The sequence below is a fragment of the Eretmochelys imbricata genome, chromosome 15 (genome assembly GCF_965152235.1).
Source record: "Eretmochelys imbricata isolate rEreImb1 chromosome 15, rEreImb1.hap1, whole genome shotgun sequence".
NCBI lineage: Eukaryota > Metazoa > Chordata > Testudines > Cheloniidae > Eretmochelys > Eretmochelys imbricata.
In genome coordinates, this window is record NC_135586.1 from 27,164,075 (window position 1) to 27,372,548 (window position 208,474).

Consider the following 208,474-nt stretch of genomic DNA (forward strand, 5'->3'; position numbering starts at 1 on the left):
TTAATGCCAGCAGCACCAGCTGTTTTAGATAAATTCTTAAGCCTGATACAAAGGACTCTGTTTCACTTCCAAGATACCACCTCTTGTATAGTGTGCAATTTTCAGACAACGTTGTCCTAGACCTCTGCTGTATTAGTCCTGAAGCAGACCTGAGTTTGCAGTCTCATAGATCATTTGGTTTATGAGAGATACTGTCTAAACAAAAGGGAGACAAAAAAGCAATTGCACTGGCTGCTGACTGAAACCTAATTGGGATTTGTATTTAATTTTTGCCTCATTCCTTGGCATTAGCCCAGTCTTTTGTATAGCATGTGAAAGCACAAAGAAAGAGGGCAACAGGGACTCTAAATAACTGGTTTAAAATAAACTGATCAGTGTTTAGCAATGTCTGGTAGAATTTTAATTCGTAAATGTTAAGTACTAGCTTTTATTCTAATTGTTAAATGTTATTGAATCAAATACTGATGCCCATCCTCAGACAACTTTGATTTCCCCTACCCTCCCCCAATGAGTTTTGGTTGAGGTCTAATATTACAATTTTTCTATCAAAAATAATGCTTTAACTAACGCATTCTTTTTAATTTAAAAACATACATTGATCCATCCTGTGCTTATGACAAAGATTTGATCCTGCAAACCTTACTGATGTGAGTAATCTTTATTTATAAAAGTATTTCTATTGTGTGGCTACAAAATTTGTGTCTGTGGATAGCTGGAGATTTGCAGGGCTCTACTCATAACTGAGATTAAGGTCTGCAGAATCAGACTCCCACCCTGTGTTAGACTGTTTTGTAAAGAGCAGTGTAAATTTCTTTGTATTATTGTAGTACCTAGGAGCCCTAGTCATGGACCTGGAACCCACTGTGTACAGCATCTAGATCAGATCAAAGATGGCATGTCTCTCTCTAGTGCTTTTCACATTGAAGTTTATATTAGCACTGAACCAAAGTATTTCTCTGGGCCTGTGTAAGTACCATGCATTTGTTTTTCCTGCTATATGTATGGGAGTTGCTGTTGTAGAGTACACTAATATTATGTAGTCATTTTAACATTCTATATGAAAAACAGTTCTAAGAATATGTTTCAAGGGGCCTTTTAGACACACAAACTATCTCTATAAAAATGTAAAGAACAGAAATCAGTTTAATATCTAAAATTAAGAGTAAGTGGTGCAGCTTACTTCTGCTCCCATTGAAGTCAATGAAAAAAATCTGTTGATTTAGGTACGTAGCTTTTCCCTGCAGCTGGAGGGAGACTAGTTCAGTCATTTAACAGTTCTTATTCTATATACAACTGCTGTAGTTCTATGTTTTAAATCACAATTCAAATGCATATGCTGCAGCTCTACAAAGTAAAAAAACAGAACTGTACTAATGCATAGGAATTATAAAGCGAGAAGTAGTGATTGGAAGATATGTTACCTTATTTGAAGGTTTTACTAGCCAAAATGAGTAAAATGCAAGAAGTATAACATGAAATGATGAAATATATACAAGTAAACTATAGAGAATAGCTTAATACTTGTAGGAAAAGAAAGCAAGCTAAAATGGTAAGCCCTAGCTCATGAAACAAGAATTGGGTAAAGCATAGTTTAAAAAGCTTCCAACTATAACAAAATGTGCAATCATTTTAGATGTAGTTCTTGTTGAACTCTCATTCCATTAAGAGCACAACCATCCTACAGGAAACAAGAGCTTTATTGTATTTACCCCTAGAAAGGGAACAGCTGGAGAACAGAATGGAGAGTTAGGAGGGACCACCCTGCCATCATTTGAACCATATCACAGCATTCTATATTATGTATAGAATATACATATTAAAAGCTACTATTTGGCAACTTCTAAAAGTGATTGATTAGTATCAATGTGGATTAGAGTCCATTTCTATGCATCACTTTCAAGCCTTAAATAGATTGAATTACATATGCATTCACTGCAGATAGACATATCCAGTCTTTAGCTATGTACTTTGTTTTGACTTGTAAAGCATGGGCAAGAGTGGCCATATAGACTAGACACAGGACTGGAAGCCAGGAACTCCTAGATTCTAATAGCAGCTCTACTATAGTTTAGCTGTATGGTCTGAGGCACACTGCACTTTTTCCTACCCCCTTAATATTGAATCACTGGATACCCCAGTGACATGCAGCTAGAACAGAACTTCTGGCATCGTAACCATATAGTAAAATGTCAATAAATTAAGCCTATTTCAGTCCTAGAGGATCTTTTCCTTCAGTGAATGTGGGAAAGTGACACTGCTCTTCCTTCCATTTTCTCATCTTTGTACAGTCTCTAAACCAATTAGAGCTTTCAAAACAGCAGTAGAAAACATTTTTTAAAACACATTTTTGGGCATACTCTCCTTAGAAATCCAGTCCTCAATTTAATTAGATTCATTTTTCAATTATAAAAAGTAGTGCGAGTGTGTGTGTGTGTGTGTGTGTCTGTTATATATCTATCATTCTCAATTTTGCAACTGGCTGCCCTCCTACAATGTGTGCATTTCCTCACTGCCCTTCTAGCGTGTAGTGAAAGATAAACCTCTAGGGGGAGAGAGACTTAGTGTACAAAAAAGGTAGGAAATAAGCCCTATTGTTGCTACTTATATCTAGTATTTATATTACAGTAGTACCTACAGACTGCAATGTGCTAGATATTGTACAGATATTAAGATCTTACGTCCCTGGTTATGGCTAGGGATGTAATAAACAAACAGTGCTTCTGACCCAAGCTATATTTCATAGTAAAGCTTAGTTGCTAAGTTTTCAGTTATCTCTACAATCAATCCAAACATGATTGGTGTGTGTTCATCCTTCTATTTTTGCATGCTTAATATTTTTCCTCCCTGTTGGTACCAAATATACATACAAGTGGAGTTTACTTGTACTGAGGCTCTCCTACGATAAACATCCTATAGGATCTCATGATAAAAATAAAACTGTTCACATGTTTATTATAAATAAAATACAAAGTCAGTTTACAAGTGACCTTATGCAAAAACAAAGTGCAATATTCCTCTAGTGTATAAAGGAGAGAGTTACTTTATGGCAAATGCCCATTTTCTCTTCTAGAAGTTGCAGTGTATAGAAAACATGGCAAAATTTGACTTTTATTGCACTAAGGAACGAGCACAGAGAATGGCTTTCTAGCAAGATGAAGATTTCAGTCCCCATGGACTTTCATCAAGCAGCAGCAGCATAGAGGCACACAAGAGAAAATATTCTGTCAAGCAGAGAAATAAGCTATGCTTGCAATATGTAGCACAGGAAATTTATTTGGCCTTTATGCTCCTGTTCACTTCTTCAGTTGTTTGTTCCCAGTTTGCACTCAGTTTCTAGCTCCTCATAAATTTCAGTTTCACCTGTGCACTTACTGGGATTCCTATTGTTTCCTCCTTCTGTACATAGCAGGACTCTGTTCAGTGAAGGAAGGCTCTTGTGCAAATTTATTATCCATTAAATATGGTTTTATTGAGTTACTACAGATACTAATTAAGAAAGACAGCTGCATTTATTTCCATTTTACTTCTGTTCTGGCTCTCATTTGTATTTATTGCCTCCTTGTAGTCTCCACGACTTGTGCATGGGACATCTTTTGACTGATCCAGCTGAATACTGTGTTATGTAATCTTGCAAACACAAGTAACAGGACCACAGTTAGTGTGTGTAGTTATGTGGTATAAAGTCCAATGAACAGATGAGAAAACAGGAGGGAGGGAAGAAGTGGGACTTGTGTAAAAACATGCTGGCGTGTAAAGCAGATTTAGATAAACATTTTATTTGTGAAAGAGGCTCCTGTAATAAGCTAACAGACTTGGGGAATCTAATCTCAGCAAAGGTGAGTGGAAGATTACAGAATTGTTTTCAATAAGCTTTTCCTACATTAGGCATCAGTGATCTCTCCAGTCCTTCTTGTATTGTAACTGTTGTTGCATATATAATTTGTCTGCAATAATAAACTATCTGGGGCAGACACCACACTGAAGTTAGGCCAGGTGAGTCTCAGATTTCCTCTTAACATGTTTTGTAAAATGCCATTCACTGCATTGGGTAAACAGTAACAAAGAGCGCTCTCAGAACTAGTGACCTTGGTAAGCCAATCCAGAATCAGGAGCTACTCTCACAGCACAGCTAGATCAAAAGTTACATAGGGAGAGTCATCCTTTGGGGGGAAAAAAATAAAAATAAAAAAAACCAAACACCACCGCCACCACAATTCCCCATTCTTCACTTGCCTAAAATGAATCCTCTCCTGCTTCAGCAGACCAGTAAAAACCAATCCAAATCCATGCCTCCCTTATTGCAGGTCTACAGCAAGCAAAGTCTACCAAGTTTTGCACAGTATTTAAGACAGCATAATTTTGGATGAAAAACAGATGCTATTAAATGATCCCCATTTGTTTGCTTACCTCATTTTCAGACTAATTTTAACTTCAATAAAATTCTTGATGCGACCGAAAAGTGTATTTTCTTCTGCGGCAGTGTCCTGCAGTGGGGAAAAAGAGTAGTAATTAAAAAAAATTAAATGTACTTGCTCAAAAACAAGGATGTTTTATAAAGTTTTTCCAACTACAATGTATTACAGTGAAAGCTGCACTAAAGTCCCACCTACAAAAGGCAATGGTCAGTCCTTAGTGACCACTTTAAATATTTTTGTTTGGGTTTTTAGGGGCTCTCAAATTGGGGATTGCAACCCTTCAGAGGATCACAAGGTTATTACCTGGGGGTTGTGAGCTGTCAGCCCCAGCTCCACCAGGCACAGGGTTGACAGCCTGAGCCTGTTAAATTAAATTAACTCCCTCCCCCACTTTTAATTTATAAAGGGGAGGGTTGCATTCAGAGGCTTGCTATGTGAAAGGGGTCACCAATACAAAAAGTTTGAGAACCACTGGATAGGTAATCCTTTTTATTGAGTCTTTAGGGGGAAACACATAAGACAGGATTCACTATAGATTACTTTGCAATGTTGTATTATTTGAAGCATTTTGGGGTTAGTGAGCACACAACAGTCATTTACACAACATGTTAATTTTAATGCTATTAAATCCACCCTACTAATAAACTGCTTTTTGATGACTAAATTGCTAGTCCTTTTCCTCTGATTAATTTCTCTCCTTGTAACACACAATATGCTCTCAGGAAGGTGAATCAATCTGCAAAGTCATTCATTTTCAATTACAAATCTTTCTATCTAAAGACAACACAATCTGGGTACATGATTCAGGTGGTAAACAGTAGCATAGGACCCCTATTTAGCCTGACACACTAACTCAATTTTAATACATTTAAATAGTTTTTGTTCCTTTTGGACTTCTCTCCAGAGTTTATGTTGTAATATATATTTCCTTTCAGTAAAGTTACTGTGTGTCTTGCAAATATCTTGATAACATTTCATCTGTGTTTCATCTTCATATTTAAAGCACTCAATAGTCTATTAATACATACATATTACAACCAACTTAGATTACCAAATGTTACATGAATAACTACAGAATAGCAGTTACACTGAAAGTACTGCAGATATTTCATTTAAAAATTAATGTAAGCATATTTAAGACTATAGTCTCATTGATTGCATTTCACTATTCTAAATGCTCTAAGTATACGGTTCCAAAAATGGGAGCAAACTGAGATAAGATTTGCATCCCCAAATTACAGGACATATGGCAGATGTTCTCCTTCCTGAGGTGAATTCAGTGCTTGCAAACATTGCCAAATTGACAGCCCTGGAGACTGAAGTATCCTGTTCATCAGCAGAACAAATAGGGCACAGGCCGCAGCAGTCCAAACTTCTCTATACTCCCCCCACCAGCATCCATCAACCCTGTTCTAAAGTGATCACTTCTAGGGGCAAGAGGATAATCCAGCAAAACAATATCTGGCTCCTGCTGAGAAGGGAACTAGTTGTAATGACTGTTTCACTGTAGTTTTAGTAAAAAGATGATCACAACACACAGAAACATATGGTATGCAGACCACTAAACAGCGGACGATCCATTGTCATTGCTTCTGACTTGACCTGGATTTGAACTAGTGACTAAAAGATTTAAAGTTCTGTATCCCATTGGCAGGCATCTGAGGTATCCTTTTCCCTTAACAGAGAATATTAAACATACTTAAGGTCCATAGTTCTAGAGTTCTGAGACAGGGACAACAGCTGCTCACAGACCTGACAAATCCAATACCATGTTTATGAACAGTACATTTGTCATTTAAGATAGAAGAGCAAGCTTCCTGATGCCAGATAACCTGCACAGCAAACTCATATTGGTTACAGTCATCATATCTTTCTCTTCTAAAACAGCAAGTACTAGTCACTCCTGAAACCAAGCTACTGCTCTAACTGATCTACTGATATTGTAATAAATGCAATGGCCTCTCCTCAATAAAAAAATAAAACAAAACATACAATACAAAAATCAGACCAAACAAAAAACAAACGACACTGAGCAGAGATTACCCGTTTTTAAGTATAGTGTTAACCTGTCAATTCAAATTTGTTCTCATTCAAAAGTATTCTGTTTGCATTTTTAAATTATTCCCTTTTGACTGATACTACTTTTCTAATGCAACTTTTCAACTGTTCTGTGATGGAAGAGAGGGAGAAGGGGTAGTACATGGTATTTAGTTTTTAAGACTTGGGTTCCTATGTAGTAATTTGGGGTACAAATGAGCATGGATTCTCCTGCTTCCTACTGGCAATCATGCCCAATGTTTATAGAATTTCTTTTGAAAAGAGCATCAAGACTAGAATAGCAGGAGCGATGCAAGTCAGAACTGAATCCCATTGACAGAGGGATGTGGGAAAACTTGATCAGTGTCTGTTCACATCATACCTATCTCATACCAAGTGTTATTAAAGCTCATTAAAATGAATGAGTAATCTAGGTTCCTATACCACACCCATCACCATAATATGAATAGAAATATTTTAAAAGAGCAAGAAAATACATTGTCTCAGCAAAACCGAGCAACTGAAATGAAAGGTGAATTCTGGGATAAAGTAGAAATAACTACTCAAATGTTGAGCAGGCATGGAAGACAAAGCTAGAAATATTCAATACATGTGTCTTTAAAAGGGTCTAGTCTAACAACATACTGAACTTTGCATAAAGTTTTACTAAAGTCAATCCAAAAGTTATTTGGAAATTAAGATGCTCAGTCATATCTGTGCCAGCAGCAGTGAGAACATCTGTTACTGTCAAAACTTAATTGGCCAAATACAACCTTAGTATAGCTCTGCTGACTTCAGGTGGAAGTGGACCAAACATTAATTTAGCCCACTGCTTTTGCTGACACAGTAATGCAAAGGAGCCTTCTCAAAGCAGTAAAATGCTGAACATATTACCTATAAAATTATGGCAACTTAAGGCATGAAGTGGCCATTGGAATGAAAAAAAATTTAAGCTATGGTTGAAGATTTATTAGCAGTTCTGAGACTTGCACACATGCCCACTGTCTCCCTGTCATTTTGAGTTTGATTAAAAAAAAATCTGTTAACTTACTATTACTTTTATTTTTCCCCACTCTATTTTTAAAGCACATTCATTGAAGCAAGGCCTGGACCACAAAAACAAAAATCACAGATTTCTAATTTTGTTTTTTGACAGATCCGGCATTAAGACTTCTAGGCTAATGAAAAGTTAAACAGTTTGATTTATTAAAGATCACTGGAGATAAAGATTAGAAGCTAGCAGCCAACATTGTAAAGAAAAATCATGTTTGTAGGTATTCAATTACATATGGCTAGAATAAGAAAATGAAGTGAATTTAAATGGAGTGAAAAAAAGTTCTCCATATGGATTTATTAGTATAATCATTACTACTTTATGCTTGGAATTCTAAGTCTTAGTAGAGTTAATGATATCCACTATATACTGCAAATCTGACTGATTTGAGAGAGCAGTAATTTTCTCACGTTTATGGTTTGGGTCTTCTTTGCCCTATAACACACCTGAGTTCAATTTCCAGACTTAACTCCCTGTGGGAAAAGCGGTAAAGGTGCTGCAAACAATATGTACATTTCTATGTCTGTGGCTATGTGGAAGCTTTTAAACATTTATAAAGTGAGCAATATTAAAAACTGAGTTAATTAGATGGTGTGGGTTTTAATCTAAGTGTGTATTTAATTTTGACATCACTTGCCATAAACCTCAACTATCAGGGAAGATGGGAAAAAAATCTGCTAGTTAGAGTGAATGTACAGTAGTAAACTCAACCTGAATAACTAGAGGTTTTAAATGAGTCTAAGAAAAGCTTTTGAAAAACAAAAACAAAAAACTCTGAATTTCTTCAGAAGAGCAACTTCAGTTTATCGTCTTCCAAATAGCAAATAGCAAACACGCTTCTTTACAACCGATAGAAAAGTGTTAAGCTCCACAAGCCGCCTCTGCTTATATCTTAAGTAGTTATGTGTTTTAACTTTAGGCTCAAAATAGTTTTCCCAACACCCTTAAAAACAAGAGGCAGAATTAACAGTTGCATTCCACTTTTCTTCCCAATCCAATTTATCTTTTATGGAATAATTTTCTATTCTGAGCTGTTAAAAAATGGCACAATGAGTTTATTGTAAACATACTGTATATATATTGTTAAAAGGCTAAATAGTGTTAAAGGGCTGTTTAAGTATAGTTCAAACAATTTTAAACTTCATGTTTCAGTAAATAAAATACAGGCCACACGTCATGTTAAAAGTAAAATAATTTCACAAGTGCTATAAAATGCCTTCCAGGTGCGGGGAGAGATTCAAAAACTGCAAGTGAATGTTCAAGGCATAAGTGCCTCAACACACCCAAGGTGTGTACATTTCAGGTCTTGATTACCTCATACCCTGTGCTGCATTATTTGCATGTGAGTCAGGCAGAATCCAGCCCTCAGTAAGGAACTACTGCAAAAGAAAACCTATGAAAACAAATCTCTGTAATCCGCAGTTTCACAACTACAATACATATATCTCTACCTATTTGGGAAAGGAAATGAGCGTAAATTCTCTCGTTCTATAATTCTAACTTCCCCCCCAAGGCAAAAGTTGAGAAAACAAACAAATGACTCAGTTTGGAACATTTTAATGTCCCGCAAATGCTAACTTATTATTATTGCTTTCCACAGCTAAACAGTCCAATCATAGCCCTGACAAGTTCAAACAAACTATCCTCCCCTAGTAAAGAAAAATCTTCCAGAAGGGCATTTTATTTACACACAGAAACATACTAACTCAGCCCAATTTTTTCTGATTTTAAAAATCTTTGACTGTAAAAATATTTTGAAGTGTTTCCAACTGAAAAACTATTTCACACTTTAAAGGGTGGTCTGGAAATCTTGCACTGACACTGCTTATTCTGTACCTGTTCTGTGGGAGGAGGACTGTGGGCTTCAAAGCTCCGATTAGCATCTTTCACTATTTGTTAAAACAAATCATTAATATTAGTATCAGTTACATTCTTCTTCCTCCTTTTGAAATGGCTTCGAAGAGTCTTGAAAATAAGCTGCTTCCTCTATTCATCTTTCTTACTTGGCAACTGATTTTTCCTCCCTGCATTTACGAAGAACAAACCCACTGCCAGCACTGACGAACATGGTTAACAAAAGCTTTGGCTAGCTATAGAAGGGCTCCTTCTACCAGCAGTGCTGCAGTAAGGCCCAGGCAATCCATCCATAGGTCCTTCATAAAAAGATTTTTTTTAAAAAAAAATCTTTGATAAAAACAGTAGATTAAAGAGAATTTAGAATTACTTATAATCCAGAAGACATTCTTAAATAGTTTAGGTATAAAATTGTCAATTTTGAAGTAGTTTTAGCCTCAGAAGGCAGGACAAGAGGCAGTGGGTTCAAAACTACAGCAAAGCAGATTTCTCAAGAAAAACTTCCAAACTGTAAGAACAGCAGGACACTGGAACAGACTGCCTCGGGAGATTGTGGAAGCTTCTTCACTGGAGGTTTTCAAAAGGAGTCTGGATAGCCATCTGGATTGGATGGTTTAGACCCAACAACCCTGTATCTTGGCGGGGGTTAGACTAGATTACCTTTGCAGTCCCTTTTAACGCTATGATTTTAAGTAATTACTTAAAATAACTAATAGTTAAATGTATTTTATGACAAAGCACAAGTTCAGAGGTTTCTAAACTACATTCATTCTCATATTTCAACTAAATTTTTTAAGTATGTATAACAATTCACATATCTGACAAATTAAATCAGACAACGGCCAAACAACCTCCGTTTTCATGTAGCTGTAGTAACAAGTTTCTTACTGGAGCTTTGATGCTTGAGAATCAACCATTTTTGAAAATATTTATATGAAAACTCATTTATTAAACCTCTGTACACAAGAATGAACAGGTATGTACAGCAAGTTTACATAAAGAATGATGTTACAAAAGGTAGAAGTGGTGCTTAAAAACTGACCCACAATTAATTTATAAAAAATATCCGAAATGGTGAGGATAATGCTGGTAATCCCTGATTATTTCCATCTGATTGCCAGGACTTTTCATGTGGAGCATTTTAAAATATTGGAATTTTTAAAAACTGTAATAATATATTAAACTTATCTACAGGATAATTAGCAAAATGTAGAAAGAGCAGACTACTGTACAAAGCACAGATAAAAACCACCATTCCACCTGAAACTCACCATTAACGATAGTATAAATCTTAACCAAAATATTAAACAGCAACCGAAGACTCACTGTTTTAAGAGGTTCATGTATCACAGAGTGTAAAATATGCTGAACAAATAAATCAATAGTCCTTTCACCCCTTAGTGGAAGGTTTTGATTTAGTCAAGTTCTCATGTATTGAATGGTCAACACTGGTCCTGGTCAAATGGAAGCCCTGCACGAACTTAAAAAAAACAAAAAAAAAAAACACTAGGGAAGAATGCAGAAGAACTATATTAGTCCACTCTTAACTACTCAGATGTTCTTCACAAAAGGGCACATGAGAGATTATCCAATTTGGTAGATACTTTAAGTTTCTTTTGGGGGCACCATAAAACCTTAAAGGAAGACAAGTTAGTCTGAAGCCTTTTTGTTTTTTTGCTGGTTTCTTGGGGAATTCTTTAATACACTTCGTATTCGAAGATAAACACCAGTTGATTCTGCCATATTTTCAAACTCAAATGGTGTTATCCCTGCCGCAAACTTGCTCATGTCAGGAACAGGATTTGAATTTTTTGTAGATGATTCAGCACTCGTGACCACATGAGTAACACTTTCATTTCCTCCATTGTTGATCTCACATTTTGAGCCCGTAGTGCTGTTCTCCAGCATGCCTTCAGAATCCACATGATCAGTGTCATCTTCCTTTAGATCAAATAATCCATCCCCTGAATTAGGGTCACTTTTAGAATGTTCAGTTCTGGATATCTGCATACTAGTATCTGATATCCCAATTTCCACTGCAACCAGCTTCTCAGATGTTCTTCCTTCTGGAATAATGTCCAGTTCATTCCTAGATGGTGATGATGCAACAGAGTTTCCAGTTAAAGGTGTATCAGCAGGTATATCAGAGTCACTATTTGTACTGTCTGCCTGCTCAAGTGCAGCCCAAATCAATCGCTGCTGCTCCTCAAGTTCTTCTAGGGTCAAAGTATCCTCATCCATGGCTGAATCCCCCACTCTTGGCTGAGCAGAATCATTGGAAGGAGTTGATGCTGGAGTATTCCTGCGAAGAGAGGCAGTAGGCGCTGGAGGTAAAGGGGATGTGAAGTTGGGTGGAGTACGTGGAGGAGTTCCTCGTGGCAGTGGGGGCGGAGTTGCAATCGATGGAGACCCAGGTGGCAGTGGAGGTTGGAACTGAAAACTGTCATAAGATAGAGAACTGTGTGGCATTTCCAAATCTAAAATTAGAAGATTAAATAAATCTCCATTAGTAGTACTGAGGCTTTAATTCCTACTTTACCCTACTTTTAATCAGATTTCAAATCTAAAATATATTCTTTGGTTAATACCGTAAACGTATGTTCTCAGCCTTTGGAACCGTAGCAGCAGCTTATGGCAGTATTATTCCATATCAGCTGAAAAGCCTATCCTGATGCTTACATTTTTGCACGTCCCAGTATCCTTGAAACTTGCCATTCTGAATCTGCCATTTTGGATTCCAGAGGGAACCCTGATGTCTGGTTTAAAAGCTGCACTTTTAAATGCTCTTAAATATGGATAATACTGAACAAAGTTTGAAACCAAACCTTAAAGATTTTAGATCCAAGATGTGTGGAAATTCCCTCCTCAGTTTGAGGGAATCCAGAAGGGCAGCTGGGAGAACTGCTATAGAAGATTATTCTCAAATTTGACTTCTTAGAACATTTAAAGAAGAAACCTTTCTGGTCCTTTAAACAGCCATTAAGCTTTCCTCATTCTAATTCCTCCTAAAAATCTCACTTCTGTTGCAATCCACAAGTTGTAAGAATGGAACAATTTAGAATAAAAAAAATTGAAATTATCTCCTTCTGAATTTTCTACGACATTTTATCTTTGCTTCATTTAAACTATTAAGTCATCAGAGCAGGGAACTCTTTGGGGCTTATTCAGGGTCAAACGTGCTATCTGGTGCTATATAAACAGTATTCTTGTTTTTACACATTAGCCCTTCAAATTTATTACTTTAGTAAATATAAAATGATACCTGTAACCATTAAATTAGAGAATTCTGTGGGTGGCAAACCCAGTTGATTAAGTCTACCATAAAAATCTAGGGAGAACTAGGAAAAATTGTTTCACTGATTTAGATTTTGCCTCCCAGCTTTCTTATATGGTATACTAATATTCAACACTAACACATGTTAGCTTGGAGAGTATATTTTTAATCCTGTTTCTATTACAGGAATTTTCTTAGTTCAAACTTACTTATAATCAGGTAAAATTCATGATTTCAAAATGTGTAATTTCCCACCCCCTAATTCTAAAAAGTGGATTTAGAAAAGTGCAAGAGTGACAGCCCTAAAACTAAACAGTTTATCCACAGAGAAGGTATCTGCAGTACAAGGTTCCTTGGCCCTCATTCCCAATTTGTGCCACTTCTGTCTACCTTAGGTAATTATATGACCCCCATTACTGTAGTCTAACAACCTCTCACTAATGTATACATTATCACAACATCCCTCTGAGGTAGAAATATTATAATCCTAATTTTAGAGATGAGTAACTGAGGTTCAGAGAAGATAAGTGAATTTACCATAGATTTCCAGTGTAATCTTGGGCGAGGAAAAACTTGACCCCAGATCTCCCAAACCCAAAGCTAAATGCCCTAATCACTGGACCATTCTTATGCCTTCTCTCACTTAAGGGTGAAAAGAAATTCAAATTCTATGTCCACTTGACAGTTGGTCTCTTCTGAAAATACCAACGACGGCATCAGCTGTAGCAAGAATACCTGTCCACCAAAATTTGGATGGGACCAACTCATGTTTCTGTGGGTTATTCAGTGACCCAAATAATAATTGTCACTACTGAACCGGTCTAGATTGGGAGTGGCAACCTAAAGATTCCACTTCTCTTGGGCTGAGCTATAGCCCTCACTCTGTTACAACACAGTGTAAAATACTCTGACAAAGAATACTGGTAAATTACAGAAGACCCAACTGTAATCCAAAATAATACAAGCATTTGACAAATATGGTTAGTTCTCTATTTTAGCAGTACAGTTAAAATATCATACAATACATTTAGATAATGTGTCAGTAATTCAGTTGAATTGAAATATTGATAACCATGTTAGCATTGAAGTCCACATTTCACTACAGAGTAAGGACAGAGTTATTCTGAAAGTATAAAATCATAATTGCAAAAAAGAAAACTATACCGGAATCCATGTCCATGTCAGCTACTGATACTGCTGAATTGTCTCCTTTTACCTTCTTTGAATTGTGAGAACTTGATGGATATGCAGACCTTTTATTGCTAGATTTTGGATTTGGCTGAGGAAAAGTTAGCCAGGAAAACAGAATACAAATTAGTATTATATACAGGTACTCTTATGTGATATAAGGCGGCAAGATTTCCTGCTACAAAAATACTAATTATAATCCTCAATGATCTCAATTTGACAGGGTCCATTTTGTAAGCAAAATACTGAGCTGTCAGAGAAACTTGAGACATTTAATGTAGTTGAATAAAAAACCCCAGCAATCTTGTTTAGTTTTTCAGTGGTGAATGAGAAAGGAATTTTGTCTGCATCCCTATTAGAGCCTCAAGAACACTCCTTTTCTCCATGCTTACCCAACTAGATCTCATGAAGCCACCATGTCACATGAACAGGACATTTCCTTTGTAGCAATCTCATAGAAATTGTTCTTTAATTACCTATAGAACAACTTAATGCTTTACTCTCAACCCCCATAAAAAAGTCTGGTCAATTGTAATGTACTTCCAGCTTAAGAAACAGGAGACTGAAATTAAACCTACTGTTCCTCGCGTCAAGCAAGAAACACTAGGTTGGAGTTAAACATTTACAGTAAGGTCTCAGAGAAAGTTATGTAACAAAGTTGCCACATATGTCCTGTAAACATAGTATTAAGCTGTTAATACATGAAACATCTGAAAGCATGCCTATGATAATCAACTATAAAGTGGACCTTTAGACATGTATGGAATTCAGATATAGTCCGCACAAAATTTAAAACGTAGGCATATATCCAAATGGAAAGCTAACTGTTCCTACAAACTATGAACTAGAGAGTCTTTTAGCACTGGGTTTAGGAGATGATCAGATAAAGAGAAAGAGTCTAAGTTGTTTTATAAGATAGTAGTTTTTGACATCAAACAGGCGGCCCAAAAGATTAAAAAGGATATGGACAAGAGTAATGGTTTATTCAGGGGCTACCTTCTAGTCTCGTGAACTGTTTTTGGCTATTGTACTGATGAAAATCTCAGGACTTCACACCAAAACCCAATATCCTCTATTAGCCATCTTTGGTCAAAGTTGGAGGCAGGAGACCAGTGACAACTGGTAACATCAGTATAGAAATACAAGATTTTTCCAATTTTTTGTATGCAAACATAACACAAATATATTCACCGCCTGAAAATTAGAAAGGTAGCTAGCAAAAACGTCCTTCTGTTGAGATGGCTGCATGGGTATGGAACCAAATATCCTCCATTCCTACAGGAAAAAAACAAAAACAAAAATCAGCAATAAAGCTCGACATTCAGTAAGCTGTGGCTAATAATGCACATGCAACTATAACACACACGATATGGACTGAGATTAGTAAATGTTCCGATCAGAAATTTGTCTAACTGGGAAGGAGGAAGATCCCTAAATATGAATTTTTAGCAAAAAAGATGAGCTCCATTCCAACTTGCAAATATAAATGGTCTGCTGCATAGAGCTATATTGGGTGAGAAAACACAGCACCACTTTAATGAAATATTAGCCAATTTTGTTGCAAACCTCTTATTCAAAGTTTGTAGTGTAGCTATTAAAATTTAGTTCAGGAGGAAAAGTGAACATAAAGAGCTACAACTTGAATAAAGTCTTCCTAATTATTAGTAATAGTTAAGCTAAAACCTATGACAATACATTCAAAACAAAGAAGACTGAGGCAAAGCTACATTAGGAGGCCACTCTTAACCACCAGATAGAAAACAGTGTAAGGAATAAAAAATTCTTTATGGCACCGTCCAACATCAAGGCTCAACAGCTGCCTATTTAACTGGTTTCTTAATCTGCCCCATTTTGTCCAGGTGTTAAAAGATGCATTACTCAACTTATGCATCAATTCCTGAGACACATTATGATGTAGTTTTTGTTTAGCAAAGATAAAGATTATATGGTACAGCATTGCTATGGTAACACTCATTTCAAGAACATTTTTTATATTTAGAAAATTTAGATCCATATGAATAACTTGCATTCAGCTTTGTTTTAAAAATACTGGCATTTAAGTGACAATCTGAATATCAGCCTCAGGTACAGTATTATATGCTCCTGTCTCATAGTGGAAATAAGCAGCATTATACATTAATAGCCTCCTGGAGGTTTACTAGCATCAGCAAAAGTCCAAAGACAAACAAAATAAACAAAAGACTGTTTATTGCACAGGTTTCTTCAGAGATCTTTATTAACTTTTAAATACTTAATCCCCCCCTTCCCCCCCACACACAAATAATGGCTAATTCAAAACAAACTTATTTGAAGTTGACTATCAAAGTTTGAATAATCCACAAGTAGGTAATAATGTTTTGTTTTAAAATACCACACCAATTGTGTGTAGCATATATACTTACATCAGAGATCCCACTTGGAGTAGACATATTAAAGCCCGGATAGTTTATTAACTTAGAAACATCGTAAGTGACACACTTGTTTTGTTGATAGGATCTTTCATCTTCTGTTTCACCACCAGTAGCATCTATAACAAAGTATCATAAATGTTAATATTGCTACTGAGGAAAAATGTTAGAGAAAGAGTTGCAGCAGAAAAACACAAACACGTTGCAAAGTTGAAACACAGTTTAGAGAAAAGGTTTGCAACCAATGTAGCAGGAATACAGTGGCAAATTTTCTCATTAGATGCGTGCACAGCTTCCACTGAAGTCCCAACTAAAGCCAGAGCAGTATTCTGACACTACTATTGGTATCCTTGCAGAATTTGGCTCTAGAACATTACATCTGTTTGATCCTATGTTCTGTGTCACTAGCTTGTGTTCTTTCCACTCAGGGACTTAAGACAGGTCTGGAAATCATTGCTCTCTTTTTTTTGGCTGTGGGAGTCAGTCTTCATTACCTCAAGGAATTGGCATAGCTAGGGCAGATAAGGAAAGAAGAGTGGCACACTACACAAGAGGGTAAAGAACCAGCTTTGCTTATTCTTGTTCCACTGACTCGAGTAATGTTCCAATACTGGTCTCTTTGGGGTCTCTCCTTAATAGTGTGATACTTAAGGAAACCCAAGACTATAGTGGGGTGGTTATGTGGAAAAAAGTTTCTCCACAACAAGGAAGTTGAACAAGGAAAGAGGGCAAGGGAAATATTAATATTTTTACAATGGCCATACATAAATTATAGTTTTCCTGCTGCCAGACCCTGAATTAAAATAATAAAATGAACATTTTCTCATGAGGTTTCATCAAGAAGCACCACTGTCTGAAGTTTTAAAACCAACTAAAACACTTGATAAACTAGGAATGTCCTCCATCTTCTTTTAACACATTCAGAATTGGACAATTTAACCAAGCTAGGCACAGAGCAACACAGCCCTGAGAAACAAATATCTAAGACTCTGGCAACAATTTCTATGTGGATGTGGTTAATGAACCATTAACTAAGGACATGAGTGTGAAAGGAGATACAACTTAATCTAAGTAGGCAAGACTTATAAGGTTAATTAAACTTTTACAATAAATGTTGAAGTGTGTGCAAAGTCTGTGTAAGGAGAGTGGATAGGAGAAATGTGTGCTAACAATTTGTGCTAGTCATAGGCTTTATTGACGCAGTCTGGATCGATTGAATTTTCTTGAGAGAATGAACTGGAAGAGCAACTGATAAAGAATAATGTCACTCTGAAGAGAAAAGAAGATTAATTATTTTTTCCATCATCTTAAATACCTCAGTCAGGTAATACACATGATAGGAAATCAGGAGATTGTCTTGTATTGTTGCTACTTAACTGTGGGGATTGAGAATAATCAGCATTAAAATGTAACGAAATTGGCAAACTACTCAGTAATAAATTAAGTCTTTGGGTTTTTTGTTTTTTTTTCCCTTAAAAAGCAGAGAAGAGAACTTGGGCTTTGATATATGCTCTAGACAAGTCTGAATGAGGGAGTACAAAACACTAATACAGAAATACGGAACTTTGAAAAAGTGTGATCAAGCAAGAGCAGGTCTGACAGCAGGTCATATATGAAACTTAAATAGCTTTTCCACAAACTCCATGGTCTAGTATCAGAGGTTTAAAAGATAGTGAGATCAAAGGGACAAAATCCTTCCAACCATGTGATTAAGTCATTTCAGCAAGAGCAGAGCTGCTTCACTGTCATAGCAAAGCTAGGTGTCAAGCAGTATTGGTATTTTTAAACATGACTGGAGAAACTAAGAGAAAAACTGGCTCACAGCAGTCTCAACCTTTCCTGTAAGGAGCACATCTGATGCAGGAAGAAAACAGCTACCAGAGAAAAAGAATGTGTTATGTGAGGGCTATTGCTATTATCCTTATTTCTATCCATGCATTCCCCAAAAGCCAAAGAAAAATCCATTAGCTTTGCAGCATGCCCTAAAATTGAAGCTCTGGCACACCCAGAAATGGTTATAAATCCAAGCTTTAGCACGCCAAGATCAAAGTCAGTGTCGGAGCCCAGGACCATTCAGAAATATTGCCTTGTAACCAAACCACTCCTTTTTAAATCAGGGCGGGGTGGTGGTGGTGGTGAAGTCATGTGCCTCTGCGGACAATTGTATTAACACAAGAAGCTTGGCTTGTTTAGCCTAACCAAAAGGAGGCTGAGGGGAGATAGGATTGCTCTCTATAAATATATCAGAGGGATAAATACCAGAGAGGGAGAGGAATTATTTAAGCTCAGTACCAACGTGGACACAAGAACATATACATATGGATATAAACTGGCCATCAGGAAGTTTAGACTTGAAATTAGATGAAGGTTTCTAACCATCAGAGGAGAGAAGTTCTGGAACAGCCTTCCAAGGGAAGCAGTGGGGGCAAAAGACCTATCTGGTTTCAAGATTAAACTCGGTAGGTTTATGGAGGAGAAGGTATGATGGGATAACATGATTTTGGCAATTAATTGATCTTTAACTATTCACGGTAAATATGCCCAATGGCCTATGATGGAATATTAGATGGGGTGCGATCTGAGTTACTACAGAGAATTCTTTCCTGGGTATCTGGCTGGTGAATCTTGCCCACATGCTCAGGGTTCAGCTGATTGCCATATTTGGGGCTGGGAAGGAATTTTCCTCCAGGGCAGATTAGAAGAGGCCCCAGGGGTTTTTCGCATTCCTCTGCAGCATGGGGCATGGGTCACTTGCTGGGGGATTCTCTGCCCCTTGAAGTCTTTAAACCATGATTTGAGGACTTCAATAGCTCAGACATAGGTGAGAGATTTATTGCAGGAGTGGGTGGGTGAGATTCTGTAGCCTGCATTGTGCAGGAGGTCAGACTAGATGATCATAATGGTCCCTTCCGACCTTAAAGTCTATGATTCTATGAATTATTTTGCAGTCTATCTTCAGTAGAATGCCAGGATGACCAGACAGGGACATCTCCCACACAGGAGAATGTGAAAACAGGAAAAAGAGTAAACTAAAAGTAATTCTACTGCAACCTTGATTGTTTTCATACCATCTCTCTCAACTAGTGGCAATTATAACTAAGGCTACGTTTATGTCATGGAGGTCATGGAAGCCGTGACATTTTATGCTTCAGCCCCTAGGTCTGCGGGACTGGAGCTAGCAGCCAGTGGGGCCCCAGCAGGAGTCCAGCAACAGGCAAGGCTTTTCAAGGTCTCCCTGCAGGGTTTCAGTGACAGGTGACAGCCTCTTCAGGGTTCCAGCACTGACAGCCTTGCGGGGGCGGGGGGGGGTGCGAGAACCCTGCAGCTCCCAGCCACCACAGTGGCAGGGGAAACTGTCGAGCCGCAGCAGCAAATGCCACAGACAGGTCACTCTTCCGTGAATTTTTGTTTATTGCCTGTGACCTGTCTGTGACTTTTACTAAAAATAACCATGACAAAAATCTTAGCCTTAATTATAACCCACAGTCAATGTCAAGCAACTGGCAAACTTGTATACTCAAGAGTTCAGTAGTTTCATTCTTCCTTTAAAGTAGGAAGGGAATGCGTTACCTCTACAGTCAGCTAGGCTTTCCTAGCTGCATACTACTTACCTTTTCCATCATAAAGTGCAAGTCCTGAATCCTCCAGTTCAGCCTCTTTGAGCCAACCTGGTGGGTAACCCAACTGGCGCATGCGATATATAAATGGAGGAAGACTCTTATCTGTGACACCAAGCGCATCTTGAAGTTCTTCACTAGATAGAACATAGGAATACCAAAACTCAAAAATAATCTTCCTATAACCATTGTTATATATTTTAAGACTTTTAGTTGATTTAAGATTAAGTTACTCAGTTACAGAAGTCTCTAGTTATAAAAGCAAGACAGTCACCTTCTAGAGGGAAAAAAAATTGAAGTTGTTTCATTTGTATACCTTGTTAATCCATTGGGATATCTATTTGAATCATTCTATTAGATGCAGAACTACATTAATGTTAAAAATTACAAAGTTAAATGAGAAATCAGGAAATTAGAAAGCTAAAATTCACATTCTAACAGTTCTCATTCTGACATTAACTTGCCTATACAATGCAAATAAATGGATGTATGTCTAAATCTAGATCTTAGAAAGTTGCCTCTACTATGAGAGCCACAATTCATTCTGGATTTGAGAGATGAAACTTATAACCTTTAAGGTAATCTGTATAGGAAAAGACATCCTTCCTGTAAAGCTAGATTAAACTGAAGTGCTGTCTTCTTGTTAAACAGGATAGCCATATTTTATATAGAAAAAACATTTTAAATGAAAAGCTTAAAATTTCCTGAATCCAGCATGAACTGTTTAGGGCCCTAAAAAAGGGTCACAGGAACCACAGAAATATTTGTAGTCTCCCTCATTAAAAGACTAACCTGAGGACTCAGTACATGTCAAATCAGGGAAAACTTTGGACAGGGTAGGATTAATGGGGAAAGTTTCAGCATGAAAAGAAAAACTTGAGGAATTTATCAACACATGAAGACATTTACAAAAGGGGTCTCAACACAACTGAAGGTATAGTTACCAAGAGAATTATTATACAGTAAGTGACAACTTTTGTACATTACAAATAGCAGAAAAGTTATTTGATGCGTCTGTGAGAAGTACAGTGATCCAATCAATGTGTGTGTGTGGGGGGGAGACACGAGGGGGGAAATACCTTATTATTCCTGGTTTAAACTTCCCAAACCTCTCTTCTACTTCATCTGCATGATAACGTTGCTGAAAGTTCTGGTTACTTGCTTCACCACAGGCTTCCATGAACTCTCTTCTTTTCTCACTTATACGGGTAGCGTTCCGTGGCTTAAAGACAATAGAGTTGGGAGACTCACCATAATGCAACTTGCAATTTAAGCACACAATTCACTCAACCCAAACCAAGTTATTAAAAGCTGCTTGAAAGTTACCCGTCAAGGGCATGGAACACATCTTACATCAAAAGACCAAGGCCAGCTCATTGTTTCACTGAATGGTTTTATTTTTATTATAACTTCCAGTGTAACTTAGAAATCTGCCAGCTTCAGTAGGAAAGCTAGAAACATGTAAAGAGACTTTTCTTTAAAAAGGAAGGATCAAACTACACCTCTACCCAGATATAACGCGACCTGATATAACGCAGGTTCGCATACAATGCGGTAAACCTCCGACACGCTGCTCTGAGCAGCGTGTTAAGGGTGCCGGGCTGGGGCCGAGGGGTTGGATAAGAGGCAGAAGGTCTCAGGAGGGGTCAGGGGCTCCCCCTGCCCCAGGTCTGGGAGGCAGGAGCAGGGGGTGGGGCCTGCAGTCCCAGAGTGGCCCGGGGGATTCGTGGGGGGCCAGGAGCAGCCCGCTCCGCTTCCCTCGCCCCAGCCGTGTTACTCAGGGGAGGGGATTTGGGGGAAGGGATCCCCCCTGCACTCACCGGCAGCGACGGAAGTGGAGCAGCCCGGCCCCAGCCCACTCCACTCCACTCTGCCAGCTCCCAGCTGCAGTGCTCCACTTCCCACCAGAGGTGAGCGCGGGACCTTTCCCCAACCAACATGTCTGGGGCTGGGGAAAGGAAAGCAGAGCGGGCTGGGGCTGCATCGCTCCGCTTCCTGCTGCCGGTGAGTGCAGAGGGCATCCTTTCCCCAACCTCCCCACACTCACCGGTGGTAGGAAGTGAAGCAGCCCAGCCCCAGCCCGCTCCACTCCGCCAGCTCCCAGCTGCGGCACTCTGCTTCCCACCGCCAGTGAGTACAGGGGGTGTCCTTTCCCCAACCTCCCCACACTCACCGGCAGTGGGAAGCAGAGCACCGCAGCTGGGAGGTGGCGGAGTGGAGTGGGCTGGGGCCGCATTGCTCCGCTTCCCGCCACTGCCAGTGAGTGCCTTTTAGGGGGCAGGGGGCGAGGGGTCAAAAGAAAGTTTGATATAATGCAGTTTCACGTACAACACGGTGAGATTTTTTGTCTCCCGAGGACCACATTGTATCAGGGTAGAGGTGTATTATGCTACGATAGGCTCATTTAAAATACTGATTTAAATCTCTGAAGTTACAAGTGTTACGGAGATATACAATACAGTTATTCATCTTTAATTAAAGATCATGACCAATATGATTCTTCCCATTCTACAAATGTCCTGTTGCACCGAAATATGTTTTGTGTAATTCAGAGACAATCTTAGATATTGAAGAAAAGTTTACCTTTGGACAATCTTTCATCTGATGCTCTTCAGAACCACAATTGAAACAATGAGGTTTTGGCCTATTTAAGGAAAGCAATAAAATAAATTTATATTGTAAGTTTATCCCTTTAAAAGTGTACTTCTGAAGTGAAGTGCATACTTATTCTTCATTATTCTATTACATGCAGAGATTTACATTAACTTGAAATATATTCAGTTTTAAGAAATATGTAAAGTAACTTGTGTACTATACCTAAACATACATCTTCCTCCCAATTTTTGTAGTTTAAACAAAAATAAAAAAAATCACATCTTCCTATTTAAAAAAAGTGTTTCTGTTGCTGTTAGGTGAAACATGAGAAACTAATCACGGAGAAAGCCACATAAAGCACTATCAAATGCAGAAAACAAAAACTGAAAAGATAAGAATTGAAGTAATATTTCCAGACAGAAATTAGATTATGTCCCTTTAGGAAGATAGTGACCATTAAAGAACTCTCTTTCCTTTGACTGAAATATGTTTTAATGAAAGTTATATAAATGTCAATAGTATGCTAGTTGCTTTGCAAATAGCTAGCAAGGTAAGATCAGGTTTCTGCCCCCCACACCTTACAATCTAGACAACCAGGGCATAGGGGGCTATCAACCCTGTAATGGAAATATTGGAGGGGTTCTGCTGCCATGTGAACTCATGTAAGCCGGGGGAGGGGAAGAGGCATGGAGGTGGCAACAGGACTCTCTGGGACTAGAGAAGCCGCTGAAGGGATGGGCGCAGGACCTGGAGTGGATGGAGAGGCTGTGGTGCCACCTGGGATCAAGTGGGGGAGCAGGACCCGAAGGGGCTGGAATGGGTCTAGTAGCAACCCTGGGATCCTCCTTCCCAGCCTGGAGCCAGCTCCCAGTACCTCCCACTCTGCTCCCCCATTTGCAAGGAGCTTCCACGCTCCCTGCAGACAACACAAAGGCTGAGGGAAAAGATGGAAAGGAGAGAATTATAAAAGCGATGTAGTTGAAGGATTCAGTTAAAAGGACACTATCTACTTCACAGATATGCTGTAAACCACTATTTTCAGATGCTATACCACCACTCTGGATTATTATAAGAACATTTTAGAAATCTCATTTACTTGCTAATATGCTCATTTCACTGTCTGAATTTCTCTCATCTAGGAAAATGAAATTTGAAGCCAGTTTCAATTTTGTTTGTTGTCACAGATTCATTTTCAGGTTCTTAGTGCTTCAGTGATTGGGTCTGAAATGCTGCAAGAGAATACTATCTTGTCCAAAAACAATAGTTCTTGGAATTTGTTTTAAATCATAGAAGTGTTTCTATTGATATTTGATTTTAAAAAGGCTGATTTTCAAAAGTTTTAATATTTGGGCCAAGTTTAAATTTAGTGCCTCTTTGAGCACTTGCTTAGTTAGTTCCCTGTGTGCGTGGTCACTTTTACCAATAGGATAAGGGAGAGCGGATAAAGAGGACAACCAGGGTTGCCAACCCTCTAGGATTGCCCTGGAGTCTCCAGGAATTAAAGATTAATCTTCAAATTAAAGACTACATCATGTGGTGAAACCTCCAGAAACATATCCAGCCAAAACTGGCAACCTTAAGGGCAACCTAGGTTTTAAGGTCTCTTAAAAGGGGTTTGTTTTTAATGACAGAATTGAAAGAGAAGGGGGAGGCATATTTGTTTTCTCAGAAGGTATGATTCAAACAGATTTGGCGCAAATTGTTCTCTCAGAATACTTTATCCACCATCTAGAAGTATCTACAGCGCAGCATGGTTGCAAGTCTACTTTTCTTTCAAAACGTAATATTTCACTTGAGTATGCAGAAGATTATAGAAAAGCTAAACTGAACTTGCCTCCATGACTACTATTTACATTTGAAATAAGGTATTTCAGATGCTGGAAAAACTAGACAGAGGGTCATCCGGAATTTCCAAAGTGATCACTCTGCTGTAATTCTACTTTTCCTCACAATTGCTACACAAACTACTCCAAGATCATTTTCTATTAAATGCAGAGAAAACAGACAAAACAAAAAACGCTGCATAGCACAAAAGCTATGTGACAGCACGTCAATGCAAAGACGACAAGGACATTTATTTAAAAATGCTAGCTAGAAAAAGCGAGCAAAACACAAAACCAGTTAGTTCAGAAACAGATTTTTCTTACACATTAATTTGACTGCCTCTCTTTTGAGCATCCTATATTCCAAACAACCCAAAACTTTTCTAGTGCAAAATTCGATATTGTTAACTTAATTTAGGACCATAAAAAGCAATTTATTCCCCCACATACTGGACCCTAAAATGTGCATTGTGACTATTAAAAAAACTTTTTAAATCTGAAAAAGTTTATAGTTAAGATAAATACAAACCTTTTTGCTTTTACTTGTATTTCTTGCCCGTCCAGAGAGAGAACATGGCTGAAAACTTGCTGGTATCTTAGATTTCAATAAGGAACTGCTACTGTACAAAGCAGAATTTCAATCTTGTTTTAATTGACAGCGATAGTACTTTATACAGAAAAATGTCCCCATGGGTTAAGCTACAAGCGCATCCTCAAGAATAAGTTTCAAGTAGGGCTGTCAATCAATCACTGTTAACTCACACGATTAAGTCAAAATTAACTGTGATTAAAAAAAACTAATCACAATTAATCGCACTGTTAAATAGAGTATCAATTGAAATTTATTAAATATTTTTGGATGTTTTACATTTTCAATATATTGATTTCTATTACAACACAGAATCCAAAGTGTACAGTGATCACTTTATATTATTTTTAATTAAAAATATTTGCACTGTAAAAATTATAAAGAAATAGTATTTTTCAATTCACCTAATACAAGTTCTGTTGCACAATTTACAAATGTAGGGTTTTTTTGGTTACACAATGTAAAACTTTAGAGCCTACAAGTCCACTCAGTCCTACTTCTTGTTCACCCAATTGCTCAGACAAACAAGTTTGGTTACAATTTGCAGGAGATAATCCTGCCCACGTCTTGTTTACAAGGTCACCTGAAAGTGAGAACAGGCGTTCATATGGCACTTTTGTAGCTGGTGTTGCAAGGTATTTGCGTGCCAGATATGCTAAACATTAATATGCCCCTTCATGCTTCGGCCACCATTCCAGAGAACATGCTTCCATGCTGATGATGCTCATTAAAAAAAAAGAGTGCGTTAATTAAATTTATGACTGAGAATTTAGGACTCAGACCCATGGGGACTGAGACTGGGGGGAGAATTGTGTCTCTCCTGTTCTGTTTTATCTGCATTCTACCACATATATTTCATGTTATAGCAGTCTCGGATGATGAACCAGCACATGTTTGTTTTAAGAACACTTGTACAGCAGATTTGGCAAAAACGCAAAGAAGGTACCAATGTGAGATTTCTAAGGATAGATACAGCACTTGACCCAAGGTCTAAGAATATGAAGTGCCTTCCAAAATCTGAGAGGGACGAGGTGTGGAGCATGCTTTCAGAAATCTTAAAAGAACAACATTCCAATGCGGAAACTACTGAACTCGAACCACCAAAAAAGAAAGCCAACCTTCTGCTGGTGGCAGCTGACTCAGACGATGAAAATGAACATACGTTGGTCCGCTCTGCCTTGGATCATTATCAAGCAGAACCCATCATCACCATGGACGCATGTCTTCTGGAATGGTGGTTGAAGCATGATGAGAAATATGAATCTTTAGCGCATCTGGCGCATAAATATCTGCGACGCTGGCTACAACAGTGCCGTGCAAATGCTTGTTCTCACTTTCAGGTGACCTTGTAAACAAGACGTGGACAGCATTATCTCCTTCAAATTGTAACCAAACTTGTTTGTCTGAGCAATTGGCTGAAGTAGGACTGAGTGGACTTGTAGGTTCTAAAGTTTTATATAGTTTTGGTTTTGAATACAGTTATTTTTTTGTACATAATTCTGCATTTGTAATTTCAATTTCATTATAAAGAGATTGCACTACAGTACTTGTATGAGGTGAATTGAAATATACTATTTCTTTTGTTTTTTTACAGTGCAAATATTTGTAATCAAAAATAAAAGTGAGCTCTGTACACTTTGTATTCTGTGTCATAATTGAAATCAATATATTTGAAAATGTAAAACATCCAAAAATATTTAAATTGGTATTCTATTATTAACCATGTGATTAATCGCAATTTTTTTTAATCACTTGACAGCCCTAGTTTCAAGTTACAGAAATTCCAATTGCAGTCCACTATAAACTTATTCACTGAAATATCTGTACAAAGGAGTCCCCACCTGAACGCTTGACTTACTCAGTACGTATTGCCACCTGCCAAAACAGACAGAAGCTTCCTTGGCTAAGCCTAAAGGGAGTCTTCCTTTGGCCTTGCCACTAGAAGCTAAATTAAGGTGTATGTCACCCTTTATATATGTAAACAGACCTCAGAAATAAAAAGCAACAGATACATTTAAAGAAAATATCAAGGTTGAGACCAAAAGGTTTATTTCCCCCCACCCCCTGCAAAGTCTTTCCCTTCTCCTTTACTATCAGACACATCAAACCATCCTCTTCTTTCATGTAGCTACTTTCTTGGAAGCCACTAAAATATTTACATTGACCAGAACCCTACTCTCTAAAGTACTAAATAGTAGAGAAGCTGTGCTAATTTCAATTTCCTGATAGTTTACGAAAAAGCAGACGACAGGAAGAGCAAATTATAATGTGATGTGTATGCGGTCAAAAGGCAGACATAACAAACCCAGGTTGGCCTGCTAAACAGATGGGATTTCTCACTCACTGCAGGCACACTTTAAATCATTTACAGAATTATAAAGCAATAGGGCAGACATTTTGGGCTTCTGGACTGTGAATGTCCCCCTTTACTACAGTCCTAACAAAATGTAGAGATCCTAGAAATACTTTGTGGCGCTTTAAACAGACTTTGGCCTTTTTGCAGGCAGGAAGTGAATGGGAAGGAGAAGAGAAGAGGATAGAACATCCAATTTCTGTTTGTATTTTTTTTAATATATATAATTTCTTCTGAAATTAAGAACTATCACATAAATAAGAATGTTCTACCTGAGTTCCAGCTCTCAAATACTGAAGAGAGCAACTGGAAAAATGGATTAAAATATTCTCTGCTTAAATATGACTCATTTTCCCCCAAAAATTTCAAGATGTAGTTAAAATTTAGTCAAAACACCAGAGTACATTTAGGATTTGTTAGCTCTCCCTCCTCACCACTTTAAATAAATTGCTTTATAGAAGTAAACAGCCAGCATTTCTGGAATAAGCAGTCATTCCAGAGCCTGTCACACGTGGTCCCAACAGCAATTCTTGGATTGACAGCAGAGCATGTTTATGGGAATGCAACATTCATTCATGCAGAACATGATTCCTTCAATGAACAAGTCAACCATATTAGACATCTATCATCCAACTACTTTAAAACTTTTGAAATACTAGTAGTAATAATACTACTTCAGTTGATTTCAGATACAACACTGATATGACCCAGCAGACTGTCATAGTTAGAAGTTTTAAAAAAAATTGCAGAAAAAGTTTTAATCTCAACTTTGTGTCTGATTGTGTTATTTGGTTATATAAACAGAAAAAGGAGCTCCATTTTACTAAACAGGATACTTGGGTATTTCCCATCCTTCTGTCAGCTGTGGATTTTCATTTAATATAGGTTGTCCCAGTTTATCAAGACAAAAATTGGTAAAATACAGAACACTTCCTACAACCTGTTGAAAGAGTCAGAAAATTGTCAGTATTTCAATCAGATTACCTGATATTAGAAAGGCACAGTATTTTAATATTTCAAAAATAATGGAATTAGTTTATTTCCTATTTAAGGATTTAAACATAACAAAAACATCCCTCCATGCCTTCTGAATGTACATATAGGTAAATTTTCCAAGTATTACGCAGCTAAAGCACCATGAATTCTAATAAAGTCAATCAGAGTTACGTTGCTAAAACCTTGCATATCTTCATAATGACATTGTGGACTAAATGTAAGAATAGAACTTTGGAACTATTTGTATTACCAGTGAAGAATATAAAGTTTAACTTACACTGAAAGCTTCCTTAATTTTTTTTATTGTATTACAGCTTGTCACTTTATGGTCCTCTTCCAACAGAATACTGGATGGCTAATATGAAAAGTCGAAAAAAAACCACATAAAAAACTCCTTAATTGCTGCAAATAAAACACAGATGATATAATTGCCAATTCCAGCTTTTCATTGCCATGTACACACAAATTAACCACATGCTAGTATATGAAGTATGAGACTTGTAGGCTAGTGGTAGTACTGTGTACAACCCAAGATGCAACATGGCTAGAACCTTGGTGTCACGGGCTGGGAATGCTATGGAGGAAACATGCTCGGCCTCTGGGACGGCAAGAAGAAAAGGGAGGGTTGGGAGGAGAGGGTGAAGAGAAATGCCGTGTTTCACTTAATGAACTATCTACTTCTAAGACAAAGTAGTATCTCCTTCCAAACGTTTAAGAAAAATATACCATTTGTAAGTAGCAGGAAAAATCTTTCCGTAATTTGGATACACTAGCAGTGTGATATTGCAACCAAAAAAGTGGAGGGAAAAAACCCAAACCATTATCTTTCTATAAACTCAGACTTTAAGACCAGAATAGTCCATCATGATCATCTAGTCTAAACTCCTGCACATTGCAGGCCACAGAACTTCATCCACCCAACTCCTATCATAGGCCCATAACCTCTGGCTGAGTTACTAAAGTCCTCAAAATACGATTTAAAGACTTCAAGTTACAGAGAATCCACCATTTATACTAGTTTAAACCTGCAAGTGACCCACACCCAGTGCTGCAGAGGAAGGCAAAAAAAACAACAACTCAGGATCTCTGCCAATCTGACCCGGAGGAAATTCCTTCCCAATGACATATATGGCAAACAGTTAGACTCTGAGGATGTGGGCAAGATCCACCAGCCAGACATCTGGGAAAGAATTCTCTATAGTAACTTAGAGCCTTCCCCATCTACTTTGCCATCACCAGCCATTGGAGATATTTGCTGCTAACAGTCGCAGATCAGCTACGTGCCATTGTAGGCAGTCTCATACTCTCCACAAACTTAACTGGTTTCAAGACTGAACTTAATAAGTTTTACCCCACTACTCCCCTTGGAAGGCTGTTCCAGAACTTCACTCCTCTGATGGTTAGAAATCCATGTCTAATTTCAAGCCTAAACTTGCCGATGGCCAGTTTATATCCATTTGTTCTTATGTCCACATTGGCGCTTAACTTAAATAACTCCTCCCCCTCCCTGGTATTTATCCCTCTGATGTATTTATAGAGAGCAATCATATTTTCTCTCAGCCTTCTTTTAGTTAGGCTCAACAAGCCAAACTCTTTGAGTCTTGTCTCATAAAATAGGGTTTTCAGTCCTCCGATCATCTTAGTAACCTGAACCTGTTCCAGTTTGAATTCATCTTTCTTAAACATAGGAGACCAGAATTGCACACAGTAGTCCAGATGAGGTCTATATTCTTTGAACTTATATACCTGAGGCTTAACATTGAAGTGGGTCCTTTCTGGTTCAGCTCTCTGTTGCTCCTCATATTTTTGAACTAAACTAGAAATAAAATCCTCAATTTCTTGATGATACTGCCTGCAAAAGGTAGAAATATAAGAGAATACAACAGACTGCATGTGTGTATTTAAGGATTCCTGAAACTGAAATTATAAATTTTGAACACTGTATTAAGTTACTTTGTTCAATGTTCAGGATAAGAATTTTATTTTGGAACCTTTTATTGCTAGATGTGTACATCTTAAGGTACAGCTGGTAAATCTAACTTTCATGCTGCCCCAATGTAACCAACACATCACATCTATAAATTGGAAAAGAAAGACGTACAAATGTATTAAAAAGAAAATTCAAAACTGCAACCATGCTATTTAATATAGCTTTTGTGGATTTCAGAACTGGATTAAATAATGAAAAGAAATTAAACAGACAAATGGAACTGGATGCCACATATCCAGCCACATAGTTAGATCAAGATTAGAACAAAAAAAAACAAAACAAAAACAAAAAATCTGGTTTTACATTAAAAAAATTATAAGTAACTACCAAGGACACTTGCATAAGTAGTGTAAAATATTGGCTAAACATCAAGAAAGACTTTGTACTTGAGAAACTATTCCACAGTCCACTTTCTCAAGGAAAATGGTACAAGTCCCATTGCTTGGAATGCTTAAATTAAACTGGATAAAGTACTACAAACTGGCTCCAAGTAGGATATAGGACAAGGGAAAAATAGAAACAGAAATATACTACAGACCCAATAGTTATATCCCTCCTCCAACTTTTTCAGATTTTACAATACTTCACACTTCTTTTCCCACTCATTTGGCTGCTCTAAAATTGACTGAGACAAACCATAAGCATCAGTTTGTGGATTCTTTCAAAGATATTTTCTTTTTAAAAAATGATGTATATGAACAGCAGAAAAAGTCTAATGACTGTTTTAAATGAGAAATAAGTTAGCAACAAATCCAAATATTCCTTTAAAAAGAATATTCAAAATTTTGCAATACTAGTAACAAAGAAGTTAGTAATATTAGACTGCACGCTAAATTTCAGCCTTTAGTACCTATTTACAACCAAACTCCTGATGGCTTTATACTTTTATCTAACAGTTCTGTTACTTATAATACTGCAAAACAGTAGCAGCTATATTTAAAAGGGACACAAACAACTGTTAAGTGACATTTCTATCTGAAAAGGTACGTACAACTGTTAAAAGTAACCCTTACTATACTTAAAATTAGAGAAAAAGTTTTCAGTTTGTTCATTTTGTGCATTTGAAAGCAATATATATATTATATATAGTCCGTTTCACTACACTGTGGCCAGATGACCTTATCAGAAACACAGAGGTCTGGGGAACTCAGACTCATTTTCCTCAAGCCCTAAAAACGGTGATTACTAAAGCAGCAGCAGAGCTGAAACTGAAAATAAGAAGGGCAGCTGACAGGTGTGTGCATAAAAAGGAAGGGAAGGAGAGGTATGTCTGAGAATATTTTGTATTGCCAATCTTGTGCCCATCTAAAGAGAGGCTTCTAAATATAAGCACTAAACACCCATTTCAGAACTTAAAGGATGTTCTGTCAAACACCTTTAAAAAAAGGTTTCAGAGTAACAGCCGTGTTAGTCTGTATTCGCAAAAAGAAAAAGGAGTACCTGTGGCACCTTAGAGACTAACCAATTTATTTGAGCATGAGCTTTACACGAAAGCTCATGCTCAAATAAATTGGTTAGTCTCTAAGGTGCCACAGGTACTCCTTTTTCTTTTTGCGAATACAGACTAACACGGCTGTTACTCTGAAACCAGTTGGAAACAGGATATTAAAGACATTTTGCTATAACTGAATAAGTAACCAGGGTACAATAGGTTTATATCAGACTGTTGTAACACAGCCATAGATGGGTTAATACATGTCACAGTTGCACACTAACAAATCCCAAACAAAGGCAATCTTAAAAGGGAATTAGACTGACACTTTATTAGCAGGGGAAGTTACTTACTTTGAAATAACGTTGTTCATAAATAAAATCTGTAACAAAGGTCCATCTAACTTAGAACTGTCCACTGAAAGTCCACTGGAAGGAAAAAAAGATACTGTAAAGTTACTGTGTAATTACTTTCCCCTCCTTTCTGCAAGAACAGTGTGTGCAGCAGCCCACCCATTTTATCACAGCAATGCCACTAGTCAAGGGGATGCTCACTTTCCCCAAGGCAGACACGCAGTAGGCTTGGCCAATACAAATGCTATTTGCTTTTCACCGATTCTGTTATTCTAGGCTACAGTTCTCCCACGGTTTAAATCCAGTTTTTACACCTCAAGCAACGCAGCAGGAAATGTCAATAAGTTGCTTGAAAGACTATTACTGCTTTCCTCTTACTAGTAATTGGCACATGTAAGAAATACAACAGGCTGCAGTTTAACTCAAAATTGACAGATCACCACAAATATATGTATTCAATTAGTATTTATTCAGTGAGAAATTTCCAGCAGGTCAAAGTGATTATCAGATCTGATCATTATTGTTACTCAATTTCAGAGAAATCCATTTTCTTAAAGGTTATGTCAACAGTTATTTATATAAAAAGATAAAACATCTTTAAATTCTACATATTCAAGTCTGAATGCACAGAGATCGTGTCCAGAGTGCTCAGACATTTTAGAAACCAAATAACTTTAAACACAAACAATAAATGAAACCTTTTCTAGAAAAGATCATTTTATACGTTCACGGTGCTCGTGTAGAAGATAGTGATTAGGCAAGCTACCTATGCTCTAAAAGGGTCTACGTTAAATATACTCATTGATTAGATCTTGTATTACTAAGGGCATGTCTGCACTACAAAGTTAAGTCAGTGTAACTATGTAAGCATGCACACTACAGCATTTCTCCTGCTGCTGTAACTCACCCGCTATGTCGACACAGTAAGTCCACATGGACTAGAGGCATAAGGCTTAGTCAACGTAGTTCGGGTTACTTGCATTGCCTGTTGGCTATCAGGCTAACTGACAGCTCTGTGAGAGGGAGGGGGTGTTCCAGCTGTGAGCCCCAGCAGTACTGACAGCTGGAACCTTGCTGCCCAGTACTAAGAGCCCAAGCCGTGGGCTCCCCACAGAGTTCCCAGCTGGAGTCCAGCTGCCACCCAGGGCCCTCAGCTCGAGCTCCCAGCTGGAGCCTCGCTGTCACTGGGAGAGCCCTAGGCAGCAGCCAGGCTCCAGCTGGGAGCTCTGCAGGGAGCTGAGAGCCTGGGCTCTCAAACCCCCATTCCCCCGCCTTAAGTCACTGTAAGCGCTCCTGGTGAGGACACGTACCGCCAACAGAAGGAGAGTAGTGTGAACATGAAAAACTGCAGCAATTGCTGTGGTGGCCGTAAGTTGGCCTAACATAGGTCCATTTTATGTCTACAATACACAATTGCTTGAGTGTTCCAACTTGAAAAGTCAATATTAACATACCTTGGTCGTGTCAGAATCTTCAGTTTTCTTCTAAGTTCTTGATGTTAATTACTTGTCAAGGAACACAGGTTTCCTCTATATTAATCATTAGAATCAAAGTATACCACTTTAAGAAAGAATCAACTCTTACAATAGTTGTACTGAACAGCGAACAGGATTTTGGGCTCTTTCACTTACTTTACTACACTACATAAAGCCATTCATAAACTCACCAACCAAAAAAATGAACTTAGAGGGCTAGAACAAAGTGAGTGTGAAAAGCAGATTTAAAGAGAGAAAATTGTCTTTCTAAACACAGACTCACAATATGCACACATACCACAATGATGGTATTTTGTCTCTACTTGATAGGCATCTACTCTGGATGATACATCACTCCCATGGCAGAAGCTACAGTTAAAATTACTCAAATAAAACTGACCAAAGCAAGCATTACAGGGAGAGAAAGCAATGCAAGGAAAGTCAGAAGTAAATGGAGAACTAAGATATGGACAAGTTCAAGCCTAAAACTATAAGTTGTGAAAGGAAATTTAAAGAACCAGACAGTGATCATCATTTAAAAAACCCCACTATACAAAGACAAATATGCTGAATAAATTAAGAAATACAAACAGGCAGGACTAACAGTCACATTTGGCCCTAGTATACATATTTCCTCCACAAATACCTTCATCTCCACAAAAGGAAAAAACATTAATTTAAAAAGAAACTCCAAATACTTTACTCAGTCCAGCAGTTTCACAGTTTGAAAGTGCCAAGAAATACTTTGCAGTTAGACTAAACAAAACAGGAGAATAAAACTTTAGCTACAAAGAGCATTTCCGAGTCCACCTTGTTGTCACCTTGCTTAAAAACAAGTTAACATCTAAGACACTGGTAACTCGGGACGCAGTGTAAAACTACAGCTTTTATTCTGGTTTAAAATTCAACATAAAAATGTACAAATTGATTTTTAAATTCTAAACTATAAGACGCTTATTGGTGCTTTCCTTTATTCTGGAAAACAAATAGGTTGAAGTACCAAGAGAAAAATTGTTTTTTAAATACACTTTCCATCTCATTTACACATTTTTAGTTGTAACACAAGATGATCAAGAATCCAAATCTTTCCACCACAAAAACAAAAACTGAAAACTCAAGGCCAAAGAGGATGAAGAGGAATTCAGACCTGCCAACTCTCTTTCATTTGAGGAACGAGAGCCTTCTCATTTTAGATTAATTGGTAAAAAATTGTTTAACAAAAACACAAGCCAACCAACCCCCAAAAGCCACATCTCTCACCCTCATATGATGAAAAGGACTGTACAAAAACTATTTCATTTAAATGACTCTAAAAAGAATTGCTCTTCAAGTTACTTACTCACCATTTTGTTGGATTACATAAAGTTACAAAATGCAAAAGTAATTCAGAACAAGGCGAGCATTGCATCCATCCCTTCAAACTAAAAATGATCTTTTAAATGGTCAAAGCTTGAGACAGCCGCAAAAACGTGACCCTCAGACCAGCCAGGGATCTTTTTTCTTTACTGTAACATCCAATACCCCTAGGAATCCAGACTTGTTTCAAACTATGATGATTTGAGTTAGAATCACTTTTTTCTTTAAAGGAGATTTTTAAAACAGCTCATCAAGCCATACTTTGTGTTATTGCCCAGATGACACAGCCCCGGAGAAAATCACTACGACCTGAGTGAGGTGGCGGAACTCACAGCAAAACCCAAACTAGACTCAGTGACCACGGAGTAGCAAGGCCTCACCCCGGTGAAGCAGAGACCACGTTCATTAGGGGGTGGGGAGAGGAGGAGGAGGAGAGAGAGTTGAGAGGGAGGGAGAAAGACACCCCCCCGCCGCCACCCCGGCAGTAGGGAAGAGGCGGCGCCCCTCCTTCGGGGGAGGGTAGAGGGGCTGAAAGGTTTTATGCCTCGCGGGCCAAGGAGACCCCTCAGCCCAGGCCCTGGAGAAGCAGGAACTGAGGCTGCACCGGAAAGGAACCAGCATAAGGGTCGAAACTAGACCGCGGTTCGGGCTGTTCCCTGCCCGGGGATGAACCGAAACCAGGCCCAGATCCCTCCTGTCAGGATATTCTCGGACCGCAGCTGCCGCACCGTCTCCTCGGAGTCCCTCAGCCGCTCCCGCAGCGTCTCCTTGGCCTCCTCCAGCTCCTCGTCCTCCTCGAAGCGGGTATGAAGCGGCTGCGCCGTCGGGGCCGCTGCCTCGTCCCCGTCCAGCTGCTCGAAGAGCTCGCGATCCCCGAAGTCCACCTCCGCCGCCATCTTAGGCTGCGGCAGGAAGCGGGGGGGAGAGGTCAAGGGGCAAAGGGCAGAGGTAACGGCCGCCGCAGCCGCTCAAAGCGCGGAGGGTGGGGGAGGAGAGGCGGAGCGGGATCTCAACGGGAACGGCCTCGTCACCGCAGAGTGGCGGTGGCCTCCAAAAACTGCAAATCCCGGCATGCAACAGCGCAATTTAATCATAGCGGTTTATAGGCCAACGACGCTTTACAGTGTAGCATTAGAAGTCCACGGGGCGGGTTTAGAGCAAGAAGGAGCGTGGCATGTTGGGATTTCTACCCCTCCCCGCTAAATTCCAGGTGGCGCATTGTATGCTGGGATTTGTAGTCCAGAGGGGATGGTTTGGGCTGAATTTGAAGATTTGGCTGGTGCCACAATAATGTACATATATGCATAGAAGGATCTAGCATCTCTTGTACATGTAAAAAGGGAACATAGATAGGATCTAATGCTAATTTTACTCTCCTATGGTGAAAAGGATCCCAAAAAGCTGTTCAAGATCTTCTGAGGACACTCTAGAAATACAAAATATTAACAGTGGTTCTTAAAGAAGCAAATATAGGACTTTCCAACTAATATGAGAAATAAAACCCATATTTCAGATGACAGAGCCTGGATGTAGCATTGTTTGTTGATGTTATTTATTACACATAATACTGCAAATCTCTACCCACAGCCTGTGCTCAGAAACTAGCTAGAACCACCTGTATAGAAAGGTAGGAGCTGAGAACAGACTACCAAAAAGCTATTGCTATACTTTTACTAAATGCATAGATAGCAGGCACAGCAGAGCGCTCTCCCCTTTGGCCAGTGATTTCTTGAAAAAATGTTACTGTTTTCAGCTTACGGCTTACTTCTTCAAAAGATAGACCTCACTAGTTTTAACAGGGGTGGGGAAAGGTACTCCGCAAAGCTCATCATTTTTGCTTATATCAAGCATGGTAGATTGCCCTTAAAGGATATAAATAGGACCGGACCAAATTCACAGTCCATTGTGGTCAATTTCATGGTCATAGCATTTTTTAAATTGCAAATTTCACAATTTCAGCTATTTAAATGTGAAATTTCATGGTGTTGTAATTGTAGGGGTCCTGACCCAAAAAGGAGTTTTGGGGAGTCACAAGGTTGTCAGGAGAGTTGTAGTACTGCTACCCTTACTTCTGCACTGTTGCTGGCAGCGGCGCTGCCTTCAGAGCTGGGCAGCTGGTGAGTGGTGGCTCTGACTAGGAGCCTAGCTCCAAAGGCAGAGCCGCTGCCAGCAGCGGCCCAGAAGGAAGGATGACATAGTATAGTATTATTACCCTTACTGCTGGGCTGCTGCCTGTAGGGCTGAGCCCTCAGTCAACAACCACCACTCTCTGGCTACCCAGCTCTGAAGGTAGCAGCGCAGAAGTAAGGGTGGTATGGTATGGTAATGGTATTGCCACCCTTACTTCCATGCTGCTGCTGGCAGAGCGCTGCTTCAGATCTGGGTGCCAGGCCCTCTGCCGCTCTCCAGCCGCCCAGCTCTGAAAGCCAGAAGGGTGGCAATACCATGACTCCCCTACAGCACCCTTTTCGGTCAGGACCCCTCATTTGAGATATGTTGGTCTCCCACATGAAATCTGTATAGTATAGGCTAAAAGCACACAAAAGACCAGATTTCTTGGGGGAGACGAGATTTCACGGTCCATGATGCGTTTTTCATGGCCATGAATTTGGTAGGGTCCTAGATAGAAGAACCAAATTGTCTTGTAAAGAAGGTTCTCCTGTCAGTCACTGACTGAAAATAGCACATTCTTCAGTATGGGAAATTTTTACAACTTCTATGGATTGAGAAGCATAAATCTTTATATTCGAATGCTCCTTTCCTCCTACTCCCAAATAGCTTGAACACTTACTTCAAAGAAATAGAAATTAAGTGAGAAGTAACGCTCTTTTACACACATTTAATCTAATACTCATTTTGTTCCTGCTAATTGGTTAGAAAAATACAAGTTTAATTTGATAAACTTCTAACTTTTTCAACAGTGAAATTACTCTCAGAACTTTGACACAGAAATGGAACATACCATTTCTTAGTCTGTTTGAAGTCAAAATGGCCAGTATTCGGAGCAATTTCTTTATGAGCAAATCCTGTTTAGGAACTTTGGAAAGTTGTGGAAAGAGGAATTTCTCCATTTCAATACTTAAGTTTCATGATTCCATATGTCTGTGATAAATACATTTCTTCTGTTTCAACAAATCTATTAGAGCAGTGTTTTTCAACCTGTGGTCTGTAGACCCCTTAGGATCTGCAGACTATATCTAAGATTTCCCAAAGGGACCACATATCCATTTGGCATATTTTTTTTATATTCCACAAATGAAAAAAGATTGAAAAAAATCACTATTAGAGTTTAAATTAAACACACAATCACAACAATAGTAGTAAGTCTTCTGTGACGAATTCTCTATTACTCAATTTTTTTTATCACAATGAAAATAAAGCACAATTGCCTTTCATTGCCCAGCACTCCAGAATTTTGGTCTTTTGGTACTTTCAAGGATGTGACATAATAGGATGTTAATTCAACTTTTGCTTATTTGTTGGAGATGGAAAACTTCTTCCACTTGCAACCATGCAATTCTACACACGATATTCTGAGAAGGCATACAGATTTGTGCCTGTAGCATTTTAAGTTATTTTAGGAAACAGACTAAATTGGAATGCTCACTTAAGAGAAAACACAGGAGGAAAGTTTAAATTTACCCACTACTTCTCCTGTTCCCCATATTTAATCTCCTCAATACATTTTCTTTATTTCTTTCCCTATACATTGAAATGTTTCCACTGTATCTGTTTGAGAAAGGAAACCAATTTTGTATTGTCAGTTTTATTCACACAGTTTTATATCACTTTACAGTAACCAAAAAAAAAAAAAAAGAGAAAAACCTCAGCCAGTCCAGTCTTCAGATAGGCCAAGGGTTAGACCAACCATGAGAATCACACATCTTATAGAAGCATAAGTAGTCATCTAAAACTCAGACTAACAAACTGATATGGCAATGTGTGAGCTACTTTATCATTTCAGCAGAAGGTTTGGGTGGGGTTGTGGGAGCAGCAGCAGGGTTCTGCATTTCTCCATTCCACCCCCATTCCAAGCCCTCTTTGAGGTGGTAGAACAGACTCTTGCCTCACCCTGTCTGTAATTCCTTGTTCTCCAGCTGATCAAGGCCTTCCTGCTCCTCAGCTTGTGGCTCCCTATTTTGGCCCAAGAGGGAGAGGGAAACTTGTGCCTCTCTGCCACCAAGTGCAGGGCTCTGCTTGTAGGTCCAGCATAAATTAAATCCACTGTATGGGGTGTTGTCCCAGCATTGATTTATGTTGTGGTCACGGAAAAACACTGATTTTTTCTGGTGTAAGGGTGTAATTAATTAGAGTACAAAATTTAGCAAGTGGTAGCGTCTTTGAATCCAAGCAATGGAGAGCATCTACCCAACAGGAGACTAGGGAGGAAGGGGGTTTGGCTAGGGATGAAGGAGTAGCTCAGGGAAGTGGTGTATTTCACTCTCATGAGAAGACTGATCCCTTGCTTAGTAGGTGCTGGGTTTTCCAAAACCTGCTAATACATTGGGACACATTATGTACACCATAGTAACAGTCAAGCAGAAACTGACAAGTTAAAAAACAAATTTTCCGTACCCATTACTATTATTTTAATACCACTCCTCTGACATTCACCTTTTTTCTTATTCTACTACAGAGCTCCCTGTGCTGAAGTAATAGCTGGAAATTCAACATAACTTTTAAAAATTACTTATGGGTGGGATAACTTAAAAGTAACCCATTAAAACAAGCTTTTAAGTAAACTTAAAAATAGCAGTTTAGAGAAAAACATGTTTATTAACCAGGTTTTTGCACTGGATTAATGTGCCAATTGGCCAATCTGCTAGATAACATCTACACAATGTTTCTTTCATGTTTCAAGAGTTGAAAATAACTGTACAAGGTTAAAGTACAAAAGTACACAAGACAGTGGACACGAAATATCCATGTATGAGTTTACCCCAGCTGCTGCTTTGTTTGAAAAAGTAGAACTTTAACTAAAAAATACTGTCCTTCTATAGTTCTGTCAAGTTTAATGGAAGTGGGTATAACCTGATTACAACACTAACACCAGTATCACTGATCTCATATTTACAGAAAAATTGTACTTTTTCAATAAATTAAAGTCAATGCAACACCCATGCAAGCTAGAATGCTAGCTTTTTGGTGAACAAGGACCCAACCTCAGAACGGGAATCATTCACAAAGTCCCAGACTTTAAAATCATGTTCTTTTTCAAATTGCATCCATTCCTCGCATTGAAGATGTAAACCCCAATCCCATTCCTCTTTGTGTATGAGTCTGTGATCGTGCCATCTCATATTGTGCATCCAGATTTCTGAATACTTCTTCCTGTTGCTTCAGAGTTTTATAACTTTCTTCATCAACTGAACTACAACCAGCTTCATCTTCACTCTAGAAATTAGACAAGTGATTTATAGAAAAAGATTAAAATATTACTATTTAACAGTCAAAACATTAATGTATTATAGCTGTTTTTTAAGCTTCATACAAGACCTTTTACTTGGCTGTTTGTAGCAGCTGGCAATAATGATTAGCAATAATATGAACTACGTGCCAGAAGGGGCATTCAAGTGTAATGACATTTAGCAAAATTGATTTTAAGTAAGTTCCCCTCACCTATGAAAAACATTAATATTGAATTATACTAAACATCTGCTCAGCTTTAAAAAAAGCTAGACTGAAATCAACATTTGGATATTTAACAGTAAGGTAGAACAATTTAAAGTTGGAGGTGAAATCCAGTAACAACTGGAATTGTTTTTTCTAATTTACTAGTCTGATCATCACTTCACTCCCAAATAATAAAAACATGTTTCTTCCTTATTCTCAATGGATTTTTTTTTTTATTAGTACAAAGTAGGGCTGTCGATCAAAAGCAGTTAACTCATGCGATTAACTCAAAAAAAAAATTAATCGCGATTAATCGCACTGTTAAACAATAGAATACCAACTGAAATTTATTCAATATTTTCGATGACATTTTCATTTATATATTGCATCGTATTGTAATTGCTTTCAAAGTGTATATTATTTTTTATTACAAATATTTGCACTGTAAAAAACAAACAAACAGAGGACATGCTTCCATGCTGATGATGCTCATTAAAAAGTGTTAATTTGTGACTGAACTCCTTGAGGTAGAATTGTATGTCCCCTGCTCCGCTTTACCTGCCTTCTGCCATATATTTCATATTATAGCAGCCGCAGATGATGACCCAGCACATGTTTTTCATTTTAAGAACACTTCCACTGCAGATTTGACAAAACGCAAAGAAGGTACCAATGTGAGATTTCTAAAGATAACTACAGCACTTGACCCCAAGGTTTAAAAATCTGAAGTGCCTTCCAAAATCTAAGAGGGACGAGGTATGAAGAACACTTTCAGAAGTCTTAAAAGAGCAACCTTCTGCTGGTGGCATCTGACTTAGATAATGAAAATGAACATGCATTGGTCCACACTGCTTTGGATTGTTATCAAGCAGCACTGAAGCATGTCCCCTGGTATGGTGGTTAAAGCATGAAAGGACATATGAATCTTTAGCGCATCTGGCACATAAATATCTTGTGACACCGGCTGCAACAGTGCCATGAGAACGCCTGTTCTCACTTTCAGGTGATATTGTAAACAAGAAGCGGGCAGCATTATCTCCTGAAAATGTTAAAGAAACTTGTTTGTCTGAGTGATCGGCTAAACAAGAAGTAGGACTGAGTGGAGTTGCAGGCTCTAAAATTTTACATTGCTTTATTTTTGAATGCAGTTTTTTTGTACATAATTCTACATATGCAAGTTCTACTTTCATGATAAAGAGATTGCACTACAGTACTTGTATTAGGCAAATTGAAAATTATTTCTTTTGTTTTTTTACAGTGCAAATACTTGTAATCAAAAATAAATACAAAGTGAGCACTGTACACTTTGTAGTCTGTGTTGTAACTGAAATCAATTTGAAAATGTAGAAAACATCCAAAAATATTATTGTGATTAATTTTTTTAAAATCACTTGACAGCACTCGTACAAAAAAGAATAATCTGAATTAAATTTATATACATATCTGCAATTACTAAATAATACGTTTAATAACCCTGTGTAGCTAACTACGGATGGTGAATATTGAGTTGAGTTAAACTACAATGGTTTCTGTTCCAAGCCATGACAGACAATTTAGTCAGAATCTCCTCAAAGCAAGTTCAAGAACTTCTACTTGAATTGGGAAGTATTTCTGATTTAAATTCACAAACAGCATCTTAACATGAATTCAAGTTTTAAATTTTGGAAAACCCCAAAATGTGGTTTCAGCTATTTTTAAGCAATTTAAATGGGTATCAGTCAGTCATAAAACACACTCTTAAGGAATGTTAAGATTATAGACCCAAATACAAAGAAATTCAGAACTCCATACCTTAATGCCCATTAGTTTTCTGAATTTGACATTTTGGTCCTTGTTTCCAAAATTCAATTTCTCCCATATTTCTGCAGACTGTGATTTATCCTACAAGAGTAGGAAACAATTACACAAATTTAAAAGTTTTTCAGAACATTTCCAATAAAGTTACAACTCAAGTAGTAACAAACAGACAGAAAGATGCCTTAAAAAGATTGACACTAAGGGGTCTAGACAATGGCCTACTTTGGTGGTATTATTCTCTATTGCCATATAGAAGTTCCCAGTTCAAACTTTTAGTCCAGGTCTGGTGTTGTAGGTCAAGAAAGGGAGGAAGTGCTGTTGAAACACTAAACCCTCATTATAACTGCTCAGAAGCAACATTTCTTACAACTAAGCAGGAGTTCTGATAAGCTCCAGAAGGGAAGCTGGTTCATGATTATCCTTCCCAGATAACACTTACTGCTTTGAACATATTGGTGGTGACAGACTGAGTCCCCCTGAACTTCTTTATTGCAGTAGAGCTGATGGGACATGAACATGTGTAGTTTATTTTTACTATTATACTTTATGAGACACTGGAGTTTTTCTGGCTGGCAATGTCTCTTATTTTGTCCAACAGCATAGTTTGAAGCTTTCGCTACTTTTCAATCTTTCACTCTATAATAGACACTAAGTAGAAAGTGAAATTTGAAAAATCCAAATATAAAAAGTAACCTGAACTTTTTATTAAGGTAATTTGGTGGCAATGAATCTGATGTACCACAAACTCTTTATAGCAACATATGGTGTTTACAACCACTAAACACTAATACCAAATCCTTGGCACTGGAAGGTGGAAAGTTGAAACTCTACTCAAATTCAACTACCCTCAAAACCTTTTATTTTTTAATTCAAAGATCTGTATATTTGTAAATACTATTATAAATGTGACAGCCTAAAACGAATAAGGATTTAAAGACTACAAATTTGCAATTTTATAAGCACAAAATTGTTATCATATTAATGTGCTGCTTTATACCCAAGACATTGTTTTCTAGGCTGCAGAATTCATTTACTGTAAGCCTGCAGTGTGCCAGAAAAACAGCTTATCCAAAGTAAATAATCCAACTTTCACAGTGATGGTATGACAGAAATAATGTTCGGGGGGGGGGGGTGAGGGGGGTGTCAAAGCAGGATAACAGGCTGCATAAGCATTATATTTTAATTTTGTCAGAACGTTACTTCATGGAAACCAAGAGCTTTTACTTCGTGTCTTTAGGCTTAAAACAGGCTGCATATCCCATAGCAAAGACCATCTTGCAATTGATATTTACTTGCAACCTTTATGCAACCCAAGAAATTTATTTTAAAATTTAATTATGCCTTAGGAGCAGTCTGGGTATCTGGGTTCTTATATGGCCCCCATCACTAACATCTGACATTCAAGGAGTAGGTCATTTCTTATTTCCTACACTCCAAATTTAATGTTGTGCTGTTGCTAACAGAAATAGTCAGTGTTAACAAGCAATTTCATTCTTCTCAGTTTAATCTTGTCCCACAGAAAGCAAACATTTTAAACAGATTTATATTAAGATGCTTCCACACTAAAAGTAGAAAAGAGAGAATTACCCCTTCTTTTTTCCCTTGCCAGAGCATTTTCCGCTTTTTCTCCTGCTCAGCAAACTTCATCGGGTTCACTGCTGCTGGGTTATAATAGCTAGGTACTGCTATTCCAGTCTCTGCCAGTGCTTTTGCTTGTAGTGCTGCCATTTGAGCTGCCATAGCTATTTGAGGAGTTACTTGTGTTCCTGACGCCAGAAGAGCAGCAACATTGATGACAGAACCCCCAGTGGCAGCAGCTGCTGAAGAGAAAGAAAAAAAAAAGGGGGGGGGGGGAGAAGGTGGAGGGAAATGAAAGTAAACGTTAAAGTTTTGAATAAATTTTCAACACGAGGAATAATCAGTTAGAGCAACACTCCAGTATAATTTTAGCAATTGTTTCTACCTTGCATTATTAGAAAATAGATGGAAAACGTAAGGATGAGACATGGGATACACTTTAGAAAATAGCAAGGTTTATGTTAAAAATGGAAGTCTGCAATGAATTTTAGTGAAATGGAGTTAATTTAACACTACATTAAAACTCCCCATGTATTCTTTCAGACTATTAAAAAAAACTAGGTATACCAAGTTCACAAAATTTGTTTCTGAACCAATAGCTAAAAAAGAAGAACTGCACATCCCTCATCACTTTTAAACAATGAACAATTAAAAGCCAGAAGATAGTGATGCATACTTTTTGGAATAAGTATAATATGTAATATAGCACTTGACTGGAATACCATATGGGAAACTAGAGCACTATTCTTCAATACAATTCTCTCATTTCCTCGGCCAACAGGGGCTCAGGAATGCTCTTGGGTGCTTGTTCAGGCATGGGGTGTGGGAAGTGTCCCCCCTCCAAATAATTAACATGCAGAGTTCTTGTTATCAAGTCATCCTCAGGATGGTGATTGTGGTGCTGGGCACTGACGGAAACAATAAAATCCCCAACAGGAAGTTTTCAAACATTTTCTCATGCAATTGAACACCATATGATCCAAGTTACCATAATTAACTACTGAATAAGGGAAAAAGGGTTAGAGGTATTTCAGTTGGTTCTGCAAAACTGTTTAAGTCCAAGATCTAACAAAGCTACATCCTATTTTTCCTCCCCTTACTGTTCCGTACGAATACTTTAAGTAAAAAATTTATTTATTTATTTATTTATTTTACCAGCAACGATTTCCTGTTGTTTCTGTTTTTCAACCATTTCTTTTTCTCTCTGTTCTTGCAATTTCTTTGCTCTTTCCAACCTACAAGTGATTTACATAATAAAAAAGTAATTGAAACACATTAACATGCAAAAGATTAGCAATACTGGTCAGCTTCCATACAAATGTCTATTATTTATGTAAGACAAGTCAGAATCAACATGAATTTTACCATTATTTACACAGAAACCTGGAAGCTCTAAGGGGAAACTAAATTGTAAACATTTAAAGATTTAAAAAAAAAAAAAAAGATTACTGATAGTAGCAAACAGATGCTTAGCAGCAGTAAGGAAAATTCTAAGTAAAATTTAACACCACACACAGGCACCAGTAGTGAATTGGTGGTCTTAATCCAGTCTTAAGTGGATTTGCTGTTCAAATCCCCAAAGCCACAACTGGCATTAACTGGCTGATTCCAGTACTGTAAAAAATCTTGTACTGTCACTATTTGCACTGTCCTTAATAGGTAGAGAAAGTACTTCGGTCTGTAGTATTTGTTAGGGTTTTTTTAAATGAAATTGAGTACCTTCTGGCTAATGCTTCCTGTGCATCCATTGCTGTGTTTCGCCCCCTAAAAGGTGGTGGACTTGGACTTCGGCTGTGACTCCTGCTGAACTTTCGGGGTTTTTCAATTCTCTTCTTTCTTTCTCTGTAAGTGACCATATTAATAAAAAGATCCATTAGTCACTGAAATAAATCCATGTGTATTTAATATTCCACAAATAATTTACCATTAAAATCCTTCAACTGCTTTCCAAGGACACAGTGGAGAGTTAAAATGTGGGAAGCACAATTACAAATATAAAACAATACATCGGTGGGGCGTGGGGGGGAGTGAATAAATTAAAATACTGAGGCCATAATTCTGTAATAGGGGATGTTAGAACACTCAATTCTAAGAACTGAAGTTCCTCCTTATTCATCTCTGACTGAAATCTACAATCTAGAGTTCTTATGCGCTATGAAATCCAAAATTTTAAATATGACATAACAGATGCCCATGGGAGCCTCCCTTTTTGAACCAATATCTTAAGATTGCCAGAAACACATGAAGTAATGGTGTGAAATTCAATAAAATGATTGGGGAAGAGTTCCATACCCCACCCAACACTAACAGGTCGATGTCTGTCCTAAAAATATTATTTTTGATGGGGAAAAGTTTGAAGGAGTAATTTACAGTAATCTAATAATTTTATGAATAGGTCACTATCATGTCAAATACTAGATATTACTACATCTTAAAGTGAAGTAGGAAAAAAAACCTTGATAAAAGGTCAAAAAGCGAGCTTAGCTCTGAAAAAATGCATGGCCCTCTAGAGGAGGAATGGTTTTACATACATAGGAAAAACACTGGTCTCGGTACAAGAAAGCAGGATAATAATAAATCTGCAAGATTTCAAAATTGCTAACAGAGGCCCTATCTTGGGTAGTCACCTATCACCTGTTGCTTTGCAGATGCTGTGTTCTGACTGGATGATTTTAAACCCTAATAGACTTTCCTTCTGAATCTTTAGACATAAATGAGGAAAATAACTCCATAGATATTTTTTGGCAAGTAGTCCTGCTAAAACTAAGAGCTGTAAAATTAAGATTAAGTTAGAAGAGCACCTTGAACCCAGGGATTCAGAAGCTTATACAAATACCCCTGAAGGGGAACACTGCTCATTTGGAATTTTTATCCAGTGCAGAGAACTCTGAAGCATGGATTTTCTGAAGGCTAGTAAACTGACAGGAAGCTAATTTCAATTATAGAATATTTGGGCACTAAAGAAAAATGTTAGAAACTGGACACCAGTTCGTCTGGTAAGCCCCTTCCTCCCCAGCAATATAATTCCTGATATAAAGCATGATCGCTTTCTGTTGACTGTAAAAAATATTGCTGCTAACCAATAGCTGCTCAGACACAATGTGAAGCACAACTACCACCGATTCTCTCATCCAACATCACTGATCACTCGATTACAAGACATCGAAGATTTATTCCATTGCAAGGCGTTTGACAAGAGGAACGTTACAACCACCATATCCTAAATTTCTGAAAGTGCTTGACAAGCAGCAAATTGCAGAGACAGCACCCCACATGGCTCTTAAATAATGCCACAGACAGACTGAAAGTATTTTAAGATGTACAGTGACTGAAGTTTTTGCCATTTAACATTTGACATTTAATGAAGCATAAATATAAGCTGTGATAAGGAATATGGCTGGTTGGGGACAGAGCAGCTATTTTAAATATTCTGCTCCTTTTTTTCAAAGCTGCACGGATTGCAAACAATTTGCAGTGAACTAACTCTATCTGAGTAAAGTTACAAAATACATCAGTTTTCACTAAAAAAATTAATGGAGAACAAAAGAGGTCAGTTTACTATCTCATTAGAAGAGATCACAGTCAAAATACTGACTCAGGCACTGTGAAACTTGGCACAGAATTGTATCATTCATCAGAATTGAGTCAATCCACAGCATATGTTTCAGAGACACCTGCATACCTGTCATAACACCAGTTATCAGAGACTGATCAATGATGTGCCCAACCAAGGTATCAAGAAAATTAAAGAATTTTAACTTCTGTATCTGAGCATTTTAGAGTTGGAAAATGGTTACTGTGTGCTTTATGCACCCCATTCAGATCTGAATCTGAGCGAGACAATGGCAGAACTGCTACCAAGTTATAAATACCAAAAGACAAAGAGTTCAGACTCATCTAAGTGCCAAAAAGAAAGCTCACTTGGAAAACTGAGACTGGGGAGTTTCTTGGAAATGGTCACCAGTAACTCAGGCTTTGACAACTATAAATGCTGCGCTGTATCACGGCGAATGCAGTATTTCATAAATAGGAGGCTTCATTTTGTGGTGGAAGTATAATCATGTCTTGCTAATTAAATTTTTGTTGGAGCTCAGTCCAGTGGTTTTACCTCAAAAGACTAACTGAGCTCAGATGTGATACGAAGGCCCCAACTGCTGTGAGAAAAAGCACAAGAGTTGTGTGACCCACACACACTTTATTTCAAATATTAATGACTCATTTTTCCAGGATTTTGATTACGTCTGAATACAGCAATCACCAAAAAAGTGGATTACTGTCATGATCTATTGCAACCCAATACACTGCATATTTTTGATTGGCAAGGTCATGACTAAACTGAAAGCCCTTTATTTTTCCTGCACACTTGCTGCTTGGTTTCAGTTATTTTTTAACTCAGTTCTTGAAGAGGAAGCAAGAATACATGCATGGGAGTGTACATAGGGTCATTAAAATATACGAAAGACAGCTTTTAAATGATACTGAATTGTTTTTGTTAAATACATGCAGTCTGTAGTTTTAGAACTCTAAGGGAACTGACACATTCCATTCTCCATATTCCCCAAAAAAACCAGTTTAAAATCCTACATTAAATATCGGCAGGAGCATGTTCATTATGTCACGTATGTCCCCTCAGCTGTCTTCTGAGAAGTGCATGTTGAAATAATATATCTTTGTGAGAAAAACCATACTATTGAATTCTGTGGCTGATCAGATGAAGTTTGCTGAATATTTCACAAGTGTCATTGTAATATTACACCAGAACCCTGATTTTCATAGTGGAACATACTGGGACACTATAAACTAATCTAATGCTAAATAGTCACTACAGATTTCCAAACTAAAGTCATTACCTGAAATATTTGGGTTACGTTATAAGGATGGGAATTTGAATATTTCAGAGGATCTCAGAGAGCTCTGAGGGTGTATCACTTTCACATCTATGATTCACATGTTTTTTACCCAAGTTTGTTGAACAGAATAAGCATCTACCACCTATTTTGGATCAGAGCTTGCAGCAAATCATTTGTTTTTTCAGAACAAAAACTGCAGCATATTATGCAAAAGATGGCAAATACAACTAGATTCTGATATTCTGAACATTCATGCCTTATTCTGCTGGTAGCTGGCTCCAATGAGGCAAGAGTCTCACTGGGCAGCAGACAGTAGTAAAGATGGTATTACTAAATTTTTCATGTACTTAATTTTGAATTGCAATAAAATAAGTCTCAGTGAGTTTATCTTGAAGTTCCATAGGCAAATTAGCATATTAAACACACTACTAAGAATACAAGTGCACTATCTCAATACAAGCTAAAAAACAAAACACAACAACCACCAAGGACCGCAAAAAGCTCCAGATCTGTCAAACAAACAAAGCTGTGGAGTCAAGTGCACCAGATATACTGAGGGTCAATATCTTTGATAGCTAGTATTTTCAAGGTGGGTAGCTCCCCTTTCCTGAAGTGTGTTTTACAGAGAAGCACCATCTGGAAACAACAAGATGCAGATACAGTAAAGTTATTTTTAACAAGCACTTTGGCAATCTCACCACTCTAGTAACATCAAACAACAAATTTTGTTGCCTCTTTCATTCTGCACTGTTCTTTTTCTTTTTGAGTACTTTATACTCCAAGCTGACTAACCTGAAAGCGTGGCATGAACAGGTTAGACTGAAATATAAAGCGAGCTTGACCAGAAATAATTCAGTCAAAAGTAGTTCAAATGGAATTACACATCTATCAGCAACAAATTATACTTCGTATTCTATACCATCATCCAACAGAGGATCTTAAAAGTGGTTTACAAGTTATTCTCTATAGCTCTGCACTTAAGTAATTCCATTTTATAGCCATGGGAGTTGAAGTCTAAAAACATCATGTGATTTTTCCAAGGACATATTGCAAAGTTGTGGCAGAGATGGGAATCAAAGCCATAACTTTGGACTTAGATCTGCACTTTTAACAAAGCCATCTGTCCTCTCATTCTGTGGGTTCATATTGTTTTTCAAAATCCTATAATCTATACTGTCTCAGATTATAGGGTCCCCCCAACAATCTTTAACTTGTGGGGTCCCAAGACACTTTTTTTAAGTTATACCATGGAGTCATTCTCCTAAAAAAAGGTGAGAACCCAACTCTTAGATGGTAAGCTCTTTGGGGCAAATGCATCATCTTATGAATTTGTACAGTGACTAGCACACTGGACTCTCTAGCTATTAATGCAATAGAAAGCTATTTCCATTAAATTATGCCATTTCAGTTAATCTGAACAGATTTTAAAATGTGCTACATTTGAGTGGTGACAAAGTCTCTGTGGTCCAGTAACAGCATTTACACAAATGACAAATTAAGAACATAATACTTACCGGCTTCTGCTCCTAGTCCTACTTCTGCTTCTACTTCTATGTCTGTGTCTAGATTTTGATCTAGAACGAGATCTTATACGGCGTTTTCTCTCTCTGCTTCGAGACCGTGACTTTTTTCTATCACGGCTTCTACTACGATGACGCCTGAAAACATACATTCCAGTAATAAAGTTAGTATCTTGAACAATTTAAGAGAGGGATATGAAAGAAAAAAACCCCAAAGACTACCACTATAAGAAAGCCACTAGTTCATTAAGCAATGTTACTCATTAATACTGATACACAATATGTTAGTGCAGTAACCAGACAACATGAAAAGAGCATTCCAATGCAGGAGTCCCAATTTTCAGAGCTTACTTGAGTTGCTTATCTAAGACAGCAGAACTCTAATACCTTAAACACAAAAAAAGGAAAAGCAATGCTCTGACAGTAGGAGAAAATGTACGGTCATCGGTGCTTAGGGATTAAATATTTATACAATATACATTCATTGCATAAATTAATATGCATATGTTGGATTAATTTTAGACACTATCTATATCAAGCCTTAAAGAGGCTCAATAACTTTACTATCAACTCAGGAAAAAAAATCTGGACTAGCATTAAATGCACTGCATGATAAAACGGGAATCTTTGCTACTTTAGAGGTAACATTCTGCAACAAATCTGTTTTTTTCAAAAACCCAGAGTTAGACACAATTCAGCTGTACACAGGAAATCTAATAAAACTCCAAAGCACTCAATTTTTGTCAAGCACTTGAAGGATAAAAGAGATTATTATTCAATAATCACATATATATACAACTTACCTTTCACGAGACCTGGATCTTGAATGACTTTTGCCTCTTGATGATTTCCTTTCTTTGCGTTTGTGTCTGTCCTCACCATTTTCAGATGAATTTAGGCTCTCTCTTCCCTTGTCAGAAGAGTGTTCTTTTTCATTGTGGTCCTCAGATTTGTGTTTCTTGGAGGACTTTTCTTTGGACTCGTGTCTTCTTGCCTGTTTTAAGAAGAAGTTGGTTCTTTCAGGAAGATAGTGCAACAAAAAGAGTTAGTATGGTATCAGAAGATAAAAATGATATGTTGTGATGCAACATTAGTAACCTTAGGAGTGTGGCTCAGTCAAGGGTGATGGCTATTTTACTTAATACCATCATCTACCCAATGTTGCAAGTACACACTATCATTTCCCCCACCACCTATCTTAGGTATTTCTAAAGCACCCATCAGAGTACAGCAGAACCCCACTTATCCAATCTAACTGGGACCAGGGCCAAATCAGATAATCAGAAGAATGGGAAAGTGCAGGGCAGCACCATCTTGCGGATACAAGAGAGACCGCCCACTTCCGGACCTATGCACGCTGGTTGTTCGGTTAATATGGAGAGCCAGATAATGGAGGGTCAGATAAAAGGGGTTCTACTATATTATTACACTGTTTCCTGACATGACAGTTCAAAGCATTACAAGGAAAACAGTGTTCATCCTCAGTTACTGGTTACACCATCTATAATGGAGCAATGCTAAAAACCTAGCACATTTCTGTCTCTACCAGTGTCTGAGCATGTATATACACGCATATACATATTTGTAAATAAAGTACATTTAATATGTCTAGAGACATACCATGTACACAAGCACATTTGTAAACCCAGACATAGCTTCAGACATACATATAACAACTTTTTATTTGAAGTTTAACAATTCTTCTACCCATGATTAAGTACGTACTGATGACTTAAACTAAGGTGTTTATTAAAGTTAAATTTGAGGCCTCACACTTTAGTTTAAAATGGAGATATCCTGCAATGCTGCACTGCAATTTTTTTCTGCATTGCCTCTTTTTAAAGCAGGCTCCTCTTCCTTCTATAGCTGCAGTGCCAAAAGTACTTTGGCAAGGTCAGTTCTGATTTTTATCAGTTTTTTCACTGGAGACTAAACCATGACAAACAATTTTTCTTCTTAATATATCCAGCTTATTTACTAGCTGTTTCTAATACAAAATACTGTAGACCATTTAAGAGTGGTAGCCATGTTAGTCTATATCAGCAGAAAGAACGAGGAGTACTTGTGGCACCTTAGAGACTAACATTTATTTGAGCATAAGCTTTCATGGGCTAAAGCCCACTTCATCAGATGTACACAGTGGAAAATACAGCAGGATATCCATCTATCTATACATACATACACACACATACACACACAGAACATGAAATAATGGAGGTTGCCATACCATCTCTTAATGAAACCAATCAATTAAGGTGGGCTATTATCAGCAGGAGAAAAAAAACTTTTGTAGTGATAATCAGGATAGCCCATTTCAAACAGATGACAAGAAGGTGTGAGTAACAATAGGGGGAAAATTAGCATGGGGAAATAGTTTTTACTTTGTGTAATGACTCATCCACTTCCAGTCTTTATTTAAGCCTAATTTAAAGGTGTCCAGTTCGCAGATTAATTCCAGTTCTGCTGTTTCTCGTTGGAGTCTATTTTTGAAGTTTTTGTGTCGGAGAATTATGACTTTTAGGTCTGTAATTGAGTGTCCAGGGAGACTGAAGTGTTCACCGACTGGTTTTTGAATGTTATAATTCTTGACATCTGATTTGTGTCCATTTATTCTTTTGCATCGAGATTGTTCGGTTTGGCCAATGTACATGGCAGAGGGGTATTGCTGGCACATATCACATTGGTAGATGTGCAGGTGAACGAGCCTCTGATAGTGTAGCTGATGTGATTAGGTCCTATGATGGTGTCCCTTGAATAGATATGTGGACAGAGTTGACAACGGGCTTTGTTGGAAGGGTAGGTTTCTGGGTTAGTGTTTTTGTTGTGTGGTGTCTGGTTGCTGGGGAGTATTTGCTTCCTGTTGGGGTGGCTTTCTGTAAGCGAGGACTGGCCTGTCTCCCAAGATCTGTGAGAATGAGGGATCATCCTTCAGGATAGGTTGTAGATCTTTGATGATGCGCTGGAGAGGTTTTAGTTGGGGGCGGAAGGTGACGGCTAGTGGTGTTCTGTTACTTTCTTTGTTGGTATGGCAACCCCCATTTTTTCATGTTCTCTGTATATATCTTCCTACTGTATTTTCCACTGCGTGCATCTGATGAAGTGGGCTTTAGCCCACGAAAGCTTATGCTCAAATAAATTTGTTCATCTAAGGTGCCACAAGTACTCCTCGTTCTTTAGACCATTTAAGTCATTTTAAAAATCGAACTATAATCGTATAGCAGTATCAGCGCAAATCCTACGTTTTTGAAATACAGTCATTTTACAGGTTCAGCTACATCTGCTCTAACCTAATATTGAACATTTAAATATCCTTTTCCCCCAACTACCTATTTATCACTTAAAATAGTCAAGCCTGGAACAGACTTGTCATAATTAGATAATACCAACAATAAGCTTTTAAGATGCTTTCACCCAGATTCTTTAAACTTTTGCTGGTAAATTTCAAATTTTAGAAATGTACTAGATCCTTCATTACACACATTTCTAACAAACTGGAAATATCTTTGCTATTTTTACAGTCTATTATTATAGTTTTAGCTCATAAAATAGCTATAATATATGGAAATATAGTTGAGTTAAACAGAAGTCTATTTTTAATGTCAGTTACTTAATACTATTCACATCCATGAATACAATGCAAGACATTTTGACCTATATATTCAGAAACAGCTACTGATGTTTTAGTCTTTAGTTTGGGGTCATTAAACAACGTTAAGAACCTGCAATTCCCAGCAAAAACAATCTGAAAGCTAAGATGTACCATGAGACACTATCCAGGTGACCTATTCATGAAAAACCTGCTCATCAATTAAATCAACCTGCAAGATGTAAAAGGTTCACTGAGACCTAACAGTATAGTAAAACGCTGGAATTACTTATAAGTGAAGAAAAAAAACTTTCTGAACATTTAGTGTAATGAGAATTTTTTTTTAATTTCAGTCTTCTAGACATACACTCAGTAATAAAACACCATTACATCCCATAACTGATTTAAGATATTTTTAAGGGAAATATGAGTTTGAATGACTAATAGTTACCTTATCATGAAGTAGGCTTATAATTTTGCTATCTGAGTCTGGAGCGTCTTCAGTTCAGTCTCTTCGCGCATTAGCACGCTGAGTATGATTTATTATAGAAATGTTATCATGTGATCTAAACAATATAGTCAATTTCACAAAAACTCCTAAATTAATTGTTACAGAGCTTCCATTGGGATGGGGGAAGGGAAAGTTCCTGTCCCACATTAAAATTTTAGGAGTTCCCCATCTACCCAGCCTATTACTGCCCCACGTGACAGCCTCCCTCCTGGCTACTTCTGCTGTTCCTTGTTTGCTCCTTTCACCTCTTCTCTGGTAGGTAAGTCAGTTATCTCCAATGCACCATTGCTACTGCCTCTTCTCATTCCCCTTGCCTTCGATTTTTAAAGAAGCCCTCTGTGAGCTCTTTGCTGTCACAGCCACACTTCCAGCTGACTCTTGCTGAAATTGCTACATATGTAATGCTGCAGCATTCCTTAAAACTCGAAGTTGCAATCATCAGAGTTTAGTCAGTGGGGATTTCTTTTGAAGAAATATCCTGAGGTAGATGGGTATTCAACATTGAGACCCCTGAGCAGGGGTCAGGCATCAGAAGACATAAGGCTTCTGGTTAATGGAAGCTCTGTGAGATAGTCACCAAGAACACCAATTCTACTTCTCCATATGAAATTTTAATTTGGCTGTTTCCACAAGAAGTTTAAGTTACCAGTTTCTGAATGCAATTTTGCTATAAACTATTACCTTCTTGTCAAAATGATGGCTTCAATCATGCTTCACTATGATAGGTACTCCATACCCATTTAAGTTTATGAGTTTCCAATGGTTTTTTTGTACTTACCATAAAGTCATTTATATATTGTTTTACACACACGCACATGACTACAAGATACTTTTAAAGATGTATTGTACAATTACCTAAGCACTACAAAGTGTTAATTACCTCTTTGCTTCTGCTCCGGCTTCTGTGTTTTCTTCCTTCGTTATCTGAAGAAGAAAATATTTGTTAGTTATCAAGTAAACATGAACTTTCTTGTCTAGTTTTATTAGTTTATACTCATTTAAGTTACATTTAGCTTTTCTACCCCACAAAGTCAATAATAAAAGTTTAACAAAAGTTAAAAACTATACTTAAAGACTCCTTATCTATGTTAGAAACCATATTATCAGAACAGAGAATTTTTAAAATTTGTTTCTTTTCACCGTTTATGCTATTTACTTTTGCCTGATTAGTTTGTTTCATACTTACTTCCTGATCAGCTAGAACATAATTGTTGTATTTAGGATATAAACCATGGAGTAAAGTGTCTTAATCCAAACACATCTAACAGAAGACATTTACACATCAGGTTTTCTAACTATTTCTAATACTTATGAGTCGCCAAGAAAAATATCCATTGGGCTTTGGAAAAATATTCAATTTTTATTTTCAGCACATGAATCATTTAAAAAAGTTAGCAAGTCTCAGTACAAAGTATTTCAAAAACAGTGTCAGGCTCAGAATTAGTAGAGTTCCAGACTTTCAGCTTCTCAGTCTTAAGCCACCAGCACCAGACTTTCGAGAGCAACCTTTTCCAAAGCTATATTTTAAAAATAGAGATTCAAGTTCTGCAAGTGTGCACGTTTCTATTTTAGAGTATTTTTAAACATTGTATTCTACTATAAGAAATTAATTAAATTCAGGCAGATATGACTAATATGTCAGTTTTCTTCAAAAGGATGTGGACAGTCACACAGCCAGGATGAAATTTACATGTTTTGCTGGTAGTGAATCCACAGGAATCAAAAATTTTGTTCTCTATCAGAGATAATTTATAACTTGCTTCATTAACTTATTTGCACATCTCCAGAACTTCCTGAGCCAGGATCAACTTTATACACTATGACAGCATTTTACAATCTGTTATAATAAATACCTACACAGGTAAAGCGACATCACTTTGAGATTGACCATACCTGACTTCCGTTTTCTTTCCCTTGAGCGTGAACGCGATCTTGAGTAATGATGTTTTGAGGTTCTAGGAGAATTAGATGCATCTGACTGTTCCTTTTTCTTCTCTCTCTCTGGGGATGATTTTTCTGGGGCTATTCCATCTCGTTCTGTATCGCTACCCTACATGGACAGATTAAAATATTTTAAACTTAAGATCAAAGATTTTTTTCTTTTTAAATTCAAAGAGAAGATAATGAGATACACTAGCACATAAGCTGCTCTTTTTACCTTGGATCTTAAAGTGTTCAACTAAATCAGACATCTTTTAAAATTAAAACATTCCAGGATGACTTGATTTTCTATCTAGTGAATGTTATGGATACATAATCATTTTGTCTCCATGTTTGTGTACTAAAATGACAGTTGCTCTTTGCACTGTTATCAAGATACGCTGCATCCAGTCTAGTGTGGAGAACAGAATTACTAAGAACATCACCCAAAACCAGCATAACCATAAAAGAACAACACTCTTAAAGAAGAAGATTGGACTTTCATAAATGAGCTGGGTTTGTTTTCTTTTTAACTTTTCAGTGAAAAATTGTCACCTTCTGAATTGTTTGGTACACATTTAATTTGTGTACCATTTGAAGTTTTTTTGAATTTCTCCAAATTATGTTATTTATCTGTGCATCCTAATACTGCTTTTATAAATTCATATCACTAAGGTTACTTCTGGTGCATGATGCTGTACAACCAGGCCAGAATAAATCATGTTATGAATCAGGGCACAACAGAGCTAAAACATGGTGCTCTAAGCACCAAAATCTGCAATGCAGAATTGGCCTCAAAGAGACATGAAATAAAAAACAAAACAGTATCCTTACAGAGCTCCAAGCTACTAAGTGTTAAACAATGGTCAGCCATATAGCAGTGCTACTATTAAAATATCATTCCATGTGAAATGCGTGTTTGTAAGAATAGGAGGGATCCATACACATTGTGTCTCAATGATTTCTGTATCAGATCTGCTCAGTTTGCAAGAACATGCTTTTTCCACTCTTCCCCAGTTTTGTTGTCAGCTCCATGAACTCACCTTGCTATCTGACATTTAAGATGAATTCTTTCCATTTCATGCATCACCAGCAAGACATTTTGCAAAGCCAGATTATGCCTTCATTTGCACCTATGCGCTCTCACTGATTTGTGGTTCTGACAGGTGAAATGAAGGCATAATCAAACCTGTGAAGACAACTAAGTGGCAGAGATTTCACTGAGGGCATAATTTGGCCTGAAGAATGCGTTACTGGTGACAAGAGGGACAGAATCCAGTTTGACTAAGCCCAGGGTGAGTTTGTCTGGCTGACAGAAAAGCCATGCTTTTACTGGCAAACTGAACAAAACAGATGTAGAAATCAGTTAGACAGCAAATACGGAACACTACCTTGGTATTTTTTTGTTTGTTTGTTTTAAACAGCATCAATTTCAGGGATAGAACTAGATTTTAACAGGGAGGATTTAAAAACCTAATGATTTAACAGCGGGAGGGAGGAAATCAAGAAAAGCGGGTTATATCCGTTTTTTTCACTGTAAATTATTGTAAGATTTTCTTTTTTAAAATAAACCTATTTGAAATGAAATCTGAATTCAGTACAAAATATGTTAAGGCCTAAACTCATTATTTTCTCTTACAACATTAAATTAAAAAATTAATCTGCTGAATACATGAGACTATCAACAACTTTGAATTAAAGGCTCCTTATCTACATAAGGAAAGAATCGGGAAAAAAAAAATCTTACTTTTGAAGTCAAGCTTTTTAAATATGGCACAATAGGTCAGCCTAAATAATTTAGGAGACTGTCTCATTTTCAAGAGAATCAAACAAGACTAGCAAAATAAGATCCAATCACCCGGCATATCTGAAAATTTTCCTGGGAGGACCTGAAATAGTCTGTTTAATTAATTAATTAGTTAATCCCTCTGTTTAATAAATCATTGAGTTCTAAATGTGAAACAGGCTTTGATAAGAAGTTTATGTATCCAAAACATTAAAGGTTTTGTTGATTAAAATTTCTTTTTATATGCTGTTGTGTGTAATTAAATTAAATTCCAGTCACCATCCTACTGCAGCTTGACACAAATCATAACTAAAAAGTTAATTATTTAGTAAATAATCAATGTATCATTCACCATTTTCTAACATACTGAAATGTACAATTAATAAGAATCTGAAAATATTAAGCTATATAATTGCTTAAATAGATGTATACAGTTATACCCGCCTAGGTTGCAAAAAGATGTACCAAATCTAGTCTAAAAGCTCTATTTTGTTGTAAATCAACATGTTTTAATGGTTATATCAACCAATGAGAATGCACCTTTCTTTAGAAGATAAAGGAAGTACAATGGAAAAGTTTATTAAAATCTAGGTTTTCCACTTGGTGATTTAAATCATTATTTAAATTGCCTTAATTTAAATCAATGCACCCTGCTACTTTAGTTATTCTTCTGATTATTCATGTAAAAACAATGCCACAGTAAAAGCTCTTTTATCCAGCAGTTCACCAACTGGCAAGCTCTATAAACCAGCATTTCTGATCTGCACTGAAAGTCCAGTTGGTGCAGAGCCAGCAGAGGTGTGGGAGGGGCTGCAGGGCATGCTCTGGGAGGAAGTTTGGGTCCAGGAGGGGGTTTGGGGCAGTGGGTTGGGGTGCAGGAGGGGCTTGGGGTACCGGCTGGGGGGCACTCACCTCCAGCAGCTCCCCGCCCCTGCCGTTGCTGGCAGAGGTGTGGCCAGATGGCTCTGCTGCCTCCGTGGCTCCCAGCCCATTGGGCCGGGCAGTGCCTGCAGACAGAGGCAGTGTGCCTGCTTGCAGAGTCGCCTGGCCGCACCTCTGCCAGGAGCAGTAGGGGGCGGGGAGATGCCAGAGGTGAGTGCCCCACCCCATCCAGCACCTCAAGCTCCCCCCCTTCCCCTCCCAGAGCCTGTGCCCGGCAACCCCTCTCCCCCAGCACTCCAAACCTCTCCCTCTGAGTTAACCGGCATTTTTAATTTACTGGCACCCCCCACTCCCTCAGCATGCCGGTTAAAAAAGCTTTTCCTATATATAGTGTACTAATGGTGAGCTTTTTTCATCTGTGACATTACACAGTCCTTTCACATCTCCTCAATATTCACAATTCACATGCTTTAGCCCACCCACTCCATGTTGTCCAGGCAGCTACTCTTTTTTCACTGCTTCTTCCCTTCCACACCAGCATCTTTGCAAAATTCTACTCAAACACTCGCCTGGGGTGAGAAAGCAAGCAAGCAATTATTATTTTTCTATTATCAGGATCACACCACATCTCTCTCAGATAGCATTTATTGTAAACGTGTAACGCACAAAAATGTATTTTGGATACGAGGTGTCCTCCACTTATATATCTTGAAAAATCAAAAGAAATTATACACATGATTTTCAAGATACAGCATCCTCCACCTAGGTACCCAAAATAAATGTTTGTGTACTAGTCTTTTCAAAATTTGATATTTGGAAATTCTGGTTTTATATTGCTAATATACTTATATTAACAGAGCATTAGTCCCCAGATTGAATATCTTGACTTTTGCTTGTCTAGTCATATTTAACTCTAAAGTTCCCAGCCCACAGGAAACCATGGTAGACCTTTAGATAATGGAGCATAACCCCACATTTGCCATTCCATCAGTCCTTGGCATTCCAAAGCTCTCTAACTAGTTTCTCATACTTTTTAGAGAGAGTGAGTGCTTCAGAGTACTGTTGGTACAGTGATCATGTGGGATATTTGCAGATGCCCACAACTAATGAGTTTCACAGAATGATTTATATTACGGTGTCAAAAAAATTTCTGATGTGTTTTATTTTCAACAACTCAACCAGTGTCTGTTATTTCTTCAGTTGGAGTATATTTTTAAGATGTATTTTAAAAAGCTGACATTAAATTTTAAACCCATTTTCTTTGGAGAATAGAGAGATGAGGGGCTGAAGTACCAGTCAAACAATTTTTTTTTTAATTTACTGTCTTTTTTGCTGTCCACATACCATGCCCAGCAGAAAATATAGTAAAACCTCAGAGTTTCAAACACCAGAGTTACGAACTGACCTGTCAACCACATATCTCATTTGGAACCAGAAGGACACAATCAGGCAGCAGCAGACACCCTCCCCACCCCCAAAAAGAAAGGGGCAAATACAGTACAGTACTGTGTTAAACTACTTAAAAAAGGGAAAGCAGCATTTTTTGTAAAGTTTCAAAACTGTATTAAGTCAATGTCCAGTTGTAAACTTTTGAAAGAATAACCATAACATTTTGTTCAGAGTTATGAACATTTCAGAGTTATAAAGAACCTCCATTCCAGAGATGTTCCTAACTCTCTGTTCTACTGTAAGCCTATTACAACACTGTTCTCCAGTCCAAAAAAGCCTTATTATTCATGTCCAAAATTGCTCATCCACCACTCAGCAAAGTAAGGACACTTCTACACTACACAGAAAGGCCTGAATTCTGCAAAAACTTAGGTGCAGGCTTAACTTCACACACTGCGAGTAGTCTTATTGATTTGAGTTGTACTATTCACAATGGGCAAACTTAGCCACATGTCTAAGTCCCTGCAGGTATCAGGGCCTAACTGTGAAAGCAAGCTATTGCTCAATGGACTCAATGAGCTGCATCATAAAGCTAATTCATGTATGTGACCCAAGGACCTCTTAATTCCAACAGGCAAAGGGTTACAGAAAGGTCATGAGTCTGGTTTGTACCTTACGTTCATTAAAGAATATGTGAGGTCTCAAATCAAAGCTGCTGTCACACCGGTCTGTGAAACATATACACAGACACTATGCAAGGAGCTATGTTTTTAAAGTCAGTATCGAGGTATTAATCACCAGCAAAGGTGAAAAACAGGTTTTCCTCCAGACAGGAGGTAAAAAGTGTGTGTCTCTCTGGATGTAGATTAAGCAGTATACACTAGCAGAAAGATACCCATTTACATACAAAGTTAATGTTAATGAAGTGATGTGACATCAACAGGGAAGGAGCACACAGTAAAAACAAGCCAAGGGTGGGTTTTCTGTCTATGAGCAAAGACAATGAGGCAATGATGACATTCCCTCATCCTGCACCTAGAAAACAAAACGGACAATGTATTTACTATAGAGAACTTTAGGTGAGATAAAGTTCTTTAGATAGGAGATTAACCTGGTAGTTAAATTTAGTCTCTAGAAAGTGTGTTATATTGTTTTATATATATAAAGTATTTGCTTCCAATATTCTTACTCACCCTGAATCTTCGATAATATATTTTTGTTTTCAATGTAAACATTTTGAAGTGCTTAATGTTAAGCAAAGTCCTGATCCTGAGTTGAATCTTACAAGCTGGGGTGTTCTGTTCCCTTAGGAATAACAGATCTGGTAATTGTGTGTAACCTATGTCAGGGGCTGGCTATCACAGGGGAACACTTCAAAGGCACTGGAGTACAGGGATTGTTAAACTGCAAGGCACAGTAATGGCTGGCATGGTCAAGACAAGTGAGTAACAGGCTGGTGCATGTTAGGAAGATGACACCGAGTTAAGTACAACCAAGACTTCCTCACACTGGAGCAAGCAGGTAACAAGGTGACTCCTAATTCTGGGTACCCTGAGAACCATCACAATGCAGCTCTGGGGTGCATAGCAAATCTAAGATTCTCTCTACTCCCATAAAATCAAAAGGAGTACTTGAGGCACCTTAGAGACTAACAAATTTATTTGAGCATAAGCTTTCATGACCTACAGCTCGCTTTTTTGACATTAATTTCCTTCCTATATGTGACAGACTAAATGATTCACATAATCTGACTTGTCAAATACAAAATACCAATTTTATAAATGCAAAATGATTCTATGAAAAATAGAGAAAGTTAAGTTTTTCTTTACTTTTACAGCCAAAATTTGCAAGACATTAGTGATTTCTCCTAATTAGAGAAAACTTGAAGAAACATGGCTTTCAAAAAGTACTATGCACACCCAACTTCAAGAAATCAAGTCCCTTTAAGGCAGCTCACGTTTGGTGCACCAAAAATCCCTATTTTTGAAAATCCTGCCTATGTTAACTTGCCTACTACATTTTCCTTCTTCGTCAGTTATGTTTGACTTGCATCTTAAAAGTTACAAACACGAATTTTTAAATCAGGAACAGAGTACAAGATTAAAACCTCAAGCTTAACCAATACTTTAACCAAAAAAGCAAATCCCCCCTCTTAAGAGCCGCACATATAAAAGAGAAAAGGCGAAAAAGAAGTCTAAGGGAATCTCCCACTAAAGCTACCCATCGGGACAGGTTTTGAGTGCGTTTAAATACTGCGCGTTAGAAAATATGTTCAGATATTAGGTCTAGTCCCAAACATGGAGAAAGGAATAAAGGGGCGGGGAGGAATAGAGGGATCCGCCGGGACGCGAAATATGGAGAGTCTGGACTTCAAGGCACCCCCTCCCCCTTCGCAGGAGCACCCGCCCCTGAGGGCCAGCAGGTAGCTAAGCCCAAAACAGACGTCCCCAAGACTCTCTGCTTTTCTCGCAAAACCGGGGCGGGAGGGGGGAGAAATAGAAACTTCTGGAAGAAGAGGCGAAAGTGGCAAGTGGCCTCCCCTCCCCCACACCGAAGCCTATTATGGCGCCGGCAAGGGGAGGAGGCGGGCGCCATTTTGTCTACGCGCGCATCCAGTTCCCCCGACTCAGATGCCCCCATTCCTCTCGCTTCCCCGCTCCTTAAAATATCCCATGATGAGCAGCACCTACCGCCATGCTCGAGCGCTTGGGGTTTCGCTCCCCTCACAGGCTCCTCAGAGGGACCCAGCCTCCCTCGACGGCTGCGGGCGACTCTACAGCTCACTGACTGAAGGAGACAGACCCCGCCCGCTCGCTCCAGCGCCTCCTATCGGGTACCCGGATGTAACAATGGCCGAGGGAGGATAACCGCAGTGCATTCTGGGGATGAAGGCGGAACCTGTTACCTTAGCAACGGCAGTAACGGGCCAAGCCTAGTGGGCGGGGGGAGCGATAGTTAGTTCCTCGGGCGCGACTTTGCGTTTGACCCTTACGGCAGCCTGTAGCTGACTGAGAAGGAACGGGGAAATTCCCGCCAATTTGAATCTCAGCCTCTGAGGCAGTTATGTCCTATGCCCGGCTCGCCACCTCCCTCCTGTGACTGAGGTGAGAGAGACCTTTATACAGTGCCTCTGGGCTTAGGCGTTGCTACTGGATGCCAAGCTGAGGTACTGTTGGGGGGAGGTGTGGTACTGATAAAGTACCCCTGAGCGGGGGAGGAGGTTGATACTCGGGGGGTCATAAGGACAAAATTCTCTGATGGGGGGGGGAAGAGGATCCTTGGGTTGAGCTAAGGCTCATGATGCAAAGTGCAGCATTGTCAACCCCCAAGGTTCACGAATCATGAGTCAGACCCCCTGAAATTATGAGATTGGTCCCACCGTCATGAGGATTTTTTGAGGTTTTGATTTGTCTTAATTTTTGAACAACACTCCCGTGTTTGTATGGTCGTGCACGTTGTCAGTGCTCCCCTCCCTTATTACGGTTATTCAGGCCCCCGTTGCGGGAGCTTTCCCGTCCACATCTGCCGCGCCCCTGCCTAACACTTATTTCCACCCCCCCCCCCCAATCAGTTTTGCACAAAGCCTCCTCTGGGGCTCTTCATCCACCACTCCCAGGCTTGGCAGGGCAGCTGTAGCTAGTCTTCTTCCAGGACTAAGGGGCAACTCCAGGGCTCTTCAGCTCCTCTCCCCTCTCAAATGCTGGATGTTGCATGTAGGGTGGGGTGGGGTGGGCTGTTTCGTTTCTTCTTTGCTTTTCTCAGAATGATGTGGGCTCAGCTCCCCCGTATGGAAAGAGCTCTGCCTGGCTCCTGGAGCGCTGCTTGTGTGTGATTTCAGTCACCCTGTCTGGGCACGGTAAGGGTGGTAAAGGGTTAGAGAAAGGGTGGTAGCACGAAGCACCATCAAAAAGTGCTTCAGGCTAACATCCAAGGTATTACCAAGCCAACTATTCATCAGTTGGCTCAATGTGGGGATAGGGGGTGAAGTGTATTTCAGATTTGATCTCTGAAGAGAGCCTTAGAGTGCTGAAGGTGTTGGAGAATGTGATCTATGATGCTGCCACAAGCTCAGAGCATACTGACTGTGGATGTGGTTTATGCTCTGAAGCACCAGGGTTGTACGCTTTATGGTTTTGGCAGCTAAACTGATCATTAAGTCAACAGGATAACACAGTCTGCCTCCTGGAGAAGTTGTTGTTTGGCTGCTTTCCCCCGCACCTTGCCACCTGGGGAAGAGCAGCCAATCAGAGTAGGTTTCAGGGCAACTTCACCTGTAATCCTCTTCTATAGTCCAGCAAGGGCATATACTCTTGACTCCAGCCTTCTCAACCATCACCTGTCTTGGGTAGATACCTTGCTCAGAAGGGGGAGAGAGGCAGGTATTTCCAGGCTAAACAGTTCCCTGTATTATTCCCCAAAAGACAGACTGCCTAAGCAGGCCTTTTTTGCTTCTCTCCTCAGAGACGGCAGACAATGTAATTGTCAAGTTATAATTTGCTATATAGTTTTCTTAGCAAGCACTCTTATTCTTAACATAAAAGCATTACAGAAAACATTAAAAGCCAATAAAAACTGACACACACAACAAGCTTACCAGAGATCACCCCTCACTCCAGCAGGGGCTCTGGTTCGTAATTAGTCCTTAAAACCCAATATAGGTTTTTTCTTGTGGTCACAAGTTTAATCACAACTTCTACTCAGAACAAGTCTAGTAGAGACTCTGTGGGGCAAAGACCTTCCAAACCTTCCCTAAGGATTGGGCCCCACTTGGACCAGAGGTCCTGTCTGTTTGCCGGATCAAAAAGAAGATCCTGAATCAGTTTTAACTCAGGCTGTATAACCAAAAATTCTTTTTGTCTGTTGGTCCCTAGAGCATCTAGTTTGACTAGTATATGCAAGCATCTCTCCACGTAGTGGTGGTGGTGTTACAACCTGAATGAGTTTGCCCAATCATGATCCATTGCTCTTAGTTCCTGGAGATCTGTGGTCTCTCTTCCCCATAGAAATATCCTACATGAGGGATGGTATACAAGTGTAAAATTAAATTAAAAAGTTAGCTTAAGTCTAGTTAGGAAAATATATGTTTTGAGGAAAGGCCCTGACTAGCAAGCAGAAGGAAAGCCTTGAAAATAATAAGTGATAAGGCCAGAAGGAATAAAGTAGGGAGGATGTCTGGTTCAAAGACTAAACTAATGAAATAAGGGATAGTTTCTAAAAAGAAGGCCTCTGACCCATAGGGGTGACTGCAGATGGGTTTTAAATTAAAAAAAAAAATTATCTTAAAATGAGCCAACATGGACCTTCCCACCCCACATACCAGTGTTCTCCTATGTGACAGGTTGAACAAAAACAAAAGCTGTTGGACAGCAGGAAGGAGGGGAAGAGATAAGGAGGAAAGGCCTTGGGAAGAAAGAATGTTGTAAATCTTATCTGAATTAAGACTGGAAATAAGGGTGAATTGGTAATGACATTACGTGTTTGTTAAAGGGTATTTAAGAAGTCAGCTCTTAAAGGGTTCATTGCCAATACCCATCTGACTATGTTGGAAGCAAGGTGGGTCTAAGCACCCCTGGATTTAGCCTGTTTGTAAGTATCTTGATTAAATGCTTATGTTTTGTTAGTGTTCAGAGATAGTAAATTACTTATTGTTTGGGCTTTGGGGGCATGTTCAGAGCAACTGTATAATGTATCATTTGGCCTTTTGATTTAATAAAAGAATTTGATTAAATTGGTGTTTGATAATTTCCCATATCATTTCAAATATTAATAATTCCAACACCTAAACAGTACATAAACACTTGCCTTTTTAATACAAAAAATTCCTAAAATACTTAATTCAGTAAGGTTAACTTAAGTCAATAAGGTTTGTCTAGGATATTGTCATATCTGTCACAAGGACTTCCTTTACAGAAACCTGCTGGGGGGGGGGGGTGTGGCAAGGGTAGGGTTGGGGGACTGGCATTCCCTTTCAGCTACACATCTGCCTGGGACAGCTGCAGTCTTATAAAGTGTCCTTCTACAGCAAAGGAAGCCACTCACCATGAGGAACAGAAGACTCAGCAAGAGGAAGTGGAGATAGCAGGGACTCTATCCTTTAAGAGTTGGGCTAATACCAGGAACTCACAGAAGGGGCAAGATCAGACTGAAGAGGATTATGTTCAGAAGTTTATCTTTCATAGATCTGTAACTCTTAAGCTTTTCAAGAGTAGAGTGTGTGGGTGTTTAAGAAATTCCTTGGTTAAGCCTATATGTTCTTGCATTACTGCCATGTTGCCCCCAAAGAATGTAACTTAGGTAAATCAGAGCTCATGCAACCAGAAGGACCCTGTAGGGAAAATGACTAAACTACTGGAGGCTCAGGAAGGCCGAAGCACTGGTTCTAGGTAGCCAGACTGGAGTCCCATTATCAGAAGGGGTATGAAACAGGATCCACAGGGGGGGAAGTGCACCTCTGACCCAAAATCTGGAGCAGGAATCACCATCTATACCCAGGGCCTTTAGGAGCATGTAAGATTCAGCTGTTGGATCCCATCATAGCAGACAAGTATCCTTTTAGAGAGAGTGGGACTGGACCAAGCTGTAACAGGCCATGGTGGAATTTTCATGCAATCTCATGCCACTATCCCAGGACAAACTGATGCAGAGCTGTGTAACTGTGGCTCCTATACTCACCTAGAAATATTGAGCCTGTTGGCAAAATTGGTGAGAAAATTTTTGGGGAAAGTGTTATACTTGGAACTAAACAGATTGTTAACCTGAACTTAAAATAATTTAAAACAATATCTGTCACAGGGTTTACTACTCACCACTGGGGCACCTCAATGTGGGAAGATCTGGGGATTAGCTCTCAGCCAGTCTAACATCCCTTCCTTTGGTTGCTCATGACATCTCTGTACCCTGGACTCAACTGGTCCTTCTTTGAAACTCAGGGGGCTCCCTCTTCGTGGTTTGACCCTCTGGCCAGGTCACTGTAGTTTTCCCCTTCTCAGAGTGTCAAGTCCCACTGGATGATCTGTCTCAGGCAGCCTTCCATTCTTCTGCCCAGGCTATGCTATTTCCCCAGTGGCTAATAAGGGAACCTAGACTCACCTACTACTCTAGGTTCCAGCTGAGGGACCCTATGTCCACTAACTATGGTCCAAGCAATCCCAGACCAAGTTTCTGTTTCCCTGGGCTCTTTCCCCATTTTCCCTTCTTCTTCTGACCTACCCCTGGGTTGCCACTGGAGCTTCCTCAGCTCCCTATGACTACTTTACCATGTCTCTTGTTCTTGCCAGAATCTACAGTCAATGGCAGGATCCCAGGGCTTTCTCCCCCAGACCTCTTCCTGGACTCTTGCCAATTCACCTCCCCTTCAGGGAGTGACCATAGAGTTCCTTCCTATAAACCCTTCTTGGGGGCCGTTTCCTGGTTATATACTAGGCCAGTCTGCTCAGCTGGGCTTCATCATCAGTTAGACATTATCAGTCCTGACTCTCCTCCAGGTGCAGCCTGTCACATGGTTGATGGACCCTTTCTTTCTTACTCAGGCCTTGTGTGGTGTGATTACCCCATCACAGAGTCCCTTAACCTTGGATACACACAGCTTATTATACAATCCTCTTTAAATATAGAATCATAGTATCATGACAAAGTTGGTTCTATGTGATAATACCAGTTGTTTAAATGTCACTTTGCTTTAATGCCATTTAGCTTTTGCTACTATGATTTCTATCTATTTATCAGAGGTAAAGAAGTTCTTCAATATGTGGAATGATATTGAACTTCTGACAAATGATGACACAGGAAGTGGACGACTGAACATAGGTTCGAGACAAGAATGTGGAACTGCCTTGTACCAAGAGGATACGCTAGTTAAAATAACTTCCTCTGAAAAGGTAGAATTTATCAGGATCAGAGCTTATTATGCTGGAATTTATTGGAACTATGTAAAAAAACTGTTTTAGACTAGTAGATTATTATATATTGTCTTATTTTAATTGTTGAAAAGCATTACTCTTATCTGTATTTTTAAAGGTACTTTTAGTTGCTTATATTTCATAGCTCTTCTTTTTATTTCTAAGGTCTTGTTTAATCCAAAACTATATGCATGCAACTCAAGTGATGGCTGTATTATTGTGGCTGACGGATCAGTGTCACTTCTTGATAGTATTTGCCAGTCTTTTCAGATGCACATTCAATTTGGTGAGTTTATTGTTTTGGAATTAAACTAACTGCAAGTGAAAATTGCCTATGGATTCAGTTAATTAAAAACAGCTTTATTATTTTAATTATTTTCTAACTGAAAATACAGGAAGTACCCTTCATCAATATATCCTAGATTTTAAAAAAACCCATTATAATAGAACATTTGTATAAACAATATGGCACCTCTGTTGCCCCTAGAGGTCATTAACAAGGCTCCTATTAACTTTATCGGGGATCTATCAGAGTATAGAGGTCCACCTATGTGAAGCTCTTTGCAGGATTGAGGTCTGAAGTCTCAATTCTGGAAACGTTTATGGGTGAGCTTAATATTAAATATGTGACGAATCCTAATGGCTTCTGTGGGACTACTCACATGAATGAAGATGTGTGTGTATTTGCCAGATTGGGAACAAAAAGTGAAACTACAGATATGATCCAAAGACTCCCCAATTTGCATCTTGAGTGAGAATTGGGGGAGATCAAATCTATATAACCATGGAGACAAACTATATCTGCTATTTTTATTACCTTGAAAGTATGTAATATGTGAGAAAAAAACATGACCAACTAATATTGCTTTTAGATTGAAAAGATTTATATTACCACAAAAGTTAAACAAAACCATTTATATCATAGAATACAAAACCCTGTTGATATTAGAACAGTGATTTACCAGCTCTTCACACAAAATGAATTGTGGACAATTTTTAGAATCATTATATTAGTCTCAAGCCTGATTTTGGGAGGTTTGTGCTCAGCCTGGCCTCTGCTGCTTCTCCCTCCCGCCCCTTCATCCAGGTCTTAACTTGCCAGGACTTGCTGTGAAAAGTGATATTAAACGTACAAATATCACTTTTCACAGCATTATTTTTATTGAGTCTGCAAAAAAAAAACCTACATAAATAAATTGCAATGTGTATACATGCATATTTATTTGTTTTTCCTGAAGTTAATTAAGTATTTTAGTAGAAAAGTGTCAGTGCAGCCACCAGCAAGAGTTGGTGGCCACATTCTGAGGCCACCAAAAAATTTGTTGTGAGAACCCCTGACTTAGAGCATGTGGAAGAATGCTCCTTTCTTAGGACTTCTATAAATCAAAATAAATATTTGAAAGAATTTGAGATGCTGCACTACTAACTTATTCATGCTTGAACTGCATTATCTATGACAACCTAATATTTGAAATTTTGGTTTGGAATTTTCAGACACTGAAGTGGATGTGGTTGGTTTGTGTCAAAAAGGACAGTTTCTTGTGGTCGGTGAGAGAAGTGGTAACCTACATCTTATTCATGTACCATCAAAGCAAACTTTGCTAACTAATGTACGGAACTTACTTTTTTGTTCCATTCTCAATTTCTTGCATGCTTTTTTGTGTGTGTCAAATATCAAAATATTAATAAACTGAGTATCTTGAAGGTGACTCTTGCTTTGGCTGACTATGCATGTTAGGTTATAAGGAATTGCGCCCCCCCGCGCGTAAATGTCCTGTGCGTAACAGATCTAGTGAACTTTATTTAAATACAAAAAACAAAACAGCCCCATTTTGTATGAGGATAAGGACTATTTCTCCAAGAGTGTGCAGGATTGATCCCTAAAGTAATTTTTTCTGTTACCAATTCCTTATTATTCAAAATTGCACATTAATGCAGAATTTCTGTAGGGGAAAAAAGTACAGGTTTAAATTAATATGTATTATTTCCTAATAAGCACATAATTTTAATCCAAGATGGAATAAAATTTGTCTTTATGTTGACTTTTATTTTAGGTTTTGGTTCAGAAATCTGAAAATGAAAAGACTTATCTAAATCTTATTATAGAAAAAGATAATGCAGATGGAGGTAAGTTTTTTCTTATAATTCTTCCTAAAAATAGCCTGGTTTTAACTCTCAGAAGAAAAAATAAGCTGGATGTGATCTTAACCATGAGTAATTTATCTGTAATAAAAATGTACGTGCTGTGATAGCTGGACTGGACCCCTTAGGGCTCAATCCTGCAAGTGTGGAGCACTCTGGCCCTGATCTGACAGAGCACAACAGCACATGCCTAACTTTAAGTATAGGAGGAGTCCCATTGAACTGCATTCTTAAAGTTAAGCACATGCTTATGTACTGTGGTGGATCAGGGCCAGAGTGCTCCGTACTTCCAGGGTTGAACTCTTGACTGAGCTCATGACTGACAACTTCAGGAAAACAAGGAGAAATGTTCTCCTTAGTAACCATTTATGTATGTTATATTTTTCTGTACATCTCTTCTTGGTGTGTGTTAATATTTAAAAGTGGATATTCACATGCATTCAGGATATTGTTTAACAGACTGTCTCATTGCTCCTTTAAGCCCAGATCCTGTAAACATACATGTACTTAACTGTACACATGTGAGCATTTCCATTTACTTCAGTGGAACTTCTTGAATGCGTACAGTTAAGCACATGGATGAGTTTTTGCAGAATCCAGACCACAATCACTTACTAAAGTGTTTTGGTTACATTTAATTTCAGATTTTTCATTTTGTTTTTTATTTATAAAATAATGGGAGATAAGTATGTTATTTGGAATGACTGTACTTCAGAACTTTTCATTTTCCACAGCTACTGTACCAGGGAAGCTGCTCAGGTTTCCTATATATTGTTTTAATTAATTATTATGCCCCACTTGACAGGTGGCACAGGCAATAGGGCCTGATCCAAAGCCCACTGAAATCAGTGAAAAGACTCCTATTGACTTAATTGACATTGCATCAGGCACATCCTGAGCATCTGGTTATTCTTGTGGTGAAATCGTGACTTCTACGAAGTCAGTATCAAAACTCCCATTAACTTTAGTGGTGCAGGATTTCACCCTTATACATTGTAAGTACATGGAGTCTTTAATAGTAATTTGTTTCACTTCTGTTAATCTAACCAAAGAAGCCAAATTGCATTGTTTGTAACTACATTTTTGTGGTACTAATTTATATATTGAACTGCTTATTGATGTTTTGGAAAAACAAATGTTTTTTGACAGATCTGTTTAAGGTAGTTAGTGACTAAAATTTTATAATGGCCGGTGGATGCTTTAAACAATTTTTTTCTGATGCATGTCTTTTTACAAGTACTGGCTTCTAAGTGAAGTACTTGAGTTCTTTTTTTGTTATTTAGAAGTTTGACATCAATATTTATTTTTTCTCTATTTGGCATATGTTCCCTCTGAAACTAACCTGGTTCTGATTGTTTCTTGTTTCTTTCTTTATGCACTACCTGTCTTTGCTGAGGCATGTTTTCAAATAGTACTTAGATATGAATGTCTGGGGTGTTACATTTTCATTGGAGAGCCTGTAACTTCAGATATCCTTTCCTTTGCTGGTGTGACAGCATTGACTGGTGGGAATTTAGGGGATGAATTTAGGATCTATTCTCTTAGGACACTAATGTGAGATTTTAAATTTATGTTGTTAGTTTATTTTTAGTTAGTAGCATCTTTTTGGTTGATTTAGAACGAGTTCTGAGAACTTTATTTTTATATATATGAACGCCTATTGACTTCAGAATCTCAGGATTTGGCCTTTAGTGGTGTATATGTACTTAGTGACATTAGTGAGAAGGGGATTTTTGTGCAGTTACAATAATACTTAACAGCATCACTAGTATCAGCAAAGTTCTATGAATTATGTCATTCAGCTGCTGTTAGAGTTGCATGGGGTAATCTGAGGCTGTGTTATGTATGTTGTTCTTAATTTTGGTCCCACATAGATTTAAAAAATATATATATCTCATTCTGTGCTTGGTAATGTTCTTACATTTTATTTGTTAAAGTAACTAATTTGACCTAATTTAAAATTATTCTAATCTGGTGAAAAGTTTGGTTTAAATAATTTTTAGACTTTAGAAACTTAAGTTTGTTGTATTTGTGTTTATTTTTATAGGCATCTATCACATATTCATTCTCACAAGCAATGGATTCTTTTGCATTATGTGCCTCCCACTTGCAAAAATTCAGGAAGGTATGATGATACAACTCATGTTTAAAATTAAATTCCAGATTGCTGTGTATTAACCTATAATAACTAAAATACTTTTGCGTGCTGCTTTCTATAGTGGCTCAGAGTCCAGTCCTGTGAAGTGCTGAGTGACCTCAACTCCCATTGGCTTCAGAGGGAGCTGAGAATGTTCAGCAACTTCCAGGAAAGGGTCTTAATCATTCGTAGGGCTTTTGTTTTTAAGACAGTGTGAACTAATTGTGAATGATGCAAGATTTTAGTTTAGTCTTAAACCCCCTCTCCTCCCACTAGTTTTGTATACTATTTTTATTTCTCCCACCCAACCCCCACTGCAAATTACTTATAGTTTACATTCCCTTCACTAATTCTGTTTCTTATTGAGAGTATTGCTTGTTACGGGAATAGAATTCCAAGTCATAGTATTACTGTGTTAGTTATATTGAACAATATTAGAAATTACTTTAATGAGGTCACCAAGAGCACAGGACCACCCTGGGCTTTCAAAAAGTTAATTTTCTATAACGCCATAGTATGACCAATAGAAACGCATGTGAACTTTGATTATAGCGTTGTTAGTGCTGTACAGAGCTGTCAGGTTGGCATTATAGCTATCCAATATGAAACTATGAAACCACATTTTTTGTTTTTTACTTTTTTTTTTTTTTTTAATTTTTATGTAGCAATTGACAAGATGGACATGATTACAGCAAAGAAGGTAAATAGCAGTATCTGCTAGTGTACCAATTGGTGCATCTGTTACAAATCTCCAATTTAACAAAACTTTGATTTGTATAGTTTATCAAACACTTTGTTTGAAAATTTTTTAATTGCTGTAAAGCTAACTGATAAATGGGTAAACCGAAGTTTTCTTTACATCCTAAAGTCAGCGTTTAAGTTTTAACAAACTTTTATTTATTATTCCATAAATAACTGTGTGTTTTCATTTTTCCAGTTACAAGGAATGATCAAGACTGCTTATATTTCTACAAAGGATTATCACACCCTTGGTTGTCTGAATTTTGTGATTGGTTACTCGATGAACAACATCCTGCTGATAATTGGGGTAAATGTACATACTGATATTTTATTGAAAAAAATGTTATGGAGACAAAATGATTAAAATTATCTGATGCATTCAGATGTCTGTTAATATAATGATAGTCTGCAATATCAGTAATCTTTTGATGGATTAAAAGACAATGTCAAGATTTTAGTTTTAAAGGGACAATTTGTCATTTCAAAACTGGGCATAGTGCTATGACGGTTAATGGTAAATGTGTGGAGCTTTATTAGTGACAATACTACATTGCAGGAGTTTAGTTCATCTGCATGCACTCTTGTATTTCTCACTTAATCCTTGTTCTCAGAGGGCCCAATCATGGAGCACATGATTTATGAGGAGAGGCTGAGGGAACTGGGATGGTTTAGTCTGCAGAAGAGAAGAATAAGGGGGAATTTGATAGCTGCTTTCAACTACCTGAAAGGGGGTTCCTAAGAGGATGGATCTAGACTGTTCTCAGTGGTAGCAGATGACAGAACAAGGAGTAATGGTCTCAAGTTGCAGTGGGGGAGGTTTAGGTTGGATGTTAGGAAAAACTTTTTCACAAGGAGGGTGATGCAGCACTGGAATGGGTTACCTGGGGAGGTGGTGGAATCTCCTTCCTTAGAGGTTTTCAAGGTCAGACTTGACAAAGCCCTGGCTGGGATAATTTAGTTGGGGACGGGTCCTGCTTTGAGCAGGGGATTGGACTAGATGACCTCCTGAAGTCCCTTCCAACCCTGATATTCTATGATCTAATGTCAACTGAAGTCAATGAGAGTCTTTTTATCAGGCCCACATTCAACAGAGACTTGCCAAAGTACAATATAAAGCCCCAGTCTGCCAAAGTACTTGAGCACGTGCATAGTCCCATTGATTTTAAGGGAATGAAAATTATGGACATACTGAAGCTCTTTTCTGGACTAGGGCTCAATGTAGTCCGACAGATACATACTACTTGATCCAAAACCCATTAACTTCATTGCAGGACTTTCCATTGATGGGCTTTGGATCAGGCACCATGTCCTAGTTGGATGCAAATTGTCTGTTTGTAAATGTTCCGTGCTTTTGGAAGAGCCACAAAAATCTATTTTAGTGGGCAAGAATGATTGATTTAAATATTGTGATATAGTCAGTTCCTGAAAATAGGAAAGGAAAAAAGCTACTTTGATTTTTGAAATGTGTTTATCTTAACTATTAAGAGACTGTGTAGGATACTTAGCATGACTTGCAACTTCCTAGAAACCTTTTTCTATTAAACTTCAATGAATGAGACAAACTTGACAACTACCAGAATTTCTAATATACAACCACATTTTGTTTTGTTTTTTTAAAAACAGGGTAAAGGTGACTGTGTGCTCTCCAAATGGGAGGTGGATCCTAGTAAAAACCTGGTGTCTGTTCAAAGTTTTGCTGATTCAAGTATGATTAAAGGTAAAAGTTAAAAAATTTGCCTGTAAAATAAGAAGTCTATTTATATAAATAGACAGGAATATAACTGAAAATATCTTGAGCTACTTTTTGTAATTGTTAGTTTACTGTTTTAATAATACATATAGTATTGCAAAAGGAGATTTCATTTGGTTGAGTATATACTGCAAGCCTAAATCTATGCTTCAAAGTTAACTTTTTGAAACAGATTTTTCTGCAGTGAAGTATTACAAGATGTATGACCTACAGCTGGATTTCCATTTTTTACAGGGTTGAATAAACTTTTCCTGTTAATCTGCTTTCAAATATTTGTCTCTAGCTGAGGAGTGAATGGGAGCATTATTTAGTAATGTTATTGTTCTTCCTCCTGGGCTTACTCCTAAAATGTGCTGAGCGCTCTGGTTTGAATCAAACAAAGCAGTTCAGCAGATAAAAACTTAAGCATTTTTAGGATTGGGGCCTACTGAGCTACTAGGATGACTGACTCTGTAAGATCCATTTAAAAACTCTAAAGAAACTGCTTTGTAAATGGGTATTTCTACAGAATATTTGCAATTCAAATATGTTATTCCCAGACAAATATATATTTTCTTTCCTAGATGCAGTGCAATTTCAGGTCATAGACAACTTGTTGTTTGTCCTGGATAAGGAAGTAAGTATAATTTCACTGATCTGTCTGAAATTGTTTTACAATGATTTTTTTAACTAATGATTTTAAAAAACCTTTTTATAATGTAGAAATATGCCTTTCCTTATAGAGGAGTTTGATCTTGCACTGTGCTTTATTCTTTTGATAGAAATACTTCAAGACCTGGTACACTTATTTACTGTATTGTAAATATATTGGTGTTCTCCTTTTTGGACCTCTCAACCTAATAAAACATGTCTTGATTATGTCAAGAAAGTATGAAGTGGATACCTGACTTTTTGTTTTCTTCTAGAACATTTTGAGCATGTGGGATGTTTATTCTCTTACTTTGATTTGGGATTGGCCTTTAGTTCGTATTGAAGAATTTCTTCTAACTACAGAATCAGATTCTTCTTTAGTCGTAAGGTAAATGAAGAATTATAGTACCATCTTTGGAATATGAAGGGCCTATTACTGCAGGAACTGTCCAACCCTCATTTGACTTCCTGTGTGTCTTGGGGTAATCCCCAGTTGGTGATGTATGACAGATCTCATTTTTGCTTCTCACAGCGTTCCACTGACATTTTTCTAGCTCAGTAAAGCACAATACTGGATCTGCAGCCCAAGTATCCTTGACTTCCTTCCAGAGAGGGTAAAAATGAGGCCTCCTGCAGAGTGACTCTCCTTATTACTATTAAAGCAGTTTAGAACCCTCCCCCTAGAGTTGCAAGCATCATTTTGGCAACACTCTCATCTGCTGGACTGAACACTGGAGTATTGCTCTCAAGACTATGAGATAATAACATTATCCATAATAAATGCTATATAAATTCTAGTTATCTTCAAAGTAGGAAAATAAGTGGTATCTCATTTTGCAGGTTATGAAATTGAGGCACAGAGTTTAGGTGAATTGGCTATACCTACAAAAGAAATTGGTAACAGAGCAGAGATTAGAACACAAGAATTCTAGCTCTTACCATTAGACCATACTTTTCTTCCAAGTTTGCCACCACATGCATGATTTCAAGCTTGGAAATTGAACTCCTATCCTATGTATGGTAACATATTGTGCTACTATAGGGCCATATATTGTAGTACTACAATATCTCAGTTTTCATAGAATACCTAAATTTTACAGATTGTTTCAGTATCTTTTTATAAACTTCATAATTTAACATAAGATTGATTCGGGGTTTTTTTCTTCTTTATAGGCAAGGGACTTCCAGCCTTAAACTAATAACCTTGACAGTACCTGTTAACAAACAGGTACGAATCTCTTTATTTATCTATATTCTGTTTTATTTTGATTACACAGCAGTTGAAAAGCGTGAAGATACGAGATGGCTGATTGTGCATGTAGTCAATAGTTGCCTTTTTCCTCAGTGTTTGCACTAAAAAAACACCAAACTGGTATAAAAAGCAACCGTTATTTTGCTTTCTATTAGTTGCCCAATGTGAACAGGCATTGGAGTTAAGATAACTGAAACAGAATGTTGGAGTGAGATTAGTAGATATGCTTGTTTTTAAAAATATAATAAACATAGATGACATCTTCTAAAACAGTGTTCAACTTTCTCAAATTTTTGGCGTTTGTCCTCTGGGGGGCTCCAAAAAGTGCTCAATAAATTTTTTACCTCATTCTGTAGAAACACTCCAGAAAGAATCCTGCAAATAACTGTGGGGATTAATTTATTTTATCAGGCTGCACCAAATTTTGAGTTCTACATTTACCTTTTTGTTTTTTCCCTTATTTTATAGATGAGAAACCTCATGGTTTTTTCACTGCCTGCAATGCACCTGCTCTATTCTTTGGAAGTATCTGATGTTTCTTCACTGGTTCAAAGTGGAATTAACACAGTATGTTTATATTTCTTTAAAAATTTAAGTGTTTTAATATGTATAACTTCTAAAGCGGTTGCTATGTTTGTTATTTCTTTTAGATTAGAGCCCCAAAAGTGGTAAAAACTATACATTCATATAAGAACAATTCCCTCCCCTGATGATCTTACAATCTAAATTAAACAAAACAAAAAAACCCCATGCCCTAAAAAATAATCCAGAGGACAGAGGAAAGAGATAAATTATACAAACGGTGATCAGGGTGGTGCTGAGCCCATGTCTTGTTAGTTTAATATTTTTATATTATGGGCAGCTGCCAATAAATCTTGCTGTTAGATTTATGGTTTGTGGGGTTTTGTTTTCTTAGCGTAAATAATTTTTTTTTTTTAGGTGACGCTGCTGAGGTAGGTTTTTATGGAAGATTTAATTGATGAGGTGACAGCTTGACAAATGGATTTTTGGAGGGACATTCCAAACACAAAGGGCAGTTTGGAAGAAGGAGCTGAGAGATAGCCAAAGGGTTATCAATGCTTGCGTCACTGGTAGAGTGGAGTGGGTATTGGGAAATGTGAATGGATACCAAGACAGAGGTGTAGGTAGCTGTGCATTACTGTCCTCATTTTCAAGATGCTAAATAAGTTCTAGATTGCCTGTGCAGCACAGTGCGGAACTGGTCAAATGACTCAGGAGTATAATATGTTTGAAGCACTTGGCAAGAAAGATTATTTGGGCCATGGCATTTGGAGACAATAGAGGCTAATATAAAAAGCCAAAGAAGAGGAGATGATGATAGTCAAGGCAGGAGGTCAGGACAGAAATTTTGGCTTTCTAGATGAAGAGGACAGGTTGACTTTTAAAGACGTGAAGGAAAAAGTGACTGTCACGGTTCAGGGCCACTCCACCTGTATGCCCCTCCATGGTCCCTTTGGGCCTCCACTTTAGACTCCTGGCTCTTGGGTAGACAGCCATGCGTCCCTCCCTCCTGCCCGGGTTTTTTCCAGGCTGCACAGTTCCTGCCTACACTGAGATATTCCCAGCGAGCCAGACTGCCTAAACAGGCCAGCATCTGTGCTTCAAATTCTTTCCAGAGGCTATGAACAGCTATAATTATCAGCAGTCACAAGTGACCACACAAACGTAAGCAAGTACGTTTATTTTTAAGGTGAAAACATTAGAGAAAAAACATTAAAAAATAATAAGGGAAACTACACACTTGCTAAAAAGCTTATCAGAGATCACCCCATCCCCGACTCCAACCTCAGGCTCTGGTAGATGTTAGTCCTTTAAACCCCACAACTGTTTTTTTCTTCCCCCATTGTAATAAGTCTCAGATTCAGAACCAGAATAACCATGAATAGTTTGATCTTTTCTTTATATTGCTTGGGCCTTTGATCTTGGCCTCATGTAACAGGTGAACCTCACAGACAAAGCTCCACTCCTGGGGGCATATTTTGAAAAGGCTGGGTTTTTGTATAACCATTGGTGGGCAATTTGCATTCACTTGCCCCTAGATATTTACCAGGAAATTCACTTTACACATATTGTCCCAAATGTCCATTCACACTGGGCATATTGTTCAGTATATTCCTTTGATCATCCAGGCCTTGCATTCCATTTCCCTCAAAGAGGTTACATAAAATCCTGGCCTAAAGTAACACACAAATCATTAATTTAATACATTGGACCTCAAAAATATTTAAACTTAATTCAATAATGCCTCCCAAGGATACTGCAGGAAATTGCCATATCTGTCAGGGTGATATGGCCTGGAAGTGGGGAAGAAGGTGAGGGAGAGGTCAGAAATGACACTACTGTTGAGGGCATGAGTGTTAGAATGAAAGTGTCACCAGTAATTGAGCTGAGGTAATGGGGGGATTTTGGGTAGAAAGACAGAGTTCAGTTTGGGCCATCTTAAGTTTTAGATGGTGGCAACCATCCTGGACAAAATATTAGTGAGACAGCAATAGGTGAGATATTGGGTAAGAGAAAATAAATATTTACATTCCAAATTAATAACCTCTTTCATTATTGTTAGTTGCTTTGTACTGCTTGAGATTTTTTTTTTTTCTTTTTTTTGTAACTTTAGTTTCTAATAATTATCTACTGCAGGATACAATATACTTTTTGGAAGGAATTAATGAAAATCACCAAAAGTAAGTCATATATTTGCATTTAATTAGATTACTGTTATATGGACATGTGTACAATTATTTTATATTCATACACTGTCATAATTCCATAATTGCTTTCAGGTCCCCTGAAGGCCCGGTGTCTGTTTTAGTATTGAGAAGTTTAACAGAAGCCTTGCCGGAAAACAGGTATATTTTCTGTTTTGAAATTTTGCTTTCCCTTTATGTAACTTTGATACCTTATCACGCTTTATTTAATTTCTCTCCCTAGATTAAGTCGTTTACTTCACAAGCACAAGTTTACTGAAGCTGAGAATTTTGCTGTTCAGTTTGGACTGGATGTTGAGGTAAATGACTCATACTTGGCAATAAATTAAGAGATTAATTTGTGAGATTGAATTTATGAACTGAGTTTCTGTCTTTGTTAATTTCTTAATAGGATATAAAAAACATTCAAATTGTGAATTAGCTTTAAAATAAACTGATTTAAGATGAGCAGTTGTGTGTGAAAGAAGTAAATTTTCATCTGACATAACTAATATATCTCTGAACCATTTTTCATAAAGCATGCCTTCTGATGGAGGTTACCCATATAAGCATCAGGGGTGTAGCGCTGCTTGAAGAGCAGCACTTAATGTATGTTGATTAACAATAAAAAGACTAATTGGTTTGAGTCATTGCATTATTATTAGAACTTCCTTGGGATACTGGATCCAATCCTGCAGGGTGCTGAGCTCCCTCAATTCCTATTAGCTATTAGAGACCTCAGCATCTCCCGGGGGAAGCTCTCTTGGCCTTATTCTGAACTTGAACTATTTCTTTTATAGACAGACTGTTCTTAGTTGACAAAAAATCACGTTAGGGCCAATACTGCACTAGCTTTTTCTATGGCAATTCATTGGAGTTTGCCATTTGACTCGGATGGTAGCAGAAGCAGGACTGTAGCACTCGCCTTAGATATGAAATGCTAACTGTTTATGATTAACCAAATTTTCTAGTGGACATATTTTCTGAAATTGATCAAGAGAAATTAGAATTTATCAACAAATAATTTTTTACTTCGAAAGAGAGTGAGTTAATGGGTGATCAAGATAGATGGGATTAGCAGCATGTTTTGATTAGTTAACTTTATAGTTGTATTAATAATGAGTTAAAATAGCCATAGGCGCTTTTTTTTTTTTTAAAGAATTTAATCTTTCCAGGGTCCTGAAGATAAATAGGAGTTTATACAACTTAACTCAATTTTATAAAACATCATATGGAAAAAGCCTAGAGAACTCTATCACCCACCCTGCACTCCTGCGCAAACATGTATAGTTTAGTAAGCCAAGAAGTACCATGATAGTTAGGCACTTCTTAAATGAGGACATTCACCTTATTTGGACCTAGTTTCCTCCAGAATAATATTGTGATCTGACCATGTGATGACCTTTCAACTAGAGAGAGAGAGATTATCTCTTTAAAGCAGTAGGACACTAGTTTTAAAAGTGTCTGCCTTTGTTTTTTAAAACAGCTTGTTTACAAAGTAAAAGCAAGTGCCATTTTAGAGAAATTGGCTTCATCTTCCATTGGGAGTTATGGTCAAACAGTTTGGTTAGATCTTGTGGATGAAGCTAAAGAAAATCTGCATAAAATACAGGTATGTTGCACGACTCTTGTTGCACACATTCAACCAAGCTGAAAGGGAGCCTAGAGTTAAGAATTTTAAACTGTTTCTTTAATCAAACAGGATAACCATTTTGTCGTGAATTACTGCATAAATACTCCATGGCTGACGTATGAAACAACTCAGGAAATGTTAAACTATGCTAAAATCAGAGTAAGTTTTATATGAAATTGCTCATACCAGTACATTTCTGCTCTGTTTTCCCACTTGACTTGAATGACTGTCGCTCTACAAGGGATGTTGCAGCTCAACAAAGAATGATACTGTTTTGGAGGACTGGCCAAAAAATTATGCAGACTAAGGGCTAAGCAAAAGGGGAGATGCTGTTGAGCACACTTTGTTGCTTCTCTATGCTAGGGTAAAGCATATTCCCAGTTAACACTTACTGTCACCAGCAAGCATTCCAGACACATTGCCTAATATGAAAATCATTTCTGCTTGTGGATGTGGTGTGTGGACTAGTTTTCTAGCTGACTTTCCTTATGCTCTTGAGTGTTGTGAAGGGATCCTTTTCCTCTTTCCCCTGCACAAAGAGCAGGACAGGGTTTCGTTTGCACATTGGAAACCAGGATTTAGTCTTGGGCGCAGCAGGTTTACCAAGCCCTTTGCATGGACTGAAAACTAAACACTTATTTGAATTTTTCATTCTTTTCACATTCCAGACTTTCCTGCCTTATTTAAAAGAACCAGGTAGATGTATTATGGCCCTGATCCTGCAAACACTGCATACATGTAGAGCCCTGTTTAGATACTTTTTGCAGATCGGATACACGTTTGTGTATCTGCAGATATCCACTGATATCTGCGGATTTGCAGGACTCTACACTGGGGGCTGGGCTAGGCTCCGAGGCATCCTCCTGCCAGAGCCTGGTTGGGGAGAGCCATATGGGCAGCTGTGGGGAGCCTGTGTGGAGTCACTGACCCTCCACCTGTCTTAGGCTGGGCAGAGAGCCTGGAGGGCGGGGATATGGCCGGGGGCTGCTCCCCTGCCCACACCCTCCTCTGTTCCCCCACACACACTCCACGGGCAGGTGGACGGTCCACCACGGTTCCCTGGCTGGGCTCCTCGCTGGCCTGGGAGTGGGGAGACCTGTGGAGCTGCCTGGGGGCTGCTTGGGCCCCCAGCCCAGGGCAGGTGGAAGGTCCGCCACGGCTCCCCATGGCTGCCTGCCTGGTTCTGACTGTGGTCGGGCTGCGGCTCCAAGCCACCCCCTTCCCTGCACGGATACAAAATTTGTATCCACATCTGTCCTGCTATCCGCAGAAATGGTCCACGGATATAAAGTGGATACCTGTGAACTTGCAAGGCTCTACATACATGCAGAGATCCTGTGGAAAGATCGAGAACTTGCAGGATCAAGTCCTTGATTTATGAAGATACTAGTTTGTTAGTGTTTACATTAAAATTCTACAGTGCTGTGCAATATCTGATACATTATGCATCAACAGTATTGTCAACTATTGTGTGTTAATACATTCATTTCAGATCTTGAAGAGAGATGACAAAACGATTGCTTCCTTATCTGATGGGGTTCAAGTGTCCATAACAGAAGTAAGAGAACAAATAAAAATTGCCTTAATTTTAAAAATGTGTTAACTTCCTTTAAACAGTTAGGCAATTTTAAAAATTGGATTAATGTCTAAATGTCTTAAAAATTTAATCTAAAAACACTTAAAATGAGATGAGATCCTGATACAGATATTGCTTTCAGAATGAAATGCTTCCTCTTCCTATAGAAATGAATGGTTCTTGAGTACTCTAGAAGCTAGAGAGATCAATCTGATGTTTGTCTCTTGAATTTTTAATGTTCTGAAGGAGCTTTTAAACAACTATAAAATGTTTGTGTTTATTAAGCCCTGTTGCAGCTAAAATGGTATTCTGACAGTGTACAGGAAGTGGAGTGTAAGCCATTTATCGTCTTGAATTTTTGGAATAATATGTACTACGTAAATTGTCCTGCTTGACTAATTGGTTAGAGATTTTGGAAACCACCTGTACCTATCATTTTTATATTGGTTTTTCTTAACATCACTTTCTGAATAGCTAGAGTTTTCCCTTCAACTAAAATAACTCCTTTATCTCTGTACAGGTACTGAGAGCTCAAGCAAGGCTAACTACTTTCTATGGAGCCTTTGGACCAGAGAAATTCAGGTTTCCATTAAAAAAGTTTTCTTTTTATGTCGGGCTTTCCACTTGGTGTCTCCTCCTTCATTCATACTTTTACTCTCTCACTCCACCCCCAGAGCAGGTAGTGAGAAAGGAGCAGAGCTCCACTCGTGTCCCTAACATGACAGCTGAGGTAGCACAAAAGAGAGGGAAGTAACCTAGCTCCAGTGGGCTGCAGTAAGCTACTTCTGCCTCCAGGAGCATGTGGGAGAAAAAAAAAGGAATTGTGACCATCAGTCATAGTTCCTTTACTCTGAATCTCAATTTTTCCCCAGAACTGCTCATGGTGTTAGCCAAAGGCTCAATCTAGTATGTCAGCCTTTTTCCTTTTCTTCTATGGTCTTGTTTAATTTCCTATCTGCATAGGAGGTCAGCCTGCTCTGCTGTTTGTCTCCTTGATTGATTTATTTATTAATTACAAGCAAATTAAACAGAAAAATGTGTATCTTCCTTGTATGTGGGGTCTAATTTTCCCTCTATGCAACCATTAGGTTGGTGGTAGTTCTGCCACACACGAAGGGGGAAATGCACACTGCAGCTTTTTTTTGGACATTAGTATTCATTCCTTCACTGGGCTCATGATATACCACCAAGTAGCTGTTTTGTGCCTCCTTGCAAAACAAAAACTGAGGAGGCCAGAAGGGAGCGTACAAAGTAAACCCTGGCCATTTGAACCAGAAGAGAACTTAAGTCAAGCCTACATAGTGAAAATATGTAACCTAGATTTTTATGGTGCAGATGCTGTATTTTAAGCATTATTTAGCAGAAAATTGGAATTTGTGGATGTGTCATAGAAGAGAGATGATTTTTCAAAAACCTATATTCACTTTACCACTATCTCTGTTCTATAAAAACTTGGTGGAACATGTGTATGTATTTTAAATACTTTACATGAAAGCCTAAAAACACTTTTCCTCATCACACTCCTAGTGGAATTGCTTGGACTGAATTCTTGAATAATGAAGACAGTTTCAAGAACATCCTTTTTCAGCTAGAAGGAGGCAATCTTCCTTGTGCGCAATACCTCTGGCTTAGGCATCAGGTATGAAGTCAAGTGTTTTTTTAAAATCTCTGGTTTCAGAGTAGCAGCCGTGTTAGTCTGTATTCGCAAAAAGAAAAGGAGTACTTGTGGCACATTAGAGACTAACCAATTTATTTGAGCATAAGCTTTTGTGAGCTACAGCTCACGAAAGCTTATGCTCAAATAAATTGGTTAGTCTCTAAGGTGCCACAAGTACTCCTTTTCTTTTTTTAAAATCTGTTGTTCTAGAAAGCCCAATATTAAACACCTCCTTGATGAGTAGAAAGTCTGAGAGAATCCCATCTTTGATGAGGCTGACTTACGTTATCCGATTTCCTTTGCGTTCTGAACTTGTTACTGGTTAGACAAATTAATTTCTGTTGTAACATTACAGATAAGTCCATTTTGGGGGATGCCAAAGCCATGAAAGATGACATTTTTGGGACTCTGTTAGGCTTGCTGTCTCGTGTTTACCTTCTCAGGGGCCATGAATCTTGCTCACTAACAGAATTTTTAAGGCTTGCTTAAGACTTGACTGCTGCCTTGAAAATGCTTTGAAAACAGCTATGTGGATTGAGATGTAACAAATCCAAAATGCTGGCCACAAGGTATTGAATTTCCCATTGTCTTGCTGGAGAGAGCTAGAGATCCATAACTTTTTGGTTTTCTAAAGCAACAACATTGTAAGCCCATTTCTGCTTCCACTGAAGTTTGTGGCAGCAAGATTGTGTTCTATATGTTGTGATAAATTCACTTCACTTAGATTTTGTTTAACTTGACTACACTTTTTAACATGACATGTTTTCATATCACTGAATGGCCAAACTCTTCAGTAATATAAAAAGCCGAGTTAGAAAGAGCAGTATCTTTATTATATAATAGCATATGCTATAATAAAAACATAATTGTTTTGCTTTTTATATCTTAGGCAGATTTTGAAAGCAGCTTTGATGTGAAAATGCTGGAGGACCTGCTTAACACAATCTGTGCTACCATTCCTGTAAAAGAACTGTGTCTGTGGTTTAAAAATGTTGTGATTCCTTTTGTAAGGAGGGTTGTGCCAAAAGGACAGGTAAAACTCTTAAAAGAAACATCCATGCAGATGACTTTTATATTTTTTTTTTTTTTCAGATTAAGGTACAGTTATATGCAAGCCTCTTGCAGAAATGGTATTTTTGCTACTCAGAAAAGCCATTTCTTTAATATTGTGACTTTCTATAGTTTGTTTCAAAAATTAATAATTTTACTTCATATTATTGTAAATGTTTTTCTTTAACACAACATTTTAATCATTATGTATTTCAGAAAATATTAGCAAAATGGCTGGAACAAGGAGCCCGAAATCTTGAATTAACTGATAAGGTAAAGTATCAGGGGGGTAGCCGTGTTAGTCTGTATCCACAAAAAACAAGGAGTCCAGTGGCACCTTAAAGGCTAACAGATTTGTTTGGGCATAAGCTTTTGTGGGTAAAAAAAACCACTTCTTCAGATGCATGGAGTGAAAACTACCTTTTCTAACTTTACTAATTTTCACTCTGTGAATCTGAAGTGTTGTTTTACCCACAAAAGCTTATGCCCAAATACTTTGTTAATCTTTAAGATGCCACCGCACTCCTTGTTGTTTCTGATAAAGTAAAGTATATTTATGCTGAAAAAAACCTTGTATTTCTACACTTGTACTGATAGTCTCACTAATTTCTAATATTTTGGTTAGGTAAATTGGCCAGAAAATGGACTTCAAATGGCAGAGGTGTTTTTTACAAGTAAAAATCCAGGTGAACTGGGCCTGGCATCTTCCTGGCGTTGGATTCCCTTGGTAAGGAGTATAGTTAATTGATAACACTACATTGCTGACTAAATATTTACATTACTGGGACAGATCTTTACATGTAGTCTTTTTATAATATGATTGCTAAGACCCAGTAATAGCAATCAAATACATTCTTTTGGTGAGGGAAGACTAATTTTAGGGAAATGAGGAATTAAGTTCCTATCTTCCTTTGTCTTATCTTTTAGCTGTGTTAACAAAATGTCCTTTTTGCTAGCCTTAACACGTTTGCAGTTCCGAAATTGGGATGTAACATGTCTCTCCCTAGCCCATAAGGGGGCAGGGGGGGAATTACTTATAGCATGTCAAAGTTCCTGACTGATCTTAACATTTACAACAAATCTTTTGACACATTCTGAACTTGTTTGTGATTATACAAACCAAATCAATTATGGTAGCTCTGACAGTTTGTTGCTGTCTCTTCAGCAATACAACATATTTTTGCAGTTTCAGTCACTTTTATTGTGTTAGTCTGAGGTGCCACAAGTACTCCTTTTCTTTTTATTGTTTTGTGACAAATCATAACACTTAGCAAATTCCTGTGTTCAATAAAGTTGAGAATCTCACTCTTGCCATAAATCCCTATATATGAAGGTAGTAAATATACTATAGTATAATTTTGTATAGTAGCTGCAATATAACATTACTACAGAACAATTTATGGCTTTAAAAAAAAACCACATTATCAGGAGGACATAAACCTATTAGCAAGACATGGAAGGCTACCGTGTGGTGAGTGCTCACCAGTCAGGTTCAGGGACCAACTCAGGCACACAGATATTAATGATGGACAGCAATACAAAATTGTCAGATAGAAATAAAAAGTGAGTTCTTCTTCTTCCCCTCTTCTAGAGCCTTCTGGGTGCAGTGAAGAGGGACGATATGGTGTTTGCTACTCTCTCCCCAGCCTCTTTTTGTTTTGAATCCTACTCCTACATTAATAATTCTGGTATCTGTCAGCTTTTCTTAGCAGCAGCATGAAATTGATATGGTTCTTGAGAGTGTCACTGTAGAAAGAGAAGGCCCTGAAACATAAATTCTTGTATCAGAGGCCCAGTCTAAGGCTTGAAGCCTGAATCAAAGTAAAGCCTGAACCAAAGTACTTCCAGGCAGTGATAAGCAAAGCTGGGCTGTGAGCCAGAGGCAGGTCCCACTCTCAGAAGTTGGCAAGAAAAGGTTGTTAGAGGCATGTGCACACACACACACTAAGTGCTAATGAGAGGAACTTGTGCCAAGACGGTGGCAAGACACTCCACAGAGATAACAAGGAACAGGCAGGTATATCTTAAAGACAGGGTCAAAAGGATAACATGATGGATAGATTCATTTGAACTATGATGAGTAATCAGTCCCACAAAGGTATAAAAGTAGGTCCCAGAGCGCATATCTTTGACCAGCCTAGGGGGCAGTGGAGTGTCTTGCCACTGACTGAGCTGTGTCCATTGCCAGAGTCGTAGTATGCCCTGTAGAGGCTATAGGGAACTATTACTATGCTTCATTTGACAATAAACCTGGCTCAGGTTCCTTCGTACCTTACTAGAGTCTGGTTTTTGGGGGTTCTCTCAGGGTCTGCTATGTTAGCTATCTGCACAGAGCTGGAGCAGCACACAGAGGGAACACACACGCAGCCAACTGTTATCAAACAAGAGCGGAGCACCACACCAGTAGCTACCGACAGTCACTGCTGACTAGAAATGGTGAAACTAATTAGTCTTGTTTAACTTGTTGCTGTTTGCCAAAGTTCTGGACCATGGCAAAGGCAATGAACATGCCTATTTGTAGAGGCAGAAAGTGACACTGAATTGGCTTACTCTTTCAAATGTAAGCTGAATGTATCTCGACAAAAGACAGACAAACTTAGTAGATTTTAAGCTTTCATTAAAACAAACATTCCACAGAATTAAGACTCCCCCCCTCCTCCCCATGCAATGGGGGTGTAGGCGCAAGTAGCTTTTTCAAATCATGGGTTAGTCCATGCAAATAAAAGTAAATTTATGTAGGTTATAGTCATATGTATTCTATAGATACAGTAGCACCTGTAAATATGGTGGGACAGGTGACAAGAAATAAAGTGCAAAGCAAACCAACTGCTCATTGCAAAAGCTGAAAATGTGGAAACTACAGTAGAACACAGTAATTGTCAGAGCTGCTGTCTTTAAACCGTCTGAGCCCTACATGTTAAATGCTCAATGAAAAGCAGATGAATTGTCTCTTGCCGCTCCTGATATGTCCCCTTTTCAGACTATGGGCTGACTTTTTAAATTGTATGTTTTTTATGAAAAAAATAGCAGTTCTACAAAGACCTTCACGTAATACGCAAACTTCAGACAATTATCGATAAGTTCCTCAGGAAATTTTTCTCTATGATGTTTCAGAAGTGTGGTGATTGTGAAGAGGTGCATCGGTTAAAGAAGCTGGTGAATGATTTACAAGAATTGGTAGATCTCTACAGAAAGTACAGCTGCAAACTAGCGCTGTGTGATTTTGAAAAGGTAGTATTGCAGGCTTATTAAAAATAATATCTGAGAACTGTCTGTATGGTTGGCATGTCAAAAGTCACCGAGCCAGAATAGTTCTGTGGATTATTGAGCATAGGATTTCAAGCCAATAATCCCTGCTCTGACACTGACTTTTTGGTTTGTGTACACTTTATGGCATGTACAGTACACTCAGCTAGCCTGGGTATAAATACCAGCTTAGATGGTGAGGCACTGCTTAAGTGTGTAGAGTACAAACACACCAAACCTTTCTACAAGCCCGAACACTGCCTCCCACATCTACAGTGCTATTTTTAGCAGTATAGTGACCCGCAGCCTCCCCCCATCCAGAACTTTTCACTGCTGCACGTAACTATGCACCAGTGTGGACACAGCCCACGTTTAACTGCAGCATTGGCCACCCTCCTGCATCAACAGGTGAGTGAACTTGATGGGGCCAGCAATGAAAAGGACAGTCCCAGTAGCAAGGGAGGGAGACACTCACCAAACAACAATAGGTAGTGCCTCCCCCTGGGAATCTGAGGCACCCATTGGCCGGCTGTGGGAGAGGAGTGCTGCTTGGCCAGCATTTCCCAGAATTTAGCCCAGTTCAGGGGCCATGTGGAGCCTCTTTTGGCTCTCTGCCAGCAGCCCACTCTACCACTCAAACTAGGAATAAGAACCTAGCCTGACAGATGCTGTGGGTCTAGCCAGTCAGCTGTTTAGGGGGGGTAAGGGATGAGGTTCTTCCCATATGCCCATTAGCAAAGGATCAAGGAGTTTTCCTTGCAGCACTTTCAAGCCACAGTGGGTTGAGTAGGAACACACTTGGTACCTGTAGTCGATTGCTGCTGACTCACCAGCATGGCACCTCCTTCTGGTCAGTCCAGGAATGAGCTTATCTAGCTCAGGAGCACCCTCCTCTGGCCAGTTTCTCCCTGCCCTTACCTGCCCCTCTGCAGTCCCTTTATCTCCACCATGTATAGGCCCCACATTCCTCCTGGACCACAGTGCCCCTTACCTTGGGGTGCTGCCCCTCACCCAGGGAACCCCACTCCCCTGAGACCACCTCACCTCAGTGACACACTGCCAGTCCTCATCTAGCCCCTTTATTCAGGGGCAAACTGCAGTCTGCAATGGCCACTCACCATTGGCTAGGGGGTTGGACCTGCTGCCTTTCCTTGCAGCCCCAGTACCTCCTTAGGCCTTCCTGTCAGGCCTCAGCCTGGGAGGTCACCAGGCCTGAGCTCCCCAGCTCAGCTTTCCCCTTCCCCAGCACTGCTCTGTTGAAGGTACCCTGTGCTCCCAGTGCAGTCCTTCCTCTCCTAAGGCTGGAATGAGACTGCCTGCCTCCTAGCTCACAGCCCTTTTTATACCAACCCTACCAGGCCTGGATTGGCTGCTACCTGCCTTCACCTGATTGGCCTCTTGGGGCAACTCTTTCCCAGAGCTGGTTTTAACCCCTTTCTCCCCAGAGCGGGGTGCTCGCCCCTCTACAGTACCTAACAGGAGTTGTTTATTCATCGCAACTTGCGTTGGGTTTCTAGTGCAGTTAAGAGAATACTGTGAACGGTTCCCAGAGGTAAAAGACCTGGGATTTTGGTACTGGGCCTCGGGCTCAAGTGATAGGGTGAGACCTAGTGGCCTTTGCGGTCCAAGGTCAGACCTTGTGACCCTTGAGGGCCAAGGTCCTCACCCTACTACACCCTCTGTCTCCCTCGTGGTGGGGAGGGTGATGAGACTTGGAGCTCAGGCCTGAAAGATTGGCTGAGTAGAGCTTACCCTGTCTTATGGGTTATGTAGTAAGGAGCCCTGTAACCCCTGCACTGGAACCAATTAAATGCCTGGTATAAGAGAATATGGGTGATGGGCAGGTAGCGCCCCTCCATTGTGTTAAAGTTGTGACCTGCTGCTTAATTCCATGCATGTGTCTGTCCTCATTTTGCCACTGTGTCCATATCAAGTAGCTACATGTACCCTACATGCTGCTGCAAGTGTAGACAAGGCCTTTGACTTTGGGTAGATCATTTAATCTTGCTGTGCCTTGCTTTCCCTATACATAAGAATGGCCATACTGGATCAGACCAAAGGTCCATCTAGCCCAGTATCCTGTCTTCAGATAGTGGCCCCTGCTAGGTACTTCAGAGGGAATTAATAGAACAGGTAATCATCAAATGCTCCATTCCCTGTCACCCATTCCCAGCTTTTTGGAAACAGAGACTAGGGATCCCATCCCAGTGAATAGCCATTGATGGACCTATCCTCCATGAATTTATCTAGTTCTTTTTTGAACCCTGTTATAGTCTTGGCCTTCACAACATCCTCTGGAAGAGAGTTCCACAGGAATAATAATATTAAACCACCACAAAAGGGTGTCATGAAGTATGTTTATTGCATGGAAATGCTTTCAAGATATAAACTGCTATATATATGTGATTAGGCATCGTCCCTTCCCCTATTAGTTTACAGTTTCTGATAGTGTCTATTGGGTGACAGTACAAGCTTGTAGTGGAGGAGAAATCAAAAGTTTAGCTCAACACAAGAAGGCTTTGTGGAAGAAGTCTGTAGGGGGGTTGGTTTTCTTTGGGCTGGGCAATGAACGTTAGGGCCTGAAGTTTTTCCTTATACTTCAGTGGGCATTGGATAAGGCCCTTAGAGAAATGAGGGAAGAATGCTGTTCGTTGTGCTACTCTAACATGCTCTGGAGCTTGTGTTTTTGTAACTGTTTTTCTGCCCCCTAGGAGAATGCAAGTACAATAGTATTCCGCATGTTTGATAAAGTTTTGGCACCAGAGCTCATTCCATCCATTTTGGAGAAGTTTATAAAGCCATACATACGGGAACATAATCTACAACAGGATGAACTTCTCTTGCAGTATATAAAGGTATCCATTTTCCCTCCCTTTTTAAAGGGATGTTATTTTAGGCAAGAAGTCAAGGATGATTGTTTGCTATATACTCTTACAATTTAGGGCCAGCTTCTGATATCCTTGAATGAAAAAATCTGGTCCTTAGTGTTGTTTAAATTATGGAATGCTCCTGCCATAATTCTGAATGTTTAATATTAAACTTTATTTATCAAAATACTCAGGACTTGCTAGAACGTTGTTGTACACGATCTACATCCGTGTTTGAAACTGCGTGGGAGGCAAAGGCAATAGCTGTCATTGGCTGCATATCTGATACAGATGTAAGTACATTAAATAAATGTACAAATGGATTTTAAGCTTGTTTGTTATGTTATGAATGAAAAAATGATGTTTATATTCAAGAACAGAATACATTGCGTGGTAGGAGTAAGGGATGGGCCAAATACCGTCCTGCATTTCAGTCAGTCCTAAGAGGATTCTTTGCTTCATCTGGTGCCTTTTCCCTTTCCCTTTAGTTAAGGCTGGTTTTTTTTCTGCTTTCTCGCTGTCCTGGGTAGTTATACAAGTGGCCTTTTGCAAGGTGCAGAGCACCCTCGATTTTCATGATTTCAGGGGGGGAATCACAGTGGTGCCATTTTGGAGAGCATCCAGTGTGGTTGTGCATTGCATTATCATTGAGCCACCAGGATTACCTCAGTCACCATGGCTTTGTAGTTTTAGGTTTATCTTTTAGAAGAGTTGTTTCATTATCAGCAATTCTTTTTCTCGTATAATACTATGTTAAGGTACATATACATTTTTTGAAGCATTGCAGGAGCAACTTCCTGAGTCTTTTAGTAATCTAACAACAATTAGACCTACCTTCAAGAACTTTATACAACCTTGTAGCACACCTTGCATGATTTAATATTTTATTTAAAATTTTTGGAAGAAGCTCTCTAATCCCTTTTAATAAGGTTGCCAAAAGACAGAAACGTAGAAAAAAATAAAGCATACATCTTAGAAAACTATAAAAATATAAAACACAGCTATAACATCAATGGGAGTTCTGCATGCGGAACTCTAATAGAATTGGGCTATAAATTATTCCGATAGTTTGAAGGCTTTCAGGGTGTGTCTGTGTTGTGTAAAACTTGGGGATACCTCCTTGTATGAATGGAGTTTGGGAAGGGAGAAACCTTCCATATCTAACTGAGTCATGGGTAAACTATACTTGAAGGATTTATATAATATAGAGCTTTGTTTTCATAGAAATTTGGATTTCTTTGCAGCTGATATTTGATGCAGTACTGCAGATAATGCACGGTGCTGTGGTGCCTTGGAGTGCCGCTGTGGAGCAGCTAGTGAAGCAGCATTTGGAAATGAAACATGTCAAGTAAGGGAACATTACTTAACTCCTAACACCTATCTCTTCAAAATCTTGTAAGATATTTTACTCGTTTGTTTGTTTGTTTTTTCTTTCAATTAGAATTCAGGGTAGAACTCTTTTACCTTTATTTTTAAAAAATTATGCAGTAAGAAGAAGCAAAGCTATTAATAATAGTGACACATCTATTTGTAGAGTGAAGTTATTGCAGGAAAGTTCCAGACTTATGGAGATGAAGAAGCTGTTACGGGGCTATGGAATAAGAGATACTAATCTTTTAAAGGACAAACAGATGATAATGGTAAGTGGAGAGATACTATTTTTATTTATATTTTTACTTTGCTTCTATAATATATATTCAAATAAAGATTACTAGGCTGCACAAGGCTTTGAGTATTTTGACAAGACTTTAGGGGCCAGACTTTGAAAAGCTCTTAGCACCCAGCAGCTCCCATTGTTCTGTTATTTCTTTTGAAAAGTCTGGCCTCTTCCTTTAGATAGTCTAAATGAGAGCCGAGCTCTACTGAAAAAAATCAGACCACACAAAGACAATCCAGAACAAGTAAAAATAAAATCAGCAAAGTAAATGTAACTTTTAGTCCTCATTCTCCTGCTTTTGGGAGACAGGAAAATTTAAGAACTACTAAAATGGCTTGTTGGCTGGATTAGAAGTGAGCATTTGTAGTCTACTGTTGAGACATGTTCAGAAAGGTGCTTATTAGTTCTTTCCATTGTTTAATGCTACCACAGGCTATTATCCTGTACAAAGGAACCAAACACAAATAATATGAATGAGATGGTTACAAAAGAAAGAAAATGTAGTCCTGCATTTTCTAATCCAAATGGGATTTTGTAACTACCTGTGGTTTGGTGCACTGTCCTTTTTCTTAATGAGATGCTTGGTAAAGAAAAACTCTATTCAATACAGATCTCTGCAAAGTATTTGAAAAGCAGTCTTAGTCTGCTTCCTACCCCCACCCGCCCCAATGCATCAGCGGCTATTCTCAGACAACTAGAGATTAGATCTTTAGCATTTCTCATGTCCCTTGGGCTCTGTCTACACTTATGGCGAGGTGTAGAATACAGACACTGAACACACATGTGGCCATGGCCACTGGAGGCCTATAGTGAGAATGCTTAATCAGGCAAACTGCAAAGAATAGGGCAAACAACCTCAAGACTGGTGGTTTATTCTATAATTAGGGCCCCACCAAATTCACGGCCATGAAAAATGCGTCACGGACCATGAAATCTGGCCTCCTCCTGTGAAATCTGGTCTTTTGTATACTTTTCCCCTATACTTACAGTTTTCATGGGGGAGACCAGTGTTTCTCAAATTGGAGGTCCTGACCCAAAAGGGAGTTGCAGGGGGTCGCAAGGTTATTTTAGGGAGGTTGCAGTACTGCCACCCTTACTTCTGCACTGCCTTCAGAGCTGGGCAGCTGCAGAGCAGCGGCTGTTGGCTAGGCACCCAGCTCTGAAGGCAGTGCCCCATCAACAGCAGTGCAGAAATAAGGGTGGCAATACTGTACCATGCCACCCTTACTTCTGCGCTGCTGCCTTCAGAGCTGGGCAGCCAGAGAGTGGTGGCTGCTGACTGAGGGCCCAGTTCTGCAGGCAGCAGCGCAGAACTAAGGGTGGCAATACCATACCATGCCATCCTTTAATGTGGATAAATGTAAAGTAATGCACGTTGGAAAAAATAACCCCAACTACATATACAATATGATGGGGGCTAATTTAGCTACAACTAATGAGGAAAAAGATCTTGAAGTCATCGTGGATAATTCTTTGAAGACGTCCACGCAGTGTGCAGCAGCAGTCAAAAAAGCAAACAGGATGTTAGGAATCATTAAAAAAGGGATAGAGAATAAAATGGAGAATATCTTATTGCCCTTATATAAATCCATGGTACGCCCACATCTTGAATACTGCATACGGATGTGGTCCCCTCATCTCAAAAAAGATATACTGGCATTAGAAAAGGTTCAGAAAAGGGCAACTAAAATGATTAGGGGTTTGGAACCGGTCCACTATGAGGAGAGATTAAAGAGGCTAGGACTTTTCAGCTTGGAAAAGAGGAAACTAAGGGGGGATATGATCGAGGTATATAAAATCATGAGTGGTATGGAGAAAGTGAATAAGGAAAAGTTATTTACTTGTTCCCATAATATAAGAACTAGGGGCCACCAAATGAAATTAATGGGTAGCAGGTTTAAAACAAATAAAAGGAAGTTCTTCTTCACTCAGCGCACAGTCAACCCGTGGAACTCCTTGCCTGAGGAGGTTGTGAAAGCTAGGACTATAATAGGGTTTAAAAGAGAACTGGCTAAATTCATGAAGGTTAAGTCCATTAATGGCTATTAGCCAGGATGGGTAAGGAATGGTGTCCCTAGCCTCTGTTTGTCAGAGGGTGGAGATGGATGGCGGGAGAGAGATCACTAGATCATTACCTGTTAGGTTCACTTCCTCTGGGGTATCTGGCACTGGCCACTGTCGGTAGACAGGATACTGGGCTGGACGGACCTTTGGTCTGACCCAGTATGGCCATTCTTATGTTCTTACTTCTGCACTGCTGCTGACGCTGGCTCTGCTTTCAGAGCTGGGATCCCCACCATCAGTCACCGCTCTCCAGATGCCCAGCTCTGAAGGCAGCGCTGCTGCCAGCAGCAGTGCAGAAGTAAGGGTAGAAGTACCGCTACCGCCCCCCCCCCCCCGCACATGAAAACCTTACGACTGCCTCTCCCCCACTTCTCCTTTTCGGGTCAGGACCCCTACAATTACAACACCGTGAAAATTCAGATTTAAATAGCTGAAATCATGATTTTTTTTATTTTTTTTTTAAATCATATGACCATGAAATTGACCAAAATGGACCATGAATTTGATAGGATCCTATCTGTAATTAGATTTTACCAAGCCAGTAACTAAATAGCTTCTGTAATGCTTACTGGTTATCAAGAAGCCAAAATACAGTTCCCTTTAAGCATTCCAACCTTTGGCTCCCCTCCAGACAGTCAAGTCTAATATAGTGAGGGTTACTGAAAGCCTTATTTGCCATATATGAAGTTCTACCAATCCCAAGAGATCAGATACATTACCTACCAGGTCAGTGAATATTTCAGATCTTACCCACGTACATGCTTACAGCCAATCCTTATTAACTAAATCTAAAATTTATTAATAAAAAGTACTGTGATGGTTAAAGATCATTATACATACAGATATGAATACAGTTCTTAGGTCAGTTTCATAGCAGAAGTGGTGAGGTTGCTGATTTGTAAAAATCCTTTTAGAATCAATTTAAAAGGTTATAGTCCAATAGGCTGTCCATGTGCATAGTTTTTTCAAATTCTTCCTTGAGAAATTGCAGAGATAATCCAGAGTAGACCTGGAGACCTCAGTCTTGTGACTTAGACTTTCCGTGACAAAATTTAAGCAGATCTGAGATAAAACAGGATCAGGTACGACTTCCTTTCTAGTGGAAGCAAGCTGTGGTCACAGCAGGGCTTCCTTGGCTGAAGAATAGGTAATGTATATTGTTGCTTTGAAGCTAATTCCTATTTCCTAGGCTTACACCAGAAACTAGTTGCATTCATTAGCACAGCATTTCCCAAACTGTGTTCCACGGAACACTGGTGTTCCACACAATGTGAATAGGTGTTCCGTGAAAGAATCTAGAATTTAATTTTGACCCTTGCACTTGATTTTTGTACTACTTTATACGTGCTTTCCAGTTAGAAATTGTTAGTTCAAGTTATTTTAAATTTGTATTTTTGCTTTGTTTTATAAAATAAAATATATTTGAGCATAAATAACGCAATTTTTTATTTGAAAACCAAACGACTACAAAATAATATAAGTGTTCCGTAATAGGCTAAAAAGTGTTCCGTGGCCAAAAAAGTTTGGGAAACGCTGCATTAGCATAAGACAATTAACCATCAGACAGTTCACAGGTAGTCTACTACAAATTTCAAAGACAAATGAAGACAATTATATTACACCACACGTTCCATCTAAATATTAATATCCCCTTTTGATTTCTGAATCAATAGAATATAGTCATGAAACATCATTGACAGGAACAGAAGTTTAGCATCTGCAAGCTAAATTAGATCACTTTGTTAAACTTCTAAGAAGATATAGGTAAACACAAATAAATACAATTAGTATCTGTTCTTAATTCTCTAACAATACAGGCCTACATTTCAAGGACTGTAGTCTATTTAACATGGCTTTTCTAACTATCCACAAAGAATGGCCCTGTTTACCATTTCAGTACTCTTCTAATATGTCCTTAAAGGTTATGTTTGGGTCATGCAGCCTGCTGGTTGTTTTAACCCTTGCTGGCTCAGCATCACAGCCCAGCTAAGACGGGTATAAATAGCAGTGTAGTTGGTGAGGCACTGCTTAGGCAAGTAAAATCCAGATGCACTAGAACTTTACGGTATGTACCCTGCATGGCTCTCTACATGCCCAGGGACTGCCTCTCACATCTACACTGCTATTTTTAGCAGCGTAGTGTACTGCTGCCTCCCTGATGCCAGAGCTTTTCCCTGCTGTAATGAAAGGCTCCAGCATTGGGGAAAAGCTCAGGCAGGGAGTCAAGGCCCTGGCAGTTCTACTTCTAAACATTTCCAGCAAGATTTAGTATCCATGTCTGTTTTCTTGTTTCAGAGACTCGTGAAATACATTCTTAAACAAGATACCCCTACTTCTTTGGAAGATGCTTTGAACATTGTAGCAGCATACATGTTGCCAAGTGTGGAAGTCTATATTTTGAGGATGGTGGACCTGATTGATCGAGATAGGGTATGAAAGTTTTAAGAGTCATTTGGTCTCTACATTTAAAAATACTTGGGGCCTATTTTTCAGAACTGTGCACAGTTACTGCAGTTTGACAAACATCTGTGTATGCAATTCATTCAATCATACTACTAACACTGGTTGTAGCCAGTATGATAGTATTGAAAATCAAGCCTATATATATAGACTTATATATGAGTAAATTAAATTTATCATGGTTTTCCATGAACTAATGCATAGTCACTGAAAGCATGTGTACACTACAGAAACTACCATGTTTTGACATAAAGTGTAAAACATGGTAAATCCTCCTTCATTCACTGTCAGAAAGGATGAAAACAGTGTATGCTAAAATAAGGTATGCTAGAAATCTTCTAAGAAGCTTTTCTGCAGTTGCTGTTGAGTGTGGTTGACTTTCTCCAAGCCAGCAAGAAAAAAAAAAGTCATTTCTGGCTTGGCAGAATTGCCATATTTGACACAAAAAGAAAAGGAGGACTTGTGGCACCTTAGAGACTAACCAATTTATTTGAGCATAAGCTTTCGTGAGCTACAGCTCACTTCATCGGATGCATACCGTAGAAAATACAGAAGATGTTTTTATACACACAAACCATGAAAAAATGGGTGTTTATCACTACAAAACCAGTCAGTTTCCATGTTTTAAAGAGAGCCTAAGAGTTGGAGTATGTCACAAACCATTTTTTGTGGGAAGGGGTATTGAGCAACTCTACTAGCACAAACACCCTCCTTCTGCATCCCTGTGACTAGCAAGTGGTTTCCTCTTCTGCAGAGCTGTCTGACTGGCCATTTTAGGTCACAGTTCACCAAAGCACTTAAGCATATCCTTAAGTCCTATTGATGTAGTGGAGCTCAGGAATGTGCTGAACCTTCAGCATGCATTAGTAGGGAATTCAAGGCTTTAGTACTGCTGCATTATGATAGGAGACTGTTTAGTCATTGAATTGCTGGTCACCTTTATCTATGATTTAAGGCTAAGATTTTGTCATGGTTATTTTTAGTAAAAGTCACGGACAGGTCACTGGCAATAAACAAAAAATTCATGGAAGTCGTGACCTGTCTGAGACTTTTGCTGCTGCAGCTCCATGGTTTCCCCCGCCACCGTGGTGACGGGGAGTTGTGAGGTTCCCCTTCTGCCTGCGGCAGCTGGAAGCTCCAGGGTGAACATATTTCCCAAAGAGAAAATGGGACGCCCTGAGCCACTCACCAGAGGTTTCCCCTTTCCCCCTGCACAAGGCTGTCACCTATCACTGGAACCTTGAGGAGGTTTCCCCCCTGTTACTGCTGTCACTGGAACCCTGCCAGGGCCCCGCTGGCTGCCAGCCCCAGAGTCCCACAGCCCCTGCGGCTGATGCGGAGAATGTCAGGGAGATCTCTGAAAGTCATGGATTCCGTGACTTCCATGACCTCCGTGACATAAAGGTAGCCTTATCTATGATTATTCTTGCATATCAGGATCTGGGTCTAGGATATTCCTCCCTGTAATGGACCTGCAGTGTGGTAGGCTCCTCTAACTGAGGAAAGGAACCAGACAGGCCCCCTCCAAAGTACAGTTTCTGACCTTAAAAATCTGAAAGTCACTTTTTCAAAACTAGCCAACTTCTGCTATTCCACTTTCTTACCAGCATGTGGTAATAAAAGTAGTCATACTTGTGTAGTGCTGTAAATGTAGAAGCATTGTACAAATGCTATCTAATCAACGGTTTTGCAAGAACTCTTAAAGAAATTGCTTTTTTCTTTACCTATTGTAATTATCAACAAATAAACTTGCAGTTTAGCTGCCCTCAGATCTCTGAATCAAAGGATCTACACATGCTAAAAACTATTCTGGGATGTTAGCGAATTTGTATGTTATGGCAAACTGTCTGTTCTATAAAAGGAGAAAGTTAATAGACTCCCCAAGTTGTAAATTGAACTTAAAAAGTCTCTCATCTGGTGGGGCACCATTATAATGTCAGACAGTAAAGAGATGAGATAATATGCATAAGATAACTGACAAGAAAATTCAAGTTCTTTCAACAGCAAATACTAAGTCTTGTCAAACTATTTTTGACTTATACCTTTTTGTTTTCAGGGAGAGGAATCTCTAAACTTATTAAAATCTCTGCCTCTTGCTGACGCTGAGAAAGTTGCAGAGAGATTGTCTATATGGGCAAGACTGGTATTACAGAAAGAAGCAGATAATTCTGAAGAGGTACTAACTAATTTCACTTCACAAAATACATGTACGTTGATCATTCTAAATGCTGCTTTTAACACACGTAGAAAAAGAGGGTGATTAATGGAGAATTGGTAAAAGCTAATGTACCTTTCAGAGATATGAAGGTGAATATCTTTTGCTTTCTGTATCCATTCATCCATTTGTAAAAAAGCAAATGATGTAAGGTAAAACCACTTTGTCAGAAATGTTCCCCATATTTTTGAGGCACATTTCATCTTGGGTACAGAGACCTGCATAGTTGCCTCCCATGAGTATTAATTAAATTACAAATGTAAATCCTAATTTGGGGCAGTTGCTCAAAAGGCATTAGACTGGGACTATTCCCATTCTCTACTCAGTTTAGCCTCTCAGACATGCCTGGCTCTCCAGGTTTCAAACGCTGTCTGACCTGCAGACTTTCAATACCAGTGGCCGACAGCCACGTGTGGTGTGTCTGTTGCCTGAGGGAGAGACACCTTTCCCAAAAGTCCCCACTGCAAGAAATTTACAGCGAGGACAAGGAAGGCTAGGGACCTTCAACTAAAACTATTAATGATCAAGAGATCCCTCTGACCTGCCTCCGACCCCAAGTCCAGGACACCTCCTCACCAGTCCTCACCTGCAGGTAAGGTCCTTGGTCCTAAAAAAGCCACAAAAAAGTGGTCTTGCTCTTCGCCACACCATGATTCGCCTCCTAGAAAGTGATCTCCGACCACAAAAACTGCCCCAGTACCGATGGCATCAAGAGCTCTGGACTGCGAGGCACCGGGGCCGTCCGGTACTGAGACGTCCTGAGGAGCAAAAGACTTGGTGCAGTCTAGCTCTCATAGGAGCAAAACTAAGCCTCCTAACTCAACTCTGAGGGAACCAAACAAACCTCAGGCACAGAGCAGCGCTATGGCCCACACTCTAAATTCATACCCAAGGTCACCTCCCTCTTCCATCTCAACGAACCCATTTACTTACCTGTATTCTTTCCCAAGCTGCACGCAGATAACAGGGAGGCGTCCCTCCACAAACTAGACATTCGCAGAGCGCTGGCGTTCTATGTAGAGAGAACAAAAATATTCAGGAAATCGTCCAGGCTATTCATATCCACAACAGAACGATCAAGAGGCCAAACCATTTCCAAACAGAGACTTTCTAAATGGATCTCTAATTGTATCCAGTTTTGTTATCAAAATTACAAGCTGCAAGTTCTTCTGGACTTCGCACACCCTCCTACAGCTATGTCCACATCGATAGACTTTCTCAAAGACGTATCCATCATTGATATTTGTAAAGCAGCGACCTGGGCATCGCCCCATACTTTCATCAAACATTATGCCCTGGAACAGCAGTCAGCTGCAGATGCTCACTTTGGACTATTGGTGCTCTCCACCGTGTATACATCAACTCCGAAGCCCCTTCTCTCCACTGAGGGACACTGCTCTTCGGTCACCTAAAGTGGAGTGTCCACAGGGACAATCCACGAAGAAGAAGAAGAGAAGGTAACTCACCTTGTGCAGTAACTGAGGTTGTTCGAGATGGTTGTCCCTGTGGGTGCTGCACTACCCACCCTCCTCTGCTCTACTTTGGAGTTTCAGCTTGATCCTCTGGGGGTAGAAAGAAGGAACTGGGTAATGGTTGGTTGCATGTGCGGGGTAACCGCTCAGAGTGGCACAAGACGGCTGCCGTGCCTGTGTGGTCAACTGGGGCACTGCTACCACGAGTCTCCGACTAGAAGTACAGGGCACCAAGACATCTAAAGTGGAGCACCCACAGGGCCTCGAAGAACCTCAGGGCTTGTCTATGCTACTGCGCAGGGTCGATCTAAGATATGCAACTTCAGCTACATGAATACCGTAGCTGAAGTCTACGTACTTAGATCTACTTACCGTGGTGTCTTCACTGCGGTAAGTTGACAGCTGACCGCTCTCCCGTCGACTCCGCTTGCGCTTTTCATTCTGGTGGAGTACCAGAGTCAACGGGAGAGCACTCAGCAGTTGATTTATCGTGTCTATATTATTGCAACCCCTGCTGGATTGATTGCTGCACACCGAGGGGTGTTACAAGATGAGTAACCTTCTCTTTCAATACTTGCAAGTTATGGATATGCACTTTCACTAGTAAGAATAAAATGTATTTTAAAAATGGCTATTCTAGGCTCTTGATTCTGTTTTTGTCTAACTAAATTACCAGGTGTGTGTTGTGTTGTTTTTTTTGTTTTGTTTTTTCAAATCTCATTTATAATCCAGTAAATTGCTGTGACTATGGTAAATAATTTTGGTACTACAATGTTACATGTACAAAGTATACATATTTGTATTATTGAATTTCTGTTTCCTTTGCTTTTGGATTCATTAAAATAAATCCTAGAAAAATAAGTAGTCTTGACCATGTCTTCACTATAATGAAAGCTTGAGAGGTCTCTACCTGACATTGGTAGTAATGTCTGAATATTGCCTATATTAGATGTAATTGTGATGGCAGCAGAATTAGTTAATCTGAGCTGTATACCTAAGACTATTTACCTACAAAAGGCCAAATGAAATATTAACTTATCACTATTTTTTTTCCAGCGCAAAACACAAATGTGTATAACAAAGACACTTGTGGAGGTTCTTAAATTCCTGCTTAGCATTCAGAAAGGTAAATTGTAACTTACCCCTTTATGTATTGTCCCAGTAAGTAGCTCAATAAGTAACTATTTTTCCTATCTTACAGAAAATCCTCTGAAGGAAGATGAATGTAAAGCAAACTTAAAAATGTTTGAAACACTTGCTAGCTTGCAGGTAAGTATTTTATAGTTACAAGAAATTAAAATAAGTTTGAAATTACCCTGAGTAATGTTATTAAATGATGCATTTTTAAAAATCCATCCTATTAAAATGTAATTTTAGCTACTATTTTACTATGTTCTCTGTGTGTAATAGTGACTTACAAATAAATTTAAAATGATCAAATGGCTATGGATGATGAAGATTGATCAAGAGATTTTGTCATTTAAAATATTATTTCCATGCTAGTATTTTAAGGAATATAAAGCAGAGTGGATAAAATAAATATATATCTTTTTTAAAAAATATACATTAACCCTGATTTTATTTACATTAAATATGTTTCTCTTTTTTACTTTTAAACAGGTTTATTTTTAATTTGAAATTATGACAACCTATGTTAAGACATAAACTTAGTATAACTTAAATTTAATAAAACTAATGTGCTGCATCAATAAGCTCTCCTCAAATTTTTATGAGTTAAAGGCTTCTGATTATTTAATATATACAGAATCAGGGGGAAAATATCAGCTCAAATTTTATTAAATGTCTCAAATGTCATGTACTATATTCAGTATCTATATTATTTTCAGTCTTTACAAAGATGTTGGTATTTACATTTTTTCAAATGTGAATACTTCCAGTTTCTGTTGTGTAGAAATGATTTTGCCTTAATTACTTTTCGTTGCAGTTTAGCTAGCAGGTGCAGAGAGAACACTTTTAATTTAATTCCAATTTCCATCTAAATGCAGCTTGACAGAAGTTGTGAATAAAAAATCATATAGTAAATAAGAAATGTGACTCCCATTTCTAACACAATAAAAAACGTAAAAATTAAGAATTTTGAATAAATGTATCTTGAGCTTTATAACTGCTTAAATAAATATGTATAGATATAGTATATCCTCCTGGTTAGCAAAAAGTGAAGTGTGAAACTTAGCGTAAAAACTATATTTAGTTGCAAATCAATGAGAATGAACCTTTCTTTGGGAAAATAGCCCAAGAAAACAAAATTAAAATGGATTTAAATCAAGGTTTCTTGCTTGCTGATTTAAATCAGTCCATCCTGGTTTAAAGTTCCCTGGGCATATGTTGTTGGTGGCTGAAAAAAATTCATACCACTTAATCTTGAGTTAGGGCATATCTACACGGTGCAGCAAGACACATGCTCGGAGTATGATTCTTAGGATTCTTACTAGACAGGAATTGTGGTCTAATGGACAGAGCACCTTAATGGTACAATTTTAAATGGTCTTACATTAAAGAACACCAGGGAACTTTTATTGTGCACCTTCAGGGTCGCAGGGTTTACACAAACCAGTTAATGCATAACACTTCAATGTTCTTTAGAAATCAGACCTCCATAATGCGCATTGCCTTGTTGTGTAGACATGCCCTTAGTGGTGTTGATGTTCACCGTTACTTTTATGGCATGCTCCAAGCTAGTCACTGCCTTGTTAGCAGTGACTTGCTCAAAGCCATGCTGTGAGTCATTTGCAGAGTTGGGATTAAAACTCAGAAATCTTTTCCTGTTTTCTGTTAATGTGCTCTGTTCCAGTCTCCTTCTAGTGTAGCCTATAGGGCTAGCCTGCTTGCTTGCGTATATATATATTTTTGTGGTTTTAATTGTTCATTTTATTATAATAGGTTTATAGGTTTATATTAAAGTAGTTTGGCTGTAATGCAAGGGACCTACAGGCCATATCCTGTATGTTGAGCTAAGGCAAAGTGAGTAAACATACATTTGGGATTAGATAAATAGTAATAAGTTAAGCATAAGGTTCATATATGGCTGTAACCTTTAACTTAAATAGATAAAGGATGCATTAAAGTAGGCTGGCTTAGGGAGCTTTCCCGAAGTTCATGCCCTCGGTAAACAGATACACCACAAGGAAAGAACCAAAATAACCGGAAAAACAAAAATAACCAATGTAAAACTAATTTAATATTATTAATATGTAGGTATATGTTATTCATACATACAAACATACCCACCTATAAAGTGTACCCCAACGTTTTGGTGGGTAAGAAAACTAAGTTTGGTCATGGAAGAAGGGCTCAAGCACCCATGCCCTATAAGAGGAGTGACCCACCATGCCAAGGAGGCATCTAAGCGTCTAAGCTGCTTCTTCTAAGTTTTGTGTTTCGGAGCTTGTTTACTAAGTTTTCTAAGTGCCAAGCTTCTTTGTTCTTAGTTTATTAGTCTGTTAAGTTTTAGTTTTAAGTTTTAAGTCAGTTAGGTAAAATTCTAAGTTAGCTTCAATAGCTTTTAGCTCTCTAGCTTCTTCTAAGCTCTGTATCCCCCACTCAAAAAGTGAGAAACCTGAGGCAAGGCTGGAACTTTGTAAAAACTTAAACAAAACAAATTTCTAAAGTAAGTCACATGAGTAAGAAAGTTCTGTTCTATTATTTCACTTTTTGTTGCAGGAGGATTTTGATATCTTTATTTCAGTCAAGGATTATGGGAATCATTTGTTGATGTCTCAGCTCCTTGAAGAGCACATAAAAGCCTATGAAAGTATCCAATCCATGGCAAAATCTAGAAAAATGCAAGCAACAAATTCCAAAGATGACAGTAAAACAAAGAACCGTTCCACTGAATCAAGACTTTACAGACTAGCTTTGCTTCTGCAAAGGACAGAGCAAGAGTTGGGGGCAAAGCTGGCACTGAGGTCATTAGATGCTGGAAAAATTGAAGAGGCACTAAAGATATGCAGGTAAAATTTCAGAAGAGTTTAGGACTGGTTAGCATTAAGGTAAGAAAAAGTATGCAGTAAACTATTTCTGGTACTCTGCAATAGTAGCTCTGGTAGCTGTAATGCAAAGGCAAGATTGACTAGAGGGAAGAGGAGCCGCACAGCAGATCCACTTAAGCAATATACTGTGTTGTGTACAAGACTGCAAGAGTAGGTTCACCTTGGATTGTTTGGAGCCTCCCCGTGTGTTTTTCCATGACATGGTTATTAATGCCATCCTCTTTACTAAGGCTAGGTCTACATTAAAGAGTTAAGCGATGTAGGTGAGTCGACCTAGGAGCGTGAAAAATTTGCACCCTTGAGCGGCATAGTTAAGTTGGCCTAACCCCCAGCATAGACAATGCTATGTCAACAGAATTATTCTTCCGTCGACTTCGCTACCACCTCTCGGGGAGGCGAATTAACTACAGCAACAGCAGAACTCCTTTCCTTGCTGTAGAGGATAGCTACACTGAAACGCCACCGCAGCACAGCTGGAGCACTGCAGCTGTGCCCCTGCAGCTTTCCTAGTGAAGATAGCCGAGGTGAAGGATCTCGGTAACACAGCTGAGCGAGGGTGTGTATTTTAATTATAGCAGTTTAATACTGTTGTACTGGATGAAGAATCATTCAGGTAGACAATATTAGCCAGCCACTATATATAGCTGAGCTTCCTGAGTCCCATGAATACAGGGAAACCATCCAAACCCTAAGCTATCCTGCCTTTGGTAGCTGAAACTCTTTAATCAACACACCTGTTTAGTTAGGGCCCTCAGTTACTTTTCAATTATCTTCCTGAAAGTGGCACAAAATGGAAGTTAAACTAAAATAATTTATAACTAATTTCACAACAGTCTGTAGTTATAGACAAGCACTTGTCCTTTTTCTTGCATATCAGTTTATTCAGATTTCAGGACCAGCAGCACCACCTATTGGTGAGCTAATTCACTTCTTAGATTTTGTTGGATTAATATTAATACCTCAAAAGAAAGACAAGTTATGAGTTTGATCTTAAATAAAAATCTAACATTAATTTTCCCTTTTTTTCATTAAAGAGATTTATATGAACATCACTGTAATGAACAAACAGGGAAATTGCTGTTTTTAGCTTGCCAAAAGCTTTGTCATATGTTGGGAGCTGACGTTCCAATGATCACACCTAAAGGACTGAACTTTCCAGCAGTGATAAATGAGATGGCATGCCAAGCAGCTACAATATGCAGTCCAGGTAATCCAGTATCATAGTTTCTTATTTATGTTCATGATGAAATCTAGATTTTCAGACAAATCACTTTTCTATGAAATATGAAAACAAAAAGTGAATATCTATGCATGCATACCTCTGTAAAAATGGGTGACACCAGATGGTGATTTTCTTTATGATAGAGAATGACTTACATAAAAGAATGACAATAACTTTAATTTCTCACAGATCTGTTATTAGATTCTCTGGAGCTATGTAAATATACATTGGCTGCTAAGGAAATTTACGGGCAATGCCAAATAGAAAACTATGGATTTATAGCAAAGGTAACATCTTCCAATTTAAACAATTTGAGGCTTAAATTTTTCTTTTACAATGGTTTATGAAATATTCACTGTTTGTGCATCTTTGTCAGCTTGCCGAGGAATATCTAATCATAGATGCTAATTAGCTACTGCCATCCAGACCTAAATGATATTATCAACTCCTCTGCCTCATGTCTCCTATATCCCAGAACAAAAACGATTATATCTTATATTATGCATCTTGTCTTGCCAAAACATCTGTTTGGGTACCATTATTAATACTCTTAATGTAATGTCTATTAATTTCTGTTGCCAAGACAGCTTGAAATCATAGAACACTGATTCTGAAAAAGCTTTTACAAAAAGTGGTCAGGTTATACAATGATATGTATGTGGGTGGTTGGTTTTTTGATAAATACATGTAGAACTTGGGGACGCTCCCATCAGTTAACAACTTTAAGATACCATTCAAGAGTTTGATCTATCCCTTTGTTACTGTTTTTGTTGTTTGTTGAGGGCCAACAGCAGTTTGGGCTGCGCAAAATGTCAGGATCTTACAGTCTAACTAGCATAGACCAAACAGGTGGAACAAATAAAGGCACTTATGGCCTGGTGCAAAACTCACTGAAGTCAATGGGAATCTTTCCACTGACTTCAATGAGCTTTTGATCAGCCCCTGATTTGGGATTCGAGAGTGCAATCTTAAATGGTTAATTTTCAGTTCCATTTAGTTCTTGTGAAAACTAATATTAGAAAATGCAAATGTTCTCTGGAATGCTAACAATAAATGAATACACTTTAATGCACTGGTTAGTATTTTTCAAAAAATAATGCACATGGAAATTGTGCCTGAAACACATATACAGGAGCAGCTGGCCAACCTCCATTAATTCAATGGAGAATTAGTTGAGATTAAATATATGGGATTGAAAATTCAAAACAAAAACACAAGATTTTTGTTTTTTGTTTTTAAAAGTCAAATTAAAAAACATCTCCCTTTCAAAATTAGTGGGCGTTATGCCCACAAAAGAAGTAGGGAATGTCTTTCATTCCCAGTGCCCAGCAAAAAAAAGTATCTTGAGGACATATTTTCAGACATGAGCATCTTTTCTTCCTAAATTTGGAAACTTGATCTGTAATGTCATGCAATTTATTAGTTTTACAATCATGCATACTTTTTAGCTGATACCTTTATGGAACTTTACATGCATTTTATTACCTGTTCATATTTTTTGCAATGTGTTAATTTAGGCAGCATCTTTTGGAGCTGATAAGGATCCTTATGAAGAATGGACTTACGATGATTTCTTTAGTGAAGATGGAATAGTTCTTGATCCACAGATGGCACTCCCAGTTGCATATGAAACTATTTCTTCCCTTGTGCCTGTTGCTGGTAATCTTTATTCCTTAATATTATGCGTTAGTGTACAGTCTTTATCCCATTTCATATTAAACTGTTTTTAGGTAGGAATATATACATAATTCAGTACACAATTTTTTTGAAACCGATATCATTCCCCAGTCTTCCCCCTAACAAAGGTTTTTGATAACTTCAGCAATTATGAATAGACTTTTGCATTGTATTAGGTGTTGTCAAGAGACTTACATTTTCAGTTATGCATCAGAAACACTGAATATTCTAAAACTATTTATTTCTTGTGTAGAATGGTAAATATACACTTTCATTTTCTTAATATTTCATTGTATAAATATTTCATTGTATTCTAAATATTTCATTTTTTATCTATAAGCATTCTTGGATAGGGTCAGATCTATTTATAAATGATATACTAATTGACTAGTAAGCTGAAAATCAAACTTTCTGAGTATGAAGGAAATTGTATTTGGCTGTGGTGGTTTTGGTTTTGGTTTTTCCCTCACATGGGAAAATGTCTGAGATCTATAGTCCCATCCAGGCAAAGGAATTTACACATAGCTCCAGCAGGGTTAATGGAAACAATCTGTTTATATTTCTTCAGGCATAGATGAGAAAATGGTTCCCCTCTTACGAAGTAACATCCAGTTATACACAAGAAAATCACAGAAAAGATCCTAGCTCTTACAGTCAGAACGGGGCACTAATTAATTTTCTAGCTTTATTTTCGTATTGGTTTCAAAGTATAATATTTTAATAGTAATTTCCAATGTTTATAACTTTGCTAAGATCTTAGTGCACTGCTCACAAACATTTGTCTCATTTGCAGATAACAAGATGTATCCTTTGGACTCTGTAAGCTTGGCAAACTGTCCATTTATTAAAGGTACTATGAAGACATAGTAAAAGCACAAGAGTAAAATACTCTAAAATGTTACTAAGTGTTTAATTTAATCCCACAAAAGCAAGAACATACCTATTTAATGCTAAACAATTGGTTAAGACTTCCCACTAATATGGAATATTTATACCCATACATGGCCACAACCCTCTGTTATAAACTACAGCTGAGGACCACTTAAAAACAGTGCACAACACAGCTTTTAATTTAGTTACCGGTACTGACTGTATTGTAACTATATTGTACCTGTGCTCTAGAGATTGCCCTTCTTTCTGTTTTATTGCTGAGTGTTAGTTTTGACCTATAGAGCTCTTCATAGGAGACAATCCTCTGCATCTTAGAGAACCCATCTCTTCATGTCTTATTCCAGCAGCTGATCAACTTGGGTGCCTGAGCTGTCTATCTTTAGATAGGTTTTTATCTGGGGACAGGGTACTCTTAGTGGAAGGTCCATTATTAATGAGTATTATTATTATGCATTACAATAATGCCTCAGGGCCTTGTTGTAGGCAGTGTACAAACACACCCGCCTGCTCTGAAGAGTTTACATTCTAAATGGACAAGACAGGCAAAAGGTGAGAAAGAGGTATAACATACAAGTGGAAGATCGGAAACTGCAGTACAGACAGCCTAAGCAACTTGTTTACCATGTAGGAAATTTACAGAACTGGGAATTGAACCCAACCTATCCTGAGTTCCAATCCAGTACTTTAACCACAAGACGATCCTTCATCTCTCCTTCTTGAATATGAAATGGACCCCTGCCTCCCTCAGTTATCTTACAGGGCACGTCACAAAGCTATACACTTCCTCAGGGATGGGTTGAATGTGGATGAGTGGGTTGAAGATGGAAGGGTTTTATTTCTATAGTTGAACCTCAGAGTTACAAACACCATAGTTACCAACTGACCAGTCAGCCACGCACCTCATTTGGAATCGGAAGTACACAATCAGGCAGCAGCAGAGAGACACACACACACAAGAAAGCAAATACAGTAAAGTACTGTGTTAAATGTAAACTACTAAAGAAAAAATGGGAAAGCAGCATTTTTCTTCTGCATAGTAAAGTTTCAAAGCTGTATTAACTCAATGTTCGGTTGTAAACTTTTGAAAGAACAACCATAACATTTTGTTCAAAGTTAAGAACATTTCAGAAGAACCTCCATTCCCGAGGTGCTCATACTCTGAGGCTCTCTTGTATGTGTCCAGCACTTTTGGAGAGGCCCATTTGTATATATCTAAAATGAATATAACTGTCCAAAAATGGACCTCACATACAGATTGAACAAGAAGATTGACATAATACAACTCTATGGTAACCCACACAGGAGTGTTCTTGAAACAGAAAAGCAATTGTCTACTACAGGGGTCTCAAACTCAAATGACCACGAGGGCCACATGAGGACTAGTGCATTGGCACGAGGGCTGCATCACTGACACACCCTCCTCGCTGCCCCTGCCCCGCCCCCACTCCACCCCTTCCATGAGGCCCCGCCACTGCCCCGCCTCTTCCCACCGCTTCCCTGCTCCCATTCCAACCCCTTCCCCGAAGTCTCTACCCCAACTCTGCCCCCTCCCTGCCCCAGGGGGTGCAGGAGGGGTGCGGCAGAGGGTTGGGGTGCAGGAGGGTTTTTGGGGTGCAGCAGGGGGCTCAGGGCAGGGAGTTGAGGTTCGGGGTGCGGGCTCCAGTGTGGCAGCGGCATGCACCAGGGCGCTGCCCTGGCCCCTGCGCCACTCCGCTCCGCTCCAGGAAGCAGCCGGAACCATGTCCCTGCAGCCCGGGGGAGGGGGGTGAGGGCACAGGGCTCTGTGTGCTGCCTTGCTGCTCCTCCAGGTACCTCCCCTGAAGCTCCCATTGGTTGCAATTCCCCATTCCTGGCCAATGGGAGATGTGGGGGGCGGTGCCTGGAAGCCATGGCAATGCATAGAGCCCTCTGCCCCCCCCCGCCCCCCAAGGCCGCAGGGACGTTGTGCCGGCTGCTTCAGGGAGCGTTAATGGGGCCACAGGGGGCAAGTCCGCTGGTGGGATCCGGCCCGCGGGCTGTAGTTTGCCCACCCCTGGCCTGGAGGTAGGCTGCATGCGGGCCACGTGTTTGAGACCCCTGGTCTAATACTATGTTTGGGAGGCAACATGATCCAGTGGATAGGGCACTTGATTGGGAGTCAAGAGACCTGTATCTGCCACTCACCTGCATGCCTTGGGCAGATCATTTTTACTTTTATGCGCCTGAGTTTCCTCATCTGTAAAATGAAGAAAATGTTACTGACCTTCATTTCTAAAGCACTTTGAGATACAGATGACCAGCTAATTAGTACTAATAATACCCTGTAGGTCCTTTCATAGCGAAGAGAAGAGAACTGCTCAGAAATGACTGATTGTCTCTGCAAGAGTCCACAGCTGACAAACAACATCTGATTGTTAACCTAAAGACGATTTTTTTATTTAGGCATTAACTTCTGAACATGAAGTTTGTAAAGGAGGCTAAAATTGACCTACCAATATCATCTGCACCATTATCATTATTTTTTAACAAAGAATACCTTAATGTAGAGAGAGAGAAATCAGCTTTCAATGTAAATGTCAAAAACTTAATTAGACTTGACATACAAGCTTCCTTAATATATAAGCTAATCATTTTTTTCTGGTGAAACATTCCATAGGACAGAACCTCCTGTTGCCAGTCAAAACGCCCATCTGTGCACTGCTTCAGAACCTAATGGAATGCAGTCAGTGTGAGTTAGCCTTGCGACTAATAGTCTGTCTGTTTGGATCCTGTCTTCAGCACTGTGTATCAAACAACATGGATATGTGCCTGGGTGAGAAGGTATGGACAAAACCTATGCTGAATTTCACTGAAAGTAAATCTACCAAATATGGCTGAGGAATAGGTATTGTGATACACAACCTCTCACTAGAAGTTCATCTCATCACCATCTGATGAGCTGTTTAGTTGCCTGTATGAAACAAGCTGGTGGTCTCCCCTTCTAATGGACGACAGTTTCACATTGCAAAACCACTATCCTAACTGGGACTCTTGAGAGACTTTTTAGGGAGACCAGGGGTTGAATGGGTGTTGATAACAAACATACCCTTCCACTATCTTCCCTCTTCTGACGTGGCTTCTCTTTTCCATCAGGGTTGAGGGATATTACCATAGGATGGTGAGGGGAACATTGCAGGTTTCACTATCCAAATTACATCCTTCTTCTGGATAAACAGAGGACTTCTGTGTCCAGTGCTCTCAGTCTGAAATGTTTCTCAAGCATTTAATTCACTCTGAAAATATAACTTACAACTTACTTGCAAATATCTCTTAAGTGATAAAAAAAAGTCATAATTTGTAAAAGAGTGATTTTTTTTAACCCTTAACAGTTACTTTCCTGTCCTTTTTTTTTTTTTTTTTCTTTTTTCTTTTCAATAGTTACATGATGGCAAAATGCTAGCTGATGCCAAAAGCTTTCTTATTGCTATGAAACAAAAGTCCACTTCAGTGATTGTCGCTGCTGTCCTGGCCTTATTACACAAGGTAAGCATGCTTTAAGGTAAGCATATCGGGCAAACTGGTTGAAACTATAGTAAAGAACAAAATTGTCAGACACATAGATGAACATAATTTGTTAGGGAATAGTCAACATGGTCTTTGTAAAGGGAAATCATGCTTCACCAATCTACTAGAATTCTTTGGGGGGGGTCAACAAGCATGTGGACAAGGGGGATCCAGTGGATATAGTGTACTTAGATTGTCAGAAAGCCTTTGACAGGGTCCCTCACCAAAGGCTCTTAAGCAAAGTAAGCAGTCATGAGACAAGAAAGAAGGTTCTGTCACGGATTGGTAACTGGTTAAAAGATAGGAAACAAAAGGAAGGAATAAATGGTCAGTTTTCAGACTGGAGAGAGGTAAATAGTGGTATCCCTCAGAGGTCTGTACTGGGCCCAGTCCTATTTAACATATTCATAAATGATCTGGAAAAAGGGGTAAACAGTGAAGTGGCAAAATTTGCAGATGATACAAAACTACTCAAGATAGTTAAGTCCCAGGCAGACTGCGAAGAGCTACAAAAGGATCTCTCAAAACTGCATGACTGGGCAACAAAATGGCAGATGAAATTCAATGTTGATAAATGCAAAATAATGCACATTGGAAAATATAATCCCAGCTATACATATAAAATGATGGGGTCTGAATTAGCTGTTACCACTCAAAAGAGATCTTGGAGTCATTGTGGATAGTTCTCTGAAAACATGCACTCAATGTGCAGCGGCAGTCAAAAAACCAAACAGAATGTTGGGAATCCTTAAGAAAGGAATAGATAAGACAGAAATATCATATTGCCTCTATATAAATCCATGGTACGCCCACGTCTTGAATACTGCATGCAGATGTGGTCACCCCATCTCAAAAAAGATATATTGGAATTGGAAAAGGTTCAGAAAAGGGCAACAAAAATTATTAGGGGTATGGAACGGCTGCCATATGAGGAGAGATTAATAAGATGGGGACTTTTCAGCTTCGAAAAGAGATGACTAAGGGGGGATATGATAGAGGTCTATAAAATCATGACTAGTGTGGAGAAAGTAAATAAGGAAGTGTTATTTACTCCTTCTCGTAACACAAGAACTAGGGGCCACCAAATGAAATTAATAGGCAACAGGTTTAAAACAAACAAAAGGAAGTATTTTTGCACAACTTGTGGAACTCCTTGCCAGAGGATGTTGTGAAGGCCAAGACTATAACAGGGTTAAAAAAAGAACTAAATAAATTCATGGAGGATAGGTCCATCAATGGCTGTTAGCCAGGATGGGCAGGGATGGTGTCCCTAGCCTCTGTTTGCCAGAAGCTGGGAATGGGCGACAGAGGGTGGATCACTTGATGATTACCTATTCTGTTCATTCCCTCTGGGGCACCTGGCATTGGCTACTGTCAGAAGGCAGGATACTGGGCTGGATGGACCTTTGGTCCGACACAGTATGGCCATTCTTATGTATACAGAAAGAACCATTGCATGGGGCCTTCCCGTCTCTGATTTGAGTTCTGAGAAACCCCCTTTAGCCCATTTTCCTCACTCCATGTCCCTCTCTTCTGAAGAATACTAGAGTGCTCACTCCAGAGCCTCATTACTGCATTCTTTTATTACTTCTCCAATCCCACATCTAGGCTGTACGGGCCCCAACTGAGCGTAGTATCAGCGTTAAATAATAAGGTTGGTCTTGTGGTTAAGGCACTTGACTTGGAATCAGGAGACCTGGAGACTTGATTTCAGTTCCCTGTTCTGCCACAGGCATCTAATATTACCTTGAGCAAGTCACTTAATATTTCCGCCTCAGTTCCTCATCTGTAAAGAGGGAGAATTAGTATTCCCATTCTTTGGCTGTCTTGTCTATTTAGATTGTAAGAGGGAGACCTGTCTCTTACTATGTGTATGTACAGTGATTAGTACAATGGGATCTGATTTTATTTGGAGCCCTCAGGTGCTACTGAAATAAAGTAATAATGACATGTATGATCTATATGCATTCTCTCTCCCTGTTTACTGTACTTTTCTCTTATTTCTCACAACCTTCTTAAATTTAATCAAGGTTTTAAAAGGCTACCTGTGAATCCAGGAATGTACAGTTATACAACTTAACTAAAAGGCCAATAGACCTTTGTATAACTGGACACTAGATATGTATAACAACTGGACATTTATTTAACTGGCAGCTTCTAAAGTATGCTTATTGTGGATTTAATGTCTATAGGTTTTCAACTGTCGTTTGATAGATCATAACCTGGCATTGGGTTACTGCACAATTTTGCCCAAGGAAGATATGTTTGAAAATCTCTGGAATGTCATAAACAACACAAGACACAATTACAACAAAATTCTGGTAAGCCTGAAAAGGCGGTATACTTATCTTGGCATATACATACTATTAAAGTGCTGCTTGGAGACGTTAACTACATAGTGTAGCAGTGCATTAGAGTTGGCCTCACTAAGGTTTGAAAGTGTTCTGGAGAAATTTGAAGTAAGCTTGTACCTGCAGTAATTTAAAGAGAAAAAGTCTTTCAGGCAGTAATTTAAAGAATGGAATGGGCCTTGAGGTAAGGAAGAAGGGAAGGATTAAAAGATAACATGGCAATGGGAAAAGAGAAGGAAAGAGTGACAGAGAATATGTGTATTTTAAAAAAAAACAGAGTTATGTTTTAGGAGTTTCTAGTGACATCTCATTCTATCTGAACTCTGTTCTTAATGTAAAGAAGAGGAGGTAGGGATTATTATTCTCATTTTCCAGATTGGGAAACTGAAATACAGAATTTATGGCTTGCACAAGGTCATGCAGTGACCTAGATTTCAAGATTTCCAGTTTTCTAGCCACTAGACCATGCTTTTTAATTCACACTTTTTTTTTTTTTTTTTTAAGGCAGTAGCTCTGGTTGGAGCGCAGCTTGCTAGTCACTATGGTGAAGCAGGAGAGACACAAAAATTTGAGGAATTAATTACTGATGCAGAGTGGGGTATCCAGTTTGGTAAACTTGGTGTGAGTATACTTTTAAATGTTTTAATCAGTTACATTCTTAATTTAAAATGCCAATATACTGCTTTTCATGGACACACGTATCATTCAGGATGTGCACTGAACTTAAATTTGTGGCAAATTTACCACTTTGAAGGACCCATGCAAGAATCTTGCTTAACTACTTTACTGAATGGGGCCCATGGTAATGAGGTTCTAGCACTTCTAGGCAAACTTCTAAGTTCTAGGCAAACTTTTTGGCCTGAGGGCCACATTGGGTTTCCAAAATTGTATGGAGGGCCGGTTAGGGAAGGCTGTGTCTCCCCAAACAGCCAGGCGTGGCCCAGCCCCCACCTCCTATCTGACCCACACTGCCCGCTTCTCTCCCCCTGACGGCTCCCCCAGGACTCCTGCCCCATCCAACACCCCCTGTCCCCTGACGGCCCCCCTGAGACTCCTGCCCCATCCAACCCCCCCTGTCCCCTGACGGCCCCCCCCCGGGACTCCTACCCCATCCACCACCCCCTGCTCCTGGTCCCCTGACCACCCCCGGATCCCTCCACCCCTGACTGCCCCCTGCTGCCCCATCCAACCCCCCCTCTCATTCCTGACTTTCCCCCCGGAACTCCTGCCCCATCCAACCACCCCTTCTCCTTGTCCCCTGACTGCCCCCAGAACCCCTGCCTCTGACTGCCGCCCGTCACCCCATCCAACCCCCCCCTCCTTCCTGACTGCCCCCCCGGAACCCCTGCCCCATCCAACCTCCCTGTTCCCCGCCCTCTGACCACCCCGACCCCATCCACACCCCCGATCTCTGACCACCACCCCAACTGCCCTACCCTCTATCCAACCCCCCTGCTCCCTGCCCCCTTACCGCGCTGCCTGGAGTACCAGAGGCTGGCAGCGCTACAGCCATGCCGCCCAGAATGCCAGGTCAGGCCATGACTCTGCAGCTGCGCTGCCAGGCCACCCAGAGCGTTGTGTCAGCAGCGCAGCGCGCTGAGGCTGCGGAGGAGGGGGAACAGCAGGGGAGAGGCTGGGGGCTAGCCTCTCGGGCCAGGAGCTCAGGGGCCAAGCAGGAGCGTTCCGCAGGTCTGATGTGGCCCGCAGGCCATAATAGTTTGCCCACCTCTGTTCTAGCACCACTTCTTCTGGAGCTCAAACAAACAGAAGTTAACTGTTAGAATAGAAGAGTACAAATGAGTAATACCAAGCATATTGAAAATAATTCCTTGATTGTGGAAGAATATTTAAAGCACCATTACTAGACTACCCCTTTTTTGTATCTGCAGATTTCTTTCCAGACTGTATTTAGGCAGCCATCAGTAAGAAAGAAAGAACTCATAAGAACCCTGGTACAGAATCCAAATGTAGACACAGACCTTATATTGAAATACTGCAGGTAATATCTGAAGCAAGTCAAAACTGTGTTATTGCTGCCATAATAAGTAATGTGTTTATATGATTGTTTCAATTTAAATATCGGCTGTTTATGAATAAACAAACTCGAAAAACAACTGTCCACCTTTGTAAAATGCAGTATGAGTAATTCTGGCTGTTGTGAATTTATTCATAATGAAATCCACACCCTAATCATACCAATTTAAAATGAAAACATTTTCTCCCTTTTCAGAACTTTCATGTTGGACAGTGATGCAGCACTGCAGCTTTGCATTGAAACACTCCTTCTCCAGAGTGCTAATGCAAATCAAGTTGAAGGAGACTCTGCAGGGGATACTGTGAAGCAGCCTCATTCCACACTACTGGCCAAATCAGTAAAAATAATTCCTTTACTGAAAAGCACAAAAGACCTGGTCATTAGCCTCAGTGGAATACTGCACAAGGTAAAACAGTTAAAAGCACGCATGTCACTTCAAACACTACTTTCATAGCTATCCTCTCACTCTGATGAATGTGGCTATTTTAAGAACTGCATTTAGATCTTTGTTACTGCTGTTAATGTTTTGTTAGTTTAATTAAGAAAATACTGCAAGAGACAATGTGTTAGAGTTTCCTCTTTTTTTTTCCTCTTTCTCTCTCCCCCTTCTCCCTATTGATTGAAAATAAAACAAAACAAAAAAAACCTAGAAATTCTTCAAAAGTTTCAATTAAAAATATACATTTACTTGAGTGTATCCTGGGAGCTTACTCTCTTTTCTTCTTTCTGTTTGTTCATTACTGACATAATTTGGCCTCTCTGGAATGCCATGACCACTTTGTAAGGTTTTGAGATTATGGTATGAGTAGTGATCTAATTTTCTAGAATGGAAGTAATAAATGCCAGAAGTAAATAAGAAGGTGCTTTGAAGCACTCAGGTTCTTCATCATTATGTGTATCTAGTTGAAAATAAAATTTGAAAAACCATGAAGACTGAATTTTATCAGTTCTTTTCTTGTTTTGTTTCTTGGAACAGCTTGATCCATATGACTATGAAACTATAGAAAATGTCCTGAGAGTGATACAAAGAGCTGATGAAAATAGCACAAGTATCCAGCTTAACCAGGTACAATTAAAAATAAGCCACTGGTACTTTGTTTACAACTTCTAGCTCAATCTTTGTTTATTTATATAGTTTTAAACTAATTGAAACATAGATTCTTGCATTACTCCATTTGCCTATCTCCACTGGCATCAGTTGGAGTTGCATGTTTGTAGAGAGGGCAAAATACATTCAACTAAATAGTGAAGTGTAGCTGTTTCTCAGCAAAGGCTCACAAGAGGGGAAAAAACACTATAGCTATACAATAATCCTGGCAAAAAATATTCCCAAAACTTGTGGGCAGATGTTGAGACTGTTTTTTTTACTTCAGAAAAATACAGTAGTTATGTAACTTTTCTTCCTGTTTTTTTCTTCTAGGCTTTGAGCTTATTGAAACACCTGGAATCCTATAAAAGAACTTCCCCTCCTGTGGATCTGGAACACCAATATATTTTAGAGCATGTGATTTCCCTATCTCCAGCTGCTCAAACCAGGCTTCCTTTTCATTTGATATTCTTTAGAACCACGCAGTGTTTCTGGAGTATTATATGTACGATCAGTACTCTAGCTATCTGTGTTTATATACAGTCCCCCTCATTGTACTATCTTAAAACCTCACAGATGTACAATCTTTAATGTATTTATCCTTCCAACACTCCTAGGAAGAACTGTTGCCCCCCTTTTACAGAGTGGGAAGCTGTGGCACAGAGAAACTAAGGGTCATTTTGACTGCAGTGGAGCTATGACAATTTATACCAAATGAGGACCTGCCCACAAGTGACCTATCCAAGGTTACACAGGGCGTGTATAAAGGAGGAGGGAATTTACACCCTAATCAGAGAATCATCCTTCCTCTCATCAATAGATTCCTACATCTAGCAAAAAACTGAAATTACTTCATTTCTTAGGGAGAAATTATATTGGGACAGTGTGACTTTTTCTAGATCATTGTCTGATTTTCTTACAGCTGCAGAGCTTACTGAGGAGTCTTTCCCAACTCTTCTCTTGATTTCCAAACTAATGAAGGTAAAGCTGTGCCTCTGTCTAGGGGAATTTTTATTTCAGAATCATTCACTCTTTTCCTGAGGGAAAAAAGCATTGTTTTTTCTTTTGAGTGTTGTTGGCCTCATTGTATACATATCAGACTTAATCAATTTTTAACCTGCACCTGATACTCTTCTAGGTTTCACTGGATACCCTATATATGTCGGCAGCCAGGCATGTCTTTGAAAAAAAATTGAAGCCAAAAGTATTTGAACTGACAAAAGCTGGATGTTCATCAGTGATTAACAAGGAAACTACTAAAACAGTGCAAACCATTCAATCCTACCTGCTATCCATAGTTAATCCAGAATGGGCTGTAGCTATTGCTCACAAGATTGCACAAGAACTTCCAACAGGTATGGTGTGCATGTGTTTGGGGTTTTTTTGTTTTAGGTTTGATGCGGGTTTTTTTGGTTTGGGAGGTGAGGGGGGAATGAGATGGGCAACTTTCTAGTTTTGCTTCTAACATCATCTGTGTAGCATTTTTGGAGGTTAACCTACATCTAGCCTCCCCAAATAATTTACCATTTTTGTTCCTAAACCTAGTCTGGGAAAAATGGAAAGATGCCAGTTGCTGAATATAGGTGGAGGTGATGTTTTACATGTTATTTATTTGTTAATAAACATTTATGTTGTCATGCCATAACTTTGAATGGCACTTCAAAGGTTTTTTTGTTTTGTTCGTTTTTTAACCATGTTTCAAACCTGTCAGAATGTGACTGGCCACACTGAAAGAAGTAAGTCCAGCTCCCCTCCACCAGAGCAGGTGCCCCCATTTGGTCAATTGAGAAGGCAGGCAACACCTGGTGGTTGTAAAGGATCAGGGAGAGATCCAATGAGGGGAAGTCCCTGAAGGAAGTCAGGAGAGGGAGTCCTAGTGAGTCAGTGCTGACTGGTTCAGACAGAAAGGGCAGATGATTGCTACCAGGAGACTGAAAGGTACTGGAAGGATGTAGAAAGTGTTTCCTGGGGGAGAGGCTGAAGGCAGGAGAGCAGCAAGAGGGATTTGTTGGCTGGCATCCCCATGCGTGAGAGCCAGGGGAGCAGTGGAGGAGCCTACCTGCTGACCTCTCCAGGGTTGGAGAGCTGGACCCAGAGGACCCATGAGACGGCCAGAGGAGTGAGGGATGCTCTCCTGGTAAAGATGATCTCCCAGCAGAGAGGCTGTGGGGGTTCCTACAGGGAGGAGCAGGGTTGTACGTCATCTGGAAGGGCTAGGATGGCTGTCCTGAAAGTGGGAAGGAAGTGAATGGACAAGGCCACCGAGGTGTGGCAGAAGACACCAGGGTTCCGCAAAGATGCTTCCCAGAAGGGATGTTGTGATGGTTCCCACTGGGAAGAGCGGAAGTATACTCCAGCTGGAAGGGCTGGGGTGGCCGTCTTGGTATAAGGACGGGAGAAAACTTACGGAGTTCAGGGCTGTGGTGGAGAGCTAGGGTGTGGTGAGAGACACCAGGGTTGTGTGTTTCATGTACTGTTCAGACTACGCTGGGGAATGATTAGGGAGAGCAGAGACTGCTAGCAATGAGCAGAGTCCTGGGATCTGGCACTGAGACTCCAGCTAGGAAGGGCTGGGAGTAGTCTGCTAAGGAGGAGAGCCCCTGAACAAGCAGGGGAATGACAGCTCTCCAGGCAGAAAAGCCTAGGGGTAGGAAGAGGAACATTTGTTTGTGGGGCTGTAATTTGTGACTTTGAGTTTTTGTTTGAGTTTATTTTCAGTAAAAGAAACCCAGGCTCCCAGGAGGGGTATTTTGACCACAGAAAAAGTAGAGTCTGTGTAAGGGGCCCTGAAGGAGGGAAATAGAGGCAGGATGTCGTAGAGTGATCTCTGACCCTAAGAGTCCTCAACATAAATGAGACCAGACAAAGTAAAGGGGTAGAGGAAAAAAGGGACAAGGGTTACACAAATCAGTGAGAGTCTTCTTTGTGTTCTGATATTTTGAAGTCAAGACTGAGGTGGAGTGGCAGATGCAGAAGTGGAAGTCAGTGGTGGGAAGCAAAGTGAAAAGTTACATTTTGGGAAGAGTTAGAGACTTATCTTGCTATTAAATTTCTGTCAGGTTAGGGTTGTTCACAGGATTTAAACAAGTATAAGGCTAAAAAGCTAAAATCTGGTACTGGTTACTTACCAGAGTAATTTCAAGTCATAGTTTTTAGAGTCTTGAAAGTAAATATTCCAGCAGCCCTAAAGTGTTAAAACAATGAACTTGCTTCTCATTTATGTTTTAGCTATACATGTAAGATAATTTTCCATCTTTTCTTGCTAAGGAAAACTGATTGAAAACTAGATCAAGAAAACCTTAACAGTTAGCTTGTAAACATTTTCTTAATATTCTAAACTAAATGCTTTTGAACCCCAAGAGAAGGGAGCAAAACATTTTAAACAGGTGGCTCTATGTACCATAGAAGGGATTTATGAAAACATATTTATCATTCTTTACTGTTTTCTTTTTAAGGGCCTGACCAGATTCAGGCATTGAAATTCTGTCTCTATTTAGCTGAGAAATGGCTAACGAATACTACAACCAAGGTAATGACACTAGATCCACAGGACATACCTGAATATATAGAAATGATAATTTTTATGTTTTTTGTTTTGTTGTAATTTGGATTATAAAGTGTGCATCATATCAAACCACCAAAGACTTTTTTCATTCAAATTAAAAAAAACTCCACAGTATAAACAATAAATCCCTTTTTATATGAAGTGCACCAATGGAAAGTGACTGGAAAAAAATTGCATCTACAACAGAATTACTCTCTCTGTCCAGTTGTCATTTATCTGTTATTTTCTAACAAATATGGGTTGTGGATTGGTTTTTTGTCTCTTTGGGGGAGCCAGGGGGGGATTCTCATACTTTGCTATGAGAGAATGAGCTGGATTCTATTAATAAACAGATTAATTTCGTTCCAATTACAGAACCTTTACTGCTGATAGATTCTTTCTAGCATGCACATCCCTAACTCAACTCTCAGATTCCAGGCTGAATTTCTGGGCCGGCAGTTGGGGACAGAGGAGGGAGGGGGAAACTTGCTGTGGAGTCACTGAGACAATGAACATAAAACATCACAATGACATTTTTCGAAAATTCACATCTCTGATTAGAACCACGCTTAAATTGAAGGTTTATTATGCTTGCTAGGCTTATAGCTGAACCCAAGTTTTCTTCAGCTTTATCCAAACTCTTTCCCATAATGTTTCTTATCTACTATTACATATAGACATATCACTTTTGCTGGCTTTTCCACAGTGCTCATTATTGTCCAAGGACATTGGCAATGAATAATATCATTAAAATACTGTTACTGTCACATTCCTAGCAGCTGCTCCAGAGAGCTGTCTCTCTGCTTGGCACATAAAGGTCTAGAAACTCGGATGGAAATACTACAAAAGCAACAGGCTTTATACACTAGTTACACGTTCAACTGTTACATCAGACTGAATGTTATGGTGAATAGTCAACATTTTTTTTTCCCAAGCCTCTAAATGGAAGGAAGTTTATTTAGATTTGTTACAAATGTCCCTATTTTTTGGTAAAGGATGAATCGCATGAAAAAGCTGAAGTACTGCTGAAGAAGTTACGTATGCAGTACAAGAGATCAGCCACAGAAACTGTGCTAATAACCCACAAATTAAGCACTGCAGAGCATCTAAAACTTACTGGAAAGCCAGCAAATCTTATTGCTTTACTCTATGAGCACAGCAGCATAAACCAAAGGATTCAAAATCCAACCAGCCGAGATTATCCAGGTTAGTAAACTTTCTCTAGTAAATTTCTGAGGGGCTACATGGGTATAATTTACAAATGAATCTTGATGAGGATTTTTAAAATAAATTTGCATTTTCTATATATGTAGATATTCATGCAGCAGCTAAGGAAATAGCTGAAATTAACAACTTGGATATGAACAAAATCTGGGATAAATTGCTTGAAAAATGGCTGTGTCCAAATATACCAACAGATGAAGTAAGTAGGGAATTCATGAGGGAATGAGCTTTATATTTTATAGAAAACTATTATTCTCAGCTCCTCACAAACCAGGGTTGTGAGCATTGAGAAGATAGAGCTGTGCAGATGTATCTAAAACAGACTTCAGACCAACTTCATTTCAATGTCTTTTTAGGTCTTTCCCGATGAGAACAATTTGAAATAGCTTTCCTTGTACTCTGTATAGAGATCAGGACCCTCATTTTCTGGTCTGGCTGTTAGTTGTCTTTAGTGCAGATCTCAGGAAACGTAGAGAATAGTAAAGATGGCTTTACAAATCCTTGATCTTGGAGCCAGCTTGGGGGTAATTCAGCTCCCAGTGCAAGTTAGAGCAGTGTTGGGGTTCATTGTCCAATACTCTGTACTGTATGTCCATCCTAAGCAAATGGATGGACAGGGAAAAGGAATGACAGATCCTTAGCTTCAACATTCCGTGTCTCCAAAACAGCAGTCAGCAAAGTGAGGAGTAATTAGCACTTGATGAAGGGATAGCATATATTATGGAGCAACAAGGGGTAGAGCAGAAGAGGAATTGTGACAGTCAAAAATTTATTTCCAGTGCTCCTTCTGGGGTGGCACAGTTATGCACAGTCCCTTACACAGGATTTGAATAAAGGCTCAATCTAGCCCTTGAATGATTTTTCCCCTTCAAAACCTGCAAGTTCAAATAATTCCATAACTACTTTTATCCACTTCTGCTTTATAGAAAACTCAAAGTTTTGGGGATGTACAGGAAGATGAAGAACTCAGGAGGTATGTTTGTCTTCTGATATATAGTCAATTTTTGTTAACTTAAGTTTTAATGAGTTTTGGCTTCCCAGCAGATAAAACACAATACTCAGGCAAAACTCCCATTGGCTGTAATGGGATGCTGGCGTAGGGAAGGAATGTAGTATTGGGCCCACAGTGCTGTTGTGGTTTTAAACATGATCCTGCTGCCCTGCTAAACATCCAGGTGGATGCTGTAGATTAATTGATGATAATGTGCGGAAATAGGCTTTATGTTAGATTGGGCTGAACAGATGGCACTTTCATATAGCTACTTCATTACAAGTTACAAAAGCTAAATTGTTGCCTCTTACAAATTAGTTTTGAGTGGGTTTTAAAGACTACCACATAGTGCAAAATCAGAGTGGGCAGTCATTGTTCTCTAAACACCAGGGAAATGGAAAAGAACTATGTTGCACATCTTGTATTATCCCATCTGTATTTTCTCTGAACATAAGGCTTGAATCTTCAGATACTTATTCCCTCAGGTAGTCCCATTCATAATGAAACTACATGTGAGATTAAGCACTATGCATGGAAGTAAGGGTTTCCATGACTGGGCCCACAGTTTTGTCGTCATGTACATTGTAGGGCAGTGTTAATCCATATCTCATATTGGTAGTAAAATATATTTGTCTGGAATAAAATGAATATGCTGTATTATAATGCAAAGGCTATGCAATGTTGTACTTTTACGAAAAAGAAATGATTTTTTTTCAGAGTTATATATCTACTTCAACCACGCCCAATGGATTACAGCTCAAGAATGCTTTTTGCAATTACAACATCTGCCACATCTGTAAGTTTAGAGACGACTTTAAAAAAAACACTTAGTGATTTCCCATCTTTATTATACTTTAATAAATCTGTTTAAAGGAATTGGTGTTAATTATGAGGCTTTGTAACTTGCTTTAGCATATGCACATAAATTATTCAGTTTTATACTTAATAATTTCTCTCTTTTGGTGTGAAATCCTGATTTCATTGAAGTCAATGGGAGTTTTGCCACTAACTTCATTCGTGGCCAGGATTTCACCCTTGAACTCCAGGACTTTGAATTATTGCTGATTGAACTTGCCTTTGGGTGGTATTAGGACTAACTTTAAGAGCACTTAATATAGGTAGCTTTATAGTGCACTAAGCTATTGGCTCATGTTTGCTTAGTGGAGGAGGGGAACTCCAACCCAACAGTTAAAACAACTGTGGTTCCTTCTCCACTTTACAAGAGCCAGCAGTCCATGCAAATTTAAAAAAAACAACCAATACAACAGACCATAACTATTTCATCTTTACTGTTACATTCTAAAAGCCTGGAAAATCAGATGGGCCCAGCAGTGTGCCTTGAAGTTCAACAAATAGTTTAACTGGACAACAAATTCTTATAGGTTGAAAGGAAACCTGTCCAGGTTAATCTGCACAACATTTGTGCTAAACAGAGCCCATGAATGTTAGACTGAATATGTAAATTATTTAAAAAATCCTGTTTTGTTACTATTCAGCAAATAGGTGTACTTTACCAAGAACCATATTTTCTCTTTCAGCCTATTGGTGTGAACCAGTTGACATTTGCCCAGAGAAGCAGAGCTCTTAAGTGTCTGATCTACTTAGCAGATGCAGATACGGTTGAATCACTGTTTAAGAAACCCATTGAGAAAGTAAAGTAAGCTGAATTTTCTTCTGTATTAGAAAATATTCCAATTAAATCCAAATATGCTTCCATAAACCTCTTAGGACAGAAGTGTTTTTGTTTTTTATTTGAGGGGAAGTACTTTTGTTGATTTTTTTATTAATTATTTTGCCTTCCTTTTTCTCCTCCATTTTTTAACTTATTTCAAAAGTACACACTTTGTCTTCTTGCATGTATTATATATACAATACTGCATAATAATAGTGCCCATTTTTTACTCTGAAAGTGACTGAGAAATTTCTATGTCTATGCTCGGCCATGAAGCCGATTTTAACTACTTTCTTTGTATAGATTATGGTTATTTCCATGATATTTGAAGTATTTCCTCTCACCATCTATGGGCCTTATGTTCAGAGTCCCTTTAGGAGTCTTGTCTTGGGTACACACCTTCTCCTTAGTCAATAGACACTAAATTTGGGCATCTTGGGAGGATATTTGCCTCTGCAGAAAAATTATGAATAATTGTAATTCTTTTAAGGTATTATCTCCTATAGAGCCATGCTCTCCAACTCCTCTTGAGAATTTGGATTGTGGATTTCTTTTATAATTAATCTGGGGCAAGGGCCCATTTTATCCATAGAAAACTATGTCTAAAATGCATAATGCTGTGCACTACATGTGTCTGTGTAATTCTATTCATCTCTGTGTGAGAGTCAGATTCTAATGTAAGAGTTACAGTAAGTTTTTAGTCACTAGTGATATTTTGAACTACCCATCCTTCTGTGACATGTTCCTCTGGTATTATCTGGACCGGTGACCTGCTAGGTCACTCCAATTCTTGACTCTGGGAGCCAGCCTTACCCTGCTCTGCTGTGAGAATCCCCACTCCTAGGCTGTTCATGCATAGCCTCTGGCATGTAAGCTGCTTCTTGGATTGTGCAACTGAATGACACTAGCCAATATCTCTGACACAACCCTAGGAACCTCCATCTTGCAGTGCCCAGTTATGCCCACTGGACGCTGCAAACTTACGAGTTCATCAATTTAACAAAGAAATTGATATGCACCAGGCTTGTTATCCCAAAGGGAGCCTCTGACCCGCTTCAAACCAAACGCACTGCTTCAGGTAGAATAAACAAACAAATTTATTAACTATTGTGGCAAATTGCTGGCACTACTATGATGGGTCCCGCGCTTTCTCTTCTTGTGGGGGAGGTTCAGGGCGCCATTTCAAACCCCTGATCTGGGGTATTAACTGTCCCACTAGTATCCCAGAGAAGGGGGGTGGAGAGGGGGGACCCGGGCCTGCCCTCTACTCCAGATCCCAGCCCAGGGGCCCTAGGGATAGTGGCAAACCACTTGAACTAGCGATTCCTTCCCCTTTCCTTCTCTGGCCCTTCAGCTTGTGGGGCTTCCTACCCTCTCTCTCTGCTTGGGCCAGGTTTCTCCCAACCCCTTGTGTCTGAGGAGTCCCTCTACTCTGCACAAGCCGGGTTTCCCTTTACCTAGGGTCTTGGTCTTCTGGCCCGCGACAGCACTTCTCCAAACTCTCCTCTGCTTCCCTCCTAATTGTTCTCCTTCAGACTGCTCTCTGCTCCAACACCAAATCACTCTGCTTCAACTCCTCCCAACTGTCTGATTGAAGCAGAGGGGTTTTATCAGGTGACTGGCTTCAGGTGCTCTAATTAATCTATAGCAACCTCTCTTCCCTCTACAGGGAATAAGGCTCTTATCATCATGGGGCTTACATATCTCCCCTCTATCACCCTCCTGATGCCCTCTGGCCATGCTGTATCACACTATAAAGACAGATTTTAAGTGATTATAAGTCAAAATATAACAAGTCAGATTTGGTCAAATGAAATAAAAGCAAAACGCATTCTAAGCTGATCTTAACACTTTCAGTGTCCTTACGCACTTAGATGCTTCTCACCACAGGCTGGCTGGTTGCTCTTCAGCCAGGCTCTCCCCTTTGATCAGCACTTCAGTTGCTTGGTATGGTGTCTGGAGACGTAGATGGAAGAGAGAGAGAGAGTATGGCAAAGTCTCTCTCTTTTATCATGTCCTTCCGTCTTGGCTTCCCCCCCCCCCCCCCCGTTCAGAGTCAGGTAAGCATTACCTCATCACAGTTCCAAACTGACCAAAGGAAGCGGGGTGTCTCCCTCAAGAGTCTAACAGATTCCTTTGTTGCTGCCTAGGCCAGCGTCCTTTGTTCCTGTGAGGCTGGGCTGGGCTTGTCCCATACCTACCCTGACGAGGTGTGAACTGCCTCTCTGCTCTTGGAGAGTTTTTGCCTGGGCTTGCTTTAAAACCATGAGGATACATTTTCAGCCTCATAACTATATACATGAAATTATAACCTATAACATTACTGTAACAATTACTATAATATCACTGTAACAACCATGCTCAGGTCATCATGAGGTTTCCGAAGACACCTAACATGACAGACTTTGCACTGGATACCACACAATCATTTTATAAAGACGAACCTGGGGGTGTAGGGTGTTCCCCCGAGGTACATAGCGTCACACCTTCTCATTGTGCAGTATTTGGTTAATTCAGAGAAAAATGTTGTGTTCAATAAACTTGCTTTCATAAGACTATAGTTGATATTGGTACTGTCTCTTATTTTTTTAATCATTAGTGAATTAAATTAGTTTTATTCTAAACTTGAATCTAACTGGTAAGAACTACATGGATTATAAAACAGCTGTCACTATAAGTATCACAACTCTTCTGTTTTTGCAGATATTTTCTACAATGCTTCATTTATCTGGCAGAGTTTGAAACATTGAACATTCCATACACCTATGAATCCTTTCACAGGAGTCCTAAAGAAGGAATGATTAAGGGACTGTGGAAAAACCATAGCCACGAACCCACGGTATGATTAAGAAGAGACAGTAAATTTGATGGTGTATATGTGTGAATAATTATATTATACATTTTGTGTGTGTGCGCATGCCTACATGCTGTATGTTTTGTATATTTTTAGGTTTTAGTTGCTTGTTGATATTTTTTTAAAAGGCCTTGAAAAATATACATAATTTCACAGTATAAAAACCTCTTCTATTTTAATGGTACAAATATCAAAGGATGACAGGTGCATACCTTTTGAGCAACTGTTAGTTATCTGACTATGCTAAATTGGCAGTGGAGCTTAGCTATACCCTGTGACACACGTCATTTTGAATTGTTTGTTTTACATCCAGTGATTTGCTGCATTAAAATATCCAGTACTGCATTTATAACTTTAAAAAGTTGAGTTAATAAATATCTGAGGATAAGACAGAGAGGCAAGTTTCTATGGAGAAATTATTACTTGTGCAGAAAGGACACTATCCTACTGAGGAAAGTTTCAATGACAATACTTCTGTTTTTATACCCATAAGATGGAAATGGTCAGATCTTCAGCAGAGGGGCATAGTTCAAAATATGGAAATAAGAGAACAAACGGGGTAACGGAAGAAACACTAACACATCAAATAAAATGTGGGGATTTTTAAACATGCTAACATCCTGCTTGTGTGTCTAAACCAACTTTGGGGATATATCTGGCCTTTCAGGAGAAAAGTCTGTATAAGACCACTAACCTCTCTAAAACAGTGGTTCCCAAACTTTAACAGCCCGCGAACCCCTTTCACTAAATTGTGAAATCTTGTGAACCCACTCCTAAAAATTAATGGTTTCAGAGTAGCAGCCATGTTAGTCTGTATTCGCAAAAAGAAAAGGAGTACTTGTGGCACCAATTTATTTGAGCATAAGCTTTCATGAGCTACAGCTCACTTCATCAGATGCATAAAGTGGAAAATGCAGTGAGGATGTTTTATACACACAGACCATGAAAAAATGGGTGTTTATCACTTCAAACGTATTTTCCACTTTATGCATCCGATGAAGTGAGCTGTAGCTCACGAAAGCTTATCTCAAATAAATTGGTTAGTCTCTAAGGTGCCACAAGTACTCCTTTTCTTTTTTCTAAAAATGAATATTTCCAGGGATTTAAGTTTAAATTTCCTCAGTGAGCTGGATGCGCTTGCTTTGCTTTGCATAGCTCTTGGAAGTCCAGAACCACTGGCGAAAGATAAAGTCTCAGGTCTGGTTCGGCATCAAGTCTGTTTCTGTATTTGGTTTTCAGATGTGCATACAAGGAAACCGCTTTCTCGCATAAGTATGTTGTTGAAAATGGTAACAAAACTGCAGCAGATTTTTCTGCCAGAAGGGGGTACTCGTTTCTTAAACGCAGCCAAAAGTTGATCAATGACAGATTTCTGAAACTCCTCTTTCAGTTCGTAATCACAGGAGATCTCACTCAATTTCTCTTTTTCCTCAGTGTTCAATATCTGTGTTGAGAAAGTGGTATCATCAAAAGGGGTGCGAATCCAGTCATTATTGCCTGACACAGCTGGAAAGTATTCCCTGAAAGTCCTTTTAGGTGTGCAATTATATTGGTTTTAGTGCACTGATCCAACTGAAGTTTATGTTCTGCCAGGAATTCATGAAGATTACTAAAATGCTCAGTTTGATTGTTTTCCAAACAACTTTCCCAGAACTGCAACTTCTTTATCATGGATTCAACTCGCCTTTGCACATTGAAAACAGTTATATTGAGGTCTTGAAGAGATAAATTTGGTCATTAATTCTTGAGAAAATATCTGCTAAATAAGCTAAGCTCTGTAGCCAGACATTATTTTCCATACAGCTGGCAAGCTAGAAAGGGTGGCTGTTGAAAAAAAAAACTAGGATTTCCGTTCTAAGCTCAAACAAGCGCACAAGGATTTTGCACCATGAGAGTCATCTAACTTCAGTATGGGTCAACAGACAATTGTGTATACTACCCATTTCTTCACAAAGTATGTGAAATATTCTGGATTTGTTGGCCGCGATTTTATGAAATTCACCATTTTCACTGCATTGTCCAGCACTTCCTTCAGTCCCTCAGGCACGTGTTTTGTTGCAAGGGCTTGTCTATAGATGCTACAATGAGTCCAAGAGACTTTTGATGCAACCTTTTTTGTTCGCGCTACAAATCCAGTATACTTCCCCGCCATTGATGTGACCCCATCAGTGCAAATGTCCAGGCAACGAGACCAATCTATTTCCTTTTCTTGAAAATATGCATTAGTCAGATTGAAGATATCTTCTCCAGTTGTACGTTCTTCCAGTGGTCGGCAAAACAAGTCTTCTTCAACGATATCATCATTCACATAATGTACAAACAGTAGCAAAATAGCTAGATTATCTACATCAGTTGATTCATCCAACTGTGTAGCATAATATAGACTATCGTTCACTCTATGTACAATTGTGGTCTCTACATTATTTGACATGTCATTAATTCTTCGTGATAACGTATTATTGGACAAAGGTACCATGTCAATCCTTTTTGCAGCCTTTTCTCCGAGTATGCAATGAACTACGTTTTTTATATATGGACCAATCAAGCTCTCTGCTATGGTATGGGCTTCTGATGCTTTTGCTATTTGGTAGCTCACGCAGTGTGACACTTCAAGTGCATTTTCATTACCAGTACTTTCTTTGGATATAAAACTGGTAATTTCACTTTTCCTCTCAGCTAATTGTCGCTTGAAAAAATCAACAGGCTTGTCAAGTTGTGCAGGATGCCTAGTTTCTAAATGGCGCCGAAGTAGAGAAGGTTTGAGGCTGCTGTTTGCTAGAACATCACCACAAATCACACAGTGGTTTTGGACATTCTTGATTACCAATGCATGTAAAGCCATATTTTATATAATCATCATCATATTTTCTTTTCTTTGTAAGTGACTTTCCAGGACCATCATGATCATTAGACTTAGATTTTTCCACAGTGTGGACTTGAGGAAACACTAGATGATTCTTGCATCTTTACACTTTCCATTTTCAGCCACTTATCCATTGAACTTGTGTACAAAAGTTCTAATAAAAATATCACAGAGAGACTGCTAACAACCAACAAACTAGAAAATGAGACGATTCACTCAAGTCTCACTGAAGCAAAACAGCACTCCAGAGACGATAACAATTACTGAGGCACCTTAACACTGCTACACTGGCTACAGTGTGCTTCTGGCTGGTTTGGCTCGCAAACAGCTTTTCTTCCGCCACGAGGTCTGTCCCTACAAGGGTGCCCTGCGAGGGACAAATTAGCTTGGACCACCCCCACGTACAGTGTGGTCCCTGTTCACTCTGCCCTGGATGCCAGCTTCCCCTGTCTGACAAGGACCGGGGTCCGAGCTGCCACGTGCGCGGCTGGGGTCTCAGCTGCCACCCTGCCCACCGCAGGGCTCAGGCTACTGGCCCCGCGCCAGAGTCTGGGCTGCCAGCTTCACACTCCGTGGGGCTCCTGCTGCTGGACTCCGTTGACCACCCCGGGCAGCTGAGCTCCACTGAGCTCGGGCTGCAGGTCCCGCTGACCGCCAGAGCTCGGGCTGCCGGCCCCAACTGTCCTGCCCCGCTCTTCCTGGGGCTCAGGCTCCCAGCCCCATGCGGCGCGCTGGGGTTCGGGCTGCCGGCTCCCCCGGCAGGGGGCAGGGCTCAGGTTGCCAGCCCCAACTGCCTGGCCCCGCTCTTCCTGGGGCTTGGGCTGTCTGCCCTACAACCGGGTCCTACCTGCTGCCTCCAGTGCCCGGGGTCCTCTGGCCGCCATTAGTGAAATTTTTCTGGCGAACTCCCTGTAACGTTCTGCAAACCCCCTGGGGTTTATAACTCTACCTAGAAAACTAAAATAACTCTATCTTAGAATCCTCTGTAGTTTTCTAGGTAATGTAGTTTAATGAAATAATTCAATTTGTCTTGTTTTGCTTTAGGCTGCCAGACTGGTGACTGAACTTAGTTTAGAATATAAAGTGTATGATCCTCAACTTTGGAGTGGCTTACTGCAGAAACTACTTGGTTTCAATATGGTAAGGAACTTCTAGGTAATATTTGAAACATACTGTTCTTTAGGGACATTAAAGAGATGCTGCATTGGGGCAACTGTGTATGCAAGCAAATGCAAAACAAACACACACTAGGAACGTCAGCTTCTGATTGCTAAACAGTGAAATTAAAATGCATGTTATATAAACTTACTGGGCTTGTTTAGGCAACAGTTGGCGTGCTGCAAGCTGGGGTATAAATTTACATGACACTAACATGCTGCACACTAACTTTCCATGCGGACCCTGCTACTGTGCTCTAACAGTTCCCTAGTGCTCTTTGATGTGTGCTTATTTCAAAGTGGAATACATCAAAGTGCACTAAGGAACTTTTTAGTGCACAGAGGCCCGGGCAACACAGCTAGCTAGCATGTAGCATCTGTAGATTTACATCTCAGCATGCCAAACCATCTCTCTAGATCAGAGATGAGCAAAGTACGGCCTGCGGGCCAGATTCAGCCGCTCAGAGCTTTGGATCCAGCCTGCACAATGGCCACCCCCGTGGCACTGCGGGCCTCACGCCACTCCAGGAAGCAGCCGGCACCACATCCCTGCGGTCCGTGGGGGAGGGGGCACAGAGAGCTCTGCACACTGCTCTTGCCTGTGGGTACCTCCCCCGAAGCTCCCATTGGCCAGGAACAGGGAACCGCAGCGCCACGGGGGTGGCAATCCCGCCAGCCGGATATGGAGCCTGAACCCCTCCCGCACCCCAACTCCCTGCCCTGAGCCTGCTGCCTGCACCTCAGCCCCCTTCCCTGAGTCGTCTCCTGCATACCGCACCCCTCCTGCACCACTGCCCAGAGCCCCCTCCCACACTGTGCACCCCCCCTGTGCCCCAGCTCCCTTCCCTGAGCCCCCTTGTACACCTCCCCCACTGCTCCTCTGCCCCAACCCCTTGCCCTGAGGCCCTTCCTGCACATCACATCCCCTCCCATTCTCCGTACTCCCTCCCGCACCCCAACCCCCTGCCCTACATTCGTGGCTCTGCAAGCAATTTCCCCACCCAGATGTGGCCCTCAGGCCAAAAGGTTGCCCACCACTGGTCTAGATATAAGCCCACTATGGGTTATTGCTGTCTTATCTGTGACTGATTATTTTTTTGTGCTGTTGGCAGTGAGAATTTTTAAAGCTTCAGGGGTTTTTGTATTTGTTTTTTAACTTATTGTGTGAAAACTTGAGCAGAACTGTTCAAGATCTACATTATGAATTTTGGAAAATGACTCCTTTCAAAGTTAGTTGTAGGAGTCCAAATCATATATGATGATGATAATGAGGAAAAGAATTTCAGTACAGTATATACACCACCAGACACAGATATATAATTGATAAAATGTTACATTCAACTTATTGAAATGCAGGATACATTGATGATAACATTCTTAATTTTGTAATACAAAATATTAACGTTTGCTTGGGTTGTCCAATTTAGGAACTGCAAATTCACAATTTAATGTCAAGAGCATAAATATGATTTTATCCTGTAGGTTCTTGTGTAAATCTACAAAATACTAAGACATTTTGTACTGGAATAATTGTTTTTCAGATTCATTATCTCAGGAAAGTTTTGATAGCAATTACTGGGGTTCCTTCATTATGGCAGGTATGTAAATCTCTTATGAATCTGCTCTGTGCCCCAGTTCCTCATCTAAAATAGTATAAGGATACTTACTTTCCTTTTTGCAAACAGTTTTGTCATCTGTTGATGGAAAGTGCTAGACATAAGTACTCCATAATAAATGGTACCAGATTTTATTGCTGTTAAATGTAATCGTTATTTTCTACTGTACTGTAAGGTTGTATCATTTCTTCCTTCATCAGACCCTTATTTTGAGGGATTTGTAAATTGGTGGTAACGTTATTTTGTCTAGGTCAATCCTGCAAAGTCAGGAGTATGGTAAAGACTAACTAGGAGGTCTGATACTTAGAGATTTATTTAGTGTCTGATGCCATTGCCTCTGGGAGCCATGGAGTTTAAAAAGAAAAATATAGGGATTAGACACTAGCCTCAGAAGGTAGACATCCAAGAACCCAGTGTTCAAAATCTTACAGCTTAAATTCTATAATTTAGAATATAGTACTGGATATTACCTTAGTCCAAAGTTGAGTTGTTGTTTTAAAAAAATGAATTTGACAATTTCCAAAATTCCATATTGTGCTGGCTTGTGAATGTTATGGGTGTTTTAAAAATCTATTTACTTTCAATAGATTCCTAACTTTAGCCGAGCTTGGAGAAGTGTAATTCTGGCACCATTTCTTGCAGGTAGGTTTATCCTTAGCTCTTTCATGCTTGTGTAATACTTTGGCAGTACTGTGTTTTAGTTTGTCAATATCTCCTTTCTTTTTTTTCTCAGCTTCTTGTCCACCAAGTCCTAAGCAGTTAGAGGCATGCTGTGAATGTTTTGTGGTTCTACTGAAGTAAGTAAATGTTACATCCTGCATTTGGTTGGAAGATTGGAGGTGGGAAATACTGTGTGAGAGATTCTTACCCCTCCTCCAACCCTTTGCACCTGGTAAAAGGCTAAATCAGTGTAAAGAAACTCTAAAAGCCCTGGATCTGACTGGGGGAAACCCCTGTGGTGCAGGAACTAAGATAGACAGCCCCCTTTTCCGCAGGTTTTTGCAGGGCAGGGCCCAGTACATAGTGCTGTAGATTCTTGGCAGCAGTGCTGTCCGTAGGCAGCCAGGGACAGGTGCTAAAAGTTAGACAGCCACTCACGGCATCTGAATTACACCAGGGCCTGCTCCAGCCCCTGGAGAAGCCCAGTATCTGGACAATCCAACAGTCACTTAAAGCCACTTAGCCACCCTGTCCCTTCCACTGGGCTGTGAGTTCTGTGCTGCCTTTAGAGGCACATCACACAATCTCACTCTAAAAGTGCAATTAATCATAAAAAATGTTTACAGAGCATGAAGTGCGTGAGACACTTCCCAGACCGTTAGTTTATAGCACTAAAAAAATCATGTTGATTTATATTCTTATAGCGAATAAACATGACATTTTAAAGTATTAGCACTCATAATCAAACACAGAGATAGATATACACAAAGTTAATCTATCCAGGATCGAATTGTATCTGCATAAATGGTTCGTTCTCCCTCATTTGTATCAGTCTACATTCTAATGAAGTCCTACAACTTTGCCACAGCTAATTGTAGAAATTCTTGTGGCAACTTCAACAAAATAGTACCTAGCTCTGTTTAAAAGCAGTATGTTTACTTATAGAAGTGTGCTTGCTTATGCTCAGTAGTAATTCTGTCTTGCATTTGTAACTACTAACTTGGCAGAAGATACAATAGCACAGTGGTTCTCAACTTTATTTTACCCCGGGACCCCTAAACTTAAATAGATAAATCCACAGACCCCCAACTCCTCCCTCCTTAATTTGTTTCTTTCACATTACTTTAATAGTTATCACAAATATTACTTTAGAGAAATTATTTGAACAGATCAACAAAAAAACACAAGCAAATTAAAATACTGACCGCTTACCTGATACTAATGATAAATTACAACATTGCTAGGTGATATATAGAGGTATTTGGGGGGAGTGCTGGAGGCATGACCCCCATACCACCACACAGTTGCCTGGGGTAGGGACCAATCAGTTCACGGACTTCCTTGATTGTACCGGTGGGCCCCTAAGGGTCTGCGAAGCTCTGCAATAGCAGTACTTGTCTAAATACATGGGCAGCACAAAAGAGAGGAGATTCAAGCCATGGTTCTAACTTAGATCACTGGTATATGTAGTTATACTATATATTAGAACAATATTCTAGGCAGAGCTGATATTAATGCTTAATTTATACTTAAGAATGCCCGACACTTCCCATTGTCAGATCCTGTTTTCATTTGCTTTAACTCTGCCAAACTTTAACCATTCAGGCTGAAATTTCCCATGCTGGGTATGTGCCTTAAAGTCTCAGCCAAAATGGTTCAGCTATTTCTGAGAGTACGATTAGGGGAAAATGCATTGTTTTGCCCATGTTCAAAACATTTTTAAGACGCTCTAGTGCTTCCATGCTTTGGCTTTCATGGGCTTTCAAATTTAGCAGGAAAGCAGTCCTCCTAGCATCGGGTATGTGCCTTTTGCCCTCTCTGTGAACATATGTCCAGATTTGCCCAAGTTTTAATCCCCTGGAAAAAATCCTAGTTCGCACATACTCAGATTTGTTTGGCAGTTAAATTCTCTAAAGATTCTGTCTGCATTGAGCATGCTTCAGATCAGAGGTGCTAGGGCTCAGCAGGATCTTTTTCCCCAATTGCTCCTCCCAGCTGCCGAGCACCTGACCTGAAAGCAGGAAGACTCTCCTGTGCTCTGCCACTTTTCTGGTGCTACGGCATTGTGGAGGAGGAGGAAAAAGAAGCAGCCACACAAGAATGCAGAGGGGTGAGAAATGGCACAGGGAAGGGCCTATAACCATAGAATCCACTGCTCTGTAGAATCGGGAATTGAATGCAGAAGTCCTCAGTCTCCATGTTCCCCTGGTGTCAGCAAATAGCTGTGAAATCCAGTGGCAAAATGTTTCATCCCCATTTAGTGAATGGTCCACATAGAGAATATCAGCCTACTGCTTTTACTAGTTACTCCCACTAGCTCCTGTAGTACCGGTCTGTGCCATGGAACTAATGTTCTGACCTCTACTGATGACCCATGCTGGGGGTCAGAAAAGCTTCACATGATAGCACAGATTTTTTTGGGTTTTGTGGGGTTTTTTTTTACTCCATTACACACAAATTATGTTTGACTTTGCAACCTTAATGTTCTTTTACCAGTTTTTTAAAATGCAATATATTATAATGTATGGGGGTCAAGATATACAATAAATATTGGTGTGACTACATTTTTAATTATGTGGATTAGTATTTGAGGGATACAAGCAAAAAGTGACATAAGGAAGGGGAGGGGAATGCGTATTTGGCTTTTCCCCTCTTGCAGACATTGTTAAAAAAGCATTCTTACCTGACAGAGACATGATGCAGTTTTGGTAACTTCCCTAATTTGCCCCCATTAACTTCTGAATTTGCAGCATGTATTGATCTAATAATACCTGACTGAAGCAGCAGATGCTATTTAACAACCTATTTCTGTTAATTCACTGGAGAAATGCGGGGTAGCAGGGCACATTAGCATGGACTGTGTGCTCCCTTCCTCTGGCTGTAAGCTGAGTGAGACAACAACTGCACTTAATATTTGTTAACTGCGAATATAAAAATATCCTTTTTAAGCAACTAGTGAATAGAGTAGGTACAAAGCATGCAACCCTGGAATTAATACAAGCTTTCTCTCAAAAATCTGAAGTAAAGGATAAGTATATTAATTAAGACACCTCCCCATCTGAAGGTGTCCTGTTCTAGGTGATCTAGATATACTTGGAATTGCAAGGCAATATGCACAGTTGGACCTTACAGCTTTTGCTCTGGGATGCTTGCTGCTGATTCCCCAGACTGAGAAGAGAGAGCAACAGATTCAGGTAAGCAGGTGGTTTACGTTTCTATGCACCTGAGCTTGCAAAAAAGCAGTGTGATTATCATGGGACTGGTCCCATGTAAGCTATAGTGCTGTGAAGCCTTAGTTCAGACAAACTTGTTTGCCATAATTTTTAAAACTTGTCATCCGTCTAATAGTTTAGTTTCCTTAATATGAGACACTTGACACCTTTGCCTCTCTTTAGAATGAACATTTGATGTGAGCATCTCACATATTGTGACCCACACCTTTTCTTTGCATTAAAGCTGTGTCCCAGCTTCCAATTTGTATCTTCACTATTCCCTTCTCTCAGCATTTGCTCCTATAGAGTAAAGGAGGAGGATGGAGTGAAAGCTTCATGGGGTCCTGCATGCTGCTCCTACAACTACGAAGATAGCACTGGCAGTACTAATAGATGCATTTTTAATTTATCTATGCATATGGCACAATATTAATTTGTGAATACATCTACAAGCCATCCAAGGTTTAGTTTGTCTACATTTTACAAATGCTTGTCTATTTTTAGTTTCACAAATTTAATTGTATTTGTATTTCTTTATGCAATATTTTTGTATTTCTTTATGCAATTCTTTTGTGGAGAGAGAAATTCCTTGGCTCAGTTTCCCACAATGGGGTAAATCCAGACTGTTAACCGCAAGTGTATAATAAATTCTACTGTAGAACATGTTGCAGGAGTTAATCAAAACAAAAGAGAATTTTTAGACTAAAAAATTCTGCATATCTTTAACGTCAAACGAATTTTTCCAAGGGTTTCCTATCTTCATGTAACCCAGAGACTGTCCTACAGCAAGTAGATGAACACATGAACACTGGTGAGGTAGCAAGCTTTGCATCACAGGTAAAAAACTAATGTAATCTCCTTATTCATAGACTTTAAGAGGAGAAGGGGCCATTAGACCATCTAGTCTGACCTGTGTATCTCAGGCTATTAACTTTCACCCAGTTATTCCTATGTTGAGCCCAATAAAGTGTCTGGCTAAAGCCTATTTTCTAGAAAGATATCCAGTCTTGATTTTGAAGACAGCAAGAGATGGAGAATCCCACCACTTCCACTGGGAGTTTGTTCCAGTGGTTAGTCACTCTGTTAAACTTGTGCCCTATTTCTAGGTTGAATTTGTCTGGCTTCTGCTTCTAGCCATTGGTTTCTGTTATGCCTTCTCTGCTAGATTAAAGGAGCCCTTTAGTACCCAGTGTTCTTACCTCGTGAAGGGATTATACACTAATCAAGTCACCTCAATTTTTCTTTATGATAAACTAACCAGAGTAAGCTCTTTAACTCTCACTGTAAGGCATTTTCTCCAGCCTTGGAATCATTTTTGCAGTTCTACTGCACCCTGTTCAATTGTTTGTTTGTGTGTTTTTTAAGGTGTAGACACCAGAACCTTATGCATTATTCCAGAAGCGGTCACACCAATGTCATACAGAAAGATTACCTCCCTACTCATTTCTCCCTCATTTACACATCCAAGGATTGTACCAGCCCTTTTTGCCACCGTTCAGCAAGTTATCCTTGATTAATAAGATGGTGACAAAGAAAAACAAGTTTGATGCACAGAGGGACACTGTTAGTACGCTTTATCCATTATCAAAATAAGTCAGTAGCAGTTGTAAGGAAATAAATTTTTGCAGTCTGTTAATTATTCTGTAATTGACTTGCTGACTGTGGTTACACAATTCTGTTCTGCAGCACACTCCATGTACAGAGAGCAGCACTGTTTGAAGAATAGCTAACTGTCAAATCAATAGTATGCTACTAACTAGACACAGCAAGGCTCTAACCAAACAAAACTGCTAATAACAGCCCGATACTGTTTTTCTGGCTGTGTCTGACTCACTGTAGGTGAGTTTTTAACTTAATGTTTCCCTATCTGAGAGACAAGAATATTTACTCCTCAGATCATCCTACCTTTCTTATGAGAGAGCTTATATTTTCAATCTTAAGATTGAGACTTAAGTGGGAAAAAGAGAGCTTATATTTTCAATCTTAAGTGAGACTTAAGTGGGAAAAAGCTAGTAGGATAGACCCTTGACAAATAAATAAGAGCTCAGTATAGGAAAATTAATTGTATCTAAAATATTTAAATAACTCTTCTGCCACTTTCAGATTAGATGTTTAATTCTGGACAACATCATAAACAAGAAACAGTATGAAAGATTTTTGAAAACAAAATACTTCTTATTATTGAAGCTACATGTGATGAACACTCACAGAGTGAAAGAATTAGTGGATTACCTTGCCACCAAGAGCTGGTAGGTTAACAAGGTGTAGTATGGTGGTGCACTGTAGATAAAATTAGAAAAAACTCCTATGGAAGTCAGAATCTTACAGTATTTAATGTAGCTTTTTTGTTTACTAGGACTCTAGTGACTTATACCAGCACACAGTATCCAAGAGTTTTACAAGCATTGACAATTAAATGTTTTTCTTTAAGGTGACTAAGAAATCCTCCATGCTCCCTGGCACTCTACTTACAGTGCTGAGAGCATTGTCTGAAAGTAATGGATCACTTATTTGGTAGTTATTTGTACCAAACTTCAGGAGTTGGCATTTCGTTCCTTGCCTCAATAAGACTTAGACATGTGTTCTATTGGGATGGAAAGAGTAAGCTTACTGAAAGTTCCACAGAGCAGCAGTTTTCAAACTGGACCTGTGAAACAGCCTGTTGAACTGGCTGGTCACGTGGGACTGGCTCTCTAGGGGGTTTTTATGGAATTTAGCAGCGGTAAACAAATATTTACTCTTGCATATGAACAACTGTACTTGCCACAGTGATGGTTTGTGATCACAAATGGGTAAGGCTGTGTGTCATGGATTCCATGACTTCTGCAGCGGCCCGTGCATCTGGCTCCAGGGCTACCCAAGCAGCTCAGGCAGCCCCGGGGCCAGCCGCACTGGCTGCTGCTGGGCCAGTCTCAGGCCACTGTGGACCCTCCACCTCAGCAGCAGCAGCAGCAGTTTAGGTGTGGGAGGGAGCTCAGGGCTTGGGCAGAGGGTTGTGGTGCAGGGCGGTGCTTACCTCAGGGGGACTCCCTGAAAGCAGCAGGCATGTAGTGCCCCCCCGCCCCGAGCTGCAGAGACATGCCAGCCGCTTCCAGGGAGCTGCACAGAGCAAGGTAGGGAGCTTGCTAGCCCCACCAACCATCCCCTCCCTCACCCCCAGCACCAGCAGGGGTCCCGGGCCACCACCCCACAGCCCCCGGGCCCAAGTTTTATTTAGGGCTATATAGTACAAGTCATGGACTGGTCACAGGCCGTGAATTTTTGTTTACTGCCTGTGATCTGTCCATGACTTTTACTAAAAATACCTGTGACTAAAACGTAGCCTTACAAATGGATAGAAATCCACTGTAAGTCTAAACTCCTGCTATAGGGTACAGCTGGTTTTGGCTTTACCTAAATAACTAGGTTTTAGGAAGCCTTTTTTCCCTTCCAGGATTATCTACTGAAAAGGGGTAGAGGAAAATAGTCAAAACTCCTGTCAGGCATTTAGGGAACTGGAAAATAAGTAAACATATCTAAGAAGAGAAATCACAAAACTTTGTTTTTATGCATTGTTTTATAGTTAAATGCACATTGTCTAAATTCTCTGCTTTGTAGAGTATTATGGGAGTTGAGAGAAATTAGTTTTGTCAGCTGTGAAAGAAATTTTGTTTTGTCCTTTACAGCATGGATGATGCAGCAGCCCTAATTGTAGAATATCAAAAACGATGTGGAAATCCTATTCTGGCAGATAAGTCATCTTGTGATATTTTGAAGGTAAAAGGCTCTAGTTATCAGACTTATAGGTTTCAGTATTTTCTCTTTAAACTAAGACATTCATTCAGACTAAAGAACAAGATGCTCTTGGACCAGTTAAAGACTCTATATTAGTTATTTTTCTAAGTTTCAAATATGCAAATAAAATCTATGCAATATTTCTTACATAAAAAGTGAATGTTATCCCTATTTCAATGCTCCTTTCCCATTTTCCTGTAAAAACGTATCCTTTTGTAATACTTCTGTTCCTATAAAAAGTTACTAAACTCTTGTGTGTTGCTCTTTTCTTCCCCTCCAGATGTTTCTGAGTGGACCAGAGTAGACTTCTGTATTCCCTTACTGGAAACAGCTACCCAGAGGAGCAAGTAACTTGATCTATATCCCTTCTCTTCCAGGGGCAAGATTGTTTCAAACTGTATTGGTCACATGCATGGTGTTTAAAGGGGAACTAAACTGAAACCTCTTAAGTACCCTTTCAACAAAAGTTACCATTCAGATTTTTTTTTATTGCTCCTGGCTAACAGACATTCACATTAGTTTAAGTGTGCTGTCCCATGTGAAAGAGCTAAAGGCTTCACTTACATTTGTATGACCTCTTCCTTCTCTTCTGCTTCCCCCTCCCATACAACTTGGTTTAATCTCAGCACTTCAATACTGGAAATAATTAAGTAGGAATTTTAAACTTCACTTGCTTTCAAGAGTTACATGAAGTAATGGCTGTGGCTTTCTAATTCTCCTCAATGTCAGGTTTTTTTTGCTTTGTTTTTTAAACAACCTTTCCTATTTGCAAATCCTGTCAAGATAAAATTCACTTTGTATAGCTATGTGATAAGGGTTTCTAAACAAAACTGTAAATGTTAGTGTATCTTATGTAAAATATTTTGTAGACTTGGTTTTCATTCAAGGATGGGCACAAATAAAACAGATAAGGCTCAAATTTTGAACTTAACTTAGAAAATACTAATGTTTGTAATGTAAACTAATGGAGACATTCTCCCCTGACTTTCTATACATGCTACTTGAATAGGGTAAGCTGATACTCATTTCAGTGAAATTAATATTTTAGATAACTTCTCTAAAACCAACTGTGTATTTAAATAAACAATTTAACTGCCATTAAGTTTTATTGTGACACTATTCTTTCTTTGAGACAAAGTACGGATGAATTCCTCCAAAGAAAACTGAATACCTTACTAAAACTGAGTGGAAACATGCCACTAAACTGAGTACGCTTAAAATAGATGCAAAATAGATATAAGGGCCCAGATTGGTTGTATCTTTAAGACCCATGTATATATTCTAGTAATTATACTAACAAAAGTTATAACCAGATGGCCATTTAATTAGTCTAGCAATAGTTGTTTTTCAACTGTCAGCTAATGCAGACTGAACAACACAGTAAAACAGATAAGGGACTAAGTTGAGTAAGTGTTACTCAAGCTGAGTGAGAAGGAAACTAGAAAAAGCTTTGGGTTTGCATCATACGAAGTTTTCTAACAAATTAATTGAGTTATAAGAAGATACACCTGGAATCCTACAATAAATACTCACAGCACGTCTTTGGTGGCAGGCATAAGCAACAGAATTATCCTACTATGTGGAGCTTGGGTTGAGCGTTTTCAACTGAGAATAGGAAATCCACAAGTCCTAGTCCTCCAAAACCAATTTTTGGGGTCTAAATAAATGAACTATGGTCTTCAACTTTCTAAAGATGAGTAAGTCAAGTGAAACTAAAACTGTCTAAATTCTTGTACACAGACAGGACCACTTCTATATAACTTCAGTTTAACATTTTATCTTGATATATTTTTTCCTTTGAAGCTGGAGTAAGTAAGGCAAGGTAATTGGATGGTCATTGGTTAAACTGGTACCAGTAATTGAAGATAGTTTGTGTACGTTCCAAAACTGGTTGTGCAGTGCTTTAGAACTAGTTTATGATTTCACAGAGAAGTTGTACTCTAAGTAACAGAACCTTAACATTATTTAATTTTATCCTGGTAGTTTCAGGAACAGTATTAAATCATTTTACTCTTGCTCTTAGCTTAGACACTAATCTGAGTGAGAAATATTAAATGTGGTTTGAAACAAACATGTTATGGCTCACTTCTTAAGGTTTGTCCACACATGCCTCATTTTAGCTATTCCAAAATAATTTTGTGCGCCCACTTACTCTGAGCTAAAAATGCCAGTTTCAAAGTGGATTAAACTAATTCCAAACAAACTCTTATTCCACCACATAGGGCATATTTCAGAATAGCAACTGCACTCTAAATTCACACCCTACTTTAATCCAATATAAATTTCACAGGTTAGACAAGTCTTTTCCTATCAAGAGGCTTCAGCTAATGGATAAATTACTAAATTGCATTAAATGTGCAGGTTCTGTAAATGCTATTACCAAAAGCAGAGTACTGTCACAAGTGTATCAATAATTCAGTATATTTTAGAACAATTTCAACAGTTCCACATAACTTCGCCTTAATGGTTTATCATTCAAAATTAAGTTTTATATAAATAAAACCTGACTGATTGAAAAACAAGTTTATTACAACATTAAAAAGGTAGTTATTTAACAAGACTCATTGTACACCTATGGCATTTTGCACCATAACAGGATATTTTACAAGCTGAACCATACATAGAAAACAAGAGTGTGCCATTGTTTGGAAGCTATGTATTATAAACCAGTTACACTGCTATAGGCTACAAGCAGTTAGAAAGTGTTTAATACTGCAAACAATCAAATATTGCAGACAATTTGTGGTTCTTGAATGCTTAGTTACTTGACTAGAACAAGAGGAAATGAGATGGTAAAGAGCACCAGAAGATTCATTTTAGGGTTTTTTGTACTCAATTCTTTCTACTTTCACATCATCTCCAATTAGTTGATACACATAAGTAACTACTGTGGAAGCTTGGATATCCATCAGCACAAATGAAGGAATGATGTTGCTGGAAAGAAAAACTGATTGTTAATATCAGGTAATTATAAAACTCCAACATTAGGTATTTCTCAAAGCTAGATTCCTTAATATGAGTTGCTCCAAGGAATTTGGATTTGAATTTGAATTTTATAAGCATGATCTAACAAGTTGGAAAACAAGACTAGGTATTTCAACAAACTCATCTTAAGCAAATGGATTTAGAAGGTATTGTAGGAAAATCCTTGACACCAACAGCACAATGTATTTGCTAGATAACGAAATAACCCTAAAAATTAACTTATGCACAGCAGCTGTTTCCTCTGATAGTTAACATCACTGCTGGGGATTATCTGTTCAACCTGACAAAGATTAGGAAGGCTTTAGTTATTACTTTCTAGTCTGTGTGCACAGGAAATAGGCAGTGACAATGAATACACACAAATGCTGAGCAGCTGTTTTCAGCCTTTTCTTTTCTAGACCCAAACCTTTGGTAAGTGATACAGAAATGCAATACTGACATTTCAAAAAATAAATTAATGTTAGTGTGTATAAGGCTTGAAGATAAACATGTATCTTGGTAACTGGTGTATTAGAGAACTGTTATTACTGTAAAATTAGTGCTGATGAGCAATGATGGGTGTGATATAAAAACCTAGATAAATTGACAACTGTCCAACTTATTTTAACTCACGTCTCCAAGGCACTATAAGCTCCTGTGGCTGACCCGGGGTTGATGTAGAACTTGTTTTCATGCTCAAACGCCTCAAATTTGTGTGTATGCCCTGAAATTAAAATGTCCACATCAAACTGCCTTTGTAGCAGTGCCAGGCTGGCCATATCTCCCCACGGTATAACTTGATGGCCATGGATCAGCCCAATTTTGAATTGCCCAACGGTTACAACTTTCTGTTCTGGATAATTCAGGTTCTAAAAATTAAAAACAAATATACAACATACAGATTACATATACTGAAACAGACTCCATCTTCAGAAGGAATTAAGTTATTTGCTATGTATTCATATCACACAAAAATCTGCTGCTCCTGAGAATGATCTAAAGATCTTCTTCAACTTAAGTTTTTCTTCACTGAAGAATGTAGAAACTTCTAGCAGGAATACCACACCCAGCCAGAAATCAACTGCATCAAAGCCAAATATGTTGACTCAAAGGTGGCACCAAGACTGAAAAGCGTACAGAAATACTGAAATAATAAATTTATTATTTACAGTTTAAAAATAAATTTAGAATTACAAAACTGCATTTGACCAAGGAACTTCAACATTTTGGCAACAGCAGCTATTTGATGGCAAATAGGTTCAGCTATTTTATTACAATGTTTAATCAAATATAATTAAATAAACCAAACTACAGACTCTCCCCGGGTTACGCAAGACCCAACTTACGCAAATTCGCACTTACGGAAAGAGTTCCATAAGCCAGAAATAAGATTTTCGAGTTGCGGAAATTTTTGCGTAACATACGGGTACACGTTTCCGACTTACGCAAAATTCGAGTTACTTAAGGCTTTCCAGAACGGAACAATTGCGTAAGTCATGGGGCATCTGTACATGAATTCAAGAGTCAGCTTTGTCCTTGTTGGGCATGGGGTAAGAACTAGGCTTAAGTCATTTCACTGGTTATGACTACACAGTACTACTTATTTGCTTTTTACCCTGTTCTTTATTAAGTAACTGTAACTGTCTCAATTTTGTCCTTTTCCTTAAATGGTGTAAAGGGAGTTATAAACAACTCACGTGTCAGACTGTTTTTTAAAAGTCTTTGTAGAGAGGTCATTACCTCATCAAAGTCTCCTCTTACAATGTGAACATCCCCAGCAAGAGTCTTGAGGTAGTCATAGCTCTCCTTGGTGCAGAGGTTTCCGGTGCAGAGGATGTGCTGGATCTTTCCTGGGACCAGCAGTTTTTTGAATTTAGCTGGGAGGTTGTTGCATCGATGTGGGATGTGAAGATCTCCTAATACTAACACCAGCTTACAAGGTGTCAAGGACAGGAAAAAGTTAAGTATTACAGAACCTAACTGGGGCCAATAAAAATCAAGAAGAAATTTGCAAGGTTGGTTATCTTCAGTTTCACAATTCTGCATTTCTGATGTAAAATTATTGAAAAAAGAACAAACCGAGCTTATGACTCGGGCGTGGGTCTCAAAGTGAGTGATGTCTCACTAAGGTAGAGTGGTACAGACTGATGCCTTGTCTACACTGCAAGGGTTTTGCCAATATAGGTATGGCAGCAAAACCCTCTAGCAATAGATGCACTTAATATGAAAGTCCTTGTACTTGTATAATTTATGCTGGTTTGGGGAAATGGCATAATCTATACCAGTACAAGCACAGTTATACTGGTGTAACTGCATCTACAGTACATATTGCCTATGTTAGTAAAAAAGACACATTCCTGTCAGACATAGCTCTATTGGTAAAATTTAAGTTTAGACCAGACCTAAGTTATGGCTACTTTTCTTTCATTATTTCAAGTTTCCCTTTACTTCAATATTTAATCTTCATTTTGTTTTCCTAAAATGAGTCTGCAGTGTGCATCAGTGTTTAAACTGAATGCAAAGTTTGTCAAAAGCCAAGATAATAAAACATCTGAGCTTCCACTGGACAGTATCAAGTACAGCTTTGTCAAAAAGCGGATTTTAATAGAGCATTGCAAGCTGAAGATAAACCAGACCAGAACAGAACTATGAATACATAAAACTTAAAGGAAATGCTCTATGAAGTACGATAAGTGCTGACAGAATACAAGTGATGCAATCAGCCAACAAGTAATATCTGTTAGTCTATATCTCTACTCTAGGATGTCACCATTATTTAGTAAATCTCCTGTACCATCATCACACCTTTAATCTGAATCTTTGATTACAAATGTAGCCTACAATGTAATGTCACAGACTTTTTAAACTTGTTATCTAGGAAATAAAATTAATGCAGACAAAGCATCAATAAGCCAAGCTTAATTTGATTATGCAACAACTGTGTGAAAAGGGTTGTAAAGAAAAAATTGTTACAGGCCACATGAGGATTGGATAAAAAGCAAGCATTCCTATTATTCTGATAAATAAGTCAACCTTAACCTTGTTTTCTTCCACGTGTAGTGTTGTTGATTTATGGTAACACCCTAAATGTGATAACATTGGGCTAGTCTACACTGGCAATGCTAAAGTGCTGCGCCATTGTAGTGCTTTAACGTGGCTTGCGTAGTCGCGGCAGAGCACTGGGAGAAAGCTCTCCCAGCGCTCTAAAAACACCACCTCCATGAGGGGCGTAGCTACCAGTACTGGTGCACTGTCTACACTGGTGTTTTACAGTACTGAAACTTGCTGGGTGGGTGTTTTTTCACACCCCCGAGCGAGAAAGTTGCAGCACTGTAAATTGCCAGTGCAGACAAGCCCATTGTAAACAAACATATGGGCTGCTCTCCAGACAAATAGAAAAGTTCGATATTACTACTTGTAGCTACACTATAAACTAACTGTAACCTTGTCTACATTATAAAATTTTGTACTTTGCGTTTTATTTCAGCAACCATGCAGCAGTACTCAACAATGTAAACAGAAGTGCAGATAGGGCTCAGGCATTTTTACCAGTGTTGTGAAAGCCGGCTCAGTGTAAGTATCCAAACTATGCAAGCGAGGGGAATATTATAACTCAAAGAATTGGTAACGTAATACAGAATCTTTAATCCGTGAGCCACCAGTTCAAGTCCAGGTCAGTAGTGATATAAAGCAATTACTACTTCTGGTAGTCTCAGAAATAAAAAGGCCTTCCCCTAGTTCCCCGTGGACAGATGTGCTATTACTCCTAAAGATGATCCCTCCAGCTCAAAAAGGAAGCACGTGGGCAAGACAGTGAAGTTTGCTGGGCTACTGCCAGTGTTGTACCTGTTCAGTGGACAGGACTTCATTAAACTTAAAAAAAGTGAGCTAACATGCTTGAGCTGCCATATCATTAGAAATTTTTTAAAGTTACATTTTAACATTAGACCCTGTGCACATTGATAGCATAACCATGTTACCTGAAACAGTTTTAAAACAATTTCCTAATATGGCTGATTTTGTAGCATAACTGATTTTGATGGCAACAAAACAATACGTGGGGTCTTTAATCAAGTCTTACAAGATTTACATGTAACGCTAGTTAGTTACATATGTAACACCCGGCCCAAATTATGCTCTCAGTTAGAGACACTCAGCCTCACTGAATCCAATATGTGCTGATGAATTGAGAGAGGCCATTTTAGCCCCTCATTCAGATTCAAGTTTCCACCTATCAAAATAGCTTGCTAGACTACAACAAGCAGCATTTTCTGTTGTACTAACGGTATCACACTTATCTCTGATGGACAACAATCATGACAAAAAGCACATAAGAATTTGCTTTTCAACAGAAATTTAGTTGCAGTCTTGACTATGGATTGGCTAAAATTAATCCATAATTCATAGCTATTTTAACATCTAGTAACATTGACAAATCACCTACCACCCGTGTTAGCAAGAGCCAAGAGGAGTAAACTTACTCTGTGCCCAGCCTTATTGGAATGAAGAAGTTGATTGCAGACAGGGGGAATGAAAAAACAGGGTGAAACATGAACAATGTTAAAAGAAAGCAACAGAAAAGGAAAAAATAGACATATGAATAAACAAACAATGATTTTTTTAATGTTATGAAAGGAAGTGTTAAAAAATCAGCTTTACTGAAACTGTCTGAAACAATATTGGAAGACTTTTTCAAGCTGCCACGTCACAAAATATTCATACCATCTGCTGTAACTTTCCAGTGAACCAGTTATTCTTTTGAATATTTTTCCTTCTACCCCCATCTTTTTGAATTTCACATTAGACTGACTTCGTAAACAGTGACTGTTCAGAATTTTTTTCCCCCAAAACAAGAATCTCCATCGATGCCAATTTCATGGATTTCTATTCTTCCAAGATAGTGGTCACATATACTCCCGAAAAAGGTTATTCATGTGAATGAATACTATTAAAGCAAACAATGCTGAAGATTACATGGTTAACACGAAACAGCATTCCAAAGAAATATAGACGAACCTTGCTACGTTGCCTCAATGCCTGGGGGCCCCAATATGAATGTCTGAACTGGGCATTAAGATGGACGTGAGCAGGAGATAAAAAGCCAAGGATTGTTTTCTAGACAACTGCTTAGTTTTAGTTATTCTGTTACTTTGCAGTAAGCGGGTTAGTCTATAGGTTGGGTCAGGTTACGCCTCAGGAACAGCAAGGCCCCGGCACGGCGCTGTCCCTGCAATTAAAGCTTTGGGACACGCAGTCCGCTTGCGGTGAGCGTCGCGGGGCGGGAGGAGGAGCACGGTTCTGTTGTACCGCCGTGGCTAATGTAGCTCCGATCCCAGGGGAGCAGGAAGGCCTCAGGCCCAGGAGCGCGATGGGAATCGGGGGGACGGGGCGGGGGCCCTGGGGCAACAACGCGCCCCGGATGGTGCGGGTCGGGAACTCCCTCTGACCGCCCACGGTCCCCGGGGTGCTCACCATCCTGCTCCAGCCCACTCGTCACCTTCTTCCGCTCCGCTCCGCTCCGCAAAGGGCCAGGGAGCAACGGGCCGCCGCGGCTTCCGGAAGCCAAGGACGGTTACGGCCTACGGCAGCTAGAAGGGATCATTCCAAGTCGGTACAGACGAGGGCGCGTTCCTTAGCCGTCAGGCCTCGCGCTTCCCGCGTCGCTGTCAGACCGAAGAGGATGAGAACCATCCGGGTGCTTGAGGAGCGGATGGCCCCGCCCCTCAAGCAACTGGCTGGTTTCCCGCCCTTTGGGGACCTGTTGTGTGAGGGGTGAGGTTGGGCTGGGGAGGCCTGACTGAGGTGCTGTCGCCCAGCCCCCGAACCATGAAGTGTGTGATTGGGGGCAGCCGCCTCAGAGGTAGGGAGATGTGTGGCGCTGCTCAGGGGAGCACATCATTGGGACCATGAAATAGGGAGCAGGCTGAGACCTGCTGCTAGGGACACGGTGACGGACCTCCAGAGCGGATGTACAGGGGCAGGGAGTGGAGAGCCAAGGCTACCCAGATCCCTTGGAACAATATGAGGTGTGACAGCATGTGGAAGCCAATGGTGCCATATTGCTGCAAGGCCTCCCCCCCCCACACCCATGCACACAGCCTTGTGAGTGTATTTTGCCTGAGATCGGTGGCACGAGGTCTCTCATCAACCCAACAGGTCTCCCCAGAGAACACCTGGTGGGAATGGTAATGGGAGCTCTGTTAAAACCCTATTGTCCCGACCTGTGAGCAGAGCTCAGTGGCCCCTCACATGCATGCAGAACACGCAGACCCTTGTGCAACTTGATGAAAAGTACGGCTACTTATTGAGTTGTTTCCAAAGGCCTCTGGAATTTGGGTTTTAAGACCTGTCTATTTCTGTCATACAAAATATACTTTAAACAGATGTTGCCATGTAATTTAAGACACAGTGTGACTTGTTGGACCTTAAAATGTTATTAGAAAGAGGAGGACTTTTTGGTATGTAAAATGTCTGCTTTTAAATAAAGACTCTGTTGGTCATTTGAGCAACTAGGGCTCTACATATCCCCAACAGAATCTTTCTTTGCATTAATTTCAGTGGTGTTTCAAAGGAAGTGCCGCAGCTGCCAGTACCAAGGATTCTGGGATGCGTAGATCGAAGGAGAGGGAGAGTCAGAAAATCTGGCCTTTAATTCTGACTGCTATTGATTTGCTGTGTGATCCTGAGCAAGGCATGTAACTTGCTATGCCTCGGTTACCCATCTATAAAATGGGCATACTGGTTTTTACGCTCTTGTAAAATCCATCTATGAAAGAAAAGTGTGATACAAGTTCAAACTACTACTAGTAGTAATTCTTTGGATACAAGACTATCCTTACTTATTTAAATTTTATTTTAAAGAAAGCCAGTCTTAGGGAAACATTATTCTGGTGATCATCTTTGACGTGATGTTATTTTAAGATTATTATGGTGGATTTCCCAGTCATTAATGTAAATTATCAAGGTACTCCTATATTGTTTCAAAAACTATTTTATTTCAGCCATGCAACCTTAAAGTTTCTTTCAATATATACAGCAATAATCTTTAAATAAGTTGGCTGTTTTAATGCCTAAAAGCTAGTAGTCCTAATAGCAAATTTCAGTATAAGACCTAGACCAAAACCATTGCTCTTGTGCTTCCTGATGGCTTTGTAACTGTATTTTAAGAACTAACTCTGTTAATTGAGTAATGCGCCACTGCTGACCTGGTGCACAAAATAAAAACAAATAGAGCTTGGTAATTTCAAGTTCCTGTTAAGTATGGGAGGTAAGGACTCAATAGGTCAGATATTGGAGTCCCACTCAGTGGAAATGTTGCCTTTAATAGCTGTCTTTACTTGGTGGTGTGCTTTCTGATTTTTGTTTAATGGCTTCAAGGCTCCATGGCCAGATTTTTCAGCTGTGACCACTGGTTTTATGTATCTCAGTTTTTAAGAGCCCAGTCTAATGTACCTTGGGGCTGGTTTGTAAAAGTGCTGAGCAACTGGGTTTGTGAGTGCTTAGCACTTCTGAAAATCAGACCCAAGTTATCTCAGGTTCGGCTCCTGAAACTGAGGTACCCAGCATTGGTGGCAACTTTTGAAAAGTTCAAACTATGGTGCTTTCTGCTGCCGTTGTGAGCAATACAGAAGAGATTTGCTGTAAAACAGTAATTTTTGCCTTTATGCTCCTCATTACATCATAACTTTCTTTTAAAATATATGTAGGAAAGTTAGAATTTTTCTCTTCTTTAATTAATCTGGAGACAGTGTTATATCACCTTTTTTTTTTTATTTAACCAAATACAGAACGCAAATACCACATTTCTTTTGTCTTCTCTTACAGTGTTTGGAAGAGCAATACATGCCATAGCACGAATTAGTGATGAGTTTTGGTTTGACCCAAATGAAAAAGGTGTAAGTGCATTTTGGGTTTTTTAAAATAATTTAAATGGCTTTTTATGGGGAAATACAGTCTCAACATTAATTTAGGTAGCTTTTTGAAAAATTTTCTATACATGCCTTACAGCATAATTCAATTTCTCTTCCTTACTGTCTCACATTTTTGGCATAGCCACATTCAATTTTTTGGGTATCGTCTTATCTAGGTGAACGATACCATGGAAACTCTGTTCCTGCTTTTTATAGTTTTCCTGCTTTTTCATAGTTGCCAAACTAGAATTTGTCTATGACAGTAGGATTAGTGCCACAGATTTTTAATGACGACAAGTGGTCAGGGTCTCAGATTTACATCTAATTTAAAATTACCTCTTAAGACCATATTCCAACATTTGTTCATTTCTGACTCAAAGGGAAGAATCCCACCTGCAGAATCGCCAACACCACTTCGTGCAGAATTTGGCATTTCTGTGGTGGTCTCATCCAGACGCGTACTGACCAGGTCCAAGCCCACTTAACTTTTGCAAAGATCATAGCTTAAGTTGGGGTGATTGCAGACCATCAGATAAAAAATTGAGATATATTTTTAATTTGTAAAGTAAACCAACCTTCTCATATAAGCATTAATAGACCCATGATAATAATACCCCACTTAGATGAGGGAAAGGAACTATTAGATTTTGCTACCACAGGCTCTGATCCAGCAATGCCCTTAAGCACAAGCTTAATTTTAAGCATATAAATAGTCTCACTGGGGTAAAGTAGAACTATTCATACGCATTCATTTTGCTGAATTGGGGCCCTAGATTTTATCAGCCAGTTCTGACTAGCAGGAGGAGTAAAACTGATTTGTTTAAACATGATGATGATGTATGTATATGAATCCAACAAACCATCTGCTATATTTATTATTCGATTTATACATACATTATATAATATGTTTTGTTCTTATATATGATATTGGAGAATAGAATTAAATAAAAATATACATTTCAACCATTTTTATTTATAGTTTCAAGGTAATAAAATATTTTTTAATTATATTTTTAGCTTGCTCTAAGATCAGTGAACTCTTCTAGGTCAGCATATGCATGTGTCTTCTTTTCATCTATGTTTTTTCAACATTACTGCTGGACAGCTGAGCCTGAACTGTGTCGGAAAAAAAGACAGTTACCCCTTATGTGTAAATTAGTAATGAAGGTAAATCTTAATGAACTGGTAAAGATGACTTTTTAAACAGCGAGGCAATTCAACTTTCCAATGGAATTGTGAGTGTTGTAGGGGACAGGATGATATATTACTCTATTTGAGTAGAATTCACCCTTTGTGGAACTGGGGACCATTTGTGGCCTTTAAAACTCTAACTTGTAGCCCTATAGACAACTGAGGTAGGAACAAAATTTGTATTTATTTATGATTAGACGTGTTCCCTGAGCTATGCCCTGCAGTTTCATCTAAATTGAAGTGTTTGAAACAGCTTCATCACTACAGAGAGGCAGTAGGGGGCACCATGTTTCTAATTGCCTCTGATCATTTACCCTGCTGTCCCAAGAGCAGGTCTGGTGTGAGCCAGGTACACTCTGAGCAGTTACTGTCCCATCCCTGTTTCAGCTGTTCATTAGCTGCCCTGTTGGCCACCTGTTGCATTGTAGGGGTGGGAGGAGAGGGTCACTCTGGTTGCTTCATTCCCTGCTTACTTGCCTGTCTGTGGAAGCTCTAAAGATATCAGAATAGGCGCTTCAGAGGGTCTGCCTGAGACTAAGAGAGCAGCAGGTATAAAAGATGGCTCACTTCTACCACACAGCCACCTAGGTCAGCGCAGGAGAGGGGAAAAAAAGCAAAGCTTGGAAACCAACAACTAGACAGGACTCCTTGATTCTCTACGCCAGCCCAGGTTTACAGCAGTCTTTAGTCATGGACCCGGGGGGTTATCCAGAGTGAAACACACACTCCAGCCATTATCCCTATCCTCCCCTGACATTCCTCCCCTGCACCATGGGCTGTGGGAAGGAAGGGGTAGGAGGTGGCTATGTTGGCTTTACAGCTATTGCGGAGTCCTCCAGAAACCGTATTTCTTCTCTATTTACACTGCCTGAGCTTTCCAAAGGAAGCAGAACATGGCAGAGAATCTGCCACAAAATATTGATTGTGGGGTTTTGACCTTTTGAAATAATATATTTGGCCCTCAGGTTAGAAAAATTGATGATGCTGATGTACACTAAATACTGTTCTTGGAAATAAAAATACAAACATATTTGTATGTACAGAACTAAATCATGGATCCATCTTTCTCCTGTGCTTTTGCTAGTTTAACTTTGTTTTAATTGTGTGGTTGTGTTGATTTGCCTGACTCTTGCTGTCATTGCTTTTCTTTTTATGTTTCCCTTTGTGATTCACGTGCTATTATTTAGCATTCTTTGTGTTGCTCTTAAGGTGCACACTATTAATGCACTTTTTCTTACAGTCAGTCCTCCCTGTATTTAGATGTCTAAACACACTAGAAAGGAATGTAGAGAAGTGCAACATTTATACAAATGTTAATGATTGCCATATAACTTTTAAGCTCTTCTGCAAACATGGTAGGTTAAATGTGATATGACTTTATAGAAACATTAAGTACTTTAAAGTTGTAAATATTTTGTCAGCTTTGTATTTTTGATTGTTAAACTTATTTTCTGTCATTGGCAGAATGTTATGCGTAACATTTTCCATTATAAAAGATTCTTGCAACCATTTCCTATCTTTTGGGTGCTTGACTTTGCAAACTGAAAAGCTTTGCAACCTAATAAAATCTAAAGTGGTTTTGTATAATATAATACAATTTATAAAGTAAAGTATGGTACGCCAACACCCATTTTTTCATGTTCTCTGTGTATATATATATATATATATATGCATGCAGTGGAAAAGTACAGTACAGAAAATATATATATACACACACACTTCCTACTGTATTTTCCACTGCATGCATCTGATGAAGTGGGTTTTAGCCCACGAAAGCTTATGCCCAAATAAGTTTGTTGGTCTCTAAGGTGCCACAAGTACTCTTCGTTCTTTTTGTTTATAAGGCACTAGTGTATTCAGTTCTCATCTGCTGCTACAGACTGATTTTCTCTTTGGGCTGCAATTACTCATATGATAGATGATTATTTTTTGGTAATTTTCTCAAAAAATGTAATATTACTTTTATAAAATGTTGATGCTCGTTAGTTATTTAGGGGAACTTGTCATAACAGTTGTGTTCTACAAAATAGGCGTTTGGTAGATGGAATAGCAGTTTCACATCATAATCATTAATGATGTTTGCTTTCATGCACCTGGGTCCTGTACAGTAAACATGGTGACTATAACAAGATTTATTTTATGCCTCAAATTCTTTGAACAATCCATGGTGAGTTATGCTATACCGTGTTCATCATCCAAATAAATGCATGTGGCATGGGGAATAGAACTCACAAACTTCAATTTCCAAAACAAAGGAGCTGCTCCACTAACTGCCAGTATAAGAAACTGATACATTTGAAGAGGTCTTGGGATAGTACAAGGAGATGTACCTAGGAGTAATTGGATGAAGTTAAGAAAGGGAAAATGTAGGAAAAATATCAAGGAAAAACTTGGATACTGAAATCTGGTATAATAGTGGAATAGTTTCCTCAGGGAAGTAGTGAATGCTCTAATGAATGCACATTTAAAAACTAGGTGGGACAAAATACTGAAAATGCATTATAGGGGAAAAAGCCTGTTTTGGTAGTTAGATGGACTAGATGATCTAATCAGTCTTTTCCATCTCCAAGTTATATGGTTCTGTGAATTTATAAAAGGTCTGACATATTCTGTCCAGTACAAGACAGTGATGCACAATCACTTTCTGCTGGAAAATGAACCCTTAAAGCACCATTATAATTATTTCTGCCAGTATACTTAGCAGAACTATGGTACATAATGCATTTTCTAATATTTGAAACATACTATTTCATATTAATAAGTGGAAATAATAAGTGGCTCAAGGCAATGAGTTTGATTTAGTGCTAGCTTAATGTGCTACACTGAAATAATAGATTTCTTGCCATTTGTTGTTCGGGTTATATTTAATTTTGAAAGTTTGCATTTTAGAGGTGTATTTGGAAAAATGTAACAGTATATAATTTTCCTTTTTTAAAATTCGTTTTAAATGTTATTTGTATTTGTATAAACTTGCTATATATGTACAGAGAACCTGATAGCAAAAGGTTAGTCATCTGATAACCTTTTGTGTTTTTATTAATAAAAATTATTAATTTGAGTAGTGGAGTAAAGTGAACCTGACACATACATTGATAGTGAAAACGAGCCTGTGACATCTCTCAATATCCACTGCAGATCACTAAACACTATCATAAAACCTAAGCCTCAGAGTATTTGTATACTTGTATGCAGTAGGTTTCAGAGTAGCAGCCGTGTTCGTCTGTATTCGCAAAAAGGTGTCACAAGTACTCCTTTTCTTTTTGTATGCAGTAGTAGATGGTAATTAAGATAGCTATTCAGTAAATGTTTATAGAAGTTTATTATTTTCATTATTACACCAGCCAACCATTCCGCCTTTCTTTTAAACCCCAAACGTACTTTCTGGGAGCTAACGTGCCTGACCCTTTGCTCTTGTGGATCACCTGAGATTCAGAGAGAACTCTTGAGACCCACAAGTTTTGGAAGTGGAACCTTCATCTTTTTTCATGATGAAAGAATTCCTAGGAAACTGAGTTAAAATTCATGGACTTTCCTATACTTAGGCAAGCTATTCCCACACAGGGCAGAATGGGACCTTTGTTGGGTTTTTTTACTGAGATTAATGAAAGTGTTAATTTAACATTTGTTAAGTTTAAGATAACATGCAAAAATATGTTAATTTTTATACCTATGCTGTATCTTTAGGTATTGTAAAAACTCATAACCTGGCTTTTCATGAAAGTGAACCCTTACAAGCTGTTTTTTCAAGGCATATGTGTCCTAATGTACTGAAGATTCAATCAAGGTAATGAATTCAATATATTATTTGTTTTAGAAATAATATAGGAGGAAGTAGTTCACTCAGGGTCCAATTAAGAGAATCAGGGATGAACATATTTTGGGCACCTAAATGTCACATAGTAATAACCAATGTTTGATTAGTTTCATGCTACTATACTAAATAATACTACATCTTGGGGACCTTAGGTCATGGCTGCATCAGCCCTACCATTAATCCAGCTTTGAGTAAAGTCTATAATGTATAACTAGAAGCTTTCAGAAGCTCCTACAGAATATCATAAATACTGAAGTTGTGCTTGAGTTGTTTAAACAAAGGAATCTAAAGGTAAAATTACAAACTTTATAATAGCTACTTAAAGTGCAGTTCTACTCTGAAAAGTGGCTTTCTGTAACAAGCATTATGGGATTCAACATTTATTGTCTCTCCATGACTTCTAGATTAAATTTGCTCAGTTTAACAAAGAAAATGATGATTGTCTGACTATCATTGCTGCGAACTCCACTTGGAGTCTGAAATTGAGCTGGGTTATTTTGGCTCCTGCATTATTGCTATTATAAAGATTCTAAAACTGAACTTAGTTAACAATTTTTTTGGTGATGATGAATGTGTTAGATATGAATCACGTTATTCTTCCCTAGTGGCAGCACTAACAAAGGTAAAAGATAACAAAAAATTATTTTTATACAAAAAATATGCTTTGACTGTGTATATTCAATATTGCTGTTGAGTAAGAAGGTTTAACTTTAACATAGTCAGCTTCTCTCACCTTAACCATCCTTTAGCATTATTGATAATTGTATATTATATTTTATATATTCACAATAAATACATTAAATATTGGCATGGGGAGAGATTACTGGAACTTCTGTGAAACAGGTGTTCTTTTACCTCTAGAAAAAAGAAAAATACTGTAGTATCCTTTGTTGTGTACTTTTGGTGTAGGGGACTGAGGTATATGTCAGGAGTGAGGAGTATGACTGTGATATTCTGAGTATTACTCCTGGCAATTAAAATCCTGATTATGGCAGCTACACTACTCCCCCAGTTCAGGAGAAGATAATGAGATATTTAATCATGGCGCTACAGTGACAGTAAATGATAGCAAAGCATTTACATTTCATATTTTGAAACAGGAAAAATAACTAAAAAGTTACCAAAACAGCGGAGTAGACTGATTTTCTCTCACAAAGCCTTGTTTGCAAAGACCTTATTATTGAAAATTACTATTAAGAATATAAGCAGTGGAATTTTATAGCAAAAATGTATTCATATAATGGTTACCAATTCAAAATGAAATATCAACCTTTCTATAATACCTATAAGAGAGAAGAGGTGGGTGAGGTAATATCAACAACACTGCATACTATAATATACATTGGTTACTGCACAGAAGTAATTATACTATGCACTTGAAAATACCAGGGATTTTGATGTGCAGTCTTACTTATCTCAGTCAATTCTTCGAAGTAAAGAAATAGTTATCTGTATGTTTTTTTTAAAAGCCACTCTTTTGAAGTTTGAAATCTTTTGATTAAATATTGCTTTGGGGAGAAATCATCATTAGTTTGCAAGTATTTGGACATTCCGTAAAAACAACACTAGTATCACAGTCATATATACGCCAAACCTTTCTACACTATTCACTGAAACATTGCTCACTTTTTAGGATTTTTTTTTTTAAACATGCTCCCTGCTTTCAGCAGTCTCATTGTTAATTCACAAAAGATACAGTTTGAAAACTGTGCTTAGCAACAACAGCTCAGTTGTTGCAGGTGCTAATGCTATAATTAAAGGATTATTTAATATCTAATAGTCTTTGTCCAAATGCAAATTTGTACATCAGGCAGGCATATTTTTGAGTGTACAAAAGGGAGCTAAGATACACGAAAGGTATACCAGAGACTTGGTCAGAATTGAGAGCTGCAGTCAGGGAGAATATGTCTTGAGAAGATACCGCAAAGACTTAGAGCATGATCCAAAGTGCACTGAAGACCATAGAAGTCCTTCCATTGACTTCCCTGGGCTTTGAATTAGGCCTTTGTTGTGGTATGAAGATAGAAAAGTTTTTAATTTCCATTGGCTTTCTGTGCATAGTTGGTTTTAGCACAAGTCAGAAAAAAAATTCAATGATCATATTAGCGTAAATAGAAAAAAAGCTAAATATTTTTACCAATGGGACAGTCAAGTTTGGAACAAGCATTGTAAGGGTGCTAAAAGTACAGTTCTTAAATGTGCCCTGCCAGCTGAACTTATATAGAAAGATTTTAGCTCGTCTCCTGAAAAGAAAATTCTAGAACAGTGAACAAGAGCAATCTGTTCCTGTAGCCATTAAAAGTGTATATAGGTTTAAAAAGTATTTACCTATACAAAAGAGTATTAGCCTGACAAAGTTATATCTCAATTGGTCTTATATTGACAAACTTGCTGTTTTTCAGAAATCATGCCAGTGACATTCTGGAATGCATTAGCTGCTTCTTATTGTGTTTAAATACAGGACTTGAAGATTGACAAACTGAGTTCTGTAGCAAGCTCTGGCTTGATCCAATATCCATCAAAGTCAATTAGAGTCTTTCCACTGACTGCAGTGTGCACTGAATAGGATCCTGTATCTCTTTGTTCCTCAATTTCCTCATCTGTAAAATGGGGGTAATAATATTTACCCAACACACAGCATCTTAAAAGTATTAATTAATTACTATTTGTAAAGAGCTTTCAGATCTTCAGCTTGAAAATGTTGTAGGAAAACAAATTATTATCATCATCATTTAATTTGGTAACAAGACAACAGCTGCATGGGCCAGCTGGAAGATCCTCCTTAATATCATTTGTGATAAAAGCACATCACTACCATTTTGAATGCTTCACATAAACAGCTACAGTTCTTCCCATATTTTTAAATATTTAAGTTAATAATATTTCAAAAACAGTGTAGGGGATTTAGGTCCATATCTTCCATTAATTTTAATAATGTGTCTAAATTCCCTATTTTCCCTTTCTCAGTTTCATTGTTCAGATACTATAGAAATAGAAGTCTGTAAAACCACAAAATAGACTTTACATGATATTGTTTTTATAACTGAAATAAGTGTTTTTGAAGACTTGGTGCAAAGCTCACAGTAGGAAGTGACTGGGTACACATCATGTGAAGGCCAAATATTTATAATGTTACCTATAGCATGACTCTGAATACCAGTATGTGCAGAGTAGATTTTTAAAAAATTAAACATTAATTCAATAGAGTTGACAAATTGGGAAACATCCATGACATTTTTCATGAACCTATTTTTAAAAATTGAAGCAGTTCATAATGTAAAGTAGATGTTTTTGCCAAGCTGGAAAAACTGTCACACTTGACTTTTTTTTAAAAAAAGAAACAGTAAAAAGGATGTAAAGCATGAGGCCATATTTTTTTAAAATATCAAGAAGTGGATACTGTCATGATAGGCTACACAATAAGGAATACTTTTAAGGGTCTTAATAATTCTGTGCCTTGCATAAAATATCTTCTATCATGGGTCTTTTTTTTACTTATGATTTGGGAGGAATCATTCTCAATTTAAAAAAAGGGGAAATGGGAGTCTTGGATTTTTGCCCGCTTCGTTTTTATATTGCAGTAGGTGGCTCTGTGCTCCATTGTTATACAGACTGTACGGATATTCAGTAAAAAGAAGGTCATTGCCCCCAAAGTACTTACATTCTGTTGTTCTACTTAATGAGATTATTCCCAACACGTCAACTCAGGAAGCAGTGTTGAGGGGTTTTGGAGAGAGCTGTGTCCCGGCCTTCCTTTTCTGGAGAGAGAGTTGCTACAACTACAACACAGAGCTTTTGGAGGCTGGAGGAGATATGTCAGGATTCCTTGGGAAAAGAATGATCAGTGTATTTCTTTTTGCAATCAGTATATGGAGAAACAGCCATCAATTGAACCTGTTTGTCTGTAGTAAACAAAATTTAATGCAAGAATTTTGCTTTTCCATCACCTACAAATTTATGAACAAAGTAAGAATAATAAAAATATTGCTGCTGGATTCCACTGAAATTTGTGATGCATAAATGTAAATGATGATGGCAAATGTATCTAAAATGGTTATTTGGCTCTTGATATATTAATACTAAAAGGAAAACAAAATCACATTAAGATTGTCATAATTATCATGATAATTAGATATTAACTGTTTAACAGTACTGGTTAGATAAAAATACAATTATTGTACATTATTGAAGCATAATATATAAAATCATCATCATATACTAAAAGAAAAGAAAATACAATTAAATCACGTTTAAAAGGGGGGATAATACACAACAACCTATATTTTCTCTTGAAATGTTTCCAATTCGTATGGCAAAGTGACACTAATTTGTGTTACTAACGTGAATAGATAGTAATTTGTTGTCCAAACTAATCTTAACATGCTATACAAAATTTCTTAGGCTGCTGACTGATATAATGATTCATTTTCCAACCTGTCAAGAGGAAGTAACTGTAGCTGTTACACCAATGAAAGTTTGTTTCAAGAGTTATACTGAGGAAGAAATTGGTAAGAATTAGTTCACAATATTTTTGAAGGATAAGGGTGCTTTAAAACAATTGAAAAAAATAATAACTTTGCACCATGGTGGGAAAAGGTATCACATGGCTGGACGTTAAACTGATAATTTAGATATCTTAAATGAAGTTAAAGGTGCGCAGAGGGTTTCAGGTCAGAGAAGATGCCAGGATAGAAAATCAAAAATAGGACTGTAACCCTTAAAAGTTTTTGAGGAAACCTGTTCTGGTGCATCAGTTAGACTTTTTTTGGTATCAATAGTAGATGCCACCAGAGCAGTACATCAAGCTAAAATTACACAATTTGCTGTGGGCTTGAACTGAGATCATTATTCTACAATAGCTGTAAAGAAACAGCAACAAACTGGGAGAGGAGGAGAATTTTGTATTTAAAAAGGAGATAAATATTTAAACATAAATAACATCATTGTAATGGCCATCATCGGCAATGAGCATATTTCTAAAAGTTAATGTATGACAGCAATATTACATTTTAGCTGGTCTAGTAGTGTTATGTTGTGCACTAATGTGTGAGAATATAAGATGGAGAGAGTGTTTTCCTGACATCTGATTTGGAAGTATTTTGAAAATATAAATTTGTTTCTAAAGCATAGTGTTCTCGTGCACTGCCCCAGAAAGCGATGCTACTAATACAGTTTTACAATGGTGTAATCAATTCATACACTTTTTGAGGGAGACACCTATAAATGTACTTTGTAACCCGTGCCTCCTGTGAAACATTTGCCACTGCATTTGGAGAGTAAGACCCCACACTTTTGCATCCTTCCTGAAATGGTCCAGTTTGATGGTGGTGCAGTTAAGGAAAAAGATGCTTTTGCAAGCAGTGGGGGGTGTATGGATTGGTGTGAGGGAAGCCTATAGAAAGGGAGGGCAGAGAGGCTCAAATAGTAGAAATGGAGCAGATTGTGAAAAAGAGAAGTGAAAATAGATTACATCTTCAAGAAGGAGACATTATTAGAAACAAGCATATATTTAAAGAGGGTGAATAATTTGAGAAAAAGCTGCATAAAGATTCATCAAGAAACAGAACTAAAAGAGGAGAGTAAGAAGAGAAAGAAGGGAGGGACAAAGGAGACGTACTTTTTTTTTTTTGGTATTATAAAACATTTGCTTAATAGAACATATTAAGCCACATTCTATATATAAAACTGTGCAACCAAAGCAATATTTATACCTTTGAATATATGATTTAGTGGTGGTTTGGATGTCTATAGAAAAAATAAACCCTGAAAAATGGCCTGGTGTTGGAAATGGAGGAGGAAGGGATGACACTGCCTCCCTAGACCTGCCTTCATTTGCTTATTATAGATCCTACATTTTGTGAGTTGGCAATTATATTACAAAATTGTGGTTCTTCTACCTTATAGAACACTACAGGGTTATTGTTGCATGCACAACTGTGCATGGATGGAGGTTGAGAGACGAAAATTCCAACAGGAAGAGTAAAAGACTTGAGACTGGTTTCCACAGGAGTTCACTATTCATACTGCTTTAATATATTCTGCACCTCTCTGAGACTCACACACACATAATAAAAATGTCTTTATATTTTCTTTCTGCGCCCCTCCAAAGATGAGCACCCATGAATGGAGAACATCTTTCATTCTTCTTACAGTAACTAAGAGAATTGCAATGTTCATTATAAGTGAAAAATTTAATACTTACAAATGAACTGCATAATATTTTCCCTTGTTTATATCAATTGTACAATATCAGTGAAAGACTATTTTGTTAAAAAATCAGGAAACCGAATCTAAAGAAAAATCTAACTTTTTTTGCCTTCTTTTATACTTCAGATAGCTGTCAACTGTGATTAAGTCTATTTAAAAAAATCACACAGCAATTGCCTCCATATGAATGTTTACATTTTAAAATAAACTCTTAAATAAAAACTGCTGAATACAGGGCTTATAATGAACACCTTATCAACACTGAAGTCAGTGGGACTTTGTACAAGGGACTTCAGGGTCAAACCCTAGGATGAAAAAAATGTAGGGTGCATTAAAAATAATTGGAAATTAACATTAGAAGTTGTTCTAAGTAATATTTTTAAATGCTTTATTTAATTTAATAGTCATCTTAAGCTAACTTGAATAATCAAAAATATTTGCCCTTAACTTCTAGGTCACAGGGTAAATTCTAGAATTTAAATAGTTAAAAAAAAATGGTTAGACAAACCATTACATTAACCAAAGCATTTCAAGAGTATTTTACCTAAAACAACTTTGACGTCTGATTTACAGTCTCTTAAATGGGACTTAATTTTCTGAATTCCAGTCTTCCTCATGACATTGTCAAGTTAGTAACTTCCTGTTTGATTGTTAATTCTTTTTAGTTGTTTGATAAGCTTAAAATTAGTTTAAGAAGTGATTTACTGTTCTTTGTGATTAGATGGAATTATTGGAATCTTTTTTCTAATACACTGTTTTCCACTGTAATTGTGCTAGTAGGGGTTACTCTTGGAAGGTAACAGGTGTAAATATTTCAGCTGATATTTCATAATTATCAATATCGGAGTCACTATATATTTACATTAAATACTCGTATACATGTTTGTAAGTTATTTGTTAGACTTTTACAATTGCTGGTCAGGGCCTGTGAATGCAATCATGGCCCCACTGACTTACTGGGCTAGAATTTCACCTTCTGTTTTTAATCCTTGCCTTTCTTGTAATTTTTGAACAGATTTTTCAAAGACAATGCACACTAAAATACATCTTAATCCAGATGAATTTGACTACTTTCAAATTGGAGTAGACTCTGAAGTAACGTTTTGCCTTAAAGAACTGAGGGTAAAGATACAAATAAAATGTTCTTGATAGTAGGATATTTGTGTAGAATATATAATGTTTAACATGACACTGCAGGACTCTCACTGAGGCAGCTGTTATACAGTGCCTCACATGCACAGTGGTATTTACTACCTGGATGAGGGGTAGCCATAAAAGCAGGCTTCCTTTTAGCACTGGAGGTTTACCTTCAGAGAGTATGGTGGGGAACAGGGAAGTGAGGATAATTTTTTTTGTAAAAGCTTCAGGTTTGAGTAAAGATTAATTTATCATACATGTATTGAAGATGTTATAATCTATAGCTATAATAATGCATCTCATACTAGATGTGGAAAACATTATCTCTGGGGAAATCTCAGGGCACAGAAGGCAAGAATGTATACATGTAACAGTAGATTGGTATCCCTAATCCATGAAGATTAATCCATGGGATAAATGTAAAGGAAAATGCAGTGCTTAATATTTGTGTTTTAAGATACTTCAATAATCCTTTCTTTTCCATTTGTAGGGTCTACTAGCATTTGCAGAGGCTACTAGCGCTACTGTCTCAATTCATTTTGATGTGTCTGGAAAGTACATTTTTGGGAACCTAACTGTATAGTAATATTTTAGTAACAGCGCTGCATTCAATTTTCATTTGCAGTCTAAATTATGAGTAATATTTAGCCATTACAGTAGAACCTCAGATTTATGAACACCTTGGGAATGGAGATTGTTCGTAACTCTGAAATGTTCATAACTCTAAACAAAATATTGTTCTTTCAAAAGTTTACAACTGAACATTGACTTAATACAGCTTTGAAACTTTACTATGCAGAAGAAAAATGCTGCTTTTAACCATATTAATTTAAATGAAACAAGCACCTAAAACAGTTTCCTTACCTTGTCAAATCTTTTTTTTAAACTTTCCCTTTATTTTTTTAGTAGTTTATGTTTATCCCAGTACTGCACTGTATTTGCTTTTTTTTTTTTGTCTCTGCTGTTGCCTGTTTGCGTACTTCCAGTTCCAAATGAGGTGTGTAGTTGACTGGTCAACTCGTAATTTTGGTGTTCATAACTTTGAGGTTCTACTGTATATCAATAAAGTGGTTCCCCCTAAAATAACCAATAGCATTCACTTATTGTTAAGAGCTGTATTTGTAATTAACCACAGTAATACAAAAGTTGAATAGTTTATCAGATTTAAGGAGCTTACTTTCATATGATAGACCTGATACAAAACATAATTTGTCTGATTTTTCTGGATTGCTGAGCACCCACACATCCCACTGAATTCAAGGGAAACTTCAGGTGCTCAGTACACCTCTGAATATCAGGTCATCAGTTTCCTTTTCTGAGAACAGTTAAGGAAACAATTTTTTATTTAAATCTGAACTTTGAGAAGTTGTCCACAAGTGTGGAAGCACCTTTGGTAATAAATTATTTTAAGCACAAAATTCCATAGTACTTACTCACTGCAGTATATAAAGCTGTAATGCGAAACAAAGAAGTTTCTCATGTTTCTTAAATAAGTAGTGAATAGAAATACTCTTTCTACTAGCGGTTCCCAAACTTGTTCCACTGCTTGTGCAGGGAAAGCCCCTGGCAGGCTAGGCCGGTTTGTTTACCTGCCGCATCCGCAGGTTTGACCGATCACGGCTCCCAGTGGCCGCTGTTTGCTGCTCCAGGCCAATGGGAGTTGCTGGAAGCAGCGCGGGCCAAGGGACGTATTGGCTGCCACTTCCAGCAGCTCCCATTGGCCTAGAGCAGCGAACCACGGCCACTGGGAGCCGCGATTGGCTGAACCTGTGGTCGCGGCAGGTAAACAAACCGGCCCGGCCCGCCAGGGGCTTTCCCTGCACAAGCGGTGGAACAAGTTTGGGAACCACTGATCTATACCAAGCATCTTTGTGTGTGTATATCTATCTGTATGTATATATCCATAGAAGTATATGAACTAGCCTCCTTCCTCCCGCCCCCCCCCCCCCGAAAAAACCCACATATATATATATTTACACATACAATTCAGTCTCTGATTTTACATTTTTAGACCAATTGCTTTCAGTATTGAGGACATGATGGTAGAAGCCAGCTTTGTTTTGGCTACATTAGCTGACATTGAAAATAGGGAATCTTCTCAGCAATCTCTATGCCTTTCACAAAGACAGAAAAGGTAATGCAGTATTTAGGATTGTTTTGGTATTCTGCTCCTAAAGGTTGAACATCCATTTTCCTTTTTTGCAATTTCCAATTATGTTAGATTTGAGGTGGGAGGGAAGAGATGTACTGGTTCTGCTACAGCATTCGTCACTATGGTAACTCATATTAGGGCATTTGCACAAGTGAGATGTCTTATTGGATTAAAAGGATGATCAGGTTCAGATTAAAGAGCCTGCCCAGAAGATGAAGAGCTGGTATGACAACTTGAGACCCAAGACAGTGCACCAATAATGAGGGGAGGGCGCTCTTTCTTACTTGCTGCCTCTCCTATCCAGAGTACATAGCTATCTTTCCAATACTATGGTGGCACTTTGTCACCATAATTTCTGACAGCCAATATGTGTTTAAAATACTGTTTCGCTGCCTGTGTCATCTTTCTCATTGCCTTTTCAGATCTCTCCCTATTTCTAGTTTGTGGGGAATGGCTTTCTGTAGATTTATATTACCTTCTCAGACCCATGCTTCAGTTTCATGAAGTGGACTGGTGCAATACCCTCTCCTTAGGATTACAAGAGGAGCCAGCATCAGGAACTTGCAGCAGAACAAACAGCAGCATTCTTACTATTGTCAGTTTTGCCTGGGATCCATGAAGCTTAGCTGGGGGGAAAGGTCACACTAGATGAAAGCCTAGTTCTAGAGTCATCATGCTTTTCATTAGCCATTTGTAATATCTATTTATTTATATGGTTTTATTCTTTATCTAGTAAGACATCCAAAGTCAGGTTCAAATGTGTCTGTTAATCCCTCAGGCCTACCTTGATGAAGGCCCATGCAGATAATGCTGAAAATGTCTCAAACAATTCTGCAGATAATGATGATAATACAGAAACAATAGCTTCAAAAAAGCCTTGTTGGACTGGAAGAGCACATAGCAACACGGAGTCACCTGTAGAGTGCAGTAAACCTCTGTCAAAAGGAGATATTATTCCCATAATCTCAAAAAAAGACATGAACCTAGAAGTATTGGACATGAGTGCAGCAGGTGACATTAAAATTGTGGAGGAAGTAGAACCCTCATATTCTAAGCAGTACAAGGTAAGAATGCCAAATCAAATCTACATTGTAAGCTAAAGAAAAATGAGTTTGGACCAGACAGCAAAATAATACTTTTAACTAGTACTTAAACTAGTATTATTTAGAGGTGGGCAAACTACGGCCCGTGAGCCCCGTCCTTCCCGGTTGTTGAGCTCCCGGCCAGGGAGGCTCGCCTCCCCTTGCTATGCTGCCAGTGCTCTGGGCGGTGGGTTCTGCAAGCTCCTGCCGGGCAACATGGCTGCGAGAGCCGCCAGCCTGCTCCGGGGCTCTAGACTGTGCAGCGACATGGCTGGCTCCGGCTGAGCAGTGCAGCTGCCAGTCCTGGTGCTCTGAGAGGCATGGTAAGAGGGCAGGGAGCAGGGGGATTGGATAAGGGGCAGGGGGTCTGGGTGGCAGTCAAGGGACAGGAAGTAGAGGGTGGTTGGGTAGGTGTGGGAGTCCCAGGAGGCCTGTCAGGGGGTGGGGGTGTGGCTAAGGGTCAGGGCAGTTAGGGGACAAGGAGCGGGAGGATTGGATGGGGGTGGGGTCCTGGGAGGGTGGGGGGTCCCAGCAGGGGTTAGTCAGGGGATAAGGCGCAGGGAGGGGTTGGGTGGGTCAGGGGTTCTGAGGGGGCAGATACGGGGCAGGAGCCAGGCCTTTTGGGGAGGCACAGCCTTACCTACCTGGCCCTCCATCCAGTTACAGAACCCTGATGTGGCCCTCAGGCCAAAAAGTTTGCCCACCCCTGGTTTAGTTACTACATGTAGCCCCATTTACCACACCACAGTGTTCAGTTCTATATAAATTGCTGTTTCAGTCAAGTTCAGTGCAACCATATGATTTTTAATATTTGTAGAATCTACAGTTAAACAGTTCCCCTATAGACAGGTCCCCATGTACTTTGCAGTACAATGGACCCAAATTCTGTGGCAGTGTTAATTCAGTCTACTGCCCCACAGTGCCCTCTATTCTCCTTCCCTTTACAGCTGCCTGTAGTTCATATTTGAAAAAGTTCATCCACCACAGAATTACTTTTACAGGGATTTTTTTGGACTGAGGATTTTTTGCTATGCTGTACTTCCCAAGTTCCCATTATGTGGTCTAGGAGTCCATTTCAGCATCTTATTTCCTGTCCATTGTGTGTCAGGGAGTTGTGGGGAGGGGAAAAACAGGGACAGCTTGTAACTACTTCAGTGACGTATCTGCCTGATTCCTCACACCTTCGCTGTTGTGCTGTTCTCCAGATCGCCCTACTTAGCTGCTTATATTCTCTGGCTGCCCCTATGCCCTAGTTGCAAACTGAACTCCAGCTCTGGCTACTAGACAACCACCCCACCCCCAACTGCCTATGCAATCCTATAGACAGCAAGCACTATAAGCCAATTAACTCCTCTTATGAGGAAAACTAGAGAGCAAGAGGCAGCTTAAGGCAGTCCTGGTAATGCAAGAAGATAGAACAAGATGACAGGCTTTAGGTTTCAGCAAAATGGCAAATTTTGTAGGAAATCACTGACCTCCATATCATCGAAAAATTGTAGATTTCCTAGCTATGGAGTTGTGGGGTTCAACAGAGCCCTGCTTATGACGAATGGGATATTTCAGGTTTTACTTAGAGTACGGCTGATTTCACTGCCTCAGTTTATGCTTGATTCACTTTTTGAGGTTCTTCCATCATAAAGGACTAGAATTTTTTCTTCCTGTAACAGGTAAATTCCTATGTAATCCACCAGGCCTTACCTGTAGATTTCTTGAGAAAGAGTGAGCTTTATATGATGCCTATTGCTTTATGGATTTGAGAATACGCTTTAGTTAAGGTGACAGTAAAGTGAAAGCTACGCTGGAAACTAGCACAAATAAAATCTGACTGGCTAGAACATAAATCCCTTAAAAAACATCATTTCATACCAAAACAACTTCTAAAAAGAGCTTGATCTGTAAAGGAATATAAAGCTAGTTTAAAAATGCAATTGTTAATCTCTGTTATCTTAAACATATAATCAGTGTCTTTTCAAATCAAATTTTTCTCTTGTAATACTTATTGCTGAACAGCCAGAGGAAGCAGAGGGAAGGTGACTTGTTCAGAGCCTCTCTATAATTGAGTTGCTACTAGAAACCAGCATTTCCAGATCTATGCTTGATCCTGAACCATAATCCTTCCCTCTTTAGCTTTTCTCCAACCATCTGTGGGTGCTTGTTGGTTTCCATGGACCAACATGGTCACAGTTCAGTGCTTTTGAGCAATCTTACTGTTGTCTGAGTGACTATTTAATCAAGTTGAATAGGTATGTATTCTGAGTCATGAATATGAGAAAATATAAAATTAAAAGTCCATGTTTCCTCTTGGATTTATTATTTTTCTCCCTTCCTACTCAGACCAGGATTTGAACCCAATTCTTCCTCCACCACCCCTTAGAGGAAGACACCTATATGCTTCCTATTACCCCCCCCCCCCCATTTCACACAGAGAACCCTCACAGGAACATACACATGCCAGCAAACACCTGCCCACAGAGCCTTTTCAGTGTCTATTTTAAGGCAGTGGAAGGCTCCAGAGTTATCACTACCAGTTAAAGTAGTGTCTGTGAAGATGCAGCAGTAAAATCAAGGACAGCAGCAGAGGTCTTTCACAAAAATGACAGATGTGCTTACTTACATCAGCTGCTTCTCTCCTCCTCTTGTGGGAGGAGTGGCTTGTCAATTATTTCTTCTGCCATCTGACCCATTCCTTTCTACCTTTCTGAAAAGGTTTAGCAATAGCTAAACCTGTTTCCAGAGGGTTGTGAAGACCACGTCTGCCAATGGCTTCTTCATTTCCATCTACCATACATAAGTGTCTCTCTCTCTCTCTCTCGAGAGCTGTATATTCAAAAACTGTGTCCTATGCATACCACAGCTGCAGACAAGCATAATCTCTGCTTTTACATTTATGTAGTAATATTTTAAATATTTAGGATTTAAATATTCACATCTTTCCCCTGTTAAATTCAAACCTTTGAGGCAGCTTTATGTATAAGTTCAACAGTTTTCCCATATCTAGACTTTCAAATTTGCTTTGAAATACTGAATTAGTGGTTGCAATTAAATCAGTTGGCAAATTGCTATACACTGGTACACCTCTAATGACAGCTGGAAATATTTGTAGATGCTAAATGTGTTTGTCTACATGGGTTACTAAGGTGTTTTTTGTTGTTGTTTTTAAATAATGTGCTTGCCCAAAGGACTTAAATCAGCAGTAAAAAAAATCCCAGGAATATTTTATTTGTACAAAAACTCACTTTATTAAATATTGCATTTTCCAGTTTCATTCACTTTTCTTTGGAGCCGTTTCATTTAAGGAGCAAGATATCAGCCACACACTCCATAGTCTGGCCACAGCTAGTGATGTCGAAGACGATGTTGACAATGAGCAGCTCTCCCAAGCTGTGGTGCCTGTACAGCCTTTCACAGATGTTTAAATTGTCTTTATGCTCGTAAAATACACTTTAATACCTAGTGAATAGCTACGGGCTATTTTACAGAGAAACTTGTTGCAACACTTCCATTATGCAAATTTCCTAGGGCTTTCTACTATTTTCAGATTACATAGAAATTAGAATAGTAAATAGAAACTGCTGTTATTTGTATTTTATATTTTAGCTTGTTACTAGCGTTAAACTCAAAATCACTAACACCTAAGGCGGCTAGAGTTTCGAGCTCTCAAGTGAACAGTCAGAGCTCATTTGGTTGTACAGGTTCCCTCTTCTGCAATAAAAAGGAACTGGTTAAGACTCAATGATTTTCAGTGTTTTATCATTTCCTGTTATAGTCACAGGTTAAAACATGTAAATATTTTATATTCCAACGGTTATGTGGAAGTTTAGCAAATATGTAATATGCATCCATAAAGCTTTATGCATGAGTGTTTTCACCCTCTGTCAATACCACTCTGTCAGCCAGTTGTAAGGATGTATCATCTTGAAACTAGTTGAAATTTTCATTACTCAGTACTGGTGTAGTGCTGGATTAAGAATCTTAAGTTGTCATGCACACGATCACCCCAACCCATTTTAGTGCTGGTGTTTTAGAGCAGGAGTTCTCAAACTTCATTGCACCGCAACCCCCTTCTGACAACAAAAAATTACTACACGACCCCTGAAGGGGGGACTGAAGTCTGAGCCTGCCTGAGCCCCATTGCCCCAATTGGCAGGGGCCCAAAGCCAGAGCCCCACCACCCCGGGGCTGGGAGGGGAAAAGCCAAACCCCCAAGAGCTTCAGCCCCAAGTAGGGGGCCTGTAACTTGAGCTCCACTGCCTAGGGCTGAAGCCCTCAGGCTTTGGCCCCAGACCATCTAAACTAGCCCTGGTAACCCCATTAAAACAGGGTTATGACCCATTTTGGGGTCTCAACCCAGTTTGAGAACCACTGTTCTAGTGACTCCATAGTTTGTTATAGTCACCTGAACCACGGAGTACACTGCTTCAGGAGAATTAAGGCTATACATGTGACCTTGAAAGTATTGGGGTAGCAAATCCATGTATTCTAGCTAGGGCTGTCAATCGCCTGAGTTAACTGCGATTAATCAACTCAAAAAAACAATCGCAGTTTTAATCATACAGTTAAACAATACAGTAGAATACCAATTGAATTTTAAATATTTTGGATGTTTTTCTACATTTTCCAATATATTGATTTCAATTACACCACAGTATACAAAGTTGATAGTACTCATTATTTTTGATTAAATATTTACACTGTAAAAATGGCGAACAAAAGAAATAGTATTTTTCAGTTCACCTCATACAAGTACTATAGTGCAATCTTTGTCGTGTAAGTGCAACTCACAAATGTAGATTTTTTTGTTACATAACTGCACTCAAAAACAAAACCATGTAAAACTTTAGAGCCTACTAGTCCACTCAGTCCTACTTCTTGTTCAGCCAGTCGCTAAGACAAATAAGTTCGTTTAAATTTCCAGGAGATAATGCTGCCTGCTTCTTATTTACAATGTCACCTGAAAGCGAGAACAGGCATTCACATGGCACTTTTGTTGCTGGCATTGCAAGGTATCTGTGTGCCAGTTATGCTAAATATTCATATGCCCCTTCATGCTTCGGCCACTGTTCCAGAGGACATGCTTCCATGCTGATGATGCCCGTTAAAAAAATTATGCATTAATTAAATTTGTGACTGAACTCCTTGGGAGAGAATTGTATGTCTCCTACTTTTACACACATTTTGCCATATATTTCATGTTATAACACTCTCGGATGATGACCCAGCACATGTTGTTCATTTTAAGAACACTTTCACTGCAGATTTGACAAAACACAAAGATGCCGCCAATGTGAGATTTCTACAGATAGCTTCATCACTTGACCCAAGGTTTAAGAATCTGAAGTGCTTTCCAAAATTTGAGGGGGACGAGGTGTGGAGCATGCTTTCAGAAATCTTAAGAGCACAACACTCCAATGCAGAAATTACAGAACACGAACCACCAAAAAAGAAAATCAACCTTCTGCTGGTGGCATCTGACTCTGATGATAAAAATGAACGTGTGTCAGTCTGCACTGCTTTGAATGGTTATCAAGCAGAACCCATTATCAGTATAGACGCATGTCCTCTGGAACATTGGTTGAAGCACGAAGGGACATATGAATCTAGTACATAAATATCTTGTGATGCCAGCTACAACAGTGCCATGCGAACGCCTGTTCTCACTTTCAGGTGATATTGTAAACAAAAAGCAGGCAGCATTATCTCCTGCAAACGTAAACTTGTTTGGTCTGAGCGACTGGTTGAACAAGAAGTAGGACTGAGTGGACTAGTAGGCTCTAAAGTTTTACATTGTTTTACTTTTTAAATGCACGCTTTTTGTACATAATTCTAGATTTGTAAGTTCAGCTTTCGTGATAAAGAGATTGCACTACGGTACTCGCATTAGGTGAATTGAAAAATACTATTTTCTTTTTTTTTTTTTTTTTTACAGTGCAAATATTTGTAATCAAAAATAAAGTGAGCACTGTACACTTTGTATTCTATGTTGTAATTGAAATCAATATATTTGAAAATTAGAAAATACCAAAACTATTTAAACAATAACAGAAAACCATTTAACAGCGTGATTAATTGCAATTATTTTTTTCATCGCTTGACAGCCTTAATTCTAGCACAGCCAGACACATTTATTGCTATAATAAATGGCCAGTAACTTTTGCAAGACTGGCATTTAGGTGTAAAACTAGTTGCAATCTGCATTTCCACAGCGCCTTGCAACAGATCTTTTCAAAATTAGAAGTATTTTAATTTAATTGACTTGTATATTGTAGGACACATTTTGTGAAGTATGGAACAAGATGCAGTGAAGTAGAAAAGTTTCATTTTAGAACTTAGTAATTCTTCACACGCCAAAAAACCAAAGAAATCAGAATGAGTTTGGTTGTTTGATCCTGGTAACAGTCTGTTACCCACAGCAACCTACTAAACAGTAGTCAGACTTCACCATTGTCATTCTATGCTCAAGATTGCGTCACTGAATGAGAACGGGCATAGGACTGCCTTTTCAATACATCAGAAGAACTCAGTTTGACTTGTACTTTGATTGAGGGTGGGGGTTTGTGTAGTTTCTCAGAATGCATCTTTACCGAATTCCAAAAGTAATGAATGTTTGCCATTATACAGTCCTTATGTACACATTTTGGAATAAGATTGGTACTCTGGGACTGTTTGGCAAAGCTGAGTGGACCTCTTGTGTATTACCATAAATTTTGTAATTTAGTCACTCTGTGGCTTGGTAGAGGGCTGTCCACAACTATGTTGGAAAGATCATTAGGTGGTAGTTCTTTAAGGTGCAAATATTGCAAAGGTTAGGCTCTCAGCAATGTAAGAAATGCATTCTTTGAACTTGCCTATCAGTATGTAATGCAAACCAGCATTATATCTTCACAAGGTTGTTACTTCTCTTGGCTACAGGATTGCTACTGCTTGTCTTGGTGACTCACTATTGAAGAGGATTTAATAAATGAAAATAAAGTCTAGAACAACGGAACATGTGAAAACAAACATCCTATAGAGACACATTCCAAAGTGGAGACTCAGTGACTGGGCTCCTCTGCAACACACAATAGGGCTCTTATTGCATAAATGGAAAATAAGTTTGAAGTCAGTTACTTTAAAACCACGTTAGTATAAATACTATATTTATTAAATATCTTTACAGTTCATTTAAATGTATTTACAGAACTATTCCTGCATACTTCAGACATCCAATTCACATAATTGCCTCTTAGGTAAGTATAGGTAAAATGATAGTCTAACACAAAAGCATCCTCATTAGATACAGACTCAGATTTGTTTCATTATCTCAGCTATCTTTGTCAGAAACTACTACACACAGTCAACTTCTACACATTCATAGTCTGGTTTTCCACTGAGAAGTTACCTATTATCAAGAGATATGAATTCCAATTACAAAATACTTATTTTTGCTACACCTTCACACACCCCTTCATATAGTTTTGTTATCATCCAGTCTGGTCCCAAATTCTAGATAGTTTCCCATTCCTTTTTTTATAAATGCAAAGGTAGCAACTCTTAAGAGAAACTGGATGCTGCAGCTCTCCCAAAGATAGCTATTAATGGGACAAGGAACCAGGGACATTTCAAACCCTCCAAAAGAGTATTATCCTAGGCCTCTCTCACCTGCAGACACCCAGCTCCTGCAACTGCTGTTTCATTACTTGGTGTGATAGGTTACTGGTATACCAAGCTGTTCCATCTTTTCAGATTACTGTTCCCCACCAAGCAGCTGTTGATACAGGGCAAACCCTCTCCAGATGGTGAAAGTTTGTTCATCTTTCATGTTTCCATCTCAAATGAATACACCTGAAACATCTTTCCTGTGTCTGTCTCTCTCATGATAAAATTAAAATAATCTAATTTCTAGGAAGGATTACTGCTCCATGCATCATTTTAAGGTTGCTTTAAGTACATGGGTCCTGTCATTTCCTTTTCTGTAAATATTTATTGTGCGCAGACAGCTTAAATTCATAGGAAGAAATTAGGTTCTGATATGTTTAGAGTGCACATCTTAAAAACAGAAAACAAAATTCTCAAGCATATGATAAAAATATTAACTCTTTATAATACAGTATTGCTTTAACAGATGGAAAAAGCTATAAACTTTGCTGGTCTTTGGTGTGTCCAGTGAGGGATAAATTTACAAATTGTAAATTAAAATCCAAATTTGTTCTTTATAAAAAAAATCATGATCTATGATGCAAATGGCTTTATATATACTGTGACTAAAAACTGTATTAACACAAAAACAAGATTTAGAATCAGACTCATTAGGTGAGACAGTTCAGCCACTAACAGGACAGCTGAATTTCTATGACCTAGGATTCCAGACCCTGGATCAGTAGAGGCAGAGCACAGTGACAGCTGAGTTCAGGGCAGGGAAAAAGCACCTTTGCCACTCACTTATCTGATCCACATACATACCCTAATTTTTAGTTATAGAAAATAGTGAACAGGGAGGGCTGAGCAGGATTATAAAGTGAGGAAACAGTCCAGCTCCACAGGGGCATAATATCAGAGTAAATTCAAGAATAGGGAAAGATAGTAATTTATCAAGTCTGCTCTAACAAGGAACTGAGACAGTAAATACTGGAGAATTTATTGTAGAGAACGTCCAGATTTGAGAGACATTCCTCAAACACTAGAAATTAAGCCCTATTCTGCAGCAGGAATATATTCCTTCCAACAAAATGTATCTAGATACAGCTTGCAGGGACTGCAAAGAGTTTATGCAAAGTTGTCTGCCACTCACTGTTAGTCTTACTTCTGTATTTTATAAATTTATAAAATATAAAAGTAACACTAAGATTTTCTTCATTCGTATAATCCTTCCCATACCCCCACCAAACTACTACTATTTTGGCCAAGTTAGGGTAGTTAAGGCATTTTGACAAGTAGTTAAAGGTGATTTAAAATATATCTAACATTAGGCCAATTTATGAATAGCAGATAAATTACTGAACAGCTTTGAAATTAATCATTCTCATAAATGAAATGCCTGTTACAAGCATGATGCATTAAAATATAGTAAAATGACATGTACATGGTACATGACAAGTGATTTTAAATAAAATAAAAGCTTGACATACAATTATGCAAATATACAGTACAACTCCACCAAAAAAAAATTTCTTTAAACAATTTGAGATTTTCTCAAACTTAACAGTTTTAATACAATGAACCAGGTAGTAAAAATCTCCTTTCAGATAAGGAGATTCCTTACTGACCAAGTTTAACTGCACTCATCTAAACATCGTTACCTGACTTTTATATAAAACATGGCTTTAATTTATTTTTAAGTACTTTTCTACCAGCAAAAAAAGTTAATGAAAAACTGACCAAAAATATATATGATCTTTATAGCTATCAGCTTTTATGCACCTCAGAAAGAGAGCTTGCAGAAATTGGGAAAACAATTGCGAGCTACTAAAATTCATAAGGAAATGCTATATTGCAAAGTGGCTATTAAATAATTGTAAACATCAATGAAGGTTCATTCTGAAAACCCTAAATATCAGTTACTGAAATGTAAATTTTGCTAGTTATTAGTTAACTATTTTCCATTTGCATACTTACTGCTGCTGCCACAGCATAAGCAGAGGTGCACATTTGAGTCAGCATGACCATCAAATTAATTTGGTACAGATTCTATTTTATACAAAGCAAGAATGGCGGTATTAACACAAACTATGCCTAGTTAACAGTAAAGTTTTCTGCAAACAAAAGCAAGGAAGTTCAGAGCTGAGGATTATCTGTTTTTAACGCAACCCATCATTCTTAGATAGTGCAGCATACATGGCATATCACCACACGCTGATCAGACAGATTAAGGATATGCTACGCCTCAATTTTGAATATTCTGGCTTTTGTGAATTTGAGTTACAACTTAAAATAATAATAAACCTTTTTTAAACAAAAAGTTCCCCACTGCAAAAAAAATATCCAGAGATACCAGGCTCCGTTATGGACGAATTATTTGCAAAAAACTTTCATTTATAAGATCACGATTAAGCACCTGAAATCACAAAACACTTGTGCATCCATACAGCGCAAACTAATGTTTTTTTTCCCAAATTTTGTACTAGAAAAAGGCTAAGGCTGACACCATGTATGCCAAGAGCAAAATGTTTACAGCAGCTATAAACCCCTTGAAAATTGGAGTTTATATATAAACAAACCCTCACCTATCACTGTAACAAGACTATGTTTATGAACGTATGCTTTGTAACATCTCCTTTGTTGGATAATGGCTGATTCTAGCAGAATAGTAATACGCCCTCTTGTGGAGGTTTATCAATTTGATTTATTAAATCTAGTTTTGAATTGTAACCAATCAATCATTTGAAACTAGTCACATTTTAGAAGTAGTAACCATATGGATCTGGGTTCCCCCACCTTGTGAATGATTACTAAAGTTTTGAGAGACAAGCTTCATGCCTTAAGTTTCTTCATTTCTTGCTGGCAGAAGAAGACCAGTGTACTACAATAGTGGTTTTTAAAGGATCTCAGTTGTGTCATAAGAGGCAACAGACTTGAGTAACTGGCCATTGAGATCAGCTGCAAAGAAAGAAACCGATCCTGCCAGCAGGAAACAGTACACATGAAGCTAGAAACTCCAGGATAATGAAAAACAGACATTGACATTTTAGGCAAATCAGTCTGTATATTCAGCTACTATAGAAAGAAGGACGGTGATGTCATCTGGCTTTCCCCCTGTAATTTAAGAAAAATCAGATGTTTTAATCTGAAGAGCAGATCAGGAAACTACATAATGAAAAAAGGCATGTATGGTTTCTTGAAACAATTCTACAAGGAGGTTTTTTGTTTTTTTTTTAAATAAAGAAACTGCTCTAGATTCAAAATTAGTAATACGTTCACACACATGCATCTGAAAGCCTCTAACTCCTCTACTTCCTTTTCCAAAGTAACTGATGGCATCAGAGATACCTATAAGAAAAGCACTTTCCTATATACTATTTTAAGCATTAGTGAGAACCTTCAGCATTGTTTTTAACAGGGAAGTGGAAAGCCTATTTTCAAATGATCTTTCAAAAGATTTTTCTTACCCCCTCCAAGTCTGGACATGTACTAAATCAAATTTTAACATATCACTGAACTCAGACCTAGTAAGTCACTCAAAAATAAGGAATGTATTTAGATACCTCCCCTGATTTAAAGAAGATGGTTATTCACATTTGAAAAGCAGCTGAGTGGGTTAAATAGCCTTTGAAAAACTTTTATAATTTTGTAGTGCATGTATTTGCAGTAACAGAATGACTTGTATTATACAAAATGCAGATGTATACACACCCCAATGTTCCCTCTAATTTTTGACAGGCTGCGTGCACAAAAAAATTTCTTCTGTGCGAACTGTTGTGCTTCTGTGCAAATTTTTGTGCACGTGGTATTTTGCCGTGTGTGCAGGGTTTAGGATCTGTGTGCGCACGCACACCTTAAAGGGAACAGTGACACACCCACATGATATATTGCAAGGATCTCAGAGGGCTACTGTCCCATTTTGCTAATGCAAGATATTACCAAACTCTTCAACTGCAAAACCCATTAAAAAGGATTGTGGGTTGTGGTGCTGTAAGAATGCTGTGTAAGGTTCTGGTGAAGTTACTCTGTGAAGTGGTATTTTGTTATACAAACTCCCATTAAGCCTGTGGATACAAAGGACCAGCAGCCAGTCAGAAGGGAAGCAGCAAATGAGTGTGCTCTGCACAGCTAGCAATAGATTCTCTGGCTGGCAGGAGTTAAGAAGATCAGCAATTCACACCCACAAGGCAGATGGAAACGATGAGCGAGGCACACAGGCTAACAGCCTCCCAGCAACAGGAGGGGGTTTCACTGGGCCTTGAAGGGAGCCTTGCCCTCTACATTAGGAAGACTTTTTCCTTTCTTTAAAGTGAAGTATTAAATGGAACCCTCAGGACTCTGCAAGGGGTACTAGAGACCTCTCCAGAGGATGGGAGACAAGGATCACAGAGGGCAAAGGGACTGAACAATGTCAGATGAATAGGGAGCATTCTGCAAACAAACTACTAAAATAAAAACAAGAGTTATTATATGTACTCTGGTAATGCCTACAGAAGGGTTTACAATCTAATCAGAGCAGACAGAGGACAGGAGGGAAAATAAAGAGGGGAGACATGCTATGGCCAAGGCCACACAGCAGGTCAGTGGTACAGCCAAATATAGAACACAAGTCTGAAGATTTCCAGTCCAGTGTCCTATGCATGGGATCACACTGCCTCCCAATTATGACGGGAATCCTTCTTTCCCAGAACATACCTAAGATCACTTACTATTCAGGAACTCTGGCATGCATCCAAGAAAGGAATTTCATGTGACACCATTAGACTTATGTTACCAAATAGTAGGAAATCTTACCTCTCACATTCAATCCATTGTCACATGCAAACTGTGCAAAAGGTGACATGTAAGTGGGGTCATATGCCAGTTCGTGAGCTTGCTCAGCAATGCTTCTTGCTGTCTGTTGTATACTCTCATAATTAGAATTCTAAATTGATGGAAGAACAAGTTATTCTTACAAAAGCAATGCACCACAGGTAATTTTATTCAGGCACATACACATTATTGGAATATTGATTCAATTAACATGATGTGAATATAAACACCTGTTACAAGTTAGATAGTAGGTATTTCCTATTTCAAGGGAATCTCAATTATATCTTGAATTAAAATCAGTGTACTTTAAGAACGTTTGTGTAGGAAATTAAATCTCAGCCTCTATCTGCCACTATAATCATTTCATAAAACTCATGCACAAACCACTTATCTTAGGAAGGGAGAAAGCAGCAGTCTACACTTCCCTGTATTTTAAGTGTCAAAGGGGAATCTTTGTTGAGAAACTAGGCTTTCCCCTTTGCTTATTTTGACTACTCAGAGCATTCCCCTCATTCATCCAGCTCCTTTCCGGTGTATAGCCCGACACCTAATCTTTGCAAAGGGAATGCTAAACCAAAGAAGTGTTCACTCAAAAAATATTGCTTCCAGAAAATGCAGAGTGCTCAATCACAGCACCAAAGCACCATCCTCGACCAAGGAATGGAAAAATAAAGCTAGTTTTAGTAATAAGGGTAAGTGTGGAACAAAGGCTTTATATTACCATGCAGCATAAAAATGCTTAAAAATATACATTTTGCCAACTGCTTTAAATGCCCTACACTGGGTGATGGATCAAATCAGAATGAAAATTTATAAAACCTACCTTTTTGTGGGATACAAGAAGTTTGGATACCCAGCACAGACAGCTTGCACCTAACAATGTAAGTTTACCACCCACCAAAAAAAAAAAAACTTCACTTTTTAATGGAGGAAGCCAATAAGCTTTCCCCTATAACTATCTAGGTTAGTTTTTTCAAATTCAGTGATAAAATCCAATGAGAATACAAGCTTTCTGTATAATGCATTTCCTCCAAGAGTTCCAATCATCTTTACATTTTCAGTGCCTGCTGCTTTACTCAGGAAAGGATTCCTTTCCATGTTGAGCAAGACAGGTGACAAACAGCTATTTTCACATGTAATCATTTTTATCGTCTCTGTAATTTATACATGCTTTTACGAGCATATCTGAATTTCCCTAACAGTTTGGGGAGTGAACAGGATTTGACAATTCTTGGCTCAACTTTCATAACTCAGGTTTCAGAGTAGCAGCCGTGTTAGTCTGTATTCGCAAAAAGAAAAGGAGTACTAGTGGCACCTTAGAGACTAACCAATTTATTTGAGCATAAGCCTTCATGAGCTATGAAGTGAGCTGTAGCTCACGAAAGCTCATGCTCAAATAAATTGGTTAGTCTCTAAGGTGCCACAAGTCCTCCTTTTCTTTTCATAACTCAGATTTCTATTTGCGGTCTTTCCCAAATGTGCCAATAGGTGGAGCTCATGTTTCCCCTGTATGCATCTGATGAAGTGAGCTGTAGCTCACGAAAGCTCATGCTCAGATAAATTGGTTAGTCTCTAAGGTGCCACAAGTCCTCCTTTACTTTTTGCGAATACAGACTAACACGGCTGCTACTCTGAAACCATGTATACCCATTGTAACCATTCTAGACTAAGGGCTTGTCTACATTATCCGCTGGATCGACCACCAAGCGCTCTCCCGTCGACTCCGGTACTCCATCAGGGCAAGAGGCACAGGTGGAGTCGATGGGAGAGTGTCAGCCATCAACTTACCCTAGTGAAGACACAGCGGTAAGCAGATCTAAGTACGTCGACTTCAGCTGAAGTTGCATAACTTAGATCGATCCCCCTCCCCAGTGTAGACCAGGCCTAAGAACATGTTGTTTTAAGTGTTAGATAATGGTCAACCCTAGGCTCCCCTCCAACACATTTTTCAAGGTGTTGAACCCTGTCTACTACACCTTTTAAAAAAAAAAAAAAAAAAAAACCAACATAATACCTAACCTAGCCATAGCTTTAGACTGAAATGGGGTCTTTCAGATTTGAATGCTGTTTGGAAAAAAGGATGAAAGATGAGAGATTTCTTGTGGAAAATAATGAGAATTTCTCCCATTACCTACAAAAGAGCAAAATTTCAAGCAAGCATTTAGACAATTCCTAGAGCATCTCCAACTCACTTTGTCTACAAAGGCAGTCACTTACTTTCTGTCTACCAACAACTTTCAGTAATTTATCTCAGGGATAAGATCCTATCAGCAGACAAGCCTCTTTTGAAACCACAATATGAAAGGCCACTGAAAAGTTAATATGCAGGATTACAGTATCAAAGTAGCTTCCTCAAGGATGTTATACAGGTTTATACTAAAAGAAAAGGAGGACTTGTGGCACCTTAGAGACTAACCAATTTATTTGAGCATAAGCTTTCGTGAGCTACAGCTCACTTCATCGGATGTTTTTCCACAGTATGCATCCAATGAAGTGAGCTGTAGCTCACGAAAGCTTATGCTCAAATAAATTGGTTAGTCTCTAAGGTGCCACAAGTCCTCCTTTTCTTTTTGTGAATACAGACTAACATGGCTGTTACTCTGAAACCAGGTTTATACTAGTTCTTATACTCCATTTTCAGCTTTTACAGCTGAATTGTATTGTATTTTCAAGTCCAATAATCCTGTCACCCCAGATAAAGTTGTTTAATGCAATGGTGTTCTGATTCATTAGTTATGTAAAAAAGCTGCTCTTGGAACATTTAAGAGGAAGTATCAACTTTTGCCCATTATTCATATTCTAGATGAATTTCAATACTATAACTCAACTGCACACACTTCATTTTCAGTTACCTTCAGCTTTTTCAGTTCCTGAAGAATCATATAGTCAGGCATGTTGTCAAAAAGTCCATCTGTTGCTGTCAGAATAATATCTCCTAGCTGAACATCAAAAGTAGTACTGTCAGCAGCATCCGGGCTGTGAAGAGAATACCACCATGTCAAAGAAATAGACATTAGCGTATGCTAATGGTACCAAATCCTGTTCAATTACAGCATCAATAGGTTTTGCAATTCACTGGTATTACGAAATCTGTTCTCTGGAAAAATACAGCAGTGTACTTTGTCATGAAAGCCAGTATAACAGAAGTATGATCACAAATAGAGGGTATCTGAAAACACTACACCAGAGAATTGCACTTAAAATGCCTGACTTGGACCATTCTTCAGTCTAATATATTTTGCAAGTATATCTCCATTGTAACCATTAGGTGATACTGTAGTTCAAGGTTTCCTTCTCACTCCCACTTAAATATGCAGAACAAGGCTGTAACCGAAAGGCTAATTTAGGATTGAAATGTCTAGCCTGCTTACTGGATACACCTTTTATCATGAAGGATCCCAAAGTATTTCAGATTACTTAGGTACATCACCACCAACAGTGGGCAGTACCCAGATGGTCCACTGGTGCATAATACACAGGAGGAGAAAGTATTTATTTTGGAATAGATCAGATCTTTCTGGGAGATTTTTGGATTAAAAAAAAAATGCATAGCACACCATAGAAGGATGCAGGGTTGTGATTTGAACTTTAGTTTGAAATGCTAGCCTTTCTGAAACTACGAGTTTTAGGTCACTTAACTCTCCCCTGGATAGAACCAGTTTAACATTAAGTTTAGTCAACAGAAGAAAAATACTGATATTTACTCTGACTTTTAATTGTCTTTGCAATTAATGTCAAGAGTCCAAGAGATTAGGTGACTTGATATAACCACAAGTCAGAGTGGAAGTGTGGGCATCTTAAAAGCTGATTCATCTCACACTTTCCTTATTCCATGATGACTCGGTCTTTGTTTTTCTAATTTCCAAGAATGTTATTCTTGATAACTACCTTTGTGCTACTTATGTCTTTTCATATAATGGACTGTACTTTTGATACCACCTAGATTTCACTCAACTATTAGAATGATTTACAGTTATTGTGCAATAAAGGGGACTTTTGAAGTGCATGGATTTCAAACTCCTATGACAGCTCTCCTCCCTTCACTCTTTGTATACTTTCCTATATTTAAAGCCATACACAAAGAACAATCACTAGTTGGAACTATTTCCAAACATCCTCAAAAGAACTATTTTGGTATTAAAAATTATGAAGCCCAAACCTTGCCCAATTTGGAGTCTACAACCTCAGAACAAGAACTTCAGATTCATACTGCATTCCCTGGACACAGCTCTATCACTTTCTATATTCAGGGTTTAAAAAAGAGCACTTTAATGAGTCTATAATCTTTGATTTAAGAAATGTAACTTGTACAGTGTTTAAATAAAATATTTACCAAATCAGTCAAGAAAAAGCATTTCCTTTACTCTGTTACAAAAATAGCCCAAGGACAGACAGACATTAGACAAGAAGGTATGTCTTGCATTTTGTGTTTTAGATTTCACTAGTGAAGTTTCATTAAGTTTAGAAAAATGATTAGCCAGCATTGAAATACAGATTGCTTTGAAATCATGTCCTCTGCTTTGAAATGACTAGTTTCTATTGGACCGGGTGCACTTCTGTAACATTCCCATCTCTGAGCTCGGTGTTCTGCCAAAACGGAGTTTCGCTCATTTTGATTGAACACAATGTGCTGCTGGAAACTTAACTGTACTGAAATGCAAGCTGCAGTCACATGCTTCCCTGCCCTGTTCCTCGAGTATTCACTACCTCACTGCCTGGCTATGTAAATTAGTGTATTCCCAATCAGTCTCAAATGATGCATGGGGGTTGGGAAGGAAAACCTGCAACAACCTGAACACACTATATTTGACTTAAGTCAAATGGGGGGGGGGGTGAGTGTTATACATTAGGCCAGCTTTGCTAGCTAGTTGTGCACTGTGTGTTATACCTCTATGTCAAGCTTTATTTGCACTGAAGATATGTCGCAGCCAGATGCCTGGCAGTTACTTTTCCATGCTTCAGTATTCTTCCAGATAATGGCATAATATGTACTTTACTTTATGGAACTTATGTAATGCTCATATTTTAGTTAAAAAAACACCTTACTACAGCATAAAATATTTTATGCCATCTTCCCTGACCTTAGATGGGCTACAAAAACTTCAGTTTTACTTGGTTCAGAATATTTTTTTTAAAAGCGAAAAGCAAAAAGACATCAAATATTGAATCATAGGAGGCCATTATTAACTTGCATTTGAGGCTCTTACAAATACAGCCAAATAAAGAGGCGGCAGCCAAAAGCTATTTGCTATTGCAATAATGTTAGGAGTTCAACTTAAATTGCAGAAGCAATGGATTTTTATCATGGTTACTACAACGTGAATTTGCCTGTCGTGTCCAGATATTGCAGCAAATGACAGGTGAAGTCATTTCTAGGAACTAGACAAAGTAGACACATTTATGGTGTACAATGTACAGAAACAGGTATATTTATATTTTCCATCAGAACAGTTCCATAATACACAAGTCCCTTTGAGGATATCAGAAACGCTTTACATTCAGTGTGCACCTAACTTTAGGGAAAGTAATCACTTGCATGTAAGCAGATCATTGCTACCCTGAGCAGAGATTAGACCACAGCAACAGCCTATAAAATTTGATAAATTTAAGCCTGAGAAATGCTTACACTACCTTGAAGACAAGCAAGTGGGGAAGGAGATTCACCTTTCAAATGGGAGCATTATTAAAAGGCCTAAGTGCAAAGTTTCAGTACAAAGACGAGAACCGTGAAACCTTGGGAGAAAAACTCAAGTTCTTGATCCATGTTTCTGATTAATTCCCCACCTCACCTATCACTTAAGACGACTCCCTCTGCTTCTGGTGGAGCTATTGACAACTGGAATGGAGTGTTGAAGTAATGTTGCTGCTCATCAGACCGATGTACTACTTCTCCTCCTCTGACTACCAAAAATCCAGAATCTCCTAAATTTGCTGTATGTAAACGATGACTTGTTCTGTCCAAAACTACTATGCAAGCTGTACTGCTTCCTAGGAAAAAAAATAATAGTATTTTGATCAATGGGAGATAAACTAGAAGTAGCAGCATATACATTATAGGCTCTATCTGTTCAACAGATTTTCTTCTTAGGCCAGCTGTTCACTTATTGTTGACAAAAAAAATCAGAAGTAAATATCCGTTAATACAAAACAAAGTGAATATGTATTAGAGTAGGAACAAAGAACAAACCACATTGAGATTTCTGCAATCATTTCCAACCCCAGCTACAGATTTATTTGTAATACATTTACTTAATTTTGCTTTGATTTGTCTCATTACATTGTGCTGCTACATTCCAATACATATTTCCTATTACACAATATTTAGGTGTTGCTATGTCAGCAGTCTCCTATAGGAGGCTTGTTTTACAGAAAGTACACTAAATAATGAAACTATGATTAGAGTGAAGCTATTAGTAGCAGGATTCTGTAGAGCTTACACTATGCTAGGTGTCGTCCACATGCTTTCATTCACAACTACAAACGTTGTGTATAGAGTAAATAGGTTAATGGAAGTGGTCAGTAGATATTGTTCCATTATTGGTGGCAGAGCAATGAACACGCTCCTTTTTTCTTTTAAGACAAAGATCTTGGTAAGACTGGCTCCCAAGGAGGTCTAGATTTTAAGAGGAATGTATGGTATCTTAATATAATTCAGTCAGAAATAAGTGCATTGCTTTAAAGCTCAAGAAATTAGCTTCAATATTTAAATAAGTGCCACAAGGCACCGTTAGCTGCTTAGACATTTTATAGCTGGCTGATCAACATCCTGACAACTGGGAAAGTTTCTGTAACATTTACCACAGCATATGCCAAGTTTTTAAACTAGGACTATCAGAAGTTCATTCAAACATTATCACTTGTTTTGTAACTGATGGTTTTGCAATTGTCTTTGGTATTTATCTCTGGGGCGGTGGTCTTAAAGAAAAGTTATCATCTTGTTTTGGGTACACTAACTTCCTACTAAATTTCCTTTTGTGAAACACTTTTGTATTTACCATTCTAGATGCATTAAAATGTAGACTAAGGAGGGGAGGAATTGAAACATCCCTGATAATTTCAGAAATATTGCACTCATGCTGAGGGCATTGTAGAGTTTTCCTTCATTCCAATGTAGAATCTGGGACTGGCTGCTGATGGCAACAGTAGATAAACCACAGCAAATATTATACTGGAAAAGGGCCAACACTGTCCAGGTCCTTCAGAGAGAACGAAATACACTGACTTCCATAGAGAGGGTGGTAATTCTAACTAGAAAAAGAAAAACAAGTCTTTCCTAAAGAGTGTGAATTGAAGTACAACTGAATCTAAAGAGTTCTCACACACTATTAGAACCCATCTTCAGTAGACGTTCTGATACCATATATTAGAGAAAAGTCTGAATTTTCCACTAGCAGATGTTTCAAAGCACAGCTGCATTTTTGATAGACCATGGTGTTTACAATGAGCTAGACTCAGACCTTTTATTTAGCACACTGGCCATTAACTCTTCTACCTTTGACAGAGGTCTTTGTTGCAATTGAAGAGCAATGAAGTCTTAACTCTTATTTGTATTGGTATTAAAACTCTTAAAAGACAACAAGATCAGCCTTCAAGTCCAAAAAGTCACTTTACACTTACAAAAAATAAACTGTTAAGACTCCAGAATTAAGAAACTAATGGAGTCCAAAATAGAATGGACAAAATAGCACTGCAACACAAATATTGTGCCTAGAGTAACTTCAGTTTTCCTCCCTCCCCCTCATTATTTCATGTCCAAGTATTTGCAGCATTCTGCACTGAGGAAACAAGCACCAGGCCACAAGCAAGGAAAGATAGTTCATACTTCGGTGTTCTTAAGCAGAGGAACTACTGCAAGATACGACATAAAAAGATCGAGGTGGGGGAGGGGGAAGAAGTTAAAGAATAAAAACATGGAGAATAACTCCCACCACAAGTGAATCTTTACAGTGCTTTGAAGGGAAGAAAGAGCAGGAAAAGACTAAGGTTCATTACTTTCATATTCTAACTTAACAGGTACTGTAACTAGAAATCCATGTGTGGAATGCAGATCTTGTGACAACATATGCTGCTCTTGTGATTTTGAAAGGTCAAGCAGCACGAAGTTGCCTCCCTCTATGAAACGGCTGCTAGAACTCATTACCAGGGGTCCACCTTGTCGATCACTTCTTTACTTCGACTGTTTTGTACAAATAGCACCAGTATAGTTAAACACTTAAACCCACTGAAGGACCTACTAAACAGTTGCTATTCTAAAGTGACACAAGGTCATTTCTGGGGTTTGTACCCATTTTTTACATATATAATAAAAAGTGAACATCTGTTCCTGAGCTCAGCAAACTTTAGCTAAATATAGTTTACACAGAGCTCTTTTGGCAAAGAAGTTTAAGGTCAGGTGAGAAGCATGTGAGTCAGGCAGGGTAACTTGCTCTTAGTCTGAAAGCTTGTAAGTGTCCCCTTAGTGTTCAGTTTTCAAGGTTGCCTATTCAGAGCCAAATTCTGCATTCGTGTCCACTCATAATTCCCACTGCTTTCCAAGGGAGTTACATGCACATATCCAAAGGCATACTTGGTGCACAACATTTAACAAACCATTATTAGTAGCATATTTCTTTAGCTGTGCTTCATATCTCTTCCCACAAAGACACGGACGTACAATAGAATATCTGACTGTGCAGCACAAGCCATTTAGAGTACAGTCCCTTTAAACAACATTCAGTGAAGTCTAAAACCCACAGTGCACAGAAAGCTCAAAAATAGCAGTAAGGCAAGGAGACCCAGTAACCAGAGTACCCTGTTACTATCTTCAGAAAAATATGGGTTCAGGCGGAGGTTAGTCACAAAACTACAAACTCCCAAAAGGTTTCAAATTAAGAATGATTTTGTTGAATATATAGCTAGTAGCTGATTGTAGTAGGAACTTATTTTGTATCCATTCTGCAAGATGCTCAGAAGACCTACTGGGTTACAGACCTGCAATTTCATTTCAGGTTTCCCTTTTCAAATTAAAAAGCTGGCCCTGGTTTGTCGTGCTGGTGTACAAAGTTTAAACATTAAAACAATTTTGAATCTACAAACCTGTTTCTAGAGGACATGCACCATATGAACAATATTTGTAGAATATTTGCTGCACTTACCAAGCAAAGGTACTTTGTTCTGCAGCAGCTCACAATAACTTGTGGTAAGAATTCCAACAGGATTGCTTGGTACGAACCGTCCTTCTTTTACTAAACGTTCGCATGTTCGCATTAGAGTCCCTGAGAACTGAGAAGGGTCAACCCCATAGTCTCTCCAGCCACCTACACCATCTGCTACCCCTAAAAAGCAAAGAAGAAGAAAAAAATACCTTACTGTTAATAAAACAAGTTTCAAACCATTTGATATTCATTTCAGCATGGAGAGAGAGAGAGGGTCCAATAGCTAAAACAGACACCACAGTTTGCTAACCACATTTCTGTAGTAAACATTTTTTCCCAAATAGTTATTTACAATTTTACTATGACATGAGAACAGCACAGAGATATTCTAACAGAACATAGTTAGAGACCTGGAAGGGAATTTTTGGTTTTAAAGAAACCACACACTATGGAAAGTACACATATTTAAGTGAACTTCTAATGTTAGCTGTGGGGTAAAGGTCCAGACACATCTGACAGCTAGTAAAACAGATTAAAAGTCTAAAGCTAAAAAAAAAAAAACTACTTAGAATGATGATCTATGAAGAGACTGACTTTTCGATAAGATAGATTTCTTGGATGGTTAAGTAGCTTTTCAGGGATACAAATTACACTTTCTTTAGCCCACACAAAGAGAGGGATAGAAGTGTTGGGGAAGAAAAAGCATAAAGAAGATTTTAAATAGAACAGAAATGAAGATAATGCAGAGAAACTCCCTCCCCATCCAACATCTCTAGATAGGTGTTCTTTTACCGCTCATTCACAGTGTGGTGGTCCCTTTCCTGTGAGTGGAAATTTTTGCAGAAAGTAAACTTCCATTTAAAAAAAAAAAAGTGTTTGAAGAAAGGCTTCCAAATGTGAACTATTAAAATCAATAAAAAATTTTGTTCTACATCAGCAGAAAGAAAAGGAGTACTTCTGGCACCCTCAGACAGAGACAAACACCTACAAGACCTCTGTCAAGCTTTCTTACAACTACAATACCCACCTGCGGAAGTAAAGAAACAGATTGATAGAGCCAGAAGAGTTCCCAGAAGTTACCTACTACAGGACAGGCCTAACAAAGAAAATAACAGAACGCCACTAGCCATCACCTTCAGCCCCCAACTAAAACCCCTCCAACGCATTATTAAGGATCTACAACCTATCCTAAAGGATGACCCAACACTCTCACAAATCTTGGGAGACAGGCCAGTCCTTGCCTACAGACAGCCCACCAAACTGAAGCAAATACTCAGCAACAACCACATACCACACAACAGAACCACTAACCCAGGAACTTATCCTTGCAACAAAACCCGTTGCCAATTGTGCCCACATATCTATTCAGGGGACACCATCACAGGGCCTAATAACATCAGCCACACTATCAGAGGCTCGTTCACCTGCACATCCACCAATGTGATATATGCCATCATGTGCCAGCAATGCCCCTCTGCCATGTACATTGGTCAAACTGGACAGTCTCTACATAAAAGAATAAATGGACACAAATCAGATGTCAAGAATTATAACATTCATAAACCAGTCGGAACACTTCAATCTCTCTGGTCATGCAATCACAGACATGAAGGTCACTATCTTAAAACAAAAAAACTTCAAATCCAGACTCCAGCGAGAAACTGCTGAATTGGAATTCATTTGCAAATTGGATACTATTAATTTAGGCTTAAATAGAGACTGGGAGTGGCTAAGTCATTATGCAAGGTAGCCTATTTCCTCTTGTCTTTTCCTACCCCCCCGCCCCCCAGATGTTCTGGTTTAACTTGGATTTAAACTTGGAGAGTGGTCAGTTTGGATGAGCTATTACCAGCAGGAGAGTGAGTTTGTGTGTGTATGGGGGTGGGTTTTTGGAGGGGGGTGAGGGAGTGAGAGAACCTGGATTTGTGCAGGAAATGGCCTAACTTGATTATCATGCACATTGTGTAAAGAGTTGTCACTTTGGATGGGCTATCACCAGCAGGAGAGTGAATTTGTGTGGGGGGGGTGGAGGGTGAGAAAACCTGGATTTGTGCTGGAAATGGCCTAACCTCATGATCACTTTAGATAAGCTATTACCAGCAGGACAGTGGGGTGGGAGGAGGTATTGTTTCATATTCTCTGTGTCTATATAAAGTCTGCTGCAGTTTCCACGGTATGCATCCGATGAAGTGAGCTGTAGCTCACGAAAGCTCATGCTCAAATAAATTGGTTAGTCTCTAAGGTGCCACAAGTACTCCTTTTCTTTTTGCGAATACAGACTAACACGGCTGTTACTCTGAAACCTATCAGCAGAAAGAGCACTCCAGAGCCTCTGTTGTAATGCTTACACCTTCAACCAAGCAAGAGAGTTAAAACTCACTAGGGCTCACTGTAGCTACTAAGAACAGCGTTGAATCTAACGTGAATTCAGTCAGTTTCACTCTGCTAAAGCTTTCCCAAGCTTTGAGCTGCAGCAGTGGCAAGTGCTAAAGCTAAGCACAGTGGAGCAGGAGGCTGGCAATTGGTGAATTAGCAGAGTCCCTCACTACTAGCAGCAGTCTGGAGTCTCTGGGATGGGAAGGTGAGGAGAGAGAATGTTCCTTTTCTCTCTCATAGTAGAGATAGGAAGTAGGGGGAGGAAAAGTCAAGGCACCTATTAGCCAGAGGCTACAAGAGATGAACCTCTGAACTGGGTCCAATGAGTGCTCTAGTAAAGACCCCACCATCCTAACTTTTTCCAAAATCTGCAGGGCTGTGCATTCCCCAACAGTGCCACACTTCTTCCCTTTTCTGTATTATCTTTGACTGGTAGGTTTAGTCCTTTGGCCATTAGGTGCACAGTAAATTTACAATTTGTAAGGCATAAGGGGTGCATGGATGGTGGCAGTGGGGGAGATACTGACCAAAAGTAGGGTAGGGAGGGGTTGTTTGTTTATTTTGCAAGGGAAGTGAGAGAAAAATCTAAGGGAGCAGATAAGGCATTCATGGTAAGGAAACGAGGAGATATAAGGGGTGAGGGAGAGAAGGAAAAAAGTGAAGCACAGAAGGGACAGGTAGAACAAGAGAGACTTTTTTTTAAATGCATTAACTAAAATGCCGACTGACAATGTTACAACCAATACAACACAACTGATTTACTCCTTCAAGTTACTATCCAAGGCTACCAGCCACCCTGTAAGTGCTGAGAAAAATATTTCAAGCGTTGTTTTAAGTGTGTGGTTCATTAGTGACGGGGCAGTAAAAGTTTAAGATAAATTACAATCAAAAAGGATGTTTAAATTCTATAACTACTGCAAAAGAAAGTTGAGCTGCAATAGTATATAAGATATGACTGGCTCACCTGACCACACAGTAATTTTAAAGCTTTTAAATTATAGCGGCGTGGTGGTTTGTTAACAGCTAATGCTAAAGCGCTGTCTGTTTAGCTAAAATATTTTTACAGTCTTTCAGTGTCTGTTCTTAATGTTAACACTACTGCATTCAAATATTGTCTACAGGACATATTAAGATAGATTGCAGATACCCAATAAGAAAAATAATCCTATTTGAAAATGTTTCCATTATTTAATTTGGTGAAGGATCTGTCTGATCTTCAACATACAAGTCATAATTTAAAGGAATATTCTGTATTATATGGTACTTTGTGAAAAAAAAATGAAGTTAATCATGATAGAGCATGATGAGTTACTCTTTCAGAGCATGCTTAAGTAAAGGATTTATTTTGGAAAAAGGATAGAATTAACCTCTAGTTGAGTGAAAATTTAAACAGTAAAATGCAATTTGTTCATCTAAAAATGCTCTTCACATAGGATGCCATTTGAAATCAAAGTGGAAGATTTAGAGTTGACCTTGACATGAACTACATAATCCAACAGCAGGTTAGAGCCAGCATCTGTATAGCCTGATAATACAAGCTTCCCAAACGGGACCACCTGTGTGCCTCAACTTTTCCCTACAAGGACTATTAGGAATGAGGATAACTCACTCTCCTCCCACCCCAAAATCTCATTTAGTTGTTTGCCTCTCTCTTCTAAAATGGCTAGCAAGGGGACCAAATTTTTTGGGCAGTGGACATCTGTGTTCTCTGCAAAGTGGACAGATCATCAGCTCATGTAGTGCAAGTCAAAGAGCCAACATTTGCAATGCACAATACCAACCTGAGCTGTTTCTGACCTGCACTAAAAGGTTCTTAATTCCCAGTCCTGAACCATCCAGTCCTGCAGACCAGCTGGTTTTTTAAATTAAAAAAGTTACATGTAACTTGTCAGGGTAAAGTACGTTATTTTACATAAAAAGAATGTGACATATCAGCTTCAGATTAAAGAGTTACTTTAATTTATCTCTTTTCTTTAAAGGCCAATGAGGCTCAAGTTAAGCAAAGAAATTTTGAATATTTTTCAATACATTGAATAATAGACTGAAAACTGACACTCCAAGATCAGTAAAAAGGGAGAATTTAAGACAACTTCAGATACTACCACTATACTCCTACAAGTAAGCCTTGTCTGTATAATAGCACATCACCTCAGATTTCATTCAAATAAAATTCAGAACTAAACTACTGGTACTTGTTATGTTGCTGCTGAGGAATCAGAATGTGCTGTACTGATTTATACTATCCATCCTTTCACCTTGGACACAGAACATCAATATAAAAAGATAATTAAACCAACAACTGTCTTGAGTTAACAGCATTGTTAACTTCAGTTTACTTACTACTTCCATCATATTTCATAACATGCAATGTCCTCAAACCCTGAACACCCATAACACACAAAAAGAACAGGAGTACTCCTGTTCTTTTTGCAGATACAGACTAATACGGCTGCTACTCTGAAACCTGTCAAATAACACAGTAATTGCTTAAGTTTAAAATGTTGCTTAAGTGACAGAAGAATTACTAAATTTAAGTTGTATGAAATCTTTGACTTTCTCAGGATATTCAGTAAGAATCAGAACACCTACACAAGCACATTTCCTTGGACATATGTATTACTCTATGTTCAAAAGCATTAGTCAGGGTTAAGTCAGGGCTTCTGTATAAGAAATCATAAATCATGGAAAAAGGGAATAACGTCAGCAGGTAAAGCAGCTGAATACATTTTAAAGAAAAACATGCGAAGGGCAAGATTCCCTGGATTACAGCTTCTCCTACAGCATTCATAAATGGGAGTTATCTTGCTAAAAGCTAGACAAGCACTTCCCAGAGTTACTGCCAAATTATAGACTGTGTGCCTGTCAGTTACTGTGAAGCTGGCTTCATTCAACTTCTTGATGACCCAGTACATCAAGGACCCTCAGAAGTCTCAGAGCAAAGCACAAAGCAAGTAAGGCTGCAATGCCAAACCCAAGTGAATCAAAGTGTGGCTAATATCACTTGAAGTTATTAAATTTTCAGCATACTGCATACCTTGAACTTCAGTGGAAGTAGTTATAAATTAACTGGAGGGGAAAACAACAAACATGCAAAGCTAACAACGGATGGGTTAGTTGTGCACATTCCTTCCCTGCACACACTCAGCCAACATATGTAAGATGCTTTAAAAACCACTGTGAGCCCAAATCCCCCTTGATGACAACAGCAACTGCTATCAAGCCCGACAAACTCACCTCACCCAACATATTGCTGTCATAGTATTTATCTATAAAGAATCTTGTGAGATCTCAAATAAAAACCAGGATTGTGCTGGTCATTAATATTACGAAAATGTACAGATTTTAAAAAGTATGTCTATATACACTGAAAATGTGTCCTTATAGTTTATATCAGTGTGTTACTCCCTAGAAGTGAAGAACTGGTTTTGCCAGGCAAAGGAATGTATATTCACATTTGCCTAGGTTCCTATGTAAATTAAACTTTGTAAGTCAAACACAATGGCAGCTACATTTGCATTTCAAGTCAACCCAAGGATACAAAAGACAACTTGGAGCCAGCACACTGGAGAACAAACAGGGAGCCATCCTGAGTCTGAGGTCAAAACAATGAGTTTGGGGAAATAAGAAGCAAACACACCATTCTGGTATCCATTTACTGAGAAAACTGCTTGTAGGGCATAGAGATATTCATGAAAACTTGAATCCCGGTTTTGACTGAAAACCAGCAGCTTTGTCGAAGTCTGAATCCTTGGGAGAAAATCTATTTTATATAATAGGAAATGTAACCATTAATAAGCATAGATCTACAATTGCATTTTATGTTTTGTTTTATATGTGTAACCAATTGTTGTTTCTACTCATTCTCTCTGTGCTGTAAAGGACCTGATCCACAGCTGTGTTAGTCAAACTGTGGGTACACTATCTCTTTGGGGAAAGCTTAGTTGGTAATTATTGTGAGTGTCCAGGCACAAAAGGTGGATACTGCAGGGAGCCCTCCCAAGACTCAAGGGTTCATGTGTACCTAGCACTTGACTGTAAAGAGAGGATGAGGTGTGGGGAGACCTGGAAGTCAGTACATGCAGGGCCAAAGGCTACTGGTTTCAGGGAGCTTAACCACATCAGGCATAGACAACACTGCTTCATGCTAAGGGCAAGTAGTGGCAAGGTGCCTCAGAAACTGGAGCACCCCTGGGGAGTGTCACAAGCATATCAGGGGAGCTGAGGTGAATTTATATCCCAATTAAGTCAGTTTTCCGCCCAAAGCCAGATCTAGTTCTCAAACTCTGTAGCAACATTTTTAGTAACTTCAACAGCAGAAAGGGGATCAGTGTAATAGCCAAGTAAGAGGCCATTTTTGGGGGGTGGGACAGGAAAGAGTGGGACTTTCTAAATGCTTAACACACACTTATCATTTGCGGACTGCTTATCAACAGATTTAAGAGTTACAAGAACACACTGAAGTCTTGTCTACACTAGGGAAGTTTTGCAAGAGCTTCCCAGCATAGCTAACATGAGTTCAGCATCAGTGTTGTGCAATATTGGGAGTTCTTGTGCACCTGGACTGCCAGCTGCTGCTGGCATTTTAAGCATTAAGAAAAGGAGTACTTGTGGCACCTTAGAGACTAACCAATTTATTTGAGCATGAGCTTTCGTGAGCTACAGCTCACTTCATCGGCTGCATACCGTGGAAACTGCAGCAGACTTTATATACACACAGACAACATGAAACAATACCTTCTCCCACCCCACTGTCCTGCTGGTAATAGCTTATCTAAAGTGATCATCAAGTTGGGCCATTTCCAGCACAAATCCAGATTTTCTCACCCTCCACCCCCATACACACACAAACTCACTCTCCTGCTGGTAATAGCTCATCCAAAGTGATCACTCTCCCTACAATGTGCATGGTAATCAAGGCGGGCCATGTCCAGCACAAATCCAGGCTCTCTCACCCCCCCCCCTTTTTTTTTCCCCGGGGACACACACACACACACAAACTCACTCTCCTGCTGGCAATAGCTCATCCAAACTGACCACTCTCCAAGTTTAGATCCAAGTTTAACCAGAACGTTGGGGGGAGGTAGGAAAAAACAAGGGGAAATAGGCTACCTTGCATAATGACTTAGCCACTCCCAGTCTCTATTTAAGCCTAAATTAATAGTATCCAATTTGCAAATGAATTCCAATTCAGCAGTTTGTCGCTGGAGTCTGGATCTGAAGTTTTTTTGTTTTAAGATAGCGACCTTCATGTCTGTGATTGCGTGACCAGAGAGATTGAAGTGTTCTCCGACTGGTTTATGAATGTTATAATTCTTGACATCTGATTTGTGTCCATTTATTCTTTTATGTAGAGACTGTCCAGTTTGACCAATGTACATGGCAGAGGGGCATTGCTGGCACATGATGGCATATATCACATTGGTGGATGTGCAGGTGAACGAGCCTCTGATAGTGTGGCTGATGTTATTAGGCCCTGTGATGGTGTCCCCTGAATAGATATGTGGGCACAGTTGGCAACGGGCTTTGTTGCAAGGATAAGTTCCTGGGTTAGTGGTTCTGTTGTGTGGTATGTGGTTGTTGGTGAGTATTTGCTTCAGGTTGCGGGGCTGTCTGTAGGCAAGGGACTGGCCTGTCTCCCAAGATTTGTGAGAGTGTTGGGTCATCCTTTAGGATAGGTTGTAGATCCTTAATAATGCGTTGGAGGGGTTTTAGTTGGGGGCTGAAGGTGACGGCTAGTGGCGTTCTGTTATTTTCTTTGTTAGGCCTGTCCTGTGGTAGGTAACTTCTGGGAACTCTTCTGGCTCTATCAATCTGTTTCTTTACTTCCGCAGGTGGGTACTGTAGCTGTAAGAAAGCTTGACAGAGATCTTGTAGGCATTTGTCTCTGTCTGAGGGGTTGGAGCAAATGCGGTTGTATCGCAGAGCTTGGCTGTAGACGATGGATCGTGTGGTGTGGTCAGGGTGAAAGCTGGAGACATGTAGGTAGGAATAGCGGTCAGTAGGTTTCCGGTATAGGGTGGTGTTTATGTGACCATTGTTTATTAGCACTGTAGTGTCCAGGAAGTGGATCTCTTGTGTGGACTGGACCAGGCTGAGGTTGATGGTGGGATGGAAGTTGTTGAAATCATGGTGGAATTCCTCAAGGGCTTCTTTTCCATGGGTCCAGATGATGAAGATGTCATCAATATAGCGCAAGTAGAGTAGGGGCTTTAGGGAACGAGAGCTGAGGAAGCTTTGTTATAAATCAGCCATAAAAATGTTGGCATACTGTGGGGCCATGCGGGTACCCATAGTAGTGCCGCTGATCTGAAGGTATACATTGTCCCCAAATGTAAAATAGTTATGGGTAAGGACAAAGTCACAAAGTTCAGCCACCAGGTTAGCCGTGACATTATCGGGGATAGTGTTCTTGACAGCTTGTAGTCCATCTTTGTGTGGAATGTTGGTGTAGAGGGCTTCTACATCCATAGTGGCCAGGATGGTGTTATCAGGAAGATCACCGATGGATTGAAGTTTCCTCAGGAAGTCAGTGGTGTCTCGAAGGTAGCTGGGAGTGCTGGTAGCGTATAAAGTCTGCTGCAGTTTCCACGGTATGCATCCGATGAAGTGAGCTGTAGCTCACGAAAGCTCATGCTCAAATAAATTGGTTAGTCTCTAAGGTGCCACAAGTACTCCTTTTCTTTTTGCGAATACAGACTAACACGGCTGTTACTCTGAAAAGTGTCAACAGTGGGTGTGGCCGAACATGCATCTAACTGTAAGCACAGGCCAACAAATCATGTTCAACACCATTACAGAAACTGTGTTTAAGAAAAAGACCAAATAAAAGCTTTTTTTTGCTGAAAAGGTATGAATCATGTTTCCAAAGGGCTACATTCAAGCAGTATTTAAGAGTTCTGCTGACATATCCATTATCCATCAGACAAAAAGGTCTGCTAGAAGCCATATTCCCTGACATACCTACAAAGAAACTGTATTTTATTGACAAGACAATATTTGTTTAGCTCATTCATATATTAAGTAATAATGTTACACCTAAAAGTTATAGGCCCATGAATTAATTTTTATTTATTAAAAAACAAAAACACCACACAACCACTAACCTCTCTGGATTACACTCAGTGTACGGAACTAGGCACACCATTGGTGCGATCCAGGAAAAGTTTCTCTGAATAATGTCTTCAGAAACAAAATAATCCTTTTAACATTGCCTTCTATGCCCTTCAGGCATCAGATATAGAACACATTCCCGTTCTCATGGACCAAAACAGCTTTGACATTATCTTGATAATTTTTGCAGATCATCCATAGTTTGCTTTCTCTTGGGCCTTTTTCCTGCCCAGAAAAAGGTCTTACACTAAGTGGGGTTTTTTAACCTACTTACAGTACGTATGTTACAGTGTAAAAAAGAAAATGGAGAGGGGGACTACCTTGTAACTAGACAGACTGCTGCCACATTCATTTTCAAGTACAGTACTATTCACTAAAGTTCTAACCAATTACACTACATTCTCCCAAGACCTAGATTTTAAGCAGAGGAAATAGTTGCCCAATTTGAATTTTACAGTGGACAGTAATGCCCTGCTCTGGGCCAGCATGAAATTGGCAGCCATGAAATTGGCAATGATCACATGAGATCTATGGATAGCAGCAGCATGCAATGGAAATACTCATGAAGGTACCAGAAACAGAGGTCAGGGATAGTAATAGAAATTGGCTTCTTTTCTCCAAGAAAATCCCAAAGAAGGAAACAGTGAAGAGGAGTCTCTAAATTGGTGAATTTGTTCTCCCTTCCAGTCAGGGTCACAGAGTATGGCTGCAAGGTTAACAGATACCTATCAGTTCTTGGTTAACAGGAAAGATAAAGCCTCAAGAACACCCTTTACCAGCTGCTGCAAGATGAGTGTGACATGACTTTTCATTAGGAGTTTGTCCTGGATCTTGATATGAAAGATTGGTATATACTTAGTAGTCTCTGATTTCTAGGTAACTAATTTTTTCAAGCTTTGAACTACACAGCACACACGAAACAGAGTCACCAGCATTTTTGTATTTGAACAGTTCTATGCTAAAACAAACAACAAAACTATCTGAACTTTTAGCTATTAAAAACAGGAAAAAAGCGTGTAGCCTCTTTGATGTTAGTCAACTCTTTTTTGACCCAAGAAAGAATAAATCCCAAGTACCGATGCACATTTTCCACTGAATGGGAGTGGTTCCACACCCACACTCAGCCCACTCAGGCTTGCTCTTCATAAACTTAAAGTTTATTTAAAACTACTCTGCCAAAGTATCTGGCAGACTTTTGTCACTGAGTGACTAATAGGAAAAATCAAATCTAAATGGAAAAAAGATTTTACATTTACCCTTCAACTAGAAACAGTCCAAATATATTTATATAGGCCATGCCTACACTACAGACCTTAGAGCTGCACAGCTGCGCTGCTGTAAGGTCTCCTGTGTAGCCACTCTATGCCAACAAGCAAGAGCGCTCCCAATGGCACAATTAAACCACCCCCAACAAGCACTGGTGCTTCTGTCAGTGGAACTTGTCAGTTAGGGGTGTGTTTTTTATCCCAAACCCCTGACCGACAAATGTTTTACCAACAAAATTGCTAGTATTCCACTCTACTATAATACTAAATGTACAAGGCTCTTCATTAAACAAATTAATGAGAAACTAGCCCTAAAGAGTTTCAAAACAGGAGACCAAAATAAAAAAAAAGCAACACTTCAAATGCAAGAGGGTCTGGAGAAACAGAAAGAGTTTACAGAAGAGAATTTTAAGGAAAGAAAAGATGCCAAGTGGACAAGAGGTGGGAGGCCAAGACAAAAAAGGAGACAGGGTTGGGAGGAGCACAGATGGAGAGAGTAGGTCAATACAAGTTACATAGGGCACAGAAAGCAGGGGTGAAGAGCTTCAGCTTACTACACTAAAAAAAGGGAAGGGATATTTGAGGATGGAGTGATGTCAGAAGAACAAGGGAATTTCAGCATCAATACTGAGAACAGATAGAGGGGTGGGGAAGAAGGGAGGGCAGAGATGGTGATTACAGTAGCTAAAATAAGACAAAATCCATATCTATCCATGAAGCAATGGCTGAAGCAGTAAAGGCCTTTTTTATTTCAGTTTTCACTAAAAAAAGTGAACAGGATCAGACAACTAACATAGTGAACACCAGCATCAATGGCATTGGATCTGAGACTAAAATAGGAAAACAACAAGTTAAGAATTCCTTGGACAGGTTATACATCTTCAAGTCAGCAGGCCTGATAATACATCCTAGAATACTTATGGAACTAGCTGAAGAGATTTCTAAGCCATTAGCAATTACCTCAGAGAACTCATTGAAGACAGGAGATACACCAGACGACTGAAAAAGGACAAATATTGTGCCTCTCTATAAAAAGGGAAATAAGGACAACCCAGCGAATTGTATATCGGTCAGCTTAAGTTCAGTACCCAGAAAGATAATGAAACAAACAACAATCAAATCTGTAAGCACTTTGAAGCAAATAAGTTAATAAGTGACAGTCAACATGGATGTGTCAAGAAAAAATCCCGTCAAACCAACCTACCATCCTTCTTTGACAGGGTAACAATCCTTGTGGATGGGGCAAAGCAGTAGATATGATATATCTCAATTTTAAAGCTTTTGATACTGTCTCACATGACTGTCTCATAAACTAGAAAAATACAGATTAGATGAACCTGCTATAAGGTGGAGCACAACTAGCTGGAGAGGAGTTATCAATGGTTCATAGTCAAGCTGGAAGGGCATATCAAGTGGGGTCCTGCAGAGATCTGTCCTGGGTCTGGTCTATTCAATATCTTCATATATGATTTAGATACTAGCACAGAGAGAGTACACGTATCAAGTTTGCAGATGATATCAAACTGGAAGGGACTGCAAGTGCTTTGAAAGACAGAATTGGAATTCACAATGATCTTGACAAACTGGAGAAATGGTCTGAATAGGATGAAATTCAATACAGACAAATGGAAAGTACTATACTTTGTACAAAAGTACAATCGATTACACAAATACAAAATGGGAAATGACTACCTAGGAAGTACCACCACAGGAAAGGAAAGGATCTGAAGATTATAGTGGATTACAAACTAAATATGTGTTAACGTAATACTGCTTCAAAAAAAAAAAAAAAAAAAAGTGATAAAGATTCTGGGATGTATTAGCAGGAGTGTTGTAAACAAGACCCGAGAAGCAATTCTTCCATTCTACTCAGCATTGATAAGGCCTCAACTGGAGTATTGTGTCTAATTCTAGGTATTACACTTCAGGAAAGATGTGGACAAATTGGAGAAAGTCCAGAGGACAGCAACAAAAATTATTAAAGGTCTAGAAAACATGACCTACAAGGAAAGATTGAAAAAAATTGGGTTTGTTTAGTCTGGAGAAGAGAAGATCAAGAGGGGACCTGATAACAGTCTTCAAGCACATAAAATATTGTTATAAAAAGAAGGGTGATAAATTGTTCTCCTTAACCACTGAGGACAGGACAAGTAGTAATGGGCTTAAAATAAAACTCCCTAACTGTAAAGCTCTGGAACAAAATTGTCTAGGGAGGTCATGAAATCTCCATCATTGGAGCTTTTTAAGATCAGGTTAGACAAACACCTGCCAGGGATGGTCTAGATAATATTTAGTTATGCCTCAGTGCATATGATCTATCAAGGTCCCTTCCAGTCCTATATTTCCATGATTTTAAGCAATATGGATTGAGACATAAGGATGAATTTTTATGTCATCTAGAATTATATTGGGTTCTAATGTCTGCAGAGCATAAAGTAATTTTGAAATTATTGGTACATTTTAATGTTAGAAAAGCAATAAAAAGCCAAGATGGCTTCTTCTATAAATTCTATTAGTCTGCCAGTAATTTTCTGTTTCACTTTCCTATTTAATATATTTAGATTTGAATAATAACTCTCTTTCTGTCTGACCCTGCAGCGAAGTTACAATCCTGTGTTTGTCATCATGTTGCCATGAAAATTAATGCAATGACAAACTCAGTATTGTAATTCTCTGCTGGGTTCAGCAGGAAGGCAAGATGGGCTGGGAAAAGAGCAGCACACAAATATGATAGGACTACCAAATATGCTACAAAAAAAATGAAGAGTGAGTAGATCCACTGTAAGTGGAAAGTGCCTCCTTCCTTTCACCTTCCCTCTCCCTCCCATGCACAGAGTCCACCTATCTGGGAAAAAAGTGCCCCAGGTGCTTCATTTCTGAGGAGACTAATCACTGAACATTCAGTCATCCATCAGCACTGGACATGTACTGAACTTTTAAAAACAGACAACATGGGTCACAGGTACAGCAGTCTGACAGTTACTTTTAATGGGGTGAGGGGGAAAAACTCAGACCCAGTAGAAAAGATGCAGAGTACTGAACACACGGATCAGGTTCCCATGTCTCCTGGAGAGCCACAGCATCATCCACAGCTCCCTTAAAGGTGAGCAGCAACATTGTTTCTTATCACCAAGTTATACATTTTTCTGAAATAATGTCTCAGTCATGTTCAAGTAATCAAGTTACCACCGAAGCGCCACATTCTGAAGTACTACCAATATCACAAAGTCATGACATATTCCAACACCGGCCCATTATTATGGTCTAATCAAAAAAGGCTGAAACTCCACTGAGATCTTTTTAGTACTATAAAGTTATGGTGCAAAGCTGGTTCAATTGCTGAGAAGCTCAACCCCTGAACTTTGATTACAATTAAATAAAATTCAACCTCAACGATGTCTGAGAAAGGTCACGCGCCTCCACAATATTACTACTTACACAGACAACAATTATCCAAACTTATTCACTGCTCGTGATGACATTTGAATCAGAAAAGTCTTGTGTATAGATCTAAACCATACCGTGTAACCAAGGTAAACTGGGTGTTGAAAGTGAAATCTGACATTTGAAACCAGTCTCAATGTCACTTTGCCTTTCAACTGACAAGGGCATCCTGTGCATTGAAAATAGGAAGGGTCTGTTTCAATGACATTTTCTGTTCAAGTTATTAACACTGTTCAGTTTTAACCACTTCAGCAAAGAGAGCGGCATGAACAGTTGCCTTTCTGCTTTTCACACACATTAGACCTTGCAATTACAGGTAAGATACCAAAGACTGGGCCTAACCACCCAGCAGTCAGCCCACCACTTCTCCAAGGCCTTGTCTGGGATAGGAAGGGCAATCCGGGACTACCAGCCCCTCCATGGCTTGGCAAAGGCCTTTCCTTTGGACACTCATGGGGGGCCAGTTTTGGTGCCTGCGGTGCAGGCGGCCCCCACATGGCCTGTGCCAAAGGCGGCCCATTGCAGGCAGTGGGGAGGGAGGCCGGGCGCAGCCTGGGCACTTACCGAGCACATCGGCGGACCGGTGCCGGGCCACGAAGCAGGCGTCATCCCCGTAGCACATGCCTTTCTTGAGGATGCCCTTGCGGAAGTCCTTGCCGAAGCCGCAGCTGGCGGTCACCAGGCTGTAATCGCGGGAGTCGGTCTGCGAGAGCCCGCCCAGGACCGCCCGGGCCACCAGCCTGCCATAGGACAGCACCGAGAACATGGCGCGGGCCGCCCGGCAGCCGGCACGAGGGGAACCGCGGGCCGAGGCCACCTCAGCTGCAGCAGCCCGCCCCGGCTTCCCCCTCGGGCCCTGCCCTCGGCCAAGCCAGGCTTCCCGCTCGGCGCTGGCGCCCTGACCCCCCCGCCGCCCCCTGCGCTCCTCGGAGCCGGGTCCCCCTGCGGGGCACCCCGGAGCCTCTGCCGCCCCCCTCAGCCCCGGCTTTCCCTGGGATCCCCTCAGCGCCTGCCTCACAGCCGGCTCCCGCCCCGGCTCCGCCGCACCCCGGCCGGCTCCCCCCGCCGGCTCGCTCCGCCTCAGAGGCCTCTAGCCGCCGGCGCGCGGGTCGGTGGCTCGGTCAGAGCCGGCAGCGGTCGCTGCGCCGCCTCCGCCCCCAGCTGCGCTGCGTCGCCATCTTCAGCTCGCGCGCTTCAGGGGTCAGGCCCGGACGGCAACCGCGACGACGGGGAGAGAGTGAGGTCAGCCCCGCCCCCAGCACAGGCCCCGCCTCGCCGGCTGGGGACACGCCCCCAGCATCCGGGACCTCGCCACGGCCCCCAAGAAAGGGCGGGCGCCCGGCAGGGTCCTCATTCGCTACTGGTCTCAACTCATTTGCATAAAAAGGAAAACTATGTCTGCCGCTCCCCGCAGCTCTATGTCTAAACGTGATTTCTACTCCCAGTATGCAACAGGCTTAGGACTACAATTCCCGGGGTGCAATGCTGCTACAAAGCGCGCCTCTTAGGCAATGAACAGTAGCTGTTCTGGCCTGGCTGGAGCATGGCATGCTGGAACTTGTAGTCCCCCCAGATCAAGACCTTGGAATCCCCCCTCCAGTCCAGTTGGAGGCAGCTGCAGGTTGTAATTCCATACATGTGGCCCATGAATAGGATGACCAGATGTCCCTGTGCTAGGGTGACCGGATGTCCCAATTTTATAGAGACAGTCCCAATATTTGGGGCTTTTTTATATATATTGGCTCCTATTACCACCCCCCCCCCACCTCATCCTGATTTTTCACACTTGCTATCTGGTCACCCTACCCTATGCTGACTATGGGACACCTGGTAAAATTACTCAAATTCAAGCGAGTTCAACGGTAATCAATCAGAACTATGCAGGACAAACATTCAAATTAACATCAAGTTGACTGAGCCCCTGTTAAAATGAAACACTACGTAGCTGGGTTCTTTTTATTTACCTGCTTATCTTTAAGGCTTTAGGGTTCACACGGGGAGGGGTGACACACCCTACCCCCCCACCCTCACTCAGAGGTGACACACAAACACTCCTGTTCACCTCTCTCACACAGTAGGGGTGACTGACCTACCAGACCCTCCCTGCCCAGCGCTCTCCGCTCTCCACGCCTAGCTAGGCCCCAGGCTGGACCCACCTCTCCTGGTACCTTGCACCACATCTTCCCAAGACAACAACGGAGGGGCAGGGCGGGGGGAATGACACAAGGTCACTTGCCCTCCCTCCCCAGATTTTTGCCAGTGTTCACCCTAATTCAGGGGTGGCCAACCTGTGGCTCCAGAGCCACATGCAGCTCTTCAGAAATTAATATGCGGCTCCTTGTTTAGGCACCGACTCCGGGGCTGGAGCTACAGGTGCCAACTTTCCAAAGTGCCGGGGGGGGGTTCTCACTGCTCAACGCCTGGATCTCCCACAGGCCCTGCCCACTCCACCCCTTCCTGCCGTCTCCCCTGAGCCTGCCATGCCCTCTCTCCTCCCCGCTCCCCAGAGCTTCCTGCATGCCATGAAACAGCTGATCGGGATCACAGATCAGCAGGGCTCCAAGTGGGTGGGAGGCACTGGGAGTGGAGCTGATACGGGGCTGCTGACATATTACTGTGGCTCTTTGCCAATGTATATTGGTAAATTCTGGCTCCTTCTCAGGATCAGATTAGCTACCCCTGCCCTAGAATGTGGCCAGCAGCTGCCTTTGGGCACTGTATGGGAGGGAAGGGACAGGAGCTACTTCGGGGGGGAGAGGAAGGGAGAATTACTTGGCCCATCTTTGCAGAGCTCATCTCTTCTCCCGCCGGTGTGGCTGGACACAGCTTGTCCCTTCCTGCCACCACAGTGTCAAAAAGCAGCTAACATCTCCAAGCTGCTACTGGCCACCAACATAACCCGGCCCTCCCCAGCTACAGCATGGGCAGGAAGGGGTTAAGCCCTAAGGATGCATTGTGCACCAGGGCCCAGGGAACCTGACTGCAGGGGCTTCAGTGAACTTGGCCAGAGAGGTGGCTCAGCAGAGGAGGGTGCCTAGGACAGAGCAGCTCTGCGTGCCCTGGGGTCAGTGCCCGGGGCTGGGGAGGTGAGGAGGGTGCTAAGCCCCTGCCCAGGGGGCTGTTATAGACAGGCTGGAAACCACTTACGCTGAACCCCCACCCCTGCCCAACTCCAGAGCTTAGCTGAGGGGTGGAGAGATGTCCCTGTGGCAGCACTGTGCAGGCCGGGAATGTCTTAGGGTTTTCCAGCGCACCAGCCCAGCCAGAAGCAGTGGGGGAAGGAAGGAGCCTGCCAGCCAGGCTGTTGGTGAACTAACCACTTGGACCAGGGGCTGGTTCTCCACACAGCACTGGGAGTGGGATGGGTCCTGCTGGGGGGGATATGGAGAAGCAGTTGGGCTGGGAGAGCAAAGGGGCAAAGCAGGTAGAAGACAGCAAGAGGGGGAGCATGTACAGGGCTGATGGGTGGGCAGCAGAGGCGACACGTAACCGGCCCCTGCCCACTCTCACCAGCCACTGTAGCTCGCAACGCGCAGCCACTGCTGGCCAGAAAGAGGATAGGGTGCAGCTGGCCGAGAGCCAGCATGCAGCAGGGGCTGCACTGACAGACCAGCAGGGGGAGCAGCTGGCCCCCCGCACTGCATCTTCGCCCCGCCACCAGCCTTGCACACCCACCCCCATCGTCAGCCACTGGACACCCCCACCTCTCCCTGCCCACCGCTGGTAGGCGGATGGCTGGCGAGCAGGGATCTGACCAGCAGCAGGACCTATCCATACAGAAAATATGGGACAATTTGCCAGTTTTTAAGAAAAAGTCAGGACATCTGCAGGAGGGCTTAAATACAGGACGTCTGGTCACCCTACCCATAAACCATACTTCAGGCACCTTATGGCCTTCGCATTGCCAGCTCTTGTGCTTTGTGCATAAGAACGGCAATAATGGGTCTGACCAATGGTCCATCAAGCCCAAAATCCTATCTCTGACAGTGGCCAGTGCCCAATGCTTCTGGCAGTTAGAGGTTTAGGGACACCCAGAGCACAAGGTTGCAAGTTTTGTGATACTTTTATTTTTTCTAAGTTTATAGCGGGCATGGTTGTGAAGTAAAGTGGAAAGCATGAAACCTAACGGCTCAAACATCAGAAGGCAAAACAACACATCAAAACCACACACAAAGAAAAACCTCCCTCAAATTTATTATTTTAAAAAACAAACAAACAAAAAACCTTTTTTTGGAGCTTGACTCAATTTTTGAACAGCTGGCATGGGCAATACTGTGTCTGTCCTAGATTTTTGAGGACCACATTCATGTTCGTCAGATGATTCCATGTCACACACCCTCCCACCTCACTTTAAGGGACATAGTGACCACCTCTATTTCAGAATTCATGCATGACAAAGCTTATTTTTAAGGGATAGTTCCCTACAATGTTATTCATGGTACAAAATCATACAGAAGACAAATGCATACATTTGTATCATAATGTATGATCCTTCACAGGATTACTG

The 208,474-nt window shown here is 39.3% G+C and overlaps 6 protein-coding genes across 15 annotated transcripts; 2 read left to right on the forward strand and 4 right to left on the reverse strand.

Annotated features, from left to right (window-relative positions):
• Nucleotides 1-3,443: 3,443 nt before the first annotated feature.
• Nucleotides 3,444-35,728, reverse strand: ZCCHC8 (zinc finger CCHC-type containing 8). Of its 7 annotated transcripts, XR_013348060.1 has the most exons (15): nucleotides 33,433-35,396; nucleotides 31,979-32,053; nucleotides 29,950-30,055; nucleotides 28,481-28,558; nucleotides 28,044-28,147; nucleotides 24,795-24,860; nucleotides 22,431-22,491; nucleotides 20,927-21,069; nucleotides 19,842-19,984; nucleotides 16,225-16,349; nucleotides 15,014-15,097; nucleotides 13,799-13,913; nucleotides 10,687-11,837; nucleotides 4,408-4,484; nucleotides 3,444-3,627 (listed from the first exon to the last, which is right to left on the reverse strand). XR_013348060.1 is itself a non-coding variant. In XM_077835080.1 (14 exons), the coding sequence occupies exons 1-14, from the start codon at nucleotides 35,703-35,705 to the stop codon at nucleotides 11,011-11,013; spliced, it is 2,160 nt and encodes a 719-aa protein (XP_077691206.1). In that variant the 5' UTR covers nucleotides 35,706-35,728; the 3' UTR covers nucleotides 10,289-11,010. The 7 variants fall into 7 exon arrangements, 5 of the variants coding, with proteins under 5 accessions (XP_077691206.1, XP_077691201.1, XP_077691205.1 ...); XR_013348059.1 differs by having other exon boundaries at nucleotides 3,444-4,484; XM_077835080.1 differs by lacking the exons at nucleotides 3,444-3,627; nucleotides 4,408-4,484 and adding an exon at nucleotides 35,516-35,728 and having other exon boundaries at nucleotides 10,289-11,837; nucleotides 33,433-33,475.
• Nucleotides 35,729-39,565: 3,837 nt separating this feature from the next.
• RSRC2 (arginine and serine rich coiled-coil 2) lies at nucleotides 39,566-63,067 on the reverse strand. 4 transcript variants are annotated; one of them, XM_077834644.1, is made up of 10 exons: nucleotides 62,932-63,067; nucleotides 56,158-56,314; nucleotides 55,145-55,188; nucleotides 50,971-51,161; nucleotides 50,162-50,305; nucleotides 45,517-45,639; nucleotides 44,953-45,032; nucleotides 43,807-44,036; nucleotides 42,214-42,303; nucleotides 39,566-40,203 (listed from the first exon to the last, which is right to left on the reverse strand). In XM_077834644.1, the coding sequence occupies exons 1-10, from the start codon at nucleotides 62,935-62,937 to the stop codon at nucleotides 40,024-40,026; spliced, it is 1,245 nt and encodes a 414-aa protein (XP_077690770.1). In that variant the 5' UTR covers nucleotides 62,938-63,067; the 3' UTR covers nucleotides 39,566-40,023. The 4 variants fall into 4 exon arrangements, with proteins under 4 accessions (XP_077690770.1, XP_077690769.1, XP_077690772.1 ...); XM_077834643.1 differs by having other exon boundaries at nucleotides 43,807-44,039; XM_077834646.1 differs by lacking the exon at nucleotides 62,932-63,067 and adding an exon at nucleotides 54,205-54,282 and having other exon boundaries at nucleotides 50,971-51,183; nucleotides 56,158-56,253.
• A 193-nt stretch (nucleotides 63,068-63,260) lies between these two features.
• KNTC1 (kinetochore associated 1) lies at nucleotides 63,261-142,842 on the forward strand. The gene is made up of 64 exons (XM_077835278.1): nucleotides 63,261-63,345; nucleotides 67,967-68,118; nucleotides 68,305-68,425; nucleotides 69,634-69,749; nucleotides 70,194-70,266; nucleotides 72,329-72,406; nucleotides 73,084-73,118; nucleotides 73,356-73,466; nucleotides 74,783-74,876; nucleotides 75,473-75,525; nucleotides 75,815-75,927; nucleotides 76,713-76,767; nucleotides 77,260-77,358; nucleotides 79,450-79,493; nucleotides 79,593-79,658; nucleotides 79,741-79,816; nucleotides 80,983-81,108; nucleotides 81,199-81,288; nucleotides 82,622-82,687; nucleotides 83,226-83,287; nucleotides 84,233-84,344; nucleotides 85,252-85,395; nucleotides 85,629-85,685; nucleotides 86,038-86,139; nucleotides 88,527-88,643; nucleotides 91,370-91,513; nucleotides 91,720-91,818; nucleotides 92,770-92,873; nucleotides 93,060-93,165; nucleotides 97,542-97,676; nucleotides 99,763-99,882; nucleotides 102,450-102,519; nucleotides 102,595-102,662; nucleotides 105,075-105,364; nucleotides 106,438-106,610; nucleotides 106,815-106,912; nucleotides 108,143-108,284; nucleotides 109,096-109,152; nucleotides 111,829-111,992; nucleotides 112,590-112,694; nucleotides 114,908-115,036; nucleotides 115,571-115,687; nucleotides 116,956-117,065; nucleotides 117,297-117,507; nucleotides 118,078-118,167; nucleotides 118,522-118,693; nucleotides 119,111-119,169; nucleotides 119,327-119,543; nucleotides 121,644-121,717; nucleotides 122,728-122,938; nucleotides 123,046-123,155; nucleotides 123,883-123,929; nucleotides 124,665-124,743; nucleotides 125,486-125,604; nucleotides 128,323-128,458; nucleotides 132,381-132,476; nucleotides 134,035-134,091; nucleotides 134,697-134,751; nucleotides 134,843-134,906; nucleotides 137,834-137,963; nucleotides 138,729-138,818; nucleotides 140,085-140,230; nucleotides 141,647-141,737; nucleotides 142,036-142,842. Exons 2-64 carry the CDS (start codon nucleotides 67,987-67,989, stop codon nucleotides 142,057-142,059), a joined length of 6,651 nt encoding a protein of 2,216 aa, XP_077691404.1. The 5' UTR covers nucleotides 63,261-63,345; nucleotides 67,967-67,986; the 3' UTR covers nucleotides 142,060-142,842.
• A 1,421-nt stretch (nucleotides 142,843-144,263) lies between these two features.
• On the reverse strand, nucleotides 144,264-150,325 carry VPS29 (VPS29 retromer complex component). The gene is made up of 4 exons (XM_077835280.1): nucleotides 150,192-150,325; nucleotides 146,460-146,651; nucleotides 145,353-145,588; nucleotides 144,264-144,689 (listed from the first exon to the last, which is right to left on the reverse strand). The coding sequence occupies exons 1-4, from the start codon at nucleotides 150,192-150,194 to the stop codon at nucleotides 144,572-144,574; spliced, it is 549 nt and encodes a 182-aa protein (XP_077691406.1). The 5' UTR covers nucleotides 150,195-150,325; the 3' UTR covers nucleotides 144,264-144,571.
• A 115-nt stretch (nucleotides 150,326-150,440) lies between these two features.
• RAD9B (RAD9 checkpoint clamp component B) lies at nucleotides 150,441-171,945 on the forward strand. The gene is made up of 11 exons (XM_077835362.1): nucleotides 150,441-150,579; nucleotides 152,544-152,614; nucleotides 153,647-153,796; nucleotides 155,061-155,175; nucleotides 157,505-157,604; nucleotides 162,036-162,142; nucleotides 164,857-164,963; nucleotides 165,469-165,533; nucleotides 166,990-167,112; nucleotides 167,909-168,194; nucleotides 171,473-171,945. Exons 1-11 carry the CDS (start codon nucleotides 150,546-150,548, stop codon nucleotides 171,626-171,628), a joined length of 1,314 nt encoding a protein of 437 aa, XP_077691488.1. The 5' UTR covers nucleotides 150,441-150,545; the 3' UTR covers nucleotides 171,629-171,945.
• Nucleotides 171,946-173,873: 1,928 nt separating this feature from the next.
• On the reverse strand, nucleotides 173,874-204,880 carry PPTC7 (protein phosphatase targeting COQ7). The gene is made up of 6 exons (XM_077835002.1): nucleotides 204,532-204,880; nucleotides 189,773-189,952; nucleotides 186,428-186,626; nucleotides 183,491-183,614; nucleotides 180,621-180,750; nucleotides 173,874-178,940 (listed from the first exon to the last, which is right to left on the reverse strand). The coding sequence occupies exons 1-6, from the start codon at nucleotides 204,731-204,733 to the stop codon at nucleotides 178,882-178,884; spliced, it is 894 nt and encodes a 297-aa protein (XP_077691128.1). The 5' UTR covers nucleotides 204,734-204,880; the 3' UTR covers nucleotides 173,874-178,881.
• Nucleotides 204,881-208,474: the final 3,594 nt, after the last annotated feature.

Excerpts from the sequence above, each read along its gene's own strand:
- ZCCHC8 (XM_077835080.1), bottom strand. The coding sequence starts at position 35,705 with ATGGCGGCGGAGGTGGACTTCGGGGATCGCGAGCTCTTCGAGCAGCTG. Across the intron at positions 30,056-31,978 it reads ATGAACAACGTTATTTCAAA|GCAGTATCATCAAGAAATTG; the intron begins GTAAGTAACTTC and ends TACCTTTTGCAG. Across the intron at positions 24,861-28,043 it reads GAAGGATGGGAAATACCCAA|ATACCAGCAAGTTTTCAGCC; the intron begins GTATCCTGTTTA and ends TTGAAATCTAAG.
- RSRC2 (XM_077834643.1), bottom strand. Across the intron at positions 55,189-56,157 it reads GGAAAGAAAACGGAAGTCAG|ATAACGAAGGAAGAAAACAC; the intron begins GTATGGTCAATC and ends TTTCTTCTTCAG. Across the intron at positions 50,306-50,970 it reads AGATCCAGGTCTCGTGAAAG|GCGTCATCGTAGTAGAAGCC; the intron begins GTAAGTTGTATA and ends GTATGTTTTCAG.
- KNTC1 (XM_077835278.1), top strand. The coding sequence starts at position 67,987 with ATGTGGAATGATATTGAACTTCTGACAAATGATGACACAGGAAGTGGA. Across the intron at positions 92,874-93,059 it reads TTGGAAATGAAACATGTCAA|AGTGAAGTTATTGCAGGAAA; the intron begins GTAAGGGAACAT and ends ATCTATTTGTAG. Across the intron at positions 99,883-102,449 it reads AAGCAGATAATTCTGAAGAG|CGCAAAACACAAATGTGTAT; the intron begins GTACTAACTAAT and ends TTTTTTTTCCAG.
- VPS29 (XM_077835280.1), bottom strand. Across the intron at positions 145,589-146,459 it reads TAAGAGGAGACTTTGATGAG|AACCTGAATTATCCAGAACA; the intron begins GTAATGACCTCT and ends TTTAATTTTTAG. Across the intron at positions 144,690-145,352 it reads GCTTATAGTGCCTTGGAGAC|CAACATCATTCCTTCATTTG; the intron begins GTGAGTTAAAAT and ends TTTTCTTTCCAG.
- RAD9B (XM_077835362.1), top strand. The coding sequence starts at position 150,546 with ATGAAGTGTGTGATTGGGGGCAGCCGCCTCAGAG. Across the intron at positions 150,580-152,543 it reads TGGGGGCAGCCGCCTCAGAG|TGTTTGGAAGAGCAATACAT; the intron begins GTAGGGAGATGT and ends CTTCTCTTACAG. Across the intron at positions 162,143-164,856 it reads TTATACTGAGGAAGAAATTG|ATTTTTCAAAGACAATGCAC; the intron begins GTAAGAATTAGT and ends ATTTTTGAACAG.
- PPTC7 (XM_077835002.1), bottom strand. The coding sequence starts at position 204,733 with ATGTTCTCGGTGCTGTCCTATGGCAGGCTGGTGGCCCGGGCGGTCCTG. Across the intron at positions 189,953-204,531 it reads CCGGTCCGCCGATGTGCTCG|GGGTAGCAGATGGTGTAGGT; the intron begins GTAAGTGCCCAG and ends TTTGCTTTTTAG. Across the intron at positions 180,751-183,490 it reads AGGAACTGAAAAAGCTGAAG|AATTCTAATTATGAGAGTAT; the intron begins GTAACTGAAAAT and ends CCATCAATTTAG.